Source organism: Argopecten irradians, chromosome 2 (genome assembly GCF_041381155.1).
Source record: "Argopecten irradians isolate NY chromosome 2, Ai_NY, whole genome shotgun sequence".
Classification (NCBI taxonomy): domain Eukaryota; kingdom Metazoa; phylum Mollusca; class Bivalvia; order Pectinida; family Pectinidae; genus Argopecten; species Argopecten irradians.
Window position 1 is genome coordinate 38,219,949 of NC_091135.1, and position 216,205 is coordinate 38,436,153.

A 216,205-nucleotide genomic window follows, 5' to 3' on the forward strand; every position below is an offset into this window, starting at 1 on the left:
TCTACAGACAATAAGTGCTAATGATAACCTCAGTGTAATCAGCATTACTTAACCAAAAATTTTATCAGCAAAAAGTCATTTCCCTAGACACAGAATGTATTAGAATTCAGATATTGTAGCCTTTAACTAGGGGAGATAATCTATTACAGAATGAAGTAGAATTCAGTTGGTCTTTAACTATAGGGAGAAATAATCTAGAAAAAAATAAAAGAAAATTCAGATAGTCTTTTACTAGGGTGAGATAATGTAGTACAGAATATAATAAAATTCATGTAGTCTTCAACTAGGGGGACATAAATTAGTACAGAATATGATAGAATTCAGATAATTTTTAAGTATGGGGAGGTAATCTAGTACAGAATATAACAGAATTCATGGGGTCTTCAACTATGGGGAGTTAATTTAGTATGTACAGATTGCATGAGAGTTCAGCTGAGAAAAAAATCTATAAAACATAGTTGCTCTACAATGAGGGTATGGGACAGTTTTCTAATTTAAAAGTCTTAAGGCCGTTGAGATTTATTTATTTTATTTTTTGACCAACAAGTCGTAATTTTTTAATTGCGTCATGATGCATAAAAAACGGTTTTTATTTGTGATGATTGATGCAAATGTAATAAATTGTTGTTGCCTTCGTCAAAAGTAAGGTCTGTCTCTGTCTGTCTTTAGTGGTGTTTTGTCTTGGTTATAATGCTAACACTTTATACAGTATTAAAAGTTCATTATTTTCACAAACTGCTGATAGGGGCAATCATGTAAGCCAGTTATAGAAATTGATGTCACTAAAATTGCTACTTTTGTGCCATACTAGTACTTTGGTAATGTACAAACCTGGTGGTCAGCCTGGTTATTATCTTATGTTATTGTGCCATCTTTTCCCAAAAGTGTCCTGTCTTAAAAGTCTTATTGGGTTTTTTAATTCACCATTGATCTTGTAATGTCATTGAAACTACTTCCCTAAGAAATGTTAAATTCCCTTATAAAGTGTGCCCAGTATCTATTTTAGTGACCAGGAGACATTGAAAAATTTGTGTATACCCCCTGTCAGTTACTTGTAAGCTATCAATCAGTAACTCTAATGAATATGACGTCTAGAGCTCCTGTTTTGAGAAACAGTGTTCACTAGAAGATAAGCTCACCATGATAAAGGCCTGCTGTAACTTCTGCTCTTGCTTGTAGATTTCAGCATAAATGGAGTAGGAATACTGGTTCAAATGTTGGTGGGTTTGATGCTTACTTTGACAGTATGTTTCCATTTGTTAAAACTTAATTAAAAAAAACAACTGTAGATAAAAGTCCTAATATCTGATTTAGATAAACATGAACAAAAAGGGGAGACAATTAGTGTAATGACCTCTGTTGTTCATTGAACATTAAACAAAATATACATAGTTTGGATTATTAAGTGGATTTTTTTCAGTGAACTGATCTGTGTATATTGTATATTACCATGATTTAATCATGAACATGTAAAGCTACTAGGCAATCCACCAACAAGTAAATCAAATTGTAATCAATATACTTGTTATTTATTTATTTATTTATTTATTTATTTATCTTTTGAATTATATCATTTCACTTATAAAGAGAGAGAGAGAGAGAGCTGGTTTGTAGTTAGAGATTTGATATAATTTTCTCAATACCAGTATCCCATCTAGTATTGATATTTATTTGTTTGCTTCTTTACCTAAAATGAGAAGTATATATGTCAACCTCTGTGATTTACAGTGTACTGTGTATATTGTTATTGTGATAATTGTTTCATTTAACATGTAAATGTTTCTATAGAATGTTTAAAGCTTTTGTTGTGATATAAATGTTATTTATAATTTAAAATTGTTTTTAGTAAATATTGTTATTTTCTCTGTTTTTTATATTATATTATTGCTTTCATTTGTTGTTCATGGGCAATAAATCATAATTGCTAACATAAAGACTTTGATTGAAGTTGTTTTTTTTAGTATTGACACATATGTTAAAAGGGTAAAAAAAAAAATCCTGACACCCTTCCTAAAATAAATATAATAAAAGTAATCCAGAAAATAAAAATGATAAAAAAGACAAAATCACCCCACAAATATATTTCATAAATAAATGGTGGGGGAGTTTTTATTTGCTAATATTTGAGCGATACATACCCTGTAGGCCTTTTCCTGGTCGTGTTACATACAGAGTTACTGCCCTTGGATTCGCTCTTCGTAATGTGAACGTGGAACGAAAAAGAAACTGCAAGAATGGTAAACAAACAATTTATATCACACCTCTTGCTGTTTTCGAAAGCAAATCAGATTATATTTTCTGTGGTCATTTAAAGTTAAGCATGCAGTGCACCACTATAACCGTTGTCAAACTCAAGAAATGCACATATAATGTAACTTAATGCTGAGCGACGGCTCCATGGCTCCATGGCCATAGCCAATTATAATTACCCGGCTATCAGTCTGTCAGTAGCCATGTGTTCATGTATTTCGTACCACAATATCGTTGTCTGTTTACCGTATTATTGAAGAATATGCAAGTTAAGTGTGTTGCAAGGTTTATGCTTATAGTAAAATGATTTTGTATGTTCTACACTAGCTCTAATCCAAAAATATTAGACGTCGACATTGAGAAACTTGTTAGATCAAAAGTGTCTCGTCGTGCTATCCTCTAACATTATTGGAGTACACAAGCTCATAATCACCTCGTCCTGAAGGAAGAAATATGATAATAATAATTAAAAAAACCCACCGGTTGCCAAATCATGAAGAGTAGCCCGATATACTCTGGCCCTGACACCAGACTTAGACATGACAGATTGCAATGATCATGTCTGGTGTAGGGTCAGCACACTGCTACAATGTATAAATCAAAAGGTGGCACTCAATGACACCGTTTGGTGTTGGGCCAGGTCATCTCCAGACTGCTTAAAGAACATAACCACAAGAAGCATCACTTAACTAGGTCTTTTCAACAAATTAATAATTTATCTACTCATAACAATCCATTTTATCATGCATGTTTGCTATATTTTGTCAGTACAGTAGTTTATTTTCCACAACTTTAAATTTCCCTCTTCGTCATCTCCATTTTCTCATAGTATGCAAATTGCCTCCAATCTCGATGGATTGGGGCTTCTCTGTTGTAGTGTGAATTGGAGGTAGGACTTTGCCTGATACCAAACGGTGTCAGCAAGTTCCACCTTTTGATATAGCAGTGTGCTCTGGCCCTACACCAGACATCAATCTGTCATAATGTCTAAGTCTGGGTCTGTGCCACAGTATCTCGGGATAAATGTAGATGAAGGAAATTCCAGTTTGAAATTCTGTAATGATTCCAGGATTACTCCAAGTTTCTGGATGATAATTTTGATGCCAAGGAATGGGTCAACACAGCCTTTCGTTCACAGAAGGACCAGTCTGTCAACAAAGATGTTGGTATTTTTCCTACTTAATAAAATAATGATATTAATATCATATTTTCATTTGAACTATATTGTACATGTATAATGGAAGATTTGTATTTCAATACATATATTTTGATGCATTCTATAGCCAGGCTTTACTTTGAAGATTTCAGAAAAAATAAGCGTGCAAACTAGTTGAAAAGATATGAATAAATATGTAATGACTGGTCTTTTTATCTAGTTACAATAGGGAAATAAATTGTAATTAAGCCATGGCAATTGGGTTACATTAAAAGTAATCAAAGATAAATGTACATGTACATTATTGCATGTGCCAAGTGGTGAAAAACACTGTGTATTACCATTTTAAAATAATAATGCCTTGATGCAAAGCTTAGTTTACAAATTGTTTCTGTAACTGAAATCTGTTTGTTAATAACTTTTATTTTGAAATAAAAATAAAGGGATCATTATCAATGAAAATATATCTAATATATAATTTTTTACAGCAATATGCAACTACATTAGTTATGAAACTGCAGATGTTTATACAGGTAAGGCATTTTCTAATTGATAAATGAATGAATTAAACACTAAAAAAATGGCTGTCCAATAGAAATCTATTAGCGTTTGTATATCTGTATCATTTTATATCAGTAGCCAAGCATTCTAAAGCTATACTAGCAGGACTATAAATATACACTGTCAGATCCACTGTCATGGTATTGTACAATTATATTTCTGAAAAAAAATTCTTATTTCCTTGTCCTGTGAATATCAATATCAAAAGGTTACCCAGTAACTGTTATATCTTGTGCCCTCTAGTGTATTTAAATATGTTTCGGCGATTACATGTATTTTGAACTTACAATCTTCTTCTAAATGTTTTTCACTGTCAATAAAGAAAGAACATGTTTGGTGATGTATTTCTATTTTGAGATGAAATAATTACTATTTCAGGAGGTGAACAATGTAATAGAGGAATCGAGTCAGCAGGCAGTACAAAATCTCCCCAGGTGTGTATTAGATGTGAAATATCCACACTAATTACAAAACAAAACATCCATAAATCAGCATTATCATAATCAAATTAACATGAATCATTATTTCCCTCTGAGAAACTATGTACCACTTGAAGAGGACTTCTGTTTTGTTTACATGTACTTTCCAAAATAAAATAAAACTATCACAATTTAAGGAATATCCATTTTAATATTTGACACTTTCAACTGACAAATTACAAGGAAATATTATTTCTGAAATTTCCCGAACTCCAGGATCCATCCATGCACCAACATTCTTATGCAATTCCAAGAATTATTGTTTTCTGATCAAAGGGAGATAATTTAGCTGAAATACATATTTAATTACACATGGAATTTTCGACCAAATCTTAAATGTTCAATTTAAAAAATTTCCCATAATAAATTTTGTGCAATGTTTAAATAGATCAGTACTGTTTTTCTTTTATAGGGTGATGAGAGAGCTAGATGCAGTGAAACAAGAGTCAGCTTTGTTACAAGATCAAATGAAAATGGTCAAACAGGACATCCAAAAGGTAAAGTATAAAGTGTAATATTAATATTATCTTTCAGGACTTATTTTTATTAAGCCTTATAATATAAAATAACCCATTCCTGTCCCATATTAAATAGTAGTGTTTAGTAGTTAGTATAAACAGTACTTATTCACATATTGATATAAAAGCATAACATTTAGGAATTAGAAAATAAGCTTATATAAATTATTTAGCAGTTAATGAATGTTTACAGATGAACTTATTAAGAAGTGAACTGCAGACTGAACAGATTTTATGATTAAAAGAATTTAATATTATTTAACTTTTTTTGTAAACAGGTAGAACAGGAAACTGCCCAATCTATGCAGATGTTGCTCCAGCTTGACTCCATCAAATCTCGTCTGACAGCTGCTGCAGAGGGTCTCCAGGTAAAACTGTTTCAACTCATTCGCCCCTGAAATTTCATAATTGATTGTTCTAGTCCTAATTAAGGCAATCTGGTGTCTAAATATGTATTCAGGGATGAATGAGTTAAATAGACACTTCAGCGATTACATGTATGATGTATATGTATCCTTAGTTTGGGAATTTGCTATGATTGTAAGTTGGTGGATTTTCTATGTGATCGCTGGCCTAAATGACAAGAGGATGTACTGCATCGTTGGTTACTTTTGCAGACCAAAATTTCTTGTTAGATAGTAAATATTTTAACTTGACTTAATATTCCTAAAATGGTAAACTTTTTTTACCAGTGTTTTCCTTCCCACAGGAAGCAGACAACTGGACAACCTTGAGTGCTGATGTAGAAGAGGTGTTTCAGTCCAATGATACAGATGCTGTGAGTACACCTTAATCAGATCATTATATCATTAGCTGAGACTAGCATATTGTGTGTAAAACTATCTTGCTATAAGGTTTCCGCATCTGAAATAGCTTAGGAATTTCAAATTACCTGGTCATCATTATTAACTATGGCCAAAATTGAAATGGTCCAAGGGAAACAACTCACTAAGAGATACCTATTTATAATGTTGACAATGAAAATTTATGATGTAGGTATCTTTAGTAATAGAACTTCAAATACACTGTAAAAACATAGACATTCTGATATTTTGTATTATAAAATGAGTCAGATGTTGTCAAAATTATCATTATGAGATGGCCATCGAATCCTATGAACAATTTTCTCATGACTGACCCCCATGGGCCTGAGGGGTCAAATAGACTAAAACTTCAAAAACCTTCTTTTGAAATTCCAGAGATGGTAGAATCAAATACTCTTCATAGATGGAAAGATCTAAGGTCCTTTACAAAAATCATGAATTGTAAATATATATGACCCTGGGGTCTCGTGTTTCCCCTTGGGAGAGGTTCAAGTTTACTAATAGGTTATACAGAGAAAACACATTTTTGAGCATTTTTAGGTATTTGTTAAAGAATGAATTGAGTGAAATGTTGTCAGAATTATCATTATGAGATGTTGGTTCAAATTTGTGGACAAAATTTCACAGACTGACACCCAGGGGTCTGGTGGGCAAAAGGGGCCAAATAGGTTTTACAATATGTAACCTTTTAAACTTCAAAAATCTTCTTCTCAAATTTAACAAATAGTATAATCTAATTCCTTTTGCATATAGAAAACTCACAAAGTCCTTACAAAAAGTCCTTACAAATAAAATTGACTTAAATGACTCTTGGGTCCCTGGATGAGTTAAAGTTTGTTATCTCTTCCTTGAAGGGGAGGTGATAAAGGCTCTTGTTTTATTTTAGTCCAAAGTACTGAAGGGAATCTTTCTCATATTTCATAGTAGGTTTCCCTAGGGCTCTTGTTGTGCATAATGCGTTTTTTGGATCGATCGGTCAACAAAATGGCCGCCAGGCTGCCACTTGGAATTTGATAGTTAAAGTTTGTTATCACTATTTCTCAGAAAGTATTGAATGAATCTGTCTCAAATTTCATATATAGGTTCCTCTATGGCCCTAGTTGTGCATAATTTCGATTTGGGACCGATCGATTTACAAGATAGCCATCTTGGATTTTGATTTGAAGTTTGTTATGCTATTTCTCAGAAAGTACTAGCGAATGATTCATGATCATGGCGCCAAGATCCCTCTGGGATCCTGAGCATTTGACATGATGGTCCTGGGTCCTGACTGACTATATAATACCAAGGTAAATCAATACTCAGGTGACCGTCAAGGCCTCTTGGGTCTCTTGTTATCTAGTTGTATAAAGCTAAATATAAAGGTTCTAAAATGATAACATTCAGTAAAATACAGTGTATTGTTTTGATCAAATTCAGTAAAACACAGCAAATATTTTTGACAAAATGAATGAAATGCTGAAACTATTTTTTGTCAACAGATTACAGCAAAACTGTCTAGAATGCAGACATGCTTGGTGAGTAGCACATAAAAGAGATTCTATGTTTAAGTTCATTTTTCAGAAACATGTACCATAGGATTAAAAACTTATATCCTATTATTTAGATAATTCTGGTATAGGATACAGGTGTCATTAGAACAGAAAAGAATTAATTACCCAATCAAAATTTGACAACTTATGACTGGAAAATTCCAAATGAAGCTGTAATTACTTTTTGAAAAGAAATAAATCAACTTAATTAAAATTCACTTCCTGAGAACTATATACATAGTTAAATAAAAAAAAAAACCTGTGAAGTTTCCTTGATATAAAATAACAAATTATTGTGAAGCAATGACCACTGTCGGTATCAAATTCATTCATTTTCATTTCATTTTAATACTAAATAAAGTAATTTTAAATCACAGCAAATGTTGGTGGATACTCCTGATTATGCCGAGCGGTGCGGCCATCTAGAGAAACTGAAGAACCGACTGGAGGCCATGTTGAGTCCACAGTTAGTGGCGGCGTTTAACTCTCAGTCTATTGAGGCTGCCCAGAAGTTTACTAGGATATTCTGTGATATAGACCGGCTTCCCCAACTATATAAGTACTATCACAAATGTCACAAGGTAGGACGATCTCAAGACTGAGCCCTGTTTACTGAATAATGTGATATCAGAATGACTTTTTTAAACTATCGACACCATTTGCTATATACTGGTATAATTACGGTATTATATATGTAGGAAGAGATGATTTAATTAACATTAATTCATTATAAAAGTTTGATTCTTTGTTACCATTGTAGAAGAAAAATATCCATGCATATTAAGGTTTACTTTGTACTTGTAGCTTTAGATAATTTACAAAGACATCAAAATAGAACTATATGTACAGTAACAAGGTTTTAAGTACGATCAAGTCCAATTCATAATATGATCCATAATAGATTGATATTCTAGATTCAGTCCATAATAAAAATGAAATCTGGAAAAAAATCTATCGACTGAGACAAACATCTTTTATTTCTTAAAGCTCAAAATGTGGAGACGCCAATAATTGATTTGTAAACTCACTGAAATTTTCAAATGCAATAAAATTTAGCAGATCAAAGTAATTTTGATAACAGCCGAAGGCATTGTTTAATATATGATTCCAAAGTTTCCGATAATCATATGTATGGAAAGGGATGCTCTATTAAAACATTTACTCTACAGACAAATCTGATGTCCATATGGAATACAGTGTTGGAGGCTAAAGCTGACGATTCCCTGACAGACTGGATGACTGAGTATTACGACCTGCTACTCACAACCTGGCATAGTCAGGTAAAACATCGCCAACATCTTTTCTTGTTGTCTGAAAAAGGAACAGTTGCCATTTATTGTCAGTTTTACTTTGAGTCGTAGAATAGAAGTACCATACAAAGCACCAGGTAAGAGCATATCTGTCGAGACAATATGGGGGTTTTGAGATAACAAAATGACGTGGGTGAAATACAATTTCTGTCAATTAGTCTCACCTTCTGGTGATTGTGATGTCACAAATATCACATCAAAATATGACGTCACAATCACAGACAGGTGGGACCAATTAACTGTAAATTGTACTTTATCCATGTTGTTTTGGTATCTCATAATCATCATTATAAGGATATGACTAGAATATGAACTTATATGACACACAGGAAAAGTTTATGTTGGTGCATACTGTTTGGCACAGAAGTCATTGCCAAAACAAAGACCATTTCAATTGTTGATATAATACCAAGAGATAATGATCACTTGGTTGTTTTATATATAAAATACTGTTTTAATATTTTGAAAATTTAAGATACAAGGTCGTGAAATGAGAGACGACTTTTTCTCTTGTCAATCGATGTGTAAGTGAGAGTGATTTCCCCTTGTTGTAGATTAAATGGTGCCATCAGGTATTTACCGACCCTGTCCCTATCGTATGTGACCTGATCACTGAAGCTCTCTCCTCTATAGACCTCGGGACATGTATAACTAAACATCTGAGTCAGCGCAAGGATAGCCTGGTAGCACTTACAGAACTTAAGGAGGTAAATAGTGGTTTCTGAATTTGATAGGTACTGTATAGCTGATTATTTTTGCAGTTTGAATTTTTTTTCTAGTTTTCAGAGTATTGAGTGGATCATTTCTCAATGTCGCGGATCAAATTTTCATGATCATAGCAATATGCCGTGTAACTGAAAATATTACACCAGCGAAAATTATTAATCAATACACTGAGTTAGAAATGAAGACTTGGGCAAGGTTTGCTTGCTAAACATAGTTATGATTACAAATACTCACTGTCTTTGATAATTGTCCATAATCAAAACCTTTTGCCTTCACTTCATGTACTATTCATTAATTGTTGGGTTTCATTAGCTTGTACTGAATCTGATTTAATCCAAATATGACCATGTGTGAACATGAAACGTTTATGTAGTAAAGCATCATTACCATTAGTTTATTGTTGTGAAGTATTCAACTTTGATGGTAGTGCCTTTTATGTTTCAGATATCGGAGAGATTTTCAAAAAGCATGGAACAGTCTGTAGAAGCACATGCTAAAGGTGAGGTTTGTTTGCATCAATATTTTTGAATAAAATATCTGCAGGTACAGAAGTTTTATATAGCTCACTTATCTGGATTAAAAAAAATTAGGGCCATAGTAGCTGTGTGAGAGGTTAAAGAAACCATTAGCTCTTGGCTGTAAATTCTAAACCCGCTGTTATTTCTTTGATGACGTAGTTGTTAAATTTTGTGAGTTCAAATTTTCACAATTTACTGTTTGGAACTTAGTTGCGGGAGGTTGCTTTTGTTAATTATATTTGTATCTTTCGAATGCATCATTCATACGACAGGCTGTTGTATGTAAAACCATTGACAAATTTTGTCAATTAGGATGAATCCGTGAATATCTCAAAATTCGATTAAAAATTTCGAATAAAAGCAACTATACTTTACAAGGTATAAATGCCAAGTTTTTGCGTTTGAAGTAGGCTTCACTGTATATTTTGTGTATAGAAACAATCTGAAGATGAACTTTGCATTGAGGTGTTATTTATGTTGTAAACAGTTGAACAACTTGAACACACGAAGTCCCTAGAGAGACTAATGATGATGATCTACGCCCCTTACCGACCATACATTGCCAAGTATAAGTCGATGGAGGAAGCAACACTGGGCTCTGACCTTAATAATGTCCGTCTGGTAAGGTTATCTCCCCTTGTATATATGGATTTAGATTATCTCCCCTTGTGATTGATCCATTAGCAAGTTTATTTTCTATGTGTTGAAATCTTAAAGTTTATAATATATGAAAGGCTACTGAATAAACAAATGAAATCCTTGTTAGGATTGTTTAAAAACAGATTTTGGGTAATATGTGTTTTTAAAAGATTACCATAGTATGTAACATTATACCAAATGGGTGACAAAATATAGATATTTGAACTCCGGAAATGTTATTAAATTTCTGGTCAATATTTTCGTTTATAATTTCTTGTTTTAGGATGATTCTGAAGTGTTTGAAACTGTACAGCTGCTAGCAGCTTCTGTGAACAAGCTATTTAACATAGCAAAGGAGGTAATTCAAGTGATTTTGTACAGCACCCTCAGTATTCTTAACATTATTAAAAAGGCATAGAGATAGATAATGTATATAGCCAATTATTGTCACGATGTAGATATTTTCGTGACTTTGTAGGACATTGCCATGGCTGTAACAATTTGATCAGCAGAAATAAATGATAAAATGATAAAATATGTATGTCCTTACAGCCAAAGGGCTAAAATTTAAAACTGCTAATTCAAAAACAATGTTTTCCTGTTTTTAGGTGTAATCGTGAAAATTTGTACCCAAGGAAATAAACAGCTGTATGATCACATAATGCTTCATTACAGTATTGCCTGACACGGGAATTATTAAATGACCTTATACCTACTACAATTCAGAATTCATTTTATCAATTTAAACTAATATAAGTGTTGGTAAAATCCAATTATTATGCTGATTTGATATCATGGTAACATTAAATAATATTTTACAAAATAAACAGCATTTTGATTAAAAATTTTACATATAGGGTTCAAGAATACATACCCTAGGAGCTAAAGGATCTTGAGTTAATTACATGTTAACATATCAAACTTTTCTCTGCAGGCAAACGAGAGATGCCAGCGCTTGTCCAATGGCTGTGGCTATGAATTCTTATTAGATGCATTAAAGGTGTGTATTTCTAACCTGTTCAAGATCCCCTTTGTACTTAAATTTGATTGCTCTGAAATAAGTACTGTTACTGTTTCATCCTAATTAGTTTACATTCAATGTATGTTATTAATATATTTTTTCATCAGACATACTTCATTAGTTACTGCCGTGAGTTCCGTCGTGTGATGGTCAACATTAAGGAGAAGTGTAAGGGCAGTCAGAACCAGGACGCAGAGGATTGGACGCTATTCCAGCAGTCTCTCCGCATCATACAGACATGTGGTAAGTCATATTGGAAATGTGTTGACTTATACATGTAATTAGGCCTTTACAGCAGGGGTATTATTCTGTATTTGCATATTACAAAATTATCTGCCCTTGCGATAGGTATTGGTTATATTATCATGTGGCTGTGAGCGTAATGTCATACGGTACTTTTAAAAAAATTGATGTGGGTTTTGTAAAACAATGATGTCACATTTATACCTACCCCTAAGGGAGGTAACTTTGTAAAATGAAACAAAGGAATTGGCTTGCATCATGACTGTTGATCTGTCCATCTGATATTGTTTTTGGAGAAATGCGATCAAATTTGAGCTATACAACATTGAACTTAGAGGAGGACAAGGTTATCATATTAAGCATATAGTCTACATTTTGTATAAACATTATTTATGCCTGATGTTGATATTTGTATATTTAAAAATCATTCTGAATTTAAATGCGATCATGTCAATTATATTTGAAGTTGAACAATTTTTTTTGGCTGATATTCATGATAAATTCTTTTAGTATCTTTACAACATAATGATTCAGGTAAAAAGCGTGGTGCTTTGAAATTTTGCTTTACGTTTCCAATTCAAAGGTGACCTGATAATGCATGTTGATGAGCTGGATGGCAACATCATCAGCAGTATCATGCACACTATAGCTCACTACTCGAACCCTAGTTCTCCTACTAAGGATGTTGGCAAAGTCAGGTAAGTATAGGCTAATTTAAATCAGGCAATCACCACAGAGAATGAAAAAAACCTAAATTTAATGAACTTATGTCAGAACATTACTTCAATTGTTGTTAAGGTATGACTTTACCAAAAATTTAGCTTATCAACATTCTGTAACATTGGACAGTATCCAACAGAACATTTACAACCTTTCTTTTCAATTTTGATGCAAATGTTCTTACTGCAAGGAAGACTCTTCAGCAATAGGTACCAAACATTGAATTGCAAACAAATTTATTTACAAACAAAGTTGACAAGCATTGCCTTTATAAATCTTTTAACTAAAATTTGTTATTGAAGCAGAAAATTTCACAGACAGAGTTTGATTCCACCAAACTATGACTGGATGCTCCACTATTTGAGCTTCTGATCATTAGCGATGTATCATGTACAGTTTTTGCTATCATATCCTTCAGACCAGTGACATATTCCACTGTCATTGCTGACCTCATTGACCATTGACTTACTTTGATATAAATGTAAATCAAAATAAGTGTTTATCTGAATGTATAGAAAAAATCTCAAAACTTATCGTTGTCCCAGTCATTTTATATCATAAATGAGATCTATTTAAAGTGGCGTCATAAGTACAATTTATATTTTTCTCTTTGAAGTCTTTAAAAGTATGTTAAAAATTAATGGGAGCCTTAAATTTCAAGCTAGATTTAGTTTTATCACTTAATGTTCTTAAGTATAGTTACTGTTTGAATGTTGTAGACTTTCTGGTAAGCGGTCAGTTCTACATGCACAAGCCTGTCTTTTCCTGAGTAATACTGATGATATTGCTAACCTGGAGAGTCTTGTCAGCAAGCTTGAAGAAGGTGGGATATTTTTTTCTGTATCTCACTCAAGATTTTCATTTACTTTCATGTCTCTCATTTTATCTTTGTTAGATATTACCTGTTTTACACTCAGGCTAAAATCACACATAATTATTATTGCTACTTTAACAAACAAATCATCTCTGAAGTTGAACAATTTTTTTTGGCTGATATTCATGATAAATTCTTTTAGTATCTTTACAACATAATGATTCAGGTAAAAAGCGTGGTGCTTTGAAATTTTGCTTTACGTTTCCAATTCAAAGGTGACCTGATAATGCATGTTGATGAGCTGGATGGCAACATCATCAGCAGTATCATGCACACTATAGCTCACTACTCGAACCCTAGTTCTCCTACTAAGGATGTTGGCAAAGTCAGGTAAGTATAGGCTAATGGAAATCAGGCAATCACCACAGAGAATGAAAAAAACCTAAATTTAATGAACTTATGTCAGAATATTAGTTCAATTGTTGTTAAGGTATGACTTTACCAAAAATTTAGCTTATCAACATTCTGTAACATTGGACAGTATCCAACAGAACATTTACAACCTTTCTTTTCAATTTTGATGCAAATGTTCTTACTGCAAGGAAGACTCTTCAGCAATAGGTACCAAACATTGAATTGCAAACAAATTTATTTACAAACAAAGTTGACAAGCATTGCCTTTATAAATCTTTTAACTAAAATTTGTTATTGAAGCAGAAAATTTCACAGACAGAGTTTGATTCCACCAAACTATGACTGGATGCTCCACTATTTGAGCTTCTGATCATTAGCGATGTATCATGTACAGTTTTTGCTATCATATCCTTCAGACCAGTGACATATTCCACTGTCATTGCTGACCTCATTGACCATTGACTTACTTTGATATAAATGTAAATCAAAATAAGTGTTTATCTGAATGTATAGAAAAAATCTCAAAACTTATCGTTGTCCCAGTCATTTTATATCATAAATGAGATCTATTTAAAGTGGCGTCATAAGTACAATTTATATTTTTCTCTATTAGTCTTTAAAAGTATGTTAAAAATTAATGGGAGCCTTAAATTTCAAGCTAGATTTAGTTTTATCACTTATTGTTCTTAAGTATAGTTACTGTTTGCATGTTGTAGACTTTCTGGTAAGCGGTCAGTTCTACATGCACAAGCCTGTCTTTTCCTGAGTAATACTGATGATATTGCTAACCTGGAGAGTCTTGTCAGCAAGCTTGAAGAAGGTGGGATATTTTTTTCTGTATCTCACTCAAGATTTTCATTTACTTTCATGTCTCTCATTTTATCTTTGTTAGATATTACCTGTTTTACACTCAGGCTAAAATCACACATAATTATTATTGCTACTTTAACAAACAAATCATCTCTCATTTGTAGCCATTTGATAATAATACACCTTCAAAAACTGGGCTGATTCAAAATGAATCAAATACTGAATTCCAAAATTTGGACTGTTTCAAAATGAATCAAGATGGAGACAAAACCATAGGCATATTCATATATATACATATGTGTTACAATACCTAATCTGCTTTCACCTAAAAAAAGTATCTGTTTGAAATTTGTGAATTTTGATATCAAAATATTATATTTCATATTTTGTTGATGTTTACAACCTTGTAACAGAGATAAAAAAAAACCCACACAATAAGCCTGCATTTTGTTTTGGTGTTGGTGCATTGTGATTCACATCTATACCGGTAGGATGTGGTAGCTACAGGTATAAAAGTAAATAGCTATAGATCAATGTCTTTTTATTTAACGTTTGTGTAGTTCGAAAGAAGGGTTTGTATATGTTTGCATTTCCTTGAATTTCTGACCCGCTTACGCAAACCCAAATCATTCATGTTCACTTTTGCCACCACCAAAAATTCACCAAATGAAATATACACTTTACGTACATGTATGTGCACAATCAGTTCACAGTGTCACTTACACAAAGGCTAGATATATATATATTGCTACCTGGTTATGCCTGTAAATAAGGTGGTCAGTCGAGTAACACAGTGGTACTCACTTGCATTTCACCAGGGTTTGTTTCTCATGTAAAATTGTCAGAAATAAAGTGTGAATTCAAAATGCACTGTGTATTAAAAAGGATTCTAAGTACATATATCAATTAAAGTGATAGATTTTCAGTTCTGTTATTGATTGAATTATGATTGCATATAAAAATCAGCTTTAGTAGAGGTTGAAAGTATCTTACGTCAGTGATTTAAATTAAGGAAACCTGCTTCCACCATCCATTGGGAAGGAGTATACAATGTTGACCATATCTGTTGTGTTCTGTCCTGTCTTGTAGGACAGATATTTCTAGTTTTATGTAAATATGTTCTTATTAATGTATTTGTCCTGACAACTCTCTTATTTTTTTCTTTCTAACCCCCTAGGAGAGACACCTTCTGTGCTGACGGATATTAAGAAGGAGTTTTGTCGCCTAAGTGAGGAGGTCCATCGGTTCTCCTTTGACATTGTATTTGCCCAGCTGAAGGGATACCTCACAGATCTGGCCCACATGGAGGTTTGTTGTACAATTCTTATGTTATATACTTTTGCTGGGCCCATTTGCACTAAATTCTTATCTTAAAATTTCCAGTTGGAAAGAAAGTGGGGGCCATGGTGGCCGAGTGGTTAAGATGTCTCGACATATATATTGCCACGGGTTTGAATCCCACGTGGGATTAACTTTTGTATTGCTTTCCTATGGAAGATTTTAAGTTAAGGAATTTCCTTATTTTAAAAGTTAAGGAATGTTTATGAAACCTGGCCTTTAATGTTCATGTGAATATGAAATTATAATTTTTAACTAAATTTATTTTATGACAAAAAATACCTGTAGAAAATTATACAGTTGACAGGGTACGTTTTATTGGTTCTATTGTTAAATGTATCATTTCCTGTTTGTAGATTTGGATGTCTAAAAGTGCTGGTGGAGCCTTGACCTCTGACCTCCCAACATTTAGTCTCTCACCACAGGAGTACATCACTAAGGTAACTATTCGATCATTTATACATTAGTAGCAGAAATATTTATAGAAATCATTACAAGTTAATTCTCCAAATCAAAGCTAAATGGACCTTAGTAACACAGAGATATCCAAGTTCGTTTTGTATTGAAACTCATAATGGGTATTTTAGTCGCAGCCAACAGATGAAAATACTTACTAGAAGTAAACCGTGTCTATGGAATCAAGTAAATGAGGTTTGACTGTAACTGGTTTTATATAGAATTGCAGATGATGGCAATCTTAGTGAATTATACATAAGATGTAAGGCTGAAAACTTCAGAAAGATTTAAGACACACTGTATTACTGATTATCTTCATAGAAGTTTTTGTAATTTGGAACTCAAGCTAGAAAATCTATATATAATCGAATCAAAATTTTGCAGTTTAGCTTGAAGTGTGTGGTATACACACATATATATATATATTTTTAAAATTCTACAAGTTCTGAATATTTCATGGATACAAATTTTGTGACCATGGCGATGACACGGAAAATTTCAAAAAATATTATCCCAGCGAAAATAACTGGCTATACAATACAGCTTTTGGCCATATAGATAACTACTACTAGAATTAGTATGTATTTTTACCTATCCTGTAATTGTGTGATCAATAGATCGGTCAGTACATGATGACTCTGCCACAACACCTTGAGCCTTTCACCATGCAGGACAACCCAGCGGTCATCGTGGCTCTCAAGCACGGCAAACTGCCATATACTGATGAAATGGGTAGGTCTTTAGTTCATATTCACCTTAGTTATTTAAAGTGATGTATACAGATAGATTTGGTAAATATTTCAGTTTTAATATTCAGCATATTGTATTCCACCAGAAATAACCATCCTAAAAAATAGGGAGAGGGCATGTTGCTTGATTTGACCCTCATTCAAAAAGTCTTCATAAAAAGGGGAGTTGTTTGGGGATGTGTGTGTTATTGCCAAGTGGGGCTTAATGTAGGTAGATCACGGTATATGGCTATAATTAAAACTAAATAGAATTTCAGTCTTATCCATAAGAAATAGAGATCAAACTTTTGTATATATACAGACTAATGGATAGATGTTTGAGTCATGTAAGTACTTAAAATAAAAATTAAATTCGTGTTTGCATAATATAAAACCACTTTATTCATATACTGATAAAACAGCTAAGGTCATTCAAGGACGGCCTCCCCAGTATGCTGTTTGCAAAGTGAGTGAATGACCACGTGTTGATACAGATTTCTTAAAGTCAATTGTAAATGATCGTTTTCAGTAGTAATTTAACCATATATCATTTTCCTGCACTTGATCATTACAGAATTACCTGAACACACAGCTGACCTGTGGCTTGAGTCTATCTCCCGTGGCACAATGCATTTCTATTGTGAAGAAATACTTAAAATTCACGAACTGACTGCACACGCAACAAAACAACTGACCACAGATATAGGTTTGTATTTTCATATCTCCTAGTACCTGTATTCCAGGAAATTAAATATCTTTAAATCAGGAATTATTGAATTAATGGGAAGACATGTAGTGTTGACCATATCTGCCCAGTTCTGACATGTTCTACACTGATTACTATTGGAATTTTAATCATCAAGTTTGAAAACCTGGTTTAACTTATAGAAGGAGAAGACCCAAAAAAGTGGCAAAGGCAACATTTACAATCTTTGATGTGTTTGGTTAATCATTGTTTGTTAACAAAATATTATTGATTTTGGTACATGGTAGTTTCATCTTTCATCTTTTGTACTAAATACAAATGTAAATTTAATGATTTAGAAACTAGTTTGGCTACAATTACTAAACTATTACAAATATTGTACTATTTTTTCCACTTACAGACTACCTATGTAATGTATTGGATGACCTTGGGCTTCACATGTCGGAGACCTTGAAAAATATAGACACACTTCTGAAGACGTCGGCAGAAGATTACCATGACGTCACAGAGAATATGCCTCAGAGACTAGCTCATGCCATCAGTAGTATGAGGAGGATAGATTTGTAGGTGTGGTATATTTAACGGGATGTATGTGTTGGAAAATTCTGGTTCATGTGTCTATCATATGTGCTACACTATATGAGAGGTATGAGTATCTAGGTGGGAATAATGCTTGATTGGATGGTATTGTGTGTTGTAGAGTTCTGTTTCTGCTTGGTATTGTGTGAGATATATTTGTATGCTACAGTAGCTAGTATAGATATATTGGTGTTTGTGTATGTGTGGAGAATTTGTGTGTGTTTGAAGAGAAGGAGCGAGGGGTTTAAGTTGTAGAACAGGCCAATGTATTCTACTTGTAACCTGGTTTTACTGGCAGTGATTTTGGAATACTAGCAGCTTGCTGTTTTCTTCATATAAGGATATTAATTATATATAATATCAGATACCTTGTGAAAAAAGTGCTGAAATGTCTGGTATTTATATTTATGTATGTACCTGCCATATATTATAATTATGTACAAATTAATATTGAGGGAGATATTGATTGGTGTTAACTTAATGCTTGTATAATGGAATATGAACAGTTTGTTTTGAGTTTGATACAGCAGTATACATACTACTACAGTGTATTTCCTTATGACATAAGTGTAGCTCTTCACTCCTGTTACGTTAGAAATCATTCCATACTGTGTGGGATTTTATTTCAATACTGAGTTCAAATTGTGCTGTTGATCGTTATAAAACTATGATATTACAGATAGAAGTATTTAATTGTTGACTGGAAAGTGCATTTTATTATAGTAATTTTCATTGACTGACAGTATTATAAATTGTATTAAATGAATCTTCGACAATTCAAGGATTAAACCTTTTATTAGATAAAAACACTTCGTACACAACAATGAAATCTCTATATTTACATTTCCATTGTATTACTAGTAGATGAAGCTATACAAACACAATGTCAATTTGGGATATTATGCATATGACTTGTGCTAGAATCCATAGTAAGAACTTTATGTCCAAAAGTTGATGGCTTTTTGAAAAATGAATCATAGAACACATTGTAAAAAAAATGTAAAATACATTATCAGTTTTGCAAGACATAATAATAAGAAAATGAAAATAAAAAACATACAACTTAACATTATTATATATGGGTCTTGTTAAATTCAACACAATTAAAAAACAGTTGTCAGCAAGCTATATACTGAAATAATGATATTTTTAAAAAACACGAAAATGCATGATGCTATGAGGTAATTTATCTTGAAATTATCATAAAAAATGGTAACCGTTAAAAGCGTAAATATTAGTTATTATTTCCACTTTCTGTAGTTGCATCAAAGTGTTTATTTGTATGTACATCGGGGTACTAGTAAGTACATAAACTCTGTGCGTGTTAATCCTGCACAATAACATTTTATTTATAATTTTTATTATAAAATAGACCAATCATGAACTATAAAAGATAATTCTTCTAGTAACAATGTTTTCTAAAAGCTTGTTATATTGTTCTGTCTTAACTTATTAATCATGCTGTGAGCGTAAATAAATGTTACATTTCACATTTATATTGTTATAGTTGTTATTTCAATTTCTATTTAGATTTTCATTGCAAGGAAAACCTGTAGATCATAGAGAGAAAAAGTGAGGACTTATGATCAGTTCCTGTCTGCTGCCCTATCTACTTGAGCTTTGAGTTTGCTACAGGGAGGTCCAGTGTTAATGGTAAAAAGTTGGTACACTTTAACCATTTGGTTTATTCAGCCAAGATTTGTAGCGTAATAGAATGTCAGTCACCTTAAATATCAACCAGTGCAACCAAAAGTTGGAGGACTAGTGGCATAGTTGGCTAATATTAGGACATTTTGATCACACAATCATTGATATATAGAGTCGGGGGATAGTGGTAGAGATCTAAACAAACACTGCGACCTACGAATATAGTGGTAAAATGTCGGATCAATGCAGCCTAGAAGTAGGTAGACGGTTATTATGGTAGCACATTATTTACCTCAACGAATTGTCCTTTGCGACCTCATCTTTAGCCATGTATTTAACATTTATGCTGAACATGGATCATAATAACTCAATCACTTTAAAAAAAATAGTAAATCTCTATTTACATTAGCTGCCCCAGTGAATCGAGGATAGTTCTTTTGAAAGAAAATTACGTTTAGATAAAAAGAAGCAATACCTAAACTACATTTAGTAAGCATCGTATCGCAGTACTGAAGACACTTCTAAGGATTTTTGTGTTTTGTATAAATTACACAAGCATTCTACAACTTCAGTATCAGAGGTTCAAAACAGTGTGCCACTTTGGGTAGTTAATGCATCACATTTGGCACAAGAGTTGGCACAGTAATAATGATAATAAAAGAAAATAAATGACTGGTACATCTATTTCCAAGAACCGTTGCTGCAGGAAGGCACATTTGTTGTACAAATTAATGAACATTTGTTACAACTATTACACAATTCATTGCGAATTCAAATGTTTCTTTTACCCTTTTGTAGTAGCATTAAGATGGCTTCGTTTTTGTATTCAGAAGAAGAATACCACTTTTGAAACCATTAAAGTTTTCGCGTGGGGCATTCAGAAAAAATAATCCCACTCCTGGACACAAATTGCTGACGTTGAAACTAATCACCATCTCTATTTAACCTTTGCTGGTGTGTCGACCAACAACTACAAACCAATTTGACATGTCAATAGTCCATCCTAGTACTATTCTATATACCTAGTCTGTATACTTTAAAATCATTCTGAAAAAAAAACCCACAAAAAACCGGTACGCTAGGTTAGTCATCTAAGTTATATGTTGATGGAACAAATACACGTGCTTAATCAATGTGTACAACATTGCCCATGTCCTCTTGAATGGAGAGGAGTCTGAACGAATACTTTGTCTAAAGTTATAGATCAGTCGTTGAATGAAAATTTCTTTTTAAAACTTGTCACAGTCTGTCCTCAAGCAACATTGAAATGTCTCCATAGCACATCAATGGACATCCAGATGGACACTTATCATTACGTAATCATAACAATTAACATTCGGTGACTAAATACTTCTAGTGGTAAATATGCGTTAAAGTTTACTAGAAGTGTTCCTTGAATCAAGTTGAACGCAAATTATGATCGCACAATGAAGTCATCGGAGTTTAATTCAGCATTTTACCTATATCGCAGAAGTATATATAAGAGTTTGAATCCAGCATTGTGCCATTTCACAGAAGTTTGAATTCAGCAGCATGTTTTCCAATCTTACATGAGATTGAATCCAGCATTGTGCCATTTCACAGAAGTTTGAATTCAGCAGCATGTTTTCCAATCTTACATGAGATTGAATCCAGCATTGTACCATTTCACAGAAGTTTAATTCAGCAGCATGTTTTCCAATTTTACAGGAGTTTGAATCCAGCATTGTACCCTTTCACAGAAGTTTAAAGTCAGCGTGACATGGTTTCTTTGACTTCACCTCCATGGCGGTGACTTTGAGCTCCGTATCGCCAAAGTCATAAACTACAAGCATGGCTCTTTCGTCTTCCGTGGGATCAGGGACCTCGATATCCATTTCACCAAGTTGCTGGCAGTTATCATCGTCTGTGTACTCCGGTGATTCTTCGGGAGAGTGAAAGATTTTCAGCTGCATGCTCGATTGACACGGCACCGTTGTGCTATATGAACAGATCTCCTGGTGGTGCACGGGAACGGATGTCCCCGCCTTCATGAAACTAGAAAACACGTCATTACACCTGTCTATTCCGCTAATTCGACATTTTTTATCATTTCTGTGTTTCATAACATCAAAATCTGGAACAATGCGCACTCCGTATGAGTATCGTATGATTCTCGAAGCGATTGTTTCTGGTTTGTGTCCAAAAATAACGGCACCTTTCAACACTGCCAAACCAGCTTCATTTGGAATGATGACTCTCTTGTCTGCAAACGCCTTCTTGATGGCCGCCTGCACCAGGGGTGATTCAGAGAATCCACCGACAAGAAGAAGTATGGAAACTCCTGCCGTTTCTCGTCTTCCAAGGATGTCTTTAAGATGCTTCACTATGTCTTTGATGACTTCGCCGAAGAATACTTCCTTCATCATATCGGCGTCAATCCTGAGTTTGTCGCCGAGAAGAGAAATCTTTTTCGCTGCCGGACTGTTTGCCAGTGCCTCCTGGAACGTCTCCCCGTCGTCCGCAATCACTGTGTTGATGCCAACTATAGGGATAGTTATGTTGACCTTGCCTTCCTTTTCCGGAGTGACGGTTCTCTTCACAGTCTCGAATTCCCGGTACAGGTCCAAGTAGCTTCCCGGGTATTGTTCCGATAGTTCTGTCATCGCTGGCCTTCCTAGCACCTTAATGAACGCCGAATGGATGAATTTGGCGTCGACTGCGGTACCACCACATGCCCCTCCACTAGCCTTATACAGCTCCCTCAGTTTACCGCCATCCAACTTCTCGTGTACCGTGATGTCGGCTGTTCCACCTGTAGGATTCCGAATGATAAAAGGAAAAAGTGTCATTTACGAATTTACGCTCCTTGAAGCTATGGTGCAAATTTTTCACAGGAGATATTATTAACGTTTATGGTAAGCATCGTACGAAAATAATCCGACATATTCTTTCGTAGGCAAAAGTTTGAATCTAATCAGAACATACAATTAAGTCCCCTAGCATTAAAACAGGTTTCTCACCATATTGTGAAGAAAAGACAGACATAATGTTCCCATACAAGTAAAAGTACCGGGTAATTATCATCGAATTAAAATAAAGGCGCTTGTGTCGAAACATAGGAAGTTTAGTATTTAGATACATACCTCCCAGGTCGATTACCATATATTTTGTGCCAGTCTTAGTGACGGAGAAGCCTGGTTCTGCCCCGGTCAACTTGTCAAGTGGAAGGTGTTGACAGTACAAAGACGCTGCTTCTGGTTCCAATGCAATCTTCAATTGCTGTCCAGGTATACCGGCCTTATGAAATAATGTATAAATCGATATACATGAATACCGGTATAGGATGCATTCGTAATTCAGATAAGTTAAAACCAAATCAAAACAAACCAAAACAACACCAAACAAAAAGCACACCTATTGCTGTTGTAAAAAAAATCATTACATGCATTCGTTGTATTTTCGTGATGTTTTGTTCTCATTGATTTCATAACAAAAGAATTTAGTATCATATACCGATCAACCGCCTTCATTTACCATCCTCAATAACTACTATATATTTCCTACCTGTTCAGCTGCTGAGCGCATGAACTGCTTTGCGGCGTCGGACCATATGGCCGGTACTGTCAGTACCCACTGGATTTCGTTAGGGTTGATACCGGTACTCTGGTTCTCCAGCGTCTTCATCAGGTGGCTCTTTAGGGCACTGATAGACTTCGCAAACACGTCCAATGCGTTAAGGCGTTTTCCAGTGACGTCCGCAAGTAAGGTAGATTTCGATAAGCTCTAAAATAGACCATCAGTTGACACTTTAAAAAAAATCATAGCATTACCATCATGATACCATGGAAAAAGTTAAACGATAGTATCAACTCCCTGTTTTGGTTGTAGACAGAATACAGCTGGTAACTACGGTCGACGTGTTTGCTTGGCTTAATGGACTGTGTGTACGCTAATGTATACACAGTAAGAAGAGAAAATGTAAATATTCTCTAATGAAGTCTTCTTAACAATTATTAATTTAGATTGTGAAAAGTGCATAAAATGTACATGATTTGAAAAGGGGGTTATTTATCTTATTAGAGAGGAATCATCAAGTTGAAATGTGTAAAATTATTATGATGAAGAGGCAGACGTGTGTGTTTTAAAATAAGGTAAACTTACAGAATTTTCATGTAGCTTCATTTTGAATCGCTGGAAGTAATAGTAGTCTGCTTCATTCTCGTCTAGGACGATGTCTGAGTACATATTCTCAGCCTCATATCCAAACGATACCAACTCCTTATTTTTGTCCAGCAGAAGACATGTTGGTGTTTTGAGGGACAACAGAGACCTTCCCCCGGCCACCCATGCCTGGTTAGAGTGAATCTTTAGAGGATTGTCTTTGAACTCAGCTGTGGTAGAGAAGGCATACCCGGAGAAGGTCGTCCCGAAGTCTATGGCAGCCACCATAAGTTTGTTGGAGTCCATTGCCTTGTAAGTAACATTAATTTTGCGATATGACAATTGTTCTACAGAATCATTGTTCAGTGGCAGCATTATACATACAGCTTTTGTTTTGAGGACTGTGAGATCACTCTCTTCTTTAAGAAAGAGCTGTTTTCAGTTAGCATATTTACGTAGATGTTGCCATTTATTTCATGAATACATTAAATGACATGTTCCTCACCCTCGATAATCCACAAGTTACTAACACTGTCGTTATTTCCACCTCTGGACTACGTCATAGTTAAATTGACACTGAAGGTTCAGCGACGTAACAGGTAGTTTGGTCCAATGAATGTACTAACGATACACTCTGGTTTTGGAAGTCTGTAGTATTAAAAGAAAGGCTCCGCAAACGAGTAATTGGTAAACATTTACTATTTCATGAAATGTCTTCTGATTTACTATGACAGTGCAATGGTGGAGAGAACCACAGTATCAAGGATATATTTTACTATAAAGTTTTTTAAGTGGGCAAATGAGAATGTGAAGTGATTGAAATGGTTATAATAGTGTAGACAATACTGATTTCCTGAAAAGCTATAACTGTAATATAACTGTAAACACAATGTAATTAGAATAAATAATGTAAATAAATCAAGATATATAGAAAACATTTCTAACGAGTTAAAGGCCCATTACCTTTTCGAAATAATATAAAGTTTCTTTAGAACGTAAGACAATTTATGTCGATGGCATAAAATGAGGTTACAACACTAAATAATTAATTTTCTCTTTGTTTCTGGCTTTCTGATTGGCCTATTCATTTTTTTTCATTCCACGATGAAAAAAAAAATCCGAGAATGGCGCGGAAACCCGACGTTATCGTGACGTCACAGTAGAAACATTGACGATGTGTATTGATTTGGAAAAATATAATCCTTGTAAAAAAATCAATTGAATCGTACGTGTGAACGTATTTTATTTTATAAAGTAGTCTGGAAAATTAATTATAAGCATTGAAGTCACTATTTTTTAATTTCATCGGGTTAGGAAATAAATTTTGTTTGCAAACTTTTGTGAGAATCCGCTACGCGGATTCACACAGTTTGCAAACAAAATTTCTTTCATACCCTGATGAAATTAAAAAATAGCGATTTCAATGCTTAAATAAATGCAAAATTTCCTGCGTAATCTGTGTTAACAGTGAAGGTTCTTTCCACCGTTTGGCAGTCTGGCGCAGCGATACTCAACTAGTAAGGCGACGGCGTTATGAAAACTATCGTTTATTTTAATTAAAGATGCTCCACCGCCGACATAGCATAAATGATATTCATCATTTGAACAATAATTGGTATATAATCGTGTACATGTATGTGTAATTAACACAAAAATAATATAAAATAATTCATTTCGCCTTTGGTGCATGCGCAATCAATACTTCATTCCATATAGGATATAGTGACACGGAATTTTTATGCAAATGTGTTTTGGATAGGTCTGTAATCTATCGTAATGGCGAAGGACAAATTATTTATCCAGAAAAGTCTTTTTTATTTAATCTTATCGATACTTGCAGTTTTATACTGTATATGTATGCTGTTATATATGTATCACTTTTTAGGTATACTTGTCTATCTATCGGGCGTAACCTTAGGTGTTACTGTTTATGTATGCTGTTATATATGTATCACTTTTTAGGTATACTTGTCTATCTATCGGGCGTAACCTTAGGTGTTACTGTTGACTGGTAGATTGAAGTGTTGTTTGTAAATTGACAAAATATGCAAAAAAATATACGCTTAAGTTTAGCAAAATATCGTTCAATTTTGGCATATAAATAGGTGTTCCAGTTGATACCAAATATAAATTTCAATGTTATCTAAACATAGTGGGAATGTTGTTTTAAAGACTATATGTTAAATTTAGGAGTATAAGTGTATTTCTTTTAATCTGTATGTTTTGCCCTTCATACAGAGGTTGATCATTTTTCTCAAAAGTAGTCTCCGGTTCATGTTCAGTGTTCCTAAAAGTATATATGCCTTTCTTTATTCCATATTTGCATGGTGTAGTTTAATTACTTAAGAAGTGATATATAGGCATACAGCATATCACTAGTTTAAACAGGGTCTGAAACATTAAAATTATTAACATTGATACACATTAATCGTCAGTCAAAACATATGTGTTTTAGTGTTATATTTAAATATATAGTGTTATATTCAATAAATATTCATTTTTGTGTGAAAATTCATCATTATTATCAATAACAATCATTATTATGATTTGAGTTAAGCAAACCATGCTTGAATTATGTGTCACAATACCATTATAATATGTGTTGCAGTGTATTTGACTTGTTAGCTTAACACTGATTTATAACAACTAGTTTGTGATATTTTTGTCCATCGCGTACAAAAATACAAAATGACAATTAATTTCCAAGTAACTGATTTTCCTTTACATTTAAACTAACCAATTATTGTATATTGAACAACCTGGAAGACCTATTATTTGGCTCTGCATGCCCAGGCAGGAATTAGGAAGAAAGATTATGGACGACATATAGTTACGATAAACCATTTTTTCTCTCAAAGTAGGGTTTAACACTTATTTATTGTATACATTAGTGGTTTCTTGCAATGTTACAAGCTATTTAACTGTTGTGTTGGTAAAACCTACTACCCAGTCATGTTATTTGTAAAAAACATTGTTGCTACTTTCGGTTTAGGCATAAGTATCATAGCGGATTGTTTATGAAAGGGTAATAAGATTAGATTGCTCGTTATTGTTTGCATAATTATTCAATAAGTAGAAATGTGTGATATTTGTCATTTTACAACATGGATACCAAAAACCGTTACCGATTTATGACGATGCTTTCCTCTTCAAAACCCGGTTTTCCACCCAGGAAGTAAAACGACTTATCACGATAACTACCTGTAGCAATGGCGGGGTGTAATGTATATTCTAAGAAGTTACGAGAAACTATATTCCAGGAAACATATTGATTGTAATTATCATGTTTTAAGGGTGAGGGTTGGCAGTGTTCCACCAATGTTATCAATGTTGTTGTTACTCTTCCGATTTTAAATATATTTTACGTCTTGTCAGCTTCAAGATAATAATTGCCTTAAGGTACTAACGATTATAATATAACCAGTGACTTCATCACTAGAGATGTATTCCTTAAGGATGTACTCCTCTGAGAAGTCAAAATTTTCTTGTATTAAACTTTTTTCCTTATATAGATTTTTGGAAATAGGAGTTTATGCCATAAATTAAATGGAAGAAAAAACATAGGTCCGTGTGCTCGTTTTTGAGCTATTGTCACTCAAAAATACCTAGTTGACAAAATATTGGATTATATGAGAATTTTGCCGTTTTGACCTAGTTGACAAAATATTGGATTTTATGAGAATTTTGCCGTTTTGACCATATACACAAGAGATTAAAGCCATAATTTCCTAATGAAGTGATTGATATGTATGGATGTCTGTAAAATTTATTTTCCAGTAGTCTTCTTTAAAATTAAACCAGTTTTGATAAATAAGACTAATATTTTTTCTCAGAATAACAACATATGCTACCCCTACCCCGTAATTTTGAGCTACAAAAGGCACCAATTTAAGCTATTTTTGCCAAATTTAATCCATAAAGTAAAAGTTCTGGTATTAAACTTTTGTTAATATTTTGCATATAAACATGGAAAGGGTTGTTCTTTCTAAATCAGGCAGGAAATGGGGGGTCCGTGTGCTTACTTTTTTGCCCACTTTGAATATTTGTTGGGTTTTTTTCCAGTATTTTAGAGTAATTAAAAGTGCTATTAATAATTAAATGTAAAAATAAAGTGACAAAAGTGTATCATTTCACACATTAATGCTCAACATTTTAACTACCATGAACCCAGTAAAGATTTACAGCAAAAATTAGCTCGATACAGCTAAAAATACTGGCACAGTGATGATTTAAGTAAAAACAATTTCAGTAAAAAATGGTAAAACTGTGGCTCTACTCAAAGCAAAAAAAGACACAATTTCAAAATGGCCGCCAAATGGGCCATTTCTTAAAATTCCCGTATGAAAAAAAAATCTACTAAAAATAGAAATGTAATCTTTTGACAAAATTTGCAACTGGCAACTTGCTACAGAATACAGATATTGATAGATTTTATTTGAAAATCTCATAACTTCTTTGAAATACATTGTATGTCGAAACGAAACTTCAACGGGACTGAAACCTCAGAAGAATACATCCTTAAGTCATATAAGGTTTTCCAAAATATTTGTTTATTATATTATTGTTGATTCACGTTTAACTTCTTATGATACATGTTGACTAGTTTGTAAGATATTTATAACAGGACGACCACTGTATACAATTACAAAGGACTACATATGGTTTGGGCCTTTTTTGATCCCAAATCCATGGATTTTTCAAAACTGTTATTTCGTGATTAATTGGTTTTTTTAAAGATGCTCCACCGCCGACAGAGCACAAATGATATTCATCATTTGAACAGTGATTGGTGTTTAATCGTGTATATATATGCCTAATTAACACAAAAAATAACATAAAATAATTTATTTCGCCTTTGATGCATGGGGAATCATTACTTTATTCCATATAGGATATAGTGCAACGGAATTTTTTTCGGGATGCAATTAATTCTTTTTCATATTTTTAACTTGAAGTAAAATTAGAAGCTCAAACTTTCTGTCTCTCATTTCTCTACTCACTCCCTTTACCGGATATACTCACTCCCTTTACCGGATATTCTATTTTTTCTCTAAGCTTTCTCGCTCATCTACAGCAGTTCTACTTGCCACGCGCCCACGATTGTCTCGCCTGCCTCCACATCCTCTCTATTCTCAAACTCCCACTTCCTGTCTTTTCCCCCTGCTTTTTTTTTCTGCTCACTCTCGCTGTCTTTTTTCTCTTACCCTCTCTCGTTCTGTTTTTTTTCCTCCCCTTCCCCCTATCGCTTTATGTATTTTTCTCTCTCTCACCCTCTCTCTGTATTTCTCTCTATCTTTCTGTATTTTCTCTCCACGTTGCTCCTTACTCTCACTACCCTCCTCTCTATCTCGATTCTCCTTTCTTTCTCTCTATCTCCGTCAGAAACAATTACTGTTAGAAACAATGAGACTTGTTATTGTGAAAGAAAAATATATATATATATATATATATATATATACATATGCTATATACCATTGTCGCATTGGGACCATATATGCATAGAGAATGACATTATAGTCCTGAGTGCTAAAAAAAAAAAAAAAAAAAAAAAAGCTCAAACTTTTCAATTGTGGTAATGGTGTAAATTAAGTATTTTTTGTAACTAAAGAAAAATACTAAATCGTCTTCTCCTGTTTTTGATGGTGAAAAAAATACCATTTGTCAGCGGTGGAGCATCTTTAAATATTTAGTACATCTTTTATTCAACAATAATGACTGTTTTCTAATTATGCAGCTGTAGTTGCCATGGTAGCCATCCAAAATATGCATAAATTATGAAAATGTGGAAATCTAGACATTTTTGTCTATGGAACTATACATCGCATCCTTGAACAAACTTAATATTTACTGAGGATATGTATGCACTTCCAATATATCTTTAGGAGAAATATTAAGTGTATTCAAGGATACATTCTATGGTTTCTTAAAGCAGAAAATGGCCAAAATTGTCAAAATTGCAACATTTTCATAATCTATGTATATTTCGAGTGGTGACCATGGCACCTGAAACTACAAAATTAGAGAACTTCTTTTTGATTAAAGTAGGGATGTACTAAATACACGTTTTTCAAATCCGACAATATAAATACTAATTAACAGTTTTGAAAATTTGACGGATTTGGAGGTAAAAAAAACCCAAATTATTATTAATTTTTAATGTTGGTTTAATAAATTACATATTTAAAGGATATTTAGACTTGGTTCAAACTCTTGTGAATAAAATATCCCATTGTTTTTTATTTCTTATTCATTTTCGTCTATACTGCCCATGTGGGGTACGGATTTGCACTGCAGGGATGGAGTTCGATAATGTTAACCAACATATTTTCATCACTGAATATATATTTTGCATATTTTGCAAATAACGCATGTCAACTATAGATCGCGAAAATACATCGTACTAGATATAAAAACGCGAAATTACGTCGCTGTAAAAGTAAGCTTATTTACATTCAGCTCTCTATTCTACTCTATTTTATTTTACAGGTGATTTAAATTGTATGGATGGGAAAAAAATCGTCTATGAAGGTTGAAGTGATATGCAGCAGAAATGTTTAGGAATAAATATTTTTCTAATCATGCATTAGTACATCTTGTGATTATATTTTAGAAGACTTTTATTGGAATTTCAAGATTGATTTTAATACTCGACAAGATAATTTATATCTTTTAAGATTAAATTATAGTGTCGAAATTAATTTGTTTATAAGCAAGACGAACTCACTGTTAATACCATGTATCCATCATTTGTTGTACTATATTTTTCTTAACCATTAGTCTAAGTGCAATAAAACCAAAACACAAAGTAATGATCCATACATTATTGAGTAGTGATACAATTATACCATGATATTATCACATATCGAATAATAAATACCGACAGACTGGAAGACCCAATATTTGACTCCGCGTGCCCAAACAGGAATTAGATCGACTAGCTAAGGATGATTTAGTTACGATAAACTATTTTGTGTTCTTAAAATAGGGTTAAATAGGATCAATTTTAAGTTATATATGTATTTGTAATTATGAGTAAAGATATACGCTACTTAGTTGCTGCGTGGGTAAATCTTAATACACAACCATATAGTTTGTTAAATATGTTGCCTCATTGGGTTTAAGTATCATGGGAGTTTTGTTCATATGATCAGATTGATCATTAATGCATGCATACGGATTCAATAACATGACATATCATACCATTGTCGGAAACCCACGAACCACAGCTCTATCGTATATGATAATCAATAGAGTGATACTCGTTGGTTTGCGACAATGACAGATAAGACATAAATAGGCTAAATTAATTTGTCTTCTTCATGTTTGTTTTTGAAATTACATTAGTATGTCTGAATGTCATGCATTTGTGAATGTAAGCCGTGTCTTTCATGCGTGAAGAACTTTTGAATATCTTAAACAGAAGTTGTAAGCCATAGAAAAATATACTTCCGTACGGTTCAGTAATTTCTTTCTTTTAATTAAGAGACACTGTACTGAGTTTCTTTGTATCATTTTTTGAAGATTATATCACAGGTATAACTTCCATGTTTACGATACATTCAAAATCCTGTGATGTGTCCCTGAATGCTGAATGTTTTGTTTCAATAAATGATTCGCGGGTATCTAAACTGTGAGTATTTTACAGAAATTTTCAATTTATGTAGATAATGATTATAATGAAGCACAGACGCTTTCAATGTGCCGTAAAATAGGTTGAATCGGTAATCAGGAGTGGGAGTAGTTTCCCCTTTTGCATACTTCTCTATGATGCTATCATGAGTATTAATTGTTTTCTTTACATAACATAATGTTTGCAAATTAATTTTGAAGTAATAAGCCTATAATTAACAACATTTGAGTGATGAGTGTTAAATGAAAAACCCTCCTAACGAGAGGTGTCAATGTGTCAAAATTGAATATATCATTTATTGAATAAACCTTTTGTTGTCAAAAAACAAACAACAACAAAAACAGCATTTTGGCTAGTACACTGCTTTATCATTTACTGATATTAGTGCAGTTATAGCAATAGGTCAAATCAGCAAATCCAAAACTGATGTTGAAATACAATTAACTAATTAATACATTCTGCTATTTTGTACGCCTTTCCAACTACTTTTATATTGATTTTTCAACAACTAAATAAATTATTTCTTTATATCATTTTTTAAAGATCACATTAATTTCCCTTTCACGGCAGTCATGTTTTGATAGTAGATTTAATATTCCGTAACTGTCGCTGTTGTGTCTTGACAATTTAATTATATCTCCGATGACCTTAAGTTTGAAGTCTACAGGGGTCGGGGTTTTTTATTAGTGATTCCTGCTTTCCTCTGGTTCCTGCATCACCAAGGCTTTTAAAACAAGAATAAATGAATGAATGGAAAAATCAATCAAACAAAATCACTATTCCACAAACATGTCATGACTTCTTTTAGAATTAAATTGGTTATTTGGTTTTGACCTAATGGTATCTTAATTTTGATAGCTAGATGAAGTACTTATTAATTCACCTATTTAATGAATTAATATTCCCTAGAGAATTGTAGACATATGCATAGGAAAGAGGTCAAAATTTAGTATTCACTACATCAATATTCTGGTCTTCATTTTCGTTTACTCTTTTTTCACTTGAAATACATTTTTATTAGCCTTTTTCAAAGTATACAAAGACAAAACACAAAAAGAATCATCTCTTTCACTCTCACTTTCTCACTTATATATCTGGTATATTTTGAAAGCCTTGGTTTCAGTCACCAGTAGACATTTTGAAAAAAAGTTAATACACAAAATGTTTTAAGTTGTTATTCGCCCGACACCAAATTATCTTTAAATTCACCATTAAAAGACTCAATTAAGTATAAAAAATACCTTTTCAATTTTAATTTCAGCGGGTACTGGGGAATAAAAAAACCATCATTCAGTCAAAAGAAAAGCTAATAAACTAAGTACAAGTGCGGTTGCTAAACTTTCTTAAATATAAAACCTTTAAATGGCTACCAGCACCGACGCGATTTCGAAATAGAAAAATGATATTGATTATGAAATATGAAAGCTCTTTCATTTTCCATTTTATTGATTTTAGGAAAAGATTAACTTTTATGCCAAATCGGTCACCTTACAAAAGATATTGATGTTTGCTTGAAAGTTTTGTTTTTGAAAAACTATTTTTTTTTGGTAAATGGAACAGTGTTTCGTTGGACTGCCAATTCGTAAAATGACGGCCATGTATTCATCTGAACTTTAGAACGCGATAGTCTATAGTCCCGGCTTGTCGATATACACTCATATTGCGAGTCGCACTACCTTCGTAGTTTCAAAATAAGTCAAACCTGCCTATAAATACCAAACAATGGATGAAGAAAACAATGTCTATAAGAAAGTGATCATTTTACACAGATCACTTTGTTTTGAAATTAACCATTTTAGATCGACCCTAAGAAAGTTGGTCTTATGAAGAAGGTGATCTTCATTCAGAGGTGCTCGCTAAATCAGGTATTACTGTAAGTTTAACTTTTAAAATAATTTCAAGTGCTCATAGCATGACCTTGAAAACGCTTGGAGAAATGTTAACCCGTATAAAAAAGACTGGTAATGTTTCAATGTCAACAGATCTTATTGATATCATGTTAGGCTTGGGGTACCGTCCGATTCTAGGACTGTTTGCTGTGTCCAATTGAGTTCGAAGCTAAGGGGAAATTGAATCATCCGAACATAGACAGATCAATAGACTAAGTTTAATTAGTGATATTGAAGGACCAATATTTACCGTTAGAAAATTGCTTCTACTCCAATTGCTCCACTTTATTGATGTATAGAATCGGTTCTGGTATTGGCGGCATGACGACTGTAAATTAGCAAGGTTTTAGTGACATGGGACAGTGCAAATAAGCCGTGTGTGGACAAATTATAGAGTGCTAATATTTAATATTTTAACGCTTTATGAGCACATGTAGTGAGAATATAGTGACTGCTGTATTAAAATCACCAAAATCATTAGATTGTATTAAGGCAAATAACTTTCTGGGCATTAAATTGGTCGTGTGTAGACAAATTTTTTGTCTTTGCTAGTTCCTTTGTATGAGTACCTGGTTGTACGTCGTACATAATGCAGGTCATGTATAACTACATGTAACTAGAAAATAGACTATGGACCGAGTCTCAGGTTTTGTAGTCTCTAAAAATATAAATAGAAATGTAGTTCAATGATGGTAGTAAAGATACAAAGCGTGGCTATGGAATCTGAAATTCATACAAAGAAACGATTTTAATGTCAATAATTAAAATCAAAGAGCTTCGAAGATATCTAGAAATACAATTGATAACATATATTTTGTATTCTGAGCTGTTTTGCCAAGAGGAATTCAGTTTAAATTGATTTTTTAACGAAAAATATCCTTATTCTGTAGATATGATTGAATGTGGATTTAACGCATTAACCACGATTGGAAAAAACAATGGTTTAACAAGTTCTGCTTTTGGGTGATAAAATCCCAGATGTTTTAGAATTCGCGTTTAAGTACACCTTTGACAATACTAATCATATCCAATTGAACTGAAACCTAGTAAAGTTACGTGTTGCATCATCCGGAACACACAGAGTAATAATGATGAAAATATTTTACCAGGTTGTTATGTTTTAGGGGGGTAAAAATCCAGAATTTTGTGTTAGTCTCCTTTTTGACAAAGTTTATTCGAAGCTAATTGAGACCACTTTGCATTAAATCAATCTTACGACGAAAGATTTTGTCCTATTTTTATTTTAAACGGACTTGCAAACATGGATAGGCGAGCTATTTGTTTAACGGAAATCTTATCAACTAAACTAACTTTCCTTTTCTTCGTTGATATTGCATTACCTTTGGGATTCATCAGAGGCCTCGAGGTTAGCCCTGTGGCGAAGGCTTTGAATTATCTCGCCTTTTTCAAGACTACATAATTTTTTTCCAACGGGGCAAATCGTATACCTATTGTCATTCTTAAATGACCTATTGAAACATACTGCACGATGACCTCGACGTACTGCTGCATTGGGATAGCTCGAAAAAAGCAGAATTTCCTCTGTTCTCACTCTCACGAGGTTCTAAAGAAAATCATACCACCGACTTCCAAAAGTGACTTGCTATCACCACTCATATTCATTTCGTACACAGGAAGGGTTATCCCTAAATGGCCAAACGCGTTGATAAAAAAAAAGGACGCAAAACCAGCCAGTTTTCGTTATAATGGATAACAAAATATATCTGACAGAATTTTGTATTTGTGAAATAATAGCTATTGATTTATTGAGTTATGTATCCCCGAATATGTAGAAAATAACGAAGACACGAAATATTGTACATTGTATTTGCGAAGTGGTTTAAAGAATATTTTATCAGCGTTTTCTACTCTCTATGTTGGGTCTGTGTGACCGACATGTTTAAGGTACTCTAGAACTAGCTCTTCAACTCATAAAAACATTTCACGACCTACAGGGTACAATAGAGCGTCAGTGTCAGTTAAAGTCTATAGGTAGTTTTTTTTTACTTTATCATCAAATTCTGTCAATATAGCATAAAAGGACTCATTGCACGTATATATCAAACACTTTCTTTATGAAAGAAACAGCTTCTTTATGAAAGTTGATAAATAACCCTTGGCAATCTCTTTTACAGAGTTTATTAAACGAATTAAAATTGCATGTGTGAAAACAACATATGATAATATCATAAAGACAACTTAACGTAAAAAGCTGGTGTATTACATGTATATAAGAGTGACGTCAGATCCTACCCATGATCAATAGCGCACTGCCACATCCAACTTATCGGAGGTGTATAGCACGCACGTACACGGAACTGCTACCAAGAGCAACCCGTTCGTAAGTACTTTATCATTGTTATAACCAGATGTACATCACTTGTCTATAGTATCTGAAAGTATATAATTAGTATTTCCACAGAATAAGATTATATCTTTTCTTTTTATTTAAAAAAAAGTGAAACAAAATTGGATTATTAAATATTCAAGGCTTCCTATGGAAACATGTAATCTAATAAAATGATTTTCTAATTAGAAAATAATTTCATTGTAACGTGCATCTATATGACGAAAAATCATATCCAAAATCAAAAAATGATGCCATGCCGTGTAACATAAGATAGTGATCAATGTTGACATAGTATTACTTGTAAAGAGCTGCAAAAATGCAGACGTTTCCTGTATTCCCGTTTTATTTTCATAAACGATTCTTCATTACAAGAATAGATAACAACATATTAATAGCAAGATTATCTTAAAGATTATCTTAATACATTGTATATCATGTTTAAACTTCGAGGAAATGTGTATACATTGTACGGTAGTAACTGGATCTGAAGAAGTTGACGAGTTAATATATGTACTTATTTGGTTCCTTACCTACTTTCGACTTGCAAGTACAATTAAATATTAATGGAGCTACCAGCGGTTGTTGACTCCCTACGGTAGACAGTGCTACATGTGATAAACACATAAACTGTTCTGCTGCTTGGTATAATCGTGCATATCAATTGTGTACTGATACTTGCAGAAGAGAATATATAGAAATGCATGTCATACTGTGCAATTATGTAATCAAAAGAGGTATACTTCATACCATTTCTTTATCATATCACTTATTGTTTCCAGATTAATTTGTCTGTTATATCCCTAGCTACATTTGTAGAAAAGCAATGCACGCTACGCCTGTCCGACACCTGAAGTAAACCCTTACATTTTGCCGATATAATTGGTTTCCCCAACCTCAGGTTTATAATAAGTTGGTGGTGGTGGGGAGGGGAGGTAATTGTATTAGCAGGTCTTGCTACAATCTGGTGGAGAAACAGTGGCCATACGTACATCTTCCGCTAGGTCTTGTTCATCTTATTATCACACGGAAAGTGACAACAGTGGTACAATGAAATATTCCACTGTTTTATTTGTATTTTGATCAAATTAACATTTAAATCATTGAAGGTTCAATACTCTAAAACAATATTAAACTTATAACTCTGCAATCAGCTCTAAATTTTCGTCGTTGCATTTCATTTGCGTTCAATGTAACTACAATATATGTAAGATTATATAGAAAACTATTCAAAGAAATAAATATATAGATGTATTGGACGACAAAAGTATTTGAAATGTATATGAGGATGGGTTAGTGCTAAGTGGTGTATATTAGTATACTGAGTTAACACTATAGTAAATAAAGCCTTAACATGTTTTGACATATTAGGTGTCATATTTATCTTGTTTTGTAAACTAACGTAAAACATGATATATTTACACATGATATCGGTGATATCGTATATGTATAAAATTCAATGACTTTCGTTTCGTTCCTTGGATTCGTTGGATTCAACTGCAAATGCAGAGACGACTGGTTTGCTATAAATTGCAAGCTCGCTTTCCCATCAAATTTTCTTCTTTGTATGTTTGTGTGTGAATTTTATTAACCTTGTGTCATGATTTCTTCACAGCGAAATCATGCGGATCAATGTCGTTTTTATTACAAATGTGTTCTAACGAAAACTTTTCTCTTAATACAAAAATTTACGTTACATTCATTTCTATAATGTGAACAAAGCAATGAACCGCTCATAACTTAATAGTCAATCATTAATATTGTTGCATTTATCTATGTGGAAAACACGATCCTTTGTTTGATAAGGGCATAAGGTTTAACATTTTAAGCTAAATGTCATTAGAAATGAAATTACATAATCCATAAAACCAACCCGACCGTTGTGTATCATATTGCGTTATTTCTTGTGCATATCATAATTGGAAACGGAAACAGTACTTGGCTTGTGGTGCAGAGACCCTCGAGAGTGTTAATGACGACATGGTTCACGAACGCGAAGGACAGGCTGTCAAATGTCTTGTATAGCCATACAGTTTTAAAGCTGGGATACAATGCTACCACATTTTTAGATGTTCTAATACAATACTGTTCAGCGAGCATCATTCAATATGTTCTGTGTTTATTAACTAAAATCACTTAATCATTATATGACCTTGTTATGGTGTAAACTAATTATATTTCAAATTCAAGTTCTTTATGCATTCATGATAATTTTAACTTTCACTTGATTAAATATCTAGCTTAAAATTAGTGTCCTAATTAAAATAAAACTTAAATATAGTAAAGCCATTTTTCTCATGAATATGTAGGATCTAAAGATGTATATGCTTTTCTTTTTCAGAAAAAAATAAGGGTTTAGGGAATAGTTTTGATATCTAAGAGTAATGCGTGTTGGAAAGGGTTTTAAACTAAATTCTTTCAACGTTTTGCTGAATGGTTATTTTATCCAAAAGTAATGGCAAGGTGACAATTTCAGGTATAATCCGCAGTGTTACCTTTGTATGATGATAGGATGCTGAACGAGCCTTTTACATCTATAATATTACTCTTTGACATAGCCATTTGAACTATGAATGTACAATGTGGTAGGTCACAACTTAAAGTAAAACATATAAATGCCATAGTCTTTGAATGGCTGCTCCATCTTCAATATGGTTTATTATCCAATATCCGACAGTGGTCGATGAGTGCTCAAATTAAGATATGTATCAGTACCATGTAATTGAGCTTTTTAAAGTCATTCTGAGAAAATATAGTAGATGGTCAGTTGCCATATTACCCGACATTATTAGACTTTTAATGACATATTACCCGTCACCATTCGGTCTTATTTGCGTAGTGCAACATAGTGTATTCCGTCTTTGCACATTAGATATCCATTGTAACGTTCTTATTTTGTGAGCGAAATTCACGTTGTTTTCTCTAAGAATTATGACGTTACGCTCGCAAACAGATGACGCCATAATCAATACCTACATGCAGGGTCAGATAGCTCTGTAATATGCAAAGACAGACTAATGTCAATATCTAACCGTAAACTACCTTGTACTTTATCTTTGCGTATACAACATTCCGCATCATTGTTACTTTTGTCATATTTCCCGCCGTGCAATATTTATCAACTTGACTTCACAAACAGCTATTATAGAACATGTAACCATTATTCAGCTAAAAGTATTACATATTACTATGTTTAATTGCGTATTTTGGTATCCATATCCGGTCACTGGGTATATCATGTTTTGTTATTCATATCCAGTCACTGGGAATATCATGTTTTGTTACTCATATCTAGTCACTGGGTATATCATGGTTTATTATTCATATCCAGTCACTATGTATATCATGTTTTGTTATTCATATCCAGTCACTAGGAATATCATGTTTTGTAATTCATATCTAGTCACCGGGTATATCATGTTTTGCTACTCATATCTAGTCACTGGGTATATCATGTTTTGTTATTCATATCCAGTCACTGGGTATATCATGTTTTGTTATTCATATCCAGTCACTGGGTATATCATGTTTTGTTATTCATATCCAGTCACTGGGTATATCATGTTTTGTTATTCATATCCAGTCACTGGGAATATCATGTTTTGTTATTCATATCCAGTCACTGGGTATATCATGTCTCTTTATAGGCCTACTTTATTTGTTGGCAACAAGGAGGAGATCGATCTGAAAATTAGACGATTAGAATTTAACGAAGAAGTATACTAAAGGTAAACAACTACGTCATCGTTCAATGTAAAGAGACATTGGAACTTTTCTATAATAGTAAACTGCTCTTAAGCTAATCAAGATCATGTTACAAATCAGTCGATATTTATCAAGGTTTCACACAAAACACCTTATTTGCTTCCTTCACTTAAGTTCACATATGTAATGACGCACTCTCTCAGCGGACTGAGCAAAGATAAATATCACAATAAAGAAAAATCTGACCCATCCAACAAGAGGTTTACCTTTATTAAAAACAGGTATGGGTCATATTTGTCGATAAAAATTAAAACCACACAACGTGTTTGCTTAACACCCAGTGCATACGAAGATGTCCGTGTGCAACAATGAGATATATTTGTCGTGTTTGTTTAATTTCGTTAACTCTGGAAATCCTCACCCTCCTATATACTTGTGAATAGATGAATGGAATTGGAAACAGATTTCAAAATGGACGATGTATAATGACATTCTAATATCAAAAAGGGGAAAACAGAAATAGAAACTGTTAAAAGGAACTGAAATTCTCCCTACTTTTATCTTTGGCTGTATATTATATATTGTATATTATTTAAATTTTCTTTATAGAATACATTTTTATTTCAATTCATGATTAAAAACCGCCCTCTCTGTAATAAAATACCCTGTCAAGATATATCTGTATTGATTTTCGCTTTATGAGACAATCCTTGTAAACATCTGTTGATATATTGATTTATTTACCTCAATACCAGGCGTGTCACGGATAGTAAAACCTAATACCGATAGTTCTAAGTAACCGTCGTGGGACAATGACATTGTTACTAACTTGGATTTAGGTTAGAGAAATGAAATAAACAAGAACACAAGATACTCATAACATATGATTAACAGTATTTATTTAAAGTCTCGTTCATGTCTGTGTGTTTGCATAATCTTTAACACAAATCTAAAAAAATGACTACTTCAAACCAAAAACGAGGTTAAGTTGCTCAAACACATTATCGAGTTAAGACTGTGTTGAAAACATGTTTTGTATCGGCGTCTGAATGTTTTACTTTTACATAACATCAAACTTGTATTGAAAACTTTGAAAGAAAAAAAAACAATTATAAAACCAGACTGTGCTGAAACAGTATATTAAAATATGTAGTTCAGTTAATATTGTATGTAAATCTCTTGGTGGTAGGGATGGTTATGTGCTACTCTTGGTGGTAGGGAGGGTTATGTGCTACTCTTGGTGGTAGGGAGGGTTATGTGCTACTCTTGGTGGTAGGGAGGGTTATGTGCTACTCTTGGTGGTAGGGAGGGTTATGTGCTACTCTTGGTGGTAGGGAGGGTTATGTGCTACTCTTGGTGGTAGGGAGGTTATGTGCTACTCTTGGTGTAGGAGGTATGTGCTACTTGGTGGTAGGGAGGTTGTGCTACTCTTGGTGGTGGGAGGGTTATGTGCTACTCTTTGGTAGGGAGGTTATGTGCTACTTTGGTGGTTATGTGCTATGTGGTAGGTTATGTGCTACTCTTGGTGGTAGGAGGGAGTGGTAGGGGTTATGTGCTACTCTTTGGTGGTAGGGTAGGGTTATGTGCTACTCTTGGTGGTAGGGAGGTTATGTGCTATTTGGTATTTGGTGTAGGGAGGGTTATGTGCTACTCTTGGTGGTAGGGAGGGTTATGTGCTACTCTTGGTGGTAGGGAGGGTTATGTGCTACTCTTGGTGGTAGGGAGGGTTATGTGCTACTCTTGGTGGTAGGGAGGGTTATGTGCTACTCTTGGTGGTAGGGAGGGTTATGTGCTACTCTTGGTGGTAGGGAGGGTTATGTGCTACTCTTGGTGGTAGGGAGGTTATGTGCTACTCTTGGTGGTGGTAGGGAGGGTTATGTGCTACTCTTGGTGGTAGGGAGGGTTATGTGCTACTCTTGTGTGTGGGAGGGTTATGTGCTACTCTTGGTGGTAGGGAGGGTTATGTGCTACTCTTGGTGGTAGGGAGGGTTATGTGCTACTCTTGGTGGTAGGGAGGGTTATGTGCTACTCTACTCTTTGGTGGTAGGAGGGTTATGTGCTACTCTTTGGTAGGAGGTTATGGTATTTGTGGTGGGTTTATCGTGGTGGTTATGTGCTACTTGTGGTGGGTGGTATGATCTTGGTGTGGTTATGTGCTCGTGTAGGGTTGTGCTACTCTTGGTGGTAGGGAGGGTTATGTGCTACTCTTGGTGGTAGGGAGGGTTATGTGCTACTCTTGGTGGTAGGGATGGTTATGTGCTACTCTTGGTGGTAGGGAGGGTTATGTGCTACTCTTGGTGGTAGGGAGGGTTATGTGCTACTCTTGGTGGTAGGGAGGGTTATGTGCTACTCTTGGTGGTAGGGATGGTTATGTGCTACTCTTGGTGGTAGGGAGGGTTATGTGCTACTCTTGGTGGTAGGGAGGGTTATGTGCTACTCTTTGGTGGTAGGGAGGGTTATGTGCTACTCTTGGTGGTAGGGAGGGTTATGTGCTACTCTTGGTGGTAGGGTTATGTGCTACTCTTGGTGGTAGGGAGAGTTATGTGCTACTCTTGGTGGTAGGGAGGGTTATGTGCTACTCTTGGTGGTAGGGAGGGTTATGTGCTACTCTTGGTGGTAGGGAGGGTTATGTGCTACTCTTGGTGGTAGGGAGAGTTATGTGCTACTCTTGGTGGTAGGGAGAGTTATGTGCTACTCTTGGTGGTAGGGATGGTTATGTGCTACCCTTGGACAACTCCCATTGTTGTTACAAAAGCGTGATATTCTCGATAATACTCACAATGCTAATTAAAACGTAGTCCTCAACAATATTCCATGGCAGTAGACTGGAATAAAGTCTTGTGTATGTATTACGGTAGTACACCTATTCAAATTACAGTGCAGTGATATTTCAAACGCCTGTAGAGCACTTCTTTATAGCAATCTAGTCGAATCAAGTTAACCAAAATTCCGTATGAATCATGGCTAACATTAGGGATAAATATGGACTCGTATTTTTGTAGCTTTGGCGAGTGACAGAGAGGTAAGATGTCTCGACATATTACCATAACCTTCAACCTCTTGGTCGCGAGTTCGAATCCCCTTGTAGGGGCAGTTGCAAGGTACTGACCGCTGGTTTTTCGTCGGGTATTCCGCCTTTTCCACCAACGTCTTTACATGACTCTGACTGGTTATAGGACGCTAAACTAATAAAACCAAATCAAGCTTAAGTTGTAAATCAGAGATTGAAACTATGGTGACTGGTAATGCATGTGTGTTGGCGCTATATGTTACGTTTTACTGTGAAACACCAGTCAAATCTACAAACTTTAGATATCCCATACGTCAATATTATATGATTTAATTTCTTTCTTTGATCCTGGGTCCAAGACCCAGAAGAACACGTACAACACCCGTAAATGTTATTAAACAACTCAAATATCTAACAAGAGACGAAAATTATAATCTAATCGAGATTTATCTTTCAAATTCTTCCGACCAACACAACTTGACCTTACCTATCATAAATTAACCACTGGAATTTGCAAGATACGTTTCGAAGACGTCAGCGTTCACACATAACCTGTTCCCCACTACTCACACGGCGGGTTATCGGGATGATATGATATATACATATGTACACAATTATATCTATAGTCAACTCGTTATAGATACCGGACAATGGCATGCCTGTCTTCATTGTGTAGACACGATATTAGGAGCACACATTATCGCCATTCTGCATAGTCAAATACTATAAGTACACAGAGGTCAATATGTTGTCTGTATCAGTTTCATTCATAACAGCTATGAGGGTTCGGCTTTCAAAAGGTGTCAGTGACATCGAAAATATGAAGTAAGCGTGGTTACATCAGTGAGAAAATTGCTTAATTTTTCATTTCTTAATAGAAGCATCCCTACATTCTCTGCCATGATGACATATCTTTCATTCACAGCGTATTGTGTCATCCGTATTTATTTAATTCTCCATGAGGCATCACTGTAACTTTCATGATGGGTAGCAATATGAAAATGGTCGTGAATCTTAAAGATTTCCAATTACTTTGTACAACAAGGCGGGATGTGTTATTACTGATAAGACCGTCAGCGTGTTTCGTCCCATGTTCAAAATTTTTCTCGTAAGGAAGATAATAATACAAATGTTACATTTTGGGTTGTTGCAAGAAAAAGACGTTTCCGTACAGACTGTATTCACAAAATGTATAATATGCTACCTGATATAGGCGAATAATGTTCAACAGTTCCAATGTAATATACATTTAATGATTTACTCTTGCATTTCCATTTGAAAATCTCCATTTCATATCATATTATAATCATAATTTCCTTGATATTTAGACCCCAAATGAAATGGGGACTAAAAAAAGTTTACTTCGGTTTTATATCATACAATGGGTGTCCGTTTGCTGTCCAATGAAGTTTGTCTCGGAGAAAAAAATCGTTTTCGTTGTAATAAAACGGAAGCTGCTTTAGATTTATCGATATTGAGATATTTTCCTATTTCAGTGAACATGAATAGATATGGCGATTTTGAAAAATGTCGAATTCAATGGTGTCGGTTTCGGAAGACTCTGGTACATGTATCATCAAAATAACACGATGGAATTGGTCAAAAGGTCAATTGTTTCGGAAAGAAGAAGGTACACACATACAAATTTGATGTACATGTATGCAGAGCGTAATGATGGGACCATATCCAGTCGATCAGGTTTATATCTGGATTTGAAATTAGATCCGTTCAGGAATACCTTGTATTGTTTTCCAGGACCATTCAATGCATTCACTGTTTTAACTTCCATGTAACGGCACAGTTGAAGACATTGGAACAAATATATTGTTCAGTGAACCTTAACATGATGTTCTCATTATAAGAGTACCACATTAGCAATAGCCTTTCGAGGAAGTTGAAGACGCTCATTGTACTGTATCACCTAATTATTCTCAATGTTCTGTTTTAATTTTTTTTTCTTTTTTTTAAACACTAGTATTGGCCGTTACATATAGGGGTTTCCGCCATGATTGTATTTTATTATTGATATTTATGAATGCTAAGTTTTAAAGCATTCTTCTTTCAACGATCACTTTTAGATTTGTAACCTTTATTTGACTTTCAAAGATACAAATGTGAATAATGAGTTTGCACAATGTTAAGGATGACAGACTGCCCGATAAAGGTGTTTACAGGTGCGATGGATCAAGGTGTTTCCTTTGATGTTTTTACAAGCGGATATGCATACATAAGTGATTATATTTCATTTACGATTGTAAAACCTGCAAAATAAGGCTTAAAGTGTAATATACACCCGCCACGTCGCTGCACTCTACATAACGTCGTTACATCTGGTTTATTTGAAACATGTTCCCACATCGGATTGAAGGTGTACTCACGATGCTGTAGAGACACTGTATTGCTGGTGTTAGGTATTTAAAGCTTCTCTCTCCTTGCCTTTCCCGATATTGAATCGGTTTCTTTTTATGTCGCCAATCACAATGAATAAGTGTCATTGTGCCATAAAACAAAATTGGACCAGAAAATAAATTGCAGCCCACGTCTATGTTTGAACCATTTTTCCTTTGGTAGATTAGTCATCCCTTTTTAGGTGAGTGCATGAGAATAAAGCGATTTCTCCTAGCGGCCAGAAATACAGACACACTCAATAAACAGCTGCATATAACAGAGCTGGTTCCCACTACTTTTCTAAAGAGACAAGAATCCAAATATTTGTTGTGGCATTTAGAGGCAATTTTGATTGTACTGAATCATCTAATAATTTTAATTATTTTAGTTTTTCTATTGTTTATCATTGTTTACCAATGAGCGTCCCCATGGACAATCTTTCTAATCGATTTTTATCCAGTAGACCGACGAATAGGTAGTATGGTGTGTGGGAAAAAACAGAAAAAGGAAAACATAATTGTGGAAAACAAAATGAATTATGTGTGTCAATCCATTCCTATAACGGTAGATGGATGTAAATTATTAGTGCGCCGATAGATTCAGGTTCAAATGTTTATCCAAGTGATTATTCCAAATTAATGAGAAACATGCTTGTTTAAAACACGTGTATCACCGTCACGATGACAGCTCTGCTGAAATACGTGTTTTGATGGACCAAACAGTGTGTGACTGTTCCCTCCAATCAACATGAAATGTGAAAGGGTCGTATGTAGCAGCCCTTATGTAATACCCAATTAGATTGGTAATACCCTCGAGTAGTTTTTAATGTGTCGATACCAGTCTTGTTCCAACCCATTCAAATCAAAAATCGTTTTTACAATTTAATCTATCACTAAAATGCCATATCTAAACGATTATTAAATGTCTGATTCACCAAGGTAAACGTTACATACCCAAAGATGACCTTTTTGGGGTCCCCATATGTAACATGTGTAACGTCATATGAACAACTTTATTTAAGTGATCCCCTCTTTGTTTTCTTTAGAAATTTTACATGCTCACATGGCAGACGTTTTGATACCAATTCAACATAATGTGCAGAAACTTTATTTTTTTATAAATGAAAAATTCATAAAAGGAGCATCATATGTAGTTTTAATAATAAATTCGTATTCCACTCACAACAGCATTTTTACAGATTCAATTTCTTTCATATCAACATTTTATAGTACTTTTTCTTGGGGGGGGGGGGGGTCTTTTTCTCTCAATGGTGATTTTGCTTTTATTTAGAGGGACCATTATAACTGTGTCTAGATACAGAGAAATGCAGACACAATTTCTGTTTTAAAAGTAGAGCATTACGGTTGTATTTCAGTTACAGACAGTCGCCAAAATTATGGTATACAACAATCTAATTGTTTCATCTCTGACTTGTACACACTGCAATTCATGTCCATTGTGTATAGGGTTATTTCTATTTTTAAGTAATTTGTTATTTTAAGCATTGCATATGACTCCTAGTTACAAAGACACTCATTGATTAACCTTTATATTTTATCTTGTATCTTCTTTATCAAATCCTCTACATGTTTTATCGTAAAGATCCGTCTGTAGTGTTAAAAGGCATTTGTTTCTATAAAACTAATTTTAACAGCCATTGTATGTAGTGCTTTGTTTTGGTGTATCAGTAGTGGGTAAAATCTAAAGGAAAAATGAAAATTACTGAAAAGTTACAGAACCGTAATCATAATTTGAAAATCTATTAATCAAAGGGCATATTTGCAAAGTTGTGATACCAGAACTTTATCTTTAAAGGGTGTAATCTGGCAAAAAATGGTTGAAAATGGTGCATTTTGTCACTGTACTTAAGAGATAGGGGTAGAATATGTTGTTTCTCTGAGAAAGAAAGAAATTCTGCAAACATGTCAACATTTAACATATAAACAAAACTCAAAAGGAAATTATTAGTAAAATTTTGATAAAATCCAAAATGTATCAAATAGGTATTTTTGAGTGGCAATAGCTCAAAAACGAGGACACGGACATATGCTTTTCTTCAATGTTTTTCTATTGTATGAACTCCTATTTCCAGAAATGTATATGAGAAAAAAAATAAAGGAAAATTTTGACTTATCCGGAGTGTGCATCTATCATTAGAAATATAACCGGATATTAATTTGTAGAGGTGAAACATACTTAAATCAACATGGTTCTTGATTTGATGAATACCATACCTGTAAAATAATATGCTTTTATTGCTCAGGTTGCAGTGTGATTTGAAAGTATATTTACCCGAAAGTGCACTATTTCCCAAGGGCTTGCCTCAAAATTGCATCGGCCATATACGTTATGAGATTAATGTTCATGGTGACGTTGTAATTGTCACTGAAATTTGGATTAAAAGAAAAATCACCAAGTGACATGATGAAATACTAGTATGGTTCACATTTACCTCAGTGTCCTTAACATTATCCTCAATTTCCACAGGAAATACATCAATATTAAATGGAATATTATTAAACAATACCGCCAAATTATGGAAATCTCGTTTATGTCCAATATATCATCAATTTGTTAGTTCATTGTACAAGGGGTTGCAGCTTTTGTGTCGAGGTTTTGCTTTTTGACATAGATATTAAGACATATGAAAAGGTGTCTATATATCTTTTTCTTGTTTTCATCAGGATAAGAGTATGACTTTAGTGGTTGCTTTACTTTGGTGACCCGATATTTTCATAACATGGCGATCAGTGATGCCTCCGTTGTCAAGAATAGTGATGAATGAACATCTGATTAAATATTTCGCAGCTGATATGCCTGGGTCAGTTACTTCATGAACGTTTTTTTTTGAACGAAATTCAATGCCTGCAACAGAATAAGAAGGAATATTGTAGTAACAATTACACCTTGCAATATTTATAGCAAATTTATATTAAAACAAGATGTAGAACAGCTCAAACGATCGTGCGTAATTCATCTCTAACGTTTCCATTGGATGAGGGGAAAGGAGGAAGGGAGGGGGGGGGAGAGGGGGTTATACTATTCAAAATGAGATACATGTATATCAAAATGTACATTATCGAAAAACCTATCTTGATTCTCATACCTACGACGACCCTCTGTTACAGTGTTCCTGGTCCCATTTCCTCTATAAATATTGTCTAATTCGTCAATCTTTTGGTAGACATACTTACGTCCACAGGCATCAGTAGCAATGTTGAATGTTTCCATTGTCACAGCCCTGAGGGTCTCCCGGCCTCGTATACACAGAAATAACATTACTATTTTGAAGGTTGTATAAGCGCAAAACACTTTCCCGTCACATACATATAGTTTTCTCAAATCATCCTCTGAGATTGGAGGGTGATGATCGATTTTTCCTAACCCCTCAAGATTCAACTTTTTTCATTTTTTTATCTGAATTCCACAACTTTTACCACATCAATGTTCATTTTGTCTCATGTGTTTGTGGAGGACGTATGTCATAGTTTGGAGAGCTGATTTCTTGAACTTTGTTCCATCAGTTTTGCCTGTACCTCTGTAGAAAACTTGCAGTGCTTCATTTAGCTCATCCTGATTCAATGACTCGAAGTCCTCTTACCAGTATTCTTGAGATATTCTCGAAAGCAATTGACGGCCGCGCTAGTTGACAGCTAGTTTTCTTCGAGAATATTATTAATATCGGCATATTCAACGATCCGAAAACGTCTTGGTTTGCGTTTGCCATTTTGTAAAAAAACCGGAAGGGAGACAATTTTGTGCATTGCATTATACGGAATCGACAATAGGACACGCCACATGGAAATAAGATATATCTTTCCTAGCCATATCACAAGACAAACAGAACCAAAAGTTCGCAACTCCCACATGAATATCACATTACTATTCCTTCGTGTGGATGTATTAAAACAGAGTTGTATTGGTCGATTCAATGATCTATAATTACGTTCAAGTACACAAGTCCTGATGCACTTGTCTCGCCACACTGACCTTTATATTATAAAGGTCAGATATAACCAGTTGAAGAGATATGGCCTTTGTGCATAATACTAGAATGCTTTTTGTGATCATTGGGCGGGATTCATTTCTACGTTCATACGTAGGATGTGTTATCTCATTAAACACTAAACTGATTTTAACAAAACTTCTTTCATTAAAAACTCGCTAAGATGTTCTACAAATCGTGGTTATGCTTTATAAATGGGTGTGTAGTATTATTTCGTTCTAAATATCTCACTCACTCTCATCATCTGTATCGCATTCTTACTACTGGCATCACACTTATTATTGTCATTCTTACAATCATTACATCTAGTCCCCTGACGTTAAAAACAGTTAGTTGTTTGATAAGTTGGTCAAATTAACGTCCTATTAACACCCAGGGTAGCTTCTCTACAAAGCCAAAATTAGACATCTACTATAGATCGGGTATAAACAACTCTACAAACAAAAGATGTCGATATTTTGCCACATTTTTATACCTTGGCACCTTGCTAGAACTAGAGACAACCATTTTTTGAAAATCATAAAAAAATTAGACCCGGTGTTGAAACAAGACTTCAGCGAGAGTGAAACTTTACCAGGGAGGATCTTTGAAGCCAGTCTTCCGTGTAAATGAAACAAGGCGATGTTTGTTCGGTGTAATATCATGTTTGAAGTCGACATTGAATATTGTTACTGGTAATAACAAGTGAACGATTTTATAATCCAAATTATTTATTAATTGTTAGATATATAGTTTGTTTTTAAGAGTAATAACAATGCGGCATATTTAATCAGAACAATACAGAATGAACATTAAAACAGAGAACAGTTTTTCTACGACTAAAATGAAAATTAAAAATACACTTTCAGTTTTTCTACGACTAAAACTAAAAAAAATACTCAAGAAAATGAAAACGTTTGCATATATTCTACAATGATTTCCTTATGTTAACGAAAGTTAAAAACTGGAAATAGGAAAATGACATATTTTATCTAAAGCATTATCGAACGTAGTGCAATGTCACATTTTCAATTAAAGGATTACTTTTTTCCATTTATAGGTAATAAAATGTGCATTAACATAAAATCACGTGAACAAAAATAACATATTATAGAGAAAAAAATATTTCCATTGGCGTTTTGATTAGAGGTTTCAGGGTTGACCTTGCTGGTATGATAGTCGTGCAAATGATGCACAAATACCGTCAAAGTTAGACAACGTTAATGCATTTACATCTTACACAGGTACATGTATATCAACCGGAGTAAAAGCTTTTTCAGCATTTCTTTAGATAACATAATATCAGTTCGAAATTGCAAATTGTCAGCAGATAAGTCTTTTTTATCTTATGACCGGGCCGGGTACCATAATACACTAACATAATCAGATAAAGCTCGAATTCACAAAATATGTATGGTGCGACGGACATTTAAAGCATTCAAATGAAAATGTTTTACGTTATTTTCTATCAAAAAAACTCTAATGTTTCTCGTTATCATAGGTCATGCATCTCCTCTCGATAAATATGATTCGGTGCATTAAGCATGTAATATTCATTGATATGATAACGCTGTATTTACTTATGATACAGGCAGACACCTTGTATCCTTTTAACATCAGAATGGTTTTATTAAATACGTTGTGGTGCTCTTAAATACTTCCAACAGACCCACATCTTTGAGCTACTAGTTGCCGATATTCTCATGTGTGGCAGCTCCAAAGCGCTGGTCGTATGTCGATAACTTTCTCAAGATTATCTGGCTTTCCTGCAAAACCTGATTTTCTCTCATGCAATTTAATTGTGAAACTTCTGACATGATATATAAAGTAAGAAAATAATCCTAAATATGTACAATTTCGATATATGATCATGACTTTAACATACATGTACGGTCCAATACAGAGATGTCCCATGCATTAACGAAGTTCTGATATCAAAATAATAACTTAGGGTAAAGTGTAAGAGCTTTTAAATTCCTTTGTAATATGATAGATATCCAGTAGTTCGTGTATGATAAGTAGTGAATTCTGTGTGGTCATCACTTGGTTTTCATTTGAGATTGAATTGACCCGGATTTAAACTGGGTCTTGTTGATTGAGCAGAGCAGGTTCGCATTTTTTATGCATGTGGTTCTACTCGTTTTCGTTTTGTTTTGTGTAATTTTGATACATAATGTAATAATATCGCACGATTCTCTTGTTGGAACACGCGGTTCTTATTTTTTTACGTTTTGAAGCCAACATCTGATTCATCAAGTTGTTGTGCATGTATAATACGTGGCTAGATATCATATTATACCAGACTACCGATCTGTCAATAACAGCGGGTTCTTAAAATGAATATTGAATCATCAATTAGTTTGTTTTATGCATTTGGTGGTTTTTTTCAAACGTTAAGCCCTTATCAAGAAACAATTGCTTTTGCATGATTTTAACATACATATATATGTAGTTTCCTGGTGTTAATAAATGTTAAAAGCATTGTAGCACAAAAACTGTCGTATGCCTTATCTAATCAATAGTTCAAACGGGGTGTTTTTTTCGTGTGTAGGTTATAATGTCTATGTGCATTATCATCAAATCACGCGGTCCAAATTTTACATATTAGAAAGAAAATTAATATTTTCTTACACATTGTCATTAGAGGTCATTGGTTGACCTTGTGGATTTGACAGGTCGTGTAAATGATGCAGATGTTTTTGTTGTTAACATGATAAGGTAACATTAATGTATTTTGTTTTGCTTAAAGATATAGACAACAACAGCATTTGGTTTAATTGTCTAATGCTTTGTGCTTACATGATCGATTTTACTTAATGTTCAGAAAAACAAATCTTTAAATATCATGCATTTTTTTATTTGAATATGGGACTTAAATACAGATTGTTAAAGGTAACTTACCGAATTATACATTTGAAATATAGTAAAGGTAACTGTTATATCCTTCAAGATTGATATGATACTTACCTTCTTCGTTTAGAAACATTCTTATATATATGTTACATATGTTCCAATGGAGTTACATGATAATGTTATGTGCATGCTTAAGATTCCCCAACTGCATATCTCGTGACCTCACCCTCACAAAATCTAATTCAATTGTCATAAGGTCTTCACTGACGTCAGAAATCATTGTTAAAACGTTTTATTCTAAGCCACAGGACATGCTGCACTCAGGGAACTGGCATAAAGACAATAACTGATGAGACCCTTGTGAAATTTGCTCTAATAAGTTGCTTTAAGAGAAAAACAAATGTGCCATTTATTTACTGTGATCGCAAAGGATGGGATATATTAAAATGATAAGAGGTACATGTGTAATGATTTATAAATAGGACTTCGACAACCTTTCCACTTGTTCTTTTCTCAGCGAAAGTAACAATTTTTGAATAAAATGTTTGATTTAGTACCCCTGAAAAACACCTGTAGAGGGTCAATATATTTCATTTCAACTGCATTCGTCTAGACGTTGTGTAAATACAATAATAAAATGTAAAACGTGTTTTGAAATGAAAAAAACCCTTCTTATTTCTATCATAAATCTATTTTGTAGTTTAATTGTCATCCGTTATTTGTTATAACAAGGATAATAATCTGCGAGACTTTTCACATGGCACGAAGTATCCCTGTCGGCCATCATTTGCACGAATCGTTGCTAAGCAACCAATCATACAGTATATTGATCGAGGATTGTCACTTCGAAAACCCACTCATCAGATGCCTGGATGTACTGAATATTGATATATAAAGTCTACAAAGGTCTGTTGGTAGTTTCATTATGCAGCATTATTTCAGTGTAAATGGTAATGAAGTTACAGGACTTAATTCTGTTGAAGGATATACTTGTGAGAGTAAAATAGATTAAACCGTTGTTAATTTTACGATTTTAACAAAAGTTGTAGCATGAAAGTAGACATCTAAAACTGAATTTGTTTTCTTCAAATTACTTTAAATATCGCAATCTGCCAGCAGAATAAGATGGTCGCGTGCCAGGTCCAATGTTAAAAGATGATACAATAAACCCACTTATTTTCGCGTGATATTACAAATGGCCTACGAATGATATTCGCGAAATTAAAACGCCGTGAAAAATGTTCAACTGTAGGTTAATTAAAGACTTTTAAATATACATGGAAACTTGAAATAAGTCGCCATGAAAATAAAATGGTTTACAGTATTAAATAATTTGAAATAAACTTTGCAATTATAGACACCATAAATCAATAACTACCTTCGATACCATTTATAAGACACTCCCTGTTGATAAAATACAAGATGTAAAAACCCTGCTGTGATTTTTGGTTTACTTCAAGTCAATCGTTTTTAGATGACATGTGTGCATACTTCAGGTTATCCATTCTAAGTTTATGCATCTGCAACGATTGGGTGTTTAATTGGATCCCCTTGTTTACTTTAAACGAAATCCAACTCCAACTTTTGTTGCTATCCAGGTATCATGCACACCAATGTATACTTCTCCTATTTAAGGAAGCCATCACGTTGTGTAATGGTGATGTCAATAAGTTTGATTTGAAACACCCTCCCCCTCCACGAGTGCATCATCTTAACGGAACACCAAAACCATCGGATGAAACACGCGATATAATAGATTTCGTGTGTTGATGCCAGAAATCCCAAATAATAGTGTAAATTGTTAGGATTTGCTAACATTGTTTGCTGTGTTCGTTACTTTGTTTATGTCAATAATGTGGTTTACCTTGTTATCTATGTTCTTCAGATAACTTCACTTTACAAAACCATGGTATTAAAGATGTTTGACATTCTACGACTTTACATCTCCCCATCTCCACACATCCAAAGATTAAACTTAATTTCTAAATTTTATCAATCATTTAACAAGTGAATATAATTAATTAAATGTTATCACATACCATATGAAAGGTTCTACAGTCCAGTAACTAGACAATATACTCACCCATTAGATCACAGTTTTGTTTCTGATTTGCGTCCTTGTGCTGTAAACATTATTATAGGAAATGAGCAATGAAAGATAAAAGTAATGCTAACTACCATATCCAAAGATGTAAAAATGCATATGCATATAAAAACAGATCTTTTTAAAAAATCATGAAGGAATGTTTTTTTTTTTTTTTTTTTGAGAAAAATGTACATAACATGTACCCATGTAAACGTCTGAATAGCTCCAGTTCTTAGGAAATGATGTTTTTATTTGTAATGTGTGTGTTACTCCTTTGGCTGGTAAGTTTTAGTAAATCCGGCAAACCTATAACAGATGTACATTAATTACTGTAATACCAATGTTTCGGATTTTAAATATGATCACAAAAATAAGCTTACATACATGTCATACTAATTCGCTTCCTAACAAAATTATATCAAAATTGATTTTGAACCATATACAAATTACAGAAATATGCTGACATAATTAAATATCCAATAACAGGTCGTGTATCATATATTCCTGTTACATTTACTGAATGGTTAACACGAAAGCCTCAACCTGTCTATAAAGACAACTGTAAATAGTAACCGTTTATTCTGTCTCTCCTACAGCGATCGTTACAGACGGTTTGAATGTACCATATCAGTTTAGATATCGTACGAAAAATGTGGAACTCATAATGTCCATTGAGTGGGAATAATGTGTCCTCTCAATACATAGACAAATTAAAAAACGTGTACGACTTATATACCGAGTTATTCTAAAACTTGTTAACCTCAACAATAGCATGCGATATGAATTAAAGGTATATATAGTTTATGAAGTTAAGTACTGTTGGTCGATTTAAACAGAGATTGTCTAATCCTCTTTATACACATGTGTAAAGAGCGTGAAACATATGGTCTTTGTGTTTTTAATTGTTTATTATTTACTATATCTATACAAGTTTTTGACCTTTTGTTACATATGTGAATTGTGTGTTGTATGTGAATAGATCAAGCACTTGAAATTCAGACGGGAACACGTGTCCATCCCAACCATGACAGGAGCGTTAAAACCCTGATAGAAGCCAATTACCTTTTCATCGGGTATGTAATTATTACTTACCATGCTCGTGATTGTGTGTATATATACATGTAATTCTATCTTAACGAGAAAATACATGTGCCTCGATATTTTCCAATGACGCTATAGAAGCGAGGTTATATGTGTACATATACATATACACGACTGAGCACGAAACCATGTTTAAATATTTCCTTTTCTAGTTATAACGATTGCCAATACAAAATGTAAAACCTAGGTCATTAAATTGAAGAACTAGTGTGAAACAGGACACGGATCCCGCTGATTCGGGGAACCTGTAACGGTGACAATGGTCCCTTACATTCCTATATAAAACACAACATTTAAAAATGTTTTTAAAACCTTCTTGCTGTATCTATTTCAGATCTGAATCAGTACTGTGATGTAAATAAAACTAAAAAAATAAAACGCATAGGTTCTTCATTGAAGTTATATTTAACACAAGTGGTCATAAGCTACCCACGTAAACATACAGCACATAGAGCGGTCCGTTGTACAGGATCTGGATCCTCTTTCTCACCATACTTAATTTATCGACAAACGCCTCTTTGTTTATATATTGATAAGATAAAAAGAGTCAAGTGCGTGGTGGGGAATCTCCTGTGGCTGGGAGGCTGACCTGGACACAGAATGACCAAGGTCAATGGTTCCGTACCCTACACGTATCTATATGGAGAGAGAGAGAACACGTCGATTGTCTGGTTAGTTAAAGCAAAGACGATATATCTAACGGACGAGGAAAATGGCTTTACCCAGGGTTTAAAAAATACATTATTGCTGACATTTTAGACGATATTTACATTTCAATTGACGGATGTGTTCGATAAGAGGAATTAGCCTGAGATCTGGGAGCGTGGAGATGTTTAAAAAATAAACAATTTAATATTTAAACTGGTGAGACGAGAGAACTAAACTAACTCGGATCGATATTGTGACTTTGGTAGGGGTTGTATTCATTTGCAGAGGTTAAAATACTGCGTCAGATCAAATACGGAATAATTCCATAAGGTATGTATGGCAGTAGATATAATCTAATTGGGACTGCATAGGTCACTTTATAAAAGATGTCATCAGATATATCTTATAAATATGTATAGATGGTATATATCTGTTACATATTGCTTAATCTCTCCCTTCCCTAACCTCTCTTTCATGTATGATAATGGAATTTTATCAATGAACTGGTATATGATTTTTACCTCCCTGCCCATCATAATATATAAATACCCCACCCCACGGTATATACATGTACTTCCCAAGGGTCCCCCCTAACCCATGACATGTACCTCCCCAATCCTATGGCATTTACCTCCCCTACCCTATGACATGTACCTCTCTACACCATGACATGTACCTCCCCCACCCCATGACATGTACTTCCCCCACCCTACGACATGTACCTTCCCCACCCCATGACATGTACCTCCCCCACCCCATGACATGTACCTCCCCCACCCTATGATATGTACCTCCCCGGCCCCATGACATATACCTCACCCACCCTATGACATGTACCCCCCCTGACATGTACCCCCCCTGACATGTACCCCCCCTGACATGTACCTCCCCCAACCCATGACATGTACCTCCCCCACCCTATGACATGTACCTTCCCCATCCCATGACATGTACCTCCCCCACCCTATGATATGTACCTTCCCCACCCTATGACATGTATCCCCAAAATCTGACATGTACCTCCCCCACCCTGTGATATGTACCTCCCCGACCCTATGATATGTACCTCTCCGACCCCATGACATATACCTCACCCACCCTATGACATGTACCCCCTGACATGTACCCCCCCTGACATGTACCTCCCCCACCCAATGACATGTACCTCCCCCACCCAATGACATGTACCTTCCCCATCCTATGACATGTACCTCCCTCACCCTATGATATGTACCTTCCCCACCCTATGACATGTATCCCCCCAATCTGACATGTACCCCTCCCACCCCATGACATGTACTTCCCCCGTCCCATGATATTCACCTCCCCAACCCAATGACATGTACCCTCCCCCACCCTATGATATGTACCTCTCCCACCCTATGTCATGTACCCCCCACCCTGACATGTACCATCCCCACCCAATGACATGTACCTCCCCCACCCTATGATATGTACCTCCCCCACCCTATGACATGTCCTCCCTACCCTGACATGTACCTCCCCCACCCTATGACATGTACCCCCCACCCAGACATGTACTTCGCTCACCCTATGATATGTACATTCCCCACCCTATGACATGTATACCCCAACCTGACATGTACTTCCCCTACCCCATATTTACCCCCCCAAACCCCATGACATGTACCTCCCCCACCCTATGATATGAACCTTTCCCACCCCATGACATGTACCTCCCCAACCCAATAATATGTACCTCTCCCACCCTATGACATGCACCTCCCCCACCCTGACATGTACCTCCCCCACCCAATGACATGTACCTCCCCAATCCCATGACATTTACCTCCACCACCCTATGACATGTACCTCCCTACACCATGACATTTTCCTCCTCCACCCCATGACATTTACCTCCCCCACCCTGACATTTACCTCTCCCACCCTGACATGTACTTCCCCCACCCTATGACATGTACCTCCCCCACACCATGATATGTACCTCCGCCATCCAATGACATGTAATTCCCCATCCAATGACATGTACCTCACCCATCCTACGTCATGTAACTCCCCCACCCTGACATGTACCTCCCCACCCCATGACATGTACCTCACCCACCCCATGACATTTACCTCCCCCACCCTATGACATGTACCTCCATACACCATGACATGTACCTCCCTACACCATGACATTTTCGTCCCCCACCCCAATACATTTACCTCCCCCACCTGACATTTACCTCACCCACCCCACGACATTTACCTCCCCCACCCTGACATTTACCTCCCCCACCCTTACATGTACTTCCCCCATCCTATGACATGTACCTCCCCTACCCTATGACATGTACCTCCCTACACCATGACATGTACCTCCCCCACCCCATGACATGTACTTCCCCCATCATATGACATGTACCTCCCCCATCCTATGATATGTACCTCCCTACACCATGACATTTACCTTCCCCACCCTATGACATGTACCTCCCCCACTTCATGACATGTATACCCCTCCATCCCACTACTAGAACCTCCCCTATTACATGGCTTTTACAATCCCATTACATGACATGTACCTGTCCTCCTCCATTTCATGGCATGCACGTAATTCCCCACACCCATGACTTGTAACTCCCCTACCCCAAGACTTATACCTCCCCACCTAAATACTCATGAATACCTTCTATCCCCGCCCTATATGACTCGTCCACCTTCCTATAAATGAATACCTTAGCCCAGATAACTTTCCCCTTCCAATTAAATGTGTATCTCCCCGCCCCGCGACTTGTATCTCCCCGACCCCACAACTTGTATCTCTCCAACCCCACGACTTGTATCTCCCTGACCCACAACTTGTATCTCCCCGATCCCACAACTTGTATCTCCCCGACCCACGAATTGTACTCCCCGACCCCACAACTTGTATCTCCCCGACCAACGACTTGTATCTCCCCGACCCACGACTTGTATCTCCCCGACCCCACAACTTGTATCTCCCCGACCCACGACTTGTATCTGAACGTCTCACCGTGATATAATGTAATATTTAAAAATTGCTCACCCGAAAAAGGAGCTTTACATGTATAAATTACACATTTCCCATATCCTTTTGATTTAGCTGATACGATGAGTTACGTACGTATTCTGTACATTATGTGTATTGAGGTATTCAGGTATACGTGTAGATGTATACAAAATAATATGATCCGTGTGTTATCATGACGTAGACACCTCCGGCATTTATATCACATATATATGGTTACCCCCATGACACATACAACAATTAAACGTCCTCGTGGGATGAATGTTCGGGTGGGTACTCCCCGGGTCACGTTCAGGACGAAGGATTGCTCGATTTACCCTGCTAAACAGAAAACAAAACTATAGCTGCTGAAGAGCTGGCAGCTGTTTCTTTTGTCAATGAATTCGACCTATTGTTGAGGGTTCTGTTCAAGGTGAAATCGACTAATAGTGGTGTGTGTGCAGTAGTTTTCCTGTTGGTAATCGACCTAATCGTGGGAAATTATTTGTAAAACGTTTACATACCATGCAGATGCCTGGATGGGGGTTACTATATGGTCATAATTTAATTATATAAATAGTACATATACAATTACTGTGTCCGTGTTGTGGGCAGGCAGGGTCTAACTTTGGTCGATGTTTTAATCCTATCTCTGCCACACGTGGTAATGAGAGGCTGCACGTGACGTAGATACATCTATCGATCTGTGTTCTCCAAGAGCTTGCTTACAATGTCAAACCAAAGTCAATTCATGAATAGGAATCGTGAAACATAACAGGGGAAGATGCTGTTGCCAAGAGTGAGTATTATATGAATTATTTAGCCTAGGTTTTGTCTGACACTCTTTTTTATAGTTACAATACTAGATTATTTTAGTACTACATATAAGAATACCTACATCTAATAGGTGTAAATAGTTTAACCAATTTAAATATTTCCACATTTTGACGATGGTTTATCTAATAATGACTTAATTCTCACATGTATAAGGACATATTATATATTGCACAGTTGTGTTAAGTGGGTTGTGTGTATTGTGAATGCACATTTACATAATACGTATATATATCTATAAACGTGCGCGTGGTCAACAACAGTAGAGGTAGTGATACGTGATGTCATTGGTGTACCTACACAAAACTTTCATCTTTACTTAGAGACGTATCAATGGTGGTTGCCAGCATTGACCGTTGGTCGACGGATTTTATCCGGGTACTTGATGTTCTCCATCACGTCATGTCATGCTAGCTCTATCTGGAATGTAAAACACATTATTAAGATGATATCTAAGGATAATATCAGGACTTTTAAACTCGTTAAAGTGTGAAGAATCGCTAAGGTCAGCTACCTTTAAGATATACAATCGCATATATATATATATACATATAATTATAGCAGTGGAAAAAAACCTCACAACATATTCTTAAGATAACTTTTCTACCACAAAGGCTAATGTGTATTTTTCTAGCCCGAAATGTGTTTTTGGTTCGCTTGCACTTGCAACATAAAAGCTATTTATATATGTTTGTAAGCCCGTGTATTGCTGCAGAAAATCCATATTTCTGTATACACACGATTTTAGAGCGTAAAAATCCATAATATTAAGACATTGCTTGAACCAAAGTATTCCGAGCATTTCAAAAGCAATGACCAAAATGTAGCCTAGATAACTAAAATATAGATAAAACACGAGGTTTTATGACGTTCCATAACAAAAGAGTTTGACGTCATCTGTCAGATGGGAATACTGTATCATATTTATAGGTATCGTGGGGGTTGAGCCAGCCAGTGATATACACAACAGGCACACATGATGTACACTAATACATATACCTAACAGTTACTGTATAGATAACGCTGAGTATAGATGAGTAGGCACTGTACATAATGGCTTACATTAACAGGATCTGACTAGTGATTTTGGTCTGTATAAGGAAGGGAAGTAACTCGTACACAAATAAGTATTTGGATGAAAATGTGGTTTTGCACATCAAGCATTTCTTCAATGTTTGTCAATATTAGGAAGCTGTCATGTTAACTGTCAAGCATTACTCACATGTCGTTAAATGAACCGAATTTTTCACGTGCATTCAATATCAGCAGTACACATATATATATGATAGAATGGTAACCATTTAAAGACCCGCTGGCGTGTCGTGGATTGTTATGACTAAATGAATCAATAAAATTACTTGTAACAAAAGTCATGCTAATCTATATTTAGGCATTATCTGAATATCAGACAAAAGCAAATATAATATTTTCAATAATATTTTCATTGCTAAAAGTACTCAACCCCGGAAAATACCTTACATCTCTACCCATGGTGTATTCTCTAAGATTAAAAAGAAGTTTTACATTGATATAAATATGCGAATTACATGTAAGAATTCATGGTTTGGAACCAGAAATAGATGATTGACTATTACATGTTATCGTTATCATGATTTCATGGCCAGGAACCAATTTGTCCTTGATGCATGTGTACGTGACTATATCTGTGCCAAAATGTCGTCATTGCTGAATCAGACAGTTACGTGAGAACCACGTGAGAACCACATTATATTCCTACTCCATGTGCTTCTCGGCACTCGTATTAAATGATATATGTCAGTCTGTCATAATATGCGGTGTAACAAGTATGGACGTGCGAAAACACTGTTGCCTTCTGTACCTTCTCATCTGGAAGTTGCGTCATTATAACAACAAGAGAAAGGAGAGGTGTTGACGCTTTTCACACTTTATTTACAAACAACTCATTCGTATAGCTTAAGATTCAGGTCAGTTTTTCAGGAGCAAATTATCTCCTTTATCAGACATATATGAAAATTGCTTTTCATCACCAAACATTATGAAATACAAGTTCAAAACTTATAAGAATAATTTGAATACATGTTGTTAGGTTCGGTGATATATTTACATATGTGTCTTAACAACATCAAAAAATGTAAGTAGCTTTACAAAAATGAAAAATTGCAAACCAAACAATAAAAGTTTGCCTCATCAAATGTCACATTAAATGAGGAAATGGCAATGTAAACTTCTGTAATTATACATTAAACCATATTTGTACGCAGCTACTTGTCATTTACAGCCGGGTCACGAGGTCAAGGTAGACGCGTACATATAAAATAGGGACATTGTAGATAGTGTTTTCACCGGGAACTTGTTTTCCATAGCGAGACCTGACAAGTATACTTATACAATGTATTATCGTAGAAAAAGACGGAAACGCAATGAAATCATTTAAAATGTTTTTGGACTAAATTACGTCATCATTTTTATACCTACATAAAGGTATGTAATACGTATGTACAGAATGTCTGACATGTCACGTCCACTTTAAACAAGGTTGCTATTCTCTTATCCTGTAATGTTAGCAGATAGTCCAGTATATTTTTCTAACGGAAAAAACCAGCGGATGTTTGTGGAATCTTAGTCTTTGCGTACCTGACATGTGACGCACGTGACCTATTTTATACCATGTTGTATGCATGACCTGTATACATAGAGAATACATGGTTAGTATCTTACAATACAAGGTTTATTTTGGTGCGAGACTTAGGAAAGCCGAGATGACGAGGCTTTGCCGAGTCATCTCGGCTTTCCGTGTCGAGCACCAAAATAAACCTTGTATTGTAAGATACTAACCGTGTATTCTGTTTATCCTGCAACCATTATGGCATTCAAAACGAAAGCATATTGACAATTCCTTACTTTGTTTCGCTCGAAGCGAGAAGCTTCTTTGATGCGGAGGTAAAGATTCATTCACTTAACCGAATGAGAGTGCACTCCTTTTTACTGCCGTGGGAAATAAATAAGCGCATTCACAAACAGTCACCGTAATTCTATTCAGTGTGAATATCACTGAAAGGAAATGAAAATACTCAAATAACAATAAATACCCATTAAAGAATTACTTAACAATACATACCTTTGTCATGAGCCAAGAAAAAGACGGCACCGCCATACGAGATTTTCGACATCGTAAAAATGACGTCATTTCGGTGAATGTGACGTCACGTTTTAGCGGGACTGAATGACGTTTCATTCACCGGAAGGTTCAAGTTCTGGGTCAAGTTAGAAAAAGTGCCGTCAGATATGGAACAAATTCACGTGATCGTATTGACGGATAAAGCATATCGTATTGACGGATAAAGCACAAGTTTATCCGGCAGTAGTTATCGGTCAGTATGTGGGACAGTTGCAGGATAAAGACCTGTATCCAGGCCTGCACGATGTAATATTGCTTCATCGTGGTCAACGGGTAGGTCATTCATGTTCCAGACTTATTACTTCTGAAGATTTCATAAAAAATTGTTATTTCATAAACATAGAAAATCCTCTCATATATTTTCAGTGCCAATATCTAATTTTATTTCCACAAAATGGCAGATCACTACCTCGAAATATCAATCTCCAATATTTTGGGACGTCGGACATCTTGAGATCTTATATAGCAATATAAATATGTTTTTATTTCACGACTTTTCGACACAAAATATGTAAACCTAAATTAGTTTTTGAATTTAAAAGGAGTTGGCGATGGGGATTAGGGAAGAAATCATAACTTAATTTTATTGTTACTCCAGAATGGAGAGAAAGACTCTTAAAAATGGGAAATATCCGTCTTCACCGTTTGACCACCCAAAGTGCAGGTAAAATGATTGAAGCTTTATAACAGTTTGTGCCGTAATTTAACCATGCCGTACATTCTTAGGAAATCATGCTATTTACTTTTCTTCGTTTGTACTGCTAGGCACGGTCCACTCTCCACGATTGCCCGGATGAGGTCAGTCGCTGACCGTAGTAATACTTTGGATAAACTTGACCTCACTCGGGACAAAGCGTTATCGACAAAGGCTCTGTCGGTTTAGGATAGTTTCGGTTTGTCGTCTGCCTAAGACGGAATGTAAATATCACTGTGACCTTAACAAGGCCTAGTTCGCGGTCACATTGCGTACTGATAACGGTTAGTCAGGATAGAATTCGTGTTGGAGTTATCGTCCTTGGTTTTTTTAATAATGGTAATAAACGATGTAGGTTTTTAAATCTCTACCGAGACAAGGAGAGCGAATGGTAAAATTTCGAGATGCATTTAAAGAACTCAATTGTGCTCTGATTATTACTGTACATGTACAAAAAATGTCCAAATCGGTAGCTTAAGGATGCTCCACCGTTGAGAAATAGTATTTTTCTCAATAAAAAGCAAGAAGAGACGAATTAGTGTTGTTCTTCAGTTACAAAATTTACTTTATACCAATACCACCATTGTTCAGTTTGAGCTTCTAATTTTACTTCAAGATATAAATATCAAACATAATTGATTGCATCCCCCAAAAAACTCCGTGGCACTTTGTTCTATATGGAATGAAGTACTGATTGCGCATAAAGCAAAACAAATTATTTCATATTATATTGTTTGTGTTAATTAAACATATGTATACATGTTTAAATATTAATCATTATGGTTCAAATAATGAGTATTATGTATGCTTGGTCAGCGGTGGAGCATCTTTAAACGGATATTGCCAGAGCCTGAAACGATAAACTCGTTTACTTATACGGTGGCTGACTTCGGCACGTGGTACTGTCGCATTGGCGACGGCGCGCATTGTTGACATCGCCATATGCGAAGAGCGACAATGCGCCATGCGAAGAGCGACAATTCGCGAAGCCAAAGTGACAGAGCGACATTGTGCTAAGCGATGAGCGAAAATGAGGATGCAACAAACACTATTTTCAAAAACAAATCTTTAATTCAAATTTTGCATGTGGAAGTTTTATTCAACTTTACGTCAATGCTGATTTTGTCGATTATAAATTGCCATCATTGCACCATTTCAAACATATTGAATGACAAACTTGTTTTAAGACGTCCAAGCTCAGAATATCAGTTTACCCGCTAAGTGGATGTAATTACCTAGCCTTGTGACGTTTTTCAGGTCACGAGCTTAGGGTGACACGATACGAACACCTATCTTTGTGCTCATCCCAGGTCGTGTTCTGCATTGAGGCGATTGGAATATTTAACTCTAAGCGTTCTGTTTATTGAACATAAATCATTTCCGTTTCATAGTACTCGAGACTTCCATCCAATGTCACACGACAGCAAATCTTGTCCTTGATTCACATCTAGTTCTAAAAACACATGTGTTCGATCTCACTACATTGGGAGTCTCAATTGATCATCTAATAACTGTGAGTATTGTAGAAAAATTACGGGATCCGTATTTGAATATTGTTTTGCATTTGTTTACCGATAACTCTGACTACGTTTTAATGGCGAGATAAGAGTAAGGAAATTCAGTTTAAGATGTAAATTAAATCAACATGGAAGGAAATGGCGCAATCACTACCTACATATGTATAATATTAAGGCTAAACTAATGGGCAAACATTTCCAAGTCGTGCTTGAAAATAATTGATGCTATTTTTATCCGAATAGTTGAAACATACATAACTATATGTACTACTTGTATTTCTGCTTCGAAGAATAGTGTTGCTTTGTATTTCTGGAATCATATTTGTGTTTGAAATGACGTACTGTTGTCACTTGATCAGGAGTCATTGGCTCCAAATCGCGATCTTTATAAGTGAATGATAATAACTAGCTCATCTCCTCTAGATCTTGGTTAGGTCTACTGCTTTCATGAGGTACAATTGTAGTCGCGTATTGTGGGTTTAAGTCGGCGATGTTTCTCGTGGTACTCCTAGTTTTTGTCATCTGTTAATACCTGGTACGTTATGAATGAATATGACTTAATTAATTGTAACGGAGCGATTATTTGATTTAAAAAAATCTTGTTTCCCACAATTATAAGAAATCCCTAAGAATCTAACCAATGGAACTATCATATTCTTGATCACGGTCTTAATATTAATTGTTAAAGGTACCGATATTACCAGCTCTCTATAATTATGAATAATTTAGTCTGGTCAGATGGTAGGCCTGCTGGTACAGTTATAGGTTCATACGCCACACATGTACAATTTACATGTGAATCGAGCAAAGACGAACATGCAGACATATAATATGCATCTACGATTACCAGGGTATTGTTCTTCATTATATAATCCCAAAAATAAGCAGTCAAATGATATCCGTTATACGTCATCCATCCTTCAATTTAGGTTGGGGTTGTATTTAATTTAATGAATTTAGATTTGGATTTTAGTTTATTTAACGTGCTGTCAACAGTAAGGTCCATATTTATAAGGATTGACAGGTATAGAGGAAGGAGGAAAGACGGAGTGCCCAGAGAAAGAAACCCGCTATATATAACATCAGTTCCACGTGGGTATCGAACTTTATCTTACACTAGTTGGTTTAAAAATCGATAACTCATCTGAATTATACAGTTCATACTACTTCAGATGAGTCTAACAACAAGTTTAAAAGATATTTCGGCTAGTCTGAAAATGAGGAGTACATAGAAGTAATGATCATTTACATTTCTGTACAAATTGTAGAATCAACAAATACACTTTTTGCCAACAGTTTTATTTAACACGACATATCTTGCAATCTGATAAAAATACAGATCCTTATCATTGAGGATCTGACAACTTCCCATTAAGGGGTCACGTTCTGGTGACCTTTAGGATTAACCAATCGAAATCCCATATCCAAATTTCTTGACTGGGACGAAATGACTTTCAAGAGCTGTCATACTCATTTTTTCGTGTGTGTAGTCATCTCGACCATAGAACACAACAGATAGTTAAATGTATAAGCATACTGGGACGAAATGTCGTTTTCAGTTTTCTAGGTGGAAAGATAAGGTCATTAGAACGTGTCCCGTTATGGGACGTAGTCAGGTCCTCTATGAAACGGAAAGACCATTAGAAGGAGTATTTTGATCAGATTGTATAAGATGTAAACGAAAAATCTAAAGTGTGAGCGAGGCCCAGTTTGACATTTTAATAATCATTTTTGCTTAACAATTGAACAATAAAGTTGTCTTTATAAATCATGGTTAGACTAGCCGGATAGCTTTATTGGCAGTTGTATTTCATTACAAGATATGCGAGGTATAAATTTAAATGCCATCTTTAAACTCCTGTCCTCGTTACTTCTATATTTATACCAGACGTGTGTCCGACTGACCGGGGTGTACTCGTTCAACACCGTTTGAAACTTATTCATCTTTATCTTTTGTTTTCTTAATTTGGTTGAAATTACTTCAGGTCACTATTTCTCGAAACAAAAAGTATCGACTTAAATAACAGCACCTTATAAAATGTATAACATAATATGTCATCTTTTTAAGTTTGCTTTTGTTTTTAGAAAAAGGGAAAATATGTCTGGCACGGTTTAAAGACAAAGGGTTATCTCCGCTTTGTCATCCGGGATACCAAACATAGACAAGGGACTATCTCCGCTTTGTCACCCGGGATACCAAACACTCATTTTGAATCGATCTAATTTGTTTCATCATTGATATATACTTAAATTTTAAACGTAGTTTTTGACGCCGATCTTCGTTCTCCATGAAAGGTGCATAGTGGTTAAGGTGTCCGGCATGCTTTGGACTGTAAGCCCATGCCAGTGGTTGGTGTCGTTATGGCATAGTGGATAAGGTGTTTGGCATGTTTCTATTTGCTCTTCACCGAAGGGCTACGAATTCGAAACCCTTATGGGTTGGTTGTCTGGTGCTGATCAGGTAATGATTTTTTTCTGTGTACTCGTGTTTTCCTTTACCACATAAACCCGAAACATCATTGAATGACAGCTGATACATTTCAGCTAATTAAAAACATATTTTATAAAAAAATAACTTAATGTGCGCGATCTTCTATTATAGAACTTGTGGATGTCACGATACTCTATCACTTATTATCATTTTTTTAACAATATGTACTCTAATTTTTAAAGCAAAAAGTAGGGAGGGATAGACATATTTTCCAGTAGGGAGGGATAGAGACATATTTTCCATTCCTCATCGTACAAATACTGTATATAGTCGACAAGTAAAAATTAAACTAATTATATGATGCGATATTCGTAACATACAATAAGGCCAATTCCCAAAGACAGCACTTGGAAGACACTTGAACCCCAAGAAGACGCTACGATTATCTCATTTGAATTAAGAGACTACTTATTTGGGATTGGTTTCTTGTCCGGTGATTAATACTGTACCGCCTGTCTTACGATGTCTTATTCCTAAAAGCAGGTCCATTAATTGTGTATTATAAACTCTAATCTATCGATACATCAGAAGGTCAATACATATCATGTGTATTGTTTAAATGACCAACGGGGTCTCTTGGTCCCCATAGGAGTTAGAGAGATTATGAAAGCTTCTCTTTAAGGAGATTTATTTGTCTTTACCATATATAAATTTTAAACCTTTTGCAGTGACCGGAAATCATGTCTAAAACCGATGATGTGATTTTGTGTTTTCTATACCCAATAATCGATTACTAGATACCATGTTGGTTAATACGTTATTATACAATACAGGTATACTATAAGCTAATGATGTAATTCTCTATATTGTTGAGTGTCACCCAGTCGACGACTTGGAAATGCCATTGACAAACATCCATGTCTCGAGATTAATAATCCATCACAACAGAATCTTAGTTCTAAAACAAAATGATATCATTTCATACTTCGGTAACGGTCATTTGGGTGTGTTATCTATAACTGACCAACCAAAATACCCCAACGTTACACAAATTGACCAGTACTCACTCTAACTCACGAATTAGTATAACACGTAATTCTCTCTGTGGGTAATCGTGAAAATCTAGTGAGGATATATCAAAACTATTTTTTATAATCTAAAGCTGCTAATGTCGCTATCATGTAACACAGTTCACAAACGGCTTTATAAAAAGGAGGGGCACCATCGTGCGATCGTCACATACAAGGTGTAGACCTACTGAATCACAGCTCTACAGTTGTAATAGATAGATTTTACAAAACGAAGATGGAGGATATAGTTACCGTCACCATCTTACCGGACGAGGGTGAAGACATGTCGACATTTAAGTACATAGATGATATCACATGTGATGGTGAAAACGTCCCCAAAAAGTTCGGAGAGAAGAAGGGTGGTACTAGAAAGTACTGTATCTGTAACCCGCGTAGAGAGACTAGGAATCCTTTTGGAAAGTTGTCAACATGTTCAGTATGTGGTAAGGCGATGTTTAGAACATATTAACATGGACGTAATTTGTATTTAATTTCACCAGATGTAAAGTATGATAGAGGTGTTGCGCCATTCTGTACATTGTACTGTAAGATGTAATGTACGACACAAAGAAAAAATCTTGAATAATGAACTACAAAAAATAAGATTTTATACGAGACATTCGAGAAGTCAACGTTCCTGTATAAACTGCTGAAAAGAAAATTTAGTATCACGAATTCGAAATCAAATGCTAACTTTGTTATTTCGATTTCTGATAGATGCCATTTTGATATATTATAGCTGTTAACAACAAGCCTAATCATCTAGCCAACATGTCCAAGTCTAATCATCTAGCCAACATGTCATTTACTTGTCTCAAGACTAACAAGAATAGATTTTCATTTTTGAATAAAATAATACCCGTTTTTCTCGAATATCGATGTCTCGGTGGATTTCCATGACCGACTAAGTTCGAGAAACGACTGAATAGACTCATCTCTTTGTGTAGTTATCCATTCCCGTAAACAGACAATGATCTTTATAGACCGAAAATTATCATTGTGCTTAAAAAATGCTGTATTTTTAACCCATATAGTAATGACGTAGTAATCAAAACCTGTTCTCAAGGTTAAATGTTTTTATAACGAAATAAAATGCTACTATATATCGCAATCAAAACACTTAAGTAATGTTTATAGTTTCTCATAAATACAGTTTTCTGTCAAGAGTATGAAATTTCTCGTCTATAGTTCGTCTATTGTGTAATCTTTTTGTCAAATTAAACTAGTGTACTTACATGCACTCTGCACGGAAAATCCACGTGTAACCTTGAAATAATGCTTTTCATTGTGTCAGGCGTAAAACATCAGAAGATACAAAAAATGTCATTTACCTCGAGGGCTTTCATTACCTTAACTTTAGATGCACTTACTCCTCATCATCTTGTCCTTGGAGCAATTATTTAAAACTTCATGCGTCCTTCCGTAAAATGCAGGTAAATGCTGCTGCATCAGCATTTTAGTCGGAATTGTGACGTAAATGTGACGGAAGTTTTTTAAAATGATATATACATCAGCACACAAGCATGTGTACATTTGTATTTAACTTAACACTACACAAAAAACACACCTGTAATTACATGTAAATACCGTAACGCTGCACTCCTATACACACCTGTAATTAATGTCTACGTCATCAAACACCTACAATTAAGGCTTTAAACAATACTTGTCATTGATGTTTACCTATATACTTATTGTTGACACAGGAAACTTTTCCGAATATAAACCGGACAAGTATTATAAATGTAGTGATCCGGACTTGTAATTAGTGTGTACTAACTGTCATGTATACGTTTTACATAGTTTGAATCACGCCATCCTATGGATGACGTAATATTTGGTGGTCATTTCACAAACAGAAAATTTAATTAGTTTATATTTACTCAGTATGTTACCTGAGCGTTATCGTGAAACTGAACATGGATCACATAGTATTGGGATACTAAACCATGGAACACATAGTATTGGGATACTAAACCATGGAACACATAGTATTGGGATACTAAACCATGGAACATATAGTATTGGGATACTAAACCATGGAACACATAGTGGATATAACCAGGATAGTCTGGAACTAAACCATGGAACACATAGTATTGGGATACTAAACCATGGAACACATAGTATTGGGATACTAAACCATGGAACACATAGTATTGGGATACTAAACCATGGAACACATAGTATTGGGATACTAAACCATGGAACACATAGTATTGGGATACTAAACCATGGAACACATAGTATAGGGATACTAAACCACGGAACACATAGTATGGGATACTAAACCATGGAACACAGTATAGGGATACTAAACCATGAAACACATAGTATAGGGATACTAAACCATGGAACACATAGTATAGGGATACTAAACCATGGAACACATGGTATAGGGATACTAAACCATGGAACACATAGTATAGGGATACTAAACAACGGAACACATAGTATTGGGATACTCAACCACGGAACACATTGTATAGGGATACTAAACCACGGAACACATAGTATTGGAATACTAAACCACGGAACACATAGTATATATTTACTTGTGTTGGAAACAATTTCACGGTGATTTATTTTCACGATTTAATCAATCGCACGCGAAAATCAGTTGGTTTGCAGTGAGGCATCGATTATCAAACGAGATGATAACGAGAAGGATATATAAGACTGGGCTATTTATGCACGGTATATGTAAACCCAAATGCGCTAGTTAAAAGTACACGTATTCAGTTCGATTCAGGGGAGTATCGTGCTGAATACCATTGGCTAGCGAAGTTGACGTAAAACACATTTCCATGATTTCGGAATAACCGGTAGAATCTTAGAAAAACACAAATCTTATTGATTCCACAAATACGCCTATGTATTTTGCATTTACAAAGTCTTCTAGAACATAAACAAATGTCTGGAGCTTCCGTGTGTGTTGCGGTTGGGCATCCATTACTGGTTAAGCTTTAGAGGCTATACAAGTCAGTCAGGCAGAGGGATCTGTTTAGAATCACCAAAATCTTCTCCTGAAACACGTTGAAGTGTTTAGTGTGGCTTTTCGTGTGGTTCCCACAATTCATAATCTATTCCATTTTATCCTCGATCGTCAGCAGTAGTCTATATCACTTTATAAATAATATTATTCGTGCTAAAAGGTTATGGCAAATGCTTTGAATTATTTTGAGAATAAAACATCATATTTTGTGAAAGTAGATAATCTAGATATCAATTTTTCATAATATGAATTTAAATTATAATTTACAGAATGAAAGTGCCGTAATTGCAATTTTGTATTATAGAACTGAAACTGTTGTACTGATGTACTTTATTACATTTACATAATCTTGAAAGATTATCACAGAGAAGAAATGGATAACTTACATTTAGATATTTCCCTACCATACAAATAGCTATTGTACTCAAGTTGCTGTTGTGTATTTTTTTAAAGGGAGCGAAAAAACCTGCGTCATTTGTATTATAAAATGACATTTTTGAGGTTTTATATGAAATGTGTCTTTAAAAGTACAACAAAAAACCTGCTGTGTCGCTGATATAATAATCTGGCAGTTTTAAGTTTTTTATATGAAATATATCCCTTTCAGGCATGGCACATACTACCGTAACTGTTCTAGTAAATCTCCGATTTTAGGTTGTGTATGTATGTAAATATTGAATACGTTCAAAGGAAAGAGATGTTGAACTTTCGAAAGTAGTTTAGAATAGAGGTAGTTTTATAGGTCATCTGAAAGGAGGAGAAACTACTGTCAATTACCATTGAACAATAATGTATGATATATGGCGTTACTAAAATTTACAGCTTGTGTCCAATTTCATTTGAATGTTTCAAATGAAATATAGTTAAACTGACTCATCTATACCTATCTTCTATGGTATACATAACTTACATATCTACAAACGTCATGAACACACATGATAATATCTTATCTTGTATTGACCTCCAATTGGTTCATTGTATCGTCTGGCGATTTCGATATGTCCATTTTGATGACTTTCCTGTTATATAGTGTGGGGAATTGATACCTGGATTACGGTAACGGATGACACCTACACGTGTTTTGGGATTTAATTCTATACGCCTTCATAGAGTTTACGTCAGATAATGCTTGTTAGATTTTAAAAGTAAATTAGTGGTGGTAGTCCATTTCGACATCACTAGTTATGAAAGTGTGCTTTGCCATGCATTTTATCTCATTCACGAAGGAATTACATTTAGTATGTATGTTTTTGAACATATCCTAGTCCATAAAATTATTATTCACTTCTTTTGTCATATGTTTTCCAGAAATATATATCAGCAATGAAACGTCGTATATTTATATTGAACTCAATGTTGTTGAATGCGTGAATTTTATCACAACTGTTTGTGGACACACTAATCTCTAAAACATCTGACGTGATGATAACGTATAATTATAATTTAAGAATTACAGAATTTTTCTTTTTATTTTGCGTGCTGCAAGTCGTTCGAATTATCAATCAAAGTTCTTTTTAATTCACTTATCAAGATCTGATCCCGCTTAAACTTTGCAATTCGTTTTACATATCATTTAACGTTTGTCAATTTCTATTCAGGCATTTAAAAAGGAGCAGTAAGTACAGATGCACGCCTTCCTTTTTCGGTATTTATAAACGTTTTTTTATATGTTATAGGGTGGTTGGTCTCTCTCTCAATATCTACCCAGAAAACCGACGTCAAGCGTACTACCATGAGTCAATGGGGATACAACAAAAACAACGGTAAGTATTGGCATAGAAAACAACATCACGGAAAGAAAAACAACAACAGCAACAACAAAACTAATACAAAACAAAGCGAAAAATGCAAAAGTGCAAAATAAAAATATGAAAACCCTCCAAAAAACAACAATAATAGGAAAAACGAGAGGTTGCAGAAAAGATGTATCATTATACAAATAACAACTACATATGCAATATCATAGAAACAGAGAACACTAAATATTAACCACCTCCTCTGGGGTACTGCTGTCGTTCACCAGGTAAATCTATAGTATTTTACTACCAAAACGCATGTGATGTATTGAATATAGAGAGACACAAAAACAAGGTACAGGGGAATCCAGCTATTTGCATAACGGTTATTGAAATATTTCGGTTATTTGCATAAAATTATGCAGTCCCGATTGTTCCTTCTTTATCTTTGTATTTCACCTCCGTGTATATGCATTTAAATGACAATTCTGAGACAAATTTATATATTTGACTAGACATCTTATGAATCTCCACATTTCGGGCGCTTGCTGCACTTAATAACTAGTAGAATAACTAAATTATTTGTCAAGAGTCCTATGAGATAGCCAAACTTATTTCCTTGTCCTCAGAATAGGCTTACATACAACGAAATAAATCGTACTTGTTTACAGGGCCAGATAATTGGTTCAAGTTTTACTCTATTGCCAAGGAAGGCAAACGCCAGTCTCCGATAGACATCGTCACAAATATAGCCAAATATGACTCACAACTCCAATCGTGTCCATTCGACGTGAAATACAAATGTGAAACGAATATGGAACTGTCGAACACCGGTCACTCAGTAAAGGCACAGATGAGTCAAAAGGGATCAGGTAAACCCATTTGCGTTGTTATGTCACAAAAACTCCTAATTAGTTGCCATGCATAATTGATGCTCTAATTAATCTATTTATATAAGTGGGTTATCTGCATGTGCAGAACGTTATTGATTTTTAAACAATGTTTTAATGCGCGTAACAATACATCTTTCAGCGGAGAATAGCATAATTCTCACTTACATGGTGATAACTTTACAACCTATACCTGCTCACAAGGGCAGATGCATGTAACTTTGTAATATACAAAGACTGGGGTGATTGATAATAACTGAATTATTTTATAACAAAACTGCATGCAATATGACATAACTGAAAAATTTTGCATGGAAAGTAAAGTAGATAGGTCGGATATACTCTCTGTGTAATGTAATTTATCTTCTCAATAATAAAAACAACTATGTCCCTTTTTATTTTCTGTGACAATTGAACTTCATAATTCTGATCTATTTCCATTTTAGTGAGAATGTTTTAGGTAATTTACATGCATCTTTTTTTTAACTAATTTCCACCAAAAATCAAATTAAGTGACGAGAACTTAATACTATTTTTTCTTGACAAAATATTGATATATATCCAATCAATTAAACAATACACATATAATAGAGAATGTTGTCAGAGATTTTTTTACGGGTATATTAACCACAGACGAATGGTGGTTTTTAATGCATAGAAACTACTAAAAAATGATAAATTGAATATCGATTTAGCAAAAAAAGGCACATTCAATTTCTTTGAAACTTTGAAAGAAGATCGTTATCACCATATTTATTTCATACAACAAGTACAGAAAATATTGAATCATGGGAATTTTTTTTGGGGAATGTGAGACAGACTATCATCTTATAATAATTTTTTATGATTCATGTTTTAGTTTTGTTGCCTTTTCGTCATTTTCAGAGCTGACCGGAGGCCCACTGAAGGATACATATGTGTTGGAGCAGTTCCATCTGCACTGGGGCTCACAAGAGGGCAAAGGTTCTGAACATACCATTGATGGTGTGGAGTATGATGCAGAGGTATAATTCGCTGTTTGAGTGAAAGAATGTTGATTTGTTTTCAAACACGAGGAATCTGGTTGTAATTAGCCCGTATTACATCACAGCAAAAGCTCATTAGAACTTTTAATTTTGAAAGTGAAGAAACGATAAATTACGGAACAACATATCAACGTGTAGTTTTACATAATCCTGTGTAAAACAGTATTCTCACTGCCTGGTTTTAAAATTTAATGGTGAAATTGAAAACTAAAATTATTTGGTTTATACAATAGCTCAATTACAAGTAATGGCTTTTTGAAATGGTTTGTAAGAGATATTGAAGAAATATCTAGATCGTTTCGTATATTTAAATCATTAAAACTTTGCCAACATTGTCTTCACTTGATTCCACAGCTTCATCTTGTTCACTACAACACCAAATATGGCGACTTCGGTAGCGCAGCCAATAAACCTGATGGACTTGCTGTCTTTGGATTCATGGTGAAGGTAAGACTGCACAAGAAAGCGTGATGAAGAGCAGAAGTGGTCGGTACGCAGGAAGGCGTGATATGGACACTAGTATTATGTGCGCGGGAAGGCGTGTTGACGGACAGAGGTAGTCTATGCGCGTGAAGGCGTGGTAACGAACAGAGGTGGTCTGTGCCCGGAAGGCATGATGATGGACAGATGTGGTCCGTGCGCGGGAAGGCGTGATGATGGGCAGAGGTGGTCTGTACGCGGGAAGGCGTGATGATGGACAGAGGTGGTCTGAGAGCGGAAAGGCGTGATGATCGACAGACGTGACGTGGTATGTGCGCGGAAAGGCATGATAATGGACAGATGTGGTCCGCGCACGGGAACGGGTTATGATGGAAAGGCATGATAATGGACAGATGTGGTCCGCGCACGGGAACGGGTTATGATGGACAGAGGTGGTATGTACGTGGGAAGGCGTGATGATGGACAGACGTGGTCCGTGCGCGGGAAGGCGTGATGATGGACAGAGGTGGTATGTTCGCGGGAAGGCGTGATGATTGACAGAGGTGGTCTGTGCGCGGGAAGGCGTGATGATGGACAGACGTGGTCTGTGCGCAGAATGGCGCTATCAGGGACAGAGGTGGTCTGAGCGCGGGAAGGCGTGATGAAGGACAGACATGGTCTGTGCGCGAAAAGGCGTGATGTTGGACAGAGGTGGTCTGTTAAAATAATTGAACATTTTAATACTTCCCGTGTTTGTAAACGAAAGTTATACTTGTTAAAAAAAGAGATACGAAAGAAGAAAAAAAATTGCAGTGCTCGCATTTCGAATCAAAATTGTAATTGATAAAGGTGTTTGCAATTCTTAAACAGCCGTTATCTTTTTTAGGTTGGAAAGAGTCACGAAGGTTTCGGAAAACTTTCAAATGGCATGAAGAGTGTTGCTCCACAGGGTGGAAAAACCGCTGTAGATTCTTTTGATCCTAAGTGTTTGTTTTCTGGTAAGTGTTGAAAGAGAAAGACAGCGAAGCTTCCTGTGGTGATATATTTTCGTTCTAGCCAACATTGAAGGCTGTCTTGATAATAAAATCATAATAAAATCTCGTTACTGTTTGACTAAATTAAAAGAAAAAAAAAAGACGAGATATGGATCTGTATCAAACGTATTTGGTTTGAAAGATAAAACGTTTTCAGTCTCGTCGATACTACCAGTTTTACAATCTCCTATATTAATCAGGTGGTGACACAGGAAAATAAGGCATATCAAGGAAATAAATTTTAAATATATTGTAATCAAATGTAATAGGATAACTACGATATTTTCAATAATCAGGTTAATGCATATCAATAAGCCTAAATGCAAATAAAACGTGAAGGAACGGAACAACTTAAGTAATTTTTGATTGAATAATGCAATTACATAACAGTACGATATATATACTGGGAAGTTAAACGTATTTATAATCACAGACAACATGTATTTAGTGATCGTAGACAACATTAGTGATCATATTCTTAATCTAGTCTAGGTTGACTAATGTTAGAAATGGGAACATGTTTGGTGAATTAATGAATACACACTTTTTATCACCTTAGTTATGTTCAAATACACCTATGGAATGATATATAGACATACAAAACACTGTGTCACTAGTTTAAACCTATTTCACTCCATTGTGCACAACCTAATCGCAATTCCTTCATTTATAATTTCCTAATTTGGATTGCTTGCGTTTAGTTGGAATAAAAATCATGGGCAATTGTAAGTTATTTTAAAAAATCATTTAGATGTGATGCAAGTCTGATTTTAATTACATTGAGATGTGGTGCGAGTGTAGAGCTACATATCCATTTTGTGTTGCTTTTCTTCTTTTACGCTTTTTGATGAATTGCTAGTGTTAATTTAGGCCATCCGATAAATGATAAATTAAACCGTCGAGGCACAAGCTCTCCATTGTCAGTGACAAACGATAGAGCGGTGACTCGTGAGTTTACGACGATGCATTGACCTGTGTTTTGTATTGTTTTGTCTTTATCAGAGAAAGACCTGTCGTCATATTGGACCTATCTAGGATCTCTTACTACCCCTCCTTTGTTTGAGAGTGTCACGTGGATTGTGTTCAAAAATCCTATGGAGATCTCGCAGGAACAGGTACGTACATTTGTCATGTTATGGAACTAGTGACAAAAATACCATATAGCAGGTTATTTTCGCGGGTCAAAATTTTCGCGATTCGATCAAGAAGCAATAACATGAAATGTTAGCGGTTGTAAACGTTCGCGATCTGTCTTTAAAGGTAAATACGATTTGAACAACTCGTTGTTATTTTTTCGCAAATATATTTTGGTGATCATGGCACTGTCTTGCGAAATATTATCCTTTCGAAAATAACCGACTATATGGTACTTAGGCCTCCTTTATCACTAGCCAGATTCATATAAATGTTTCGTCCTTTGGTAACATCTCGGTGACGATAATAACCAAAATTGTTTGATAAAATGTAAACAACATCAATTGACTTGGAAGTATTATCTGATGATGAGCGCCCAATATGTATTGTTAACTGTCAATCTTGATACTAAATATTTCATTTGAAACATATTATGTTTATCGAATTTACGGGTTATGATAAAAGCCTTTATCTCGTTGATTTTGAAATACACATTCTATTCTATTAGAGTTACTTCCCTTGGTTTCACTCCCATCAGTACTTTGACGGAGGGGATTGAAGGGAAGTAACTCTGATATATATCCGAATGGAAGGAGGTTAGATAATATATCGATTGATAAACATTGTCAATCTCTCCCAGAGTGCATTGAAGGGTAACCGCAATGCACTCTGGGAGAGATTGAAACATTGTGTCCTCGAGTCAATTTCTTCCGCATGACCGCTGCGTTTTTAAATTTCGCTTCAAATGACATTATTAATACTTTTCAATCATGATACATATAATTGAATCTTTTTCATATTTGTATATGCTTTTTAATTCCTATGTTTGTTTTTCTTTTCTTTGCGACAGATGGATGACCTCCGGTCACTCAAAAATTGTGAAGGGTGTGACATGGTGAACAACTATCGACCACCACAACCATTAGAGGGAAGAGTAGTCAGCTGCTCGTTTCATTAAATGTCTGTGATATCAACGTCATTTCATTGTGTCGTTTACGTCATCAATGTGCTTAACGTCAGAATGATATCAGCAGAGCGTGGTGGGATGTTGAATGTCACTTGAGGAGTCAGTGTTACGTCACCAAATGTAGCGTAGTTACTCTCGAGTAGTTTGTGTTCGTCTCTAGGTGTGACGGGGTGTGACGTAGGTCTAACTAGCCATGTGGAGGTATGGGTGTGTACCAAACGTCTTTGGTCAGATCAATAGAGGATCTGGAATACTTCACATTACGGACGTTTGCATATAAGTTATTCTAACAAGGATTAATTGAAAGAGTTCTTCATTTTTTCGCGTCATTTTCATAGCAAAGTTCATAGCTAAAGCTTAGTTTTGTCTTTGAAATTATATTGTGGTGTCAAAATTTTTTGACAATCACCAGCCAATTTAGTGCTTCTTACACAGAATTACTTTGTATTCGTGTCATACTCAGACATATCAGTGCTTTAATAGAGGAAATTATTAATGAAGCGAAAGCTTTGCCCACATATAATCCAATCCTAGTTTGGATTTTGAATTAGTGTCATCTACATAGTCTTTCTAGCAGATCAGGAGTGCTACGTCATTTATTTATGAGAAAAACATCATAGATTCTCTGATAATTACTCAATAAATCACAAATTAATTACGTAACGATCTATTCATGTGATCAAGAGTACATTAATCATTATCAACATCGCGATTTAAAATCCGCGTGCAATTCAACTTTGCTGCTTTTGCAATAGTAAGTGTTATTTTATGTAATTTTCAGAATTCCATGCTGTGCATTTTGCTTTATTACATTTTACAAAACGTAACAATAAATTGTGTGTGTGTTACTTTATATTAATAATATGATATCAACATTGTTATTTATTTGTTAAACATCTCCCCAATAGAGTGCGTACGTGTTTTCAGACACAGTTTCCCTAAAATGTAAATCCTGAATATGAGCAACTTAATGTTAATATCTTTTATTAGTTTTATTATATTATTGTTAAGTTGAAAAGCAAATATGTGATGAAAATTATATCTATATACATTTATGTACATAAGATGATTATTTTATCCTGAGAATAAATTAGAAAGATTTTCGACTTTGTTTGTTTTTATTGTTTGATAAAAACGGATATATATTTAAGATGGTATTTCTGACTAAGTTACATTGTAATTGATGTTTCCGAGAAGTCAGGGTCCTGTTTACAACAAACTGTAAAACAACTTGTTCTCGGGGGACTTAATTTTACGTTTTTATAACTAACGTCGTTTTTAGAACTAACGACGTTTTTATAACATGACGTTTTCATAAATAACGACGTTTTTATTACTTACAACGTTTTTGTAAATACATGCAACGGCGTTTTTATAACTAACGACGCTTTGTAACTTATGGCGTTTTATAACTAACGACGTTTTTATAACTAACGGCATTTTTATAACATGACGTTTTCATAAATAATGACGTTTTTATAACTAACGACATTTTTATAACTAACGACGTTTTTATAACTAACTTCGTTTTTATAACTAACGTCGTTTTTATACCTATAACTAACGACATTTTTATAACTAACGACATTTTTATAACTAACGACGTTTTTATAACTAACTTCGTTTTTATAACTAACGTCGTTTTTATACCTATAACTAACGACATTTTTATAACTAACGACATTTTTATAACTAACGACGCTTTGCAGAGATTTAAATTCACGATCTCGAATGATATGCTCTACTTAGCATGTACTTGAACAATTTTCGGGACGAAAGTGCCTGCGAAGTACTCGATGTACTGTGATATGTAAATGTTAAAAGGACTAGAAATAGATTTTAGATAGTACACAGTATTAAGATCTGGGAGTTATTCTTCTTGTCACTGGGCTTAGATTACAATCTGGTACAATGGAGCCATTTTATTTCAAATAAGGAAGATACTGAAAATTGATTTAAAGATATTGTTAATCGAAAGATTTATTTTTTATTTATTTATTTTTGGGGAGGGAGGGCATTGTACCTTGCATCATGATCAGTGACAGCATGATTATATTACTTACTTTGTACATAGTTCACTAATTGTTAGTTTACATTTGACATTGAGACTGTATCCCACGGATGTTTGGTCATTTTAAGACGCCCCAGTGATGTTTAGACAATAGGTGATGTTGGGAGGAGATAATTTCCTTGTAACCTAGAAATAAAAGGTGCAATTATGCTTGTTATTTCAACATCGACGTAACAAATACATTATAATGTTTTATTATTATATAATTTCCATCAGATGAATTTTATCTTATTCTTTTAAATCAAAATTATATTTCACGTTACAATGTATAATTCAAACACGTATAATTAATGTATATGACATGTAGATGCAGAACTTGTAAAGACATTGAAAAACAGTACATAGTTACGGTCACATTCAAATTTAAAAGTTTCCCAGAAAATGATAGTGTTGTCGGACACGTATCATATACAAGATTTTGATATCTTATCAGAAAAAAATTGTCATAAATTTATATATTTTTAGGAGAAAAGAAGATATTTATCTAAAGTGAATAACGCCACTTGAATTATTATTGTATCTTTGCATATTACTCAGTCAGTATCGATTGTTTGTTAATGAGAAAATTTACGTCATTTTCTTTCTTAAAGATGCTCCACCGTCGACAGTGCATAAACGAAACTCATCAATTGAACAATAATTGGTGTTAAATCATGTATATAATATATACACAAAAACAATATAAAATAAAATATTTGCTTTTGGTGCGTGCATAATCAGTACTTCATTCCATATAGGACATATTGCCAAGGACTTTATTCAGGACGCAATTAAAAAGAATTTGAAGTATTTTCATCTTGAAGTAAAATGAGAAGCTCAAATTTTTCAATGGTGGTAATGGTGTAAAGTAAGTAACTTTTGTAACTGAAAAAATACTAAATCGTCTGCTCATGTTTTTTATGTGGAAAAATTAAATTCGTCGGTGGTGAAGCATCTTTAATGTATAAGACATGTAGATGCACGACATTGCAAACAGTACATAGATTATACTTGTGTTCACATTCAATGTTAAAAGTTTCTTAGAAAAAGATAGTGTTGTCGCACATGTATAAAATATTTTGATATTTTGTTTTTTGATATGTCGTCAAAACAAATGCTGACAATTCTATCATATATATGTATTAAGGATGAAAGAAGACATTAATCTAAAATTAATACGTCACTTAAATTAATATTTCATCTTTGCGTATTACTGAGTAAGTATCGATTCATTGTAAGTTTGTGTGAAAATTTACGTCATTTCTGTCTATACAATTGATATAAAGAAAAGCTATCATAGGCTATGCCTGTATTCCTATTCCCAGTTAGCTCCCTTAGACCAAGTGGTATGTTACTGAAATCCAGTCTTGGCATGTTATCCCCCGAAGAAAAACCACACACTTCAAACGGCAAATCCATATCAATTTATAAGCGTATGAAGTTGAAATTAACATCTATAGGATGTTATTAATCAGAACAATGGAATTCCTACCTTTCACAAGTCAGACACCAGCAACAAATAAATAAAAAAACGAATGTGTGTATTTTTCTCAACAGTATTACAATTGAACATTTACAGGCGCATTCCACTGAAAAATCAATGGTAGAAATAAATTTTGAGGGTGAGAAATTTAAAAAAAACAATAATAAAAAAATGTTTGAAAAAATATAAGACATGCCCGCCCAACCTGTTATTGTAGCGAGCAAGTGACATTGTGATTGTGATATAAATACAATACAATTTGGATCTAGTACATTCCACCCGTAAGAGTACTTATATTCTAAGCATTTCTTTGAAATATATTATATAATTATAAAATTATCATTTTGCTGTTTGTGACTTTCACAATTAATAGCACAAATAACATCGTCACAAGAATTGTCTTTGCTATATGCAGCAAGAAGAAAGATATCTATCGCTAGCATGAAAATTGTCCATATAAAAATAACGATCACATATTTCATTTTAAAGTAATCGTGTTATCATAGGAAATTGTACGACAATCATCTTATCCCGCATATAACATGTTAAACCTAAGTTTGTGACAGACTGCTTACGTAGTCCTGATAACAGATTCTGCGTTTGCAGATAAGCTAATAGAAATCAATCGGACGAAATGGTAAAAATAGATGCGAGGGTTTAGATAGTCGTCATACTGGTTTTAAAAGATGCGACATGACACGCGATTTCACCATCAATCTAGATATCAACTATAGCTTCTGGCAATCAATACTTAACATCAATCTTAGCTTTTCTTTCACGGAATCGTGACTTTCCTTTAAGATTTTTATCCTAGACGCAAAGATTGTCCAACAACATCCCAGAAACAAAATTATGTCATGTTTTTAGAAATAAAGAGATTCAAGAGCCCTGATGCACGAGCTCTGACGTCAGCCAGCATGTGATCATTTGATGGAGACAGCGATAATTGTTCTCAGAGCAGACGTCAGAATGAGTAACCTAAACGGAAATAGTTCTATTTTCTTACACGAAAATATATAACATTATCCATAATTTGTGATGCAGCTAAGCTAGGCTAGTTCGTCATTATCGATCAGATATATTGGCGATGAAAAATATGTCCGTGAAATGCCCATTTTACACGAAATTTTAATTTTTATCGTCTTTTATCTGGTGCAATTTAAGACTGCTCTGTAGCATACTGTTAAGTCTGTAGACTATATAGTACAAATAACTGATCTTCTTTGTACCGGTATATCGAAAATTCATTAGCGTAATCAAGCTTTTAAGATTGTTTTAATCGTTGGTAACAACATCTTATATATATAATTAACTGATGAAAAAATGCTTTGATTTCTATTTGTGTTGAAATATTTATTATCAGCTCGAAAATATTTTAATAATTGCTTTTTGTCTTGATCACGGGTGTGAATGCATGCAGGTCTTTCTTTTTTACAACCAATATCATCAACATCCCTACTCTTCTTATATGGAATCATTCCTTATGTGCTATCTACTTACCTTACAATATAAACAGGTCAAATAAATCAATATCATCATTTACCTACCTGGTATTAAGTGAAAGAACGTATACCTATGTTGTTAGGTCTCGCTATTAATGGGTTCATTAGAACTCATTTTCGGTTTGAGCCCTGAAATGACTACTATTGTCATTGATTTCAATGATTTGGTGTCCCTTTTTGGCCATTTAGATACATATCACTTGATCACCAGCTTCTATATAATATGAAGTAACCACCACATTTTATGATCACATACAATTTTCACTTTTCTACGATGTCATACCACCATGGCATGGAGTATGTTAAACATTTAAAACATGTGTTCTATTGGGATGCATAATGACGTCATTTAGAATTTATACTTATATAAAAAGTATGTGTTTAAAATAGCTAATCAAATAAGGAAGTCGCGATTAATTACTGTAAGTGATTTCTATTATTAGCTGAAATTAACAAAATATTCATGCGATGAAATTGTTCAAATATTGAATGAATTTTATTCAAACGCAAACTACGTTTTTTGTATGTCAGTATAGAATAGATTATAGGTTATACGATAAAAAAATCCTCGTGCTACGTGCATGACATGTCAACTCACGACCTCCTCCAATTCTACTATAAATAGAGAGTGTTCATGTTGATATCGTGTCAAAGAGCTAAATATAGCACCAGCCAGATGGTCAATTGGAGCAGTGTTAATCAAGGAGATTGCTTCCGTCAAAATACTCCAAATGAACGTGATGATGTATTATATACTAGTATGTATTCACAAAAGTAGAAATACTTGGTTTACAAGTGAAAATTAAACAGAAAATAATAATTGAATGTAATTCTTACCAATTTAAGATTAAATATAGGGATATTATTCTTTAAATATATAATTTAGTTTGTTGAAAGAAAATGGTTTGATGAGATTTTGCGTATTTCATATCTACAATGCAATTGTCTTCCCTTGTTGGTATGTATTGGTTGTTGCGTCAGGTTGTTATGAGTGTGACGTCCTATTTTTCAGAGAAAACGTATCAATTTTTGTCACTAAAAGTAATGGCATCATAAACGAATACCTACCCACAAGAAAACTATCTCTGTATAGTGTGTAGACGGAATACGCCACAAGACTTTTCTGGATGAGAACTCAGATATCTGGACAACGTAGAAGACTCTTTGTACATATTCTGTCTGTTATTATTGCTTCATGAACCCGATACCATACTTATACGCATCTTGTAGTAATCTATGTAAGCGTTTATTCTCGCTTATATAATTCCTTTCTTGTTTGTTTAAATGTAATTACAATGTTTAATAAATCAAACGCCAATGCGCATTATCAGCATTGGTCATGAATGTTTAATGTGGATATGCATTACTACAATCAATGTCGATTACAGACACCATACTAAAAACATTGCACCACATCGTGTGTTGGCGTGATTAAGAGAAAGAAAAACTCAAACTAAAACAATTTCCAGACAACTGTCCCCTGTGGCTTAGAATCAGAACTCAGAAGTGGAAAGCTATTGGTGGGGTATCTAATGCATTGATCACATTCCTTTGTCTTAGTTCTTACAGACACACTTGAAATGAAACAAGGTCTGTTTTTTATGGTACAGCATTCACCGTGTTATAATACTGATCCTTGTTGGTGTACAGTGGATCAATGAGACACTCACCAGCGGAGGAATTATTAATTGGAATACAAATTATTATTATCTGACAAATTAAGCCATGTTGTTTCCTAAATTATAACACCAACTTTTGCCACAAATGCATTACGTCTCGTTTTTAATTATAACATATCGGGATGATTTATAACGAAATCAACAGCATTTTAATGATACATTTGCGATAGAGGAATAATGAACTATCGCATAGCCCACTACGAGCGTGCCTGAAACTAGAGATTATCAATTAAATTCACAAATTGCATGTGTAATCTGCCGGATATTCCTAGTCAGACAGACGCCAAATTACTCATTCATTATCTGAATGCAAAAGCCACGTTGTCATGTAATTATATAACCTACCGATTTTGATTTACGAAAACTTTAATCAGTTCGTTTTTAGTTCCAAAGACAAAAGCGGTGCCTGTCTACAAGCTTTTGATGTCCATATCCGTATTGTACCCATGCTTAAACTTGTTAAGATATATATGTCATTACTGATGTTGGAGTGAAACCAAATCACAAATGGTGATGACTTAAATTTTACCTAGGTCAGAGAACGCTTTCTGTTGGTTCTACGCATTCAACTTTTACTTATCATAATAATAAGTCTACCTCATTCGGTAAACTTCGTCAGATTCCGGTACCCTAAATCCAGGATTCAGTAATCGGGCGAGGTTTGCCGAATGGAGTCTTCCTGCCATCACTGATCATAATTTAATTTTGATTCTCAGATTTATCTTGCAATTTTGACAGCTTTAATTTGAAATCGCAGAATCAACATGGCAATCATTATTCCAGTCAATATTGTGAACTAAAAAGGTACATTTGTATTGTAGTATTTTTAAAATGGCAGTCTCTACTTTTGTTAAAGTGAATAGTCGGGCAAAGAAAACCAGTCTAAATGTGTTCATTGGCCTTCCAAAAGTTCTCACATATTAATACGACGGTAAAGTTCTGCTTAGTTTCCCAGTTCTGACCATTAAAGTAAAAGAAAAGTTGAAAGCATTGAAAGCGAGGCTGCGTGGAAATGTAACCACGGACATAGTCAGCCGGGAGGACGTTTTAGAATTTCCCTACTTTAAATTAATTTCTTCGTACGCAGACAGATTTTGACGAGAGATTTTATTTTTCCATTTCATAAGAAATTATACTGGATACATTCACACCATTTTTACCGACTTTAGCTATCCTTGCCCGACTGTTCACTTTAACGAGAGTACAGTTTAATGTGCGTTAATAAAAGGCAGAGCTGAAAAATTATCATCGGCACAGCGATCTCTGATTTCTTATTACAAAAAGAAGCGAAATGCATTTATTTTCTGAAATATGTCGAACGTACGTATTTATGTACGTGGTATGTCTATTTGATGTGTTTTTGTTTATTCACCTTGCTGAAATGCTTTTGACAAACAGGTCAATACATTTGGGTTACAATTTCGAAACATATCGAAATTAAAACGAAACGAGTTTGAATAAATATGGGATAAAACACAACACAAAAAGCGCAATAAAAATGACTTCTGAAAACCTCGGTGATTTATTTTAGATAAGATGCAGCTGTCATATGTCAATGTACATATTCATAGTAATTGTTTTACAAATATCTTCTTTGTATTATATAACAAAACAAATGTGTTTGTTAATTAGTTGTTTGTCTATGTTTAGGTCTATCGTGATCTCGTGACAAATTACCAATGTGATTATTTGAATAATGGTATACCGAACGAAACAATAAGCTAAAATCCGAATTGATGGAACGATTGCATAATTGGATTGCTTTATGTAAACTCTTTGTCCAATGGATGTATCTATAAAATCACTATTAAGTTCAAACATTCTACATGTATATTGACTTCAAGATTGAGGTTTCTTATAATTTATCATAGCTTCTGTAAATGTAAATTCTTTTGATATTTTAAGGAATCAATACGCAAAGTCATTGTCTCTGTTGAGACGGCTTTTCCTCTTCATTTTTTCATCGAGGTATGAACAAACTACGGCGAATCAGAAAGTCAGATTTAGTATGAAAACAAAGACAACAATATCCTGAGATATATAAGATGTGAATTCAGTATGATTAATACTATAACATTATATTGATTAAGGTTGTGTGCAATAGTTGTGAAAAGTAAGTTTATTTCAATTTTTTTGCAATATTAAACTTTGCGGTAGACGCACTTCCTGTTTCATGCTGATAAGGAAGTACTTAATTAAGGTCCATTAAAGCTGATCACGATATCATATAACTAATCACTCCTCTAATCCATTGTTTTATGTTGGTATTCATCCTTAAAATAAAACCAATATGACCTAATTACAAATAGATACTTAATGCTCTAATGCGAGCTACAGCAGCTTATTCAATGTGGTCCATTTAAACTTCATCCTTGTTAGGTATTTGAATTTGATCTCAGACTAGATATCAAATGCCAGAGTACTCTATGAGTAAATCCTCTTAAATGATACCGTCACCAAGCCTATGAATCAGCAACGAAGTTAATCAAGGTGGTTCGTTCACTAGCTCTAGTGGACGTTTTGTATCATTCCTCCACCATTACACCGCCTTATGTGCTTCTCATGAAGATGATGCCCGACTTGCTACCGCTTGCCCCTAAGTTACGAGTTTGATATCCTAGTGGGGAAATAGCAGTAGATCGATCGTTTATATTTGTTCCATGATCAATTCATTTGTTTTGGTGTTGTTAATTTGCTTTAACATCCTATTAACAACTAGGGCGGACGGCTCGCCTCCGTGCAATGTGTTGTGCGTGTGGATATTGGCCTCTTGTAATAGTGGAACTCAGGCCCATTGTATAGTGATTCTCAATGAAGCATGCCAACCACGAAGTCACAGAACAACACATCCCACTTAGTAAGCTATACTAAAAACAAGCAACCCAGTCGTCCCACTTCCTTTATGCTTAGCGCTAAGAAGGAGCACAATCTACCACAATCGCTAAAGCTCAACTTAAAGCCAAATTTGAGACGGTGAAGAAAAAAGAGATCTGTAATTTAGTCACCTAATACGATTATGCAATAAGACATCAGGTACAGTTCTAAGTCCTACCTACAACACATTTCCATGATCAACAGTATTCACCTACGACAAAAAGGACAATTCGTCGATTGAACAGTGCTATCAATTCATCAAATTCATCTAAAACATTCACTGTTTCAGTTCTTAGCAATGCTGCAATCAATCATTAACAAACACTTCATCATCATTATTAATCCTGTTGTATGTACGAAATACAATACTATTTATATTGGTGGCAGAATATGCCGTACAAAGGCAATAGTGCTCTGTCCAGAGCTATCCAATCATAAATAATATGAGACAATGTTTCACAAGGGGTTTCCGAGATCACGTAGATAGCATATCAATAGCAAATAAAAGTGAATATTCTAATTGGAAAAAACCACAAGCCAGTCGTTTGAGAAGATAAATAACAACACATAAGGGCTGTCACAAAAAAAAAAGAAATATGGTGAAAAGCTAAATGGTAGTGGAATTGTTTTAGACATTCCTTTTGTTTTAAGTTCTAATAACAGCCGGATTCGTTAAAGAACGTGTATAAAGAGAGCGAAAGTTGTAGTTCCAAGGAAGAAAACGCTCATTCAGTATCTCACAGACTGTCCCAAGTGGGTCTTGGTCTCGCAATAGAAAAGTGGAAAGCTAGTGGTAGAATGCTTCTTATGAAGAATTATATGATCGTGTAGAAGAAACCCAAAGAGAATGATTGTCATTATAAAGGCACATTGGCCTTGACGAAATTACGTCATTGGAAAATTCAGAATATCTGTTCTGAAGTTTTATTGCAAAGATGGAAACGTCATCACAGATGAATGCTGTCGGAAGAGGATGATCATATTTATGAAAACAGACAAAGAACATACACAATTGTGGGCTTAAACTGCACACATGGGCTTTCGAACACGCGAAATATAATATAAATACAGGATAAAATGGGATTTTCAGACACATTTGATATTGTAAAAGACAAACATAAACCAATCTTTTAAGGTTTTTTTTAAAATTGTGGCTAGAGTCTCAATATAGCGCGGTTAGCTGCCACATTGTCCACGTGGTCTGCTTGATCAAGGTTTGGAAGACATAGCTGTTTCATTACTAAGCAATCACAAGCCCACTTCATTTTCATAAATAGCTCTTTTAGCGCGAGATACGGTGAAATAAATAGTACATTGGTGTTGAAATTATCTCTTAACCGCGACCCTTTCCCTCCTAATGGTCCATGCCTGGCGGTCAACTTTCTGGTCTGAGCCTCAACGTCACGTTATTTATTCCGATTTATGAGATAATACGCTATTCCAAGGGAATGATAAATACTTTGTGGCTGCCGATCGGGACTATTGCTACTTCTGGGCTTCATACCTGGTACAATTAAGGATCAGAAACTGTATTAAATACACATTAACCAGTGGGCATGTGTTATTGAACATTTCTGTTATTTAGCAACTCTTGTTGTTGCTTGCTTGGTAGATTGGGTTTAACTTCCTGTTAACAGTTTTAAGACCTTCTTGTTGCTTCCTTTCACTATTATTACAGTGTTTGGTCATATTGTTGCTGAAATAACCATTTTCTTCTTCTCCGATTGTTTATAATCTATGTTCTAAGAATTTTCGCACATATACATAAAGTAATACAAATGTGGGTTAGATTTATAGAATACGACTCGTAGATTTGATATAGATACATAAGAAAATTTTGACATGATGCTTTCCTTTCCTCCGCAAAATTATGGTAATTCAAGTCAATTTCAAGGTGTTGTTAAAGTAGTCTTTCAATGTTGAAATAAGATAGCAAAGCACAATGGACTATGCCATCGAATATTTAATTTGAATTGTTCCTGATAAAGAACTTAAATACTCCACAACATAAATATCTATCCTCGTAAGGAAGTTACCGCCCTACCCTTCACAAAACCTTAAGACATCTGTGTAGGAAAAATATTTGAAAATAAAAAATACATTCAATTTCGCATCGATCCTCTTGCTATTTATAAATGTAAGCGCACTGAAGAAAGCCCACAATAAATCAGAAAACGAAGTTTCACTCAATATATTTTTATATCTTATACACATCCCACTATTCTTATTGTTTGGTGTAACATCAAACAACATGGATTACCATACATTTAATTCGAGATCATAATTCCATGTACAATAACATATAATACACAACAAAGATTTATTTATATCTTTGAATGTTTTCACCTGTTACACGTATCATACAGAACACGCTGCTCCCATCTCGTAGTATCGTAGTTTGGATCGTCTAATCGTTGTGTACATATGCAATCCAGACTTTCGCCCAACGTTTGTCAGACAGGAGCATAGTTACATTACTGATTCCTGCAGTCAATATAACGGAACGTCCATTTGGTATCTAACAAATAAAAAAAAACTTTTTTCTCAGACAATGGGCTCCGTATTGTCTATTGGGTTATCTGTCCGTATGCTTATCAGTGTTTTGGCTACATATCTATTCAAAACCAAACTTTATTCAAGACAAACCGAAGCAGTTGATAGGACGTTATTATTCAATCTAAGACTAAACAAAACCTGATATTATATTTTCGTTTTCTTACATATAATGCGTTGTTCCAACATTCAATTCAAATGATGTACCAACACAAACCTATATATTTACATTTTCACTGCAGTCCCAATAGGTAACCTTACAAAGCGCAGTTGGCAGTCATATAGACTATGAACTTCAATCGCTCATTATTACGTCATTACCATTGTGACGTCACAATTGTCGTGCTAGCGATCACGGAAAAGCGGCTGGGCAAATGGCTGTTCCATCCTTGACGATAACGAATGATTAATTCGTTATATATGCAAAATCCCTGGTTATTTCAACATAGAATTGTAACGAAATGTAAATATAGGCATGAAACGTCTTTCAGTTGGCATTCATAGCATATTTGAATTCCAACTGGACAGAGGCAAATCCAACATGATGCGCTAGCGCGCTTCATGGAATTTGCCTCTGTAAAGTTGGCATTCATATTGGCTATGAATGCTAACTGAAAGATACTCAATGCTTAAATAATTAGAACAGCAGCTTATGGTTCAACATTGCCTAAAACGCAAAACCTTGGTGGTTTTTTCCATTGTGAACTGGACTTTGCACAAAACTAGTATACTGCGGAAGTTAAAACAGTTATTAACTTTGATACCAAAACTATACAAAGTGGGTAGGTATAACTACTAGTGAAATCTGAACAAACCCATCACGATCCATCACGAAACAAAGGATAAGAATCTCCATAAGGTTATATAACTATTTCTGTAATAACGTGGTGTAAAACGGCAATGGCGTTTCATCTAAATGGGAGTGGGAACGTGAGAAAATAATGAAGGCGATGAGTATTTTTGTCCCAATATGTGCTAAATACATCATCATTTTTATCAATAACCCGAGAGAGATCACTTCTACCTACCGTACTGCTGTGACCAGCGTAATAAACAATATATTGCTAAGGATGTCAATAGTATAGTCGACAGCTGTCCGTACCACTATACGCAGGTGTTTCCCCCCTTGTTTGTATATCAGATGTTATTTCTGGCGTTTATTGTTGACAATACGATCTATTTTACCCTTGTCTATTGACGTCGTGATCTATTCTAAGCTTTCCTTATGACGTATCCGTTTCGCTCCACCTTGGCATGACATGGTTTCTTGCTCAAAGAGCGTTAGATCTTTTTGTTATTTTCATCTGAATCATGCTGTGTGTTTTGTCAGTTTTATTAATGAAACATTTCAACATAGGCGTGAAAAATACAGTTACACCAATCCTAACTTATTTAACCATTTGGTTTCAATGGAATTCTAACAGCCGAGTAAAAACACTGTTCTTATATTCTGGGGTTTCTTATCAAGTTATGGAATCGATTCCATGTTGAGAGCTATAGCCCAACAAGAACGCTCTCTTTACGCTGTTTCGATGATATATATTTGTGTACATTTCTAATTAAAACATGTTACTTGAACTATGATGCAGACATACAAACAGATACAAACTCTCACATAGAAATACAAGACTGCAATATTTAAGAATGAATCAGGATTGTGATGACAAAGCAGACCTTGTTAAATGGTGGAGAGAATATCAATCACATTGCCTAAGTGTAAAAAAACCGCTTAAGCAACTCTCAGTTTTAATTAAACGAAAAAGCAGACGCTGATATGCCACCGGTCTAAGATGGGCAGTTACTACATGTAAATACTAACCGTTGGTCTATGTTTTTTCTTTGGTAATTCCGGATTTGTCCATAATATGTACACCTGGAGATTGGTAGATATGATATGAAACTCAAACAAAATTAAAGTGGAATATATACTGACTAACACTTTAACATTGAAGACTTTTAAAAGTTAAAATCCTAACGAGGAATTACACTTAGACCTAAAAGTGCACGTTATTGAGCTATTGGTTGTATGGTAATGCTAATACATGTACACTCTGCCTAGTCATACTTTATCCATCATTAATCAACATTTACTGCTTTAAGTTTTATTTAGGTTGTACTATGTACTCTCTATCTAGCTATAAAAAGTGGGAAAAACAAACTGAGAAAACAAAAACAAAACAGACAAAATTATGTTGCCTTTCGCACAACTATCAGTATCATCAATTGCTTGTTTTGAAATGTTCAAACGACTGAACACCTGATAACTATGTTTTTAGCTCGTGCAATACATGTGGATACCAGTTACCAGTGTGGATAAAACAAAAGCATACCAATGGTCTTTAATCACCTTTATTGTTTCTATATACAAAGGTCGATCAAAAAAACACATGTTTTTCTTATCGATGAAATTTCTTTGCTTAATTTATTTATTGGATGAAATGTTATGTGTTTTCTACGAAGGCCCGTATCAATCGCCAAGTTAATCTGACATACATACAAACAACATATAACACAGGAACATGCAGTTGTACATTTTATAACTGGACAATGTGTATATATCCGTTTATAGTGAACAGTGCAAGGCATCATCGGGGTACTGGTAATCGAAGAATTTAAATTACAGGCTTGACATTTGGTTCAGCTCTGATTAATTGATAACACGACAATCAATTAAAAATGAAAATAAAATATTTAAAGCACATTTCAGACCGTTTTGTATCAGTATATTGGTGATAAGGGATGCACTTTCACCGTCTACCTCACTTCAGCCAGACTGATTTCAACACCTTCATTTAGATCAAATTCAACTCTCTCATCCAGATCAACTTCAACATCCTCATTCAGATCGACTTCAACTCCCTCATCTAGACCGAATTCAACTTCCTCACCCAGACCGAGTCGAACTCCTTCACCCACTCCCTTACATCACCTCCCCCCTCTCACTCACTCTATAACAGGAGAATCCAAAACAGACAGCTACTATGACAGGTGTATCCTATTTGAGAATACCTACAAACGTAGGAATTTCCATTATACTGGTTTGTATCAGTATATTGATAACTAAAATACAACTTTTTTTTTTTATTTAGAGTAAACTGACTTGAATCTTTGTCAAGTTAGTAAGTTAATAACTATATTACAGTTAGGTAAGAGTTACCTGATGGCTGCTTGGGGTCACCGTAGTTGTCTGTAAAATGTCTCAGAATTGATATATAAAGGCACCATAATGTACTGCTGTTTTAAGAAATAATCTGCGAAGTATTATTTAGGTTTTTTTTATATATTAGGGATCGAGTTGATTTACGCGTTCTCAAATACCCACATAAAAGGCACACGGATGACAATAACAATAACATATGTGGCTTATCAATTATAAATAATTGATAATTAAGCGAAAAATTATCCCTACCGAAGTTTTATACAGTATAGAATCGGTAACAAAATCAACACTTTAGATTTCAAACTGATTTTATTACCCAGCAAATTAGGGATATCGGGGTCGGGACCACGGGTCCATCCCTCTCACATCACTCAACATGACGTCTCTTGCGCTTCTTACACACGACCGCTTTCATTTCATCACACTCAATTAGCTTGAATTATTCTCCATGTTCATTCCTACAAATCTGTACATTGAAATTGTGTAGTAGTTGTCTTCATTGCACACAAACAGGTAACATTATAAAATATCATATATTACCGTGTTATTCCACATTTTTCACATGTCGAAACCATCCGTTCCAACAGGCAAGTTACAATCGTGGCGTCACCAGTTCGTTAGCGTGACATCATAATTTTTAGAGAAAAAGATATAATTTTATACCTAAATATCTGTTATTGAAATCATTATATTTATCTAGGATGTTGATAAGCTATATCAGATAAATAGCTGTTGTTAAGAGCAATACACGTTCCTGTAAAGATACACTTAGTGATGCCGTTTTAGGGGACTTGATTGACTATTACAACGCTCTTGACGTACAACCTTGCAATTATTTGTTCGGAAGGTAGGGAACCTAAGTGCAAAAACGGTTTAGGGTTGATCCGGAAGTGCCACTCAAGGCGTATTCGATGACGAAACTTTAAATACCTGCAATATTGACGGAAATAGAACGATAAACACTTATAGTGGGTGGTGAATACTATTGATCTATTATAGGCCTACGAAAGCATTTTTTATTTGAGCTATATATGGAAACAAACAAGGCTATTTAAGATCAGAACTGCTAAAAATAGCCGGCTATAAAGGAAAACTACATACGAACCAGCAAAACAATTAGATGAAAGAGTTCGTTGCAGCAATAAAGCAATGTCGAGTCATTAGTCTCGGCCTTTGCACGTTCAGAGTACCGAACTCGTCTTCTGTTGTAACCAAATGGAGGAGATTAGCACTGCGTACACCATAGCCATGCTATCTTGGCTGCTGGGGAATTCTGAGATCGATTTCCAATCGTTAACGATTAGATCTACTTTTTAAGCATCGGCGATTATATTATTACATATTGCGTGTAGTGTCATCAAAACGAAGCTACTAAATAGCGATAACTATCTATAACACACTAATGACGCGAGGGTTTTGTGATTGCGGAGGAGACCATGCGTGGTGAACACGGACGTTAGACCTTTACTGGACCATTCGGTGGAGTGGCGTTTGGTATCGACAAAGTTAATCTGCGTCATTTTGATCGCGGAATACGACCTCCTGCTGAGAGAAAAAATGTTGTGTACTTCCAATACCGCGTTTCATAAAAACAATACACTGACGTTGATGGCGGGAAAGCAGATCCAATCAGCAAATTTACTGTTTGGTTTTGTTAAGATATAATCATTTGTTCGATAACTAAAGAGTTGTTTTTGGATAATTAATACCTAAATAGCGCTAGGATCTAAGTTCGTTCGTATAATATTGCATGTAATAATCCAGAGCTTAATTATGCTTGACTGCTGAGGGTTATTCTATATTGACGCTGAATTTGACACGAAGGGATATGCATTTGACATATTTGTCATGTTGTTGTTACATTGTATTTTGTACGCGAGTATACTGTCTCCTGTGGCAATGCTGCGAATCACCCGTCATATCCGCCATGCAATCTCATCTGTGTTAAATAACAAGGTTGTTTTGATGCCAGAAACATTCTCAAGATTACATACTCAGATGTTAGTAATATCATTAGAAAACAAGATTTGAAGAAATCTTCAACCATTGTATCAACGTTTAACTATTTTCATAAGATTCCGACGAATATGATATCAATTTATTTTGCAGCCCTTTGATACGTAAACAAGGGCAAAAAGTGAAATCTTAAGTGCAAAATTAATTGAAAATGCCACAAAGAAGACATATATATAGCGCCTCATTTACAAGAAACTTTCAAACACTGTTTTGGTTTCTTACGTAAGGCAATCTACAAGCAATCCTTCATCTGAACTCTGGCCTCTAGCTGTCTGTTTATCAAGCCATGTATATATACAATGTATATACTGTATGATATAAAGTGTCCATATTGCTTAGCCAACGAGATATGTGGTTTAAAACAACATGATTACAGAGTATTTGTTTATCTTATCATAGCACGTTCTGCAGAGCCCAAGAGATCCGGTGATTACACCGTTTCAATTGGATTATTCAAAAGACAAATTCGCCATAAACGAAAACCCGATTTGTTCCTAAAGGGATGCTCATCACCGAACAGGATTTCAATGGCACTACAGTACACGATGTAAAATCGATTCTGCACCATATATACGGTTTCTTCTGTAGAAAATCTAATCATGTAAATATGACGGGCTGTATTATTTCAATAAACTAGAAGTAGAAACAAAGCGTTCTATTGGACGTCAAGAAAGGAAGGCCTTCTAGCTAAATGCGACATTTCCTAACCTCCAGACCTAACTATATATGATTAAAGACGAATTTGTATAGTAGGCAGACTCATTCTACTGTAGCTTAACAAAGTGATCACTTCCGTTTCACCATCATTGTCATCATTATCTTCATCCCGATTTCATATTACGCCTGCGGCTACAAACGCACCGGCGACGTTCTGATTAGGAAGATCAGATCCCGCGAGATCAAGCAAATCCCACGAGATTATATTAAGGCTAGACGACAATGAAGCGTCGACACATCTCGCCATCTGACCACTACGGTATTGAGGTCACCCTAATTGACCACATGCATTCCCGATTGGCCATTGTGTTATAAGGATTCTGGCTACGTCAACTTCTCAAGACTATCTTCTGTCCCCTTTACTTCCCCCAAACCAATCTTGTAACTACTGCGATTGTCATCACACAATGAGTGTTTGTTCGTGTACCTCTCAACGCCCAATAAGCCAGACATGTAAAGGTCGAGAATCCTTTTGTTTCACACATCTCTGTGCCGATATTGGATTAATTGTTTACCGAGTGAACGTACACGAGTATTGTTGAACTCTTTAGGTACACATAAACACTTGTTGGAAATGTTCTAAAATATCAAGGGATGAAACCCTTATTGTGCGAATAAACAGCAGTATAAATATGTATGCATGGTGTTTTGATGTGATAAGTGGAAACCACCAAAAAACAACAACACATTTTTGCATTTAAAATATTTTTAAACATATCTTTCGTATTTTTTTTTCTTTTTTGCCGAATTCTAATCGCCCACGATGTAAGTGAAAATAAATCGCACTTGATGAAACATTCCCTCCTTATGTAGTGAGATATAATAACTAATTACCTTTGGACTCCAACAAAACAACAAAACAAACAAATGTGATCTAAAGCAAGTTCATTCATTAGATGCATTTATTTGTTGAACCGTTGAAGGTCTGAAGCCTTTTATTCTGAAATACTTCAGAATGTTGCAGGGATTCTTGATTATTTCAATATAGACACTTTAAATCAAAGCTCTCAATACTTTTAGAATCGATATCAATATGTAGCACTTTTTGACTGGGTGAATAAATGTCTTAAACGGAGATGTGAATTCAAACGATATTGAGCTCCCTCTCAAAATGAAAATATACTGTCACCAAGTTATATCCATAATTATGGGTATATACATAAGTATGGGTATATACATAATTCGGGGTATATGCATAATTCGGGGTATATACATATTTCAGGTATATACATAATTCGGGGTATATACATATTTCGGGTTATATACATATTTCAGGTATATACATAATTCGGGGTATATACATATTTCGGGTTATATACATAATTCGGGGTATATACATAATTCGAGGTATATACATAATTCGGGGTATATAAATATTTCGGGGTTTATACATAATTCGCGATAATGAATCGCGTTGAATAAGAAACAACTACAAATACAATACAGTAAAAACCCTATAAGTCGAACACGAATTCCTCTAATACCCCCTATTCGTCGTATATATTGGGTGTTTTCACCGATAATCGCTAAATCAGATCGCCACCGCCGCGAAATTAAATCGCTACCAAACATTCTTTGGGCATGAAAACGCGAAATCAAATCGCCGCCAAACTGTTGTTGGGCATGAAAACACGAAATCAAATCACCGCCAAACTGTTGTTGGGCATAAAAACACGAAATAAAATCACCGCCTAACTGTTATTGGGCATGAAAACGTGAAATCAAATCGCCGCCAAACTGTTGTTGGGCATGAAAACACGAAATCAAATCACCGCCAAACTGTTGTTGGGCATGAAAACACGAAATCAAATCGCCGCCAAACTGTTGTTGGGCATGAAAACACGAAATCAAATCACCGCCTAACTGTTATTGGGCATGAAAACGTGAAAACAAATCGCCGCCAAACTGTTGTTGGGCATGAAAACGCGAAATCAAATCGCCGCCAAACTGTTGTTGGGCATGAAAGCACGAAATAAAATCACCGCTTAACTGTTGTTGGGCATGAAAACACGAAATCAAATCGCCGCCAAACTGTTGTTGGCATGAAAACACGAAATCAAATCGCCGCCAAACTGTTGTTGGGCATGAAAACACGAAATAAAATCACCGCTTAACTGTTGTTGGGCATGAAAACACGAAATAAAATCACCGCTTAACTGTTGTTGGGCATGAAAACACGAAATCAAATCGCCGCCAAACTGTTGTTGGCATGAAAACACGAAATCAAATCGCCGCCAAACTGTTGTTGGGCATGAAAACACGAAATAAAATCACCGCTTAACTGTTGTTGGGCATGAAAACACGAAAGCAAATCGCCGCCAAACTGTTGTTGGACATGAAAACACGAAATCAAATCGCCGCCAAACTGTTGTTGGGCATGAAAACACGAAATCAAATCGCCGCCAAACTATTGTTGGGCATGAAAACACGAAATCAAATCACCGCCTAACTGTTATTGGGCATGAAAACACGAAATCAAATAGCCGCCAAACTTTTGTTGGGCATGAAAACAACGAAATCAAATCGCCGCCAAACTGTTGTTGGGCATGAAAACACGAAATCAAATCGACGCAAAACTGTTGTTGGGCATGAAAACACGAAATCAAATCGCCGCCAAACTGTTGTTGGGCATGAAAACGCAAAATAAAATCGCCAAGGAATCAAGCTGTTTTACAATATTCAAATGGAAAACATCAAATCTGTGTTTACATACAAAACTCCACGGCGATATAATCTTCGTACACATGATGTTGCGGGCAAAAGGTGAAAGCTTTGTGGAAATAAATGTCGTCAGCTTCTCTCCATCGCCCAGACATCAACACCACGATAAATATGTATCGAGAATACAACCATGACATTTCCGAACATTTAATTGACAGCTTTACGGAATATTGGCCACCATTATTTCTGTAGCGATAAGGCAACAGTGATAGACAATGTTGTAGGAAAATTTATCATAACCCATCATCTCTCGGGACCACATAGACTAACAGTTTTGATCCCTTGTAGATACAAATCATACTCTGTCATTATTCATGATGAGATCAGCGATCGTCTTTGCTTTCTTTTCCAGAGCAGCATTCGACATGTTCCATGCAACCTTCATGTATCCTTAAAAGCTATGATCCAATATGGTAGTTACAACTGACGGAATGAGTATTATAGTTCAAAACAGGTAGCCTAAAAAACGAAGTCTCTGCTTCATTTTGATTCATTGACTTACAATGTAGTTCTTTTTACAAGTTACTGAGACATCATTTTTTTTGTAGAATAAATTAGGCTTCCTTATCATCGCTAGATACCCGTATCCATGTTTTAATTAGATACATCGTTCATATCTCATATACTATTTTCTACATTTATTTGTTTTTCAGTAAAATGTTTTGGTGGCGAGCTCTCATAATCAGGCAAGACAAAAATAACTTGCTGCATTAAACTTATAGAAATCGCTGATGATATGTATGCATAGTGAATTCAAATGTAAACAACCTGATTAGATACCAATCCTTATTCTCACCCTGTCCCATTGACAACACCACATTTAGGGTTACATTCTGTTCATCATGAGCCGTGTACATCAACTTACTGTTTTCACCTAGCGACATTCAAACGATATTTTCCTCAAATCATGCGTTGTTGTGCTCTTTGGGCAAAACTACTTTAAACACAAGTATCATTCTAACAGCTATTACAAGCTTCAATGTACCCGTGAAGATATTTGGAATTCGTGATTTGGTAATTCAATTCCTTTGTGACCATGAACGCAGTAGGAATAAGGATCTGTATTTTGATATTTGGAATGTATATATACATAACTGTAATTCAGTATGCGGCTTTACTTTGACACCTATCGACAATATCCTTGGCCAATTTAAGATTATTACTCGCCTCCTGTGAAAAGGCAGAGGATGGAGGTGAGACAGGCATTGGTGATGATATCGATCCATGTGTCTACGTCATCAAGGCATGTTGTTGAAGGACAATGACAAACAGAGATGGCTAATATCATCTGTTTTTGTTTACATGAGACTTGTCAAGTATTTACACATGAACAAGGTCATATGTTGGGTCTCACAATAACGAAAAACACCTTCAGTCACGGAGACCTCGATAAAGGGCGACAACCAGTGAAAATCTATTAAGACATTCGTCATGGTGTCAACTCATTGTTCAGCTGTCAGCGGTTGATTACAGTTACAGATTCATGTTGTGAGATTCAAAATATAATTAAGAGTCATCAGCAAGGTCCCATGAAGAAAACATTGAGTTTCTGAGATTTATTGATTTTCTTATCCCTTAATTAGTTCACCAAAATGGTGCCATTGTTCAAAAGCTGATTTTACCTGATGTTTTGCCCAAGGATGATTTATGTTTTGATGTTGTGGATAATAAAATTATTGATAAATAAACATTAAAAACATCATAGAGATATACTAAAATGGTATTACACTTCTAGACTCTTGGTATTGAACCCCAAGTACAAGAAATATCTTTTTATACCTGTATACAAATATTGCTGTTTTGTTTTTCTTAATATCTTATATATACTTATAACACGTGAGTGTATGGTTATAACTTCCCCGACATAATCACTGATGTCGTCTAGTGAGCGGTCGCTGGCCCTCATTAAGTAAACTTAAATATATCGCTTTACGTGGCGCCGTCTTCAATCATGCTGGCAGTCTCAAATTAATATACAAACAAACGGTATGGTTTGTTTACGACTTTTACGGAGGGTTCAACACTTTTTAGTACAGCGAGCAGACAATCGTACAAAGTTTTGATAGAGAGCTACATACGATGATATATTTACTTCTGTTACCAGCATATTTCCAGAGTAATGCTATCTATCTTTCAGAGTTTATTGAGTGGCGCAACTGAGTAACCCTTTGGGATAACATAAAATAATCTAATCTAGCATTTTTATTGGTTTAAAATATGTCAGCCCTTAACGTAAAACATGCTGTCGCCGTTTTAACGTCGCATTTGATTGGCTCATACGTTAGCGTAATAACTTATAAGATAAAAGAATCCATCAACTAAAGTGAAAAAGTAGAAAGATAAAAGTTATACGGATATGGAGATATAACACACAATTTCATCATAATCCACGTCGTAGTTTATTTAGAGTACACTAAGATTTTAAGTTATAACTGTATTAAAATCTATCCTTTATTATAATTGTAATATGGTCCGAAGAGTTCAATAACTCGATTCGCCATTAGGCGAGTGACATATCGTATTCTTTAACGAGTTTAATAAATTCCACATTACGTTACCATGAGTGTAAGATTCTATTTACCGCATACTATTATTATAGGAATAAACTATTGTACAAAACTTTGAATATAGTTTCAATATCAGGGAGGCTATCAGCAGAGACATTCAGGCCATGTTATATCTTATCTATGTATATAATATGTAACCCAGTGAACAATTACTTACATAATAATATTGCCTTTCATTACATGTGTGGTATCATATCCCTAGATTTTATCTATCATATATAAGATATTCTAGATCAAGGTTTATGGCATATGCATGTGGCTCAACTAGCTTAATAGACTTGTTTATTACCTACACATGTTTATCTGCAATTCATTTACATTTTATTTTCTGTAGTTCTTTTCCTTCAAACATATGGTATTCTAATGTAAACAATAAAACAAGACAATATCTCGGTACATCAATCCAGTTGTCATTATTCATCCAAGTTTTTTTTAATTTCATTTTAGATTTGTTATCTAAATCCAAGCATATGATACGTTTTTTTGGTTTTTTATATTTGGCGAATGTGTGTCTCTGGTATTGTGTCTTCCTTTGCATTCGGGTACTTGCTATCTAACCTAACGACACGTAATGTGCATCAGTCATAATTAACTGACTACTTAGAAGGGCCAGAAACGTCATTCTCTCTGTGAAAAACTTACATCACAACCGTACTTGACAGAAACAAGAAAGTTCCTCATAGGAGACAGTGATAAAATCAGGCTAAAGGTGAGGTAGTTTGGTGAGAATTTATTCGCTTTAAACTGTCATGCTGGAGCAGCAGTAGGATTTGAAAATGCTACCTAGACATTCATTCATTGCTACCTCTAATATGTTCTCCCGGGTGATTCGCCCTTATCCTTGCCATTCCTACTATTACACGGTGTGTAATATCCCTGCTGGTTAATGTGTGTTGCTATCTACAATTATGTAAAATATTAATGTACCATTTAGAAATCAATACAGGCCAGGTTTGTCCAAAGTGAGAATTTCCTCAACACAAAGTAATAATGAAACGCACAGCATTAATGCCGGACACAATCTACCTGGGATATGTATCAGATCCGATCGCAGCAATAGGTCATGGCATGTTTTTACCGACAACCTGATTGCACGGCAAAGGTGAAACAACACAGGTGAGAAACCCTGTGATTAGGATTACAAGGTAGACCGTGCATCTACCAGCTGTGTGTGATATAAATATCCCGGGAGATCGAACACGCGTGGGCTCCATCATCCACCGCGCCAGTCTGTTACAACCACAGTCGCGTTGTTTACGCTTATATTGAACGCTAGATCAGAGAGACCGATTTGTATATAACAGCTTTCTTTACGAATGTACGCATTTTTTACTGATTTAAAAGAGTAAACCACAGCTAGTTTACTACATATTTGATAAGAAACCAATTATCGATAGCTTTCGTCACGTGACTTTCGCACAGAAGCGATCGAAGCCTCAATAACAGAAAAGCGGACGGCGTGGCACAGAAGGGACATATTTAGTAGTTAGGATTGTCAGTGTGATACAGTTTGTCATAATGGTGACACGGTCTTTGGTGGACCGTTGTAAGAACATTAGTAACAACCGAAGCGTGGTATAGATACAGCATCACTGTTTATAAGTCTGTTGCCAATCTATGCTGGCACCTATTACAGCCATGGGGAATTAGATACAGGGATCGAGTTTGTTTCGGAAATTGTGTTGGACAAATATACAACGTTTAATTATCAGAATGAATGATTCGGCGACATCCCGATTTCTTTCGCCTGATTCGGCGGTGAACATTCATCACACACGGACACGCTCATTTAAGAGTCGTTCCAGGACACGCGATGTAGAAGATCCTGACTATTGTGGTGACCGTCCTCGGAGAAACAGCATGCCCTCACGCGCGCGACATCAAATCCTTTCGTCCTCCTTCAATGATCTCTTCGACAATACAGAAAATGAACAGCCTCAAAGTTTACGACGGGTCAGGTCCTTCAAAACTACTTCTAGGGGAGTGGTAAATCGTGGTGACAGTTACAAAAAGAAAAGTTCAAAAGAAATTCTCGCCTCTGGAGGTACTGTGCGGGATGGCTCGCCCGAACTTCAATGTCTCGATAACCATAGTAACAGTCCGACCCCAAGGATCTCCACGTCGACATGTAGTGACGACGCCCCAAAGTGTTACCAAGTAGTTGTTTTAGGGTCAGACGGGGTCGGGAAGACGTCCCTAACGGACCAGTTCATGACGTCAGAGTACATAGGACCAACAGATACTGGAAGTAGTAAGTTTTATTTTTACATTTCCATTACGAACAAGTAAGTGTTATTTTTACATTTCCATTTTGAACAAGTAAGTGTTATTTTTATCTTTTCATTATGAACAAGTAAGTGTTATTTTTACCTTTCCATTATGAACAAGTAAGTGTTATTTTTCCATTTCCATTATGAACAAGTAAGTGTTATTTTTACCTTTCCATTATGAACAAGTAAGTGTTATTTTTACCTTTCCATTATGAACAAGTAAGTGTTATTTTTATCTTTTCATTATGAACAAGTAAGTGCTATTTTTACCTTTCTATTATGAACAAGTAAGTGTTATTTTACCTTTCCATTATGAACAAGTAAGAGATATTTTTTATCTTTTCATTATGAACAAGTAAGTGTTTTTTTACATTTCCATTATGAACAAGTAAGTGTTATTTTTACCTTTCCATTATGAATAAGTAAGAGATATTTTTTATCTTTTCATTATGAACAAATAAGTGTTATTTTTACCTTTATATTGTGTATCAGTAGGTGCATCTTTGATATTCAATGCCTTTTAAAGGTAACTAAATAATACAATAGCCGTCGCAACATATGGATAAAAATTATGTATTAAATGTGAAAACATTTGCATGGATATCTCAAATGTCCATCTGATCATTTAAAAATAGCAATTTGCTTCTACAGCTGTTCCCCTTTTATGGTTAATATGTCTGTACCAGGAATACAAAGGTTTATATAACTGATGGGTATCAGATGTTGTTAATTTACATTTTTATATGCTCTATGAATACACGAATAATTATATATGCTATGATAAAATACAAATGGTATTTTGATATTATTATACCCCAATATTAATGAAACTTAATCAAGCAGAGACATATGATTTTCGAAACTTTTACAGTTACCACTGCTATTGGTAGCAAAATGAATCAATCCCTTATACGATTCGTGTGAAAAAAGGCAAAATTGTTAAAAGATGACGCCTTGCATGCCACGTAACATTGTGTAGAACCATTTTGTTGGTTAAGATAACTAATTCCACACACGAATGTGCATTACATTCACGTTCATACGCACGATATTATTTTTCTACAATTGATAAGCATTAAGCGAACCTGTTGTGTCTGTTAGAACCACTTGCATCACATTGTTATGTGAAATGTTATCTTTTTGTGGTTTACTGTCGAGTGGTTATCATATTTAGCAATAAAACATCAACTCCCATGCTGCGTTTTCCAGGAAATATTAGATAAACTCTGTTGAATAATTAGTTATTGCGCCTCGTCAAACGTTTTGTAACATTCCGTGTAATACGATATTAATAGATAAGTTTTGTTTGTCACAAACTGTTGTTGATAATGCAATCACTCATTTCATCGTTCGAATCATTCCAATCCAAGACAGAACTTAACAGTGCCACCATATCTCAAAAACACTTTAAGCATAATGCATTTTGCAGTTTCTAAATGATATTTAGACTATTACCAAATTGACCTTTCATTTGAGCAGTCACAAATTATTCTCAATGATTCGTAAACTTTATGGCATTAACGGTATGAACACACTACAGTTTATACAAATAAAGAACAAAAATACTCTCTATACCTTCTATATCAATATGTCTTTATGAGTTCTAAAGAAAAATGTTCAAACGATTATCTTCATCCGTCAGTTCCTTTGGGTATCGTAAACGTGCCTTCATGTTTCTGTATCAGCAACTGTATCCTATATTTCCCGCATCAGTTTGAAGCTCAAATCTCGAAAACTGGGTGTTTTGTGTGTTTGTTCAACGAAAGATTCACTAAGGGCTAGCATTGCTCTTTGCGTGTCATACAATGGTAGATATCAACACCGAAAAATCTCTGACCATGAAGGCTATTAAAATAAAAACCAGAAAAAAGGTAAACTTAATCAAGGAGAAAATTACTTTAACGTTTACTGTTAATTCTATGAAGAAACATACATACACGCCTTATCTTAAAAAAAATCCATATATTCGACCGGAATGTCCGATCAAGGGATCAAAGGGATACCCACCACATCTTAATTATAAAGTAGATGTGCTAAGCCATTCAAGCAAGAAGTGTGTTTTATGATACATTACTATGATACATCTAGATTCCTCGGTTTCTTTGAACAATTTTGCATGCATTGTCACCAAGGCCAACTCGCGTGAGGAATATTCCTACATACATTCGTTTGTCCGATGAAGGTTTACATATTGTAATAGTCGTCGAGCTGCCACGCATAACATTTGTATGGACAACACAACAAGACCATTTCTAGTAATAAAGTAGTTATAACTTGATAACATTACGGTAACTAACATCAGTTTTAAACATTATGAGAGTTGCTACTTAATCCAATCTTTTTGTGTGTGTATGATAATCGATCATATGGGTATTATCATGAAATAACTATTTTCTAAATGATAATTAAATTGGATATAAACTTGATAAACATAATTAACTTTAAATGACTATGAATTACAGCAGTGATTGGAGGATTTTCTTTTTTCGTTTTAATACCGTTCAAAACAAAACCATATCATTCCTGAAAAATGGCACGATTGAAATGTTGGGTTTTAGATATTTTCATCGCGATTTTCAGATTGTCTGGGTTATTAAATGAGCCTGTTACAAGTGAGTTCAGAAGTAGTATATAAACTATCTAACAAAGCAAATGTATTATTCATTCTAACGAAGACTAAAAACCTGTTTCATGTACATTGGTTTGCTTGGGCAATATTGGTATCGTTCTACAGAAAAGTGCAATTTAGTCTGATGAGGAAATGCCAAAGCGAATTATTTCAAAATTTCAATATCACCAAATGATAAGATATCAATGAATGTTGAAAACATGCTGTGTCGTTATGCAATCCGTTTATTTCTGAAATGATCTACAGACCAATTTCAAATTAAATCTTTGAATTCAATAATATAGAATTATGAAAATAATCCTGTCATTAAGAATCAAAAGAAATGGAAATCCTTTTTTCTTCCAATATCGAAATATTCATGGATGTTACGAGATATACTTATAACCAGGTGTTGTCATCAGGAATGTCTCTTCGCTTCATAATAATGATAATAAAGCAAGGTGTTTGATGAAGGCCATGTATGCGGAAGAACTGGGAAATCCCAGTGAAGCTGAGTTATTCCACAACCTGTTGGTGCCGCGCTAGGTGGTCTCTGTCCAGGTAAACAGTCGGTTGAATAACTGATACTGCCTGTCAATAGCCTATTGATTGTTGTGTTATATTACCGGCCTACAGGAACCGTAACGCCGTTAAATGTCTATTGTACTCTTTAGATCTCTTGTGTACGGCAAAATGGATGGTTCATAGCACCTAAACTCTCCCTGCTCTCACAGAACATGCCCAATTATTCCGATTGGGAATATATATTAAGCGAAATTTTTACATGGTATAGCTGGTGGGCAGTGTTATTGAGTACACAAGCATTTTATGGCTTCAGAAATGCGAAACCTCCTTGCTTCAAACGGATTTGATTGTACCAATGTAACTACAACGGCTGGAGATAATGGCTCACTACACGCTCTATTGTATCCCTACAATACAGAAAATCTCGGAATTTCCAAAAGCATATGACTCCATTGGAAGCCACTCAATTTGAATTCAGATATATTGAGTTACTGCTTAATTTGAAATGATGTTGAATCAGATGCAATACTGCATTCATCGCTTTCCTTCATTAATTCTAGCTACATAGAAATATTTTTAGATTTCTGAAACACTTTAATATTATTGGTCTGCATTGTAAATTGCAAAAGTAATTTAAATCACAATGATCTTTATTGTGATTGCTACTTTATCACATGATTGTGCTATAATCGATAAATCCACCGTGTGTAATGCACAAGACTGCTTGACGTGCCTTCAAGGTCATTTTCAGAAATCGTGCATTAAATGGTTATAGTGCCATTAATACAGCGATATCGTTATTTCAAATTGAGCACCAAAATGGCAACCCAAATCTGAATTCACCCACTCCTTTTCACTTTCTAATTCTGGACCACATCCATTATTTGGTTTTCAGTTACATTGTGTACATATAAGAACTTGTTTCGAAGATGAATTTTGCTCATCAATGCTAAAATTAATGGTTATCTTTTACTGTCATTGTTTAATCTCTCAATTACATTGAAACGCAGAGGGTATCCATCAACCGACACTAATGAAAATGTTTTCATGAACAACAGACTAAATTACGATAATCTGCTTTAGTTAAACAGATGTGAAACCTAATGGTTACCACAGCATGGTATGGGGTGTTTAAAATTGAACATAACACCGATACTATTATAAGGTATGGCATATAGCCTCATGTTCGGCCTTAATCACCGACGTTCACTATCACTCTTAAGCAGCTAGAACTAATGTTGACTGTAAATTATTTTCCCTTTAAGAAAGACCCCATGCAAATATTTTGAAAGCTAATCATAGATATACTGTGTCTAGTGAAGAAAGGTCATGGTATTATTTGCTGACACTAACAAGAAGTGTTATGTATTGAATGTTTTTGAGTTATAACGTTTTACGTGAAAACGTAAAAGAATAAATGTTTTTCACACTACATAAAATAAAATATTTTTCACGTCACCTCTGTGCCGCGGTCATAGTTTGCTCACAGGTTGTAGACATGTCAGAAATATTCTATTGGAATAACACAATAGAAGCAACACTCTAATAAAAGCGGAATTCGAGCTCATAGAAACAATGCACCTAATTAATCATTTATCTTCTTTCATAATCATAAATGCTATTCTGTGGTCTAAGCTAGTTTAATATAATAACACAAGCTTTATCTGTTGAACAAATATGCACTAGACAAGTTACATTACAAAACTGCATTAACGTTACAAGCTGTGTATTACTTAATGTGGTTACCTCCGGCCTGGTGTAACATAACGCTGGTTGATTACCCTGACCTCGGGCTTTATAGTCTGGTGCACTCTAACACATTATATGCGTGTTTATTACATAATCATTTTATGGCCTGTATTTCTGGTCAACAAAACATTTATGACACGAAACACAACCAACACAACAACGAAGATTATTCATTTTTCCGTTTAGCCTGTGTTACGTTGTTGTAAATATTAATTAAACATCCGTTTGGTACTTTTCATTGTCTTTTAAACCTACATTGTATCGTCTGTCAAATATAATATTCATCGATTTCTCCCTCATGACGAAAGCGGCTTTCGCCTGCTGTTTTGATAATTTTGCGCATAGGCAACGTTGACGTCAATGAGGCGCTCGATGCATGGGTCTATTGTGACGTCACTATGTCATTGAGGCGCTTGATGCTTGGGCCAATTGTGACGTCAAAATAGTATAACGTCAGTGTTACGTGAAGTAACATCCTTTTTGTAATAAACTAGATAACAGCGATACGGTGTTTATCCGTACCTTACAACATAACAATCTCTATTTAAACGGTTGACATAGCTAAAGTAACTTTATAACCTTAATTTATTGCACTTCATATACTTTTAGAGTTTGCAAAAATACAAATACTAGGATATAAAAATCATATAACGCTATTCGACTAACATGGAATTGTAGAAAATTATGAATATTTATACTGCATTTGTGGACAAAACGGCAATGCAATATTTAGGTTGTTTTCGCGGAAAAAAAACAATACAAAATAACGAACGGTTCAATACCCCGATGAATTAGCACTAAGCAGGTGCTTTTAACAGCTGAAGTGTTTTGTTTATGCCAATAAACGTGACAATAATAACGATATGCATGCGCATGTCCAAATATGTCGGACAATTATTGATAGACAAGTATCTGTTTTCGAATATTTCATTTTTGGGATTGTAAATAGATGTACTTAAGCTAGAGTATTTGACTAAACCGCATTGAACGTTAGAATGGCACACGGCGTTACATTTGACACCGAACTGATGAGCTGCACGCGTGTTGGTAGTAAGTTGAGCTCTCTGATCCCCGTAGAGATTAATGCATGGACACCATGGTTGACATAGGATATTGTATCTTTCCGTATCGGAAGTGGAGTTGTGTGTCCGTGGGTCGTGTTTCTGCAACTACGCGAACCTTTGACTCAATATTCAGGCCCGTACTCATTAATCTCCAAGCGTCAATGTGTCTTCGCCGATAAGTCTAATGTTACTCGTCTAGGGAATACCATTTTGCATCGCAACAAATCTCATTTGCTACGTTGATTAAAGATAGTAATGGACAGAAAACTATTAAGGATTGTAGCAGCATGTCTTGATATTGATGTCTGCCAAAACATCAGCAACGTCTTTTTGTGCAGTATATAGCAAACACGAAATACGATTTAAAACCTTCTCCCTGGGTAACTGTTTGAAGTTAGAATGAAAATATTGGATATATGTGAGTGAAGTCTCAATTAAGACAAGCATTCACCAAGGGGTTACTCTTGGAAAAGTCTAATAGAGTTCCTGTCCGAATGCCCGCTACATCCGGCTGAAAACGGAAGCGTGATATCAATTTCCAGACTGGGAATGTCGTCGCTAAGAAACCGCGGGAATGGATTGTTTGGTTGCGTCAACTGATCAGTATCACCTAAAGAGCTTTCAGTGGCATTAACCCCACACTGCACCCAGTTCTTATCACAGAATTTTTACAACATCGCGCCCATGAGTTGGCACATAGCCTTGCCAGTAATATCGAACAAGTGTCCATTCACGATGAAAAAACTCGTCGTCAGATAATGTCTGTCCATAGCGGTGCTAACATTAGATTTTTGCAATGTGTTTCCATCATATGCCAAATCGCTATTGCTTCGTTGCGGTCGTCGGTGTCTTAAGCAGTATGTTTCAGTAAGATAGCACTTCTGTACAGTTGCTAATATTCGTGGGGTGATTTTGCTCGTACTTCAAGATAGAAGTTAGAATATGATGACAAAGTTCTCTCCCTGAAAGGGAGAAATACCTAAATCATGTAGTATACGTGTTGGGGTTTTTATTTTGTCGAACATTTGCAACGAAACTAATGTAAAGTTTATTTCGTATTAGAAAATATAACGTGACATATTTCATTACCTTCTCATATTATCTTTTTAGTATCTTTTCCGAAGCGTTGTGTATACTCTCAGCTTCAGTTCATGATCAATATGGTTTAAACTATGAAAAAAACCCAGAAAAAAAACTATAAATATTGAATGTTTGATATGTACACTTACATAATTCTTTATACTTCAATGTATCTCACATTTTTAAAATGTATGCTCTTCTATTATTTAATTAAATTTAATTAAGATTTGCATATATTGATACATCTGTGTGTATGAAAGCTTAGTGACTAGTCTCGGTTAGATAGAATTTCTCCTTTGCTCCATCGGTTGAGTGTAAACTAGAGATCGGAGTTCGACCCTTAGCGGAGGCAGTGGTTACATTTATGTAAAATCCTGCACTCTGTTACATATGATACATAAGTCATTGTTTGTGCACAGATATACATAGGCATTTTAATACAACTACATTTGTAATTAGACAATGTTTACTTCTAAGTGTTCTTTAAATTTCATGTGATCATAAATGTACTTCTGTACTACGACATAAAGTTAAAATATTGGCACACAGGATTAGAATTTCTGCCAAACTTTCATAAGTCAATCAATCATGGTTCCATAATGTAGTCCATGTATGTACGAAAGTAAAACATGTGGTTCATCAACCTGCTTCGATACAACAGACTAGACCCATTATTGATTTGTATTGGACAAAACAAAAAACGGCTTACATACTGTTGTACATTCCAGACGTATGAACCCATTGTTATTCAAACATGAGACGACAGAAAGAACGTCTCATGCATTTGAAGAGCTCTTTCTATTTATATTTGCATTCTTCCGTTAAATGTAGCATAAATGTTTATTTAGTTGTTTTTCCTTAAGTAGGTACAATGTAATTGTACGTTGCGCATTGATAAATAACACAATACAGAAAATAAGCTTTTGGACAATTTTTCTTTTATATAGTTACGTTTTACGACCCATTTAAATGCAAGGCAGACAGAATGATAGTACTATATATATAAATATAAAACTAAATTAAATTCATTGATACAAATTTTATTTAAAACTGACTAATGAAATGCAGTTTGGTCGTAAGCCTGAATCATACATTCAAAACTTTCAAAATGTTTCTGAAATTCTTATATTGTCTTTAAAGATGGAACAGTTGTCTGCGTATATGATGTAAATTACATTTTAGATATTCTCTAGTTCGAGCAATGGCTTAAGTGATTTATCATTTGAAACTACTCTCCACTCAGTCAATGTTTTCAAGATGTTCCTGTCTATAACAACTACTCAAAGGACAGAAGTAACGGGTCATACATAGCACATGCTAAACAGATTGGACAGATGATCATCATACAGATGTGGCCGTTAACACAGGTGGCACTGTATGTCACCCTTATTGATTTCATTTGCCCTTTTATCAACTTGTTCAAAATTTTTGAAAACAGATTGTTTTAACATTTTATATAATGGTCTTACGGGGAAGGGCAAGGGTTAATGTACTCAAAGTTAAGTACATATGTATTCAATGTGGTTCGCTAGAGTCAATCAGGTCAATATCGTGTTATTATACCCAGGACGGATTATAATCACTATCATATGTTTCACACAATATACTTTATCGAATCTTTAATGAGCACTTGAGTTCAAAATGTTGCCTGTTATATATCCATCTCCCTAGTTCATTCACTAATTTGTCATAGGCTCTATACATTGTGTGTGTATATAATGAATGATTATTCAATACCTTTCAATTATAAGCATTGTGTATATTGCAAGTTGTATTAAGATTAACAAATACATCTAAATACAATCAAGAATATAAACTATTAGTATGAATTAATATTCCTATTTGTGTTTTCTGTGAGGGAATACGGCCGGGGCACCATACGCGTACCACATAACCAGTTTATGTATGAGGATCATAGTTTTCGGGAACAGGAAATTTATATTTTAGGAGTTTTTGTTAATTTTCACGATCTGGCTTTTGGGGTATATACTGTACATATATCTTGACCATTATTTCGCTGATCAAATTTTCGCTATCACAGCAATGTGCTGAAAAATCGCGAAAATATCATACCCGCAATATACTAGCTATAATTATAGGGAACAACATTAGTTTTAGTTAGCAGAAACGGGAAGGTCTATAACTTGTTTTAATGTCGATGAACCGAGAAACTACACGATGTGAATTGGAAGGATTCCTACGCTGTCACCATTCAGGATCTATTTGTCAGGGAGCATCATTAGCAAATGGAGTCTCCAAACTAGCCACACTCATTACAAGGAACATTCGTTGATATGAAACAATGAATCAAAATAATAATTGAAATGACTAATTAGACGGGCTGACATCTGTAACCGGGACTGAACAAATTGCCTGTATTGAGCAATGTGAATGCCATACATCTTCATAGGACAACTATAGTATGCATTGTTCAAGACCCATAGTGTCCAAAATGCACAAAGGCATGCTCGTTATTCGTTTTATCCTTAGATAATATTCACACATTTTCTTGAAAATGAAAGAAATTATTTAATTAATGTATCAAAACATCATTTATTTCATTCGGGTACACCAATCTTCAACCAATACATTATTATTATTTGTCAAAGTGATGTTCCGTCTTTGCATACTACAGAGTTGCCTCCCTTGCTGGTAAGTATCCAATGTGACGTCATTATTTTGTGTGCGAAAATCACACCGTTTCTTTCTAAAATGTCTGTCCTTACGCAGGCAAACATATGGCATTACATTCAATACCTATCCGCAAGGGCAGATAAGTCTGTAATATGCAAATACAGAAATAACTACTATCATTTTTTCACTTCTCTGCATATTAAATCCTAACATCTCTATATAATTAAATGACTGCTGGTGGCCAATAATATAATTAAGCGTCACAAGACATCATAAAAGAGAAACGTTATGATGACGCCGCCACATTGTTTTTGAAGAAACGATACTTGGGAGAGACATGACTTTCTGAACACTAATGATATTTCTGATGACCAAGCTTCAGTTGATAAAAGGTATACAATGTACGTCATTGTGATTATGGTAAATTTAGAGATCAGTGTAGAACCTCACTTCAGAAACCAATACCAAGTGTTCCAAACATCCCTACGAGGAACAAAGGGGAATGGTGAAATCTGGTCCTTAGAATTAGCCTGGGGAATGTCAGTATTATTTGAATGTGATAGTACATGTGGCTATTTTCTGAAAGGCATGTGGTAATTTTTACATCGAAGTTTACAGGTGCTAATTGATGTCACTTGAACTACTGATGTTCAGGGATATGGCCATCGCCATCTGGGCGTTAGGATATAGTATGTAGCTAACCTACATGTGTAGATGTTAACCAATCGATCATCTGATGACCGGGATCATGTAACACCTCATGATATAATGAAGATCATCGTAATGGCTGTAAAATGTACCTATAATAAGCGTTGAAAGACCATTTTAACGTGTGGTCATCATTTGTGTCGAACGGCCTAATTACAAGGCCAATTAACTATATATCTAGAAATAAAATAAGATAATCACCAGCTTCTGAAACATCGAAATCCCATTTTCCTGCGTAAATCAATATAAGTAATATTTCATAATGAAATATTTTATTTCATAATGCACTTGTATAAATGGTCTTTAAATCTGAGCTTGGGGTTTTTATTTGTGTCATCAATACATCTTTAAAACAATTTTTTTCTTCATTTAATTTGTTGTTAATTCGTTTTCAAATGTAAAATTCTTCGTTATGTGTCGTATAATGACTATATTGAAGATAAAGGTCGCGCCATATGTCACTTTATTTATTTAGTTTTAGGTACTGATAAAGGTACATGAACACTAGCCTTTCGAGGACAAGTATGTATATGAGACGTGGCAGCTGTGTTGTTTAATCTCGCATCAACCACATAGCCTTGTAGCGACATACGTTGTAACGTCGATTGGTCAGTGCTCTTTCCTTCTCTATGATAAACTAGAATCGTGTGTAACAAGTTGTTTTTGTGAGTCACGAAAATAAAATAAACAACCAGGTGTTTCAAAGTGAAAGCGTCTCGTAAATATTTTAAATCTGAAGTAATCAAGTATTTCATGCTTTATAATAATATGATTCAATTCAAAATATTTGATTGAGTAACAAAAAGATTGGATAACAGGCAGTATCTATATTGATCCTTTCCTGATCATACTATCGTGGTTAATGTAATGACGATTAAGCCAAACGTCTTCCAAAAAGCCTAAGTGTACTTGGCAACACTTTTTTCGAATTATTCATGCTCTATTTCGGCTGCTAGTTACATACATGAGTCCAAAATATATACATTGTCATTTTTTTGTGTGCTGTTGAAAGCCCCAAATCGTATGACATTACCAATTAATACCACACGGATTTAAAATCTCATAAAATCTCACTGCTTCCATTTGTTGTATTTCCTTTAGATTAACCTAGAAATCGCTCGAGGTTTACAACGAATGCCCATCTTGATGGAATTATTTTCCACACCATTTGTAACCTGTAAATGTCTTTAAAATGCGGTACACTTCAGGACATGGGATCCATATACAAAAACAAAAAAGAATGTATGAAGCGAATCATATGTTCTCAAAATAAACATTCTCTGTGAAGGTCAACCTCCTTTATGTTAAATTGGGTGAAAGTACTCGAGTTTTGTCATAAGATACTCTTTCTTCCTTGACCGACTCCATTTGCGGACACAATTACAGTACTCCATCACGACACAATAAATGAGAACGGAGCTCTCTAGCGTTAAAAGGTAATAAAGTGTATTATGCGATGACCAAACAAACCCATTATCTAATGTATCACCACGAGAGATTTGTGATGTGATGTATTTCCGTCTTTCATTCGTTTTAAATATTTTGTTGTTCCTAGATTTCGATAATTTCAGTGAAATAGCAAATATTGCGAAATAAAACCACCCTTGAAGTTTCATCGCTATACAGTGTATCTGATCATGATTTTTAAAGGGGTACGATATTTGGGAAACCACATTCATTCATCGATACATAAATCATTATTAATCTTTCATTCGTAAATATAGATATTTGATGGTTTAAATACTTCCTACTGGTCATTGAAAGTATATTTTACAAGACGAAATACACTTTGTTACAACGTACACTATATTTCATGGTGTCGTCAATATCGACGCGTTCGCCAATAAATATTTATTCGTATGTTAATCATATATACATTTGGAAATTAAACTCTGTTACAGTTGTTCGTTCGCGAAACATATTTGAATTCGTATTTGATATCTGTCTCGACCACTACTGGACATAGCGTACTGCAGATAATGGTGACATATGACTTTTTTGAAGACATTCAGAGTAATTAGTTCCACTCTATATAAAAATCTCCTGATTAAGTGATATTACTAATCTAAAAATCCACACAGGGGTCTTTTGCTGCGTCTGATTACACAGGAAATCTAGCGTGTCATAAACGATCCCTAATGCTCAAACGCATAATCATCATCACAAGAGAAACATGCTTTGAATATCCATGGTAACAATACAGCCAGGTTTTATCATTTTTCGATCAGGGGAATAACATTAGAGAGACTAAACGATCTTTGATCTGAAATACTTCATTGTTATAACCGATGCCTCTGTTTTATTTAATGTCAGGTTCGCAAAGGCTATTCACACTTGTTTATTGGCAATGCAATACGTTTGGTACCAACAATTTAATTCAGTCACCCTAAGAGGCACATTAAACCTATTCTAAATCAAAGACTAGACCAGTCCATTATGACATTTCATGGGTGGATGAATTAATAAAGAATATTTGTTGTAAACATTTTCGCGTGTTGCCATTTTACTCAATGCAGCTTTTCGCGATACTTATCTATGATCTAACTATTTGAGAATATATTCGCACGTAACAGAAATCCAATTATCGTAAGCAAAAATTTGCACGCTGTGAACAATCCCAATTTTGCATAAATAAGCCTATCTGATGTAACAATATAACCCGAAACTGTATACAGTTTGATATCTAGGCAGGTTGGAATTTTCAAATATATCAAAAGGTTAATGTCAGCATTCCACAATAGATGGTACAATTGGGGGATTAATTCAATTAATTTCAGATAAGATATGACTTTAATTTGTCCCAATATCGATTTCCTCATACCAGACTTTATGATTATGCTATGGGGAATAGATGACACTTTTTACTGCATCGAGGTTATTTTGTAAAATGTAGCAAATATGCATACTTATTGCAAATGCATACCCAGCCAATTCACATTGCACTGTCTTTGCACATTTTAAGGCTATCCCTCTTTGAAATCTCATGACATTTATAAATATCGTTTCCTTGTACCTTTTCTGCGCAGCTGTCATTTGGAATGATGGAGAATGATGTTCTACCTTTGTAATAGACAGCTATACAGTATGTACTACGGAAGTCTATAGAACGAATCGTCGATTTAATTATAAGGTTAACTTTTCCTCTTCTGTCTTTATGCCGTTAGATGTAGGAGGTAGGCGGGGTACGGTAGCAAGGCACTGAACACAGCAAATATGTTATAGGTCAATAAGAACAGTGTCAGTTACCGACAATTATATATCCTATTGATGGTTAATCAATATAACATAATGAATATTCGCTCACAAAATGGAGACAAAACCATGAAAATCTATCTTAAGGGTATGACAATGTGGCAATTTCCGATATTTTCTCGATCATTGGCATTTTATAAAGGGCAGATTATTTTTCCTCTTTCTTCTTGTTTTAATGACACTTAGTTAAATGAACTCATGTAGATATATGTATTACGCTTAAAAGATCAATTAAATGTTTGTTGGACGGGGGTGTTGCAACCACATTTGGTACTACTAATATGTTTCCTCTGGAATGTTGGTTCATGCTAGAAGTCATTGTCCGGTTCTAAATACGAAACATGGAGATGTCCGTTCTTTCGATAAAACTACGTAAAAATGAGAAAACTAATGAGTTCACTAACACGAAATCGGCAAAGAGAAAGTTATCATTATTTACACGTAATACCAGATTTGAACATATCAAGATGACTTATTGATTTTGACTTCTTTGTACTTAATGTGACTTCGTAGTAAACATACTAGCCATACACTCAATTTATTCTACATACACTTTGTATACTTTGTTTACAAGTAAATAGTACACATAACATGAAACTAAAAAGAATTAAAAAAAAACCAATAATTTGCATTTCCTAACTACGTTTAAATTAGCCATGTGGATATTTGCATGTATTTTTCACCTGTATATTTCCTCAGACCAACAAAAGCGATAAATAATAAGCTTATTGTTTGCAAATAAAGAAATATATTTAATCCTTCTGTTAACTTAATGTGCAGTTTTACAAAATCTTTATCCAAGTACTCTAAATAAGGCAATAACTGAAGTTAATAGATACACAACTTTGGACATGATGATGGCACAATAACAATTAAGGACACAACCATAAAGTGTCCTTTACACAAAAGACATTTATTGAAGGATTAATTTAACAATATCAAAAAATCTTAAGTAGAGTATATACAGGTATATGTTTTAAGGTAAGTGAATTCTAATCAATGGAAATCTTTCATTAATCTCTTAATTTAAAGTAGCCAGAAGTATTAGATTCAGTCAGGTGAGGACTAAAATCTCGCGAGATCTCAAACTATTCATAGGACAGCTCTTTAAGGCTGCTTCCACCATCAGTATGACCCCGATGAGAATATCAAGATGTTGCCACATGGTAATCACGTCTCTGCTGTTGTTTACTTTACATATGCCACGAGCCAAACATGTTGTTTATGACCTTGAATTATCGCCTTGTTTGCTATAAGTCAATCAGACGATCACCACAGATGACTGTGTGAAGAGCTTATATAGTTTGCGGTTGGATTTTGTCGATCGTGGTCTGTGTGTTTAATAAACGTTTTGTACATCTGGTAACGTATAATTACCTATTTTTACCCAAGTGTTCCTGGCATTGTAATGGATCTCTTCCATCACATCTTTCTTATTCCGACGAATTACATCTATTAAAGACATTGATAAACAATTACGGGTCGGTAATCAATATTTGTTAAAAAAGCAACGTATAAAACTTGTTTATGATCCTGAGGTCAAGTGTCCTTATAACTGGCGGTCATTGATAACAAATGCCAAGACATCTCAACAAACATCGTGTCCGCATCGGCACAAGTTGTGAACGTCATTGTATGCCTACAGGTATTACTTCTAAGTGCTAGAGTGTATTCCCCCTTACAACCTCCGCCAAATTATATCATGTGATATTGGGATTGGAGTGAGTGCTTCAGGCTTGAATGTAATTATTTTTTTTATTTTATTAACAGCTAATTACACTTGTTTTATGTAATTACGGTGTGCCGGTACGTCAAACAGTAACAAAACTACGTTCGGCAATGACGTCCGGTGTTTGAAACCTTTAATTAACTAAGGTTTTCTATGGCGAAATTGTGTACATAAACTGTTGCTTAAGAGAAGAAAATCGATTTAGTTTGAGATTTTGCGGAAAAGTCTTTTCAATTATTGTTGATTCAAACTAGTGGTAATACGATTTGTTCGTGAACAAAGCCAATAAAGCTACAGACGATGGTCCATAATTAGGCCCACTGGTAAAGCGAGGAGATCTCAAATCAGATAGACGATTCTTTATTCCCGCTACATATATGTGTACCATCAAGCAAGTTTAACCAACCCTTTCGGCAGACTCTCATCTTGACATTGATTTCCAACGTTGCGATAACATTTGTTTCGATGTTTTAAAGGATAACAATACTTTTCATGTTTCATTTTGTATGTTACCGATCACTGCCGTGATCACAAAGAACTCATTATTCATTGTTAAAGACCTATGTAACGAGAAGACATGCTATGAACATGTCACCAACAGGTAGTAATCACAGTTTGACGTAGTTTAGGCCACGTAAACACACAGGGCATTTTCAGTGAGCAGTAATTTGTGACCAGAGTTCTTACCCTATTTTTTTTTAAACCGTACTACAACATAAACTTACACAATGTGACTGTACCTTAAGAAGGTTTGATTTGATAACTAAATTTAATGTCACAAATCACTTAAATCTTTTAATTTGAGACCATACAAACCCTTAAGGACGTCACGAACTATATACGAAACAGGTTTTGTTGGTCATTTAACGAAAAATTAAATGTAATGTGAGTTTGATATGCTTTTCAATTTATTTTGAATCGACTGAATAAAACTTTTGAACTTCTTACATCTGTTATATGTCTTTATCATCGTTTACTCGTATTTATACTTTCAGTTGACGTTGAAGAGGAAAAGATGATAACGGTACTACTAGACGGCGAGGAATCCACGTTAGTGTTCTGCGACCGGCCCGAAGAGGTGAGTTTGATTGATCACATTGTGCTGAATCTTCTAGATCAACCCCGGCGAGATGTTATTCATGACATCATGAATATTCATGAATGATTCATAAACTTTCAAGAATATTGGCAGATTGTGGTTAAAAAAAGTTCATGAATATTCATAAAATGACTCTCATGAACTCTTCATGAAGTTTTATGAATCCATGAAATCTTCATGATTGTTCATGATCAACGTGGCAAGAATTAGCCATGAAATTTTATGCATGACTGATATTCATTAAATTCTTAAAAATGAATGAAAATGAAAATAGTATTAATGAATTTCATGAATGATTTTTGACATGCTATTTCATTCATGTTGATGAATTAAAATGAATATCCACTGAAGTCACATGACTTGTCTCATGACCACATGAGTCACATGACTTCTATATATATTTCCCTCCAAAACAGTCACAATCCAAAATGACTGCTGTATCTGCTGGCGTGTGGAAGGGGAAATATTATCCATCTTTAAATGACATTTTTTGAACATTAGTGAAAGGATTATTCATTTCCTATGAAATTGACTGCTGCGTATCACTGAAGACATATTTTGATGGCACTTATCTGTGGCAGTATGAAACTATTAAGAACACAGTAAACTGTGGGTGAGTTCATGTTAAACTCTTCTGATCTTATACACTGATATCTGAATTATACCTTTTGTCATAAGAATTAGTTTCATCGAATTGATTACAATATAATTGTCATTGGTTTGATAGAAAATTTCAATCTGGACCCCCAGTAGAGTTCATGAAATTCAGATGCCGCTGACTCCAGCTTGCATTCATTAAACTTCATGAACACGACTGAAGTTCATGAATATTCGTGAAATGTTCCAGTTCATGAAGTTTCATGAATATTCATGAATTGCTTGTGCATACTGCTGCGAGTTGTAGTTCATGAAGAACTCATGAATTATCACGAGTAAACATTCATGATCATTCATGATGGTTTTAAGGTCATGACTATTCTTAAAATATTCATGAACTTTTTTATGAATTTTCATGAATAGGTTGTTAATGAATGTTCATTATTTCATGAATAAAAGAGATTCATGAACGTTCATGAATTCATGAATGAAAGGATTTATGAATGTTCATGAAATATTTTTTCTTAAATTATTTATGAAGTTCTAAGTTCATGAATTGCATGAAATAATTGAAAAATATTCATGAATTTTATTAATGAATAATCTATGAATGTTCATGAATTATTCATCAACGTCTCGCAGGGGTAGTAATTCTTGTCAAAATTTCGTTAGATTATCATTTTTAAAAAATAAGTAGATATTTTTACTATTTTTAGTGTATGATGGCATGTGACATGATTGTTATATCTCTTTCAGTACCAATCGTTTTAAACAAAGCATAACTAAATAGTATATGCTGTAATCGAGTTGTTCAAATGACCGGTATGACGCCCTACAACTAAATCAACCTTTTCGTAGGTCGAATGTTATTTTACCATTTGCCACTGTTTAAAAGGCTCTGGGCTCTATCCCTTTGCATAGTTACATCAAAGTCTATTAAAGTGGTTGGTTCTGCGCATGCTTGACGCTAAGTATATAAAAGGAGTGGAACAGATTTCCTGTGTCACTATAATTTTGTACTTCCATCTTTACTACTCAAAATGATTCTGGCGAGACAATGTTGATGATGCAATTATTATGTACTGGAATAACTTGTTCTATTGTTATTTGATTATAGGAGTGAAATGTTCGATTCAGCCCTTTTAAGTTTAATTCGAATTTAAAAAAAAAATCCCCATCCTTATCGGCATTTATATTTCTGATACACACTACATTCATTCTTAATATCAATTTTCTTATGTTATACCCGATACAAAACTTCATACAATAATCGATTTAAAGAAAACATAGGATACGCAAACATGTAAATGTCACTGTTATCAATTCGAGTATTTGGTAATTATATAAGCATCTTGTATGATATGCAGCAATGCAATGGAAACATATTGCTACGCCAAATGAAGCCCGCTATCATCATCTATATATATATATGTAAGGCTTCTGTTCCCGGAAGTCTTTCAAGTAAAACACCCTTAATGTTTCAGGCTCTCAAAGGTTCATTTCAACACAAGACATTATCGATTTGCTTCCTTGATACACACAATATGTCTGACCCATTGTCCTATAAAACCCTTCAACAGAAATCACGAAAGTGTGTTCTGCAGATAATAGATCTGGACAAATCTCTCTAGAACGCTTGACGAGTTTCTGTATCTCGTCTAATCTTAAACTTAATGGTAATGGAATCAACATTAATGCCTTCTTCATTAACAGCACGATCATTTACATGGTAACCAGAAGTAGTTGCAATGATGTTACCTTGTTCAATAGGAGAAGAGCATTGTAAGACGATGCTATTGATCGAGATTTATTTTCTATTTTTTTGACCGTTAGAGATTGTATTAAAAAAATCCAGTTTAGGATTCAAAGTAGGTAGGCTTTGTAACTCGGTTCTGCAAACCATTTGAAAATATTGACCCAGTAAGTAAAATTCATCCTAGATATTTCAAGGATTACCATCACTGACTCATTAAAACTGCAGGCAAAAGAAGATACAGGTCATTTGATCATTTGATGTACATCAAAGGAATTGTATAACGATACACTGTGATTAACTATGTTGCTTTGAAGTTGGGTTTCTCTCTCTCTGCAATTTTCAAAGGTAGTCTCCGTAGGCCTGTGATTGGTCAGAGTTTTTCTCATGAACTGCATTCAATTTTACTATGAGATAGCGCAGGGATGAATATAACGTCAGTGATGTTAACCCCTGGAGTGTCGAGGATGAGTAAAACCAGGCAGCTGGATAACCTCGTCGACACAAAGCAATATCAGAAAATAACCTTTATACACCCGCGCAGACTATCCAATATATACCAATGATCATTACCACCGTCTTCCTTGATATTAAACATTTATCGCGTAAACGAACATATTGATAATGGCCAGTAAACCATACATGAATGTCCGTAATCTGGCTAACAAACACCGGAAAGGCAAATATAATTCTATATCAGTCATGACGTACGCCTTGCACGCGGACGGTGTTTTGATAAAAGATATGCCCATACTTTCATGTTTGTTGATCACCGTTTCTAATGATAAATATTTGTTTGCGCTATTGTTCTGTTCTTTATGCATATGACATCTTCTGCTGTGATGTAACAAAGCTGTGGAAGTTTTATCATTTAAAAGTTGTTTTGTTTGACTAAAACGTTTTATTCCATGAATAAATGTATGTTGATGACATTAGATGTCCACGCTTAGGAGAGTTTTCACTTATCACATACACGCACCCAATCTTCTCATCAATCGTCATTCTTTTCGGTACTGTGTAAAATGTGAGTCGAACATGCATATCAGATTGAAATAGTCGATAAACTCTAGCATTGATAACTAATGGATTTCTGGGATAATTTTAGTAGCGTCTTATGTTTACAGCTCGATAGCGTTTACCATCAGTAAAAGAAACTTCTTTACACCAAAGTTCGATTTGTACCCGTGAATCATTAGCATCTTCAGTGTTTCGTCGATGACAACAGTGTCAAGCCCTCCAGAATTATTCAACCTTGCTATTTGTAATATTGTGACTTTTCCATTCAAAGAATTAGATTTAGAAAACGAAAACATGAAAGTGAAAATGAACTAATTAAATATCTAGTCATAATTCATATAAGTATATATAAAACCCGTGGAAACACAAGGTATTCTACTTCTCTTTTTGATATGGATTTTAACAAATCCAAATTCCTTCTATGCAAATCACATCTATTCAGGTTAGTTAGTACATGAATATTTAATCTAATCCAATGAAAATGTTAGTTTCTTGAAGGATTATTTTTCGTTGCGTCAGCCAATCAGAGACGATCATACATTTTAGTTATAAGATAAAAACAATCAATGACATTACTCGTTATAAACCATATTCAACCATAAACGTTTTAATATATGCAATGATGCAAAGAGGAAAACTGTTTTTTTGCTATACTGATCACCACAGGCACTTATTTGACTAAACCTTGTGTGTCGAATGCTGTGAATGGACCAACTACGTATGGTAAATCAGGCGTTTTTTCAGCTTCAGTATTTTGGTTAAATATGAAACTTATTCATCAGTGTTCCTATTTGATACATGAAAACTGCACTGCATGACACATCACAAAGCTACGATAGACAGTTTCTACGGTACCAGTTATCCTAAAGAACATCCACTTATTGCTTCATTATTGCTGTAAGTAGCATTTTAATTACAACTTGTCGAACAACCTAACGCGCCTACCGTAATATATTTGATTCCGTAAACTGCTAATTGATCGTCTGATTTTCCTTATGAGTACATTATTGATCACGTGATGGCGACATGATGTTTTTATCGATAATCAGGTTATCACATTAGGATAACCTAGCAACTGTCAGTAATCTGTAATGGACATAAATGGGTAAAAAAGCGTCATAAAACATTCCTATCTTTTACCTGAAAGCACGCCTTTATAATAGCAATGATGTACCCATATATTAACGGTAAAGACGAATAAATTTGGGATACTTTCTTTCTTTTTCTTCCTTATAGACTGTCTAATTTCTTGCTGGAGACTGCTTTCCTTTCGGCCTTCAAATAGGTCATTCCACCTCCGAGGAAGGTTCTTTGTTTAACCATTCCCAACTAGACATGTTATCGTCTGCAAAGTTTAATAAAGTGATAGTTGTTGCTCCTACGAAGCATTTAGAAATAAGGAGAGGGGGACTGGTTTGTCATTTGACTGCAATTTGAGCGGTTGAGATATACCCTTTGGACAATGATCGACAGTATGCTTAATGAGGTAGCATCGTAAGTTATAGGAAAGAGTTCCCACTTTACAGAGAGATCACTTCCCTATAACAGACGTCTTATTATGTAACAGTATACAGGGATGGCTGTCCTTAAATGACCTTGTCTGGTAATAGGACGTTACGCAGTACCACCCAGTCAGCAATTATGTCTCTTTTGATACCAAAATGCACGGAATCCAGAATTAGCATTGCTGATTAAAACAAATATTTTGGGATTAAATGGTTTATTTAGCCTTTCACATTCTCCTGCTTCTAATAATGGCAAAAAGACAATAGTGACACACCAGTAACTATAGAAGTACAACCAATATACATTGTTTGTTGATAAATCAAAGCGCAACTCGTACCATCCCCAGTACACATAACGGACCGTCCTTCCTGTAACGATAAACATTGGATATTTTGTATCGGTATGAATGAGTAAAAGTTCGGTTAATGATCAATAACGTTATAATTGGATGATCGTATACCAAATAAAGTGTAAACAATAGTTCGGATGTCAACATCGATTCGCTATAATTCAAACATTCATTTGACCAGGTCGTGGTAAGTTAATTCTCAATAGAATTGTTGCCGTTCAGATTGGCATTAAGTACTTACTATTACAAATGATGCATGCATAGTGTCACTATGCCGAATAGAACTACATGTACGTGAAGATTTATTTTTCGTTTCTGATGAGTTTGTTAATATTGTGTGTTGTGTAGCATAGCAGTGTATTCCATTTAAGCAGAATGTTTTGGCTGCGTCAATACAACTTGGAACTAAATCACTAAATGGAACAAAACATAACGAACCAATCACAGTCTAAGCGTATTGTATTTAACATTGCGAACAACAACATGGTTGCGTCAGCGTTGTATTTTTTGTTAGAAAATTACGCAAAACATTTAACAAGGTCTCAAACCCTGAAAATCAATTGCAATTTCAAATCAAAATTCCAACTTGGAATCCGTTAACGAGATGTATCAGACGAACCGGTGTGTTCCAACTTTACGGCATGTTCCATTTAATAGAACGTCGGGTTCGTACCGGAACAACCGGAACGTTCCACTTATTGGAACACGCTGATACAACTGTAGTCTTTATCAAGGACACGAGATATTTCAATAGAGGCAAACGATATTCCATACTGTTCCACAGTGTTGTAGCCCTGACGTGAATGTCTGATGTTCGGTTATATACGTCTTCATCACATAGCTACTATTAGTCAATTAACTAAGTTGGCAGCAAATAGTAGGTCGTAATTAAATTAGAATGTTTCCTGTTTAAGTTATAGGTAGAGATCGGTAACCTCTTAATAGTAAATTATGAAAATATGCATATATCATTTACCATTTTAGAAACACGAAAAAAGTAATCTGAAAGCAATCTAATAAAACATTAAAGTAAGTTGCGTATTTATTTATCAGAAAATATATGATGAAAGAAAACAATCAATATTAGGAGCAAAACAATGTTCTCATTTAGCTTTCCACCAGAACACGTACAGAATTCATACGGAATTTCTCAAAAACATGTTTCTATTTTTAAATCTGTATTACTGTAACTACTTAATCCTAGGACAGTGTATCTAAACAGGCTAGAAAAAAATAGGATTCTGAAAGTGCCACCTGTCAGATTTGACGTCAGTTTGGAATCTGAATGGTCTGAGTGACAAGTTGTTTATCCCATGTTCAAATTCAACTGTTGATTTGTAAGTACCAGAACCGAAGCATTAGGAGGATGGCTTTCATGACGAAACTCTGGATTGTCTAGAGATGGGATGCTAAGTTTGTTAAGATTATGTTTGATATTTCAGGTTGACCTTGACGAAACTCAAGTTGACGCCTTCCTTGTTGTTTACTCTACAAATGATCGCCAGACCTTTGAGGCAGCTGGTGATCTGCTTTTTCAGCTCCGACACGAAATCGCAACCGACAGGGCTATCATCCTAGTCGCCAATAAGATAGACCTGGCTCGGAAACGCCAAGTGAGCGCTGACGGTGGGTAAACTTCAGATGCCATACCTGCAATATAATTATTAATAAATTATGTCTAAAATAGTAAAACATTAACTTGACATACTAGGGAGCACGGCGTAATAACTTTTTTTTTATTCTGTTTTCTCTATTGCGTTTCAAATCTTTGTCACAGAGATCATTGCTATGTTTGTGGAGGTCTAAAATTCTAATTAACGGAATTCGTGTTAATAATATTCTCTCCAACTTTGATTTAAAATTAAGATATCGGTTTGACATTTTAAAAATAATCAATAAGCTGAAAAGTATGTTACAGTTTATTCAAGATTTATTATGCAAACATTTCTGTAATTTGGGTATTTTAAGGAATCGTCGTTGTAATCAAATAACTAAATATTTGTTGTATATTACAGTACAACGTCTTACGTTTGGTTCTTGACTCTTTGAGTTACTGATGATTAGATGTCTTTTGTAGAGGCCCGCTCTATCGCAATGAAGTTAGACTGTAAGTATGCCGAGACCTCAGCCGCCTTGAACCACCACGTGGACGAACTTTTGGTTGGAATATTAAAACAGATCCGACTCAAACTCACACAAGAGTCGGGTGGAGTTGAGGAAAGCAAAAAAATCAAGGAGAGAAAAGGCTCATTCAAAGCTGCTAAAGGCTTATTACACAAACTCTTTAGAAAGAGCAGTAAAAAGGACCGTTCTTGTGACAACCTACATCAGTTATAGCGGAAGTGACGTTATTACTATGTTATGATTTGTGTCCGATTATATATATTTATATAATTAAAGAGAATCAAACAGTGAATACAAGGGTGCTCCCAAAGAAAACAGTTATTTACCATTGTAAGAGAAGAGACTTTTTCAGACAAAAACGTGTTGTCTCCTCATGTATATATTATAACCAAAGCATTCCTGGAGGTTTATGTATGTCATTTTGTTCATATGAAACTGTGAGCAACATGTATTCATCCAGAAAAGACATGTTTTCATCTTCACCTTGCATTCCATTCCTTCAGATATTATTCATGCATTTCGTACCATCTACATCTACTTGTGTTCTTTAGAGAAAAGCGTGTAAAACATTTAAATGCCCACTTTTCTAATGTAATAATAATAGTGTGGCGATGCAATGACACTAAATGTTTGATTGCGGATGATCGCCCGTTATATCAATAGCTTCCATAGATATATGATACCTTTGTACATACAGTGATTTAGTAACTACACATATACCACTTAGTTAAGAGACTCTAACATACTGTGTACTTGCTTTGTCGTTATCAGATTTTAGTGAAACATTTATTTTTAACATATTAGCGCCATGATTAATGCAAGTATTCCGAATAATTGCTATAGCATTTGCAAAATGGAATTATCGAAATCTTATTTGGCACAAAATGTCTTGCTCGAAAAGCACTTAAATTTGATTACCTGATTATTATATAATTTAAAGAATACACTTGGGTTAAGGTTTCAGACTACGGGGATTCAATAGCCACTCTTAATGATGGGGTTTTATATAAATCATGTATAGCATGCATCATGTACACAGCCCAGTTTCATTGTGTGTGGATGTCCTGTAAACACGTTTAAATGTTATGATTTATCCAATGATTTACGTTATCAAAGCAATGCTATCCAGTACGATATCATACCCCTAGTGTGAGAGTTGCCTACTGTGTTTGGTCCAAGCAAACAATGGTTAGGACAACAACGTACATTATAATAACTAGAAATATATTTCCAATGTCTAGATGAACATCTTTCTTTTCTTATAGTCATCAAGAGCCCAACTTAAATAACGAAACATCTAATAGCCAATGGTTTGATGCCGTCCGACAACGATATATTACGGGATGTTCCATTTGCAATAACTTTAGTTGAAAAAACTGTGATTTTTTTAATACTGTATTTGTTTTGGACATGATGATTTTCCATTTGTTTGCTGTGATATGTAAGATTTGTTGTAGAAAGATTGTTATGGACATTCAGTCAAATGCTATTCCGTCTACTACGTCATTTTGAAAGAGTCTACATTTCTTTCACGAAACGTACTTACATTCTGTGTTATTAATGAAAAAATGATAAGACTATTTTATCATGCTTCAAACTACTAGTTTACCATTGGAAATTACAACAATAATCAATTTCAAGAAAAATCATATTAGTCTTTCAATGATTTACTTTAATTCCTCTTTACTGCCTCTTCGTTCATATGTACATATATGAATGTAATAGAAATAGGTTTATTTATAAATACATATATGTAATTTAATTTTGCTTGTTACGAGCATTTTCATTGGCTTAAAAATTTACTTTATCAGCCCAAAAAGGAAAAAAATGGCGTCGACGTTTGTGACGTTGCTTCTGATTGGCTGAGATGACGGCGTAATGGATTCATAGACCAAAAGAGTCCCAAAAGGAATAATGAGTATTAAAGAGATTAATCTGAGTGTAATTTCATCATAAACCGCGTCGCAGTTTATTTAGAGTACACTCAGATTTTTGTGTTATATTTCCATACAAAAGCATATTTTTCTTGGCATTGTGAGAAAATTTGTTATTAATCAGTCAATATTCATGACATCAATAGTTATCTCGTTTGTGAAAATGAATAAAGATTATCTATAATCTATGTATTTCTAATGGCACTGGACTATACAATCTCCACTATAATAGTACTGAAATGTTTGTTTTTCAGAAATTTTGCGTGTCGTCACTACAGCAACAAATTACACTAACTTTTAAAAAATATGATTTAGGAAAATATAAACTTATGTCAGGCAATCATCCTGCTAAGTAAGCACCTTTTTCGTTTTATAATTATTCTTTAATCAATTTAGTAATGTTTTCGCAAATTTCATTCAACACTCATAATGTTGTAATCGATAGGAAATCTCAGCCAACCAAAACTTATATATAAATATCTCTTTTGTATGGCAGCATTAACGACATGCATTTTTCTGTCTATTTTACTGGTATATTTGAATGTATTAAACTAGAATCATGTGTAAAGGGCTGTAGAGGACATTTTATTATACATTGTAGGTTTCGGGTACATATTGTAACTATACGGATACATATATGAGACAGGTTTGTGAATAGTTAATTATCAATGTCATCAATGTAAATTTAATTTTTGTTAAATATCGTTATATTTGTTTGTCCTGTTTACATAAAACTATTTCAAATATCCATATCTTTAGTGTTGATTACATGTAGTATGGTAACATGCAATTCTGATACTGAATCAATAAATTTCAGTATTAAAATATATGAAATGTAACATATATTTGTCTTTTTATCGATAAATGTAGAAAATTAAATGACAGTTTGTTTCATGTGAAACGACTTTAGAAATTTCTTTTTATTTTTGCGATTCGTGAATGGCATGCAAAAATTAAAACCTCGAGGTAAATATAAAAAATATAATATGAAATGAACCACACTTTAAGATGCTTTTAATTACATTTGTAAAGCTACATTTCGAAGAATTTAAACGCCAAATGAACTGTGAATATCCAGCATTATTGTCCTGGAATCATGACTATACTTTACCTTCCAGACTATTGGTTTTGTCATGACGTCACAATGGATTTTCTGTCTGATGCATCCAATAAAATGTTGTTTTTTTTAATTTTATATTTCACCCCTGACATACAAATGTATGCAGATATATCAGACGGGGGAAGCCACTGGATATCAAGATGATTATGTAATAAATACAATTATATTTACTGTAACAAGTACATCCTTAACGCATTCTTCCTTACTGTTCTATATTGTTCAAATAACTTTGGTTCTTGATGCTGTATCCAATTATAGCGGTATATAAAGTCTTCAATTCATTTTTCTTGTGCTATTTGTAACTTCTCAAAAACATTGACAAACCTTATAGAATGTTGTAATACACGTAACTATATTTCAAAAATATTTCAAACATATATGTAGTTAACAAGTGTCTTGTAACCTGCACATTTTCAAGATATTTCATGTTAATATCACAAATCTATAATGTAAAATTCATCTTTGTATTCAAATTATGCACAAAACTGCATTCAATAGCTAAGTCAAAAAAGTATTTGTGACATACATAAACGTTTAAGTTCATTTTGCACTACACCGATGTAAAAAAAACTGGCTATCATTTATTTTACTTGGGTCATCATATTTATAGACCGAAGAAGATCCTTAAGGTGGCCAAAATTCTCTGTAAGTAGCGATCTAGGTGAAGGTCATCAGTGTCATCCGACAAACCTAGGGTTATTTAGAAACTTCACCCTCACACACACACACCCTCACATGTAAACCAGCATTATAAGATATCGCGTACATATTACATCAATACCCATAGGGTCACTGCATCCTCATTAATTACTAAGGCCCGGAAATTAATTTTATATTGATATAATGAATTACCTGAAGCCTGTCTACTGCTGTCGAATGACAGTATCGGGAGTAATATAGGTCGTGATTAAAGACTGGAAACAGTTTTATGGCCCTCGATGCGGTTTATTTCGGTTTAAAGTCATTAAATCTTCACAAAAACTTCTTGCTTTTATACATTTTTGTAATCTCTTTTTGAAAGGATTAAAAAATAAAGATACTGTAAAATAACAGAAGGAGACAAAACTAATCTGACGTCTTGGACACAATGTCACTGAAATGCTAACCTAGAGTCCCTGAGGTCAGGTCCTGATGTTAGAGCCAGGTCGGAATTATGTTTATCAAGGTCGAGGCATACGGCGTATATTGTATCAAGGGAAAAAACTTGCGTAAGTTGCTTGTTCAGGATTAATCCTTAGACAGTAACGGTCTGAATAGTATAGCTGTACAGCAAATCATTAGATAGATTAGATACACCACATTCACTTAAATGAATGTATACTATAAAAGAAATAATAAAAAATATCGAAAATGGAATTCGACCGTAAAATAAGTGTATGATATTAATACTCTAACCTAAAGATCTTAGCATTATAAGTGTTTTAACATTGATATATTATTATCATCTTGAATATTATCAGTTAGGAAGCCATCTCACATGGATGTTTCTGTATAAAAATAAAATTGTTTCTTCAATAATTAATTTCAATAATTCATAGCAGAGAATATCAATTCATCATTAGCAGAGCATTAAATTGAACAAAGGAAGAAAGACACAATTCTTGGCTTCTATAATTCATACTCATGCTTAACTACTTTATATGGCTTTTTTTATTCCAACTAGACGTGATTGCTCAGTTCATAGACAGATTGAAATTCGACCGATTGAACATGTTTGCATGACTAATTTCAAGTCAAGTCTAATGGTATATTTCATAATAAATATATTGTAGCTATATCATCCTAAACGCCCATATGTCATACGGCAGTCTCATATTCATGAAAAAAGAATACAGAATGTGCTGGGTTAACATAATGTATAAATCAAACTCTGTGACGAATATCTCTATGTAGGTTCCGCTTTTAATGGAGAAGGAACCAGTGGGAATACATAACGACCGATTAACCTAGCAAGCCTACTGAAATATTAAATATTACAAATATCACCAATGTGAAAAACAGTTCCCAGAAAAATGAGAGATCTAAGGTCATTTGAATTGACCCAGTTTTGGAGTTGAATTGAAGGCTTCTTTGACGGAAACATCCGACGCTCACGCTTGAAGATTTTTTTTTCAGCATACTATTGCTCTAAAACCAGTTTTACAGACCAGGTTCTCACGAATGCCTTGGATTCCACATGTAATGAATCCCAGTTCTCAATTGAAAGAGGGTAAATTATTCATATTTCGTTATGCTCTGTGCGACCAGTTGACTTTTAGGCGACAAAGCAGATATAATTGGTCATAAATGATTCAGAGCAGGAGTAAAAACATTGTATTCATTATCCTGTGGTTGGATATTCTCAAAGGGCCGACATATTAATACTAATGGAACGCAAGATATACGGATACCACGATATGGTGTAAATTGACATCCATATTATTCCGTCAGTGTATATAGTGTCGATGTGTGAACGGTTCCTGGGTTGTGTTTGTTAATTCATGAGGCTATATTGCACATCATCTATAAACATTTCTGCACATCCTTCATCGTTGATTCCCTGACGTCTACTATCGATTGCCCTGGAGCTTTTTTGATAAATATTACAAATTGTCAATACCTGATATTTTGATATTTCCACGCATGACTGTCTGAATTGTACAAGTTAGTGAACGACGTAACGCACCATTGTCGTTATGTGTCAGGAATACGATAATAATTATCAAAATGTCAAAATTACAATCAATTTTAATTGGAACCCAGACAAACGAACGTTATAAATAAGTTTTGTTTATTTAATCAATTATCAGTCAAGCAGAACAGGTTATCCAAAACTCGCGATTTTGGATGTTTAATATAAAGATACCAACCACCAATAGGTGTTTTCAGATATGACAGACTGATTTACAGTTAGGAATATGTAATGGAAATGTAATATATGTTCGAAAAATGTTTCACACTATGGTGTTAACAGTGAATTCGAGTATAGTGTCATACGTCTTTCGTATAATAATGTATGAGTGTTTCCGTCACACGCAACACTTGTAAGATCATACGTAGATATTGTTACGTCACCGATGCGGTTTGGGAGACATATACATATACTTTGTAGGACATTCTATCGTTTTCCGTCTGTCTACATCAGTGGCTCGCTCCTAAGAACAGCCATCTTGTGTCTATATTTCATGCATAACGTGATGTTATTCTGTCAGGATCTCGATGGTTTACATACTTTGTATAACGCAGACTGACTGACCGGCCCCAGATGAGATAATAACGTCCAGACAAGCTCTAGGAATGCCCTCTAAATGATATATTGTCTGATCAAATTACAGTGCAATGACACTTGTCAAAGAAAATCGACAATACGGGTTTTCTAAAGTACAATGCACCCGCATGTAATAAAGTTCCATAAGGCTTCACCAATCATGAAAGATGTCAAACATGACATAGTTTATATCAACATGATTACATTAGTTTCATAACCGCCTAAAACGACTGTAAGTATACTGGGATGTTCGAACACAATAGTTATACAGGATTAACCCTAAAGGAAGTTTACAGAATAATCATTTCATCATTCCATCCTTAGAGAGCCAACAAGTGCTAGTGTCTGCCACTGCGTTAACACTTGCATGCAAAATTGGGATCAACGTGAAGAATCGGCAAGTATTAGAAGTACGTCGGTAGTTTTCCTCTGGGAGCTCTAACTTCCTGTCGCCATAAACCCTGCAAATTGTTAAATCACATCAGTTGTTACCAGAACGCATACTGGACAAAGTAAAAAGCGACTCTTCTGTCCCAATGATTTTTAATGTAGAAGGTAGGGGGTTTGTTGTGGTGACCTATATTTTAGTGTAGACAGGTACAGCTACAAAATTATTTGAGAATATACTGGTAGTATATGATACATGACATTTAACCATATTCGATGCAATATGGTTGGCTTTAGATGTTGGAGGCAAATATTCTTCATTCAGTCATTTCGTATATAGACGTGTACACAGCAGACTCCTTTACTTCTACATTAATATTCCATAGGTCAGTGGTGATATATAAGATTCTGATGAATTTATTGGGGAAAAATAGTGTCTGTGTGTAGATATTATTGCTACAATAATTATTTACGGATGATAAATAGTAATAATAATAATAATTACGGACATAATTACAAAACCGTAATACAAATCAGATTACCCAAGGTCAAGTATCAACATGACCAAAACGATAAGGCTAATAAATACAGTGCCCTCGAAGATAAAAGATCCGATTTCTAGCTCCCACACAACATAAGAATCTCAAAGGGAAAATCAAATGTCGTCTACGTAAAAATCTAACATGGGTTTCATAACAAAATTGGATATGTTTTATTGCTAGCCTTTGGAAAACTGCATGTACAACTTGAATACCAGAGAATAACAAGCATAGTATTATTTCCCCAAAACAAAATACCAGGACTGTCAATAACCCTACTAACAATGCCAGACAATGCTAAACATAAAAACACCAAAATCAACTGCATACGGTTATCGTTAAGTTGTATTTCTTGTCATTTTCAACATCACAAACTCGCATAAAACATACATTGTGTGAATATGGATGCTTATATATGATGGTTCAGATCAATGAAAGCACCATTATACTATTGAAATAGCGGTAAATACCGCATGAAATATCATATGTTTTGAAAGAACCGCTACAGTCAACGCCATGTTACAAACTATTGGGTTATATCGGAAAACCGAGTCGCATCACGTGACCGACATCGACGATACCCGTATAGATCGGAACCTCCTGAGTCGTATCACGTGGTCAACATCGACAATAAATCGACATTTTAAACTTGTACTCGTTACAAAACACCAACAATATTTTAATTTAATTGTTTAATAACTTTTCGAATACGAATTTTACAAAAGTCAGTAAATATCGAAAGTTTAAAACTTAAAGAGGCGGAGTAAAATATGTGAACACTTTGAATACTTTTTCTAAGCCAAAAATACAACAAATCATAGACCATACAACTTTAAAAAGAATTAAAAAGCATCTTGATCACGAATAAGCATTGTTGATTTTCTTTACTAGAACACCAGATAATTTTTAGATGTTACATATGCGTAACAGTTTAAGGGCGTATTGATTACATAAGAATACATCGGTTAACACTTTCTATTCCATCTCTAGTTTGCCTGGTAAAACTGTGGTGAAATGGATCACTGACCGAGCCTCTGTAATATAACCTTAATCAAACACTCTTCATTTGATCAATGGTTAATAATGCTGGTATCCGTTCTCCGAGGAAATCCATCATTTTGGATCCTGTCTTTATCTCGAGTTGTCAGTTTTCATAATAAGCTTGTTCCCCCGGTTATATAGATTCACTCGATGATTGATAGAGGTCATCAAGAAGACGCTATTTACAGTATGGTCAACTAGAGATACGTACACATTTTACTTTACATATGCATTTAACTGTATGTACATAAGTCATACAATTTCTGCCAAACTAAAGTGTAATTACGTACATTGACCTTGAGCGAATCGAATGGGAAGAAGCTTGAAATGAAATTTATAATGGCTTTATTATTATTTTTTTCTTTAGAAATGCAGTTTGTATTAGTAACACTTATTTTTGCTATGTCGACGAGAGGGAAACAATATGAAAAAAAAACAACAGCATTTCATCTAAGGAAAATTCTTCGACAATTCTTCGATATTGTTGATAGTGGATGGTATGGTGTGAATCCCATACATGACTGACTAAAGTGATTCTTATTCCTGCTAGCGCATCCACGACCATGGCTTAAGAGGAGCCCATTTTTTTCTTTGCAAATGTGTTATTGAACAGCGTTTCGCAACCAATATCGATAAAGCTCCACATCCAAGACCCCTGTAGCAGACGTTTACTTATTAAGCATTCAATCGTAATAAGAAATCCCTCTAGGTTAGTTATTGCCCGACCTAAAAATGCCAATATTTCTGCTCTACCAAGCATATTTCACGGACAGAATTGACTAACACTTATAAATACCAGTTATTTTACCCTCTCCTTCCCATCCCTTTTGCCAGCGCCGTGATAAATCTACCGCAATTGGAACCAGGGTGTTGCACTTTTGGTTCTGTTAGCCCTTGTTATTACACTGTACGAGTCATTTCGGCCGGCTACAATCATCCAGTCCATTAAGATCTGCCTGGGGCGTTTTCTGTCAAACGCATGCTGGCAGTTTATGTCGTCACATGCTCGTTTGATTCCCGAAAAGTAATTTGCTCTGACTTTTTAATCGACAATCGATCTTGACGTGCATCTAGACGGGTGATCCGTCAGTTAAATTGAATCCATTTCAATCTGTTTCAGAAATTCCATCGGATTTAGAGAGAGAAACTGAAAAAAAATATCATTTCATTTCCTCTAATTTTATAGTTCCCCGTTTTAATGAGCGATTTTTGTGGCTTCATTTCTACACAAATGACATACATTTCTCCTAATTCTATCTTATTGCACGATAACATGACGTTTAGGATTTCATTTTGTTCTTTAATTCCACACAATACAAAGCATATGCCATGTCGTTTTTGTTCATCTGTTACCATGATTTATTTGTGCTTTCAATTCCTCTAAAACACTTTGCTTTTGTTATTCAGATTGATTTGATTTGTTTACCGGCTTTGGACATTTCAATATTATTTTTAGACAAATTAAAAAAAAATATATCAAAACTAACTAATGCTCCGCTGAACGTATGTCAGAGACCTTTCTCAAATGACATTCGTTACGATTTCGAAGATCACAAAGACTAAATCATGTCCAAATCATTATCCAAACTTTAAAAATCTTTCATTTTTGAAGCAATTATGATAATGCATTATATTATTTCATTTTCCTTCCGAAAAATGGCCTTGCCCCCCAATAGTGTTCTTGTTCAATAGTCATGGTGGAAAAAATACAACTCTTAGTTCGAAATTGCTTTAGACGACAGTGTTTGTAGCAAATCAAAGCAGTGTTTACTTATGTGAAAATAGCATTTTACTGCAAACGTGAGATAAGATGGAAATGCTTATAAAAATACAAATACAAAAGACGAATATTTGACCACTAAATAACAGAATATATCATAGTGGATTTTCTCGTCATACTACGTCATGTGCCTATGATATATTTAAAACACAATAGAATTAATCAATTAACTAAATAGTAGTGAAAACTGGTGAAAAAAAAACATGGACAGAAAAGGTAGAATGGAAAATTTTTTAAAATTTTCATATAGAAAGATAAATGTATGGCAAATCAGTATAGGAATATATATCTATATAATATTGTGGAAGTACTGGACGAACCCTAAAATCAAATATGACCTTCAACCCTTTGGGCGGTCGATGAATCAATTATCATACGCTTAATCAAATGAGTTTAGTGACTTATTGGTAAACAAAACTGCTTCTATAAATATCCCTAATCCATTCACCCCTGTAACCTTATAATGTGTTCATCCCTGTAACCTTATAATGTGTTCACCTAGCTTAATAATTGGTAGAGTTCAAGTGCGTCTTCAAGGATGTATGAGCTAAATATAGATAATCAAGGAAGTGCAAATTAATCGTGACATGTACTCCATCAGTGGGAATTTCTAGTTTGTATTTAGGTATAATAGAGAAATTCCAAGTAATAGAAATTATCGCCACAAATTAACCTAATGAAAAACGTGTAACAACAAACGAATTTAATTAATAATGGCCATTCTACAATAGAGGAGCCGTTGTAGCACTTAGCATGCTTTTGGAATTTTTTGTTTGCATTTCAAAGCACAATCTATAGGCAACATTTCTTCCTTCTTTAAGCAAACTCACTAGTATTTATTTCAAGCACTGAGAGTTTATACACTGATATACCCAACGTGCCTGGTATACTAGTGGGAATAAGATTTCCGAAAAAGAGAGTCGATGTAACGTGATTTTCGGCGGATGATCAATTTTCGAAAAAAGTATCTATGTTCCGTTCAAAAGGTCTAGCATGGGTTCGCTTGCTTTAGGTTCCCTCTAGCTCGTTACATCGTTAGAGTAAAACAAACTTTTTGACACATATCCATATTTGGTGAAACTACTTTTAATGTACGACATTCAATGGTTATATACAGTTGTTGCTCTTATTCTGTGTCTACATATTTCAGAGTTAGCTCCCTTGCGGGTAAGTATCAATTGTTACGTCATTATTTTGTGAGCGTAATTCACGTCATTTTCCCCGAACAGTATGACGTTACGCTCGCAAAAACATGACATCACAATCAATACCTACCCGAAAGTGCAGATAACTCTGTAATATACAAATCCTTAATTTACATGTGTTATATTAATTTAATTTATGCAATAAACCTATAAATTCGTTATATCAACCTATTTAAATCAGCTGAAGATACTAATGAAGTTAAATAAAACCTTCATTACTTTAAAGTATCCCCAATTACTCTTGCTTTCAATGAGCATTCCAGTGGCATAACAATTACAGTATAAGCCAGTAAAGGAAAAAAAAATGACGTTGCCTTTTGTAACATCGATTCTGATTGGCTGAACAAACGGCGTAATGACTTCATTGTCCCTCAAAGAATTTGAAATGGAGAAAACAATATCTCTAGAAGATTATGTTATAAGGAATACTATGTATTGTAACATTATTACTTTTAATAAGTGTACTTGAAATAAACCTTAAATATTAAGTAATTAATTAAGTATAATTTACAAATTCTTAGTTGACGGTCGTGGTTGTAGTTTGGATCTATAGAATGTTTTCTACTTCCAAACTGTTTATGTTTGTTTACTTGTAGCTATTAAAAGGACGTGCAAACGATATTATCTTTTATATCTAAATTAAAAATATTTATGTTTAGTCAATTAGGTTTTCTACAATCAAAATATAACTCGTTCTATTCGAGAGGAAACTGCATATGTGAAGCTAATGTTGCGAATGAGATAACACAATGAAACCAATATAAACAGTTCATTCCTACCGCCTTCCTGATCATGCGAGACACCCCGATAATTTGTTTCTCTATTATCTTTATGTATTACTGCTAACCATACCATAAATAAGATGGGATCGCGTTACAATGACAGACCTGACTTTATCTACACATAGCCGTACACATATAGGGTCCATTTACTCTATGGCAGAAATGGTAAAAACAAGCAATTATAATCTTACGGTTAGGTCCCTCTGTATCAGTAGAAATCATTCAGGAGACAGTTCATGACAGTGCATAAAAGATTCATTTCAGATAATCGTCGTGTTTTTATCAATTTAGATACCAAAATGAGAGAAATTAATTGCTTGTAATGTTGCATGATTGTGCAAAGACACAAGCTATTAACATTTTTTATTTGTTAAAGTATAGACATTGATGAAATAAATTACATAATACGAATACATGGTTAACGAAGCCCAATATAGCAAACAAACAAAATTAATAAATAAACCAACAAACTTCAGTTCTGTGATGGAAAATAATCCAAATGTATTAAAACGAATAAGAAATCACGATTTTGCTTCTAGCGCATTTTGAAACTCGTAAATACAAATTTTAAAATCGTTTCGTCGAATCGCACACTTCAATTGTTTTTGTCGTTGTCTACAGCTTCTATACTTAATTATTATTTTGTTTATTGATAACATTGCTGATTGGCATTGTGAGTTGTTACTATAATCTATGATATAGTAAAGTTCGTGGGACCTGCTGTGTGTGTCTTCATATTGCGTTCAATGACACTACTGTCTTCAATGAAAAGTCATTGTTTGCTTAATATCTAATGTAAGAAATCACTTGTAAGCATCAACTACTTAAGATATTTCTCATTTACTGATATAAATGGAATAAATGTTTTAGTCTACTGGAGCCCGGTTTTGATATCTAGCATTCTTCATCCAGCCACATAAGAATAAATCCCCCTTGTGTATACGATATCTTAGAGATGGGGATAACTCACGCAAGTCTTTGTGTATGGAAATTGTGAAGCTCAAGAAAAATCTCAGTTCTCAAAATGCTTGCTTCAGGGACAGACCTGCATTTCTACGCTAAATGCATTAATCATGTGTTTGAATTTGGTAGGTTTATTGCCGATTTCGGATCAATACACACAAAAGCTACGGTATATACATGTAGTCTTTGGTGTGACCATTCACTGTAAACACACCTATTTTTCGCACATTCAAAATTTAGCGCAAAGGCAACCTTGATAGGTAATGTTAGAATGATGTTAGGGCCATTCTTCAGGCCACACAATTTCAATATATACAAGTAATAAAAAAAATTAGCGCTGTCAGGTTTTCGAACATTATGTTACGCGCGAAAAGCGCTAATTTAAGGATCTTGTTTAATTTTGTAAGTTTACTGTATATTTCATACACATCTGTGAATAACGTTTATAATTTAACTACTGTTAGGTAAGCGATTCATACACAATATTCATGGTCCACAACGTTGAAATCCCTGTCCCTGTAATTAGTTCTAGATATATTTACGGCTGACCCACACCATTCATCTGTTCATGTATGATGATTTAACCGCGTGAGTAGGTTATGACATGAGTCGCAATAAGAGGATTATATAAGTATAGTGTAATATGTTACCCTAATTATAATTAATTTCTTAATTTTAATCTACTTATTGATCATGGTAATCTAAGATAATTATCTTAAATAAAATATTTATTTTATCTTATTTTTATTGATATGATTTTTTTTTATTAAAAGTGCGTCAATATTTATTTGCTGATGAAATCAATATTATAATGTGATATATAATAAATGGTTGATTAAAGAAAAAGTAACATTTGTTATATGAAATAACATTATATATTCTGGTTGACAAGTCACACGGCATATTGATTCATATATGAGCCGAATAGTTAAAATGTCATCTAAAATGAAAATGAAAAACTATTAATAGGTATCAGTTTCTGTCACATGGAAATCTTTGGGAACTAATATTGAATACTGAAAAGTGTTCAATACCACAGCTAACTAGTGGAGATAATATCACAATGAAATGCCTTGTTTAAAGTTTGTTTTGTTACAGCCCCTAATGCATCATCAACGTGCTTTAATATATTAAGGATACACATGTATAGGCTTACTATTATCTTGGTGCATTACGACACGTTAATGTATAAGGAAACATCACACCGTTTGTTAATATGAATACCTGGGAGCCACATGAAAAACGCAGTAATGGTGTTTTTCATTTCATTGGGTAACAGGTAATATGATAAGAAAACATAAACAAGCATAAGAAAACATAAACAAGCAACATAAAGATTAAAAGACTCACAAAACGCTATGGTCATGAAACATTAACAATTTTAAATTTACACGCCAGTACAGCGTATTTACCTCCCACCAAGTATGTAATGTATGACAGTGTAGAATGTTAAATTTTGAAAAAAGATGAAAATAGAAATCAAAACAAAACAATCACGTAATTACGCAAAAGTCCTGTTAACGCATGTTAAAAGTCATGATAACGACTATTTTTGTGTTATTGCGCGATGTTATGATTTGTACATTTCGTGATTACTCCTTTCTACGATTTGGCAGTAAACAGTTGTTCGCTCATACGTCTTTATCAGATAACTGTTAAAACAGGCACCATTAACACAAACTCATGTCCACGTCATCAACTCCTCGGAACCTGGCGAACCAAACATGATTCGGGCAATCCAAATACCTCTCGGTGGAATTAGATAATGACCAGCAGCCGCGGCACTGGTCATCTGATTAATTGGCCACGACACTCAGAACATGGCTTTTTACTTCGCCATATTTCACATGAGGCCGACGTATAGTCGATAGTAATGCTACAGGTCATATTCCCGAGAATGTTTTGCTAATTTCTTTGACATTAGATTAGACGCATTGGGGTATGAGTATTATAATATCATTTGGTTACGAATGCACAATAAAAATGGATTAGTTTAGTGGACATATTAGTCACTTATTATAAAAAAAGTAACGCTTACATATTTTTTTTAAAAAAAGAAACAAAAGGAATGTGACAAAATACAGATGAACACAAACACTTGAAAGAAAAATATTCTAGAAGTCAGACTCATCTGTTGAATCGGTTTCTGTTTTGTGCGGCTATACTCTTTCGAATATTGAACTATTAAGGCCAGTGAAATGATGAATTTACAGGTATATCATTTACCTGTTTAATATTTTTGTAACCCATTTCTAGTCTTTCCCACAGTGGGCTCGAAAGGTCCTGGATAGTATATACAACTTTTTCATTAATCATTCCCCCCTTATATGTAATAATAATTTGTCATAAACATGTTATAAAACAAATTACCTTACTCAAATCTCATAATAATAAGTTTTATATAGGTTCTATCCCAAAGTGTTCCTGATAGTGGTGTATTTCGGAACATAGGAGTATCTCAATAAACCTTATTAATGTTTCCTTTTCCAACATTTGCTATTATTTTCCATTAGGACAAAACATCCATCCTTGGTTACAAATATAATGGTTCCACGTGTCACTTAAGCTAAATAATATCCAAAAACATCAAGAAAGGCCTGTCAAAATATCACATCTCTTATCACAAGACAAAGCCAGATAAATGGCGTTGTGTGCATCATATACAATACTTGTGTAAAGCCATACTTGGATACATGTCCCCTGACAATACAGATATAGAGTTTTTCATAAAATATTGACGAAGAAAGCTATTATGATAGATGATGGCTTGTATTCCTAATTTCATTCTGATGCTTACTTTCTAAAATAATGTCACAATGTAGCTTTCTGGTGTTTTATGATTTGTGTTGGAATGGGATACTGATGCGAAAACCTTCTACGCTGTACCAATTTATCTTTTTTTACGTTCGGCACTATAATATATTGATATTTATGATGTGCAGTGTCTGCATATAATCTTTTCTAACAAAATTGACGTTTATAGGAGGAATACAAAAATCATGAAAAAGTTCAGAAAAAAACACACACACATTATGGAATAACGTGGATAGAATTGCATGTGAACCGCGAAACATTTAAGGATGAAAATATATTAGCTTTGTGTGATAGCGGAATCTCCTCAAAAACCATTCCAGTTGATCGCTTCAATTCAATATAATTCTCAACCCCCCCCCCCCCCCCCGGAAAACTTGATTTACAGCCTTATCCGTTTATCCGAGAAGGCAACGTCAGCGAAATGACAAGTTTTGCATTATCTCTATTTATACAGTTTTTGGTTTGTTTAATGACATCTGAAAATCATAGAATCTATTCAATTGTGCTAATACAGAGAACGTTCATATAGGATACACAATGCTTTCCTTTTGCAGTTTGTTAAAATTATAGCAATCAGTCATTACATTATAACCAAGCAGCCATTTTGATTACAGTAATTGTCCTTTTAGTGTGTTACGGTGTATACATGTACGCGGCTGATGTATATTTGTGTGGTGCGTCCTTGTAACCTTGCCCATTTGAATTTTCAAATGGGGCACTTACGTGGTAGGAATGGAAACATACGATGTCCACACATACCATTGCCTGATTAACAACAAGCGAATGAAGACTATGTGAAAGTGTTAAGGTAAAAATTGAAATAAATCTTTCGCTTTTTTACATGTTGCAATTTGTTCAGCACGTCTTTTAAAAACATCCCAAGAGGTTTAAATATTGACACTCGATTATTATTCTAGGGTTATGATATTACCCATATCTGTACAACATATTGTGAATGAAGCAGAGCACGAGAACTCTTGTACTTTATCGAGATTTTCCGTTTGGATAATGGTGTTTTTTATAGATTTGAATTTGTGTTATTGACTTAACAGTTTTTGGAACTATTACAGACATTATTCATCACCTTTACAGTAGAATTAATAACGTATCGTTACATATGGTCAGGCGAAACAGACTCTAGTCACAAGGAAATCCACTTTGTTACTGCTGTGTTAAGACGATAGGAAATGGTTTAGACACAGAGGTACCCCGATTGTAATTGCCCTTTAGAGCAAAATATGATGATATTAGAAATTACGACAGGCTATACACATTTTGGCAGATTACAAAATTGGTTAGGGAAAGATTAAAGTCTATCTATTAGACCCAAGTAGTAAGAAGTGGTGGTATATCAGATCGAGTAAATCGATTTAGATAGATATAGTCGATGGTTTTACAAACTTTCATTTCATGAATAGACTACGTTCTTCCTCTCCAACTTAAGAAACAGCGTGCACAATTCAATTATCCTTCAACCTCGTTTATAGCCACTCATCCACCAATGTCAAACCAATGATGGGGCAATGATGGCCGCCGGTTGACCCTCTGTACTGAATAGAAAAGACCATGCTTTCTCCATGCTCTGAGATTCCAATTAAATGTATCCTTGGGGATGCTTTTCATTTGACTTCTCCGTGATTTCATTATTTCGTGTCATCGCCTCTAGCAAAGGTTAGACCGCCGCTAAAGTCGTATGGTTCTGTCCTCCTCATCAGTGTTCATACGGCAATCACAGAGTGACAACCTAAAGCTACAAAACAAGGCCTCACCGGCGATTGATGTATCATTAGAAAGTCATTTTCGATATTGATTTTTGTTAATAGAAAGCGAATACAGAAATTGTAATTCGGTGGTCTTAATTTTACGGTTTTCATTGTGAAAAATTATCTTTTTTTATGAAAAATGTTAAGTTTTGTTTTACTTCTTCAGCTAGAAGATTGCAATTAAATTATTGATATTTGAAGATTCTTATTCATCACTAGAAGTTACCCAGCATTTCAAGAATTACACATTACTTAATATGGCAATTTATCAAATAACTCTCAGTAAATTCAAATGATTAATTAATTGTTAATTGCTTCTACAATTACAATTCTAAAATATTTTTCAAAATGTATTTGCTACATACAAGTTCGTACAGAACCAAGGAGAATAAAGAAATAATATATGGAAACCGACACTTGAGAACAATCCTATTTGCAAGCACGAGATGAATGTTTTTATTTGAGGGATATAGCAAGGATGTCAATATTCAACAATGAAAGGGAGATTACTACTACATTTGCCAAAACAGTTAGTTTCACAAGAGTAACCTCACTTTATTGATTGTTAACTTCCACACTAAAACAGTATCTGTAGTCGTCGCGTACGAGTTATACCCCCTATCGCAGCATTCTAACTATAGTAAAATCAGACACAGCGTATATTAATTGCCATTAGCTGACTAGAACTCTCAATTAAGCCAATAAGGTAAAGGTCTAATGTTTGGAAATCAAACAAGACACCTTCAATGTAGAATAGTTATATAGTAAATTATTCTATAATATGTAACCTTTGATTCAAATTTCATGATAAGCTGAAACTCGTGTGCAGTAAACAGATGTCTAACTGGACGTTTCGAAATGGCATCTAAATAATATTTTAACGCAGGACATTTTTGCTCAGTGTTTAGCCATTTTCACGGTGATACTGCTTGAACTAATTAATTTTACTGTGCAACTTGAGATAAAAAGATAGGTTCTATTATATCTCATATACCATCAATACGAGTTCCTTTAATTTTTATGTTCATTTTCAAATTTTAACTTGAAATTTGGTATTATAAATAGGTGTTTATGAATTAATGTCAATGGAAATTATTTCAGTGTTAGCGTTGAGTCAGATTTAACTGCATATAATGGAAACCTGTTTGGTAAGCTGACCAAACATGACAGGTTTTTGATGCACCATGTTCAAAACATCAATTATTATTAGGATCCTTGCTTTAGCTCGTGTGCAGCACAGACAATATATCACTGCCTGTAAGATTGCTGCTATCACAGTTCATCCGTGCCATCTGCTGACATGCTATATTTCAGTTTATTCGAGGGTATTGAAACTTATTGGATACACAGACAGCATCAAAAGTTCCTTGATGTTTTATACGTATTGATATTTGTTTCATTTGCATTATTGTATCATTATTAATTATATATTGTATGACAATGTTGGTTGTATGTGCCTTGATAATGGGTGGATGACACTGAAAATATTTTTGTTGATCATTATTGCCTTGTCCACTAATTAATACTTAATAGTGATTTAATGTATGTAAACTTCCTTATTCACAGATAAGAGGATTATTGGACACTGGCAACAGTCAGTTTATCACAGAAATTCTGGCACAAAACGGAGAGATTATATTGTAATGCCAAAGTAGTGTTACAAACTACATGAAGCTCCAGCAGCTCACTTATTTACCACAGCACCTGTTAACGCTATTACTTATATGATTTAATACACGTTACAATCAACGTGATATCACGACACTGCAATAGCTTCTTGTCCACACCATACATAAACATAATATTTCATCAAATATATTTCCATGACGATGTTTTTGCATTTTAGTGTTTAAATCTAGTTACAATGATTTAAACGGTCTTTGCTTTGCGCTTATTGTTAATTTTATTGTTAATTTTAAACAAAATACAGATATAAATATATTTAACTTATCAAATCTAGTTTGTTTGTTACTTTCATATAACGGAAAATTGATAATATAAAATGATGTTTTGACAGTATGTACATGGTATGTTATCATCGATTTCTGTTGTTTTTAATAGAATAAATATACTTGAATAGCATAGTTCCAATACACATATCTTGAACACAGCCACACAAGCCTACTGGCGAAAATTAGTTATTAAACCTTTATGGCAGGGTATAAAGACATCCTTTTGAAATGAGATTTCGATAATGTATAATAGTTACGGTACAATTATTTGATTATTAAAAACGGGAAATTATATATTGCAAATATCTCGGTGCCAATTTCACCTGAGAAGTAAACTGAACTGCGCTGTACGTTGGGGATCTACTTTAGAGTGATATGCGCTACGTGATCAATTAAAGTAATTATCTGGGTTGGTATTTGTTATAATTATTCAATGGAAGCTACGTTTATGTGATTTTATCACAGACCCCGTACCGTAGATCGTCCATACTTGTAAATCAAGATAAAAAAGGAATAAAACACCAAATGAACACCATTGGAACTTGTAAAAATAATTTATTACATACAAGATGGTTTATGACTAGGAATGTCTGAAATGAAAACATGAACCATGAAATCACACCATATCAAATAATATCTCCAATAAAGTGTCGCTTAGGACATCCCCAATCACATGTCGCTTAAACCATCATAAATCAAGCATAGGTTTTGCCTCGTATAATTGTGACATTCACGTGCCGTCGATAGTTAACGTTACTAGAAAATTAACAAAAGTTTCAACATTTTCTTCGTTACTAAAATCTATTTGTGACTTAAAATATGTTTGTTATTCATAAAAAAGATAACAGAAATACAGTATCACTTGTCAAAACCAGCCGGTTTTTTTAATCCGCAGCCCCCTGTTGTCCGTAATTGTATAACATTTTCCTTCTTGATAATCAGGAAACCTGGCTACACCGGCCAAACACGATAGTTCCGGTGACATCCGGTCAGACAAATTACACTTTACAGTAATGCTGACATTGTACGGATAACGGAAAGTGTCATAATTCAACGATCGTTATAAGTTCCATTGTTGTTCATTTTTCTTCTTGTTACTTTCAAACTGTTGTCATGTATAAAATATGTTAGCGACATCGCTTGATTGCATAGTTGCCACGCATGCGTAAAGTACGAGAGCATATTAACAGTATCGTATCCACATTTCTCAGAACAATTGGACGGATGTAGTTTGGTAATCAGTTTTGCTTGTGACTTTTCTTGGTGCTGTTAACTTAAATTGGTTGTCTTGCATGGGGCCAAATAGTTTCTCCTTTGGCAAATATATATCGCCCCACGTTGTAAGAATTGATTCCAAAATGAGTCGGCGGCAGAATAAATACGATATGATGGTATTCATCAAAGACAGACTACAAGTTGCATAGCATGACACACATAATTGAAATACAGTAGAGCCATTTGGCACGAAAAAAAGGAAAGCACTTTCTAAACACCGATTTAATTCCTCTTCCTTCCTTTTAATTGAATCTTTCGTTATTTTACAAATTATTATGTTTGCAATCACCAAGTTCCTTCAACGCCTTAAGCTACTACTAGTATCGTTCTCTCGTGTGACCGAAATCTTTGTAATATATCATACTCAATGTTTCGTTGACACAATAGCTATATATATAGACCTGATACTTATCAAACTCTAAGTATTATTTCGTCAGATGACCTACACGATTTGGCCCCACTTTCTTCAGATATACATTGTACCAACATGACAGCACCAATGAGTTCAGTTGTAAAGATTGTCCACATTATCCTTCTTCTTAGTAAACCGACCAAATAATCCTTTGAAGAATCGTTGGAAGACCGACTCGCTTTGCTTTTCCTCCGGTTTTGAAGCTGCTGCAGGTTCGGTCGTTGGAGCATTAGCTGCAGATGCTGATGCTGCGGTACCGGAACCAGACAGTTCTGCTTTCTTTTCTTTTTTCCCTTTAGCCTTTCGTGACAGTCGGATTTGCTTTAAAACACCGACTAGAAGCTCGTCAATTTTATGGTTGAGTGATGCCGATGTTTCAACGTATTTACACCGATATTGTTCGGCAGTTGCAATAGCTTCTGTAAAATAAAAATAAAAACAAAAGGATGGTATATATTCCAATGACAAGAACTTCTAAAATTAGAATACTTCTGGAAGAGAATGGGTACACAAGCATCGGTTTCAACGCTAGTTAAGATTACATAATAAAGGTTATACGGACATTAAAGCTTCTTTAAATTAACATCAAGATGTTTTATGATTGCTTATCTAGTGAAACAATTACATTATAAAGCTGCAATTTAGACGTCCATAATTCAGTAATTTTAAGAAATATACAACGCGTAGTAATATGTACAATTGTGAATGGATAAACGCTCTAACAAAATTAGAAGTCTCCTAGAGTACGATGACAGGGTCATAATTTGAGAGGGGAATTTTACCTTCGCTGGTGACCTCTCGACCTCGGACTATATCAGTCTTATTGGCTACCAGTATGATGACTTGGTTGGACTTGAGCGTCTGCCGTAAGTCTAGTAAGCAGTCCCTGGCAAAGTTGTACGAGTTCCTGTCAGTTACCGAAAAAACCAGTACAATGGCGTCTTTGTTTGACATAACATCACAGTCCTGTGGAAAAGATATACAATACATTAAGAGTGATACAGGAGATAAGTGCCCACTAAAGTATACCAATTTATTTTCGTGTTGGTCTTTATTTATTCTGTATTTGCATATAACAGAGTTATCTGCCCTTTCGACTAGGTATTGATTGTGACGTCATGTGTTTGCGGGAATAATGTCATACTTTTCGGAGACACCGATGTGAATTGCGTTTACAAAATAATGACATAGCAATCGATACCAACCCACAAGAAGGCGATTTTGCTTGACATAACATCACAATCATGTTAAACAATAGATATACAAAACATTTATACAGTAATACAATGACCTGATCATGTAAACCAACCTTTTTTGCGCTCTACTATTTTTGTGACTCTAAAGTTCTACTGTTATTGTGACCTTTTGTGCGTTCTACTGTTATTGTGACCTTTTGTGCGTTCTACTGTTATTGTGACTTTAATGTTATAATGTTATTATGACTTTTAGGTTCTACTGTTATTGTGACTTTTAGGTTCTACTATTATTGTGACTTTTAGGTTCTACTGTTAATATGACTTTTAGGTTCTACTGTTATTGTGACATTTATGTTCTACTGTTATTGTGACTTTGAGGTTTTACTGTTATTGTGACTTTTATGTTCTACTGTTATTGTGACTTTGAGGTTCTACTGTTATTGTGACTTTTATGTTATACTGTTATTGTGACTTTTAGGTTCTACTGTTATTGTGACTTTTATGTTCTACTGTTATTGTGACTTTTATGTTCTACTGTTATTGTGATTTTTAGGTTCTACTGTTATTGTGACTTTTATGTTCTACTGTTATTGTGACTTTTATGTTCTACTGTTATTGTGACTTTTAGGTTCTACTGTTATTGTGACTTTTATGTTCTACTGTTATTGTGACTTTTATGTTCTACTGTTATTGTGACTTTTAGGTTCTACTGTTATTGTGACTTTTATGTTCTACTGTTATTGTGACTTTTATGTTCTACTGTTATTGTGACTTTTAGGTTCTACTGTTATTATGACTTTTAGGTTCTACTGTTATTGTGACTTTTATGTTCTACTGTTATTGTGATTTTTAGGTTCTACTGTTATTGTGACTTTTATGTTCTACTGTTATTGTGACTTTTATGTTCTACTGTTATTGTGATTTTTAGGTTCTACTGTTATTGTGACTTTTATGTTCTACTGTTATTGTGACTTTTATGTTCTACTGTTATTGTGACTTTTAGGTTCTACTGTTATTGTGACTTTTACGTTATACTGTTATTGTGACTTTTATGTTAGTTTTTTTAGTTCTATGTTATTGATTTTAGTTTACTGTTATTGTGACTTTTAGTTTCTACTGTTATTGTGACTTTTATGTTCTACTGTTATTGTGACTTTTATGTTCTACTGTTATTGTGACTTTTATGTTCTACTGTTATTGTGACTTTTAGGTTCTACTGTTATTGTGACTTTTAGGTTCTACTGTTATTGTGACTTTTAGGTTCTACTGTTATTGTGACTTTTAGGTTCTACTGTTAATATGACTTTTAGGTTCTACTGTTAATATGACTTTTAGGTTCTACTGTTATTGTGACTTTTATGTTATAATGTTATTGTGACTTTAAGGTTCTACTTTTATGTTCTGCTGATATTGTGACTTTTATGTTCTATTGTTATTGTGCGTGGAAACATTTTAGCTGCCATTGCTTCGCGATTTCCAATAACTCGTGAAATATGTCACATCCCGTGAAATGCCATTTGCAATATAAGGGAAAAACGTTTCTTTAAACAAGAGGCCCGTGGGCCTTAACGGTCACCTGAGTTAGAATATATAATGAAACAAATAATGAAACAAATTTTATAAAGACATATAAACACTATATGCTGGGCCTTGAAGTTGGTCAGTGATTTATAAATTTGACCTTTTTAGACTATGAAGAGTATTTGCTTCCATCAAACCTGTGAACTTAGAGGTATTTTTTGAAATTTTAATCAATTTGACCCTGTTAAATTTGGTCCTGCCCCTCTGGTCCCCCAGGGGAACATCGAGGACGGATATGGATGTTAAAATGCTATATCTTAGGCTAATAATTCTAATCAAGTTTGACTAATTTCCTACGAAAATTGGGCAAATAATGTTCACAAATATGTTTTTCCTATATAAACTTAAGTAAACTTGACCCTCCCCAGGGGGTAACGTGAGACCCCAAGGTCATATAATTCACAGTCTTTATAAAACACATGAAGACCTTTCCATCTATAATTATTTGATTCTACTATATCCAGAATTTTAGAAGATTTTTGAAGTTTTAGCCTATTTGACCTTTTTTAAGCCCGGCCTCTCTGCCCCCAGGGGGTCGGCCAGGACCAATGTGGATATGATATTAAAATGCTATCTCAGGCTAATAATTCTAACCAAGTTTGACTCATTTCCTATGAAAATTGAGCAAAAAATGCTCATTAATGTTTTTTTCCTATATAAACTATAGTAAACTTGACCCCCTCCCCAAGGGGAAACAGGAGATCCCAGGGTCATATAATTTACAATTTTTATAAACAAACTTTAAGACCTTTTCATCTATAAAGTGTATTTGATTATACCATTTCCAGAATTTTAAAGAATATTTTTAAAGTTTTAGCCTATTTGACCTTTTTTGGCCACGCCCCTCTGCCCCCAGGGGGTCGGCCTGGACCAATATGGATATGATATTAAAATGTTATCTCAGGCTAATAATTCTAACCAAGTTTGACTCGTTTCCAATGAAAATTGAGCAAAAAATGCTCATAAATGTGTTTTCCTAATATAAACTATAGTCAACTTGACCCCCTCCCCAGGGGGAAATGTGAGACCCCAGGGTCATATAATTCACAATTTTTGTAAAGGACCTTAAGACCTTTCTATTTATGAACAGTATTTGTTTCTACCATTTCCAGAATTTCAGAAGAAGTTTTTTGAAGTTTTAGCCTATTTGACCCATTTTTAGCCCCGCCCCTCTGCCCTCAGGGGATCGGCCAGAATCACTGTGGATATGATATTAAAATGCTATCTCAGGCTAATAATTCTAACCAAGTTTGACTCATTTCCAATGAAAATTGAGCAAAAAATGCTCATAAATGTGTTTTCCCTATATAAACTATAGTAAACTTGACCCCCTCCCCAGGGGAAAACGTGAGACCCCAGGGTCATATAATTCACAATTTTTGTAAAGGACCTTAAGACCATTCTATTTCTGAAAAGTATTTGATTATACCATTTCCAGAATTTCAGAAGAAGATTTTTGAAGTTTTAGCCTATTTGACCCCTTTTGACCCCGCCCCTAAGGCCCCTGGGGGTCAGTCATAGAAAATTTGTTAATAGGATTAAATGGCCATCTCATACTGATAATTCTGACAACATTTGACTCATTTCCTATTACAAATGACCAAATAATGCGCAAAAATGTGTTTTCTCAATATAAAGTATAGTAAACTTAACCCCCTCCCCAGGGGGAAACTAGAGACCCCACGGTCATATAATTCACAATTTTTGTAAAGGACCTTAAGACCTTTCTATCTATGAAGAGTATTTGATTCTACCACATCTGTGAGTGGAGAAGAAGATTTTTGAAATTTTACTCAATTTTACCCCTTTTGGCCCCTCCCACAGCCCCCTGGGGGGTGGGGACCATATAATTCACAATTTTGATTGGCCTTATGCCTTAGAAGGTTTGTGCAAAATTTCATTGAAATTGCTTCAGCAGTTTTGGAGAAGAAGTCGAAAATGTAAATTGTTTACGGACATACGACGCACGACGCACGACGGACGACGCACGAAGGACGACGGACGACGCACGACGACGGACAAAAGGCGATGAGAATAGGTCACTTGAGACTTCGTCTCAGGTGACCTAAAAAACTGTTGAATATTGTACATGTACATGGGAAATCGGAATGATCAAAATCAATAGACTAAAAACAGGAAAACTTCACCACCTATAGTTTATGGGTGATAGTCACAACCTATTGGTTCTTATTATAAAAGCGTAGCCCTTGGTTGAATATTTGGTCCATTCGGTTCACAAATTAAGCTTGATACGCTAAATACCTTATTCAAATAGAGACACGGTTCTGATTCATGCTAATTATTATTCCTAATGTCAATACAAAAATCTTTACTATTATTGTAGAGGGACAGTATCTTAAAGTCACTTTACAATTTACTTAAGCATTGAACGTCTTTCAGTTGAAATTCATAGCCAAAATGAATGCCAACTTGGCAGAGGCAATTTCCATGAAGCCAATATGAATGCCAACTGAAAGATGTTCAATGCTTATATTTACATTTGGTTACAATCTTGTGTAGAAATACCATGGAATTTTGCATTTACAATAAATTAATCATTCGTTATCGTTAAGGACGGAACAGCTTTTTGAACAGCCGTTGTCCGTGATCGCCGGCACGACAATTGTGACGACACAATGATAATGGCGTCATAATAAGCGGTTGAAGTTCATAGGCTTTTTGACTGCCAACTGCGCTTGATAAGGTTACATAGTGGGACTGCAGTGAAAATGTAAATATGAAAGAATGGTGCAAATACACTTAATCGTTATCGAGTTTGTTATAATGTGAATTCTGCGAACATTATGAAGAAAGCAGATATCCCTGCCCAGTATGCATTAAGCTTGCGAAAGAATGCGATAATTTATAAAAAAAATATATGGATATTCCACTATATTACGTGTATGTGTAATCATTTTTACATGTGCTACTAGTAACACGATGCCTTTTTCTTATTTCCTAAAAAATTTCGAGATAGCCCAGGATTGCTTTTTGTTTAAATTTTATTCTCAGAGGCTAAACACCTATCAGTCATTGCTGTTCAAATTGTGGGTTCAGCCAAGAGTTTGTAACCATTTGTTTAGGGCCAGACAAGTATTGGTTTTGAAGGTGAGCAAACGCTTGTTTCCGGTAAGACAAACATTTGTTTTGGTGGTCAGGCAAGCGATTGTGATTTTTCTGTAACACGTTAGTGCTAACGATCAAAACTTTGCTTACTTCAGTTAAATGAACAATATGTTGGTCCGTCTAGCGATACAAACTGTAGGAATTTCTACAAGAATACGGAACAGATGTTGTCTAAGCACGAGAGCAGAGAATGTGGTTATAACAAAAAAACATAGCAATGTACTCAAAGGTATCGTCAAGTCATGTACTGGGGATGTACACGCGGTTACAACATTGGACATGTGCATTACATGTACATTATCACGTTACCTCACGTTCAAACTGAGCGTATTTACTATTGTGTCAGGCTTATACAGAAACATGTATAAAACGTACACAGGAATGTAACAGTATAGAAACAACAACTAAAGCGAAGATGAAACTAAGACGAAAACATGTATATTATAGTATTGTTCCCCCAGTGCTTTGTGAATTTGTTTACTGCACACTGCGAGACAGAAAATGAGAATGTTTTACAGAATGCCAACATTGACGTCAGCTTGTCTGTGGTTCGTATTACCGACTATCTTCCACATGATAACACAAGCAGGAGGACGATATAACACATGTCCTACACTACAGCGTCTATATATGCGATTTAAAATTGCTTAAAAATGCAAATTCGTTGGTTTAAAATGTACAAAATTATTGGCTGATGCACCGACATTTTGATAATAAAACATGTTTGATTTGTTATCATAAATTTGCACACTATTGGCATGTGATGTTTACACTATCGAGTTTATTATCATTCATGTATGTTAATGAGAATTGATGTTAAAGTATATTGCATTTGAAACGGCATTGTAGCTCTAGAAAAAAAATACACAGTCTTTCAGGGAACCTGTTTGAATTATGATCTAGTGCTTGAATTACCATCTAGTATCCACATCTATTTTTAACTTCATACTAATATTGACGGAAAATAAGTATTATGAAGAAAATTTGAAAAATAAAATTTAATGAAATTGATCTTAAATGATAACCAATAGCAGAAGGACGATATAATAAGCATTAATGATAACTTTTCCCCACTTAGTACTGATACTCTTGGCATTTTGTTTCAGTTTTACTCGCAATTAATCACCAATAACTAACATCAGTGACGAATCCTAAATGTACTCAGCTGTGTGACACAGTGACATTTGAAAGTCGCTTCATATAGTTTAGGTTTCTGAACAATCCTGTTTAGCTCGAATAAAGATAAGTAATGATAGTTCCAAAGACTGTTGATCGTCACGGTTGACTGAAGACTCACCTCAGCATCATCGTAGTCTGTAAACAAGACAATAGACTCCTCGTCATCTAACATTACAGGTACGGCTGTCTGCTGGCCGGATTCCACTGTAACAGAAACAAAAAGATTCATAGTCACCAATATTGATTAACAAATTCAATTTTCTTTTTTTTTCTTTCATAAAGATGCTGCAATGAATGGTTGATAACAACAGTATGACTATTACTGTGACTGTTTCTAAATAGAGATTTTTGATAACAACAGTATGACTATTACTGTGACTGTTTCTAAATAGAGATTTCGCGATGCCGTTAATTTAAGCGGAAATAATCTTCATATCATTTTTTTATGAGGAGAAAAGGATAGTAAGATCGTATCTGATTGCCCAATTATTAATGCGTTTTGTATACATCTTATCTTTCGCTGAAGTACGTGATGTACAGTTTATATAGAGACATCACTATAAGTGCCAGATAAACTTGGTATTTCTAGCTAAATCTTCTTATCTCCAGAGTGATGTAACATCTGGGTTTATTTTTGGCTCGTCCTTTGAAAATGTCGGTTTCAAGACAATTATGCTGGTCTTTTGAATTAGCATTTATGTTATATGGACAAAACCTGTACGGCTTGGTTAATTCTTAATAAAATTCTGTGCTACGTATGATTTGATTTTGTACAACCGTTTAATATTACGCAAAGAAATATCACAGTAATACGCATAAGCATAAAGTATCTTATATAATAAAGAAATTTATATATTTGAGTATATATAGTAAATATAATGAACAGGAGTTCGACCCATTTCGCTGAGCTACTGAGATTTCTTTAAAATATCCTGATTGATATTTTCCTTAAATGTCTATTAATAACAATGCCATTTTTTTTTACATTATTGCAACAGTCAATCCAAGTAAAAGACCACCAAAAGGACAGAGCAAAACTAGTCTTTGTAACCAGGTGGTCTTTATTCAGAGGTGGACTTCCACTAAAATTGGACAGTTGGGACAAAAACGTATTCTTTTTATTGTATATCCTTTCATATGACGAATACCACGCTAGGTCCAACGAGTTTTGCTTTACGTCATCAAGTTCCTCTAACCGATGGCCAGTACTGAACATGCCAACTGGTACTATCTCCTATAATAAACATGTTTGTGTGGTTACTGTTGTTATTTATAACATGTGGAGTATCAAACAAACAGAAGAATAATAGTATTGGGGATAATAATAGTAAAGATATGCTTACCAATATAAAATGCTTGTTTTAAGGAACTTGTAAGAAAACAAACTTTATTTGGTGCGAATGGATGCCCTCATAAATAGTTATCGCCGTACACCAAACCGCAAACAGACACTTGTTTATAACGCGAGAATATGGATTTCATTAGCAATATCAAATGTTTGTAGATATATACGAACATTTATATACGCAGTTCGTTAGATATGCCAGAAGAAAACAATTTTTATCTGGTGCAAATTGATGCGGTCCTAAATAGTTATCGCCCGATACACAAACCAGATACAGACACTTGTGTTTATAACACAAGAATTGCGAGTACAATATTGTGAAGTATTTATATTTCAAGATACACGTGTATTGCAAACGTGAGAAAACAACAATTGAGAAGCACGTGTACTTTTTGACTCCAGCCAACCGAGTTTGGTATAAAGAAAACGTATAATGTGTGCGTTTCTTTAATTAAGTACATCAGAAAGGTTCAAAATTTTAATTCTAAAGCAATTTTCTAAATAAGCAATTGATCAGATGTTCATTTTAGCTGATTTTGTTTTGTTTATGTAAAATAATATAAGAAAAAAATGAACTTGTCCTTTTGAAATAATGGTTTCAAAGTGAATTCTAAAAATGATTTTAAAAGCCAAATACCTGTACTGGTAAGCTGGTGACGAGAGTACGTGTTCAGTACATTGAAGTCGAAACATGCGAGGACCTGGATTGTTACTGATATAGAATGTGAAAAGTAGGTACGACTGCCAAAGCAATATCATTAATGTATACATCAGATATGTCAATGTTGTAGTGTTATGTCCGTACATAATACACAGTATTAGGATTTGTATTTCGACTGCAGTAAAGGTCGGCGAAGGACTTTCCGAAGTAGCTGTTGTTATATTTGGTTAACAATTTGAGCCTTTACCATATTGTTCCTCATTTGTATAAGATATGTACCCTGGTCGTGTCTCATTATGCTAACACCAGACGACATGGTGAACTACTCAGTAATTAAACGAGAGTCAAAATATCATTGGCGTGAACTCTCGTGTACCCCGGTCAGGAAACTAAACACAAAACCGTCTTCACAGTGGTTGAACCCTCGATTTGAAATGACATTTAGAAAAAGATGGTTAAAAACAACAATAATAGAATATCCTAAACATTGTTGCTATTTAACATGATATTCCATAAATAGCGATTTTACTCTTTCCACGTCCTACTTATAGTGACTTATAGTGTTTGCTTCATTACGTTTTATACCCTATTTGAGATCAGGGTCATTTAAGGGCGGTTTTCCATATGTGTTATGAGTCGCGATGGGTGAATGTCTGTATGATTTGGAAGGCTACGGATTTTGTGTTGTGTATCTTTGTAATAGTGGAATTATTGTCCTTTTTGTAGTGCTATTTGTAATTGGTTAAAGCATCTCACCGAATAGCCCCCACCCCCCCACCCCCCGGTCACATTATACTGACAACGAGTAAACTAGTCGTCCCACTCCCTTTATGTGTTAAGCTAAACAGGTGCAGAAACTACCACTTTTATAGACTAAAGTGTATTTTGGCTAGGGACAGACCCCAGAGCCTTCTTCACAGGGACAAGCGTTTAACTATACCGCAAAAACCTTCACACGAATACAAACACCTCAAATAATAAAATATGAAGTGAACATTCTACCCATACTTTGTGTCTATAGAAAATGCAATTTAATGGAAGCGCACAAGTGGCACTGCCGCGTATAAAACAAAAACCTCAAGAGACCCCACATCTGCTTAGAATGTTAGCTAAGAATTATTTATGACCTACTTGGAGTCTAACTCCGGCTGTCAAGTGATCTGTCATCGTGCCAGTGAATATTTTGCATGGTAATACGTTATGTTGTAAACAGATATTGGTTTATTGTAGGTTTCAAAGAATACTGTAGACTTATTATATTTCGTATGAGGTTTATATTTCATAGCTTTCATTTTTCGACCAAAATCAACGAATTTACCTCTCCACAAAACATAATTATATGAACATTATATCATGGTGTTCTGTCATTCGGGACCAAACTTGCGTTTCGTATTTCCAAGATTTCCTAATGTAAACTCTCTTCTCATCGGGGTTAAGTGTCAACAATATAGTGACATGTTAAAATCCCTTAAACATGAGCCCCGCGAAGGTACATGTACATGTAACTGATTTCACAGTATTCATTTTCGCGATCGCAAGGCGATCAATTGACGTTTCTACAATGTCTTATCATATCTGATTTGATGTTATATAACAAATTATGTAATATTCGCGATTATGTCTTCAACCAATGAATTTGTCATATACATGATTGAACGAAGTGAAAGAAATAGATAAAAACGAACTTGGCTTGGAAACCCATTTACATCATCATATCAAATTAACATCGACAGAATTTGGCAGCGTTTAAATATAGACAGTTATGTTGAGGGCAAGCGCCCACGCAAAGCGCGTGCGATATATACACGTGTAGATTAATTGATGCTTTGGACAAGTTATGGCAAGCAGATGTGGTTAATATTTGTGTATGTACATATTCTGTCGTTTCAGACAACCGCAATTGCTTTACAGACGAACGTGGTGGGCTGTGGTAAAACCTTCGCCAAAAATATCTTACGAATGTAAACTTTGGTTGAAGGCCATTTGAAACAAGAAACTATGTAATAAATCAAATTAATTGCTTTGTGCCAGCGTTAAACCGTCAATAAATAGATAGTATACTTATGATTATTTTAAGACTACACTACATCCTTTCTTCTTAAAGGTACTTTTTAATCAACATTTGGCAGCCTTTCACAGCTACCGTTTCTGAACATCATGGTGTTTTAAATTAGGGTAATTCCGACACTCAAAAAAGACACAGATTAGTAACTTACGGTACATGAGATACGTTTTGTTCTATGCAAGAAGAAAGGACATAATCGCAAACTGACACCTAATTTGGGATAGACAATTCAAATCTTTGTATCGTGAGAAATGTTACAATTTTTGTATTACAGTGTAAAAGCTAGACAAAATATGGTGTCAGATTTTGGTAGTGGACGGTTGGGTTCGGTAAATTGGAACTTATTTCTTTTAGCGATTAACATACGGAAAGTTAGTGAAAATTTGTGAATGATAAGACATTTTCACCACTATGTATAGCCATCATGGCTTACTCAAGATTTAGAGGAACCCAATGAAACTGATCTCTACATGTTTAAATTAACGCTTTCCTCCACCATCTTGGTCGCCTAATTGTCCATCTCTTTGGTTTACAAAGGAATTTCTACATTAGTAATATACTATATGTTTGTGGCATGAATGACTGAACATAGCTATGCTGTATCCTGGCATTTATGTCCGTTCGCAGCATTGAGGTGATTCTAGAACCATAGTCTACTCAGGATGTCATTATCAATAGAGTAGAAAACACCATACCATCGGGCGTCGAAGGTCGGGATCTTCTGACCAAGTGGAAAACAAAAACCATATTGTAATGATAAAACGATGACCTCTCAACCTTTAGCGTGAGTAGGGAAAGATGGCTTTACATTAGATTCATGGTGGAAGTTGTTTAGGAAGCAAAGAAACTGTTTAAATCAGATGGCTTCATTTATTTTATGTTCGTAACATCTATACATTTATGCACATTTACATTTGGTTTTATATTCTTCAGAGTCTTACTGAACCTTTTTTATTTCGCTATGTGTTACTTTTTAGGCATACAATAGGACATATTATATTGCAATTTAAAAAAATATGCTACAGAATGCGAAAAAACGCATTTTCAGCAAGATGATTATAATTCTGAAATCAATAACTTGGTTAATTTTGTTGAGTATTTATAAAAGTATAGTCTATTCCTTGGTCAGAATATCTATGAAAGTATAGTTCATCCCTTGGCCGGAATGTCTATAAACGCATAGTCAATCCATTGATTAGAATGTCCATTAAAGTCAGGGTCACCCTAAATTTCTTTTAGCTACTCAGATGGTATTTACGTATGACACAAAATGACAATAACAGCACAATTACCGATCATGAATTTTCATTGCGTAGCAATAGTGGAGACATCGCCAAAATGAAACTCGGCTAATGACCGACCATGACAACAGTGATTGTTTCACTGTACTGACAAGAATCTAATGATTGTGACAACCATTGATGTACATAGGCTTGGTAATACTCTACACAACCCAACTACAGCATAGATATATAAACAGAACTTGGTCGTGCTTTCAAAAAACGTACTGTATATTTTCGGCATGGTTGTAATTTAGATATATTCGCGGAATTTAATACCTCGCGAAATAGATCAAAATAACATAATTTCATTTGAATGTGAATTTCGTTTTCAAAGGTTACAAGGATGATTCGCGAACATTAACCCTCGCGAATAAGCTTTAAACAGCTCATCGCGAAATTTCACTTTAACAGCTATGGAGTATAACAGGGAAATACAGAACATGTATATATTATTGAAAATGGAAACGATGCACATTATCATAAATTTAAATATTCTCTGCCTTAGCATATTAATCAAGAAGTAATCACAAGAATAAATCTCAGGTTGGAGACATAATTAACAACAACACCTTTCAAAATAAACAATTGAATAGTAGCACAATTATTTTATCGTTCTAACACAAATAGTTGATATTTGCTACAAAATAATTATTTGATCCAGAAAGCAGAATGCGTAAAAGAAAAGCGTCTGAGGTATCTATTACATATAGAACTGTTTATGAAGCAAACTATCGAAAATTACCAATTTACCAAAGAGAGTCGAAACCAAAAACTCATTAAAACAATTATTCAAATCTGTAAGCATGTTATTAAAGATGCTCCACTGTTGACAAATGGTATTTTTTGACTATCATAAACAGGAGCAGACAATTTAGTAATTTTCTTCCGTTACAAAAGTTACTTACTTTACACCATTACCACCATTGAAAAGTTTGAGCTTCTAATTTTACTTCAAGTTAAAAATATGAAAAATAATTAATTGAATCCCGGAAAAACTCCGTGTCACTATACTCTATATGGAATGAAGAACTGTTTGCGCATGCAAAATAAATTATTTTATATTTTTTTTTGTGTTAATTAGACATTTATATACACGATTAAACACCAATTATTGTTCAAATGATGAATATCATTTATGCTCTGTCGGCGGTAGAGCATCTTTAAATAATTATATTTAAATTTAAGGATTGGTTTTTAAGATTAATAAGAAATATTGCTGATAGTACAATATATATATACATTTATTGCTTGCATCTATAGACATGGTAAGTTTATTATCATTGACATTGTCTAAAGAGCAGATACATATGTGTCTACATAGTTTAGACGCTTATCTAGATCTACAGGTCAGCGTTACTAGTAGACAAGCGTCAGCAGGACTTCGATTGTATTGATGCTCAGAAATTGAAAGCGTCTATGAGAGAGTCAGTCAGAGTGATTCCTGGATTTGAGTGGCGTCTATATATTTATGTCCGTACTTTGGCTCCGTCCATACAAATGCATTATGAAGAATTAGAAGGCCACATAATGTTTTATCCAAGGAGGAAGACGGAAAAAGAGTTGTTTATTTGTCTGAAGTGAGTGTTGACACCATCGCCAGGATGTTTGGTATACAACCCCATCCAAGTTTGGCAAGTTGTCAGCCACAGCAATAGTTTGATTTCAATTTAACTACAGGCGTGAATTTAAGGAGGAATAGTGTCTTAATTTATTGATATACGCTGACGGCAATTCATCTGATCACGCGCTCTACATAAGGTACCCTCACAGGTCATGTATGATATAAGACATTAGCAGTTAATACCACAGCGTTAACAGGATCTTATCCTGGTTTTGAAATGATTAATTATCAAGCTTTTTTTCATCTCACTTTTTTCCTTTCAACAAAGGTTATTGGCAGATGATATAGACTTTTGTCTATACTTATTGATACACAACTTTTAGTTTTTAACATTAACTCAAGATTTAATTTGTTAACATGAAACTTATAATGAAAACGTGGTTATTTGTTTCGTGTGTAATTTTGTTTTTTACATTTAGACAGCTTTCAAACGATTCGCTTCGCGCTTATTTTCAGTCTGATTAGTCACATATTAAGATATGGAGTTCGTTAATATATGGTCGCGTTTGGATACATTCGAGGAGATCCGGTGAAAGCCAAATTAGCGAAAAATACCACACCGCGAATAAGTCCAGTTTTACAGTAGCTCGTATAAAGTTACGTTAACAATCAATTATATATTATGTTGATGTTTTATACTGTTGTATTGTGTGCTTCATGATGGATATTGAATAAAGAATATTTTAAAAACTCAATATTTCAGTGAAGCACTAGTTGTGCTACACTCTAAGTAAGTCTAAATCTAGCTACCCGAATTAGATTTGTTCCGCTTGCTACATTCACCATGTATTTTATGCATTGTCAAAATGTACTCGATTAATGCTCGCATCATAACTTGATAATTAGCGTATTTGTTATCTTAGCGGAATGTCGCCTTCGTCATAACAACCATAACACATACATAAAATATACTGACTGCTGAACGATTAACTAATGCAATGAAATCACACATGTTCGTCTTTGACATCTTATGTTTAATGATAATGATCGTTGTCTGATAAGGGAATTGTTTGGTAAAAATGTCTCTGCGTCTACGTCATATAGGAACACAGACCAGTGTTTAGTAGGGTGCCAAATATGTGTCAGAACCTCTCGCCTGCCTCCACCAAACACTTTCATATCGTAGAACAGAGGAACAAGTATAGCTAATAGACGTCGCCATGAAGCACATCGGGCCAAGAATGTTGATGAGAGGGATTCCACAATAACTGACTAGTGGAAGGAAACACGTCCTTATCTACAGCCCAGTGCTAAAAGATTAGCCATCTCTCACGAGATTATGGCTTCATATATTGTACACATGCTTACCAATACGGCCCAATAATAGATCTCGTATGGCTGTCTATAGATACAAATTGATATACAATATATGACCTATCTATATCTTTATTTGATCGTTAGGCGGTAAATTGTTTGATTACTTGTCATAGCGTGACTTGTTAGACACGTGTAGCTGGTGGCTACCTAAAGGTCAGCATTACTGGAACACCTCTCTCTCTGTGGTAAAATAAATTATGGCAAGCTTGTTGGTAAAAAATTATCACAGTTTTTAACAAATTATAACAAGCTAACTAGAACGAACGTGTTAATGAACAAAAGGTTTGATTGGGGTAACGAACCAAAAGCCTTCCTCACGGAAGAGAAATTTTAATATCCCCAAATTAGTCACTTTTTGCTTCATGCATTTGGGGAGCACGTGTAATCTTAATGCCCTAACTGCAGGCCGATTGAGTGATGTTACTATATCAAATGAGAATCAATTAAAAGTTCAGCTATAATAACTGACATAATTCGTGGCATTGCGATTTTTGACATGTAGATAATTAGGTAATGGATGCAAAGCGTGACAATTATCTCACCATTAACAATTTGAGAACTGATTCAGTAGCAATGTCATTCAACGATGTCGTAGGATTTCTTAAACAAATTAATAGAAATTATTTTTTTGGAAATTCGTTCAAAATATCTGATGATGTTGGTCAAGGAACAAGGTGGTAAGAATTTGCTTGATAACGTGTTTTTTTGTTTGTTTTGTTTGGCAGGACGGAACGCTTTTTGTGTCTGGAGAGAGTTTATGCTGTATACATCATCTGGTCTTTGCTTATATAAAGAGAATATACAACGTTACTTGTAGTATTTGACATGCGTTTATATTCGACAGTTATCTCCGAGGTATTTACTGTTAGGCGCGTGCATGTAAACGCTTATCAGGCTGGAACGCAGGGGTACGTACATTATGTTTGACGCATCCATGACGTATACGTAGCCACAAGCGGTTTCATGTCTGGCATTCCAGCCTTCTGTTCCTTTCGCCATGTTTGTATCTCTTCGTAAAGATACGATTTTATCCGCCGTAAATAAAACTGTAGCAGGTAATAAATAGCTCGATTCACCGGTGGTCTTATGGTTTTTTTTTTGTTCTAATGGTAGTGTGTATTTCTGTAACTCTTACTGAAGTCAGAGAAGGAGCGCGATGTCAGTCGCAATTATGCGCACATAAAATGCGACAACGCTCGTGTTATTCGCAATAATATACGCAGCAGTATTTGTACTATACACGTGTGGTTTCTTTATCCCGCAGGGTAATACTACAAACACTGGTAGGGAACCAGACCAGAAATCTCCGAACGTTAAGCGGTTGTGACACATGCACGCCGTATAGCATAGACTGCCGTGCATGTTACTTGTACTATGTACGAGCCCTTATCAGCAAATATTTCTGTGTACCACTGCTAAACATGCATCTTAGGGCCAAAGATACATATAGGTTTTACAAAAGTTACAAAAAAATACATCAGTTGATGGCCGAATGACAAAGACCGTCTCTGGCTGAAAACGTTTGAGTACTAAATGTGACAAAAATACCAACGTACAAACCAAAGGTACCATAGATGATTTTTCTGCAGGTTCCTGCCGCTGAAAATCTAGCATTTTCTCAAATAATCTTAAACTAGTACTTATTCCATGTAAGCATAAACCATGATATCAGACCATCAACTGCTAAACTACCTCAGCAGAGAAAACGTATGCAATAAAACCTGTCGTAGCAACCACTTGTGTATAAAGACCAGCTGCTGGATAAGACCGGTTTCAGTACCCCAAACGACCAATTTAAACACAGCTAACCTGTATAAAAGTCACCTAGCTATAAAGACCATTTTACCTCTGTCCATCGGGTGGTCGTTATATACAGGACGTTTGACTGTATATTGTATTTTATTTTTTTTAATCTTTTTTGGTTTTGTTTACCAGTATGTTGTTGCTGAAATGTGTGAAAGTCAATATGTTGTTATACTGATCCTTAGTATCATTACGTTACATAGATATCTGTCAGCATCCCTTGAAAGGTCACGTTTTGGTGACGACCTTTCGGATTAACCAATCAAATTAAGATATCATATTTATAAATTTCTTGGCGAGGAAGAAATAGTTTGTGAGAGCTGACAGAAGCATTTTCGTGTATGTCGTCACATCCTGACCAAAAAAACACAACATAGTTACAAATAAATGCATGCTGGGACAAAATGGCGTTTTAAGTTGATGTGCCTAGATGAAAAAAAAAGCATCTGAACTGAAGAACAGGGAGTGTAAAGGTCAGATCCTCTATGTAACAGAGTTATGATAAGGATATGTATTTTAATCAGATCGTGTGAAATGTGTCCCAGTTCATCAGATTAACTAATGCTGCATTATATATAGTATACCTGTATAAAGACGATTATAATAATGCTTGATCATCTAAGCTATTTCTGATGGAAAAGAATAATATAGTTTATTTGATAATCAATGATATCATGATCCTTTTGACAGAAGATCTCATCAATAAAATTCGATGACATGATGAATAGATTTGTCTGTTTGGTACCATATCGTATTATAGTAAAGTTGGACTATTGTTGGGAGGATTATTATTTTCATTTTAACTTCTGAACAGTTGAGGAAGAAAAAAGAAAAAGTTGCATCTTATTTGGTCAGAGGCTCCTCTCACCCCATGTAAGTAAACGCCGAACCAATATTGGAATGATGCCGTCACAATGGCCCAATACACATTATACATATCAGCCAATTTGCGAACATGTTTCACCTTTACAATATATATAATTCACAGACATCTTATTTGGTCCATATCATGTTAGATCTACTGATAAAATGTTAAAACTTAACCAGGTAGGAGGTCAAAGGGCAACAGTAGTTTTCTCTTGGTGGGCACAGCATATGCCATCCATAACAAATTAATATTATCACTTGATGGGACATTAGATGATCATTTACTATCTATGAGGCAGCATTCATCATTTACGAATGCATAAAATGTATCATTGGGTAATGATAATCATTCTTTGCTTCTATCCATCCGAAATATGCAGCATAATTGGGTAGAATGGTGTCATAGATATATAATAGTTATAGAATACCCAACACATTGCTTTGATATATCCCGCTATTAAAACCCCTTTAAACCCATTACACATGTTAAGGAATCATTGTAAAGCATCATTCGTAATTGCAATCCATATGATCTATTTATTTGAAGGCTGGTTCTTAGAGGTATGTAGTATCTGTTTTTAAGTTGTAACATAAAAAATATTAAAGTCATAGTACAAATACGTGCACCGTATCTCACTTGATGGCGATTATATATTAGCTTCCTGTCTTCTTCATTACTGTAAATTTGAGAAAGCAAACAATCAAACCTGCTATAGAAGACACTTCTTTATAAAGGATACCTCTTTATAAAGGGCACTTTTCTTTAAGGAGACACATTAACTTTATGTGATATTTGTTATATATAATTTATCTCTGTATAAAGGACACCTCTTTATAAAGGGCACTTTTCTTTAAGGAGACACATTAACTTTATGTGGTATTTGTTATATATAAATTTATCTCTGTATAAAGGACACCTCTTTATAAAGGGCACTTTTCTTTAAGGAGACACATTAACTTTATGTGGTATTTGTTATATATAATTTATCTCTTTATAAAGGACACCTGGCTATTAGCTGCAATTAAACAGTGGTAAATTCCACCAATTATTTGGTGCAATTCATTGGTGCAATTTTCTACTCTATATATTATATACTTAGTAATTAACCTCTGTATAAAGGACACCTGTTTATAAAGGACATTTTCTATGTCCGTTCGATGTCATTTATAAACAGATTTGATTATCAACTAGCATGTGATATAAAGTTTACCTGCAAACGTATCCAAGTTTCCCATATATTCCGACGTAACAAACTGATGTTTGATTGCCGTCTTTCCAACCCCCATAGCTCCAACAATGGACACCTGGAATACATCCTGATCCGGCGCTAACAAATCCACCACCTTCTCCGGAGGTTTCGGATCTTGTTTACACAATGGAGACTTTGTCCTTCGCGTACTGTCAGACTTACACAGTGACGATTGGGAGTTACTTAAACTTGATCGCCTGAACGAGTCGCCCCTGTTCACTATCCCTTTAGAGGAGATTTTGAAGGAGCGCACTCTTTGTATTTGATGCGGAGGGTCGGCAGCTAAAAGGGCATCCACTTTCTGCTGTACTTCAGCAATTTCCTCTGGACTCATCACATTATCAGGCATACTCTTCCGCCGGATAGATTCAAATTTCACGTGCAGATATTTTGGTTTTTCTGAGTGTTTAAACGAGGAAGACCTCGACCCAGGCTCAGAGTTGCATGCTTTTGCATTTGTATCGTGAGATATCTGTCTCAGAACGCGAATATCCGGAAGAACGATTTTTGTATTTTTGAGTTCATCCGTTAGATCCTTATCCTCGCACCGGATTTCCGGCCGGTCCCGCATGGTTTCGGTAGCAATTTTGGTAAAATTCACAATTAGTACTCAATCAATATATCTATATTGTATCAAAACACACAGTTGGCCGCTCAGTGCCTTCGCGTAATTATTTTTAACGTAACAATTTTTCTACCGTAATTACGTAGTGAGTGAAACTGTCAGACATTGACTTTAACATATCAATATTGGTAGAAGAAATACTTCCAAAACACTCGGCAAATTCCTGTACCGTTGTGTAAACACAAACAGGTAGATCAGACTAGTATGCACTATGTGAGGAGACTCTCCAAATAATACATATATATATAGCTCATCTGCAGCTGCTGTAACAGTCACGTGACTATATTGGTCGGACCTGTATCTCACGGGCGATGTCTAAAATCTGGACTAGGATCCTGAACGGGTCCGGATTAGTGGTGATGATGATGATAATGTTTATTATTATACTCGAGGGGAAATTAAGACCATATGGTGATAATTGTTCATATACACACATAATTATGACAAATTATGTTTAGATATATGTAAATAATCGACATAGCATAACTAATAATTAATAATTACTATAACTAATACATCGTTACGAAGACCAAAAACAGCAGTAAACATAAGTAAACAAACTCTAATATGGCACATGCTATTAATATATGATCATTACAGGGTGTCTCCGCCTTTGGTGTTAAAACATTATGACAAGGAATTAATTTCATAATCTTTAACGTAATGGGTCGGTCAAATAAAAATTAGAAAAATACACATGCCATTGGAAACTATAAGTATGAAAATATACAATGATATGCATAATAATAAAATGATTGGAATATCGTATATTCTAAGCCGGGACCATACAGGAAGTTTCTGACACTCGGGTGGTTTGATCTCAAGTATCTTTTACGTAACAGAGAAACAATATATGAATTTCCAGTGTATCCGTCAAAAAAGGTTAAATTTCAATAATCTTAATTTGCAGGGTACAAATGAAATGATAATAGTAGGAGACTAAAAAGAAACATTCAATAAAAAACCAGAAAGGATAGAAATGTTTGAATATTAAAAAAAAATGATTTTGTATACCACACTGAACTGTTTTGTCATTACGAATCACATAACAGTGGATAGTACGTGTGGTAGGAAGGAGACTTTGTAATTGAAATCACATTTTGAATTACTTACCAGATATGTTAAGTATACTTTTACTTATCTAAATAGGTAGGAAACTCTACGTATATATGGATTTTGGGTTTTTTTCTTTGTTTTTTTCTTCTTTTTTTTTGTGTTTTTTTTTATTATTATTATTATTTCTTTTTTTTTTTAATTAAATGTAATTGTCTTTTTGACTGTTTCAAAATGTCATTAAGGGGATTATTCCAACAGCAAACAAAAATGCATTTGCCATTTGATGACGATCTACCCCTTTGCCATGACAAAAGAAAAGTATCAGTAAGATTTAGCAAGAACAATTTGATATGAACAAAATAATACTGAACACTGTTGCAAAATCATAATTCCAGCCAATTGTTCATAGTGTTCTTAGAATCACATTATGTTTTGTTTTATTATTGTCCTATATTTGTGTTTTACATTTGTAGTACTCTATCGTATACCAGAAAACCAACACTAAGGTTACGCATTTACTCTTACTTAGACTAAATGGATTACACTCTGATTCCTTGTATTGATAAGAAATTTCTGAAAACATGAAATGGTTGCACACCTTGTTACATCATCCTGGGTATTTTTACATTATTTTACATCTTCCATATATAAGATCAAACAAACTAATCCAGAAACAAATGATCATATAACATACGAACGAAGAAAAAGTTAACATGGTTTTTGGGGAACCCAAGGGCATGAACGGAATAATATATAGCTAATTTATTTTCAGTTTTGTTTTCTGGTTCATACCATTAAGTGAGAGTATCCGGTCATAACTAACCTAACACAGACTAATGATTTTGACCAGAAACTATTACTATACTATAATAAGTAAAATGTAAATGATACTGACAGTGATGTTTATTGTTGTTTGGGAGTTCTGTTCATAGGTAGGACTTGCATTACAAAAAACAAAGAGTCAAATGAGCTGGAACTGGTTCTTTTATATTGTAAATTTGCATTTGGGTTTATTCATATTTAAAGATAAACAAAAAAGATGGCATATTGCATAAAATAAATCGAAGTTCATTAGTAAATACCGAAAATACTGTCTCTAGACGGCAAATTAACAATGAGTTCTTGAATCAGATGTAAACTCATATGCCCCTATATAGTCAACGGGAGGGGAGTTGCGTTCAAATTAGCGTAAACGCAATGACGTATGAATACAAACGCAGTGCAGGTTCGGACTACTTCTAGTTCACGCTTCGATAAGATTTTGCGTCATAAATTGACGGATTTTAAAATAACAATAAAGAGTTTTTATTAGATCGAATTAAATATGTATTTGACATCAAAACAAAACATGTGTTCAAGCATTGTAACGGTAATAAACTACAAAATGAATCGCTGGTCGGAGCTACAACCGGGGGGCTTTCGTGAGGAATGTTCGGGGAATCCCATAGTTACGTCAGATGTACATGTATGTACAGAACATCTGATTGTCGGTGAATAATTCTGGGAGCGTCTAAGCGAACAATAGGTTAACGGATCATATACAGGTTTCCTGAAAAAAAAACATTACAGGTAGCCTATCCGAAACAGTATCATCAGCTTAAATGGCCCCGTCTTTGCATTCAAAATAGGCCTACACACACGCAAACACTTGTCTATCCTCCGTACAATAAAATAAAAGTCATGACTGCGAAGAATTTAGTGTATATCGCGTTCTTAGACCGATACATACATGACAAACATTCAGCAGCTCAACGGTCATACCATCAATAGGCTTTATCACAGTCACTTTCCTCGGTTGAAAATCAAATATGGCGGCTAGCTTCACTTCGGACCGCATCACTACCCTGACAACGATACATACCGGTAGTCGTTCCGCCTTGGTTATCTCAATTTTTATTCGAAATGGACATTATTAATATATATTATCAAATTGAAAAAAGATATATGTTGAAAATAATTGAAAAGTGTCATTGTTGTATTTCAAACCAAACTGCAGCTATAACATTACACAATCGGAACTATATCTTCGGTCATCCTGACTACCGTAGTTACCCAACTTAGCAACCATCACCGTTTTAAATTGTACGTAAAGGTAGATTTATTTATGTAAATATATAGATTGAACAGTGTTTTGATTGCGTTAAAGGTGGTATGAACGCAATTGGATACAGACATATTCTACATGTAGCGCTAACGCGCTACATTGAATATGTCTGTATCCCATTGCGTTCATACCACCTTTAACGCAAATTAACAATGAGTTCTTGAATCAGATGTAAACTCTGAATAATGTTAAATTCACACTTTCAATTTATTATTTATCATCCAATAAATATCAAATGACCAAGAAATGGCCAATGTGTAAACAATTTGATAGCGACCTCGACATCATGATCAGAATTTTCAGAATTATCCTATTTTTTTCCCTTTTATTTAACCACATAAATATACTAAGAGGCCATTTTTCGAACCGTAGTCGGTCAGTCAACCATAATTTTATTAACAACTTTATCAACTATCAATGTGCAACCAATGGCAATTTATAGCAGAGATGATGTGTATTGTAGGTTGGCAACAGTTCCACTATACAAGAAGACCCTACAAGAATATACTGCAGTCTCCTAAAACACGCACCTTTCACAACATACACGCAACACACAGCATACATGGGAGGCCGTCCTTACATGACCATAGCTGTTAAAAGGACGTTAATTAATCAAACAAACAAACAAATTGTGGGTTGGGAACCTGGTTGAAAGATAGCAAGAACCTCCTCAAGAAATTGAACTAGGTTGGCAGAAGCTCCGAGGAAACGCCAGCTACGTTAACTTCTGGTTAACTGTGGGTCTTTAAGACAGAGGTGGGAGACTATTGGTTCATAATTCCAGACCATTCCATTTTCTATTCTCATCACATGGTGGTAATTTCATCATAGTTAGATATCCATATTCTATGATTCATTAGTACAAATATGTTGGTTATTCCAATATGAATATCGAAAATATTGTCTCTAGACGGCAATCTAACCATAAGTTATTGAATCAGATGTTAATTCTGAATAATGTTAAATTCCCACTTTCAGTTTATTATTTATTTCCAATAAATATCAAATGTCCCAGAGATGGCCAATGTATAAACAATTTGACAGCGACATCAAGCTAATTGACGGTAAAACATGAATATAAATATGAAGTAATACCCGATGCCTGCTGAGGGTGTCATATTTTTGGATCCTAGGGTAGAGTTTATATCCCTATCCATATCTTTAACGGAATTATTACAGATATCCCGCCATTTGATATTTGTTTTGGTAAAAAGAAACATAAGAAAACCGTGAGTGCAAATCAAAACATGAAAATTGCAAAATATTTTTACGTAAACCACATTTTGGCGATTTTTACAAAATATACCAGTCTGGATTCTGAAATTGGCGTTCAAAAAATTATCTGAGAAAGCAGTGTTTTTGTTGTGACATCGCAAGGGTACAGCCTCAGACAACATGAGTGTATTGCATGAGACAAGCCAATATGACACCCGGTGGTATGAGAAAAAAACAAACTGAAATGCGTAAAAGGCACACTGAACTATTCTAGTTGATTCTGTAATGTTCACTGCCTTCTAGTAAATTCTATGCTATGTCGGCCTTACGCTGGTATGCCACTCACGCCTCTTATCACACAGGATAGACAGGTATGTGTATACGGTGTTCTCTCAGTAAACCTGTGTCAGGATGAAAATCTATCTGTGAATAATCTTTTAAATGTAGCGATAAACATTTTTCCCATCTATTTACTAAACATACAAATATTCACTTTTTAAGTTAATGCGATGAATTTGTTAAACCTGAGAAATGTAAAGGCGAGCTCTTTACATATGTAACTAATTAAACAAAACTTCAAGAAAAAGCCTCATCAACGTATCTTTCAAACACATGGATACCCAGCTTTTAATATAGCTTCTTGTGTAAAACAGTTTCCCACCACACTGTCGTCTGTCATGTTTGTTAATTATGGCTATTTCCCATTGATCGGTAATGCCCTATTTTGATTGGTCAAAATGCGAAAGAAACAGGGACTTCCCTATCATGGTTGCTGGTTCTGAAATGTCAACTTCGAACAGCCGTTCATCGGTCTCAGACCTGCCTGAGCGGTCTTGATAAACTAGAAAACAGCAAAACTCAACAAAGTCAGAAAAAATCATTACTTACATATATATTGCAAATTATATGGTCAATTAAATATACTTGATCTTTTACTTATACCTCTCCTGTAAATTTACCAACCTGGTACATGTATGGCGTTAGATAGAAAAAGACGAGTATATTTAAGAAATTAAAAATTGTCTCCCTATCTAGTCTCCTTCGACACAGCTTCACTTTTGGCCTGTGGTTGAACACTCGCCCCCTGTGAGGAACACTATGGCATGCCCACTGTTCGAGACACGCTATAGTCAATAAAACAGAAGTCTCCGATTCTGTTTAGCGCTCAGTATAAAGGGGGTGGAACGACTGGTTTGCCCGTTGTCAGCGTAATGTGACCGGTTGGAATGTGTCTGTTTAGTGTCTTTGTGGTATGCTGCAGTGAGATAGCAGTATAAAAATAGCAAAACTTTCCGATGTTGCAAAAAGACACAACACAATTATACCGTAGTCTCTCAAAACAACGTTTGCACTCCACACACGGGGTGCCTTTCTTAATTAATACATGTATAGGCCCTAATCGTTAACAGAATCTAATAAACCAACCGACCAAAAGACTTATGTATGTACTATTTATTAAGCAGCTATTAAAAGTCAACTAAATACACCAACAAATGCGCGTTGACGGAATTTCTTACTTCGCGAAGCCGTGTTGGCACCCTGCACTTTCTCATACGGAATCTTTTTACGCACCGTGTTTTCCCGTATGCCCAATGAAGACGTCAACATCATCAACAGTATTCTGTATGTACGTAACAATATAGATCCTTGCCTCTGATCTTGTCTATACGGACTCGTAATCAATTGATAATGACATGTCTGAGTGCTGCCAGCGGTACCAGCGTATATCGGTATGCCTATACCTTTTGTTACAGAATAATGTCCCACCTTACCTACATCTCTCCGTACCGGGCGGTGCCGATCACATGTGCGAATTTAGCCGATTGGTGTGTCAATAACGTTTGCCATCCTCGCGTATCATTGCGAGAAGAAGGTTATTTATGCTGTTTTGATTCACGAAAAAAGTTGAAATGATTGGTATTGCAAGAGTTGCATTGTAGTAGGCGTACAATATAAATGGTATAGGACTTTAATGGGACGTATTTTACATTAATATTGCATGTTTTGTCTCATTTCTAAACTGATACTTTGCACCGAAAGGTGACTACCACTGCAGTTTTAGAGAAGAGCACTTCAGCGTGCGGGGCTGTTAAACCAATTCCCAGGACTTTTGGGCATATCGCCTGTAACTTGTGAAACATAAATTACATCATCGAAAGGATGGGAGTACGGAATCCGAGTGGTGTCAGACCAGTTAGGTTGTCATCAGATAAACAATGTAATTAATAAGACTTTATCGTGAAATAGTTTACTCCGCGCGATGCTTCGAACAAATGCTGAATACATCCCTAATATTTATGGCATCTGTAATCAAACTCATTATATTACCGAAATCAAAATCAATTAAAAACATTTATTTATCTCAAAATATTATCAGACATTTGATATTTTGAAATAATAATTTCGGACCAAAATGACTTTGTTGTAAGATGGTTTATCCTCGACAAATGGTTCAGTGAGATAGCACAATAAAAAGGGCGAGAGTTCTACTATTACAAACACAACACGAAACTACCGCAGCCTCCCAAAACATACAGACATTCACACACGGCAACACGAAACTACAGCAGCCTCCCAAAACATACAGACATTCACACACGGCAACACGAAACTACCGCAGCCTCCCAAAACATACAGACATTCACACACGGCAACACGAAACTACCGCAGCCTCCCAAAGCATACAGACATTCACACACCACAACACGAAACTACCGCAGCCTCCCAAAGCATACAGACATTCACACACCACAACACGAAACTACCACAGCCTCCCAAAGCATACAGACATTCACACACCACAACACGAAACTACCACAGCCTCCCAAAGCATACAAACATTCACACACCACAACACGAATACGCCACAGCCTCCCAAAGCATACAAACATTCACACACCACAACACGAAACTACCGCAGCCTCCCAAAGCATACAAACATTCACACACCACAACACGAAACTACCGCAGCCTCCCAAAACATACAGACATTCACACACCACAACACGAAACTACCGCAGCCTCCCAAAACATACAGACACATTCACACACCACAACACGAAACTACCGCAGCCTCCCAAAACATACAGACATTCACACACCACAACACGAAACTACCGCAGCCTCCCCAAAGCATACAGACATTCACACACCACAACACGAAACTACCGCAGCCTCCCAAAACATACAGACATTCACACACCACAACACGAAACTACCGCAGCCTCCCAAAACATACAGACATTCACACACCACAACACGAAACTACCGCAGCCTCCCAAAACATACAGACATTCACACACCACAACACGAAACTACCGCAGCCTCCCAAAACATACAGACATTCACACACCACAACACGAAACTACCGCAGCCTCCCAAAACATACAGACATTCACACACCACAACACGAAACTACCGCAGCCTCCCAAAACATACAGACATTCACACAACACAACACGAAACTACCGCAGCCTCCCAAAACATACAGACATTCACACACCACAACACGAAACTACGCAGCAGCCTCCCAAAACATACAGACATTCACACACCACAACACGAAACTACCGCAGCCTCCCAAAGCATACAAACACAACACGAAACTACCGCAGCCTCTCAAAGCATACAGACATTCACACACCACAACACGAAACTACCGCAGCCTCCCAAAGCATACAGACATTCACACACCACAACACGAAACTACCGCAGCCTCCCAAAACATACAGACATTCACACACCACAACACGAAACTACCGCAGCCTCCCAAAACATACAGACATTCACACACCACAACACGAAACTACCGCAGCCTCCCAAAGCATACAAACACAACACGAAACTACCGCAGCCTCCCAAAGCATACAAACACAACACGAAACTACCGCAGCCTCCCAAAGCATACAAACACAACACGAAACTACCGCAGCCTCCCAAAGCATACAGACATTCACACACCACAACACGAAACTACCGCAGCCTCCCAAAGCATACAGACATTCACACACCACAACACGAAACTACCGCAGCCTCCCAAAGCATACAGACATTCACACACGGTAACACGTTGCACGCGTGAGAGGCCGTCCTAATATGACCCCGGCTGTTGATAGAGCGTTAATCTTATACAAAACAAAACTAGGCAACTGTAACCAAATAGTCAAAATTATAAAATTAATAAAATACAGCTTCATTTGGGGGAAAAATGTTCAGTTGGTTGGTTGGATATTACATTTGTGTCGTAATAAAAACAGTTAGTGCCATTAGGCAATATAAAAATCATTTATCCATCACAAATGATAGTCAACTTTGAAATATCTTAAATAATAATTTCGAAACAAAATGTTCAGATAAGAAAATGTTTCTGGATGAACAGACAGTGGTATATGTTGCACCTCTGGGCCACCTTACCATTGCTGAACGTCCCATACAAGGTCGATAAGAACTTTAAAACTATATCTCCCCCCATGAGACCTGGCTGAAGTGTCAGGAAAACTGATGTAGGAAGAGACATTTAGGAAGCCCAATGTCGCCGACTTCTAATAATTACTTGTACAGCGGCAACAAGGAAAGTGTAGGCATTGCAATAGGGCAGAACTACAGCTCTCAAGAAATCTATGGATTGGTTTAAATTATGCATAGCATGAGTGGCAATGTTAACTGAAAGGTCAAAAACGTTAGTGTATCATATTTGATCGAACATACTTGCAATGAAGAGTTTTTCTTACCAGAGACAGTGATTAATTACTGTTCTCTAATACTGTAAATATGATGATATCTTTGAGCATCATCTATTCGCACTAGAAAATCTCATCTGCACTAGCCCTACATGAGCAGTTATGCAGGCGGAGATTTTGAACTGTATCTGCTGTCCCCATTGCATGGGATCGTAAAAGGCGACTTAATCTGAAATCTTTTCACTTCTTCCTTAACACTTACTCACTTCTGGATTTGTACTGAGTGTTCGTCTAAGTGAGGAAAATTTCCTGTCGAGACACACCATAGTCTATACGAATTGTAGCTTTTGCTCCTGGTTGGCGCTCGACATAAATGACATGGGACGACTGGTTCGCCGTTGTCAGCATAATGCGACCGGGTGGGTGTGCTGTTTGATATCTTTGGTGGATAGTTTCAGTGAGATAGCGCTATAAAAAGGACAAGAATTCCACGATCACAAGGAGATACAGTACAACTATACGGCAACCTCTGTCTTCAGATTTTTCATCGTTCCAAAGAGCAACCTCTGTCTTCAGATTTTTCATCGTTCAAAAGAGCAAAGTTAACATAGTTACGATGTATGTGATATCTCGATACATAAATGATGGGTGTCTAGATCTTTAACTGACAGACAGACGAAGCTTTCTAAACACTTTTTGTGTAACTGCCTTAGATTTGTTTTCTGTTGGCAACTCATCTAACATTTGTGCTGATTGTTTTGTTGCCAGCCTAAGATGCCAAAATATTATCCTTAGTATAACAGTGCAATCAATATAACGTGATGACTTACTTTCCTAGCGGTGTTTAAAGGCATCATCGTTATCTTGATTTTTATTCATTTTAAACATAAAAGCCATTTTTTCGAACCATAACCGGTAACCCCTACCACATGAACAACTTTATCCACTATCACTACTTCATTTATATTTATATAGAGAGTCAGGTAATAATTCGCCATGCGGCAGTGCCACTATACATGAGTCATGCGAGTGTTTCTGTCGCATACTGCATTGTCGCACTGTCGCATGGCGCACTGTCGCTCTTCGCTTGGCACATTGTCGCAATGTCGCTTGGAGTACTGTCGCTCTTGGCTAGGCGCATTGTTGCTCTTCGCTTGGCGCACTGAAGCATGGGGCATTATCGCACTGGTACATTGTCGCTCTGTCGCATGGCGCATTGCCGCATTATCGCTCTTCGCTAAGCGCATTGCCGCACGGTCGCATAACGGCGTTGTCAGTGCGCTTAGCGAAGAATGCGACATGGCCGATATCAGCCACCATAGTGTTCAATATTGCGCAATACATACACACGAAAACAAACTCGACATTGTAAGGTATACTCTGCCAAATTATGTCTCTGTTGCACCGTGATTATTATAACACCTATCGGGAAGTTTTGTTAGCATGTCGGAAAATTGTCCTTGATACTGCAAAAAAACGTCGATGACCTTGCATTGCTTGTTGCAATAAAATCATATCAGGCAACTTAAAATGCTACTATACTTCTCTTGTCTAGTGTGACCGTGAACAACCACACGTAGCGTTCTTATATACTGTATGTCTAGGTAATAATGAAGACAGTTTTGAGATTTGTACTTGTGAACATTTCAAGATTTGTACATGTGAACATTTCGCGTTATTTTCACCGCATTGCCATTAGAGTAATATAATTAACTTGTCCAAGAGATGTTGAAAATTGGACGCCATTTTGCACAAAATTAACACTGTGATGAATGGGTTACGACAAAAATTCGAACCCCGTATAAATTATAAAAAGGGTGATGATGTTTCTAATAAAACTACTTGAGGTTGGATATTGAATTTCGGATTTTATACGATACGAAGTCGAATGTAAAAACTACAAATTTAAATTCTATTTCATATAAATAACCAAATCAAAATGAAAACGAATTATGAAGTTGCTAGGTTCCACTCGGTAAATTTAGTCGTACCTCCCTATCAAACCTTTGAAAGCTTATCCGTTTACTCTTGCTATTATGATACTTTAGCGATGTCGTGAGATGATGCTTAAGACGCGAACAATTAATGCTAGAAATATAACAGGAAGGTTTTTCTGATCGTATAGATGTGGAATCGGGTCATGCTTAAGGCTTGAAGGACACAGCAATGGAATTATTTTATACTAAAAGATATGAAAGTATTGAATGAGACGCTCACTCCTCTGTCTATCAGTCGTGGTGTGAGAAAAAATTCTCCGTTTTTCGGTAAAGTAAATGATTTTTTAATCTTCGGGTAAAATAGCCTGCCTGAGGTAAAAATTGTTATGGTCACAAATAAACACGGTAATAAAATCTACTATGATTGAATGACGGGAACTCAACGTCTCACGTGTATATATTGTATATAGATAGGAATTGAAGATCATGGCCTGAACACAGGTTACGCGAACATGTAAATCAGTAGCATTCATCAATTGGTTTTGTAGTGCATGTGTACCGAAATACAATCTTGACAAGTGGCCATTGTTATAACACATCTGTATCTACGTCCCTACGGTTATAAAAATCTACAGATACAATGTAGCTGAAAATGCCTGTCATACGTTGGTAATATGGTAAAAACACAACTGTACACCACAATTTCGTCTCACAATCAAAACATACCCGCAAGTACAAATACCTCTTTGAATATGCAAATACTGGATAGACTATTATAGAAATGAATTATTGCTTCTGTCAAACTTGAGCGGTCATAGTAGTTACTTCTGTCTTCCTATCCACAAACCACTGAAATGTGGTTACACCCCATCCCCTTCCCCCTCCAGCTTCCCTCCTTATATCATCGCGTCATGTAAAAATAGATCACGAACGTAAGTAGCGCTATGACACACTGTTGGTGCGTATGTATACACGCGCGTATCTTGCACGCGCATCGAAATTCTCAAAGTATCGTTAACTTGAACTTAAAAACATGCCCTGCTGGGAATATTATCAACCATATTGACAATTAAAAATAGCTCAACATTGTTCAAGTTTGTGGAATCGCCTACTATGTTACAACGGGCACCACTGCACGCAATTTACGTTTACGCCTAGTGAAGTTTAAAGACGTTTGAATGGAAATGTGACGTTACAGTAAGATCACAATGCTCAAGCTGAATATGGTGAAATATGCAATGATTTAGCATCATGTTTATCAATTTAGCTATTTTTAGCTAGTATGATGTCACAGTATCAAAAATAAATAGAGGTATGTTTACACAATTACGGTGGTCATCATTATTTAGTCTAGTCTTGTCTTACGTCATATACAAAGAATGGTATGGGACAGCGGACTATTGTTTACTTTGGAAACTACTGTAGATACTTTTATCTTTTGTTATATGTGCCTTTACCGTATAGGTAAAATGATCATTGGATTTATAATGTGATGGTATAGGTGTACCTGTCTAACAGATGTCTCCTTTAAAATTATCGAGGAACTGGAGTGAGGGGTTCTGTGAACTTTGGTCTTTGAACATACGATATTTTATTGTACATGTGTGTGCCTGGTGCGATAAATTCCACGTATATAGAGAACTTGAATAGGCATGTGTTTCTTGTTCAATCATTCAGTGTGCATGTTTCATTGAACAAAAAATTGTTCTTGCGAAAGAAGATAAATATCTTGAGTTAATAGCTATACTGCCAAAATGTATGCTGATTTCTTATTTGTCTTTCTTAGAATGTTGGTTTTATTGGTTAAACTACTACTAACAGCCAGTGTCATTTTAGTACCAGGTTCAATTCAATTCAAAATATTTTATTGAAAACAAAAGGATTGGATAACAGGCAGGTAGTGCCTATATTGATCCTTTCCTGAATCCGGACCAGGTTCGTTGGTAGAGGAAAATCGAAACATCCGGAAAATAACCACCGATCAGCGGTCAGGAACCTGGCAACTGCCTCACATCGGATTCGAACTCACGACTCAGCGGTGGCGGGCATACGGTAATGTGTCAGGACATGTTTGGTAAATTCGTACATGTGTCAGTAGAAAGTGTAATATATCAATATAAAAACTATTAATGACAAATTAAAAATACTGACTCATAAGAATTGAAGTAACGTTCGTTTTTTTTTTCTTTTGCAAACTTCTGCTTATCAAAAGCTTAGGGTCTGAATATAGGTAGACAGCTGGCCACCAGTCTCTATCAAAAACGTCACTACATTGTAAAAGGTTAATAGTTTCAAACAAGGGGGAGATAATTTAGTATTAGAATTCTGCTGAGAACTTAGGGTCTGGTGGCCAATCTGCCTATTGACTACATTAGTTAAGATTACATATGACATTGAATGAGACGAACAAGGTACAACACAATCCTCAATGATTCCAAACAAATGGGAACAAAGATCATTATAGATTAGAGATTGACATATAGACCATTAAAGCATCCCTTGATTGGCTTGATAATTTTTGTCTCTATGACAAGTTTCTAATTTCCAATTTATAATTATTTTGTTGAAAATATCTTATTAATAACGTAGGGTTATTAGGTCAGTCTAGAATATGGCCAGTCAGGGGTCAACTGGACTCCAACGATGTTAAAGTTGTTTATCAAAACCAGTTTAGAAAATCACCGCCAGATTTTGAGAATATGTGAGATCACTCGAGGCTATTTCACAGGTAGATGTTTATTATATTAGGGACGTCTCTATGTATTATTGAATGTTTTTGCGTCCACGATAGCCGCAAACGCCCAATAAGGCACATGGTGACCAATTGGCCAATATAAAGGTGTCAACCTTAAGCTTTTAATGCAAGACGTGCCGACAATTATCGGACAGGTTATAATTCAATCATCTAAAGTTCAAACAAAACCCGAGGCAACCGAAACCTGTCCTTAAAAGGACAACTGTTTTAGACCGTATATGTAAATACTATTGTATATATTTACAAACACATTCATCGGATATTCATTTATTTTTACCTCAAGCGATTGTCCCTAAATTAGACATTACAAACTGTAGTTATCTAAAAAATGCACATGGTTATAACAATAATAATAATTGTCTTTATTTCCCCAAAACTGAAGATTACAAATTAAATAACGAGGAAAAATAAATTGCAACAGTTATTAAACATATAGTTGTAATAAATCTTTTTTTATGTTACATTGAATTAGATGTACCAAATTCTTACCAAATGACGTCATTTTGTTCATAGAAATAATACTTTATTTACATTTGGGGTATATAATTGTTACCTGACGCTCTACTTAATGTAAATACAGTAATTTTGATAGTTGAGTTGGCATACGCTTAATATGATATAATGATACCTTAATTAATAATGGTGCTTCAATTGCATAATCTTTAATAATAAGTTGATACCATTTACTTATACACGGTTTGATGTAAATGACCACTGGTTCGCGATTTCCAATTATGCTTTTGATCATGATATATATTAATGATATTAACTTTAATTTCAAATTTTTATTAAATTCTTAACATTCCACGGCTTTATGTATTCAATAATTCCTTCCGGCTTTTCGCGTTTTGGTGATGTCCACCATGCAATAACGATAAAACCAGAAGTTTTCCATTGGCTTTAGGGTATTTTGTTATCTCCAGGATTGTATCAACGCAATAAAGATGCATATCTTTAGACTACAATAAGGAATTAATTTCCAATATCTCCATTCTTTGAGCAGATTACATCGTCAATGAAATAATACATGTACACAATTTTATTTGGGGATATTAAAATCAATTAATGTTTTACATTTTACATTCACAAATTGATCAATGTCAAACAATTGAGGCCGTAATTATTAACACAATTAACTAGATGAGTTGTTTTTGTTTGTCCTATTGTTTTCGTCGATTCCTTTGATAGTGTCGCTATTTATTGAGCTATACGTGTCATATGGCCACTGATGTACACATGACACTAGCTAAGGGCACAGAGAAAACAATAATATAAAAAGAACTAATTCAACTAATTAGGTCGATAAGTGTGTTAATTAGCTCAATCAAGACAGAAATCGCTCAATTGATGCGTAAAATACATGTAATACAATTATTGTTATTCAGTTCATAAGATTTGATTACGGCTGCGAATGTAACATATTTATCATTTTGCTTTATTTTTCTGTGCTATTCTGTATTTTTAGGTCTTATATTCACATAGAATAGATAACACACCGTTATATCGCCCAAGTATATGAACAATTAAATAAAGACCCCTTGTGTATAGTAGTCCTGCTGTATGTTATTGTTTTATACAACCGTAGTCTTCTTGGGTCACAGAACAAAGTATAATGCAATGAAACATCAATTTTGCTTCTACGCATTGGTGAAACACTCTACTGTTCCATGGGTAACTTGTATATTGGTGAAACACTCTACTGTTCCATGGGTAACTTGTATATTTGGATTTTTGGTCGAGAGTTGACCACCGAGCAAATATTTATCACGTACGCACCCCTAGACGACATTTTTCTATGTAAAAGAAGCGTTTCCACGTACGTAAATAGCGTAGCCCGGTTCGTACGATATATTTTGTCCGAATTAAAGGTCCTTAATTTGTTACACAATGTATACGATTGTACATTTACCGGGTATTACAAATAAAGTTTTCCTGTATTTTTGTTTTGTTGTTGTTGTTGTTGTTGTTTTTTTAAGACAATATCATCCGCATGTTTATTAAAAAAGAACGACGAACTTAGAACTTCACCCTGCGGAGCATTCTTGCAATCAATTCACAAGCTAAACATACTGAACCGGTTGCATCGTAATGCCACAATATTGTTATTATATAATATCAAGTCCTCTTTGTGTCGAATATTATACCCGATATTATGTTTATTACAAGTTATTAACCAATATGAATCGATCTTTCTCATAGTTATCTTAAATTCGTGATAAATACACTTTCTTTATCTTACGAGTGGTCTAGAATTTAATCAAGATGTAGTACTACTGTTAACAGTTGTAATGGTGTACATAGCTTTTTGGAATTGTTATGGACACTTTTATCAATCGTTTGACGATTATCTCAGCGATAGATACACAATGTATATTACCATTAATGTATATTTGTAAGTCTTTTGAAAAAAAATATTAGTTTCTATCTCACACATTACAATTAAAGTGAATAGTCGGGCAAAGAAAACCAGTCTAAATGCGTTCATTGGCCTTCCAAAAGTTCTCACATATTAATACGACGGTCAAGTTCTGCTTAGTTTCCCAGGCCAGTTCTGACCATTAAAGTAAAGAAAAGTTGAAAGCATTGAAAGCGAGGTTGCGTGGAAATGTAACCACAGACGTTAGTGAGCCGGGAGGACGTTTTAGAATTCCCATACTTTAAATTAATTTTTTCGTACGCAGACAGATTTTGACGAGAGATTTTATTTTTCTATTTCATAAGAAATAATACTGGATACATTCACACCATTTTCACCAACTTTAGCCATCCTTGCCCGACTGTTCACTTTAAAACAGTCTACGATGACCACTGTGAAGTTAATGCATAATTATTTAATTAAATGTTATTTTTTCTGATATAATATATACATGTATATCAAACTCAATCCTTTTCTTCTAAATCATATTTTTTGTGGTACATTGTAAATTAAACAGAATCGTTTACGATAAAATTGGTAGTCTGTTTGATAATAGATGCGTGTTACTACATCGATTGTATGAGTAAAACTCAGTGATCACCATCGATTGTTGAAATGCCACGCCCACATCCAACAATCGTCCAACCAGCGCTGAGTAAAAGGTGACACAACGGCCGAGTAAAACACATGAGTGTGAAATCAGTGACGCGTAAATGGTGAATGCTTGGCTTTTTACAAGACCACGTACCTATTTTGTACCATTAAAGAAGTGACCAGTTGTGGAACTCGACGGATCCCGGATCTCAGCAACAGTCAAGATGACGGGCTATTCCTGCTGGACTATTTTATATATGTTAGTGATAGTTGCTGCTCATGATCACTTAACAACGCTTGTGGATACGACAAAGGACGGAGGATATGATATCATTATACCAGAAAACTGTACCGTCAAGTTCAACGAAACTGACATAAAAAGTTATCTTGAACTTAAGTCGAATGCTGATACCAAATTGGTGTACGTTCATTTCCACTTCACCGGTCACAACGGGAGATTGAAGTTTGAGGATCAAGGAGAACTATTCGAACCTTTAAACTGGGTGTATGTTTCTGATCACCAGGGTAAAATGTTGTTAAACCTTTTACAGCAATTTGAAGCATTATCACTGCAAACTATGAGTATAGGAGTAGAACATGAGACTATCAAAATTACAGAGTATCCCGCGGGATGTTTAACAAACCAGCCGATGGAATTCGTTGGACCCTACTTCCGGGATACATTGTTGAATAATTTCGAATCTTCCGTGGAAGTGAAAACTAACATGTCTTCCGACAAACCAATGGATGAACAGACAGACGACCACACTGGAATATGTCACATGACCATTGGAAAAGAAGGAAATATCGCGAAATTTTTCTACACGTGTTGCCATAAAAACACGGTTGGTGTAGCCGTCTGTGAAGAACTGGAGGTAAATTCTTATATGGAAGTTGTAAAAGTTTTCATTTTTATCACAAACATTTTGATGATCGTGTTTAGTCCTTACCTTGTCCCACAGTATTACTACAGCGATTCAACTGGCTGTGTAAGTTACGAGCAAGACCCAAAAACTGAACGTGAATCGGTGACTATCCTCAAAACCAACGTCCAAAAGTCAACTAGGGTGCGAGATCGCGGCAAACACATAAAGGAGAGCGTTGTTGATGACTACATGCCAAAATTCAACATGACCGTGAAGGAATTGAAAAATGACAAACCTTGTGAATGCGATATAGGGACAATTACGTTTTCGGTGAAAACTCGAGACTTGATAAGTGAATCTGATGTACCTGTTGGTATATTTTCAACGCTGTACAACAATTTCGCGCGCTGTGAGATCAAACATCACAAATCGATGCGGGAATGCTGTAACGCAGACATGTTACGTATGTTCGGATGTTCCGTAAACTGGTACGATTGTCTGACACGACTGATGACGTCCATTGTCTTAATTACATTTGCTATCCCCTGGATGCTACGTGTTGTGTTTTACGTCACGTACGAACGCGCTCATTTTGAAGGACAGGCGTCGGCGTCGTACTCCCGCCAGTTAAACCCGCCATATCAGGCAAACTTAAGTTTGTATCTCTCGCCTCTACACGTTCTGTTTATTGTATGTTATTTCTTTATCGTCGTTGAAGGGATGTGCCTGGGAATTCTACACAGAAATGTCACCCGAAGTCTCCGAATCGTGTTCCGGGAGTGCTTCAAAGACATGCGCCGTTCATCGCAATTAACATCCTTAGGAAAGTTGTGGGAATTCATGCTTCTCCCTTGTACTAAGTGTTATATTTTCGGACTGGTCCTATTCCCGGTTGTTTGGGCATTGGTAATTCCGATAGCTCTGGTAATAGCCGCGTTCAAATATCTACCTATCGTCAACCTATCACTTCGCCTATTTGGAAAGCTTCTCTATAATATTTGCCCCACCGGCATTGCAAAAGCAGCAGCGTGCTACACACCAGATCCCGAAGAAAAACGCGAGATCAAATGCTTCGTTAAATTAAGACACGTGCTTTTAACTTTGTTTTGCTTGTTGGCACTGTACTCCTTTCTACTCCTGCTTGTCGAATTCATCCAGTTTATCGTTGTTATGGTCATCTACACCCTGATGGGGATGATACTCAACTCGTCTGTAATCATGCAATACTTTCCTCTCGCCTTCATGCTCGGCGTGTACGGCAACCAAACATTCAAAGGAGTGTATAAAAAGTATATGTTCTTCAACAAGATCGTTCACAAGCATGTCATGGAAATTTTCAAAAGGACGTCATCGGAAGCTGAACGCGAGTTAATGAATTCGCGGGCTAATACGGCATTTGAGGTACACCATGAGGCAATTGGTACTTCGTCTAAAGATTACATATACGTCAAGAACTCCGATTTCAAATGGCTGAGTAAAAGAACGGTGCTGTTTGTGGATAAACACGGTACACGTTATATACGAAAGGATTTCTTCTTCGACTGTTGTGATATGGATCATTTTGCCGCCCCAGGGAAACTCGTCTCAAATCTTAGGACGGCCGTGTTGAAATTTGTGGCAATATTAGGATTTCTAGCTTTCGTTGGACTTGTGGTGTTAGCGTTCAGCAAAAATTTTGAACTTTCCAGCACCAACCAAACAATCATAGCACTGGCAGGAGGTTTAATCCCGTTCGTATTGAGCAATTTCTTGTTCAGAAGGGTACAATTACCCGAGGTTGAAGAAGATGACATACGATTCACTAGAAATCTCACTAATATTATCTCAAACTACGATGAAAAGTTTGATGTTATCGACTTTAAGTGCCTGAATGTTCGAGACGACAACGGTGAACCGTATACATCAACTACCGCATTAACGACGCCGATTGTTAGTAACGGCGTCACTATATCGAACGGACTAGCTCCGACAAGGGCAGGAACACACGGTCATGTGATAAATTTAAATGTTTCATCGCCAGGTCTGGACACCATTAATCAATATGCTGATGATTCAGAACATATTTCAGATGAGGAAACAAGCCCCGAAACAACAAGCCCTGGGCCAACAAGCACCGACCCACCAAGCACTGAGCCAAGTACTGAGCAAACTGAAGTTCTGAACGTTAGTGGGGAAATTATAAACGAGCAGACGACAGAATCGTCGTTGCCTATAGACCAACACACTCCTGATGATGACTCTAGTTCTCATAGTTCGTCCTCTTCTTCGAGTTCCCCAAACTCGAGAGTGATAAAAGTCACACGGGACCTCAGCAATTACGACATCGTGGTTGATACTAACAGGCCGGTAACTGCTGCAGAGTACCTAGTATCGCTGATTTAGAAACGTGTGCACGAGTGAGAGTGAAATCACGGAATTCAATTAGTGGTTATAAACTAAAACAACTATTCTTTCTGATACTGGTCAGTATTCCCGAATACCTTTAAGGAACCCAAAGACATTTCCTAATCGGTTACATATGTGATTTTCTACGCTATAAACCCAGATGCTATTTTTGGCACCCGGTTTTAATATTATCATTGAAAAGTTTTAGTTAATCATTTTATCCTGTTAGGAATTAAAGAGAGTTTTATATATACGCATTTAGGCGATTTGATAGCAATTAAAATCGTCGATGTGTTTTATCCATGTGATTTTATTGTTTTTAAAAAACTCTCACTGGTCCATTGTATGTACGAGATACATAGAATCGATCGGAACACCTCGCTTGATGCGCAAATCAGCAGAGGTGTTCCGATTGATATCGGAGTGAGTATAGCTTTATCTTTTGTCATGTGAATGTAAAGTTGTATAGTGCGTTATACGAAAATGATCATGTATGATGCACATAGTACGTAATTGATCGAGGTTGTGTATATGATAAGGTAAATAAAATGTGTGATACAGGTGTGTTTTAAGGGAGTGAATGTGTGAAACCAACTTTTACAACTTTTATACAAAAAATTAAAAGACATCAGTATAATCTGTAAAAAAATCATGCATTTCCAAATGACTTAATAAAAAATCAATCGATTATGTTTTATATCATTATTCTTCTTTTTATCTAAAAACGAATATCATTAACCGCGTTTGGGCCTAGTTTCGCGAACATTTTTTTGTGTGGGGGGCATCCTCAATACCCCAGGGGTTACTTTCACTGTCGTTATATCAACCCCTGGACTATTCCATAACAGTACTGAAGGCAGTTCGCAAGAATAAAACAGTCTGAACAGTTTGATCCCGATATATAACGACCGAGGATATGGGAGGGGGAATCCATAGCATACGTTTTCTATAGGAAAGTAATTGCATCAGTTTAGGAAGGTTCCTTGGCTTAAGATATTTTCCTTCGATAATGCTGTTCTATAGAGGGTTTCAACTAAAGTTAAAAATGTTCGCGAGACTGGAGCCCGGCGTGACAATTACTTATCGCCCATAGGTATGGCGACGTCATGACTTTTCTCAAACCAATCCCGTTCTGTTTTTGAGATTAATTGAAAACATAATGACCATAATATTTATCTGCCATAAAGTTTTTACAAAGTTTTCCGTTGCATTTTCACGAAAATCACACTATGGTCTCATTATTCATGTTCCAAATAGTGAAAACGGTAATCTTATAAAAAGTTATCTTGAAATCTTGGGCAGTACTCCATTGGTCTTTCTGTTTCTTTGATTAATCTCAAATACGTACAAATGTAATGCAGTTGCTAGATGTTGAATTTGGATGTGATATACTAAGTGAAATGACATTTGCGGGCATTGAATGAAATGGCATCATACAGAAATATGATAATGAAAGTTAGTTAATTTTGCAACGAGTGTCATTTATGGACGTACCAGGTTTAAAGGTTTGAAGAAAGTCAGAGTACCCGGCGGAATACACCGACTTCATTCAGTGAAAGACAAACTGTACATGAGGGTTTCGAACATGTATAGGGAGAAGTAAACAACGAGTGATGTTTAATATGGGGGACACGATTATCAAACAATTTAAAAATCTTTCTCCAACTGTATAATATCATAATCACTTGATTTCGAAATTTGTTAATTTTGATTGCGAAAATAAGGAAATCAAAAGAAACACAAAGCATTAAATTCTTTTGCCATATTATTAGCTCGCCTATTCGAAGAATAGGGGGAGCTAATGTTGTCACCCCGGCGTCGGCGTCGGCGTCGGCGTCCCATTTCACGTTAAAGTTTTTGAGCAAGTTTCTGTTTCATCAATTGTTTAAGCTTAAGTCATCATGAATGTTTATGATTTTATTTTCCTAATGTGTTTGGATGCTGAACGTGGTAATACAACCAATTTCGGGCCCTTTAGGTTTTTTTTGAGTCTGTTAATTTGTCATATTTCCATGTTAAAGTTTTTGAGCAAGTTTCTATTTTGTCTATTGATTAAGCTTAAGTCATCATAAATGTTTATGATTTTATTTTCCAAATGTGTATGAATGCTGAACGTGATAATACAACCAGTTTGGGGCCCTTTAGGGTTTTTTTTTGAGTCTGTTAATTTGTCATAGTTCCATGTTTAGATAGTAAATACTTGAACATCAACTTCTTCTGAATAGGCGAGCTTTGCTGTTCTCCAACAGCTCTTGTATATACATGTAATTGTAATGTACAGACTAACATGTGCTTCTTGAAACAGAGTTAAAGCAGTCAAGAAGAGGCAGTTAGATTGAGGGCATTTGATATCTATTCTAACTTTATGACATAGCTATGTCATACGCGTAATAATGTGTTTGTGACATCACAGGTAATAATGACGTAATTATCAATAATATTTATATGACGTTGCACCATTATCTTGGTAGCCAAAACGTCAAATCCGAGCCAGATTTCGTCACTCCCATATTGAAACGAAATTAAAAGTTTTGTTTAGATATTTTCATAAATACTTGTTATGTGATAAATATAATCTTACACTCGTGGTTACGTAATATGAAATTACATAGTACATAGCCACTCGCGTAAGATCTTCTATATCCCGAATGATAGATAGACTAGTTCCAAAAAAAGTCCCAAAATCTATAATTGTTTTTGCTATCTAAAAAAAAACAACTAAAGCTAATCAATGCCCCAATTTAAAAATAAGAATTGGATTAATTATAAATGCCAAATTCAAGTTTTTTTCTCTGTTTGAAGCCTGTAATGTAAAAGAATGTTCTTTTTAAAAAAGTATAAAAGTGGTGATGTCGAATGGATCGTAGTCTGTGTGAGGGACACTATGTATTCTGTTTGTACTGGTATTACTAGGTTGTTGGAGTTGTCTCCCTTCATATGTGAAAGTCCTGGATACAGGCCTTACTCTGATAAAAAACATAACTTGAACATGATTATCAAATGTTAATTTAAAGCTTATTTCATAAATGTATACAAAAACGACTTGATTTACAGACAAATGCACTGTAGATCTTGAATTATGAATCATTTTTTTAAATTAAATAATAAAATACTCTTTAAAAATTGCATAAATCATTTAAGTCTTATATAGTAATTTGGACACTAATTCTCAAAACACATCGATACCGTTTTTCACGGTTGTCTGTATGTTACAGTGCATACCTTTTATCTGTCCTGTTCATTCCTACAGTATATCTAGTTAGATTATCTAAACAACGTGTTCCAACATATACAAGTATTAAGTATACACGATATCGAAACTAGATAACACCATCAAGTGTTCGTGTGATCAGAGGCCGGAGACAGGAGCTCATGGACGGACCCGGACAAACACTGACTGTTTACACGTGGTATGTATTTATTTCTGATTGTTATTTGGTTGAAATTTAAACTGCTTTTAACAAATGTATGAATATGTCCTATTGACAAAGGATACATTTGCTTTGATAGCTAACGAAAGGGTTTCCGGAGAAAAACAACCGATCTATGGCCTGACCAGATACTACTGAGAATAATAATAATTTATGTAATAGGAAGCATAGTTTAAGTTGGATTCATTGTAAGATATACATTAATGTGAATGATCCGAATGAGCTATAGCACAGATTGTACATCAAATGTATTCTTACTACATTAAATTGTAAACATTAAACACGTATATATATTGCTATATATGTTGTAGATGTACTTATGTATAATAAGGAGGTTTGGAGGTGGTAATGGTGTGTGTATGGAGGAGGTGTAGGTTTGGTGGTGGTAATGGTGTGTGTATGGAGGAGGTGTAGGTTTGGAGGTGGTAATGGTGTGTGTATGGAGGAGGTGTAGGTTTGGTGGTGGTAATGGTGTGTGTATGGAGGAGGTGTAGGTTTGGAGTAGGTAATGGTGTGTGTATGGAGGAGGTGTAGGTTTGGAGTAGGTAATGGTGTGTGTATGGAGGGGTGTAGGTTTGGAGTAGGTAATGGTGTGTGTATGGAGGGGTGTAGGTTTGGAGTAGGTAATGGTGTGTGTATGGAGGAGGTGTAGGTTTGGTGGTGGTAATGGTGTGTGTATGGAGGAGGTGTAGGTTTGGTGGTGGTAATGGTGTGTGTATGGAGGAGGTGTAGGTTTGGTGGTGGTAATGGTGTGTGTATGGAGGGGTGTAGGTTTGGAGTAGGTAATGGTGTGTGTATGGAGGGGGTGTAGGTTTGGTGGTGGTAATGGTGTGTGTATGGAGGGGTGTAGGTTTGGAGTAGGTAATGGTGTGTGTATGGAGGGGTGTAGGTTTGGAGTAGGTAATGGTGTGTGTATGGAGGAGGTGTAGGTTTGGTGGTGGTAATGGTGTGTGTATGGAGGAGGTGTAGGTTTGGTGGTGGTAATGGTGTGTGTATGGAGGAGGTGTAGGTTTGGTGGTGGTAATGGTGTGTGTATGGAGGGGTGTAGGTTTGGAGTAGGTAATGGTGTGTGTATGGAGGGGGTGTAGGTTTGGTGGTGGTAATGGTGTGTGTATGGAGGAGGTGTAGGTTTGGTGGTGGTAATGGTGTGTGTATGGAGGAGGTGTAGGTTTGGTGGTGGTAATGGTGTGTGTATGGAGGAGGTGTAGGTTTGGTGGTGGTAATGGTGTGTGTATGGAGGAGGTGTAGGTTTGGTGGTGGTAATGGTGTGTGTATGGAGGAGGTGTAGGTTTGGTGGTGGTAATGGTGTGTGTATGGAGGAGGTGTATGTTTGGAGGTGGTAATGGTGTGTGTATGGAGGGGGTGTAGGTTTGGTGGTGGTAATGGTGTGTGTATGGAGGAGGTGTAGGTTTGGTGGTGGTAATGGTGTGTGTATGGAGGAGGTGTAGGTTTGGTGGTGGTAATGGTGTGTGTATGGAGGAGGTGTAGGTTTGGTGGTGGTAATGGTGTGTGTATGGAGGAGGTGTAGGTTTGGTGGTGGTAATGGTGTGTGTATGGAGGAGGTGTAGGTTTGGTGGTGGTAATGGTGTGTGTATGGAGGAGGTGTATGTTTGGAGGTGGTAATGGTGTGTGTATGGAGGGGGTGTAGGTTTGGTGGTGGTAATGGTGTGTGTATGGAGGAGGTGTAGGTTTGGTGGTGGTAATGGTGTGTGTATGGAGGAGGTGTAGGTTTGGTGGTGGTGGTAATGGTGTGTGTATGGAGGAGGTGTAGGTTTGGTGGTGGTAATGGTGTGTGTATGGAGGAGGTGTAGGTTTGGTGGTGGTAATGGGTGTGTTATGGAGGAGGTGTAGGTTTGGTGGTGGTAATGGTGTGTGTATGGAGGAGGTGTAGGTTTGGTGGTGGTAATGGTGTGTGTATGGAGGAGGTGTAGGTTTGGTGGTGGTAATGGTGTGTGTATGGAGGAGGTGTAGGTTTGGTGGTGGTAAAAGTGTGTGTTTGGAGGAGGTGTAGGTTTGGAGTAGGTAATGGTGTGTGTATGGAGGAGGTGTAGGTTTGGAGTAGGTAATGGTGTGTGTATGGAGGGGGTGTAGGTTTGGAGGTGGTAATGGTGTGTGTATGGAGGAGGTGTAGGTTTGGAGTAGGTAATGGTGTGTGTATGGAGGAGGTGTAGGGAAATATATCATATAAATATTAATAGTTTTTTTTACACAACTGTATGATATTATACTAGTAGTTATTATGTACTAATAATGGCATTATTATCTTGATCAAGAATTACGTATACAGAACGAAAACAATACGACAATGTTAATGGTTATAATGCAATAGGATAATTTTTGTTTCAGCTGAGGCTGTAGTCACTGAGTTTGGCCCTTTACTACAGGAAGTGTGTTCGAATCTCACGTTTACAAGTACAAGGCACTGGCCATAGAGGTTGTTTTGTCTTGGAACATCCAGGTTCTCATATAAAACTGTACACGCCTTTAACTTCATTGACTGCTAAGACGACGAAAAACAACATAAAGACTAGGAAAAAGAAAAAAAGAAAAACAAAACAAAACATGACAGTGAACTTTTAAAGTCGATAAGAAGCATGTTACGCTACAGTGTACTTGTGTGGTCTTTACTCATGGTGGGTGTTACCTATAGGGTCCACGTGGTCATCAACCGACCCATCCCACCTGACATTCCGGATCAGACTAAGGTCAGGATTCTCGACGAAATCGGTCGTTTATCAAATCATTTGGTGAGTTGTATTAATTCCTCTAAAAGAACATTCATATCGGCATTCTCCAGGGATTACTATAACTGACGTTATATCCACCCCTGGACTATCTCATAGTAAAACTGGAGGCAGTTCGGGAGAAAGATAACCGAACAATTACAGGCCTGCATAGTGACTTCCTTTGAAGAACACAAATTAAGAGAGCAACGCCCAACTTCAAAGCCACATAGTCAATTTCAGTGTACCGTTATACAATACCCTTGATGTAAATCAAACGATCAAATTAGCTGTGTCTTCTGGTACCTTCAATTTTACTATGAGATACATACATGTACATGTAGTCCAGGGCCGGGTGGATATAATGTCAAGGATAGTTTCGAGAATGTCATATCTCAAACCCCAGTGGTGATCTCGTTTCACTTACTCATGCCAGATCACCAATTATTTTCTGACGATAGTCAGTTCCTACCATTATTACCATAACTTATTCATTCTTCTTCTTTTCTCTGTCTCTATTCTTCCATTCATGTAGGAATAAAGAGGAGTAACTCTAATAGATAGGAAAATGTTTTTGCCCTCCATTCATCTACATAAATGGACCATTTTCTCCATGAAGTAACCACGCTTATTAATTTTTTTCAAAGCTGACACGAGAAATCTCTTTTCCGAGTGGTTCTTCCTTTAAATATATGACACCAAACCATCTTTCTAACGTGTTTCTAATTGAAAGACACCAAAATGACTTATTAGTACTGTCATCCCCTACCGAACAGCATCTATGTTGGTTCTAGAAGTTCTATCATTATCAAACTAACTATATCTGTCTTGTTTTTAGTTGGACGTTTTTCTATACTTCGGCATACCTTTTGGAGCACCGGTTCAGTTTTTGGTGGATACCACATTCCGTTGTTTGGTGGGAAGCACTAGAATAACGTCACACAGTGAAGATGTGCAGGTTTGAATAACTAAATAAACAAATTAATAAACAAGTGAATAATAAAATTATATAAACAGATACAAAATAGAAAACTGTTAAATACGTAAACAAATAATGAATAAATAAATAAATAACTGATAATGAACGAATGAATGAATGAATGAATAGTGAATGAATGAATGAATGAATGAATGAATGAATGAAAGACGCGAACAAAATTATATAAACATTCGTGGTGACTGCAGACTTAATATTATCATTTTTTTCTAGGTATTTGACCATACGATACATGATGTACCAGTTCGTGTATTTAAGCCCACACGCTCAGACAGGGTGGCACACCCCACACTTGTGTATATACATGGAGGGGGCTGGACTTGGCTGACCGTTAGTACGTAAATTAATTATTTGTTGATAAAATATAACCAAACGGAATGCGCATGTTAGCTTACATCCAATCAATACAGTGATTTGAATATCATCTATTTAAGTCTTCTGCTACATTGTATCTACTTAGTTATAAAGATTAAATGAAATATTAGCGACATGGTTTTTGTAAATGGATTGAAATTTTAATAAATATTTACACTAATTAGTATATAATGAATATATTGTAAAATTTACAGACAGTTACACTGCCTTTCTGACCCAACTAGCGAACAAGACAGGAGTCGTCATTGTGGCACCAGAGTAAGTATAACAAATGTATACATTCGGAACTTCTCGAGGTTTCCAACAGTCTTCGGAAATCATACCGGGATTAATTATCTCCATTATCTATGGATGCGTTCAGAGTAAATTCATTGGTATCGTAGACTTCCCATTGGTATATAGAGGTTCCCCTACTAAGAATTGTTCTTTATCATGTTTATCAAGAATGTTAATTTTCAAATAAAAAAAGACACGAGGTTTAGCGAGTGTCTTGTGGAAATTTGAAAAGTAACTATAGAGAGTTTGATAAACATGACAAATAACAGTCACATGTTGGGGAAACTATTTATCCCCTAACGTTACTCAGTATTTATACCATGGAAGTAATTTGTTTCTCTTCAATATTCAGGGAAACCTACCACCATACACTACATCATATCTTTCCGCCATAAAATATAGTGCCTAAATATATATTAATATAGAGTCAATATTCTGTTTTTAATACTATGCATAAGCAACTTTCTGTTTTACAGTAAATCAGAAATGTACATTGTAATTTAAAGAAAATACGCTACGGAAAATAGTCCGAAGTTTGAATCCAATCGGAATCAAGAGGGGTTCGAATTGACCAATAAGAGGCGCTGTAAGTTTTTACATACTAGGGTGTGTAAACATCACCGATTTAACCAACTTGTATGGAGTTTATCACACAATTTTTCAATCGTGAACATTTATAATTAGAAATAATAACCAATGGTATAGCAATGGTACCAACGTCAACCAACAAAATAAACCATCGCCAACTGAACTTCAAACGGTCTAGAGCTAGAAAGATGTTAGCGTTGATAAGTTCAGTAATTACTTAATTTCAAGATGGCGACGTCCACGTCTAGATGTTGTCGCGGCAGTTTTTCCTCTAAATCTGACCATAAATGGGAGAAACTACACTGTTGGAATGTATCTGTTGACCCAAAACAACCACTGCTATTAGCACCTGAGTGTTTGTCATGTTCCGTTTCTCCATAGTGTCACGGGTTGGTTTACCGTAGGTCCTTTTGACAAATACAATGTATGCCACCATTGGTATACCAAGATTCGTTCAAATAACGTTGTCATCCAATGGTGCAAATGGTAATAATTCTACCAATAGTAATTACTGATCGCAACCAATATAGCGTGTTTGGTGGCCAGTGATCGAAGTAGGCTCCCTTTGTATGTCGATCAACCAAAATGTATATTTAATAAACAAAACAAACTTGTCTGCCTATGTCACCACGAATCTCTCCCAAACAAACCGGTCTGTCTATGTCAACACGAATTTCTACCACAAAACAAACTGGCCAGTCTATGTCATCAAGAATTTCTCCCACAATAAAACTGGTCAGCCTATGTCATCACGAATTTCTCCCCCAAAAAACCAAATTAGTCTGTCTATGTCACCACGAATTTCTCCCACAAAACAAACTGGACTGTCTATGTCACCACAAATGTTTCCTACAAAAGAAACTGATCGGTCTATGTCACCACGAAGTTCTCCCACAATACAAATTGGTCTGTCTATGTCACCACGAATTTCTCAGACAAAACAAACTTGTCAGTCTATGTCATCACGAAATTCTCCCACAATTCAAACTGGTCTGTCTTTATGTCACCACGAATTTTTACCACAAAACAAACTGGTCAGTCTATGTCATTACGAATTTCTCCGACAAAACAAACCGGATTATATATGTCACCACGAATTTCTCCCACAAAACGAACTGGTCAGTCTATGTCACCATGAATTTCTCCCACAATACAAACTGGTCAGTATGTCACCACGAATTTCTCTCATAATACAAACTGGTCAGTCTAAGTCACCACAAATTTCTCCCAAAATACAAACTGGTCAGCCTATGTCATCACAAAATTCTCCTACAATACAAACTAGTCAGTCTATGTCACCACGAATTTCTCCCCCACAAAACAAACTGGCCAGCCTATGTCATCACGCATTTCTCCCACAAAACAAACTGGTCAGTTTATGTCATCACGAATGTATCCCACAATACAAACTAGTCAGTCTATGTCACCACGAATTTCTCCCCCACAAAACAAACTGGCCAGCCTATGTCATCACGCATTTCTCCCACAAAACAAACTGGACTGTCTATGTCACCACAAATGTTTCCTACAAAAGAAACTGATCGGTCTATGTCACCACGAAGTTCTCCCACAATACAAATTGGTCTGTCTATGTCACCACGAATTTCTCAGACAAAACAAACTTGTCAGTCTATGTCATCACGAAATTCTCCCACAATTCAAACTGGTCTGTCTTTATGTCACCACGAATTTTTACCACAAAACAAACTGGTCAGTCTATGTCATTACGAATTTCTCCGACAAAACAAACCGGATTATATATGTCACCACGAATTTCTCCCACAAAACGAACTGGTCAGTCTATGTCACCATGAATTTCTCCCACAATACAAACTGGTCAGTATGTCACCACGAATTTCTCTCATAATACAAACTGGTCAGTCTATGTCACCACGAATTTCTCCCAAAATACAAACTGGTCAGCCTATGTCATCACAAAATTCTCCTACAATACAAACTAGTCAGTCTATGTCACCACGAATTTCTCCCCCACAAAACAAACTGGCCAGCCTATGTCATCACGCATTTCTCCCACAAAACAAACTGGTCAGTTTATGTCATCACGAATGTATCCCACAATACAAACTAGTCAGTCTATGTCACCACGAATTTCTCCCCCACAAAACAAACTGGCCAGCCTATGTCATCACGCATTTCTCCCACAAAACAAACTGGTCAGTTTATGTCATCACGAATGTATCCCACAATACAAACGAGTCAGTCTATGTCACCACGAATTTCTCCAACAATACAAACTGGTAAGTCTATGTCACCAAGAGTTTCTCCCACAATACAAATTGGTCTGTCTATGTCACCACGAATTTTCCAACAATACAAACTGGTCAGACTATGTCATCACGAATTTCTCCCACAAAACAAACTGGCCAGCCTATGTCATCACGAATTTCTCCCACAAAACAAACTGGTCAGTCTATGTCATCACGAATGTATCCCACAATACAAACTGGTCACCCTATGTCACCACGAATTTCTCCCACAATACAAACTGGTCTGTCTATGTCACCCCGAATTTCTCCTACAGCAATGTATACGAAGTATATAACCTAAAGTAAATATAAAAAATTAAATCAAAATCCCCTTTTTTGTCCTCATTTCACTTTTTGAATATCGCGATGAGACGTTTGTATAAAATGTATGTACACTTTGTATGACGCTTTTTAAAACTGCTTTAGTATTTGGCCGAGGATTACCATTTTCCGCAAGTCAATTGAATGAACCGAATTCAGGATAAGCAAATAAACTTATATTCATGGGTATTAATTTGTTTTGTTTTCAGATATAAGAAAGTACCCAGTTATCACTTCCCGGAACCCTATAGAGACTGTGAAAAGGTCATGTATCAGATCCTCCTGGGCAAAAGTGGACTTTCGGTAGACAAGTATCACGTGATGGTCGGCGGCGATGGTTCAGGTGGGAACATGGCAGCAGCAGTTGCTCAAAAGTTCAGAAAGAAAATCTTCATGCAGGTTCTGATAAGTCCAGCACTACAACTACTGGATCTTCACATCCCATCGTACATAGATAACGCTGACGTCATCAGCGGCATTACGTCACCAAGACGACAAATACAGAAGTGGTTGCTGTACACCGGAATCTCAACAATTTACACATCCAATCTCGTGCGGAATTCTCACGCAGCACCGGAAATTCGTCACTCTACGATATCAAAATACGTAAACAGTGAATTGTATTTTCCGCAGTATTTAAATATAACGAAACGAAAAACTTCAACTGAATACACCTACGACTTTGATTCTATTGAGAAATTTAAAGATATTCTTACGAATACAACAGTTTCACCAATGACTCAGACAAATCTAAATGGCGTCTGTAACGCCTATGTCGTAGCTTCCCAGTACGATGTATTACGTGATGAAGGCATCATGTATGCTGCCCGCTTAATGGAGTCTGAGGTTAAGGCGAAAGTGAAATATTATCCGTCAACATTCCACGGCTTCTTGTTGTTCTCAACGGAAGGACCTTTCCAACTGAAAACCGGAATCCAGGCCCTTCAAGACATGTCTGATTTTATAAGGTTTCAGCTCCGAGGCTACACGTCATAACTAGGTATTCCGCATGTGTATTAAAATTGTCTGAATTCAATCGAATATTGATAAATTGGTAATTTGAATCTAGTAAGCAAACACTTTAATAAAGATAAAAACAACAAAGTTTTACAGTTGTATTTTTATTTCCTTTTCAGGTTATTTGAGTACATGTATTTTGTCTTGAACACAATAATAATTTGGTACTGTCTAAGGCCTAGTTCGCAAAAGTTAAATTTGTCTCGAATGTCTTTGTTGACGAACAATTAGTACATAACTATTGTAGGAAGGGTTTATTTTAATATAATTCCACATTTAGTCCATATGACAACTTCCCACACAAATAGATATATGGCTACATTATTGTTTGTCACAATGCTGAAACTGTTACTTGAATTCGGGAGTGTCTTTTTCCAACATACAAATATGTATTAGATAATTAAGCTGTATTGTCGAAAACAATAAAAGTACAAATATGCACTATTCTTTATTGGGAATTCTTTTTTTCAAGAGACTACTAGCGCAGTGCCAATGTGTAGTTTTAGAAAATGCAATTTCTGAACTACTTCCAGCTTCCTTTGACTCTATAATCTTCATAACACCATATTATGTGATTAATTTAGATCAAACTGGAGGTTATCTCGACCCAGTAACGTAGAATACTAATGGCAAGCATTTTCGCTGTCTAAAATCACATTTTAGATAAGAAGAATACATACTCAAATGTGTGATTGTATGCAAAGATAAACTTGTATGACTTTCATCAAAACACATTTCTGTTCCCTTATAAAGACATTTTTTATCAAAATCTCAACTTTTAAAGAAGAAACCAAACAATTTATGTTTTACCTCAATTCAGACATAATAATTTAGCGGAGAACATTTAATCTACAAATTATTAGAATACTATTACCGATGTCATGTGTAGTTTGGTAATATACTCGAAAACTAGCAGTGCAGGTTTTGAAATCGTTTAATGCATTATAAGGTTCGGTAAACTATTATCCGACCAAGAAATTGATCGAATGATCTGCCTTAGTGTACATTACAAAATCTGTGTCAGATATATGAGTAAACAACAACAACAACAAACAAACAAAAACAAACAACAAAAGTTTATATTTAGGACAACACTGTTCATGAACTGAATGCAGGTAAGTGTGTTCTAGTCAAGCGTCAATATTATCATTTCTAAACATCACCTTTTTTTATCTGAGATATTAGATATGGCAGTACTAACGAAATTGTCTATGATAGGAAGATAACAAATCTACGTTTTCGAAAATTAAAGCACCGAGCTATGGTCAGTAAATACCTATATCATACTTGCATTGAACACCAAGACCTGATTTACAATACACACAACATATGGTGCACATCATTACAGAACATCTCTAGAGTTTCGTCAAAACACTGTTATCATTAATGTAACGTATCTCCTTGTCCGTCGGCCAATGTTAATTAACGGAATGCCCTAGCCCCCACACTGTCCGATCAAAACAACATATGTTATAACGGACATCTGTTGAACCAAGATCATTATTCACAATTAACGATGATAAGTAAAAAATGAGGCAAAAAATTAAGCTCACAATATTCGTGATATTGAAAATTATGCAATATGGTGGTCATCATTTTTATCTTTAAAGAACTTAGGAACATTAACGATTTCGAATCTTAAAGGGGCTTTATTTGGCTGAAAAATGTTAGTTTCATGAAGGATAACCTAACACGAAGAAGAATAGATATGTTGGTCATGAAACACGGCAGCTAGATAACGGTGGCGATACCACACTAAGTACGTTCATCAAAGAAATCTCCTTAGGTGAAGCAACATATGTATATATCTTGAGGCTAGGTTAAGAAATAGAACAACTGTGATGATACTGCAAAGAAGAAGTGTAATCTGTGTGTGTAATACTTTGCTGACATGTCTTTTTAATTTTATTTACGTTTCGTTACATTTATATTATATTGTGGACCGTTATATTCGTGTGTCTAAAGATTTCATTTTTTTCATCTCCACCTTGTAAAATATTACGAACTTATTTTATAAATGTTTCGTCTTCGATATGGCGATGTTCCATTTTCTAACCTGAAATTATGATTTATATTTTCTCAACCAAGATTTTTTATTTTTTTTATTCACTATAATGTCCAGAGTTTGTTGGCAAATAAAGTTACAATTTTATTCCGGCTTGGAAACTATTTTTTTCTCTTTTTAAGCTATTATATACTTATACTTATATTAGAAACGAACACCTGTGATAATACATTACTATGTAGGATTTGATTTCTTCCCATCAGAAAAGAAAATATGCAATTAGTAACTAATTTCTAATAATCCCCCAGCACAAATTCTATAATTTAAGTACATCATTATACGTAATTGTTGAAGTCTATTTTGCTACACTATAGAGCACCTTTTTCCTAGCCATGCAGATATTATCTGTATTCTTGTACACTCTGGAGCAATTTCTACATCATGTCCACCATGTCCAGACAAAACAAGCTCTGGTGTAACTGATTACCGAACATCTCCTCAGTCTCCCAGTCAAAACAAGCTCTGGTGTAACTTATTACCGAACATCTCCTCGGTCTCCCAGTCAAAACAAGAGTCTATCAATACAGAGAATCATCATGTCCATCGCGGTCCTGAGACACGTCAAATTTGGTTGGTGTAATACCGTCAACACAACCTAAACAACAACCTCATTACCCACAGACTAAACAGTCCATCTGGATAATATAGACGTGATTAACAGAAACACATACAGATGTTAAAACCGAATAGGTTATGTAGACAGTATAGATAACAACTGATATGTTAATTACATGTAAGTCTCACCGGTAATTTTAATGACAGACGTTATAACCATAGGTGATCGGAATCTGCAACCACGAAAACAATTTAAAATGTCAATAATTAATTCGTTAGCGTTGAACGAGTAAGGCTAAAGCTGAAATGAAATTTGATCAGATTACTCGAACTAGAGATTCAAAGATTTTTAGTTATAGGACGAATTTACTTCAGGCGAATGTTAGGTTTTTCATGTAAGGAAAATGCTTAACAACTGAAAAATGTGATTGTCAATAGAAAAGAAGTGGCGGGTTCGAGTTCTTCAAAACTTTGAGAAAAAATGTAACAATATATCTACTTGATAGAGCAAGTATAAATGATATTGACTTAGGGGACGTTTTGGGTGTGTGAGACTACCTCCTCAAGTTCATGTAAGGTTAAAGAGGAAATCTGGAGTACACGGGGGAAAATACAGATCTTCGAAATCAAATATCTTGATAGGTGAAGAGATGGTTGTATAATTACGTCTGGACAATCAGTCTTCGCGAATACTCTGCAAACAATTAAAATCCTATGTATAACATGGTTGCCACTTGCAATATTTATTAGCATTTTTTTGGTCACAAAAAACTCTCCGATCAAGATCATTTTGAGATTCGAAATTGCAATGCAAATTAAGTTTAACATGGATTAACAAATTATCCCAAAGACCAATAATTCATGGACTTTGATTTAGATTTTTATTTAGATTTAAGTGCTTTACTTATGATACTTACGGCATACTTATTTATGGTATGCATATTATTTCATTATATGTTTCTGGTCCTAACAATGAACTTATCAAACGACATAAAAAGCTTTCTCTTAATATGTCTTTGTATGGAAGAATTTATACGTGATTAATACCTGTTATCGTATATATACAGCAAAGCTATAACATTTTTTAAAATTTATTTTTTATTCATTTTCAAAATATTTTATAAGACATACAAAAGCAACACAATAAGACAAAATGACAGTTACAAAAGAAAAAAAAATATATTGTCTGTTTTCAGGCTCTCTGATGTAAAATTATGTAATTTTAATTAGAATGGTTGATTATTATTATTCTATAAACTCTTATAAAGAGGCAATCTGATGGAAACTTAGTATTGGATAACCATAATGGGGAAAATGCTATAAGTTGAGTCAATTAATGTGGATAAGAATTTGTTATATATATATATGTAAGATAGTATATCAATGGCAATCTAAACAAGCACAGTATTTCTGTATATATGTATAACTCTTTGACAAACAGACAATATTTGAAAAACAAACATACATTCATAGGAGAACAAAACAACTAAATAAATATATAAATAAATAAAACACACACACACACACACACACACACACACACACACACACACACACACACACACAAAAAAAAAAAACCCAATTAGGACATAAGCAACAAAAGACAATGCTGGCCAGTAATATCAGTTAGCTATACGAAAATCAAGCGTTTTATTTTAATCTATATTTTTCATAACTGTAACCATTCGTTTATTCGAGTAGTTACTGAAGTTCATATCTGTTGTCAAAGCTATAACATTTTAATTTACCAATACGTTATTGGGTCATGGTCTGATCAGAAACGTAACCTCAAGGTGTAAACATATCTACGTCATACTTGTACGTTTGTTGAGGTCACACGTCACGCCATATGCTCTGTAATTGATACGTCATTATCTCAACAAGGACTCACGACAGACAGCCTGGGATGAAGTACATTATCAATCACAATACACAGCAGTATATTTGCGATGTAGGTGAGATTATGACAATAGCCATGACCATTAGGTAATACAATTCTTATCCTTATACATCATCGCTGGTCACGCACATGATTAGGCTACCAACAGGGCATGATAAACGGAGCGCACTGGAGTTTGGCACTGGTTTCCAGTGCAAATCGCTAAAAAAGCAATAAAACAAAATTCCATATGAAATGAATATAACAGCAAATATTGATTCTAACCAAAAATCTAATAAGATATAATATTTAAATATGTAGTTCGGAGGATTAAGCGTTCTCTTCACCACCAACAGCAAATGCAAAGTACAACTTCGAGGATGCAGACATTATATTTTTTTATTTGCTTTCTGCGCTCAGCTGGCTTCAACAATTACAAAATGTGGCATAAGGTTTAATCAACATTAATTATTATAACTTACTATGAATCCCCTTCATCCTATACAATATTTTGCATCTTCGTTATATTCAATATATTCGTCAAAACATAGAAACAATTTGCGATCAAATGACTCCGACTGACAATCGTAAATTCATATACATGGATTTGAATTCGCGTTCGCGCTCTGTCGTTGAAGTCGAGTTCGCGCTCTGTCTTTGAATTAACGATCGCGCTCTGTGGTTGAATTAACATTCGCACTTTGTCGTTGAATTCGCGTTCGCGCATTGTCGTTGAATTTCGTGACAATTTGTATTCACGTCAGCCAAAGACACTTTGGAAAAAAAAACTACTTAAAAAAGTTGTTACAAATGAAAACTTAAATTATAATTTATCGAGAGTATCATTTATCAAACAAATACATGTAGCAGAAGTTCGGGGATTTAAAGGTCATTATAAAAAAACACCACAAACCTGCTTTGATGTAAGTTGTATGATGACGACATTCGAGAATAAAATTCGACGAATATAAAATTTTTTTCGTCAATGCTCAAAGTGAAGTTAGTCACATTATTCTAAAGAACCATTATCAGGAGCTTCAGTTTCAACGGTCACACAAAATTATGCAAGAAAATAACGGAAACGGATGGAGTGGGCAGCAGTTGCTTAAATATAGAATTGATTTAATTCTTTATGGTAACTGTCCTTTCCAGGAAGTGAAACTTTATTTAATTACACCATATAGTTTGTCACACGATACTATCCAGGATAACCTGATTAATCTTCCCTGAAAGAGAAACAAGATAATTTGAGCGTGACCTACATAAGATATTCAAGTCACAATGCTTTGTCGTAAGGCATTATCAAAATGAGAAATTATTTTAAAATATCTAGATTTTATAATGACACAAAGCGCGGTATATTTTCTGTGTTTATTTTTACGTCTGTTTTATTACTATGTAAAATGGTCCTATTTGGATATCGGTACATAGACTGTTTGTTCTCAGACCTTGCGAATGTTCAAATATATATAAAAATGTCGCCGTCCCTACACATGTCTTTTGATGTTTTGTTTCCCTGCTTTTTACCAGGCTATTGCGGAGGGTGTTGTAGGGTTTCGTGACTATTACAATGTCATGAACTTCAAGGTATATCTGCTCACCTTTCTCTCCGTTGTTTGTGTTCATTTTAAAGGATCCAGCATAAACCTTTTCAAAACTTTGAAGTTATGAATAAATTATTTTATTAGTTTTAAAGATAATAACATTAATAACCCGATGAAACTTATATTGCTATTTTATGTTAGATGTCTATCGATTAAACCCTGTTATTAATTTTAAAACTTAAAGTATTGACATCTAGGCTATATTGCAACTAGAAAAAATTCTGATAAAGACTTTATCAATGATAAACAAAGGTCTTTATGTTGCTAAAATGTTCTATCTTGAAAAGTCGTCGTTCGGTTTTCTTGCAAATTGACTGAATAAAAGCAACCATGTCAATTTTCATTATATTATTTTTCTATAACAGTTGAACTCCACTTCAATTTTCATTTTTGTGAAAACATTTTAGATAATTTACACTTCGTTTTACCTCATTACCGCCAAATAATATCACCAAAATAAATATGACGAGAAGTGAAGCATTTTTTCCTTATAAAAGCATTTATATATATCACATCCACTAAACGATACATGTACCATATATTTTATTTACGGGGCAAATTTATCTCAGACAAATGCAACTTTTCATGCATAGTAAATTCTCAACAATGACAACTCTAAATGTCAATTAAGAAAGAATGACAGGTTCAATTTCTTTGACAACAGATGCATAACAACATATTTGCTACATACATGTATTTGCATTGTACGGATTGTCACTACCGAAGTTGTTGACCATTTTGTGATAACTCACCATCTTGTAACTAGTCATCCTATTTCCTGGTAATAGATAGTAGGTCTTCTAGAAATAATACTGTAGTCGTTATCAAAACGTCATACACCATTAGTTGTGTGCGGTAACCATTTGCAAATTTTGAAATAAATTAGAGTGAGGGTACGTAATTTCGCACAGTACGTAATTTCGCACACCTGACGATTTTTCGCGATCTTCCTTTAAATGCCAGAACGATTTGCTCTGTTGTTTATGTTGTGACTAAAGGAGGCCTCTCACTGTGATTTTGTCATATTTAGTTAAACTTTTCAGGATAAGTTTGTTTTGAAAAAACGAAATCGAAACAATACGGCCTATCTCAGTAAAGAAATTTATAGAAAATAAACCACTTGACATAAAATAATTCTGGGTGATAAATAACTGATTCACGTACAAATATGCAGAGAAACTATCCTTTTTTAGAATATATCGAAACCCGTATGAAAATCCATCAAATATAAGCGGAAAACAGATATTTTCTGCGGACACGCTATGACTTTCTTGACCTCGTTTACATTGTTTACTATGGGGAGCGGTCGTTTTTCGTAACGAAAATGGCGGCGAAATGTCACTTTTTCATTTAGAAATATAATTGTGTTTTGATGTCATTTCAAGATTGGAACTGTACTTAATCTTTGTTTATGATGTTGTTGGTCCATGAAATGTTTGAAAATAATTATTTTCTCCAAAAACAAGAAAGTTTGAGGGGTGTGCGAAATTACGTCCCCCAAACCCGTTCAACTACATGTTAACCTCAAGTTAATAACAGCTCCCGTGCGCAGTGATACGTCTGCGCATATCCGGTTACATACTCGTGTGTTGTGAAGCACTTGTACATCTGCCGATGTAAGTCCAGCCTTTTTGGTTCGGAATGAAAGTATTTGAAATTCATTAAAATCAATGCCAAAAGTGTGCGAAATTACGTACCCCCACTCTATAATATTGTATTTATAATATCTGGTTTTTCACGATTTATTTTCGCGAATTTCGTTATCCAAATAAATTATCGAAAGTGTATCTCCGCGATACAAAACTACATCATTAATATTGACAGGGTTTTCCATTGCATTTTTAAATCCACGAACGTTAACTTTTCGTACTTCTTTCGAAATGGAAATCGCAAAACTTAGCACTCCCAAAAAATTGTGGTTTACAGTATACAAAGATGCTGCATTTTTGCCTGTAATTTGAATAGTTCAGGACACATTGTAGAAGTTGAAAGGCCTTCATTAAAATTGCGAGTGAAGAAGGTAGGAGACGTTTAAAATATAGCTCAAAAGAAACGGATTCATATGAGAACTTTCCAAACCAAAGAATACAATATTTATCGCATCCTAGTTTGTGGCAGGGTTCAATTCCTGTGAAGTAGCAGGTAATTGGATATAGGTGTAATCTTTGTAACCCTAGGAGTTTGTATGAGTACTTCTGATACAAAAGAAAGTTTACACGATTACGTCTTAATGTGTCGCTGGGTTCAATAATGCAGACTCAGTGATGCAGTCTTGAAGCGGAGATAAGTGAATTCCTGCGTGTCATTCATATCAGATCACTATGGTATAATACTTTATGCGGTGTATGAATTTACAGTTTACAACTATATCAGAATTATTGAATTGTCTGAAGAAATGAAAACTCCGTGCTACTTTATTTTCATTTTTTTTTATTCCTGAATATCGTTACTTTGATGTGATATCATAATAAATTAAATTTCACGATAATTTGTTTTTCGATTGTTTCATTTACATATTCTAATAATAAATACCAAATTGTTTCAAATACTGCCTAAAATATCAAACAATGAAATTAGTGCTAGGTACAGCCAAGTTTTAGAATTTCTTATAACGCGAAAAAAATAATTCAATATAATATTGTGACTTTTATTTCATTTGGATTATTGTAACATAGCATACACTAAGAACTGTCTTCAATGAAAAACACCATGCAAAAATACAAAGTGTTGTAAAATCTATATTGGTTCCCAATATCCGGGCAAGAATTCGGCCGAAATATCGGCCTAGTGTTCAGTATACTTTACAGAACTGTGTCGAATATAGAAAAACGTTATAAACAACACGTGTATTGAAATTTTCCGGGTTCAGTGCCTTGTCAATGTTGTTAAGGAAATGAATAGTTTTAGATGTAGGTGTGACTTGGTCTAACGTCAATGTCGACATTTCCACTGACCCCCTGTTGAATTTTAGACATTTAAGTCCTTATAATACAATGACACATTTCAGACTTGTTTTTCTTACACAGTATTTGTTTTGCTTTTTTGAGTTTTCAGTATTGTTGTAATTTTTTGAACTTGTGGCCAACAGTTCCGCTAAAAGAAAAAAAACCCAAATATCAAAATATAATAGTCAGTTTACAGTGGCTAGTCTTCTAGGGCTAAAAGGAAGTTTAGGTGATTTTTTTTATTTTGTCAGATATTTTTTTATATTTGATTAATTTTATCCAGTCCTATGCCTATTATTGATTAATCACTGAATTTAATTGAAACTGGTTAAACTAAAAAAGGTTGTATTTTTTTTATAAAAAGAGCGATCTAATGTGATAAAATGTTGTGTTTCCGACAATCTACATTTGTAAGATGATCTGTGGGTTATGGAGATATAACCAACCAAATCTGATGTGTCTCAGGACCGCGATGGACTTGAAGATATTCTGTATTGATACACTCTTGTTTTGACTGGGAAACCGAGGAGATGTTCTGTAATAACTTACATCAGAGCCTATTATGTCTGGACATGGTATGCATGTGTAATGATAGTGGATAGTGTAAATGCTTGGCCAGGCGAATGGATGACGTAAATCAATCTGAGAACTGGGAAAGGAAATAGTTACAATTTTCAAGATCGCGAATTTATGTTTGAATACATTAATCCGAATCTAAAACAATATTTATTTTGTATGATGTTTTTGAAGTTTTGAGCTGTGGTAACCATTTAGGAATATAAAGTCGAAATTTACATCAAATAAAAAAGAGGAGTATGAATCAATATCTTTCTAATTTTACCTGTGTATATTGGAAACCATATATCATATATTCACATCACTATAAACGTTGATTTCCTAGCGTTAATCGTTCACTTAGCTATATTCTTCAAAAGTTATCCGATACACTTGTATGCGTATGTATTCTTTTGATAGAATATCCACCGTTGTTCTCCTGGAATCTTACGAGTTTGATATTTTTGTCTCCGGTGTCCATAAGAACTATTGATATTTACTTGTAATAAGGTGTTGGTTGTAGCATGTTTGGTGGGAAGTAATAATAGACGGACAACAATATATAATTGTAATAATATAATCCATGAGTATGAAATATACCGCACACATATATAATGTGCATGCTATGTTGTTCAACTAAAATAAACACCACGATATTAATATGTGTGTGTGTGTGTGTGTGTTTTGTCTATATTTCATGAATGTAATTGAAAAATGTAATATTTAAAATTGAAAACCTGTGTCCTGTTTGCTCCCTGTGACATAAAATTAAAATGTAATTGTCACATAATAAAAAATGAAACCTAAAGCAGCCATTTTCATTTTCTCAGACAATTATAATTCATTACGACTACTCTCATTGTAATATATCCATCCATACATTGAAGAAAAGAAGTTATGATGATATATTAAATTGACTAACCGAGAGAACAAGATCTTGTACAAGCGCCATATCCTGATGATATCCGAAAAAAAACACTGACAGTGCTATATACAAATTTAGTAATATTTGCAAAAATGTTTACAATAAAATGTAAGAAAGACAAGACTATACTGCGGTATTGGTCATCTAGCTGTTTATTAGTACTTTCACGCAATTTGATGATGCTTGTCGTAATCGCATTGTGACTTGAAGTGTCTAATGACACATAACTCACTTATTTGCCCTTGATTTTCAATTTCAAAATAAAAATTAATTTAATATATTTAAAGATAAAAGACTTATCAACATAAATACCTAGGCTATGTAGGATTTCCTCTAATGCTCGTGTTTCTATATCAAAGCATCGTCAACTAGAATAGACTCGTGACAAACAATAGGGTGTGATCGAGTAAATCTTGGCTTTCTTGTGAGGAAGTTTATCATAAAAAACTCTACATTAAATCACATCCCGTCCATCCCATAATGCTTTAACATTATATGTCTTATTACATTCTGAGGGCAGACAAGTAAGATAAAAAGGACCTCTCGTGATACAGCTAAACGTGTACCAAAAACTATCTGTGGTAAACGACATTCAAAACATCCTGCGATAAAAAACAGCATTTAATGTAAATGAACCAGAAAAAGATACTTAACATGCCTAATTATATCAAATGAGAATGTTGATAAAGATATGATTTTGATTTCATTGTCTATTTCCCTTTCCAATTATTACGACTTTTACTAAATATAATTTCGGGTCAAAGTGAAATTTTATCGAGACTAAAACTGAATAGTATACCAAGGATAATCAACATTCAAACACGAAAATAAAATGTCTAAAAGTTGAACCATTCAAGTAATTTCACACTGATAAATCAGTCTATTAAGTCAATTCAAAGATTCATATACACAACAGGGCCATGACGGTCTGCTTTAAAACTGTTTAATTGATTAATATGCATAGCTGCTGATGCCTCATTAATATGATTATGTTATTAGGTCAGCGTATAACTAGACTTCCCAGCTAAAGGTGCAAACATATCTACGTCTTACTTGTACGTTTGTTGAGGTCATACGTCACGCCATATGCTCTGTAATTGATAAGTAATTATCCTAACAATGATTTATGACTGCCAACATGGGATTAATTACATGAATTATGGAGCTATATCAATGGAAACATGATCCCTAACTCATGTTTAGTACGACTTGACCATTCATTGAATTCTATGTTGGGAAGACGATATACGTGATATGATGACAAAATAGCAGTTATCAACATTAGAATTTAAATTTCTTTTCATGTAGAAAGATCAGAAATTAATGAATATCAACAGTAAAAAGAAATCTTAAAGATGCTCCACCGCCGACAGAGCATAAATGATATTCATCACTTGAACAAGAATTGGTGTTTAATCGTGTATATATGTGTCTAATTAACATAAAAAACGTAATATGAAATATTTTGTTTTGCATTTGGTGCATGCGCAATCAGTACTTCATTCCATGTAGAATATAGTGCCATGGAATTTTTTCGGGATGAAATTAATTATTTTTTTGTAATTTTAACTTGAAGTTAAAGTGGAAGCTCAAACTTTCCAATGGTGGTAATGGTGTAAAGTAAGTAACTTTTGTAACTGAAGAAAAATACTAAATCGTCTGCTCCTGTTTTTGATAGTGAAAAAATACCATTTGTCAGCGGTGGAGCATCTTTAAATGTCAAACTAGAGATGTATACCATTTGTCAGCGGTGGAGGATCTTAAATCAAACAGACTTTACATTTGATATAATGATAAAACATCTTGAATATTCAATGACGTCAGCACTTCCACAACATGCCATTGCCTCTTTTTTCCCAATTTTCAAATGTAAACCGGAATCCGAGACCTTCAAGACACGTCTGATTTCATTAGGGTATAGCTGTCATTGTAACATTGAAATACTATTTTGCACGGTTTTTTCAAAAGATTCTGGAAACTCGTCCGAGTCGTTTTAGCATTCTATCCAAAATTTCAATTTTTGATGACGTTATATTCACCCCTGGACTATCCCATATTAAAACTGGAGGCAACAAAAACAGGTACGTTGATCCTTTGATGTTTATCAACATAACTGTACAACGGTACACTGTGGTTGGCAGTATTGCTTTGAAGTTTGGCGTTGTGTAAATGAAGTCTCTGTAGACCTGTGATTGGTCAGTTGTGTTTCTTCTAAGGTGCCTCCATTTTTCTTATCAGATCCATGATTGGATATGACGTAATGATAGTAACCCCTGGAGAAACGAGGATGGTATTTAGTATGCACTAAGGCACATTATTTTAAAACAACATAAAATTTTTTGCTGTCATCAGAAAATCGTGCAAGCATATGTTGATGCCGAATGAAGCGTGCAGGGGCTTTTTGTATAAGTGTTTATGACAACTTGTCATACGAAGGATCGCATCCTATTCTCACAGCGCACTATATATAATACTCATACGTCTATGTTATGTGGGTTATTTTAAAACATTAATGCCTGTAGATGAGTAAACGTATTACATGGTCTTAGTGATTCTATTATGAAACAAATCGTGACTTTTGGCGCTCCAAATACATTAAGACATGTCAAGTCACTCTATTATTGTAAATATGACTATAATTCGGATTTTGAACACGAAGCGAAAAAAGGAATTCACGCATTCACATTATAATTTTGATTTTTAACAAATTAGCAAACCGATGAATTCACGCATTCACAACTATTGCCTTATCAGTGGCTTGCAGAGAATACAGTAAGAAAGTTACTAGCGCGACACGAGTTGTAATATGATAACCACTAAAATATTAGTTTAACAGCAATACAATATTTCTTCAAGAACAATGGAACGACGTGCGAGTACATTATATTTAGTAAACAGCTTGATTTCGCAGTGGCTAATGTTACAGTGTGCTTTCAATTTTTCTTTCTATTTGAGTTTTTCTCTTCATTTTACCATAAAAAAGTACTATTAGGCTAACTGGTTAACTGTAGCGCCTAACCGGGTTTTCAAAAGTAACCAAAATACATGTATCAGAACGGAAAACTGTGATCTTGAAAAATCTCTTAACATTGTATACTACTTGCACTGTGAAAACAAGAATCTAAATATTATTTTTGAAATAATCAATATGTTAGAAAGATAAAACTATTTAAATACAGTTTTTCATCGGGTAATCATCAACAAATAATAAAATATAATCGTATTTCATATCATCAAGCGGAATGTGATATGCAATATTTTACCATAAAATCATGGGCATGGTTATCTGTAGCGCCAAACCAGATATTCCAGCTTTCTTCAATCTCCTACACCTTAAGAATTTAACCATTAATCCAAACCAAACCGGTTCAATCATGCCATGATGTACCTCTTCCAGGATCATCTCAGAATTTCCGTTTACTAATGCTGATTAACGGAGGACGCCTATGGCGCTACATCATCATCAACATACAGACGATTGTTCATTTTACTGTCAACGATTATCTTATGTATCCAGACAAAAAAGTCAAGATGGGAGAAACAAACGAAAATGGTGGTATTTATATCGTGAATATTAGTACGAACATTTTAAAAGGCTACAATAGATCAAAACGTGTTCCTGTAGTGAAGGATTATCCAATATAACGTCATCGGTGTTTTGAACATGATAAAATGATGATAGATATAGCTGTATCACAAAACACAAATAACACAGAAGAAAAATTAAAATTCAGATCAAAACCAATTGTTACAGGCATTAACGAGACTTTAGCGAGACTGATACATCAGGAAAATATAATGTTCAAATGCAAAAGCATTTTAACAAACACGAAAATAAAATCCCGAAATAATTGAACAAAACTTATAAAGATAATATAGAAAACAGCAGAATCAACAGCATCAACAACAGAAAATACGTATGATATGTTGTGTTGTGATGAATAGATAATATTTGAGGAATCAAAGTCACGAAGGAAACAATTGGATGACTTGTGCCCTAGATCTACAGCACCTAATCAAGCTAGCTTATCATACCTGCGGTTTATACGACTGTGCCAATTTCATGTCCTCAGAAATGGACATTTCATGCGCAATCGGCGAGATATGTGGACAATTTTATATATGTTATGGGAAAATATAACATAATGTATCCCGCTTTAATACTATTTAAACTTCATGGATGTGATGAAATTAGATAATTAGGATCATATAATTCATAATTTAACGGTACATATCTCAATGATTTGGTTATAGTGATTGGTGAAACGTCCTAATAACGTACTAGGAGATGATGCTATGAGCGTCTGTTGAGGAAATCGCGACTTATACTCGTGATTGATACATCGATTCACGAGTGACAACATGTGATCAAAGTTGGTGGTATCGGACCCTGCAATTGACACCATGTCTCAATCAGATGTTACGGCTTGACTTTTCAATGGAATCTAGAACAGAGTGCCGAAATAGGTCAGATTAAGGCAAAGAAAAAAATGAATGCTAC

At 35.0% G+C, this 216,205-nt stretch overlaps 8 protein-coding genes across 17 annotated transcripts; 5 read left to right on the forward strand and 3 right to left on the reverse strand.

Moving 5' to 3' along the window:
* Window positions 1-3,313: 3,313 nt before the first annotated feature.
* On the forward strand, window positions 3,314-18,551 carry LOC138316634 (conserved oligomeric Golgi complex subunit 7-like; the record flags this gene model as incomplete). The annotated part of the gene is made up of 22 exons (XM_069258309.1): window positions 3,314-3,412; window positions 3,895-3,939; window positions 4,346-4,401; window positions 4,859-4,943; window positions 5,243-5,332; window positions 5,674-5,742; window positions 7,270-7,305; window positions 7,698-7,901; window positions 8,490-8,600; window positions 9,185-9,337; window positions 9,801-9,855; window positions 10,362-10,495; window positions 10,797-10,871; window positions 11,448-11,513; window positions 11,642-11,777; window positions 12,361-12,475; window positions 13,217-13,320; window positions 15,713-15,843; window positions 16,230-16,313; window positions 16,947-17,061; window positions 17,632-17,763; window positions 18,164-18,551. Coding segments are annotated over 22 exons (2,262 nt in total), but the record flags the coding sequence as incomplete, so codon positions are not given.
* Window positions 18,552-18,701: 150 nt separating this feature from the next.
* Window positions 18,702-27,360, reverse strand: LOC138315401 (heat shock 70 kDa protein 12A-like). 2 transcript variants are annotated; one of them, XM_069256401.1, is made up of 6 exons: window positions 27,237-27,331; window positions 24,617-24,759; window positions 24,112-24,420; window positions 23,515-23,733; window positions 23,094-23,247; window positions 18,702-22,762 (listed from the first exon to the last, which is right to left on the reverse strand). In XM_069256401.1, exons 3-6 carry the CDS (start codon window positions 24,415-24,417, stop codon window positions 21,705-21,707), a joined length of 1,737 nt encoding a protein of 578 aa, XP_069112502.1. In that variant the 5' UTR covers window positions 24,418-24,420; window positions 24,617-24,759; window positions 27,237-27,331; the 3' UTR covers window positions 18,702-21,704. The 2 variants fall into 2 exon arrangements, with proteins under 2 accessions (XP_069112502.1, XP_069112501.1); XM_069256400.1 differs by lacking the exon at window positions 24,617-24,759 and having other exon boundaries at window positions 27,237-27,360.
* An 8,506-nt stretch (window positions 27,361-35,866) lies between these two features.
* Window positions 35,867-79,758, forward strand: LOC138315402 (carbonic anhydrase 2-like). 9 transcript variants are annotated; one of them, XM_069256408.1, is made up of 9 exons: window positions 35,939-35,971; window positions 54,984-55,077; window positions 73,126-73,212; window positions 73,857-74,057; window positions 74,961-75,079; window positions 75,455-75,547; window positions 76,407-76,518; window positions 77,557-77,669; window positions 78,539-79,758. In XM_069256408.1, the coding sequence occupies exons 3-9, from the start codon at window positions 73,182-73,184 to the stop codon at window positions 78,644-78,646; spliced, it is 777 nt and encodes a 258-aa protein (XP_069112509.1). In that variant the 5' UTR covers window positions 35,939-35,971; window positions 54,984-55,077; window positions 73,126-73,181; the 3' UTR covers window positions 78,647-79,758. The 9 variants fall into 9 exon arrangements, with proteins under 9 accessions (XP_069112507.1, XP_069112509.1, XP_069112511.1 ...); XM_069256405.1 differs by lacking the exon at window positions 35,939-35,971 and adding an exon at window positions 55,643-56,083 and having other exon boundaries at window positions 55,061-55,077; XM_069256406.1 differs by lacking the exon at window positions 54,984-55,077 and having other exon boundaries at window positions 35,867-35,971.
* Window positions 79,759-102,946: 23,188 nt separating this feature from the next.
* LOC138315404 (GTP-binding protein Rit2-like) lies at window positions 102,947-131,370 on the forward strand. Its single transcript, XM_069256411.1, has 4 exons — window positions 102,947-104,228; window positions 120,592-120,674; window positions 127,360-127,543; window positions 127,995-131,370. Exons 1-4 carry the CDS (start codon window positions 103,691-103,693, stop codon window positions 128,252-128,254), a joined length of 1,065 nt encoding a protein of 354 aa, XP_069112512.1. The 5' UTR covers window positions 102,947-103,690; the 3' UTR covers window positions 128,255-131,370.
* Window positions 131,371-148,103: 16,733 nt separating this feature from the next.
* LOC138315405 (GTP-binding protein REM 1-like) lies at window positions 148,104-169,400 on the reverse strand. The gene is made up of 4 exons (XM_069256413.1): window positions 168,511-169,400; window positions 156,456-156,541; window positions 150,038-150,221; window positions 148,104-149,674 (listed from the first exon to the last, which is right to left on the reverse strand). Exons 1-4 carry the CDS (start codon window positions 169,118-169,120, stop codon window positions 149,349-149,351), a joined length of 1,206 nt encoding a protein of 401 aa, XP_069112514.1. The 5' UTR covers window positions 169,121-169,400; the 3' UTR covers window positions 148,104-149,348.
* A 16,713-nt stretch (window positions 169,401-186,113) lies between these two features.
* LOC138315406 (uncharacterized) lies at window positions 186,114-189,871 on the forward strand. Its single transcript, XM_069256414.1, has one exon. It carries the CDS (start codon window positions 186,155-186,157, stop codon window positions 189,176-189,178), a length of 3,024 nt encoding a protein of 1,007 aa, XP_069112515.1. The 5' UTR covers window positions 186,114-186,154; the 3' UTR covers window positions 189,179-189,871.
* A 2,645-nt stretch (window positions 189,872-192,516) lies between these two features.
* LOC138315407 (arylacetamide deacetylase-like) lies at window positions 192,517-201,610 on the forward strand. The gene is made up of 6 exons (XM_069256415.1): window positions 192,517-192,591; window positions 194,959-195,359; window positions 196,174-196,293; window positions 196,546-196,666; window positions 196,902-196,965; window positions 200,369-201,610. The coding sequence occupies exons 2-6, from the start codon at window positions 195,207-195,209 to the stop codon at window positions 201,153-201,155; spliced, it is 1,245 nt and encodes a 414-aa protein (XP_069112516.1). The 5' UTR covers window positions 192,517-192,591; window positions 194,959-195,206; the 3' UTR covers window positions 201,156-201,610.
* Window positions 192,889-194,796, reverse strand: LOC138316635 (uncharacterized). Its single transcript, XM_069258310.1, has one exon. It carries the CDS (start codon window positions 194,794-194,796, stop codon window positions 192,889-192,891), a length of 1,908 nt encoding a protein of 635 aa, XP_069114411.1.
* Window positions 201,611-216,205: the final 14,595 nt, after the last annotated feature.

What these genes read in the sequence shown, in the direction of transcription:
- LOC138315401 (XM_069256400.1), bottom strand. Translation starts at nt 24,417, where the DNA reads ATGGACTCCAACAAACTTATGGTGGCTGCCATAGACTTCGGGACGACC. An exon ending in TGCGCTCAGCAGCTGAACAG is followed by an intron (nt 23,248 to 23,514) that starts GTAGGAAATATA and finishes TTATTTCATAAG; the next exon opens with GCCGGTATACCTGGACAGCA. An exon ending in TATGGTAATCGACCTGGGAG is followed by an intron (nt 22,763 to 23,093) that starts GTATGTATCTAA and finishes GGAATCCTACAG; the next exon opens with GTGGAACAGCCGACATCACG.
- LOC138315402 (XM_069256402.1), top strand. Translation starts at nt 68,690, where the DNA reads ATGGAGGATATAGTTACCGTCACCATCTTACCGGACGAGGGTGAAGAC. An exon ending in GTCAACATGTTCAGTATGTG is followed by an intron (nt 68,898 to 73,125) that starts GTAAGGCGATGT and finishes TATATGTTATAG; the next exon opens with GGTGGTTGGTCTCTCTCTCA. An exon ending in TCCTAAGTGTTTGTTTTCTG is followed by an intron (nt 76,519 to 77,556) that starts GTAAGTGTTGAA and finishes TGTCTTTATCAG; the next exon opens with AGAAAGACCTGTCGTCATAT.
- LOC138315404 (XM_069256411.1), top strand. Translation starts at nt 103,691, where the DNA reads ATGAATGATTCGGCGACATCCCGATTTCTTTCGCCTGATTCGGCGGTG. An exon ending in ACCAACAGATACTGGAAGTA is followed by an intron (nt 104,229 to 120,591) that starts GTAAGTTTTATT and finishes TTATACTTTCAG; the next exon opens with TTGACGTTGAAGAGGAAAAG. An exon ending in TCTGCGACCGGCCCGAAGAG is followed by an intron (nt 120,675 to 127,359) that starts GTGAGTTTGATT and finishes TTGATATTTCAG; the next exon opens with GTTGACCTTGACGAAACTCA.
- LOC138315405 (XM_069256413.1), bottom strand. Translation starts at nt 169,120, where the DNA reads ATGCGGGACCGGCCGGAAATCCGGTGCGAGGATAAGGATCTAACGGAT. An exon ending in CAGACTACGATGATGCTGAG is followed by an intron (nt 150,222 to 156,455) that starts GTGAGTCTTCAG and finishes TCTTTTCCACAG; the next exon opens with GACTGTGATGTTATGTCAAA. An exon ending in TCGAGAGGTCACCAGCGAAG is followed by an intron (nt 149,675 to 150,037) that starts GTAAAATTCCCC and finishes TTTATTTTACAG; the next exon opens with AAGCTATTGCAACTGCCGAA.
- LOC138315406 (XM_069256414.1), top strand. Translation starts at nt 186,155, where the DNA reads ATGACGGGCTATTCCTGCTGGACTATTTTATATATGTTAGTGATAGTT.
- LOC138316635 (XM_069258310.1), bottom strand. Translation starts at nt 194,796, where the DNA reads ATGATATATTTCCCTACACCTCCTCCATACACACACCATTACCTACTC.
- LOC138315407 (XM_069256415.1), top strand. Translation starts at nt 195,207, where the DNA reads ATGTTACGCTACAGTGTACTTGTGTGGTCTTTACTCATGGTGGGTGTT. An exon ending in GTCGTTTATCAAATCATTTG is followed by an intron (nt 195,360 to 196,173) that starts GTGAGTTGTATT and finishes TCTTGTTTTTAG; the next exon opens with TTGGACGTTTTTCTATACTT. An exon ending in CTGGACTTGGCTGACCGTTA is followed by an intron (nt 196,667 to 196,901) that starts GTACGTAAATTA and finishes TAAAATTTACAG; the next exon opens with ACAGTTACACTGCCTTTCTG.